The following is a 217,331-nucleotide window of genomic DNA, read 5'->3' as shown; positions in this document are numbered from 1 at the left end:
GTATTATTTTTGAATGAAGTTTAATCTGTACTTATCTATAGGTATTAGGTACTAATCTTTTTATATTCACTCAAATTGTCCTCGAATTTTCATTAAATAAAAAATAATAATACGGTAGGTATCGTAGTATGTGTATTATTCGTATTTCGGTCTCTGGCGCGGGGTTATGCGTTTACAACCTCTTTGGTGGCGTACCGTCATCGTGTCGTCGTCGGTCCCGCGAACGGGTCAGCCTGGCCATTTTGGATTCTCCGTCAACGCAACTACTTCGCCCGGTGCGCGCGCGCGCTATACTCACACAAATAAACACACGTACACGGCCGAACACATTCACGCACACGCACGCACAAATACGCGATTCACGGCGTCGAGTATCGGAGTTTATACATACGGGCGTGTGGATGTGTGCGTGTGTGTGTACGGTTTCTTTTTCTCGGCACACGCGCGCGGGCTTAATATAATAATATACATTATACATATAACATATATCGACATATCGTATCGTTCCGCCGGCCGTCGAGTCGCGTTTGAACAAAAATAATATTAAAAAAAAAAATTCGTAAAAATTTCCGTTCGTGTGACCGTTTGTCGACGGCAGCGCGTCGTCACGCACACCGCCCCAGGGGTTGCCGCTGCCGATCTTGTACGACGACCCGCTCTGGAGACGGGAAATCCGACGGAACAGAAAATCTCGCGACTACAACGATAACGATAATAATATTGTTATTACGAATATTGTTCGCCGTACGATTCTCACGTCTCGTACGACCGCGACACGCGCGTGCGCTCTCATTCGCGCTCCGTCCATCGCATCGCACATTCGTACCGCTACCGCCGCCGCCGCCGCCCCGGTTCGCCACTATCGTCCGGACAGCGATTACTTTTGGCCACCGTCGCCGTATGCGGAACATGCTAGCGGCGTTTAGCTGAGCACACGGCCCGTCGTCGGAAAATGTTATAGCAGGTACGTTTGGGGGGTATTTGTTTGTTTTGGGGTTTTGGTGGAAAACAATTTTTCCTTGCCACACGAAAACGTGTGTACCTACCATCCACGTCCTGCCGCCGTCAGCGTCTCGTGTAGGAGGCAACTGGCGTCGGCGGCGACATTGGCATTCGGTATCGACGTCGGCGGTCCGTCGGTAGGTACGTCATTGCACGTTTCCCTTGACGGCCAAACTGTAAACGAGGCGGCTTTCGATCCGCCGCCTTCTACCGTATTGAGGCCCCCGCACGTTTGATAATAAAAATAATGTTATACAATTATTAATGAACGTCGTCGTCGCCCTTATGCTGCTGATACTTATCATATCGTCGGCTTTTTGACCCGTCGCCGTCGAGCCACTCCGAGTACACGTATTCGCACACTTTATGGATTTACATGCTTTTCGTTCACCGTACTTTGTTGGTGCACCGTTTTTATTTTAGTCGGATTTCCCGCGGTCTCTCGTCGTGCGATTTGCTTTTCCTAGGTAAATTTTATACCATCTAAATTCTAACTATTATTATTAAATAAAAAAAATTCTACAATATATTATAAAAAAAATAACACATTTATTATCACCAATAACCTAGAAAATCATATTCATCTCTATGTGCACCGTAAATTTATATAATGTAAGTACCTACTAGAGAGTACTGAAGAACCGACCCATCATTGTTGTCGTACTAGGCACTCGTCATAAGAATGCTATATAATATTTAAAGGTATGCTCTAATATTTGCTGTGTATTGCTTTTTGTTTTCTCGATTGCCCTTCTTTGCCGATACCATCAGACACCGGCTGCGTGTTAAGTGCGACCGGAACAAGGTTTCGGACAGTTGCTAACAATCAAACTACTGTCAGGTTCATTAATCAAATGGCGCTGCCAAGTCGGGCGCGAGTTTATGCTGATGTAAATTCTCACAAACCCAGAGAATACTGGGACTACGAATCTTACACTGTTGAATGGGGGTAAGTCTTTTGATCATTTGTGTTTATCATGATATAATGTTAATTTTTGGAAAAGTTTTTACCTTCAACATTTCCCTAACAGTTAAATATTTAAATACTATTCAAATAAGTACTTAATAGAATTTTTTATTCCTAATAATTACAATAAATTTGTAATATGAATATAACTTGAGTTTCACCTACATTACTTAGGTTTATTATAATTATAAACTTCTGAGTGAAATTAATATTATTTACCAATTTTTTTATACTTAATTTGTTAGTACCTAAAAATATTTAAGTTGTATACTTCGATACTTTTCATTAGTTATATACTTATATGCTAATAGAAATTAATCATAGTAATTTAGAAACCTACCTATAATAAAATACTTATATTCATAAACAAAAACATCAATATTTTATTGATAAAATTATATTTGTTTGTGGCTGGTTTTTAATAAGAGCACAGAACAGTTCTTTATTGTATTATTTTTACTTAATTAATTTTATGAATACCTCATTGTAATAGGTCATAATAAAATATAACTATTATTTTCTTAAATGTTGCTATTTCGATCTATAATTTTAAACATACTAGAAAGTCTTATAAAGTTATTAATGCCTATGAATTTTTAAGATTGTGTTAATTTTTATTATTTTAGGCAACAAGATGACTATCAGTTGGTTCGTAAACTTGGTAGAGGTAAATATAGTGAAGTATTTGAAGCAATTGATGTAACAAATAGTGAAAAATGTGTTGTGAAAATATTAAAGGTAATTAATAATTCTAGCAACAAACAATGTTTTATTTAAATTTTCATTACTATAAAATGTATTATTTTTTTACAGCCTGTTAAAAAAAAGAAAATCAAAAGAGAAATAAAAATTCTTGAAAATTTGAGGGGTGGTACCAATATTATATCGCTGCAAGCAGTGGTTAAAGACCCTGTATCACGTACACCTGCTCTTATATTTGAGCATGTTAACAATATGGACTTTAAACAACTCTACCAGACGCTGAATGACTATGATATTAGATTTTATCTCTATGAGTTGCTCAAGGTATAAACATTTTTTTATAACATATAATATAATATTTTTAATATTTTATTTATTTTATTTTAATCCTGATAATTTTGAGTTGATAACATTGACATCAAAATACATTCTAACATGATTTAGTAACAAAAACTTCTTATCTTTAGAATAAATGTTATTAAATAAAATAATGAAATATCTTTATTGTAGGCATTGGACTATTGCCATAGTATGGGCATCATGCATCGTGATGTAAAGCCTCACAATGTTATGATCGACCATGAAAACAGAAAATTGCGGTTAATTGATTGGGGTTTAGCTGAGTTTTATCATCCTGGTCAAGAATACAATGTTCGAGTTGCCTCCAGATATTTCAAGGGTCCAGAATTACTCGCTGATTATCAGGTTTATATTTAAATATAATATTATTTTTAATTTCGATGGTTATATTCTTATATCAAAATTCGAAATTATTATTTTAGATGTATGATTACTCATTAGACATGTGGTCACTTGGCTGCATGTTGGCTAGCATGATATTCAGAAAAGAGCCATTCTTCCACGGACATGACAATTACGATCAACTTGTGCGTATTGCTAAGGTTCTAGGAACAGAAGAACTATTTGAATATTTAGACAAGTATCATGTTGAATTGGATCCAAGATTTTCTGATATTTTAGGAAGGTATATACATAAGGATTAATTGCTATTATTAAATTGAGTTATCTAATAGTTTAATTATTAAGTGGATTAAACTGGGTATTTTTACTTATTTTAGGCATTCAAGAAAACGGTGGGAGCGTTTTGTGCATAGTGAAAATCAACACCTTGTAACACCAGAAGCTTTAGATTTCTTAGATAAACTTTTGCGTTATGATCATTTTGAACGGTTGACTGCTAGAGAAGCAATGGATCATCCATATTTTTGTAAGTACTTATATAATATAAATTTTTTAAATGAGAATGATGATTACTATGAAATTTTGAATTTCTTAATTATCTGGAGATATGCAATTCTAAAGAAATTTATTGAGTTAAGTGTCTTCATTTAAATTGGAATAGTGATTTTGTATAAAGTTTTCAATCTGACTCATTTAAAGTATGATTTTAAGTATTATAGATTATTAATTTAAAAGTATATTTAAGGGTTTATTAACTACCAAGGAAATTGGTATGTTAAAAAGTTTTTCTTTGATTAAAGTCCTCAGTGTTCATATTTAGTGTAGCTAGATAGAAAAAAATACGAAAAATTTAATTTTTATACCGAATTGAAAATTTTTTTTTTTAACAAAAAGCTGAAAAATTTATTTTGTTCTAAAATGGATTTGCCCAGTTGTTCCACCGAGGGCTTCAATTGCTACTCTGCTGTTTGTCTAATAAGGTTCCTTCCAACATTCCATTCAAAATATTGATATTGACATAAACAATTAAAAAATCAAACTAAGTTTATCAAATTATCTAATTCTCATCTGTAAAGCTTTTTTATCGCTCTAGCATAATTGTACACATGTTATATGTCTTAATCTCATAGACTATGTAAGAAATTGGTCATTTTTTGAAAAGAGTAATTTTATGTCTATTTAGAACATTTTGTTTTATTTTATCCAGATCATCTTTTCCGAAGTTAAGAAATATATGAGGTTGACAATGGTTAGGTTTTTTTAAAACTATTATAAAACTAATTTTACTCTACTTGATATTGCTCTGTGATAAAAGTGCTTGACTTAATAAAAATAGACATTATATTCTATAATTTGTAGTTTGAATTACTTGTAAAAAGTATGAAGTTTGTTGGTCAAAAAAAAAAATGGTATAATTTCACAAAAACATTGTAAAATTTATAGAATACATTTTTGCAGTTCTGGTTTTCTCCTAATCGCCATCAACTATATGTAGTGGGTGGTGTATATGTTATCTTAAATATTTGTGTTGCAGTGTAGGCAAGGCTGCTTCCAAATATATTATTTTATTGACATAATAACCATTACAGTATTAAAGAACATCAGAAGTAGCACTTGAACTTATAGAATATTTTTGCAAATCATAGATCATGTTATCTTACAAAGTGATAATGACTAGGAATTTATGATTACTATTGCATGATAAATGGAAATTTATTAATGATGAGGATTTCACAGGCCTTTCCTAGTTGTAAAATTATACATTAAAGATATTATTACTCACAATCTCTATGACATACATAAAAATTAAGTCAATGGTTAGAGAAAGTGACACGGCCCTAGCGCCTGCGCTTCTCCTCAGCCGTACACACTGCCACTCTGGCCCAGATAGGAGAATATCGAGGTTAAGCTGATAAGACCGCGGTGGCTCATTGTTACGAGACTGTCACCCCAGTTTCGTGGGTCGCGGGTTCAAATCCCGTACCGTGCGTAATTTTTTCAACTTAATTCTCGATATCTCTCCTATGACCGGCCACATCACGTGTGGTCGCGTCAAAAGGGTAATGTACGTTAAATATATCATGTGAGAGTTCAAGTGAACATTAATACCAGACTAATGAGTGTTACAAAAATCCTAAAAATGTTTGTAAATATGTAAAAACTCAGTTTTCTTTTGAAAAAGGTGGATTTTGAATTTCAAAAAATGTACATGATATATTTTACTTAAAATGTATACTTAACTTAGACTTAGAGCATAAACTTAAATTTTTCTTTTCTTGAAAAATTAAGAAATACACTATAGAAGATTTGAGTTAAATGATTTATAGACCTATAATTTTATACTAATTTGATGTGGAATCCATTATATTATATATTGATTTCAGTGAGTAATAAATAATTATATTTTATATTTATGTTATTGTTTTAGATCCAGTTGTAAAAGAGCAGTCTCGAATTAATTTGGGCACATCGTCTGTATCTCCAACACCAATTACAGGTACTTAATAATTATGATTTAAATTTTAAAATAAATGTAGTACTCATTCTAATTGTTATTATTTAACTTTTAACCATTGATAACATGTAAAATACTTTTAACTGTCATGTTAGATATAAAGTTATTCAATATTTGTTTATATTGAAAGTTATAATTCAACCTGTACCAATCACTACTATTATTTATGATCATGTATTTATTAAATAAATTATCTATTTTGTAAATTATATAAAATAACAGTATAATTCAGTCGTAACAAGACTTTTTAAGTTAATTTAAATAATAATTAAGCATTTAAATTCATTAAATGTTATATTAAAAAAATATTAATAAATTTGGTTTTTACTTGAATTTTGGTTATTTTCCTCAATATGCAATATCATCTTATACCCTTAACATGAGTTAAAATTTAAACAATTCTTAAAATCTCATCAAAATGTATATTTTATATATTTATTATAAATGTATCAATTTTAGATCATTATATATATATATATATATATATATATCAAATTACTATTCACACTGTTAAAATAAGTTATTTACAATGTATATTTTAAATTGTAAGTTACTTTAGATTTGATTATAATTTTGAAAAATGTGATATTTTTATAAATTGTATTTAATTATTAAATTAAGGTGTTCTGTACTTCAAGTATGTTGTATTACTCTTAATACCTTTGTTATTATAGACAAATAAATATTACATTTTTATTTCATATAATATACAGTTTTTTAGATAATAGTTGAAGTAAAATTTATATGATCTAAGTGTTTGATATAAAATTTTAATTTGAAGTATTTGAACTCTAACCAAATTTATGTTCTGTTTTGAAAACTCAAAACATAAAGGTTATGTATACCTGTTTATAATTTCAAAACTGTTTTCTCTTATGTGTTATTAAGCAAATGTATAAACTTACAATTCTTAAATGCTTCTTTAACTAATGTTTTGTTTATTTAAATTACTAAATAAAAATATTTTCTTAAAGAAATTGTTGATGGATGTTATGATAAATTAAAATGAGTTTGAGGTATAAAACAATGTTTACCAGGTAGATAATAACTAGGGGTGTTTTAAATATGTAATTAGTATATTCAAATATTTTTATTTAAAATGTCCTTCTTTAGAAAATAAACTAAAAGTGTTTACTATTAGTTTTTTAAAAATATAATTAATTATCAATATTCTTCCAATTTTTGATAATTATCAGTGAACTTGAGACAAATTTATCACTGTTTTAAAAAAAATTATAAAAATATGATAACTATTAAAACCTTTTTTTTTTGAAAAATTTACTAGTTTTGTTATTATTTATGAGTGTTTTACTATTTTAGTTATAAAATCACTTTTTTTTTAGCAGGTGGGAACGGAATAACTTCTCCAAATGCTGTTGGCGTTCTACAGTGAGTTCCTCGATGTGACAATGCTGCTTTTTTTGCTTTGGACAAAGTTAATGAAAAAAAAAAACTTTAAAAAAATCAACACCTTTTTCTCAGGAATATCACACTCAAAAACAATTTTGTTTTTTATTTTTTACTTGTATTATTTCTATTAAAAAAAAAGGTTATTATTTAATGTTTAGGTCTTTTGTGTATAAAACAGTAATATTTTTCGTGCTGCAACTGTGCAAAAAATATATTTGTTGTACATATTCCTACCCACCACACTCAATAATGAAAAACTTAACTGACGGAAATTCTATTATTATTTTTAAATTCCGCGGTGATAACAATTTAAAAATACTAGCAAATCAGCTCCTGCTCTTCTATGTAATTTATTTATATAACACATTGTGTTTGTTGCCTTGTTACATTAAAAAAAATGATATAATATATATTATACAAATATATATATTTTACAAAATGAATAATGTAAATAGATAGCTATGATTATAACAATAAATTACGTTAAAAATAAAAAATAAAGAAATCCCTTTTTTCATTTGGTCAATAGTGTTTATTTAATTTTAATTTTAGATTTAAAATGTTTAAATTATTTCTCATGTATTTTATAAGTAGTTTTTGTATTTAAAAAGTATATATATTATATAATAATAATACCAAATGTTCACGGGTAATCGACAGGAATTTCTTTAACATTTAAATAACTTGATTAACATTTTTCATAATTCACTGAGAATATGTTTTTGTTACAACCGATACTTATTGTGGTTTAATATATTAAATGCCACTCTTAAGTTTTTGTTTTTTCATAATAAAATAAACAAAATATATGTTGTATAGATTAATATATGTTTATATCCGTGTTTTAATCCTTGAGATAATGTTTTAGTTGCTTACTCTGTACATTATTTACTCTGTGATTTCGAATTCAAACACGTCCAATCAGTATGTTGGATATCCCTGTGATCAAAATATTTATTTTCATATATGTATTTAATAATTATTTTTGCTTTTACTAAAAATACTATAAATGTGTTCATTTTAAGATGGGTAGTGTGATGTTTGATGATAATTAAAAAAATCTGATTAGTACTTATATGAGTATTGAGTAATATTTAAAAATTACATTATTTTGTTCTTGAATTATTATGATAGTAAGATACTAATAATTAAGTTGAAATTGTATGGACTAGTGACAAAAACATTTTATCTGTCAACTTTTTAATATTACATTTTATGCATTTTTGATTGGAGCATAATTTTCAAGTATTTTTTTAATATTTGCAATTAAATTAATTGTAATATTGAAGAGAAAAAGTTAAATCAATTTTATTTATTACAATAACAGTTATCAAAAAATTTAATTTCTTTATTAACTGGTGTATTAGTTTTAAATTTTTAATAATAAATAGTTATTAACAAAAATGTTAGTTTCAGTGTGAAGACCTCACAATTGGCAATTAGTTAATCTAATATATATGTATAGCCTTAAACATTTTCAGAATAGGGCCTTTATATTTAATTAAATCATTTTTATATTCTATGATTTGATTTATTCAACAAGTTTGAGCCTTTGCGCTTTTTAAATAATCATTTTTATGAGCAATTCACTCTTCAATAATGTGGAAGTAATTAATCTATGTCATGTTTACAAACTATTACTAATGTGGAAAATAATAAAATAAGCGCAACATTTATAGGAGAGCAGGAGGGTCCACATTGGTAAGATACAATTTTGATATAATGATGTCTACGAGTTTGTTAGCCGAATAAGTATAAGTAATGTTGCATACTTATTTGAATGTGAAATATGTAGGTACAAATGTATGGTGCTTCAAACTATAAAATTTAAAAGTTATCCATTTTACCAAATAGCAAGCAATTGGAGGACTTGACTACTTATTATCCATCTGCATTTAGCCCAAGTATTACAAGCTGGCTGTTATTAAAGGAAAATATTGCATAATAATGGATTGACTGTTATAGTAAGTATTTACTTTCATAATCTTAGATTGACAAATGACGTCTCATGGTTATTAAATTTTATATTTAACTGATACCAAATAGTATAATAAATATTTACTAGAGCAAAGACTTAAATGCCCTATAAAAACATCAAATATATGCATTAAAAAATTAAAGTATTTGCTAAAAACTATATAGAAAGTTTTGTTATTACTCATATAATTAAGAAGCAAATAGAAAGTATGCACGTTAAACTGTAAAAAGCAGTGATCTATAACAAATTAACAAAAATGTTCTAGATGAATTACATGATCAAGTATAGTAGGTACTATCATAGTTTTTCAAGAAATTTAAGGTTCTTTTTTAGTGAAAATTGTAAAATGTAAAACGTGATTCCTAATCAAGATATTATACTATATTAGGTATGTGTTATATGTAAACATTTAAGCTTCATGTATGAATTTTGTATTGTAAATTTATAATAAAATTAAAATGATTGAGCTATACGTTATAATATTTTATAATGACAACGATAAAAAGTTATAACGCCGTTAAGTAAATAATTTTGAAGTTTTTATGTAGGTATATCTTATATAATAAAAGTTACAATAAAATTGTAAAATTTATATATAGGAGTATGGGGCGAAACCTTCCGCGGGCCTGTTCTATGTTTATAATTTTAGTCCCCCCCCTTCTAACAAGGCAAATTTACGCCTATGAGTATACTATCCGTAAAATGTATTAAACAAAAAAATACGTACTTATAATTAATAATGATTTGATAAACTGTGATACACTTTATTGTAATCTAAACATTCTAAACACCCACTGACCTTAAGAGCCCGTACTAACTGTTAGTATATTCTTGAATCTTGAGTAAAACTGTTTCGTTTTAACTTTTTGCGCGGGATAACTTACACCCGATTCATATCTATTATCTACCCCTCCTACCCTGCATCAACAATTTGGTTTGAGTACCTAATATCTATATGGTATCGCTCGCGCCGCATTTAAAAATTTTAAGTAGGGGTATGGTCAAATTGTACTTATTTTTGTCGAATTGCACTTGGATTTTAAAAAGGTAATGGTTGAACTGCACTCAGGTAAAAAACAGGTAGTCCTTTTTTCAATCCAAGTGCAATTCGACCATTTCTTTGTAGGTAATAAGTGCAATTCAACTATCCTGTAAAATAGATATACCAAAATGTATAAAGAATTTAAAGATAGTGAATTATTTATTCTGTATTCTATGCCGTAATGTCTTTACAATAGTGTAAAATAATATTATTATTATTATTATTTTTTGGTTGATTGTTGTAAGACGTCGTTCCACACTCCACCACTGGTGGACGACAAGTCACAACGGATTGCTATCGCTGTTGCATAGGACGCCCAGTGTATTTTCGCATGAAATTAACAAGTGTAACGACGTTATTATTTTACATGTTATTTTGTTTATCTCGTGCTATTAAACTATGTGTAAAATATTATAACATAATGGCTTGGCACATTAAAGCATTTGTTTGTCTTGAGCCATATCTGAGAACGAAGGCAGTTTTTTTGAAGACTTGAGAGTTGAAATTAATGACAACAAATCAAGTATAGACCCATGAGCAGTCTTGACTATTTTATATATAATATATAATATATACATATAAAATCTTGAAAAAAATAAACCAAAAATATATCTTAACACACAAATCTAAATCTAAATAGGTAACTGAATACCTATAATAACAAAGTTTGTACATCATTCAGCTTAAATGTAAATTGATTATTTGTATAGATTCAGTGGCGTACACACGGGGGGGGGTGTTCAACCACCCCCCCTTAACTTTTTAAATATACGAATACCTATACGAAAATGGTTAAAATTGTAAATAATTTATTTTCGTAACATATTTGTAGAAAAATAAAAATCAAAAATAACCGTCACTGCCGAAATTATAATTAGAATAATCCAAGAATATTATTCCACGAAGTATAAATACGATTTTATATTATTTTCTTGAAATTGTGTTTATGATTATTGATTAATGATTACATAGACGGGTTACGGGAAGTTAATTTTAGATCACTAACAAATTACATTAATAACTGATAATATAATTATTATTTTGTCTTGCTTATACCTACGGGCTACGGGTACTTATTATACGACATTACGTTTTGCTGTTTCGCCGTTATAATGTGTTTTACTCTATAGTCTATACTCTATGCCATTGTGTTGTTATTTGTTAATAAAATTAAAAATGTCCAATAAACGGCAGTTGACGTTGGGCAATTTCATGTCATCAACATCAACTTCTAAAAAGACTACAAACGCCCAAAGCAGTGAGTATTACTTAAATATTTAGTATATAGATTTTTCAAACAAAAGTTTTATGTTGTTATGTGGTACACATTTAACTCCTGAAGAGGTCATTGATGAGTTGGCAAAAATACCAAGAAAACTAGATCTTGTACTGTAAAAATTAAATAATGGTTTGATAAATATATATGTGTGTGTAATTTTTAATATAACCCCCCCCCATTGAAATTATGTGTGTACGCCACTGTATAGATTAATACTTGATATTTTAAAATGTGTATAGGTAGTAGACGGGTTGGCATCGAAATTGGATTAAAAACGTATACAATCCAATATGTGTACATAAAAAATATTTTAATTTCATGTTAGTGTTGAGTCAACACTGTTGACCAGCCACCTGCAGCCTAATAAAAATAAGTTACAAGTTTCATTTTTATGATTTATGAAATTGTTTAATTGTATATTCAATAAAACCACAATCACAATAGAAAAGTACTTACCTACCTAATAAATTTAAATATTTAATTTTAATACCTACTGAACAAGAACGAACCTACGAACTGTTATAACTTATTATAACTACGTTACTGTATGTTTGATGAATTCATTAACACAATATTATAGAACAGAATACAGACAATGGTACAAGATGTAAATAAGCTGGTACTGATGTAATTTATATAATAAGTTTAAGTTTAAAGAAAAATTATCGATTGTATTCAGGACACTGGAGTACTGGACACCACACTTGAACTTATTATTACTCGTCAAAATGTTATCGTGAAAACAATGTTCATCTAAATATAAAGCCACTTATTCTTCAAATACTATCTCCTATACAGCTTAATATGCTTATTGATTATTAAAGTAGTCGATGGGTCATGGCATTAGGCTTGATTTGTCGTAGCTGTCGCATAAACCATAAACCTAAAGCAGCACATGTTTGGCCAATTCGATTTTTTTTGGGTCAACAACAATTCACTAAAAATGCTTACAATATTATTACAAGCCATATAATATATGTATACAAATTGAAAATCGATTACGAATTACGATAATGTATAACAAAGTAAGTGTATTATTTTCATATTTTTTTTTCTTTAAAAATAATTTTAGTATCTTTGTCACATACTTTGGATAGTTGAATTATGTTTTCACTCTCACAAAATGGATCAATAGCCATTTTCACACCTTTATAATATACTGGTTTGCCATAAATGTACTCAACACCATATTTAAACTTTATAAAAACTTAATATTTTCCCTCCAATATTTGAATATGTATTTAGGTAATTTCTAGATAAGTGTAATAAAATAAAATGTATAAAATTTTTATTTTTTAATTATTTTTTATTAGTAAAAAGCCAAATAGAATTTTGAGACGGGATTGAGTTTAATATAGGTAATAAAATAACATTGTACCGGTAAGTATCACGACAGTTAGCATGGCGCCAAGGCGGTTTTTAATAACATTATTAATTGTCGCGTATTGTCCAGTAATATGCGTAAAAATCGGATTAAAGGTAGACTGCTCTAATTCTATAGAATTTTCCTTTTTGTAAGACTGTATAGTGTATATACACTGATTTTTAGTACTGTTTCAATCCACTAACACATGCCATTGTGACGTACTGACGTTGTCATTAGGTACCTACTTAACAATGGCATGAGTACAATAAGAGTAAACGGAACAAGTTCTGATTCTAACCCCTGAGGACCTAGGTATATATCAATTTTTCTGATTTTTTTCTTTCCAGCTCGTTCAAGGCTAACTATATAATTCGCCGTCCTGGAGATCCTGTCCCAAGTGTCATCTTTGCGAGTCGACCGAAGCCTGCCTGTGGTATCGTCAGAGTTGAATATATAAGAGCGTGATCTGTGACATCTTCGTTGTATCGTGCTTACAATGCGATATTAACGTTCTTCTTGAGTCAGTCCACAGTGCAATTCTCGAAGATCTGTACCTATTTGACTTTCAGAACCGGTGAACAACTCAACGGCGCTTTGAACTTTGACATTTGGATTATGAACTACATCATGGTAAGTTTTATAAACTACATTAAAAAAAATTTAAATTTCAAAAGTTTTCAACATCAATATCAATATATTACATTCTCATCTCACTCATAAAAAAGTTATTTACCAATCTCTATAGGGAACGGATTTAAATTCTCTAAAAAACAAAAAAAAATGCTTTTAAAAAATATGATTTAATGCACTCATAAGCCATAACAGAATTTTTTTTTTAAATGAACTAAAAAAATGTTCTTAAAATTATTTTAAACATTGACAAAATTTGTTTTATTGTATACATTTTTATTCTTAGGTATTAATTTTTCGTATCATTTTCATCTTCATCCAGTTCTCCTATCTTCTATTTACTCCTCTGAAAATTATTTCCATAAAATAAATAAACAATTTAGTTAGATACATTCGTTAAATAATATACTTTTACCTTGCATTTCATAATACTATGATAGCACTGTATAATCAGGTGCTGCTTAATTTTTATTGATTTTTATCAATTCCTGAAAATGATTTAAAAACACAAAAAAATATGCTCTAAAAAGCAGTATTAAAAATGCAAGAAAACGCAAAACATTTTATAATTCCTTGATGTATGAAATGAACTTTGTGCTTGGAAAGCAATGTTTTCGAACATTCAGAAAAAAATGTAATTTGTATTTAAATCCGTTCCCTAATGATCTCATGTATTATGTATGGCCATACTATAATCACTTATTAATTTCTTAACAGGACTGGATGTAATAGAAATGCACCTAAAAGCAATGATTTTCATCTTGATATTATTTAAGTAAAAAAAAAAATAAAAAATTAAGTTACTAAAAAAATATTTATAACATGCATTTTGTCATCAATATTATTATCTCTGTATTCAAAATGATAAAATAATAATAATATGTTAATAATATCGTTAATAATATGTGCTTTATAGGTATACATTCATACATCAAATGTCATATTTATTATGTTAGGTACTACTCAATTTATAATTAATATTATTACTATCGTTGATCCCAAAAAAATATTTTAATTTATAATAGACAAACAATTTTAACGTCTTAAATTTGGCGCTATAATAGCAATTACACATAGCCACATAAGTATAGTACCACTACCAGATAATAGTAATGGCTAATAGTCCGATCCTGCCTTTGAAGACAATTATGTGGGGATCTATCATTATTAGTGCCATTTAACAAATATGAACCTAAACATTAAATTTCTGTTGTATTTTATTTAATATTTATATAAGTATAAATAGTATATTATTAGTAAGTTGATACTATTAGACTATTAGTCTATATCGTATACTGATGTATATTGTATAATTAGGTATTCAAAAATATCGTTAAAAAAATTACTCGTGGAAAAAGGTTGAATAGGGGCAATAATAGTGTAAAACTATGTTTGTGAGTATAATATTGATTTTTATATGATAACAATTAACAATTAACAATTATATATATTGTATTTAACTTAAAGGCCATATTATGTCAAAAAGATAGCTTATTAAATTTGGTTTTGTTATTTGTCACGCATAAACTTGGTTAAGTTGGTTAACTAAACGGAATAATGAATATCAAAATTACTATTATAAATTGTAATACGCTTAGTATATTTACATTTTTGACCATACGAAAAATTATCTTTTGAACTAATAATTGTTCAAACATGCACTGTTTGAACATGTGTTACAGACTTACAGTAACTGGCAACTGTCATTACAGGCACATCAAAACCTTGGTCATCCGTTTTACGTTTAATGACTACTTGACATGGATTTTTTTTATACCAATATATAAACAGTATTTTATAATTATTTAAATATCCGAATAATTTAAACTGCTATAATATCGTAATAGTACTTTACCTATAGTCTATACCATATGAGCCATTATAGTTTAGATGATTTTTAAGCTATTTTCGTCCGTCCGTAAATAAAAGTTTGATTTAAATCGTACATTATAATCGTTTGACATTTTTGTTTCATATAGAATGCATCTATTAAGCGGGAATTTTTGAGAACTTTATTTATTTTGAAATACCTAAACCATTTTACTAAAATGTCATAGTCAAAAAACGAGTATGTAGGTACTTATAAGTTTTATATTTATAAAATATTTAAAAATGTGTATGACAGAAACTGCAGACAACTCCGTTTATAAATTTAAGGTATTCATCAGGAGAACTAAGTTACATACTTACTACACCGTTATTATACATTTATACGGTGGATGTATAAGCGATAACACTTGAAAGTGTATCATTTATTCGGTTATTCCATACACCATACATACATTTCCAACCTACACACCCATAGGCGCAACTATATTATATAGGTGGTGAGGGGGACTGAGAGTACTTAGCACACTCAAATATTTTATTAGTGCCTCGAAATATCGCGATTAATTATATACTACACAGTTATACTTACATAGATATTTGCTTCATTATTAATTATTATACATTATAGCTATTATTGCCGATTACATCATACTATCGCAGGCTCACAGCTTATATTGTAACCCGTTGAATAGCATTGGTGTAAACTCCTATACTAATATACTACTCGTACTTTATACCCCGTTGTATGTACTCATAAAATACAATTTATTTTATTATAACCACGGTTTGCAGCTTATACTGTATGTGCATACACGCGTTTTCAAATTGAAAATAAAATAATTTGGGAAAATAATGTGTGTACAAACTCCGACACGACGATCTAATAATAATAATAATAATAATAATAGTAATAATATAATAGAGACCTGTGTGGCTGTGTGTAGTACACGCGTTATTGTATCGACTAACCCCTCGTTTTTATCTCCCGAAATAAACAATTATTATTGTTTGTTACGTGCACACATCGTCGGCGACTCGCCGCGGCGTGGTGGTGCCCGCCACGTGACCGTGGACTGTGCTTTTGACAGCCGTTCGTGCACACACATGCATGTATCCCGCAACGTTGTTACAACATTTTACATAAAGTTATATAATATAATATTATCATCCGGTCCGAATCTGGTATACACGGTGCACTTAATATACCTATCCATAATATATTATAACGCACAACGCAAGCCCGCTGCAGTGTGATATATATTATCGACGTCTGTTATTTACTGTCCATTCGTCTGTAACGCTATAATATGCTACTATGGTTTAACATTATAGGTATTATATAAGTCGTTTATTCAGAATGTTCAATGTTCGACGTGTCCTGTACCCCTGCCCTCAACACCTGAAATATAATATGGCCGTTGTCATTTTCGCCAAAATGCGTTTGTATAATTTTCTCTCAACTAAACATATACAATTTGCACCATCTCAGGTGTAGTAAAAAATATGAATTATAATTTGTACCAAAAATCGACTCTCTACTACTCATGACTCGTACACGTTTCGATAGCGTAGAGTATAAGATATTATGAGAACGAGAAGCTAATATAATATAGAATATTCCATTTTGGAATTTATAGATTCTGAGTGATTATATTTCACTAATCTGTATTCGCATCGTTCTACGATACGTCGATATTGGTTTTAAAACTATCTATTTTATTATTTTTATTTTTGTTAATACGACAATAGAATAATTATTATTAATAAATATTTTATAAAAAAAATGGATTGACCCGTGTTGAATTAATAACACGTTTATTGGGTCATGTAGTCGTGTGATGTACAATTCAAAACAAAAATGTCGAGCATTTAAAAAAATATTTATGCAAATGCATGAAACCCGAACACTAATTATAAAAACTGGGCGGAACTCGTTTAAGGCAGAAAATAACTTGAAAAAAATATATATATGTATAAATTATTTGGAAAAAAACTATCGCCGGCGGAGTAACATACGTAACGGTGGTGAGACACTCTGTACACGATATTATTAAAATCATTATAATATTACACAGCATTATGCAGTAGTGCAGTATACAGTTGTAGACGTTGCAGTATAGTCTGTGCTTGTCAAAAACTAATCGACAGTGACGCCCGCCCATACTCACCGCGGGTGTTTACACGACACACGCTCACGCCGCACATCCCACGACAGTAATTACTGACAAATGACAATGATGGTCACCGCTGTTGCTGTTGCTGTAGGTACCCATGTCCTTTCCCACCGTTATACCGGCCGGAGATTTTCTGTAGCTTTTGTAATACATTCAAATCGCCGTAATATAATACAAATTGTACATCATTTTCATTATCTACCGTCGGTGGTTGATCATAGTATTGTTATACCCGCGTATACATGTAGCGAGAAACGCAAAAAGCCATGAAATCTTACAAGCACAACGTGCTGTGGTACAAATAATTTATAGCGAAGGAAAATCGAATGTATAGCTATAGATAAAATTAACGAAAGCCCTACATTCAGGTTGTCGATCGCTGTTTAACTTCTATAAATAATACATGACTATTATATAGGATATATAGGAAATGAAGAACATAATAAGAAATAGAGTAATATTAAACTTTCTGGGAATAACGCATAAAAGAAATGTTATATAGGTATTAGTTTGAAATAAAATTTTAAATAAAGTGTTAAAATCATATTTTAATTTTATGTATGTATTTCTCGATTATTAATTGTTAAGATTTTAAACTATACAGTAGTAGAAGTTATTGTAAAATGGCAAATGCTTTTTACTAAATCTATATGGTACAAATGCACGTGAATCTACATTTTTACGAGCTATATAATTACATCCATTATTCAGCTATTCGTCAAGAGATTGTGTCCAATGATCCATCAGATTGTGATAGGTATTATATTATTTGTATACTATATATGTATATATGTATTTAGCATTTTAAGGTATCAATAACTAATTAAACTTCTGTTAAGGCGCCAATGTTAGTAATATTGAATTGTTTCGTTTTCATTATGACGAAAACCTGCAATAATAATATTTTAATATTATTTTAAACGAGTAACACATTTTACGTTCACAATAATAACCATTTCACTTACGGTTATTTGTGAATTGACTTTTAAGGTAATTTAAATGTAATATTATTATTTAGGGCATTTTTCAGGCTTTTATTGGTATTTAATTTTGAACCAAGTTATAATGAAGTAGTGCAATTTTAAAATTAACAAAAAACTTAGATTTAAAATTCTTATACCTAACTTCTTTTTTAATTAAAATATCAATAAAAGCCTTTGAGATACCTAGATAATAATTAATAATCATACTTTTGAATATTCTAATAAATTAATTCACTATAATTTAAATAATAGCATATTAAAATAAATTCTTATAAACATAACATTTGCTATGTTGTAGTGTTGTACGTTTGTAAAACAGAAGCAACACACGCGAGTGTAGTGTCTTCTTAATAAATATTATTAAATATAGTTTATTATTTAAATATTTTTATCAAAAAATAAAAATGTAATTAATATCATTGAAAAATAGGTTAGGTACTTGTGATTTTTAGTGATATTTGATCGATATAATGTATACTATATAAATAGAACGCTAGAAAATACACAAATATACAAATACATAAATATTTTTAATGATCCCAAGATTATCTTCTATTTTCATCTTTGAGTACACAATATTAATAGGCATTATTTTACTCTTTAGCATATTATAGGTGATTAATCGAATCTAGTAATAATAAAATATTAAGAGTTCAAAGTTCAAACACTAAACATACTTAGTATCGTTTTAACACAAGTTGCGTATATTGTGGTATATGTATAAAATTATATAGGTAACTACAATATTTTTCACAAATTGACTTTCCTATTATATGTTTCATTATGTTATAAAAATGTAAAATTTTGGAATTGAGTGATCAAAACTGGGTGATATTATAATATTATATATATATATAAACTAATAGACTATATAATATTTTAGTATACACACCGCCAAACAACGTTGAGACAAGAGGTGCTGCCGAAAACATCAAAATTCCGGGTGTACAGAGTAATAAGTAATTCTATTTGCAAGGGCCTGGGACAAATCGAATCAGACCTTTAAGTAATTTCGGGATTGAACCGGAATAACTCTTTCCGACCCGTTCGTGTGTGCGTATCTATATATACTGTATACTTCGCGCTTCCTTCTTGTTTACAACGCGCGCGCACACAGGCACACACACTAGCCAGTGACGCAGTATGGGTGTGCGAGTATTACACATATATATATATAGACGCACAATCCAATTTCGTGCACTATATCCTTCCCTTTTGCCGCCCCTGTCGCCGCCACCACAGGATTCGAACACTAAATCGGTGTTATACATATACATAATATTTTATGTACTGCAATAGTTCCCCGCGGTCTCGGTATATAATATAGTATAGTGGTTGATGGAGCGGGTGTTAACGAGCGCGACTGGCCGCCCGTTGCCGCACAGCGAGGTCGACGAGCGCGCGACGTGTCTCGAATCACAACGATGTTATAATATATAGATAGGTATTGTATACATATATATATAGATGAATGTGTGTATATATATATATGTAATATACAAAGGCACGTGTACAGACGGTTTGGGACTTCAAATGTTCTTAAAAAATATTGTTTTTTTATACAGTCATGTCAAATATATATGAAAGGTTTTTACATCTTAACCAACCATCCTCAAACCCCGGAAATATATTTTTATACAACAAAGCATACCCACATTTTTTACTTTAATAATGAATTTATTCGAATTCTGAGTCTTGGAATTTTTAAACATACCTACTCAAAGTTCATGTTTTTATATTCTTGAATTTGTTTGTACAGCTTATGCATGAGAATAGCGTTCTGTGGAGATACAAACTTCTGTTTTTAAAATGAGAATCCCCGTTTTTTACGGTTTGCAAACGATGTTTAAAGTATCGATGTAACCGCGGTTTTGTAACAATCACACCAAGCATATAATATAATATAATATTATTATGTGAACATGAATAATTATTATATAACAGTCATTTATAAAGTAATTTGGCTTGTTAAGTTTGGAGATTAATTTATAATTTTTTTACATTTTCGTTTTATTCGAATAGTTTTATTTTAAATTTGTTTTGCTAGTGCTAATTTTAAAAATCGACAAACATCAAAACGAAAACCATTCGAACGACTGTACGTATGTATTTTATATTGTGCGACTTGTTATTGAGTCTTTAATATATATTACTGCTATTAAATGTTTGTAGTCCCGTCACCTCAAACTGTTTGTTATTAATATTTGTCTGTAAATTCAACGCTAGAAGAAAAATATATAATATTGTACTAGGAAAAAATATATATAAGCAAAAACAAGACTATCGTCCCACTGTGTATACAGAATGTGTATCATATAAATATATGTATTATACGTGTATACTATATATATTATGTATACATTATACAGTATACACACACAACCGTTGAACGTGACTATTATCCCTTCGAAGGGACTTTAACACGTTATTATGTAATTGGTTTTGCGTTGAGTACTAAAAGAGGAGGGGAGGTGTTTGGGTTTTAACCAGGAAAACCGCTTAAGTTAAATTAAAAGTTCTCACCCCTCCTCTTCTTCCTCCACCGAACAGATTATACAGAAGTGATTAAATTTGAATAATCTCCACGTGACAATAAATTCAAAGTTAATGATATTGCAATCGAGTATTGCGCAACGCGCGTAAATACTGCACTGCAGGACAGATATTATATATCAAGCAAACGAAAAATAAACGGTAAAAAATTGGATGCCATTTTTCGCACGCCTGCCGTTTGTGTTATCGTTATAATATATAAGATTCTGATGTTTTATAAAATATCAACTTTCTAAAGCACATATAGGTAGACACATAGTATATATTATGGTTGCGCGGTGTCACGTCATGTGAACGCATACAATAACATTTTGAAACGCATAAATTTGACGCAACTATGTATACATTTCGACGCATAAAATTAAAATTGTATTTTGATACAAAATAAAAAAAATATTATTTATTCACATATATTATATATTATTATATCATTATTTGTGTTTATAAAAGTTTAAACTGTGAGTAACACCTTTCAATACTTGATCTTTTGAAAAGTTTTGTTTATATTACCAACTGTATAGTGTATCTATATAATATATATTATTTAGTTATCTTTTTGAAGAATATTTGTGTATCTTAAATATTTTTATTAACCTTATCATATATCCGGCCAGTAACTGTTCTTTTAAGATATTAAATAAATTGTGATCTACTGTTCTATTTTTAACGCATCTGCATCAGTACATTCCTTGCAAATGGGCCAAATGACTGGAAATTATGTATAATTTACCAGTGCCAAAAATGAATTATGCCACCCCTATACTTTGTTGTTAGTCCTGGATATAGATTATCTTGAAGACGACTAAAACAATTCCAGACTTTCATTGAAAATAATGGAATTTGACATCTATTTGACTACATACATACCTCTTACACCCAAAATTCCGATCCACGCCTCGTCAAAATATTTTATAATAGGTGATAAAGTATTCACGAGTCTCTTAATCGTCTCACTAAAGTTAAAATAGCATCTTGTGTGTGTAGTGTGTTTATATGTTTGAATACCTATTCAATTGAAATAGCGTTCATCGTTGCTTTTTCAAAATCATTTTGATCTTGTGATTAAGCCATTAAGCCACTAAGGATATAAATTATAAATTTAAGAGACTTAATTATATGTACCTATAACTTAATATATATGATATCACTGTATGTTATATGATTTTCAATAAAAGTAGCAATATTGTGAAATGCGTATAATGATGTTTTTGATAAACCTTTAATAACGATATGTAACGGAAATAAAGATAAAGGTGTTGTAATCAAAATGTTCACGTTGCTATACTTTTATTGTATTGATAACAATATCAAAAAATTACACGTATTAAAATTATGTATACTGGTATAATACTAGTACTACCTACTATACTTACATAGGAATTATAGCTGTATATTATTACATACTATTTATGTTATACAACAACACACGTTAAGTTTTATACAATACTTTTATCACTGTATATGCAATGTGTTTTATTAAAAAAATCTTAAAATTAACCGTTAAAATATTTCGGTTATTTTCTTTAAAATTAATGGAAATATGCACTATTAATTCTTAAAGCTTTTAATCTAAATGTTACTTTTGTCTTAAGTGTCGCAGTAAAAGACAAATCTTTTGGCATCAAAAGCTAAATGTACCTATATTGTGAAGAGAATAAATATATATACATAATAACTTCTGCATTAAGACTTTTCAACATTTATAAAATTATAACTATACAAATAAACAGATACGTTCAGTATAAATTGCAAGCATTAAATATCATCAGTAAAAATGAATCATTGGATCAAAGTTTTTTTTTACTTATATTGCCGTAAATACAAATAAAATGTTATTTAAAAAAAATTAAATATTTCAATGAAATACTTTATTGCACATACCTTTTAGAAAATTTTAAAACTATCAAATCATAGATTTAAGAAAATAAAAAATATATAGGTACTTATTACTTATGTTATTAGTTTATTACACTATATAGAGTGATCCTTTTATTACTGTATACATTCATTATTTTGTCAAGTACTGACTTTGTTTCATTTTTACATTCAAATCATCATTTTTGTTAATTTTTTAGCGAGATAAAGTTTTTCAATGCTTAGTGGTTTTTGGTGTCAATAATACTTACCAGTAGTCACATGGGTAATAAATAATAAGAGGTACATATTTTCATATTTAATAAACTCGTTATCGACTATTAACGCAGTGATGAACGTTGTAGTTATACCAACGTCTCGCAGCCGTAATAACCTGTAGGATGAACACCTAAAAACATCAAACCACCCAATTTTAGGCAGCTATAACTCACTAACGGTTAAATAAAAAATAATGATTTTAACATTAAAATTCATAAAAAAAAAATACTTCTAATACTATTGTATGACATTTAAAATATAGTTTACCATTTGAAAATTAAAATTTGATAGTGGTTTCACTATAAAATAAAAAAAGAGAAAAAAATAAAAATTTCATACAGTTTGAGAAAAGCATAGTGCAAAATATTTTGAAAAAATAAAAATAAAAAAAAGTCAACACTTGACGTAATAATGAGCGTATAATGAAAAAAGAATCACGCTGTATGGTAAATTAAATATAATGTATATAATTAGACTTTACATGTTTTAACATTATAAAATTAATAATAATTTGTCCATTTATTTATTTTATTTGAATTCTATACAATGAATACTAACTAGTTTGGTTTTATTAAATTGCAGAAATACAAATAGATTTTATTTTATTTTTATTTTTTTATGTTATATTGTTGTTGGTGATTGATATAATCAATTGCTTTAAATTGATTATATTTTATATCACTGTGTGTTTATTGAGCCCTCTTTTGTATTGTGTATTTGAATAATAAAATTTTATCACCGATATTACAATGGCGATATTATTTAAATTCAAATTGAAGTTATGAAGGGGTACGAGACTGTATAAAATGCACAACGTCAACGTGTGACAAACTGCAGTTTAAGCCTAAGGGTTTTTATAATTTATTCATCTAATGTAGATACACAAGCTCGATTTTAAAATGTTTCGACGTTAATATTCTATTAAATGTTTAATGTGTATATTATACACTATTTCACTATAAAGTTAACAATTTAGGTACTATACACGCTTTTAAGATTGCTCATACATTTTTATATTGTATACTACAGTACTACACGTTATAATATTAAAGTTATAGTTATCGATTTATTAAAATTGGTTTTATTCATTTCACACCGCACATATAGTAAAACTTTTAATATAATAAAAATACTTATACCTATCAAACATCGATGTGATTTATATTTTGTTATATTTTCATGTACCTATCAATGTAGATGTATTCTACTATACTTATTATTTCTAATAATTTTTTCAAAACATTTTATGTTTCTATCTATAGGTATATAATTAAGTGTCATTAGTACATATTATGTAATTATAGTAGGTATATGATATAGAGGTAACAATATTTTTTATAATTATTCGTTTTGAATAAAAAATGTCATTCCACTTCTTTACAGTAAACACAATAACAGAAAAAATAAACATAAAATATATTTTTTTAAATTATTCATATATTGAAATTCAATTTTACAAAAAATAAGAATCACGATTTGCTTATAGTATATATTAATATGGCCACTTTCCTTAGAGGATCGATCGTAAGTATTTGGTATATGGCTCTCGAGTTCTTGTATCTGCTATCGGAGTTTGGAATCCAACTCTATAGATAGTGTATCAATTTACCCAGACTATGCCGTATATAGTCTATACCGTTCAAAAAATTATCACTAGCCTCTTCCCCGTGACCCACGAGTGTTGGTATTCTGAGCATATTTTAAGACGAGTCGATGGTTATATATGGTTTGTGGTTTATTTTCCACAATAAGAGCAATAATCTCAATAAAACGATTCTGTACACGTTCAATTCGTGCGATCGATATCTATTATTTTGTTTATAGACTTTGTATGCGACACGATTATTTAATTTCAACAAATGTTATTACACGAAATAACCGAATAAGTATGATGTATTGTATCACTAATTTAAACTATCCGTTCAAAATATTTAAAAGTTATAATGATCGATTTGAAATGATTGATTTCAGCTGATAATGTTTAATGTCGTCATAATGTGCACATAATCCATAAACTTCAAATGCCAACGCGGGTAGAGTAGGATTTAAAAATACCGGCCTACCTATATATGCTTATAGAAGCATAGAATATAACGGTGTTAAAATCGTCCGGCGACGCGAGGTGCCGTGGTTGTTTTCCGTTCGAGCCGTCGTGCACCGGGCGGTGGTGGGGTAAGTTTGTTTATATAGACACAGTATATATATATATATATGAACTGTGTACAGGGTTTATCGGGTCGGCTTGACTTGATTGTATATAAAGTATAGGCGTATATATATACAAATAATAAAGTGATTATATATATATATATATATACATTATATATGTGATGTTCAATATATAAACCGACGCTATGGGAGTAGTAGGGGTGTGGGGCTCCTCAACCGACTAAACCACCCCTTCACCGTCACGAATTGCGTCGAATATAATACATATATACGTTCGACGGAATCGCCCTGCAGTATACGCCGGTCAAACGAACGTGAAGCTTTTATTGGCGACGGGGCGCGGGCCAGCGTATGGCGGGAAGAAGCATGAAGGCGAGGGAGTGTTTGATCGCGCCGCCGCCGCTACCGTGCAGGACCCGGTCGATCGTCGGAAAACGGAAGTTAAAGGGGATCCCGGATAATGCGGGCTGCTGGGGCCCCAGGAAAATCCGGGAAAGCGTTCGTCGTATGTACATAATAAACATATATATATATATATATATGTATATAGTTTATACACATAAATGTATATATATATATAAATATACGTACCAATGGTGGGGCGCCAATCGCTGTGGAGTACCGGTGGCTTGTATTTATGTATATGTGTGTGCGTGTGTGTGTGTGTACGTTATATATATATATATATATGTAATACGCTTGTTCGTCGTTTCGCCGCGGCTTTGGCGGCGACGGGCCGGGCGATTCGTAATGTTTAATTATCGATTTTACACCAGTTCGCTGTCGTTCTCACTTCGTCTCATTATATGCAATGTTATACCGCCGATATGCGCGAAAATGACAAAAATAACAAACACATCCGATTTAACGCAGCATGAATACACAAAATTATTATATAGAGATGATAAATAGTCTATAAACACCCAATAGTATAGGTATGTTGAGTTCGGTATTAAAATATATTAGATATACTGATATACATGATGATTCGGCAAGCATGATTCATCGGCCATCCCAGTTTTTCATTTAATAACGAATATTTATTCAATTTCTGATTTCTAGAATTTTCAAATCAAGACAATCATATTTTCAAAATTCCGAGATTTTTTGTACTGCTTAAGTATATATGCTTGAGCATTGGGAAGTTGATTGTATCCTGTAGCGACACAAACTTCTATTTTTAAAATGACATTACCTCTTTTTACTATAAGTTAATTAGTGGATAATTTTTCTGAAAATATTGAAATCTATCTGCAAAATCAAAATTCGAACGAGAAGTTTTTAATTTATTTAAGTTTGCGTACCTACTAAAGATATCCATATGATAATGGTTTTGGGAGGTGTGAGTTTATGGTAAATTGAAAACTTTAGTTATTATATTAATCTATGAACCTAATTTAAATATTTATAATATTATGTGAATACGGTTCAAGTTTAATAAAATACAATAGTACATCTATTTTATATTTTTGGAATATCATTTTTAAGAACTATTATCTATACAATTAGATTATTTCGAAATTATTTAAAATATATAACATGTTACATTACAAAAAAGTTTGTTTCCCAAAGTCTAAGTAGCTTATCTGCAGTTGTAGTTTAATATGTACTTTATTGAACTATATAATTCTTTATTCGTATAAGTTTAATAGTACATTAGTATAGGTACTCCGTACTCGTATAGTCGTATATCAATCAATACATACAAAATATTATCAATATCACTGTTGCAGATTGCATACAATTAGTAGATATAATTACATGGTGTTATTTTTATTTCTACATAATAATAATATGTTGAATTAATATCATAGTCTGTAGGTATACAAGTAAACAAATTGTCGATGTATTAAAATGATTTATAATTAAAAATTCATAAAGATACATTAAATTTATAATTATAAATTATAATTATTAGTCTCATACTCTCATACATAAACAATAAAGTTGTTACAAATAATTAAACAAAGAATAAAACTATATTATATTGTCATATTTTTGTTTGTAAAACATTATAGGAAAGGTTAGGTTAGATAGTTTAAATAACCAACAATAATTTATCTTAGGTATAAAAATTACTCAAAATGTACAATATAGTGATTGTCCATTTTATGAAATGGATGTCCGATGTCCGATGTTTTTTGATCACGATCTGGACAAATTTGCTATCTGCAGGTACATTCAGTATCAGTACATAATATATGAAAATATTGATTCCAATAAGTGGATGTGACATACATAAAACATGTACCACGCTACTTAATAATTTATCATTTTGTAGTCTATACAATTGTTGTAAAATTTCCAGGTTTAAATGAAATTATTATTTATTATATATTATTACATTTTACCTTTATCGTAGGCGCGTGTATGTTTACAGTTCGTCGATCCGTGAACTGAGCTTGACGAGTTTTATTAATATTTTATTATTTATTTTAATTAATGTATAATATATATCAACAGCAATTAAAAGTTCAACTTATAGAATTTTATTTTATTTGTTAAAATGCTTGAAAATTATTTTACATTTTAACTATACATTATTATATACATTATTTTATATTATTTGAGTATTTGAACTAATTTTATAAGAAAGTAAAGTAATGTACTTATTTTCGGAAAAACTCGGATACATTTGGATATTTTGTCTGTGGATATTTTGACCGATTACCGTCTGTAGGTACGCAAAAACCCAACACGACTGTTTCCCGAAACTTTTTATATACCTAAGTACGCGTATGGTTCATATTTGCATCGAGTTGTGGAACGCTAAATTGTTTTGACAGTCAGTTATTCACGGTCTGTATGGTTCCATTGTTGTTTCTTCCTCATACGAAACCTACCTACCCATGTTATTATATTATTGAGGATTAAGCTAAAAAATATAATAAAAGGGCGCCGTGTAGAACAATTATAATTACTACGAAACAACCAAGTTTGTTTTTGACATATTTATCCGTTAGCCTATATATGATATATGCACGTACAACTGCTATAGGTACACATACAAAAAAAATATATTACATTTGAAAATGAAAACATTAAGTTTTAAATCAATACCTATATTTACATACTTTAATGCCATTCCTTCGGTGGTGCTTATGTAAATATGAACTTTGTTTTTCAAAATTCGAATTCATCCCACTGGTATAAATTATAATGTTACAATTACATTTTGGTTATATAATTAATGACGAGAGGTATGGCAATTGAAGTTTTCTATTGATAAAATTATTCATATTTTAAGCTGCATAACAGCTATAAATTAACGATTCGGTTTATTATACACTTTTTATCTTACATTTTGAGATGCTTATATATTATACAGGTATTATATAATTATAACATTTTTTATTATTGACGTAATATTTTATAACAATAAAACATAAATATTAAAGAGTTAAGTCTTAATTAAATGTACAATATAAAAACTAATAAAAGTAAGTAAGTGAATACATTTAATTAGTTCTCAATTTCAGTATTTCACAAAATAATTCTTGAGATTGGTAACTGACTAATGACTATTTGCTGAGATCTAAATAAATGGATCAATGTTCAAATATAAATATAAACCAATTCTTAATTATTAAAGTAATGTATATGGTGCAAATGATTTGTGATGAGTAATATTGTTGACTATTAATTTATATCGTAGACCGGACAACTGTTATTCAGTCTTTTATTGAATGATATCACACACGGTATCAAATAAATTATCCCAAGAAAAATATATAAACCACCGTAGAATAAAACCTGAAAATATATTATTTATTATTTCTTAATTGTATTAATATCATAAACTCGACGTTAAAATTGTTTTAATGTTTTACTGTCTTACCAATTTTTCAATTTTTTTAGATCAAAATATCAGATAAACAAAATATCAATATTTTTCATACAATTAAATTGATTTTAAAAATTGTCAAAATGTATAATATATTGAATAGGGAATAAATTGTATTTAGTTATTTACTACGTACCTGTTCAGGTACATCAATTTTAAATAAATTGCCACGGATAAACATTTCTTTATAACACAATAACAGTATCAGTGAGATGAATGAATTGAAACCCAATACAAGTGCATAACAATTATTTTTCAGCTGTTTGGCTACTTCAGACCTATTAAAATAAAAATTTAAGTAGAAGAAATATATAATAATAATTTATTACTGGTTGAATTCGTGTTCGACTTTTAAATATTTAATTATATATATTACATATTAAGATTACACCATTTGAACTTAGCATTGTATAATATGATAGACGATAGTTGGTAGTATTGTAATACTTTTTTCAGATACTTATTTATGTTTTCAAAACATAAAATGCTTTTTACTTACAATGATGTTACAAACATTGCTTGGATTAGTGCTCCAAATAATATGTACGACAGTTGGATTGATAACATATTTTGATGAAAATAACAAGATAGTACGCATATGCCTAGAATCGAGGACCCAGATCCTATGAACGCATTACCATTTAATTCCCAATTCACACGTTTTACGCCGATCTTGTATGAACTGATGGCTCCTGTGCACAAATTTGTAAAACTAAATTTCGAAAACATATATATTATTCGTAAAATTATAAGATCAGCAACAGGGATCCCATATACATGTAATATGTATTATGTATATGTATAAGTATAATATTATTATTTTGATCATTTATATAATTATACATCATTATTATACAATTGGCAAATTATAAGTTAGCAAACTGCATGTGTCTAATTTTCTGCAGTATAGTGTAACGTCCAACACCCCGCTTAAGTCAATTTTTAAAAAAAACATTCATTATTTATCATATTGTTTAAGATTCTAAGTAGATGAGCAATAAATGTAGTTGATTTACAATGATGAGTGTCTTTTTAATTTTTTTTATACGATTAAGAAATTAAAAAAAAAAAATTCTATCTTCGACTTTGAGGTTTCTGATTCCAAATTAGGTGACCCTCCATAAGGTGAAGGAAAAATTCCCAGTACTTGAAAAAAATTAATAAGAAAAACTAAGAAAAATAGCGGAATATGTGATTATTTACGCTGCAACAACTATTATAGACAACGCATAAAATCGAGCTCGTGTATTGTATATATTGTGTATTCGTGTATAATAATAAAGGTATTAAATTATAATATTAATTGTATATATATTATATATATATATAGTTCTTCATAATGCCATGCACGCAGAAAAAAATATTTACAAAATAAATTTGGGTGACGAAAATGCGTAATTTGGTATAATTATATTTTAGTGAGGTTTAATACAACTATATACCTACTGACATTAACTATATAAAATTATGGTTAGAAATTTAGTAGTTGTACCAATAAAATATAGTCGGCATGATTAAATTACATTTAGGTACAACACAATTAAATGGTTAAATAACCTATAAGACTTATAATTGATATTATTTAGTACTATTTACTATAATAATACTAGTTGATGTAACTAAAACTGGTGTTTGCATATGTCAGAAGCTAAACGTCTAGCCCGTTTAGGCATTATCACAATATTATTCAGTTGGAATAATTATAAAATAAAGTTGTTATTGTTGTTAATATTATTGTGGTATTCATATTTCCATAGAATTTATGTATAAATAAATTATATATTTTGATATATATTGATCGAAGGAGTACCTAATAATAATATAATAATACTATATGAACTGACCTTCAATTTTTAAATATTAGATACTAAATAGTTTATATCCTTATTTTATTTTTAATAAAAATACTATAATATCGTATTTACGAACCAACAAATACGGTCAAGGACTCGACTATACCATTAGCTTGCTCATTTTCACCTAATTTGTGAGTTACACTTGAAATTTTTATCTGTAATTATACAAATTGTTAAATATTAATACAATATAAATGAATTACACATACAATTGCATTATACTTAATATATTTTTATAATGTATGACTTACCGTCATATAGCCGACTAAAGCCAAACAGTACCAAATGGACCATTTTAAAACGATTAAGTTTTTATAAGATTCGTTAAAGTCTCTCCACAATTTTGATATAGATTCGGCTGCAGAAGATTTAGATTGAAGAGATTTTTTCTAAAATATTATTTGTTTAAGTATAAATTATAGTTTATCTTATTACTTGAAATTATTTATTATAAGATAATTTAAAATTTAAAAACAACCAATTGATAAGAATATGGGATGCTTATTGTCTGATGTTATGAGCGTAGGTCTATAATTTATGTAAAGGGGAATAATTAATGAAATTTAGAACTTGAAATTACTTGTTGTTCATTAATAAATTATGTAAAAAATGTATTTTTTATCTAATCATAATTTATTAGGTACTATATGGTACCTATATAGTATATATATGTTAATCATAATATGAAAATTGATTATTAAGCAAAATATAATTATCATGGTAAAATTTGATGGAAATTGATTATTTAGATGAACGTGTTATTGTATATGGGTTATATATATTATATATTGGTATATTTTTACAATAAAAAAAATAAAACAATAAAAAAAAAAGAAACCTTACAATTTACTTTATCAATATTGAATGGTATAAATCATAATTAATCTTATTGTCAATTGTCATAATAATAACATTATATTGGCTCACATTTTTATTTCTATTTTTATATTCGCATTTCCCCTCCCTAATAATACAAAAACCGCAGTTTATCCCAAGTCTTTCTATTATAAATATTCGCGTTCAATATTCCGATAGCTGAAGTGGAGCAAAATAATTTTCAATTTTTCCTGCTCAAATAATGGAATAAAATTCGTAAAATATTTTTGTCCATAATAACAGCCGGTCGCTATCAGATGAAATATATCAAAGCAAAAGAATGTATTATAACACAAATACGTTTAATGGTTTACTTTTAAATTGTGTTGTTCGTTGTTATTATCCGAAATAAATTCTGCTATAGGCGTTGTAGCATCATCATTATTATAACTGTTCCGTTTTACCGATGACAAAAATGACGCCCAGACAAATGCGAAAACCACACCTAGAATACAGCAAATACATAGGATGTTGAACGATTTGTCACTATTTTAATTTATTTATTGTAATAAGTACTTATAGGTAATTAAAATAAAAATAAACATTAATGCATTTGTAGTAAATTTGACCAAAAATCTATAACTTTAAAACTATCTATGCCTTAATGCCTTAAGCTTACAAATTGGATAAAATGGATAAAATTGATAATTAAAATGTATTGCCAACACAAAAGATGAGTAAATATGGCTTGAACTACAATCATATTTTGTAAAATATTAGATTTCTAAAAAATGTGGTAGAAAAAATTATTTGATAATTCATAGTGCTGTATCCTTATGTATATAGTGTACAAAATATTTTAAAACCATTGGATGTAATGATAAATAAAAATCGAGGGTACATTTAATAAATTTAATAATTTTTTAATGATACATTAATATAGTTAATAGATATCGGAAACGATTTCATATTCACGGAATATATTTTTTGTAATTAATAACTCTATAAAATAGTTTTAGACTATGGAGCTTTAATGCTATTGATAGTAAAATTAATCTGAAAATGAATATAAATTTCTGTTTGTGCGTTTAACTATTCTTACAGTAGTAGATATTTATATTAAATCAACAGACATCTAAGAACTTATGCATTGCTGGTATTATAATAATTGTAATAATTAATATCTATTATTAAAAATTATTATTAAATAACATTATACATAATATAAAACCATTTAGAAGTATACATATAGTTGCACATATACTCACTTCCCAATGTGTAACACGGTAATTCTTTAACATAATCCTTTCCGTAAATAACCACTAATACCTGAGCAAATACTAACGAACCACATTTGCCCATCAACATTGCAGTCCTAGCTAATCCCGATGTTGCCTGATAATATCTTTTGTCCTGTACCCTAGCGAATAAATAACTGAAGTAGACTACTTCGTACGATTTGAAGAACGCCATACATAGTTCGACTAACTGTAAGAAAACAGAAAACTTAAAGCGTTCGAGAGACAAATAATAAAATTGTTTAATAACAATTGGCCACATTTTAAATTATAGGCATATTATTTTTACGTTTATATAAGTATATAAAATATAGGTACATTTATAACTTATAATGTTAAATATTTCGTATAATATATATTATAAATCATACAAGAATCATACTTAACTTACTTTTAACTGGATGAAATTAGGTAGTATAACAAGATTTGAATAGGCAATAATTCCACAGAAGACATTGAATAAGATAACTGGTTTGTAAAGTAAATTATCTGTTATCATCATAATTACCGAAACAGCCAATATGTTGAAATAGTCTTCAAAACGCATCAACTCATTTGTCGCCTAAAGTAAAGAATATGTAAGAATTATTATTGTTGTAAATAAGTCAAATTTTAAAAACTTGTCTATTATAATATTATTAATATTGTTTATAACTGTTTTTATTAGTCACTTATTATTATAAGATCAAAATAATATGACACAATAATGACAACAGTGTAATTAATAATTATATTTATATTTTATAATGGTTAATGATTAAAAAATTGAATATTTGTAAGAATTAAGATATTATAACTTTTATGCAATATTCCAATGTATTTGAAATTACGTATTAATTTTTATCAAATTCAGAAATGTTAAAATGCTTTTATTCAATTATAATATTTAATAGGTACTATAATACTTATTTTAATCTACGAGCTACCTACCTGTTCAGTGCACCTTATTTTTAAGTATTTTTGTATTTTTAATGGTTTATATATAAAGTATAAATCTAACCTATTATAATTTACATTACTATGCTTTATAATCATTAAATGAAGATGTTGATTAGCTGTTTGTTGGTATATCATGTTATGAATATAACTTAAAATATTCAAAAATCCCTTTGTGAAAATTAAAAAAATATAATTGCATATTATTTATGAATATATTAAATTATAGCTTTCACAACCTATCAGTGTAATCAGTAAATAATAATAAGTTAATATTTATTAAAAACCTTGTACAACATCTACGGTCTAAAGAATATTTTTAATGGGTTTACCTACCGTCTATTTATTGATATGTAAATACATGTTGCCCAATATTGCGTTCCTATATTAAATTTAATTATTTCAGTAACTATAGTAATTTGATTTGCTCTTGAAGAAACATATCACTACAAGAAATATGTACATTCAAAATTAGAAATAATAGATACATAAAATATAATAGGTTGGAAACTACTCGTTTGAATTTAGATTTGAATCTATTAAAATGTAAAAAAAAAATGCTGAAAGATCCAGCGTATAAAGGTGATTCTCATTTGAAAAATAAAAGTTTGTATCGCCACAGGAAACAAAATTAAATGGCATATCAATCTCGTTTTAAAAAAAAATATGGTCTTTAAATATATTAGAAATTGATAACTCCCCATATCCAACACAAGCTAAGCTTAAAGGAGATACGTCAATCATAAATTGTTAATTTATTAATATCTATTTTGTAATAATATGTTTAATTTTCTTAATAAAAAAAATTAAAAATTCTAAAAATCAAATTTTGAATAACTGCATCATTATAGTTAGCAAATTAGCTCACATATTAAACTCGTGTCTCGTATATTTAATAGAGTAAGTTTTTATATGAAAATTATTATTGAACAGTTTATAAACCTATATAATTTTTTTATACATTATTTTTATTTTTTATTTTTGTATTCTACTGTTCATTTTAATACTTTATAATTTATTATGATTTTTTTCTTAAAAATACAATTTACTAGGTTAATTGGTTATAATTTATAACTGTAGTTAGAATAAATATTACTCAATATCACAATATTGATTTATTTAAGTACCTTTATATCTGTAACGTTTACTCCTTGACCGCGGGCGAGATAGCTAGTCATAAAATAATCCAAGGGTCGAAATTCTATAGCAAATGCGAATATTACCACTAGGGCAATAATTGTTGTCCAACCACGCATTTCAAAGATATTTAGTATCACATTTATTCCTAAAAAAACGGAAAAATAATTATGATTGTACCGCTTTCAGTTATCATTAAGACATTAACTATATTAGTACTACATACTGCATAGTGGCTTAGGTGAATGACTAGTCTAGAAGATAGAATATTTACTTTCGCATTTGTTTATAAATATGGAGAGTGGAAATGTGCTACCAACCGGTTTATAAAACCAGTAAAATAAATTAATTTTACGTTTTATATTGTAAACATTACATAAATGCATACCATAATATAAATGGGTAATTTGAATTTCTTTATTTAAGAATATCGCGTTTTATTTGGTATGAGAAATCTGATGAAAATAAAGAAACAAATACTCGTACGTTGGACACAAAATTAGCTTATTTAAAAGCTTGGATGCCAGGAAAGCTAGACGATTGTAAGCGTTGTTATTTTTTTTAAATGTAGGTACCTATATACGGTCGCATCCACAATGGCCATGTAAATTTACTTTAAATTGTATTTTAAAAAAAATTTCAGAATTGCGTGCTTACTAGATTTTTAAATGTAATAATATTTTATTGTTAATTATTATAATAAATTATAAGTATAATTTGCTACACTAATAAACTGTTACCCTAGGCGGTAATATGTGTATCAGTACGCTTACGAAACAATGAAAATAAATTCTTATAATATGATGTGTTACTGTATTAGCGTTTTTATATTTATATTTTGATAAAATGCGTGATATTGGATATTTGGGATTATATTAAGTTTAGGAAGACTTAAGGTTTTTATTCCGTGTAAAATGATAATATAATGTAGTCACAAACTGTAGTATTATTATTTATCATACGCCTTTCTGAATACATATTTGTATGCGATGATTTCAGATATAAATAAAGTGAAAGAAGTTATAAAGTACTCCTATAGTAAAAAGTAGCTCTTAAATTAATATTTAATACTATAGTATTTATACAATATATATGCAAATAAAAGTTATATTAAAAAGCCATTACATCATTTAATTTGTTTAGCTTAATATTAGTTTATAAATCATCGTATATAAAAGATTATACTTACAAATATATAATATATATTAAATTGTATAGTATACGACTACAGCTTTAATAACTCATCATATAAGTGTATAGTATCTAGATATAGTTATAATAATATTGATGTAACGATACTATATTTATTTGTCTGTGCGAAATTTGTTGCAAATTAGATTTAAAATAATCACTTCAAAAAAAAAATCGACCAGACTAAATAGGGGTGCCTACTTCACCTACGCTTGGTATGATACTATGATCATGTTTTCGTAGGCTGATAGTGACTGACCGAAAACTAATAAAAATGTCACAGTTCAAGAATATGTGGTCTGTGGACCATGGTTGCCGAATATATACTGCGGTTGAGGTGACAGACTTTATACAGTAGTCCAAGCGCAATGTAAACATATTTGATCTATTATTATTATTTATTATAAATTTATCTACGTCGTGAATCGAAGCGTCCGTGAGGTTAACGCGAAAAACTATTACACTGCCATCGTTTCCGTGTAACGTGTAAATCGTGTGTGATGGTTAGGTGGTTAATTATGACTAGAATCACATGGTATAGGTACGTGGAACATAAAAATAGTGGATTATTGTACATTATAATGTGATATTGGTTATTTTTTAAATGATAACTATTATAAATGGTAGATATTAAGATGGTGGCTAGTATTGTCTTTGGCTCTTTGCTACAAGCCGTTTATTTCTACATCCCCAATACATTTCTCAATTATACCTACTCAATCAAACCGTTTTTTTTATTGCCATTCTTAAGCGTGTTGGCACTCCTGGAAATTCTCCAGGGCAATCACGGAGAAATTCTCGTTCGTCATGTTCCTAGGAATTGTTCATTCCTTAAAGTGCTATGCAGTGTAATCACAATAATCACATATTCACATTCATTGCTCAAGGATTACGAGGGTGGCGCAAACAAGTAACATGCACATCAGTCACCACATATTAGGCATCTGCAGGCGAGGTACCTTTACGACCGTTATTTAAAATTTACTGTAGTAGCATATAATAACAATGTGTTTAGAAGTTTATAAAATCAGGAAAAATTTTAAATTGGCGTAATTTCTTAAATTATTAAATTCAAGAAAAAAATATATTTAAATAAAATGGTATCTATACTTAAAGTATAACTAAGTACATTGTAAGAACTTATTAAAAATGAGTATTTCAATTAATATATAATTCAAGTATACAAACAGACAGATAAGCGAAAGGTTTCAGCATTGATTATAGAATAGTGTATTGGTTTTAGCCCACTTCCTCAGTAACGAACCAGTCCAATTACCCACATTCAGCGATCTAAAATAAATTGGCAAATAATAATTATTAAAATGTTCTCATAAAATATATCAGTATCTACTTTAAAAATATCATACCTTAGTATTTTATTGGAATCCCAGAATTGTTTCAATATTTTTAAGTAATAAGAAAATGTAAAACTATATAGCAAGTTAGTACAATACAGGACAGTCAAACGGTTTATTTTATTCTTTTGATTTTTCACAAACTAGTAATTACAATTTTTTCCAAGATAAATATAATATTATATCAGTTGACAATATTATTAGTCAGTAACGTTATTCTAGAAAGTAAAATGATTTTACTTTTAATCTTTTCCTCGCGGACTAAAAACTATTGCGACGTTGCCAAATATAATATATATTGTACTTTGTTTTTATTTTTGGAATATTAGGGCGGGGTTTTTGTTATAATAGTATAATATTTACTGCTGAATTCAAAAATTATGCCTATTAATTCACTTGATTGACATAATAATTATTATTTAATCATATATTAATATTATCATCTAAATAAGAGGCTCGCCCAAATAAAATATGAAGCTATATTATGTACATACAAATAAATACCTATCTTTTAATAAAAGTTATAACAAAAATGGCAACCAATTGGTAGTTACATTTTAAAGTTATTTGAAAATTATACGAGTATAACTACCATTACAAGTTATACAAGTTCCAAATCTGACTAGATTTTATAATTGTAATACATGTAACCGATTTTACTGCTCAATACTGCATATATTATTATTAGCAAGTTAAAAATGGAATTGATTTAAATAATTTTTTTTTGGCATCCCTGCGATTTGAGTTCCACGTTGCTGAGTGCTGTAGAATAGTAATTAGTAGCATAACAGTCCAGTCGTGCTCTGAATGAACGTGCTTAGAAAATCACCAAAAAAGCATGCACCTATAATCTATATACGACATTGTATTATAGGTTAGGATGCCCGTTAGGGGACCAAATACGTACAATTTATAATTATTTAATCAATTTCAATAAACTATACTGCTACAATAAATCCACACAAACATAGCGTATACCTATACCTATACCAGCCTTAAAAAAAGAGCTACTTAGGCGATTGCTCCTCCTCCTTCTCCCCTAAATACGTATTTGAGAGTTTCTTTTGTACGCTGTATGGACGATTTCCATGCATTAGAATTATTGTTTGTATACGCCACTAAAGTATAACGTCATAGAAAATTTGAGTTCCATATGAAAGTCGTTCATTCAACGCATAAATTAGACTGGTGGTGCAGTGAATATTAATATCCGTATAGATCTCCATAATCAAGGGCGGATGCTCATGACAAGGAATGAGTGTGTCATATCCCCTTCTTGGCTTATTTTTGTCTATTGATTTATAATAATTTATTGGTTTATTTTTATTTTTTTTTATTTTATTAACGAAAATATATAATCTATACAAAGTGGCACAATAAGCATATGTGAAGAAAATAGAAAACAAATAACATATACGATAAATTGTTTAAGAAGTCACATATTATAGTACTATAGTAGTAACAATTAACTCGAAGAAAAATTTATTTTTAAAATAAAATTCATGTTTTCAATATTTTTTCTTTGTTGTTTTTAATTTTTCATATAAATTATTTGATTGATAACGATCAAATATATATTATAAAGAAATTAAAACATACTTATCGCCATGAGATGATTTACGCCAAGATGATACCTAATAATAAGTAATGACATACGAATAATATTATTTACAAGACGTTCCCTTTATATATGATTTTTATGATATATTATTTATAATTAACCAACACCTCCAGGTAAATATGAGAGTATAATATATATAATTTTTTTTTTGTCATAACGTGGTCTGAGAATAGACAAAAATCCATATCCCCCCCTTCAAAAAATCTGAGTGCTGCAGCACAGATAGAGTAGGAACGAAATACGAGAGAGAGTAAAACGGTAAAGGATGAAGACGCGACGTGAAGAGAAAAAGTGGAGTGGGTTATGTGTGGGTCGTGGGTGGCGGTGCGCTCGCGGCGGCGGTGTCGGTTCAATACTCGGTAATCAAATTGTCGTGCACGGGGGCGCCGTGTCGGAGAGCTTAACTATTAACCCGCGCGGCGTCGGGCCGCTAAACAATAAACATGGCGACCGTGGCGCGCCGTAGCCGGGCGGGCGGTTGCGAACCGGTGCGCACGCGCCCGGCGCACTATTTCATTTCTAACTCTTTCCGGTTGGTCCCAGCCGCACACCGCCCCGGACACCCGGCCGCCAACCCGGGGGTTGTGACAGTCGGCCGACCAAGATTAAGCCTCTCCGGGTCGAACCTCAACCCCCGAGCCAAGCACCATCGGCCGACGCCACCGCCGCGCCACCACCCGCGCCGCCACCGCCCTATATACACCGCCGCCGCAGCCGCCCTCCGTTACGCCGCCGCGACTTTTACCGGCCCGACGAGTTAAGCTCCGAGTCCCGGGGCATAAGCCAAACGCGAACCGGATACGTCACTCGTACATAATACACGCAACAATCCGATTATTTTACGCGCGCGCCGCTCACGATATTTTTTACGTTTTTTGAGTTTTTGTTGTTTTACCTATCTTCGCGTCTTCTCATCGGTTTTCCTGGATTTAAAGAACCGTGATTTCCGATTTAATGTATAATATTATACACTTATCTACCGTACAACCCACGCGCTACTTCGGCAGTGTATGATACATACAATAAATTGGAAACCTTTACGTATTTTTTAAAGGTGCCAGTTTTCCATATTTTTTACGAACTCGTTTGTTGCACATAATATCTTATAATAAATTATCGTATTTACATTTCAATATTATATTATTATATCGTTCCGATCACGATATTTGTATATATTATTAAATAAGGTAAGTCATATTTTCTTAATCCATATTCATTATTGCCTATACTATTTATTATTTATTTTATTTCATATAACTTGTATACGCGAATACGCGATTAAAAATGTATTTACACGTAGTTTATTTATAATGATTTTATGTTCTACGCCCACTATAACTGCATTTTATTTATGAATATTGATTGAATATTCCCATTAAAATACTTACAAATTTAAAAAAAAATTCAAGTTTTTTGTACTTGAATGTATAGTATAGTCAGGCACTTATACGCGATATTTAAAACGTTTGTTAATATAATAAAAAAAAAAAAAAAATGTTTTGTACGGTTTAGTTGGTACAAAATTTTGTTTCAAAGGGATGGTTTCAACTGTATTGCTTCGAAATATTATATTATGAAATATTTATTTTATATTATCATTTATCAGTCTTCATACTTCATATATATTATAGTATAAGTATATTAGTATTATTAAATTTAACTATAATACTAATTACTATGAAATACAAAAATAGTTATACCTATTAATTAATTTTAAGCAAATATAAAAATAATAAAATATTTCACTTATTAACAGATATTTAAGTTTCATAATATCCTGTATACACATAATAAATAATAGGATCTTGTAATGAGCGTACTCATAAGTACGTAAGTAGTAATCATAAATTAGAAAATAGTTTGCAATGCAAATTTATTATTAATTTTAACTAATGAATTATAACATTTTTGTAATATCATTTGATATCTACTCGAATAACGTATGATTAGTAATAATTATCATGATGTACTCAATAATCGAAAAAATATTTCGAATTCTCTATTTACTAAAACAAAAATGTATAATTAAATTGTATTATATAAATTATTAATCAACAATCAACATATTGTATAATATAGGTATCTACATTTTTTAAAACCAATTTAATTACTAAAATATTTAATATTTGCCTAAATTCCATTTTTATAAAAATATTGATATTTGTTTGGAATTATTACTTTTAAAATAACAATAATAAAAAAAACCAAACATATGGTCTTTTCAAAAATAAAGTCTGATTCATCTTATTTTTCAAACTACAATGAAAAATCTTACAACTATAGGCACTTCTTTAAATTAGATATTATTAAAACTATTTAAAATAATCAAATGCATATGAAATAAATAGAAAGAGACTATCACACGAAATAATTAATTGTACTCCTTCTGGCTCCTACCCCGTAAACGTACATACAAAAATATAAACAACTATTTTTTTTTTATCTTTAGACACAATTAAATTTGACCCATAAATTATAATACAAAGTAATTTATTAATACTTATTGTTCTGTGTTCAGTATTGTACGCTGACTACACTACACTACTATAACTTGTAATACTAGAGTATAAAATATATTAGTGTATTTGTAATTGAATTTATAAAGATTTGAAAGTTGAGAAAATATTTTTAAAATTATTTACGTTACTATTAATTTGTTAAACTGCTAAGAGTCTAATATCAACATAATATACGTATTATGTAATACGCGTTTTATTTTATTATAAAACCTTAAAAAAATGTGATCAAAAGATCAGTTTTTCTTCATATAATGACGTCACTTATTTATATATTCATATAAAATTTAAATTGTCAACTTCATTGTGCCAATGTAGTATATAGGATTTAATGATAGTAACAAAAAAAAAAATACGCCATTACATTTTTTTGTACGTGACCAGCCCCCAGCCATAAAAGCAACCCTAATTTAAGACCAATGTATTTTAAAATAATAAGTTGTTTCTATAACCACTATAGTATTTTTTATTTTACTATAGAAATATGTAAAGGCAATATTAATATTTATTTATAATTTCAATGCCTTAAGAGTGCAGTGTAAAATTGTATGAATAAACAACAGATAAAGGTAATTGAAATCAAGAGAATAAATTGAGCTATGCAATAATTTATAGACAAACGATTTATATCGAATTCTCTTTATCTATCTAAAATCGATTTAATTAATACAGCACCTTCACACCAAAACGAAGAGATTCTTGAATATATATTAAAATATATAGTCATCATAATTGTTGTTAGGTAGGTACTAATAAGTAATAGCAATGTTGAATGTATTAACTATAATGAATTATATTACCATGTTATTAAATAATAATGATGTGCCTATTATTCATTTTTACTTTTTATATTTAATTTCAGATTTAAAATGAACCTAACCACAACTGATTCAGATCGGTCATTTATTTCAATACAACAATCTGCACAACCCATTTTCTCATTATCTGATCCAAGAATGGGTAGTATTCATTTAAATGCTGAAAGTGAAAATCGAGGTAAAGTCATTTTATTATTTTAGATTAATAATAAATAAAATATTTACAAAACAAATTATTAGATTTTTTAGATCAATATATTTTAAAATATCATGCATTATTTGAAACTGCAATTTAAATACGATGAATTATAAAACAGATTTAAATAAATATACAGTATAGTAATAATAACAATATTATTTATTACAGAAAAATAAATTCCACTGTCAAAATAAAATAAAAATTACAGTTAATACTTATGCCATACTTGAACGTTATTTTTTCGTCATTACATTTTTATATTATGAAAGAATATATTTATTCAATAACAAAAACAAACAGAGATGGGTTCTACGATTTTTTAATTTTTGTATCTGTCATCACGTTTTGGAGTAGTAATAATGCTTCGATTTTTGATTTCAGCCCCTCTTTGAATAGGAAAGTCCATCTAGTTGGTACTTGGCCGGGGGAGGGGGTGGTCAAAAGTAAAAAATTTCCAGTAGTTTTCAAAAGCATCGGGAAAAACCCTAAAAAAATAACGGGAAAACGGGAATTTTTATGCATTTTCAAATCGGTTTTTCGATTTTGCTGTAACTCAAAAACAAATCATTGTAAATTCTTGAAATTTTCACCAAATGTGTATATTATGGTTATCTATTTACGATTAAATTTTCATATTTTGACCGTTTTTAAGCTACTTATAGACAATTGAAATGTTCGACTTTTCTAAGTTTTTTTTCTTAAAATGCCGATAAAAAAAATTTGGCTATCCAAAAAATTTTTAAAACTAATACAAGATTTATTATAAGTTTTACTTATCGTAGTAAAAAAAAAAAATTCAAAAAATTTTGAAGTTGAAAATTCATAAAATTTTTGGAATTCATATTTAAGGTTCAAAAATCTTATACAAGGTTATCTATAAGTTTTCCTTCAAGTAACTGTAAAAAAAAATTCCAGCGTCAATATAGAAAACATTTTAAGAGCGTATGAAATTTAATTTTTTACGAAACCGCGTAAAATATAACGATATATTACAATTTGAATATAGGTAATAATATAATGTATCCAACTAATTATCATTGACTGACAAACCATCTCCGTTCAGAATCGTTTTTCGTATACAATGATACCCGTCATTGCATTCAAATTTAACACATCCATTATAGTGACCTACTCTCCATCTTTACTATACAGCAGAGCGATACCCACTTGCCCACTTTTTAAATATAATAATAAAAATATAGTTAGTAGTTATACTTATTAGTTATTTACCATTTTTTGCAACTATTATTTAGTTATTATTAATTATTATACGCGAATTTTTGTTACGATGTATACCGTGTATAATTTATAATCAACATAGTAATTATTTGTAGACTTGTAGTAGTGAAAAAAATCATGTCCAATAATATATGATGTAGTAAAACAATATAATAAAAGAAAAGTAGGTAGTTATATACACGATACCAATGGTATACTATAGTGTTTGTGAATGCAGTGAACTCAATCTGCATTACTCATTGTTAAACAAGACTGATGCAGACGGCAGAAGAAACTTTAAATAGCGACGGAAGATTGGAATAAATGAGTGTTGGGGCCCGCGGTGTATTCCCCTGGAGCTTAGAAACTCCCGGCGGCAGTGGCGGCGGTGGCGGCCGCCGTGCGTATTGCAGGAACGGGGCGAAGAAGAGGAATAAATCTGTTGCTAAATGGGAATACGCATCCTGGTGCGTGCTGTCGCCCCACTCCCCTCACCAACAATCCCTCGTTCGCCAAAGTCAAGACCTTCGTGCATGCCGGAGATAGAAAAAAAAACATTTCCCTCGGAATATAGTTTTGCAATTTGTCCGATTTCATTAGCATTTCTAACGGATTCGTGTGCGGAGGGTGACAAAAAAAAATATAAAAATAAATAATCCCTCCCCTCGCCACCGTTACGCGTATACTTACCCAATTTCCGCGTATATTTATGCAATCAGACACAGCCAACAATTCCAACCACTTTGGCGTTCGCCTTTTTATTTTGTTTTTTACATGTAAATATATCATTGGGTTATTTATTTTTCCAGATTGTTCCTTTTATATTATATAATATCGTTCAACTGTTGCGAAGATACTGTATTATATTAACTGGTAAAACGTAGTTTCTCTCATTAATTTAGCAAGGTATATCAGATTGATTCGTCAACACCGTCGTTACCCGCGTCGTCATTCACCCCCTTTTTTAAAGAAAAAACTCGCGTTATTCAATTTATTTAATTGTATAATTGGCAAATGCGCAATGTATGTACATAAAATTTTTTATAATTTGTGCCATTTGCTATTTATAGTATCCAATAATTTTATTTTATGGCCTTCTTATAATTTTTATCCTATATTTAACACATTTGTTATAGTCCACTATCATTACTTTGCATCTTGCGGTTAATCAAACTTTACACTAGATAGGTACCTACTACTAATGATATTTAATCTCATTTTACATTCTTACATGATTTTTACTGATTTTTCATTCTTAAATAATTAAACACCTGTATAATTTGAAAGCTAAAAAACAAATGTTGAAATGTATAAATAATAATAAAATGTAAAAAATAATAAATACAGTGGTTACTAAATCATTCACTTAATATGAAAAATACCTTAAAACATATTATACACTACCCTAAGAAATATCAAATATTTATCCAATATGGTGTGGTTGTTAGCTGATAAAATGTTATTAAAATTTAAAATATAACCTAAAATAAAAAAAAAACTTATATAAATAAATATTTACATTATATTCTACAGAAAATGTATTGTTCATATTAAACATATAGCATATAGTAGGTTCTTGCTATAGGTACTTTATTTTATTTTCACTCCAGTACATGCTAGAATCCCCGGTTACCAATTTTCAATAAAACCAACTAGTGACACATGAAAACCCTTCTCTACAAAACAACGTCTTAGGATCCACAATGTGTTTACTGCGTATGTGTTTAATAGTCAATCTTCTTACTATTGTTGTGACTTTTTTTTACTTTATTTAATTTTTCTGCTTATGAATATTAATTAATAATAACACTGTTGTGTATTAGAATATTATATAAATGAATATGTCTTATACGTCAACGCAAATCATTATTATTATTATAAATCTACTAACTTAAAATATAATCTCACAATCTTAACAACATTATATGGCATAATGGAGATGTTAAAATAAATACTATCAGGTCCACAGAGGTAATATCATGATACGTATTATACTAGTATATAACATAAATTAATTAATAATTAATGCATTTAAAAGTTTTCATCAAATAGTGTTCATGACTCATGATACACAATACATACTATATTTTGTTTCTAATTCACTCTTTTTTGTTGTTTTTATATGAATATATTATATTAACCGCAAACAAACCCTATACCTAGTTTGAACTGAAATATATGGGATTTTCGGAATCCCTAGGGGCACAAATTTCCTATCTGCTTGCAGTTCTTGTCAGTTTATTTAGATCCACCGGTCAATTTTCAGACCTAACTCCATTTTCAATTTATACGTCACGAACATTTATAAACAGATTCACAAATTCAATAAAATAATAAACATCGAACGAAATAAACAAAATTTATAACTTTATTTTATGTTTTTATCCTAGAGATAATAATTTACCTATAATATATATTATATAGTCATTATAACAATTTATATAGGTATATTATAATTTAAAAACTTTTGTTTTAAATATTATTACTTTCACTTGATTAATTTTAATTTTAAATAGTATAAATGCAATAATAACATGTAAGTAATACCAATAAGCAATAACCTATTATATTTTATCATTTACGACTTTATTATGTTAGTAATAACATTAAGAACACAATAAATGTTCTTACACTCTTGTTTTTCTGTTTTTCTTACTCCCCATTTTCAGCATCATTGATTAAATATAAATTATTTAATATTATAGAATCCGTTTAGAGATGAATATCGTGTTTATATAAATAATTAAAACCCGAGAGGCCGAGAAACCGGAAATGAGCTTTCATTGTTTTTCTTCTTAGTTCCTGGTGTTCCTACCAATCAAATAATAATAATAAATCATAATAATATAAACAAATGTGATAAGTATATACGTTATATTATTATAAATTGCTGTATGAATGCGGTTTTTGGCGCGCGGGATAGTAGACGTCATCGTTGTCGGTGGTATTGCAGGATGGCAGCTAAAAAATGACTTTTAAAGTTGCGTATTATATAATACGCTGTACACGCGCGGGCTGTAGCATAAGCGACGATTCATTCGGTGTCCGGAATGCCGCGCCAGATGTGCCCACGACCAGCTTGCCCTCCCTTTGCGAAACCGGCGTTAAGCCCCGGCCGGTTTTCCAGGCGCACACGCCCCCCATGGGGATAATCAATCGACGCGCTGTTTCCGTCCATCCACTGCAGCGGCAGCGGAATATAATATATATATACACTCACCAACTATCGTTGCCGTACCTCGTGCTCAAATAAGCCAGATTTAATGATTTCCACCGCCGCCTCCCCGCCCAGGCATGTCCGCGGACCGCGAGGGCGCCTATCCCGCGGACTTGGTGGTAATAATAATTATATAACACAGTTTTGTATACAACGTAGACGCGGTATAATAATATCATATAATATATCAAAAATGTACCTCGGCCAGATGTTTATTTTATGCTCAATTCTTTATTTATAATAATGTTGTACACTTCATTTACAAATACAATGAAACCTGTAGGAAGTATATATATTATGGACAGTCACGGGACCATCAAAAGTATCCGTTTAGACACTAGACAGGTGTCTGTTTTAGACAGGCTTTAGTTTTATTTTAATCAAACTCACATGTATCTATTAAATGAAAATATTGTTTTTTTTTATAAAAAAAAAAAGCCGTGATAGTAAATATTGATACAAAATCATTAAATATACTGAACGGATATACATACATAGATACATATAATTAATTATACATACACGGTACCTGTAGTGGTCTCATTTGAATCCTGCAAAATATATATTTATATTTTTAAAATCCAATAATATGCTAATTAATCCCACTTATTAAATTAGTAGGCCTGGGAGAGGGATAGATTCTAAATAGGATTTTAAGTCTGCATAAAAAATATGAGTTAAAAAAACATTTAATGACGGCCACTAGTAGAAAGGCAATAGTATTTAGTATTTAATTGTTCACTATTATAATAAGAAATTAATTATTGTACGATTTTACACGTTTTTAAATCAAAACGAAATTGGTTGTGATCTATACACTCGCCAACAATCATCGCTTTTAATCATTCATACTAATAATTTTAAGACAAAGACGAGTATTATATTTCAAACACTAGCTGAAAAATTCCATAACGACATTTTTATCGTTTTAATAAATACATTTTAATTTCAAATTAAAAAAAAAACATTGTTAAAGAATAAAAATTGAGTATTATTCCTAATTAGTTATAATATTTATATCGGTTGGTCTAAAAATGGATAAATTCCGGGCACGGTTTATGAAAGTATGCGTATTCAAGAATAATCGAAATGACAATGACACTACTGCATGCATAATATTATTAATAATGTCAATTAACGTTATTGTTATCGGCGATAATATAGGAGTAATATATCTGGTCGTAATTCATCATGCCTTAAGTTGCAAACGAGTTTTCATTACCGATGAAACTGTTGCATAGTAATAGTATTTACATACTTAAATTTGAATTTTGAGTTGAGTTTCAACTGAGATTTGTATTCGTTATACAGGCCATATATAGATCGTTATACATTGGAATACTTATATTTTTACCAGGAATTAATTATTGTGTCCATTGAGAGAGGTATACGTTATATAAAGATATTCGTTAATTCATACTTTATTTTATTTTTTATTAATTCGCAGTGACTACGCCCAAAGTGTATACGTCTTTAAAAGTACATAAATGATATTGGTATTATATTGATCTTATATAGGTTAACTTATATACTTTTAATTTTCAATTTTATTGTGCATAGTATAATATTCAGACGTAATTAACAATTTTAGACTTCCGTTTTAAATTTGTATAATTGGTTACGTTCTGACCGCCGTTATACACGCGTAATTTTCTTCATAATCGAATCATATTTTATTGTAATATGAAAAATTAATAATGTTTCATATTTTCTGCAATTAGTTTATAAATAATGAATTTATATTAAATATTAATGAAACAATATTTGTGTACATATGTGTATAATGTATTTGTGTATAAGAGAACTAATATTTTCTTGTTTAAATACGGTTGGCATTGGTTACATGAAATAAAATAATTATTATGATATAGTAAATAATTTTAGACCTGTACTTTATATTTGTTCTAAGTCTAAACCACCCTAATGAAAATGTTGAAAGTATGTGTAATTTATATTTAATGGAGTTCAAGACAGTGAAAATTCACTAGAATATTATTTAATTAGCACAGGCAACACCGTGTAAGATAAGATAATAACTTGTAGAAAATAGTAATAATATTTACTATTTAAAAAATTCAAAGGCCTAAAATGCATGAGTCTTATGGAATACCACAATTTTCGAGCGATTTTCATAAAATTGTCTTCAATAGATTCAACAAAATCCATAGTACCATATAGGGTACTTTTATTTTTAAACACATAAATGTTAAATACATCACAGCTGATTCACGAAAAACTATCATTGTTTTTATTATTAGTAGATAAATTATTGTTGTTTATTACTCATTAGTGGTAGAAAATAATGTTGTCGTTATGATTGGATATAATTGTATACCTAATTTGTACTGTTTTCAAGATAACCCAAATAATTGCCACACAATAACGCACTCTCCTATTTTTTGACTCCCTCTTTCCCACCCTTGCCGCCACACGAATTTATGTTATAAACTATACTAATGTCCTGCTATGCACTATGTTTCTTATACAGACGCAGACTCAAGTTATTCCATGAGGGATAGGCCGTTGTCGCTCTGCATGTCGGCTGCTTGTGCCGCCCAACAGGTACCGGTGTCCTCGTCGAGAACGCCTCCGACTTCGGTCCCCCCATCCTCGGGACATTACTCGGTGGCAACCGGTGGCCAAGCTATAGCTAAGACCAAGACACTGGGACTAACTTGCGTCGTGTGCGGCGACACGTCGAGCGGAAAGCATTATGGCATATTGGCATGCAACGGTTGCAGCGGGTTCTTTAAGAGGAGCGTACGCCGCAAACTCATCTACAGGTCAGTAGTACATGATGCGATTGTGTCGAATATGATATTCTTATTTTGAGTTCTAAGTCAAATTATCTCAAAACTAAATTATCCGTAGAACAATTTCCCATAATATTTCATGACAAATCATATAAATAATGCAAAAAATATTATTTAGTATATTTTATAAATGAAAAATATTTCTAAATTATTTTAATTATTTGCCGAGTAGTAAAACATTCTATGTAAATAATTCCCGTTAACATATATTATAATATGTAATACGTATTATATTGTTAAGTACCTACCTACAATTAATTATTTTCAAATTTTCAAAAAAATAATGCAAAATTCAAAAATCAATATTATTAAGTAAAATACGTAAAATAGAAACGGTTAGCTCGCAATATACCATACACGTTACCATTATAAAAATAACAATTAACAACATATCACTTTATATAAAGAGGACGTGCGATTGATGTACTTATAATCACAACTTTTATTATAGAGGTTAAAATTTTGATTAATATTTACGTGGGATATTTTGGTTTTTGGATATTTTGTTAGGGATATTTTTATCGGGGTATTTGACGTGTCACCATTATTTTGAAATATTGTATAATACGACGTGCATATTTGTGGATATATCAGCTGCAGTGGCGTGCTTAAGGGTGTGAGATTATTTAAATTTAAACGAATAATGAATTTGTTTTATGGATTTAACGTAAAATGTATTGCACACATTTAATATAAAACTTTCTATTTATACAGAATAGTATTTTGTTTAGACCATTGTTATTAAACTATATTAACTTGATAAATATGTTTTATGTGCTCCCTTCAATAGGCATATAAGCTATAGGTAGTCCATTAAATAACTGGTTTGTTGTATTATAATATTTTAAAAATGAAATGTTGAGTTAACATAAATTACAACAATTGTATACATTTTAAATAAAAATACAATAAGTCAGATAATTCTTTACTGGAACCGGGAATAATATTTTTAGTATTGACTGTGATTATATTGGTCTTTAATGCAAACTCGATGAATGGAAAAAACTGGTAGTTATAACCTAAACTTCACCCTCTTTCCAATTCAAAATATTATGTCACGAGGGGTTCGGGAACAATACAATACGTCACTGTACATGTGTTTTATCGTAATTTGACAATGCAAATTAATTTAAAGTGTTTACAGTTTTATGTAAATTATAGAAATAATACACATCAAAAAGTGTTCATTTTTTTTAAAAGTATTATTAGCTTTATCAAACCATGTGATATTTTACTAAAAGATTTAAAGATACCTAAACTACATTAATAATATATTATGCAGAAAAAAGACACAATATAATTTATATTATATAAAAAATTCAATATTCATTTAACAATTTTTTTTTATTATTTTGTTCAAACATTAAGGGTTATTAATGTTTTAATAAAATGTATCAAACTTATATTATGTACATATTTTTTCGTTGCTTCAGTTTGACGTCCTATAGTATTTCGTAAGATTGATCTGATAAATCATTTTATTTTATTTTGCTTTCATATCGAAATTAATAATTTTTGTTTACATTCTTTAAGGGAATATAGATTATTTAGATATGTAAATTATAATATAAATATTTCAATATATTTATTATTTATATATATTTAAACGTATAATATGAATAATTTTAATTATTATTATTAACTACAAACATAAAACAATGTACCTACTTATATTATATAATATACATACATTTATTCTGCAGAAGGTACATATATATTATTTATAAATAATAGTTTATACGAAATCCTCTTGAAATCGTGTAGTGCTGCAGATATTATTCTATTTTTTTTCCCAATGCGACCTGTAGTAAACAATTCCCCTTTGGTGATTTTGAAGCCCATAAAAATCCAATGTTTGTTCGCGTTACTATAGATAGCCCATATCTACTTGTACCACCACCAACTGAACGAATGCCATCGCTGCAGTAGTTAGATATTCCATAATCAAATGTGTATACACACATACACATCTGATATAATGTATTTTTTTTATTTATACACGATATCAAATACAATATATGTTAAGGTATTATGTTTTTTATATTTATGTATATGCGGGTATTAAACGACGCGTGTTGCCATGTTCCTTGCTTTGCTTTTCTCTTATATTCCATGTGTATGTATATAATATATATACATATTATACAATATACATGCTTTAACTGATACGTAATATGTTATGTGTGTATTTATATATATATATATATATATATATAGGCATTTTCCAAGCGTTCGTTTGAAGCCTATAGGCTGCTGCAGGAATCTTTTTCTTCTTTTTTTCTTTTTTCCTTTTCAATTTCATGTCTCTAATACTCTTGAACGGTTATAAATAAATGTGATTCAGTAGCGAAAGAGGGTTTGACGTTTTATAACAGCTCTTCGGGATTACTGTATCGGGACGTTGAGTTTACGGGGGTGGGGTGTATATAGTTTAGAAAGCCGAGCGCGGCAAAAAGATTCAATTATATATCTCTAACGTAGTAATACTACTACGGGCACGCCGCCGCCGCGGGCCGGCCAAAAGCCTTATTCCTCCTCCGTTGTCGCTCTTTCTCTCTGTCACCATCATTTCGCTCTCTCTCTCACCGTCTCTCACTCTTTCGCTCACTCACTATCTTCCGCCGTTACTGCCATTACAAACTATACACGCATTTTCTCGAAATCGATCGTCTTTCCTTTTCGCAATATACTTTTTGATTGGTTTTCGTCGAGAACACGGTCATAAGACGGCCGCGCTACTTCACTGAACATAGATGCAGTACCAGGTGCGGTCACACAGCCACTCCTCATCTCGTTCGTGAAAGAAAACTCACATAAGGACGAGCCTGTGTATATATATATATTGCACACAAGTGCAACACATCAATGTATTATATTATTTATTATTTGATATTTATCATATTTATATTTGCTTTGTGAGCTTATATAATATAACCTACCTATATGCGTATACATTCGCTCTTTATTACGTAAAATTTATAAATACGTAGGCATGGTAAAAATATAAAAAAGTGAATATATAATTTTTCATTTAATGCACTAAATAATATTAATTCTGGATTGTAAATCTGTGGCATGCCTTAAAGTTCTGTTTTTGTAAAATGTGAAATAAACACAAACTAATAAACCATTATATAATTTATTGAACTAATTGTTTTGAAATAAAAAAAAAATATATAAAACTATTCATCTTATTTGAATTTACCATAATATAATGAATATAATAAATATTTATTAATTCAATTAATTTGTCTATTGAAATATTTTATTTAGTAAAAATAATTATAGGTACGTATGATATTACGTAAATGATTAAATGATTTTCTTACAATGCTTCGACAGTTACTTATTCATTTTTATGTTATTTTATTTTATTTTACAAATGAGACATGGTGGTAATTAGTAATTTATCTCTATAGTTATTTACACACCTATTGGCTACTATCTATTATAAATTTGATTATTTTGTTTCCCAGCTTTATCAATAATGTCTATCGACCAACAAGTCGTAACAAATTGTCAATGCATAATGTTTTATAATATCGCCAATGTCTAATCCTAACTAGACATCTGTATGTATAAGTATGTTTTATACAGGGTGTAACTCGTCTATTTGACAAATGCAATAATAGTGCCAATGCAATAATGTCAAATAGACGAGTTACACCCTGTATAGTACATTGCACATACATCAAATACACATTGCAGTAGGATTTCATTATAGACGCTATAGCGATGACTACCGATGGATTTTCTGTGGCAAATGAAAATCAAATTATGAAAGGGTCTACGAGGGAATTAAAATGGTAAACTTATTCTGTTGAGGGTTTCTGCCGCTCTTTGACCGTGACCCGCTAACAGGTTTACACTTGTGACGGCCGAACGATTACCTTCCACACACCGGATACATTATGTGCATGTATAATGTATATATATATATATATATATAAATTGTATATAGTAGTAATAATTTCCACCCTTCGTGGAAACACATCGCCACCCCATACACGTTATTAGTGCAAATCCCATAGCCACAATAGCAGAAGCTGCAGAAAGACGCATTAACGATAAATTGATTTGTTTAAAGAGTACCCTTCCCACCCCATGCTGTTGCTCGTCCTGTGTCGACTGAGTGTGGTGCGTACTTATCCACACACACTCAATTCGATCGACGGAATTAAATCTCGGACCCGATCGCACCCCTGGGACCCGTGAATTCCACTTCACCATCACCCACGCTAACACCGGTAGACGGTATATACACACGTATCGTTATAAACGAAGGGTCAAACTTATTCGTCCTTCTAAAGCTGACTTTTTTTTTAACTTCAAGTCATTTATTTCAACATTTATTTGAAATTCCCTGATAGATTTCATCTTAAAATAAAAATTTTTTTTGATGTTATCGTGCAGGATATCATATATATTAAAAAAATGTAATAGTAATTTAAATTATACGCCTTATATAATATTATGTTAAATATATTATAATAATATGTGTTATAGCGATATTTTTTAGCATTACGATTGAACTTGGAGACTTTTTTTCTATATTCATTTATAATATTTTATATTATTGTATACTATTTAATATTTATTATAATATAATATTATCTTTATATAGTTTATCTAGTAATTTCTCGTGGTTTAGAAAATTTGTTAAACTGCATTATCATATTTAATTAGATATATATATAATAGACAATTACTTTGAATCGAAAAAAACAAACATCCTTTGATATTTTATTTTTAATGGTTGACTACTAGCTAGGTATTAGGTAATGCTATTAAATATACATAGGTGATAATTAAGAGTAAGAGGGTGAATCCTTGCGGGGTTCTTTATCCTGTAATACAATACTACTCCCCACCCTAAAAAATCCATATATCACCTATTAATTTAATGTAATAAACTATTTTCGTAAAGGATTTTTACAATTCAATAAAATGTACGTAACCTATTTTAAAATATAATATTTAATATAATATGAAAATTGCTCTCGTGATTGTTTGCTTTTGGTATTAAAGGTGCAGGTGTATTTTAAGATATCAAAAATCATTTTTGCGCTTGCGTACTAGAATAAGGGGCGTGCAATGGGAGTTTCTCCGTCATTGTCGACCGAATGAGAAACGTCTTGATAAAAAATATATTCGTTAATACAAAAGCGCCAAGCGGTACATAATAAGTGCACTGTAAGTCTACATGATTAAAACAAATGTATATACAATAATGTTTCTTATAATATCATGTATGAATGTATGACAATTTATAACTGCCTATAATTGATGTTTAGTATTTATTATTATATGAGCCTATTTAATACTTAGTAAAATATATTTACACATATTTTTTCGAACATATAATATATCTTATATAAACTTATATACTATGTTTATGTTGTTTTGTGAATTATAGATGTCAAGCGGGAACCGGAAGTTGCGTAGTAGACAAGGCGCACCGTAACCAATGTCAGGCGTGCAGACTGAAGAAATGCCTCAATATGGGCATGAATAAGGACGGTGAGGAATCCTAGAAAGAATTTTAATAAAGTTATAATTTGTAGTTATAAATGTTATAATAGTTATAATATATTTTAATGATAATAATATTTATCTCATCATCAAATAATATTTAGTAATAAATAAAAGCTTAAACTATGTGTATATGATACCTCTCCAATAAGCGTAGCTTGTGTTTAGAATGAGTGACTATATATACCTAGGTCCTAGGCCACTGTAATGGATATGTTGAATTTAAATTGAATGATAAATTATTGTATGGTGTATACAAACAACAGTTCTAAGCGGAGACTATCTGTCAGATTATATTTCTAAGGATATTTTATCATACATTTTTTTATTATATATTATTGATATAAGTAATCGATTACCTATTACACTAATAATAATATGGTAGATTGAATTAATTTATCCCAACAACAAATCGTATATATATATTATAAATTATAATATAATAATTATACGGCCCGGGAACGAACAATAATAGTCCGTATATTTTATGTGATTATAAAACAAAATAAACTTTACTTGTTCGGCACAACAATATTGCATAAAAATACTAATAATTAATAAGTAATAATAATAATAATAATAATAAATTACAGCCCTGTTGGCACAACAATTCATAAAAAAGCATAATAATTATTTAAAATATAAAAATGATAAAAAAAAAAACAATAATAATATATGAAAATAACTCACAATTTGTGGAGCGCATACTGACCAATTGGTCTCAGCCTAAATAATTGTTGATACACAGTCGACACAAATCACAAAGTATTTAACAAATAAAGTAATAATACAAAATAATAAAATATGTTCATTGGCTATTAGACCTGCCCTTAAATAAAAGGATGTACTGAATCACACCTATAGAGCCGCTGTGCCAAATAAAAAATTCGACTATAATAGTCGTAATTCCGGCGAACCGCATTCGCGTCACACATACGGCGGACGAGTTTATATATTTTATATTATATAGCATTCAATAAACCACGATGATTGGCATAAGTGATATATCGATATAATATTATATATAGTAATGGAAACGGTTAACATTTCCATTATGAATGCAACAATAAAAAGATACTTTTTTTAGTAATATTAAAACTTAAAATATTTGCGATTCGCACAAAATACAACACGAAAAATATATAATTATTTCACAGTTGATGACGTTGTTCGTATGGTTACGGAACAGTACTTTTAATACGAAAAACGACAGAAAAACTAGTACGGTAATAATATGCACAAACACGTAATGGGACGGAGGCTGTATCATTCCACGCGCCCCGCAATTCGAGGGCGGCCGATAACGCGTCGATACGCAATGCACCTATTAATATTATATAACTTACAAACGACACAATTAAATACAAAAGTAAAATAATACAAAATATAAATTATAAACATGTATGTTGTGTACGTGTGAGTATGTGTGTCGATCGGTGGTGGAGTGGTACGAGGGACGAGGCGATTACCGATACTTTATTATATTATTACGTATTATTAGGTAGACCGGCCGGGCACTAACAATAATGGTTATCAGTGGCGTAGCCAAGGGGGAGGCTAAAGGGGTTATAGCACCCCTCCCCCCACTGGCTTTATTTTTATATTGTTTTAAAATATTTAAATTTAAATATAGAAATCGTCTTACAAATTTTAATTATTTAAAATAGTAAATACGTTAACGTATATATAATCAACGTTAATATGTTATCAGTATTTTTGTTTTCTTGTTGTTTTTGATTTTTAATAACTCAAGTTAAAAGTATTTAGCCCCTCCCTCCATAAAAAATCCCGGATACACCTCTGATGGTTATTATAATATTATTTCATATAATATTATTAGTTATTATTAGCTTATACGTGAATACATTATGGTATAAATAGGGTTTAATAAATAATGTAATTTTTTTGAAAGTATCATTATGTATAAAAATAATAATGTAAGTAAAAGTGATATGTTTCAAGTTTCTAGGATTAATATTTTTTCTATAATATTATAAATCAAATGTCGTCAAAATTTCACTTAAATAGTTAAATCGCTCATAATTTGTTTGTGGTATAGCTTTATTTATAAATTCCAGTAAAAAAAACATATAAAGAATCTTTGGATTTTATTTTCAAGCTTAAGATAATAAAATTGGAAATTTTAAAAATTTTTCACTATACAATATAATTATTAATTTACTTATTGTAGTAAGAATTTATTTGACATTTGTTTTAGCCCTCCTAAAGTACCGACTATATAAAATTCGCTACTTAAAACAATTTACAAAATTGAAAATCTAAGTATTCTAGCTGCTTTAAAAGGTTACACTCTTCGCACATTAATAATGATAAAAAAAATCAAACTTACACATACTCAATAAATATCTAATGTAAAACCAAAACATTTCATTGCTTTGCTTAAAATTTGAAACTTGTATTTAAAAGACTAGGACACTAGGTCGTATAATTATATGATTTTTTGTTACAAATTCGAATTTTGTTGTTACCAATGTGGTCCCAACAAAATAAATGCTCATACAATTTCCTTCAAAGTAATTATGATTAGGTACCATTTACCATTATTATTGTTATAGTCTTTACAATATTATTACTGTTACTTGTTAGAAAATATTAAGTTTTTTAATATTTTTTTTTATGTTAAAAATAAGACATACAACTATACACGTTTCTTTATAAATACGTTTTTATTGAATATGATATATTTATTTTATGATTCTTGTCACATAATTAAGCCGTAAATATCGATCGTACTTATAAATTTTTGTTATTTTTATTTTTCGAGTGTTATTTTAGAAATTGGGTCATATTATATATAATTTAAAAAAAATTTCTGTCCCCAGCTCACACGGTATGTAATTATATACCTTGGCACCTTGCATACTCCGTGCTCACGCCTATGATTCCATAGTAGTATAGTAAGTACTAATTTACTATAATAATGTATTATTGTGAAATTAAAGGAAGCCAACATTTTGAATTACAGGATATATCATAATACGCAATGTCGCGTTTACTTAAAATCTGACATCTGAGTTTTTCTACACGGTATCTATTTTATGTATGATAAATATGTATTATGCATATTATAATAATAATACGTTATTAAAACATTGTTGTAACAATGTCCGTAGTGTGAAATATAAAGGATTCATGCTAAACAACGTATTTACGTATGTATAATAAAGCTGTGGCGGTCGGTTGCCACGTGCTCACACAGTGGTCGACCCTTGTTAAAAAAACATCAAAACGCAGATACAGAAAGAGAAAGAGAAAGAGAGTGAACCAAGTTAACCGAGGAAAATGTTTTTTACGCTCATTTAAATAAACATAAAACGACCACGTTATAATATAATACAATATGTAAAAACTAAAAAACCACGATGTGTCATTACAAAGTGTGAGCGTGCGGTGACGATGTATAATGTATGTATATATTATATATATACAGTCGTTTATTACTGTAATATAAATATGTATATTATTATTATTTACGATTTTATTTTTTAATGAGCGCGCGCACGCATCCAACGAAGAGTATAATGACAATATATTATTATGTAGATATACACTAAACGTGCAGGCAAAGTCGTGTAGGGTTTTTATTTTGTACTCGTCACCCGTCTCTCAGCCTCCGGCCGATGAGGCGCACACGTCGGGCTCGCTGCAAATGAAGAGAAGACTTGCGGGAGAAAAAAAAACAGTAGCAAAAAGTGGAAAACGATATTTTATTATATGCACAACACGTCGAATGTATCGTATATAGGGTATTATACTTCGTATTATTATTATTATTGTTTTGTCACACGCGGATCGTGACATGCGGTTATCGTGGACCCGCCGGCACCGTTATTATCATTAAAAAGCTTACGCTCAACAAACGCCGCCGCGAGATTTTAACTGCACCGAAGGCGACGAAATCAAAGGGATTTCGTGCCGCGACAATCCACCATATATTACCATCTAGGTACTATATAATAATATATATACACATATTATTATATATATTATAATATTTTAATAATGATATAATATTATATATACACGTGCGGGGTGTTATATGTAGGAGTATTAATGTCGTGCATAAAGCATAATACACACAGAATTATAGATACATAATAGATCACATGCATGGTCTACGACAAATTGTTCATGTACAATAAATTATACATAAACGTTCATGATATTATCCGTGTGCCTACTATCTATGTATTATAACAGAGTTGGTGATAATATGTGCGCGGTTGTATATATCGACTATCGATCGGTGCAGTAAACTCGTATAGTTCGTATACATCCAACACGCGTTGTAGTACCATCACGTACTATAATAACGTGCCACAAACTCACAAATATAATAAAGTAAATAAAGTAATATTTAAATTATTCATATTTTTTAATTTTACTATATAAATAATAATATTATTTTATATGTATCTATTACACCGTAGTTTGCGGTAAAAAGTGCATAGTACACGAGTTATACTGAAAATACTAAAAGTAATACTAAAGAAAAGTATAAAGGTATTCAAATATGTATCCCACATTCGTTCATAACTTATTATAATCCATTACCTACGCATAATAGGGTAAAAATTACTCAAATTATGATGGTCACTTTAACTTTACTAAATCTAGTTGTCTACATTCCTTTTTTAACTATGCAATCAAAGACATTCGCGATTGAAGCACATAGCCTTAATCGAGTTACCGCCTATATATACATCAATAATTATAATATTATTCACAAATATATTACTGATTCAATTTATCCAAAACAACGTATCTAGTATCTACAATTTAATAAAAATCTGTAGCTATACACATTATATACAAATAACGGTTTCGCTACAGCTTTTGTTTTTTCATCTTGCTTGTGATGGTAGTAAACCTAAAATCAACATTTCTAAATGATAATTTTTAATTTGTAACTTATATTCTTAATATATTATCTGAAACTTATTTAAAGTTTAATAAAAATTAAAAATATAAGTTACGGTTATAAATAAATGTAAGAATGAAATTGCATGTATCTAATATCTATTTCATAACCGAAAATTTCTAAAAGAAATTAACACTTTTCGAAAAAATAAATGCTCTGTAAATACTTTATTACGTATAAGTTACTCGTATTTTAGGTATAGAAGGAAATTAAACAGTCCAGTCTCAGATTTGGAGTTTTATTTTTGGTTAAATTTTATTTGATATTAATACGTATCAAATTGAGTCCAATAAAGCAGCTGGTTGATATTTTATTTTTTTTATTGTTTTTTATCTACGTATTTTGACAATAAATATTAATAAAAATAAAAATTTAAGAATAAGAAAAATTCAATAAAATAAAACACACATGTATTAGTGTATTTAATTAGGTATTAACGAATATATTTATTATTACAATTTTTCGACATAATGAGTTCTTCATCTATACAATGGGAAGAAAAAGTAATTATTTTTTTAATCAATTTAATTGATTATTTTTTGGACTGAATTAGGTGTAAATTTAGTCCATGGAACTCTATACGTTCGTATGCAAGTACATTGCATATTTGCATGTAGATCATTTCTATAGTAATTATATCTGCGCGAATGACACAATATTATACACATACATGTGATAAATAAGACTAATTTATGCTGTCGTTCTTTTCTATATAGCTGTCCAAAATGAACGTCAACCAAGAAACACAGCAACCATACGTCCAGAAAATCTAGCTGATATGGACCACGAACGAGTGATTCGGGAAGCAGCTGTGGCGGTTGGAGTGTTTGGGTGAGCGAATACATTATTGTTTATTATATTTTCGATTCACATATTTAATTGTGCGAATATATTTATAATAATTTCTCAATGCACAATAATAAAATCAATAATATTTTATAACCTGTTTAAACCAATTTATCATATATACAACACTACATTATTATATATATAATAATATATTATGATAGATGATCGATTGAAGTTAGTTCACAATATTTCTTCGCAGCATGCGATGATAGTGAAATAGATTTTATAAATAAATACAATATATTTTACTATAATTAACGTGATACAATACTATAAAGCACGTATGCATTATTTATACATGATGGACTTTTGTATTATTAAAAGTGAAATATTATACAATATTGTATTATATAATATAAAGTCCTTGTAAATAATTTTTCAAAATCATTTATTGACGTGGCAAGTGTGAGCACGTATATATTATTATATAGGGTTTGAAACATTATAAACACACCCTATTAAATGTTATGTATATACATATATAAATAAATAGGCTATCACGTTCTGCAGTCCACCCCAAATTTTGATTAATGGTTTATAAATCTCCTCCGTTTCGTTTTCGCGTCTATAAAAAAAGGGTTCAGGTGTTTAGTCGCATTTTAATTCTTCATTTCGGAGGGTCGGATCTATTTTATGCCCTTATGTTTTTTTCCTCTTTTATATACAAAAGTCAGGCTTATCCGCCTCTGCTTTTGTCACGTTTAATTTTTTTCCCCTTGCAAACAATTATCCATGAATATGCATTTTTAAATATAATTTAATGTTTGGACAGTAACTAGTAGGTTTACCCAAGTGCTACATTTTGCGCACAATATACATTTGTTTAGAGTATAGTACGTATTAGTACAAGCAGAACATCATATAATGATAATATTATATATAGGTAGGTAATATGGTTCCGAAAATATGACACACAACCATGTTGCAACCATACTAGTGACAAATACCACAAGAAAAAAACATTATTTAGTCTTGTTTGTTATGCAAATCGTATTCGAAAGCAGAATAGCACGAAAACATTTCGCTCCCTTGTGGTGAGAATGGACACGGTGTTTGCCAAAAACAAAAGTATAGGTACCTAACCAACCTATTACAGGAGACAGACGCTAGACGCGTCATTTCACAACTGTTTTTTCCTCTGTAATTTTTGGTTTTTATTTGTTTTAAGTTTAACCGACTGTCGTGAAAACATACACGATACACCTATTCAATTAACATAGACACAGTATAATATAGATTGATACTTCGATAACATAATAGATAATAATATGCATCCGCGAAGGTTAAAATTGTACGAATTAGGTACATTATGTGGAATAATTATCATGACTCATGAATATAACAATATTTGTCATTTAATTATTATACATTTCTTTAGTCTTTTAGTATTTATCTATACTATATACAACTATACTTATAGGTATATTATTATCTATCACAGTCTAATCGATTTATCAGACTCGACATTAACCGTTAAGTTGTATTACCTGATTTGGGTATATTACCAATATTATAAGTTATAACTTTATTATTTAAATGTATTACCTACTTGTATTGATATTTTTTGAAAAATCATAATTTTAAATTGTATTTAGAATTAACTATATTTTTAAATGATTTATAAAGTATACAATATACTATTTGTTCTAATTAAACATTTCTGTAATCAAAATAATAAACCAGCAGGTCACATGGTATTAAAAAAAAAAAACATAATAATATACCTCCATAGTACGAGTACTTACATAAAAAATAAAAATACAAACAAATAATTTCTAAAAATTTAAATGTACATAATAATGTAAATAACGTATACGTGTATAAAAATCATTAAATGTACAATAACTATAATATTATGCTAAATTATGTATTGAAAAAGTTTAATTCTACTGCTTCAATGTATACCATAAGGGTGTTTGAGTATCGTTTCATGACTAATACTATATGTACGAGTATAATAAATTAATAAATGTATTATACATTATAATGTTATGAATAATATAAAATAAATTTGTTTAATTATTTAAAATTTTTTTTTTAAATAACCGATTTAGTATTATTCACAACACAGCATAATTCCTTATTTTATTACCAATAAGATCTTATTTTGATGTATATAAAGAGACCAAAGGTATTTATATAATATAATATTTAGATTATATATTATAAAAAATGTCGACTAGTCTATAAGATGTATAAAATATAAACATAATAGGTACCTACCTAAATGTATTGAGTACCTAGGTTTAAACTTAAATACAATTTTAAATCACCATGGAAATATCAATTGTAAAAATATTTGTTAAGTTCTAGCAGAACTCTAAAACAATTATTTTTAATTATCAATAACACATATTTTATTAGAATCCTGGAAAAAAATATTAAGGTAAAAAAAAGTAAAAGAAAAAAGAAACATTTTTAAAAATATTAAATATATTAATTGAATATGAAAATTAAAAAAAAACACTTACTACGCACACATTTACATAACCCGTATGCACACACATAGAAGTAGTTTACATGAACTCCTTAAAAACGGCCGGTATCTAATCTCCTCAAGAAAAATGTATAATATTTAATATAATTTTAAAAATATTGAAATATAAAAAATATATTTCTTTTGAAAAATGTTGTTTTCTAATTGCATACAATTATGTGAAAAAATATAAAAAAATGTATCTTTCATTCTTCATCTTTATATAGGTACTTACTAGGTATATTTTGATATATTAAATACAATATATTATTTATTTAGTATAATATAGACTATAGAGTAAAATACATTTTTACTACAACAATGTACATTATTATAATATAATTATTTTAAAGGTTTTTATGACCAATTGAACAAATGTTACCAGCAACATGCTAAATGTTTTTGTATTATATAATATTTATTACGCTTGTAAAATTATAATATGATATCATTATTTGATAAATAATTAATAATATTAATTTGATATCTACAAATTTAGAGGGATAATTATTTTTATACAATTTCTATGTGTATACATACGGGTCGTGTAAATGTGTGTAAGTAATAATTTTTAAAATTGCATAATCAATTAATATATTTAAAAATTTTAAAAAGTGTTCTTTTTTTTCCTTGGTTTTTTTTTTTTACAGATTACCATTTTATTATTGTTTGTAGGGGTTGAAGTTTGGTAAAAGTGAAACAGTTTGGCCAACTCCGAACTCGCATCTGATGTATAACCAATAATAATACGACTATACGAGTTTAAGAAATAAGAATAGATATCAATTTATATGGGATTAGCTGTACAATAAAACGATTTAATCCCACCACCGAATTACAAATTAAATGATGTCGATCCCTAGTCGATTCCCTTCATATATATACCGGCCATATGGGTATTTTTGTAATGCTTTTTTCAACGTCATTCTCAACCAGAACTTAGGGATTAACCGTCAAAGGCACTTGTGGCCAACGACCCTAAAATAATATACGTGGGGGACAATGTCATTTGACTAATGTTAATTTGATGGGTAGATTTTGTATGTTATTATATTTATTTACTATTATACATATACCTACCTACCAAATCTAAAATACTGTGAAATTTGCAGGGGTCGTTAATATATACATATATTGATATATTATAACCACAAATGTGATTTATTTTGAATAATAATTCAACTCTATATTGTAAATATACATGCTATTATTTGATTAAAATATTAAATTTAATAAAATAAAATCAATTATGGTTACGTAATCGATTATTTTTTATTTTTTTGTGAAAACTAACAAATTTTACATTTATTATTTTAGTATAAATATTTAATTTATCATTATTGATCACTTAAGAATCCAGTATCGATAATTATTAACTCTCTCAAAGTCCCTAATGGCTTATAAGCTCATAAATTACATTTACATTAGTTTTCAATATGCTAAGTGTCGACGATACCGCCTATGGAGAGAGGACTTGGTGAACTTAGTCTTTTTCAACTTATTTTTATCTTTTAAGTTGCCCAAGAATCTACAAATATGATAAATAAATAAAAATTATGTACAATGGATATACAATTTTTTTGGAAAAATTTAAAAAAAATGTATGATATGGGGTCCAAACATCATGTATCTAAGTAGATATATAATATATATATATATATACTAATAATAAAAAGATTATTGATATTACAAATTGGAAATTTGACCTAAATTTTTTCATAAACACATTTATATTATAATTTATAACTAATAATAAAGTAATAAATAATAATAGATATTTTTTATTTATTGATAATATTTAAAAAACCAGTTTTGTTTTACGTAATTAAAACATAAATAAACTGAATTAGACTATCAAATTATTCCTATCGAATTCTATTAATTAAAATATATAAAATTATAACGTATTAATAAAAACGAAAGATTTAAAAATCATTTTGTGCTTATATACCTATTACCTACATTATTATTTGATTTCGATTTTGAACGGAATACCTAAGAAGTTCTCTAAAATTATTAATTATTTGTTGTTACCATCATTATTGTTATTATTATAAAATTATTTATAACATAAACAATTCTCAACAGGCCATGTCTTTACAGACCTCCGGTTTCAGTGGCGTTGGCATTATCTCCTCTAAGATATCATCCCAACGGACCAATGGCACCGCCAAGCATACAGCAACGGCCTGCAGAACCGTCGCCGACTGCATCTTCATCGCCGAAACAAGAATCCCACCACGATGACCAAGACGATGGTAAGAATATGGATACAAGTAGTAATATTATTGAGAGTAATGACGTCGCGACAAATGTAAACGAACGGTTTTATTCAGCGTCAAGAATGCCGGACTCTCTTACGCTGTACTCATCCTCACATTAACAATATAACCAACAGATATATATCTATAAATAAAATGTATCCAACAATTTGAACTCAATATTTCTTATTAGAGTAAAAGTTCGTTAACATATAGTAATGTTGTTGGCAATACAAACTTAAAATAGCTTTGTGCATTTGTAAAGGGGATACTACTATGATCTTTAAAACTATCCTGTCATTATGCTGCGCCCGCAAATAAAACCATTTAAAGAGACTATTCGTGTTTTATGTATTGTAGACGACAGTATAGACGTGACCAACGAAGAACCGGATACGTCCGACAACAAAAGGGCGTCGTCTTCGCCACCGGCGGTTCCGATACCACTTACCCAACACCATTCGATGTACGATCATCATCCGTCATTCTATCCTGGCCTACACGAGAACGTTTATGAGACGTCCGCCCGTTTGCTTTTCATGGCCGTCAAATGGGCGAAAAACTTGCCGTCTTTTGCGTCTCTTCCGTTTAGAGACCAGGTGAGAATTTTGTACAATATCTATCAATATATAAATCATGTCAATTCTTGTGGCTTGTGTCCCAAATACTGAATTGTGTCTCTAGGTTTTTTCCAGGTTACACGAATTGTGTCCCCCAGTTTTTTTTCGAGTTACACACAAGTTTGGTCTAACTCAGTGATTCCCAACGTGGGCGCTACCGCCCCTTGTGGGAATTTTTTAATTTGAAGGGGGCGTTTTCTGAGGGGGTGCTCATCTTTCATTTGCATTTTTATTGTTTATAACTGATTGCAATGAAATGTATAATTACGTAGAATAAAAACTAATTTAAAATATCAAATGTAATATACAGAATTATGTAGGTATAATAATTATGGACACTTAAATAACATCAACCTCATCGCGGCAGTTATTAATCACATAAATATTGTTTGTGTTATTATTTAAATTAATATTATATTATATTATTTTTTAATTTATATTTTTTATTCCTACTAATAAGTAACTAAAAAGTTTACTAAAAAATTTACACATCTCAAATCTGTATTTCTAAAAAATAATACTTCCCAACTTTGAAAAAGCAATTCACTCATCATTATTAATCATGTTGCCATCAGTTCAAATGAAAAGAGGCAGGTTTCATTTAGGTCAAAGTTAGTGATGGAAAATGGTTGGTTTGAGTCAAGAATACAAAAAAAGGTTAGGATTTCCATTCAAAACTTTACCAGTTTTTTAATTTTTAATTTTATGTTTATAACTTTTTTATTATTTTTTATTTTAATTTGATAATTAAAAAAAATTTGCAATATGGATTATTGCACACTCCTATAATTTTAATCTATACATTTTCATTTTACTTATTTCCAATCACATAATAACGACAAAAATCAATATTTTGAATCTACCATTTACCAATAGTCATAGTTTGCTATTAACAGTCCTAAATCTGTGTAAAATGGAAGGAAAATAATGTTTTTACGTTGAGATGCAATTCGTGTAGTTATTAAATATCACCGGGACACCATAATGCATATGGAAAAAGAATTTCGGGACGCAATTCGTGTGCAGCGGTGTAGGTACCCTACTTTTATCATGGGGACACAACTCACGTACGAACAATTTCGTCGAGACACAACTCGTTAACTCCGATTCCTACCTACTTATAAATTCTAAAAGTCAAAATTCAAACAAATGTACAATTAAAAGATAAAATGGGTTAATCTGTATAATATAAACTTGCAGAATGCAGGTAAATCACACTGTATAATGCGAACTGGCAAATAAATAGGTCTTGCTTTTTCAATTTTTCATTAATATACTTATATACCTATTATAATTATACGATTACAATTTACAATATTACATATATACTAGATACACATTATAATTTATAGTTATAGATACATAATATCATATTATTTAAATTATATTATACGACGGTGCGAAAACATTAATTCTTTTCTTTCTGCATATTATATTATAGGTGATACTCTTAGAGGAATGTTGGTCGGAATTGTTCCTGTTGAACGCGGTCCAGTGGTGTTTACCACTAGAAAACAACCCGCTTTTCAACCCTTCGGATCATGTGGCGGCCATACCAAACGGCAAAGCCAGCCAAGTGGCAGCCGACATACGCGTACTCAATGAAACCCTACGACGATTCAGAACCATCAGTGTCGACCCAGCCGAATTTGCTTGCATGAAGGCTATTGTTTTATTTAGAGCCGGTAACGATCACACTAGTTATTCAAAATTATTTCTATTATAAATTTATAATATTAAACGATGGAAGAGTTCGTGATGGTATCTAATTTTAAAACATTGGCAGGGGAGGGGTTGTGTTAACTTGTATGTGTGTTTTACTAATAAGTCACATTATTATAAGCATAAGCACCGTAGCCACCGCTATTATATTGTCTTTACAGATACCTATAATAAATATATTTTCCTAGAACATCGTTACGTCAAACAATAACTAATAACACATCTTAAACTATTTATAAGTACAAGGTACCTACCTCTACTTATTTCATTTATAAATAAAAACAATTAACAAAACTATCATATAGAATATTAAACAGTTTTTTACACTAAAATATAAAAAAACCTGTAAGCTCGAAAATCGGACTACATCCGTTTTAAAAATAGAATTACTTTATACTTATAAGTAAAATTCTACTTGAAAATAATATGAGTAAAAACGCATAAAGAAAACTCACATAACTTTGTAATTTAATTTATATAGTTAATACTTTCAACTTTAAATAAGCTTGGATTTGAATTTAATTAACTTTTAAATTAAACTTAAATAACGTGTCTATAAAATGTTGAGATTCTTTCCACTTATTTTGTGTTACTACGACCACTGTACAATATATGTATATCATTATATCAATATTAAATTTGTATACAATTATGTAGGTGTTAATAAACATAAATTGTTAAATTAAAAAATACCAAAATAAACTTAACAACGTGACATTGTGTTGTACACTTTAGAGTTCATAGGGTTTATACAGATATCATGGCGTTGTTTCCGTTTTATACTACTACACATTTTGTTTTTATTGGGTTTGGTTCCGATATAATCCACAAGAATATAGTTAATATTTAAACCATATTAAAGTATCGGTCAGATTTAGAAAAAAATTTTCCAAGACTTTTCTAGAATTAAATTTATACATAATTTTGGTAGAAAATATAAAGTTTATTTAATTTTGTGTATTCTATTGTTATTTATTATCTACTTATCTATTTACTACTTACTTGTAGCAATATAATTATTACTGTAATAATTAATAAAATAACGAATTTTAAAAATTTGGGTTGATATTGTTGTTTGTAAATTGTAAGTATACCTATACTTATAAAATGTTGCGTATTAATAAGATTTTTTAAATTATAATAACACTAGGTAAAACTATGAAACTCATTAAATCTTAATGGATTTTCACGCACAGCAAGTCATAATAACAATAAAAAAAATTGGGTAACACCGATTTAAAATTCTTAAAAATCGAGCAATATTTTAAATAAATATAGGTGGTAGTTTTTGAGATCGACAATACTCATGGTGTATTTGAATGAGATGTAGCTATTAGCTATATAATATATTGTTGGTATACCTAGTATACCCTTAAAAATCTCGCATCTGCAAAACTCGAAATTGTTGTTTTCTTAAAGCCACTCAAATCTGTATACAATTATTGTTGTTAACATTCGTACGGAACAAACTGATATCTGAAACGCCCTGTTAGGCTGTAACAGTGTATAATACACATATTATGCGTTTGTACTTACCACCTATCTACAACATAGTGATAACTATGATTACCAATTATCATTTATAACTATTACATGATGATCAATCGTATATAATGGTTTTAGACACACGGGGATTGAAAGATCCAATACAAGTGGAGAACCTGCAGGACCAGGCACACGTCATGCTCGGTCAACACACCAGGAACCAGCATCCCGGTCAGCCGGTCCGGTTCGGGCGGCTGCTATTGATGTTGCCATTGTTAAAAAATGTACCGGCCGCCCGAATCGAGGCCATATTTTTTCAGCGGACTATCGGCAACATACCGATGGAAAAAGTCTTGTGCGATATGTACAAGAACTAATGACTTAGCTGACAACGAATAATAATAATAATAATAATAATAATAGTCCAACACTCGTGATATAATAATGTATTCCTAATGACTAATGCAGTAACCTACCTACGTCATACACCGCGTTATCACGTATAACTTATAACTTATAAGGAATAACCTAACCGGTATAGGTACTTATTTATTAATACAGTGGCTTTCATAATATAGATGAAACTACGTATATATATCTACACCTATATTATACTATATTACTATTAAACTACTACCTATCACCTATGTATGAAATATGAACCTATTGTGATATATTTCGTGGGACTGCTAGACCTCTTGTATAAAATATAAATTTACCTTATGGGAACTTTGTAAGAGGAATATGCTTGGTTTGGTCATCTCTCGGCACACTCATATTGTTACGCTCTATCGTGTATTCGTGTCCAAACCAATTCAACATGAAATAGGTAACGTACCTAGTGGCTAATAATAATTATATCTACTCGTACTTAATATAAACATGTGTTTAGGTTTCAAAAATTAATTTTTATTTTATTTAATACAAACTCATTGTGAACGTTTAAATTTTAGTGATAATTTCCACTTAGCCATGGATATATATCGTCAGTAGCGTACTTAGACTTGAATTTTAGGGAGGGAGTTAATTTTTAAATAAACAATTTGAATGACCAAAATATATTATTAGATTTTTCATAAAAAACTAATTTTTTTTAAAAATCTCGAGTCTAATACTGTCTAGCGAGACAATTTACGATTTAAGTTCCTGTATAGCTTGATAATAATAATATTTATATTACGAGATAATAAGTCGTATAGTTATATACCAATCACGGTCTTAGAAAACTTTCCGTAATGCCAATAATAATAAAACTAGTTTTTTTTATCTCTGAACGTTAAAAATGTGAAATAGTTGAAGTTCGTAGTTACTTGGTATGAACTATTTCTAACGTCTGCTCATTATATTTAAAATTAAGTTGTAAATAAATTACATGAATAATAAAATTAATTGTATTTGTTGCATCCTTTAGATCATTATAATTATAGCAGATCACACGTTAGACCATAACTTACTAATTATGATATATCTATTGTTGTTGGAACGAATAATCACTTGCGTATTTAGTGGTGTAGCCGAGAGAGCAGCCTTCTAGAAAAATTTAAAAATGCTTTCATTTTTCTATGAACGTATTACTTAACTATTTATAAGACTTGGCCACACATAGAAATTTTAATTTCTATGATGATTGATGGATGATTGCTGTAAATAACTTTGAACCATTATACATATATCACTGCGGTTCTTTTTAAATTCAACCACCAAAAATTTTAAAAATGTTCATTTAGAGTACCTAGTAGACAATGTCGGACTGGACAACCTTTTTAATAAAAAAAAATTTACGTCATTATTTATTACTATTTCTAGTTTAGTTGCTTTAATTAGGTTATAATTTAACCTAAATAATCACGAAAATATAAGTATGCACAAAAGTAAAATCGAATATTTATAATTATTTACTATGTAAATTTGTTATTTTTATAATTATTTTAATGATTATGGTTTAAATACTTGTATGAAAATGTCGGTATTATTTTGAATTAACAATAGGGCGTTAATATCACATGTGACCTTTTAAGAACCACTGGTAAACCAAATTGTGAAAAATAATCAACCTCCCTATACATACAAACAACCACTAAAATCGCAAATCTTGGCAATGGCACAGCAAGGTATCATACCTACCTACTTACTTCCCATTTAACAATGAAGACATGACTTTTTACTATTTTTCTGTTTTTTTCACGTGATGTTAACAATGAACATGTCGTATGATAAATAAGTAGGGACGCATTTTACATGCACATGTAGCACGATTACGTAATTAACGAATAGCGATATAGTATGGTATAAAATAGAATAATAGATGACAAAATATGCTAAACATAAATAAAATCTGTAGCTCATCAAGTCTAAAACTACTGGTTTTAGATCATTTGGTAATTTAGTAAACACAAACTACTTAATCCAAATTATTATTACTCATTATTTGACTACAGTATTATATTATGGTACAATATTATTAGTTGGTTAATGGTTATTAAAAAAAAAAATTAGTAAAAGTATTCAATCGTATACAATGTTCACTATAGATAGGGTTGGGTAAGATACTCAAAAAATAGTAGATACAACATAGTAGATAGGTACATGAAGTATGAACCAAAGATACCTGCATGGTGCATGATACTTTTATATTTCCAATTAAATTGTATTAAATATTAAACTGTCTATACATAAATACATACAGTTATAATTAATAAAAATAATAGTTAAAAGTACCTAAAAAATAATATTAATAGTTCAATTCAATAAACATAAATTTATATTTTTATAAATAATACATTACTATAATACATAGTTCACCATTACATTTTAGTTTTTATGGGTATAAATTTTACACTTATTTCTAAGTAATGAATTCATATTTTATGAGAACAAAAATTCCATTTTAATGCTTATCTGTATGACTGTAGATAGGTATACGGACACCTTAATTTAATTTTATGTTTTTTAAATTACCTTACAAGTTATAATATTGTATGGTAATTTTTTTCATTATCATTAATTGTGGCTTGACACACACACAAAATTACCATAATTGTTATGTTTATTTTAAGTTTTGAGTATTTATCCTGCAAATATAATTCAAATTGTTTGGTACTATTTAGTAGAAATGTTTACAATAATAGTATTTTGTATCTTTTTGAAAAATAAAATACAAGATACAATTGCATCTTTGATACTGCCCAACCCTGACTATAGATCCTCTATCGATAGATAAAGACAAGTGTACAACTGTAATGTCACAATAATGATCAATATATCACGTTTTTTTTAATGCTATAAAATTATAAACTATACCCGATGTTAATTTTTTTTTAACCAGTAATTACAACTTTATGTTAACTGATTTGACTTTACTTAATTTAAGCTCACAGAGTCACATTCTTTAATATCTATATTAAGTATAATTACTAAGCACCAACAGCTTTTTTTGTCATGGTGTGTATTTAAATTCCGATTTGTTTCTAGAACTATAATATAGTAAATAGTTATCACATTATTAAAATGTCTAACTCATTGTATTTATGTTGTAAGTATTACAACATTTTTGTTTTCAGACACATTTCAATTAAGCTATAAAAAAAAATTTATAATTTGTTTAATATATCTTTGTATATATGTATATACAGGTATATACATGTATTAATTGTATATTATAAAATCAATAATATTAATATATTACCTATTATATTATTATTAAGCTCTGTTGTTATTGTTGTTGTTATTGTTGTTGCTGTTGCCATTGCTATGTTTGATGTATTTAATTATTTTATGCTTAAAATAATTAACATATTACCATATTTTTATTGTTTACTTTTATTTACTTATATAGTGGTTATATTTGTCTTTTCTTAAAAAATAAAATAATGTATTATTTATTATGTATAATTGTATTGATAATATTATGTATTATACATTACATTTCAATATTTGAAGTTTGCTTGTACTGATAAAAATGTATTTTAATAATGTGTAATAGGACATGCATATAAGTAGAAATGTACAGTATTAACTATTAGATATAAATTATCTGTTTGAACATATTATATTAATATATAAAATCACAAATACAGATTTGATTTTTTTTTTTATTGTATTATATTACAAAAGCTTAATTTAATCATAATGATGATAACTGGTTTGAATTTCATGTCTTTTATTCAAAAATTAAAACACTTTTCAGAAAATAGTTTATTTACAATTTTATATATTTATTTTAGGTAAGTACTAAAATTGATTAATGAATATCTAATTTTTGTTTTTTTGGTAAAGAACCAAAAGCTGAGATAATTGTTCCCTTTGTACCCGTTACTGATGTAGTAAGATCCCATTTACTTTTCTTGTCATCTTGTTTATGGGAACTTGAAACATTGATTGATGGAGTCTTTTTCGTACCAGACACAACTTCAACCTAGAATTTAAATCAACATTTTAAAAACTATCTAAATTTAACAAGATCACCAAACTTACTTTAGTTTTTTCTTTTCTTTCTTTTTGTCTCTTTTCCATATCTTCTTTCTGCAGGCGACCCAATTCTTCGTAAAACGATTCTTTGCCCCATCTTAAAGGATCATATAAATGAGGTGGATAATTTGTTCCCAATTCATTAATATTACAAAATTGTAAAAGTTTTTCGTATATGCTGGGATTTCGAAAATCTTTCCTTTTTTGGATCAAAAAATTCATGTCCATGCCATCTTTTTCCATTTTTTCATGCAATCGCGTAATTTTATCTTGTAATTCTTTAGAGCATCTACCATGTGGTTCTGGTGGTAAAATATCTTCTTCGTCATCTATATCTGAACGTCGGTCAATTTCTTCATCTGACATAACAATATCATGATCTTCAAAATATGACACAAGATTAGTTTTTTTGTCATCTTCTGGGTTAGTCACAGCTGGAGCTGAATTCGGTATTTGTAATTGAGGACTCGGTATATGTTCTGACTGAGGTTCATTCAAAATAGATACTTCTTCAACATGTCTACGTTGACTGGGTGTAGTGCCTTCATCTTCAGAGTCTGTATAATTAGCAGTTAATGATGCAAGAGCTGACATTTTTTTAATGTAATCCTGACTATAAATAACAAAATATTTTAAAATTAAAAATTGCCTTCTTTTAATAATAACTAAGGGGATAATGCTATTTGGTAAAACTAATCAAATAGCATTGATATAGAAAGGAAGATAAGCCATACAAAAAGAAATTTTGTTCAATATTGTTACTGTAATCGTTTGAGTCTAATCACAAAACCTCACATTTACATTATAAGCATTTTTTTTTAGATCTGCTAAAGGAATCTATTCCGATACGTATAACCACATACACAAAAATAATTATACAATTGGTAAAAATTTATGGACTTAAGTATACATAAATCTATGTACCTATCAATTTACATAATGTACATTTTCATGCTTCTAATACCAAATAAAAGGAAACATTTAAATTTATGATTAGGGCAGAGGACTTGTAGCTCTAAAAAAACACTAAATATGTAAGCACTTATGCGCTTAAAAACCCTATAATATGCACTTAAAATATGCACTAAAATTATTTTTTTACAGTTTAATTTAAAAATATTAATAAAATAAATAGGCTTTAAGATAAGTCAAAACAATTTTAATACACTTTATTTCAATTACAATATACTATTGTCAAATTTTAATTAAACTGTAACTTTTATTCTTATTGCTTTACTTTTTTAAATTTTATATATCTTCTTCTGACACTAAAAAAAAAAAAAAATTAATTTTCATATTTTAGTAAAAACCATTTTAGCCAATAAATATTTAATTAATACTAATACTACTTTTACCTTGAAAATTACATTAAGTTACAATTAAGTTAAATATGTCTCAAAAAGTATAAAATAGCGTATAAAATATACCCTAAAAATTAAAAAATATCAAAATATGCATTTATATGCAAAATTAAATTTCAAAACTAGCTCTATGGAAGCATGAAACGTATTTATTTCGTACTCTGCTATTTTTGCGACTGTGCAAAACAAATATGCAAATGCTAAAAGTCCTCTGCCCTATTTATGATCAATAGAAAAGTATTATAAAACCAGACACATACAAAAATGTATTGTTCATAAATTTCAACTATCAATTGTATAATTTACTATTATACATTAAAGCAAATATGATTATATACAGTCATAGAATCATATGTCATAACTTAAAAATTTTGGATATTATAAAATAATTTTATATGGAGATAATATAACGCATCAAAGTGAGAAACTACACAGTAGTTTTAAACAGACAAATTTCAGCTACGTGCAATAGTTATCAAAAGGATTTAGGTGTGGAAATTTGTATTTATTATAAGATAGTAAGATCATCGCACGCATGCATAAACCTAAGGATGCATGAACCGCAAGTACATGACGGTACACATTATCTGACCAAAAAGGATACGATCAAAATAGTGGGGAAAAGACCTATACATAAGAACATGAGATAAGATTTATTGAGACGTGATTTACCAGAGTTAAAGCAACCACCTTTATAACAGTCTTGATCAGAATTATATTTTTTGACTGAAATAATTTCAATAATAAAAAAAAGAAATTAAATTATTTATATCCCAAGCTACTGCACAACCATACACGGTTGTTTATACTGAGTGACTAACAGGAACCCGACGTTTTTGATATCAAAAATTCTCAGTTATTTTTTACTGAAAATTGGAATTTAATACTCAAAAGTTCTTTGTAATTACACGCCATTTGATCATTTTGAAAGATTACATTGGGTACTCGGGTATTTCTACTGAATGCAGTTAAAATCTGATAAACATCACCCTGTACATGAACCGCTGTAGCTGTTATAGGTAGTATAGGAGTAAAAAAATATAAAAATTAAAATTAACAAAATATGTGAATAATAATAATTACTATATAAGGGTCATGAAATCTATGATAAAAATGTAAAACTTAATCAACTGTCTTACCTGTTAAAAGCTGAAATATCTTGACTTGGGTGAAGTATTGTTATTTTAAAAGGTTGTATATAATGTATATCATAGACATATCATAGTCTGATCTCTATTCTATGGTGACTACCACTGTTTTCATATCTTTCAATTTCAATTTTTAAATACAAACATAATGCATAGATAATAAATAATAATGATAATATGATATAGAATTCAAAACGTCAAAGTATATCAACAACCAAGGTTTATAGATTATACAGGTTGCCTCATAGTCATGTAAACATTGAAAAATCCCCGCAGCGCCTATCGTGACTATGACGTCACCCGTCGTACACATTTTAAGGCGGCGCATTGTTTTACATGGCGATCTGTATTATTTTTTGTTCTTTTGTATTTTTTAGTAGTTTTTTCACTATATTAATACGATATATTACTATGTCGGCGTTGTATACTTGTATGGCAAAGGTTTAACACTTATTTGAATGAATAAAAGTTATGCATTTATTGTTATAACCCTGAAATCTTCGTCAATTTGTAAGTAGCCAGTAGCTACTTATAAGTTATAATACAGTATGTTAGTACATAATCAGCCCTGAAATCCAACTGCACCATTTTTGTACAAAACTAATCGTAATATTCCTTATTTATCATTAATGAAAGATATGCATATTTTCTGTGAGGTGAAATTAACCAATATAACCATAAGTTCTAGTTAATGTAAGAATTTTACTAAATTTATTCAAAAATAGAAATATTTTTCTAATATAATATAATAATTTATATAGTTTGGCAATCGTTAGCCGCAGGTAAATTACCTATATACTAATCGAAAGATAACTTAAAATAAACTTGGTTATCTAACTTTTCATTAGTATATGGGTCGTTTATTAGTGGTTAATGTTTGCCGAGCTATAGACTTTTAATACACTCTGTATATTATTGTACAAAAGTATAATATCAATAATTATAAATGGCTACAATTAGGTCATCAGTTTTTTAAGTTTTTGAAGTTGGGGTTTTGCTCTTCTTTTTTGAGTAATTTGATGGAAATTAGTTTTTAAGTGGGTTATAAGTATTTTTAATTTACGCTATATTTATGTATTTGCATAACTTGCTAAACAAATTATCTATCGTAAAAAAACCAACGTACGAATGCAGATAATGTTCTCACCATCAAGTTTAATAATAGGTCGATTCACTCTAATTTTTAAACTGACGGAGCTAAACGTGATCTGCTGAGCGTAAATTTGCTGTTACGCAGTACGCACTTATATAAGACGGAGCAATACGAGCAAGTGTTGAGTCCTCTTAACTCCAAATAAAAATTTCGTTTTGACTACTGGTTTTTACTTTTGGTTTTAATAAATTGCACTGAAGCGGAAAGTTGAACAAATATTTAAGCATTCATAAGTCACAAACGGATTACTTAAATTAAATACTGTAAAAGTTACAACTATTTTTTTTCAATACGATTATAAATTAGGTAGCGATTTTGAATTATTTATTTTTTGTACAAAAAAGTATCAGAACTTCATGATACACCTTGTATAGTTAAAAAATGTACATCACACCTGTGAAAAGACAAATCGGTTCTACCAGTATTTTTGGCTTTGCCTGAATATAGTAAATAGTTATTGGTGTTATTGCATACGGCAACTGCACAAGGCACAACATTAACCACCTTTATATTTCGGGGTTGCCATTAAAACAAACTTATTTATTATATAAAACAGCAAAATCTCAATAATACAATTTTTTATACCAGGAGCATAAAAAAATCACACCTCAATGTAAACAAGCCTGTAAAAAGCGTGTAAACATTATACGTGCTGTAGTAAGCAAACAATTTTTTACGACGGGTGACGTCATGGCACAATTTCCCCCACTTCCACTCTTATCGAAATATCGGTATGAGGCAACATGTATAATCTATAAACCTTGATCAACAACTACCACACACTTATTAGTTATTATAATTGTTATTATTATTACACAGCGCTCTCTAGGCGATGAACATAATTATTTGATATTTCATGTTTTATTAACACACAAAAATAATTGAGACAAACATCAGTATTCAGTAGTTAGTATATAGTAGTATACTTAGTATATATAGTAGTATATAGTATACAGTAGTTAGTTACTATCATTAGACATTAGTTATAGGTTTTATTGCATTGCTTAGTTATAATCAATGGTTATAGTTACACGAGTCCGTAGATGTTCAACCCCCCCCCCAAAAAAAAAAAAAAATTGATCCAGAATACGTGCTTGGTAAATTAGTAAATTAGTTTTTATTTATTTATTCATTATTATTTTTTACCATAATATATTAATATAATTTTATGATATCTACTAATTCAAATGTATGTTAGTATACATATTAGTTACAATGTTAGTAACAATACGTATTTGTTTTCGGCGTTTTCGCTCTCCAACCAACGCAAATCAAAGCAAATTTGAAATTACCAAAACCAACCTAGTTTGCTATTAGCACGATTAAAAATGCTTTGTAAATCGTAGTTTTTAGCTTTTATATTAGAACAAAATGTATTTGAATGAATTGATTTATCATTTAACTTAAAGTTAAGAACATAGCAATTAGCAATAGCAATATGTTTGGTTAGAGTGGTTAGACGTATTTCCGATAGGCAATAGCTAACTAATTAGTAATTTTGGACATACATAATCGCGAATCACCCAAAGTTTTCGAAATTATGTTGTTACTCGTTTTAGATGTATGTTACTATTGTTACCCATATTATTATACCTACTATATAATATTATGTTTTATGGGCAATATGTATTTTTATAATATACAGCCAAATAATAATAAAAGTACCTACCTATAATGATGAATAGACATTAGACATTTGTTATTAGTATAATTACTATTAGTAAACCAGTGGTGCCACTAATTTACTAAGTAGTAAGTATTATATTAATATTGTATTTATAATTGTATATTACTATATTAGTAAACTACACATTTATTCAAAAATTGAACAATCACTTATCACTATTCGCTGTTCACTGTTCAGTCTGAATAGTCTGATCACCTTCAATCAACAATATCAACGACCCCAAATCCAAATGCGAGCCGACAAGCGTTCACTGAGATCTTTTATGCATACGTAGTGCTAGTACTTGCGGTCACCAGTCACTTAGTCACTACATCGCCTACAACTGCTAATATACGTTTAATATTGATTTATTTAACAATTAATTAACATCAAATAAGGATAATAATTTGAATTTTTTTTGTCAACAAAACAGTTTCTTGCATTTCCTGTGCTTGCCAGTAATTTTAAGAAATATTTTGCCAAGAAATCTATTTAAAGCAACAACAAATGTCTATGATCTATTCATTAATTTAATTATTAGGTACTTTTAATATTACGCGAATATAATATATTGTAATTTATACTTTATAAATTATAAATATTTCCTACAATAGAATTAGCACTAAATAAATGAAAAGTATCTATTCGGTGGTACCACAGGACACAAAATATAACAATTGGTGTTAGGTACCAATGAACGTAAAACTACACAATACATAAGTACCTACAAGGTATACAAATATTGAAGTATGTATAATACTATAGCAATAGCCGTATAGATATTAGATATACTTATTAGTTATTTGTATACAGTTTTATTATCGGAAAATTGTTGACATATGTCATATACTTATATGTGTACGTTTCATTTAATTTTGAATAAACTGATGCTAATTGTATTTTAGAATAATTAAATATTTTTAATTATTGTACAAATAAATAAATAATAATTAAATATTTTACAAATAATTATATATATAATAATACTGGAGAAATTGGAGTTTTAACCAATTACAAATTACAAAACATATTGGGGAAAAAACCAAGGATTTAACGGCGTCATGTCGATAAAGGGATGTACTATTAATTAACAAAACTCCAAAAAACAATATAGAAATAGAATACAATCCAAAAGAATAATGTGTATGACAGCCATTTTGTAGAGTTTATTTTTTTGAAAATATTGACGTTTTAATTTCATTAATCTCTTAATTTTTAATATTTTTTTCTAGTTTTGAAAAAAACTGTGAATTATTTAATATGATAGTGGTATCAATTGTATCAAACATGTGGCCCGACTGTTTCACGCAGTAATTCACATTTTTCGTTTATCGAAACATTTGAAACACATTAAAATAAGTTAAAAATTAAAAACTTGAAATAATTGTAGTTCTTGTCCCTGTGAATCTTAAAAAACCATAATTAGGTATGATATCTCCATTATTTCAGGAGATATCGCAACGGGTAAATCCATGGTAATGGTAAATACTCACGGGACACCCTATTTTATAGATTTGATCTATACGACTATACCACGGCTTTAAATAACCTTTCTATCATCTATATCTTTAATCATATTACATTGAACAGTATATGTATATTAGTATTATCACTTTATTACTTTATTAGTATTCTTTATTTACTACCTATCTTAAATAGTGGTCTTTACACAGAATAACAACGTCTTTATAAATTATAATTTATTAATTAAACATTTTAAACATCATAGAAGCTTGTAGTTTGCTTAAGGTTTTTACTTAGGTACTTAGTATCCGTTGATAAGAGTCATTTAGCTTAAAGGTAATATTAAATTACAATTTGTTTAGATTATGTTATAAATAAGTTGATTTGTGTGTAATATATGTTATGATAGATACACCAACTCATTGTGATGGCTAATTATATATCAAATGCACTTGTACAAGGTAGTCTAGAAGCATTAATAATGTTTGTTGATGATTTGGAATTTGAGGTAACAGCAATACCAAGTGCTTTGATGTATGGATCTATTGTTGGTGTATGTTCTCTTCTTGGAGGACTAGTTGGTGGAAGGTTTGGAACTTTAGTTGGTAAGTATTAAAATATGTAAAGTTAGATACCATATAAAGTAATTCTATTTGTACATAAAATGTTGACTAATATTGAATATACTATTTGTCAAGCGTGTTTTTTTTTTTATATAAAAATTAAAAGTCTTAACACTCCTAAGGTGCTTTTAAAAAATGTCACCTATTTAGTGTATCTAATAAGCCATAATATTGTTATAATAGAATTAATCTTCTCTCAGTGACACAGTAACTTCGACTTACTAGTTTATCTTTATTAAGCATCAATAAAGGTACTAACTGTTGTATCTTCTCTCCACTCTCATGAATATTCTTGTAATTTGTATACTAAATTATCACTGATTATACAACTGCTGTCTATTGGAAACAACATTTCATAAAAGTTTGGCTTCCTCTTAAGTCTTAATGCTGGCCAGTATTAAATCCATGACTTATTCTTATTTTTCTACATACATTCCATTTTTATTATATAGTTCCTTTCCTATGCATCATGCAATAATATTAAAATATTATTATTATTATCATTATTTTAATAAAACAAAATAAATATTGAATTATAAATTTCAGGCTAAGTCTTGTAGAGTCTATAATGTAATGATTACATAATATGTCTATGCATGATTTATGTAGATATATATTACTTATTGTTGCATTATATTTGTCGGCTAAATTATTTGATCTATCATTTTTCTTTAATTATAAATACATTTTTTTCATTATTGATGAAGTGTTTATTGCTTCTTCATCTCCTAAATTAATTATTACCATTGATTATTAATACTTTATTATTTATAATTAAAGAAATTACTAAACTGTCTAAACTGTTTAGTTTATATAATATATCATGTTATTAAAATATCACCCCATAAGCCATAGTGTACATGGCAATTTTTTAATGTATTAATAACTCAATTTCAAGTATGCTCTGACTTTGGTGACTGCCTCTGGCTTGCAACCCAAAAAAATTGTCAAACGGCACTCTAGAAAACATGAAAATCGTAAGATATTACAAAGATTATGAAAATACTGTATGGCAAATTAATATAAAATACTACTAAATATTAACTTATAATATTGTCCAACCTAGATAAACATGTATTTTTATCATGAAATTTAAAGATATATCAAATAAGAACCAGTTGATTTTACCTATTCTTGTTATTTCAGGGGGAGGCATAGGACACCAGATTAACAATTTGTTGCTACCGAGTATTAGAAATGTAGCAGACATATTACGAGAATTAGGTACAGATCAACTTCAAAATTTGTTTAATTTACTGATTAGTGGAATTCAAAAAACAATTTCTACTGTAATGGGTCAAACAGTAAATCAAAACCTATACCTGACAGACCTTTTAGAAAGATTTGGAAGTAATGTTGAAGTTCGGATGAATATGATACAAACACTCATCAATTTCCTCAGTAGTATTCATGGTAGTAATTATCGCCAAGTAGCTCTATGGTAATTATAATTTTCATCATTTTTTGGCTACTTTTTTACTTATTTACATTTTTATATTAAAACATAAACAGTAATCAAAAACAAATTTGTAAGTAATTTTACAACACTAATGAATAATAGAAGATTAAAAGTATGTATTTTTTTAATAATAAATGTGAATTGTTTTATTATATGAACTAATTCCAGTTTATTGTTAACCATTATGAAAAATGTAATATAATGACCTGTTTTTCACAATTTGGTATATTTGATAAATTTATGTTTTCATTTAGGTGTTTGTGACTAGTTATGTAATCTAATCTATCAAATAAATAACAATACAATATGTTTGTTTACCACTTTATTTTTACTTACCTTATAAATTATAAAGCATGAGTTCTGTTTTTTTTTTTTTAAAAGTCGAGTCAATCACGCGTGTATCTAATACTAAAAAAAAAAAAAATATTTTTGATTATATTGTACTTTGTATAGAAATATAATATAGTTTTACTTATTACTTATTAGTATAGTATCACTATTTTTAAATTGTTTTCATGTTTAATCATCATCTTCAAAAAGTTATATGTTTAACTTACAATTTAGGCTGTATACGTCTAAACATTAAACTATAGTTGTTAAAATTATTGTATCATTAGGTATATGTATATTATTAGGTAACTATTAATAAATAGTTAAAACTTTTAAAATAAAAAATTGATTAGACATTTTTCCTTTCGGGATTTATATTGAAATTTAGTAACCAATAGGCAATAATACCAATTTGTTTTATAAGAATAAAAACTAACATAGACAAGCATAAATAATATACTTACTGTTAATTTACTAATAGGTCAACTTACTATACATTTATATTAATATGAAATAAATATAATATTAGATCTAATGTTTATTATACTTGGATAATTTTTGCAAATAATAAATGTTAATAGACTAATATTAATAACCAAAATGTTACAAGTTATTATAGCTCCCAATCCTTAAATCTCCTAAATCCATTATCATGAACCTATTATCCTTAGTTAAAGTTAAATAACTCAAAAACTATTCGTTTGAGTTTTGATTTTGATGTATCAAATATAAATGTTTAAATGATATTTGAGTAAAATCACCTATTACAAAAACTATAGATGATAATATTTTTGAGAGTATGACATATCAGTTTTATATTTAATTGTTATTTGATTTTGTATTAACTTTCAAAATAAAATACAAATGTTATAAATTTAAATGACGTTTAAATTGTTTTGAGACAATATTTAGACAAATTTATTGATATGTCATACTCTCAAAAATATTACCTATTTTCCATGGTTTTTCTAATGGGTGAATTTACTCTAAAATTACTCAAAATTACAAAAAAATGATTCTGCATAAATGCTTTTTGTCTAAGTTGCGCATGAGTCAGAGGAAGACAAACAGTGCGCTGACATCCTTTTAAATTAGCATAGGTATTTTACTATTTTATACGTCATGATAAAACCATGTCAACATTGTTTTACTCTTTTTGAACTGTATGATAAATAAACATTTAATAATTTACTTTTTTTCTCTCCATAAATTCAATATTTGTCAAAATCTTAAATTTGCAAATTATTTGGTAATTTAATAAAAATTCATAAAACTGTTAATTATTCACGAGCAGTTGAATTTTTTTTAATTCATTTAAATTCATTTAATTCTTTAATATGCTCTATTAATAAATTTGAAAATTTAATAAAGTAAAAATTTTAAATATATAGGCATAATTTATTTTTATAAGGATTTGAAGTTAAAGAATTGATAGAATCACGAAAACTTGCATCTAAAATTTATAAAATGTGTCATTTTTATAGCTTAAGTTTAAAAATTGAATACAAGATTCCTCGTAAACAATTGATACAGAAATAAAAAATATATGAACTTATTTTTTTTTTTAGTGTTCTACTATGAACATTTATTTTGAAGTTCATATTAGGTCAAAATTCAATATTTTAACAAAGAATAACTATTTTAGTCACCTCTAATGTAATTAAAAAATATTTTTTTTGAAGACTTGAAACTTACGTACTTTCTTATATACCTATTATATTATTATATTTTGTATACATAATGACATTTTCAAAACATTTATATTAATTAATAATCGTATGCTATTGTCTATTTATAATTTCTACCGTATTAATAAATCTACTAATATAATATTATATCTAGTATTGATATATGATATGATCTAAAACAATAGAATGAGGCGAATAAGCAAGTCTCTATTTGACTGTACTGAATGAATGAATTCCAAAATGGTGGAAACGAGAAAATCTTTCTGTTAGATGCACGGCTATAATAAATAATATACATTATTAATTATTATAATATATTATCTATATTCTATAGCCGTTGTTAGATGGCAGACTTCCTTCTGTACGTTTGCCGCTCTTCACTTTCTTATAAAGTTATAAGATGGTATTGGTAAAATGGTAACCGCCAACCGGTAATCGTAGTACAGCATAATATTATATTGCCTGTGTATTTTTTAATATGAGACATATTCACATATTAATATAAACATAAGTTTTTAAATTTAATTCAAGATAAATAACAAATATTTTTTCTACCTTAAAAAAATCATCAACAACTACGGTATTTTAAATATTAATATAAATATAATCAAAGAAATATGTACATTTTTAAATTTGGTTGTTACCGAAATTTTTAATGTGAATTATAGTTATAGCGCGAATGCAGTAGCAGTACATTATTTTGACAAGAAAACTGTGTAGGTATATAACGTATATAACTACTACAACAATTAAATACATATGTGGCACCGAAAATAGAGTACCTACCTAACTTACTAAGAAAAACTAGTATAGATCTCTTCAAATGTATAAGAAGACTATATAATATACGTCAAAAAGTATCTTTCAAAGCTTGCATCTTGCATGCAAATCGATTTTCAATGAAGGTGCCTAATTAGTGATTACTAGATAGTAGATACTCAGATATCGACTGACCGTTTCACACATTAATATATATTATAAAATAGCACCCGAGAAGCGACGAAATAAAATATCCTATCCTGCAATCCACTTATATGGTTAGGTGAGGTTGTCCAGTGGGGTATTAATTTACGGATCGTGGACAAAAAGTCCGTTTTAAAAAAAATTGGAAAAAAGTCCGAATTCAGTTTTTATAGTCAGACAGCACATTTTCGTTTCAGTCAAAAAGTCTGCAATTGTAAAATATTCTGTATTATTATATTTTCGTATAACTAACAAAAATATCACGGAAATCCACTATAATATAATAATATAGTTAGGTATCTATATATTCTATAGTAATGAGTAATGACAAATTTATGTTTTTATTATAATATATATAATTTTTTTTTTTTTAGTTTAGTTGACATGAAAATAAAATGCATTGTTTGGTGAAATGTATTAAGTTACAAATAAATTTTGATATTGTTGTTCCTAAGATATCGTGTGCTTGTATGTTAATATTTTTAAATACATTTATCTGCATACCCATTAAAATTAATTAAAATTAATAATAAATTATATAATAATAAATTAAAATACAAAGATAGAAAAAAATATAATAATATAATGTGTATAATATATAATGTCTGCAAACATTTTTAAATGTTTAAAATAAATATTAATTATATAAAATATTTTGTATTTTCGGACTTTTTGTCCCTGGACTTTTTGACCGATTACCTTGATTTACCCCAGAACCGGGCGGGTAATCACTAATAGCCGATAGGGTTATACGTAAACTGCTACAAAATTACATTTTTTCTAAAAGTCGATATGTAAACTGTGACTAATAAAAAATTAACATTAGACAGTCTGCAAAAAAACCGATAAAATACATTATACATACTGCGAAAATTTACTTTATATATATAGTATACCTATATGGACACTATGTATACATACCGATACTAGAACTGATGACGTGTTACATTTTAGTCTTGAATTCAATGATCAATCATTGAATTCGATGAAAAACGAGTCTGAACGAAGAGTATCGATCTATTTTTTTTTTTTTGTTACTGTTAATAAATGATTACAATAATGTTTGTATTTGTTTTCATAATTACTGTGAAAGATACATTTTAGTATTTTACTACCTACAAGACATTTTCGTTTATACTGATGATTAGCGCATTTTTGCTGTTATAAAACAACTAATGTATAAGTGTCTTCAAATACAAAAATAAAAAACACAAACCATTGAAAAATCAATACATTTATCATGGCTATACTAAAAAAAGTTATATTAGTTTTTTTAACAAGATTAATTAAAAAATCTATATGAAAATAATCTGATTCAAAAGATAGAGTAATAAAATTCCTTTGAAATTTCTTAAGAAATATAAGAATGAAGAATTTACAATGTTTTTTAAGAAATCGTCATAAAATTAAATCTATTACACGAAAAATTGATTAATTTAATGGTTCAATAAAATGTAATGGATAAATTACCGGCCGATAAATAATGTAGACCATTATAGCTTATTATTGGTTCATCAAATGTTTAGAGATTATTTGTAATTACATTGATATGCTATTCAAAATTAATATTTAATCAAAACAATTATAAATATAATTATGACGGATAATATATTTAGATTCTTATTCAGATAATTATAAATAGTCCAGTGTCATGTTTTTTTATAGATATTATACAACCACAAAAAGGCAAAAAAGGATGTTTATTTAATTAAAAATTAAATAAATATTGACAAATGAAATAAAATAATAATTTAATTCAATATCTATAAAGTGACATCTTATAGAAATATATTAAATTAACACGAAATTGTCAAAAAAACAGGGAAAGAAAAATGTTCCATATATATTACATATATTATGTACCTAATCCAATTCAATTTTTGTAAAATTTCGTAAAAATTATGGTATTTGTTGATAGAGCCATTCATAAAATGGTCAGTTATTTAACATACTATTTAATTATTAATTATTAATATTTTAATTATTATTTATTATATTGATGTGTCACAGCTTTATTATTTTATTTTAAATTTATCATCAATAAAAATTAACATAATACATTATATTTACACAAAATAATTAAAATACGCGTAGGGCCTAAATAATTAACAAATGATTGACCGAGAAATTTTATAGCATACTTAACAAGAATATTATACGCTATGTTCTCTGTCTTATTAACAAATGATTTACTGTGATTACCTTTAATAAAACGATTAAATACAAACAAGCAATTTTTTTATAAAAGGATTTAATTGGCAATACATTCAAATCACTATAATTTTTATTTGTAGAACTGTCTAGTGTATGTTTATTTAAACATATTCTAACAATATTATTTTGATTAGTTTAAAGTTTTTTTAGTATAAACTAACACCCAAACCACCCCATTACCCCATATTAATAATCCATATTGAAAAATTGACCGATATAGAGCAAAGTATAGTATTACGCATCGTCTGTTTAGGAATCAAAGTTTTTAGTAAAATAAATGTATAAATTAGAGATCGTAATTTACTAACTAAATTATGAGTATGTAAGTTCCATTATAGATTATTATCAAAAATAAAACCAGAAAACGAATTCCAGATATTTAATTCAAATTTAATACATTAAGCGACCCCTATTTAACGATGAAGTATACCCGAAATATACTAGATAACAGAGAAAATTGTATTTTTTATTTAGCACATAATCAACATATATCAACACATGACTGTTGTCGAGCGTGTAAATAAAGAATTGAATGCAATATGCTCAAAAATAGTATAAGTCGTACTGTGTATACAACCTTTTATTTGTTTTGTTAAAACCCCGTGTTGAGTAAACAAACTTTATTTAAGAGTTTTTTTAATCCTATAATGCGCCAATAAACTACAAATTGTTTTTCTGGGTTACTAAAAAACAACAAGAAATGAAAAAATCTATTATTAAATATAATTTAATTTTCTGAAAAATGGTGGTCTAGGTAAATTTGGTGTGGCTACTTTGGTGAAAAACCATTTTTGCTAGTGTTATTTTGCCTTTAATTTTATATGATGTATAAATAATTTAAAAAATAAGTTTAATTATGATATTAAAAACTGGTAAGCAAGTGGGTACCGTTCTATATTAGGTACTGAATGGAACTCGTTATTGAGTAAATCGCTACTATGAATTTTGTTAAATTTGAATTCAATGATTACCCATTGTATACCTACGAATATACGATAAAAAACAATTAAAACATAATAAAATGCAATACTTCATACATTTAATTAAATGACCTATATAATGACAAAGTATACTCGAAATAATTATACACCAGAAAGGATTTAATTTTTTATTTTGCATACAATCAGCATAATAAAACCATACATTGAACGAGCAAATACAGAATTTAATGCAATATGTTTAAAAACAATATTTTTACGCACTATGTACACCACATTTTATCTGTTTTTTAAAAACAGCGATGATATTATGAACTTTAGAATACTTTTAAAAGCTTTTGTTAAGCCTATAATTTGTAAACGAATGACATATTTTTTATTTGATTTAATACTGAACTAAAATACATAAAATGTTCAATTTTATAGGTTTGAAGTAGAATGACGAATATAATACTGTGTTTTTTATTGTATCTAAAAATGTTTTTTAAAGAATAACAAAAATATAAAAATGAATTAAATGTACCTCACAAGTTTATTACATCAATTAAAAAATATTAAAAATATATAATATATAGTGTATAGCCATAACTTTTTTTAAGCATTTAAGTTTTAAATGCTGATGAAATTCGTCAAAATCGGGAATTATTTTGTACATAATATAGGACGATCATTCGTCCAAATAGAATCGTTTTTCTATACGATATTATATATATATATATTTCATTATTGTTACATAATAATGTTTTAATATTATTGTATTCAAAATTAACACATAGTGACATTGGTACCTTGTGAAGAGGTATACTTTACACCCACTATTGTTGTTTTTTTTTAATAGATTATTAATTATGAAGTTCAAGATATCACGAAATTAGCTATTTACATCACGAAAAATATAATTTTTGTTTTTAATGATTTTCGTTTTTGTGTTGCAATTAAATACAAATTATAATTGGAACATTACATTGCATGTAACCCATAGGTTCTTAAACTTATTTCATCCACCGCTCACTTTGATAATCAAATGTTTTCCAATCCTCAAAATGTTTTAAGTTTTCTACTTGTAGAGTATCTTAAAAAAATAGTCTTTGGGTCTTATACCGTCCTTTAGAAGACTATAAACATCCACAGGGAGCTCTATCGCCTACTTTGAGAATGACTAGTGTATTAGTGTAACCCGTTGGGATTTGAATCTTTTCACATTTATTATTACTTTTATGCTATTTATACAACGTAACGGCGTATAATAAATAGTACAGGCTATTGTCATCCTTTATTAAGTTAGAAATCCTTGTCAAAAGAAGGAAAAGACTCGATCTATGTTTTATTTTTAAATTAACGAATGGGGAATGGGGATATTAACTGTTTGTAATTGCTTTCAAAACTGTCAATGCTATGCACAACTGCACGTTGTTACTTGTTTTTCAGATAGCCCTAATTTAAAAAAATTCCAGCAGTTTTCAAATGCACCAGGAAAAACTCTAAAAAAGTAATGAAAAAACGAGAATTTTTACGCATAATCGGTTTTTGACAAATCGATTTTTTTATTTTGCTGTAACTAAAAAACGAATCATTTTAAATACTTGAAATTTTCACCAAATGTTTATATTATCATTATCTATTTACGATTAAATTTTCAAAATATTTTGACCTTTCTAAAGCTATTTATAGACAATTGAAATTTTCGATTAAGTTTGTTTTTTTTTTTTTAAATGACTATAAAATAAAATTTATATTCATAATTCAAATAACCAATTATATTCACTCGGTGGCAATATATCTATTGGTCCTGATGATAATTTATTTAACATCAGACAGATGATTTCTCAACTACTGTTCTTATTTTTTTAGGAAATCACAGGAAGAAGTCTTTCTCTCCATACCTGCTATGCTCTATTATACCATATAATATTACCTATATTACCTATATGCGAGGTAAAAATCTGGTGGCAGATACGGATGATATTATTGCTAATCATTATTAATCACTATTATCGAACATTTAAATAATTAATTGTTGAATGTTTATATTATGAGTATTTTCATACCACTCAAACAGTATTTTTAGTTGAATAAACCTTCGCCCAAACACACCATATTTTTTGGGTCGATTCACCCAAACGGTCTACGCCCGAACTAAAAAGGCTATACATACACAACGTTTACCGCGGTGTATTTCACGGCGTTTTTTGTCGAATATAAGATTCATTGTTATTTGTTTTATATTGGAGTAGCTACACTACGGATATGATACGTGATGTTTTCATCACGCTGGAGAGTGCGTTTTTGCGGATGAACAATGAAATAATAAAAACGCAAACTCCTAATTAATAATTTTACATTATTTTAAATATAGAATAATTATCTTTTTTATAAGAGTTTTTCTACTAATAATCGTGAAGTAAAATATAGAATATAAAAACAGCTAAACAAATAAAAATTATTATTTTAGGTCATATTACATTAGTTGTTACTGAATAAACAAAATAATGGTAAAGTTGTTTATTCTATTATTCTAAGGAAGGATAGGTTTGAGACGGATCGATTATAAAAGAACTCAAGAAGTATGATTAGATTCAATTTATGTTTTAAGTTTTTAACGTTTACACCATTTTTAATATTTTCACATACGTCAAATTAAAATGATTTTTGTAAAAGGTAGTTTAATTACTATTACAACTGTAGTAATTGCAATTTGGGCTATACCAGATGAAACATTTTTACAAGGTGTGTTTTAATTTATTTATGTACAAAATTATTTTAATTTTTTAATTTGGTATTATGTTAAAAACTATCAGTAATGTTTTATATAATTATTATTGTATTATAGTCTAGACTTAGTTGGTAGACTCTAAAGAGATAAAGATTTTATAATTTCTTGCTTTTAATTTTTTACAATATAATGATATGGCCAATATAGGTAGTTGTGTAGTATAAATGTAATACCTAAGGAGTGAGGATTGCTTAAAAATCGCATAGCTTATGGTTTTATAGTTATACATTTTAATTTGGTATAAGTTGTTATAAAATTAATTATTTTGTTGGACATATTGAATTTTTTTTTACATAGATTAAGAATATAATCAATATAATTATTTTAACATTGAATAATTTATAAAAACTAATCAAGGAGATATTTATTTTATTTTAGATAAGTCAATTTATTGTCAAAATAGGCAACACAGATTAATACTTTTTTTTTTTTTTTAGATTCTTGTATAGGTAATATTTCTAAAAAATTATTATTATTTAAGCAATAGTAATATATAATAGATAATTATAAAACAAAAATTAAAAGGTTGATAATTGATTTATTATATTTTGAATTCTTAAATTATGGTTGAGATTAATGATTATTATCTGATTGAAGTATTTCACGAAAACAATGATACCAAATCTATATATGATTGATGTTGATTTATATTTTAAGGTAGACTTTTCATATTATTTATAAATTTGTTTCAACTATATTAGAAAAGCATATGGAAAAGTATGTGTGTGTGTAATATTTAAATTACCTTATAGATTCCTTATATTGATTTTTATATTTTGTTTATAAATAATAAAAAATATTTTTTAACGAAATAATGGGAAAGTACTTAAATTATTAAGGCATAAAATATTCAAATATATTCTATTTTTAAATACATTTTTTGTTAATCACGATTTGTGAAACGGTATTTCTAAAATAACTACAAACTTTGGTGGTCGAATAAATTTACAAAAGTGAAAAATATTTAGTAAATCTTATTATCATGTTTATAAGATTAGGTTAGGTATTTGATAATTATCTAACACAATACACAATGTTAATATGTTATACTAAACAATAAACATAGTATACAATTTGAAATCTTCAAGTTAACCATTAATGTATACTTGGTATAAGGTTATTTTATACTTAAAAAATCGCATGTGACAACTGAGTATACTAGTTTGTTAGATGTTAGATCAATACTAGATGGTATATGGTATATTATACAATCGATAAACATTTAATGAAAGTGTATATTTTTTTAGTAAGTACATATTTTATATTCCCTAAAACGTGATTTTGTTATACGTGCCATTCATAGTCGTTGACCATTAGTCATTATAACATTGGTTCATTTAATATAAGTGAACCATTAAATAAGTAATAACTAATCTGTTTAATTTTTATGCTGGTCAAGAATATTGTTATGTAATATAATTTAAATAATTTTAAAATTGTATAGTTTTATTAACATGTTTTGCGGATTTTCATGGTAAGTTATTGTAAATTATTGTTAATAAGTAATTTTGTTGTTATCACATCTTTTTCATAGTAATAATTATATTATATCTACATGACTACATAGTAATAAGCATTGATTTTTATAATTATTATAGTAAATTTAAGTAATTTTAATTTTACATCTTAAGATATTTGGTCATAATGGATACAAATATTCATAATAAATAATGTATTTAGTATTATTTTTTATATTATTTTCTAACAACAAAACATCACATGGATAGTAAAATGTATGCTGTTTTGCGGTTCTAAGATGTAATTTCTATACTATTTTTATAAGTCATTCGTAGATTGTGTGTATATATCAGAGGGCTTTACCCTTGCGGACTCTATCCTATAGGCCCACTTTAAATTTATGACTACTATATTTCTATCATTTGATGCCATAATACCATGTATTATATTAGTTACAAAACTATTTAATACTCGATAGTTTTAAGAATAACTACTTAATTACAATTTTTTTAAGATAATGGTTTGTCATTCTTTTAAACCATAAACACAAAATATGCTATTTTTATATGTACAACACTTATAAAATTGCATATTTTTTTGTCTAACTTTATAGCATAACCTTTTTTTAGATTCTAATTTAACCATAGTACTACTTAAGACGTAATACATTTGACAAATATTTATTTTTGTTATGAGCGCATTGTATTATTTGAATATTTATTTAAATAAAAAACTTTTATTTGGTAGTAAATGCTTTGTAATTTTGAATAATACCAAGTTATAATATCTTTATATAATAAATAGTTATTTTACGAATATTTTATGAATTATTAAATACAAATAAAACTTTATTTTATGAACGTTTGCACATAAACAGATTTTACTTACCATTACAAAACTCCCGAATCGCCATTGTAACTAACTGAAAAATCAATGAGTAATAAACTATAATAGATATAGTTTTATTTGTACATTATCCTTATATAGTAACTTTAATCTTTATGTGCGTTAAATGTAAGTGTGTAAGTGCAAATTATGTTTTTTTATAGTATATTGCTATAAAAACTAAATTTAAGTAGGTATAGGTAGTAGGTACTAACTACTAAGGTAATATCTGTCACTATATTGTATTTATATGCATGTGCAAAGTTCATAGGCTTAAGCCCACAAGGCCACAAGAGACTGCTAATAATATATTCCAATAATTACATTGAATAATAATATTTTCTAAATAATTTTACTAGTAAAATTCAATTTCAGATAGTAATAACCTGCAAGCTAATAACGATATCGTCAACTGTTATAGAGGTAGTTATTTGAACATAAATAACTAAATGAAATTTTAAATATTATTCATCGAGGCTTTGTACATTTCTTTATTTAATGTATGTAACCCAAAGAGTTGTCCTAATTCTGATTTGTAATTTATAATTAATTTATACATTACTTTTAAACTATAAATGCAATTAAACGATAAACATTGTTTTTACAATAAATGTTATTGATTTAAACATATTTAATTGCACGTTTAAATATTACAATATTTTCAATAAAATAATTTCATATACATTTGAAAACAAAATATATCTGTACGTATTTATAAACTATAAATAATTTATCATATTAATTTTTTTAGTAAATATAGGTAATTATTCTTTGTATTTTTATTACCAATAAAATTTTAAGTTTGTTATTATTATTATTATTATTTTTTTATTGTTATTTATTAAGATTACAGTTCTGTAATGGTTTACTGATTACTAGTTGTAGAATGATTTAGCTATAAAGTAGGTTATTTCTATTAACTTTGACTAAAAAAAATGTAGAGTTGACTGCTGTTCCAGGGCCGGATTGGTATGTATCGGCCCATCGAGATTTTCACTTCAAAGCGGCCCATTTATATGTTCACCGGCCCAAAATTTGTACAGTAAATTTTTGACAAGGTATTAACGAGGGGATAAGCCCCCCCCCCCGAAAAATTGTATTATTAAGATTATTATATTTTATTGTATTACATAGCCAATTAATTGTAAGTAGTGGCGTAGCCAGGAATTTTGTATAGGTGTAGTGCTAACCATACAAATACAATATTATGTCTTTTATTTACACTTTTTATTCTTTTTACTATTCTTGATACAAATTTAAGGTCAACACGGTCAAGGGAGAGAGGGTGTTAAGCCCCCTTAGCCACTGATTGTAAGACGTTAAATAAATATAATAATGAATATAGACAATATTAAACTTTCACATAAATACATTATACATAGGTAATGTATATAATAATACTTAATTATAAATTATATTATCATACATACAACAAAATAAAATAATAATATAATATAAAAATAATAATAACAATAGTCAATAAGTATGTCTTAACATTTTTAATATTATTAAATAAATATTATTAATAATATTTTTTAATGAAACAATAAAATTACATATTCAACAAATTTGCCATTTTTGTATTCTTTTTGGACAATTCGTTTATTATTTCATTATTGTTTAAATTAACTAAAATATCTTTTTCGACAGACATAATCAAAAATGTTTCCAGTTTAGATTGACTTAAACAATTCCTTAGTCTATTTAAAACATACTTTAATTTTGAAAATGTGGTCTCACATCTCACTTGACTACATGAAAGCATTAAGACATACTTATAAGCCATATACAAGTTTCTATATGCATTTGAATGTAAATTATATTTTTGTAGAACTTGGAAGCAACAAATAATGCAATTTTTACAAGCTAAATTTTCATTTAATTTCAAACACAAACTGGTTGAAGATGCTGTATTACTCTCTTCATTTTTATCTTCCTCATTGTTTTCCTGATCATCGTCATCATTTATAGTGATTGTAGCAGAAGCAATGTTTTTCATTTTTGGCCATTTTTCTATAAAATCTTTTAATTCAGACTGTATAGATCCTGGACTTATATTGGAATCAAATTTTCTAAGCTTTTTACTAATCCATTCAAAGGCTGTGCTTGGTAAATTATTAGTGAAATATTCTGGAATTATAGTTATAAAGTTGACTATGTGTTTCAAACCGTTTTTTTAAACTTGTTATTATTTGATCATAAATAACATTATATACATTAATATTGAATTTTAGCATTGGGTCTGTCTGAGCCTCATCATCAGCTATTTCTCCCGGCATCTTCCTTTTCTTTTTAATTCTTTTCATGGGAAACTTTTCTTCAATATTGTATTCTAATTTTATGTCATCCATTTTACAATTGGCCCATTCAATAAATGTCCTTGTCAAATCTTTAATATGATTAAAGTCTCTGGCTTTAGACTGCAAAGTACTAATTGTTGTTTTTACCATGCTAAATGCATGTACAACATTCATTCCTTTTGTCTGTAAATATAATGATAATGGTGTAGTGTATACAAATATTTCTTGAAAAATATGTGCGGTTAGGACAGTTTCATATTTTAAAAGACCATCAATAAAACATTTTGCTTTAAAGCGCACATCTTGAGCAAATCCATTTGATTCATAAATTTAATTTAATGTCTGTATAATTTCAACATACAAGCATTCATTAGGATTTAAATAGGTACCGAATACTTTAGTTAAGCATCTGTCTTTGGCCCACCAACGTGTATCTCCAATACAAGAAATAAATTTATACTTGCTATTTTCATGCCACTTGTTTATTCTAAGATATGATTCTCTGACAAACACCGCTATTGAATTTATCAAACCAAATAATGTAGTACTTTCATTGCATACTTGAGTTGTATCAATCATAACAAGATTAAGCACATGTGCATAACACCATACATGTACTTGCTCAGGTGATTCTTTATTTAACCATGATGAAAAACCATTGTATTGACCCCGCATATTACTTGCACCATCAGTAGAGCTGCCAATACAGTTTTTAACATCTAAATTAAGATTATTCAATGCTTTACACACAATATCACATAGATTTTTACCTTTCTCGCTTTTACAATCAACAATAGCTAATAGTTTTTCATTTATATCATCAGTCACAAACCTAATAATAATTGCAAGCTGGTCATGCACATTAATATCTTGGGTAGAATCAATTTGTATTGTAAAAAACGGCGCTTTTCTAATATTTTCAGCAATAGTTGTTTTCATTAAAGATCCAATTATTTCTATAATATAATCTACAGTGGTTTTTGATAGAAAAGTTACCAGACCACCAGGTCGGCCTGGTCTAGATACAGTTTGACGATTTTTAGATTTTTGACTTTTGTAAATAGCTCTATCTGTATGTTCTTTAAGAATTGGATCATATTTAGATAAAAGCATAACCATCTCTAAAAAATTCCCGTGGTCTAATGAAGGATCATTTAATGTGTATGCCGCTTCTGCATCCTTGGCACCACGGTAACTTAGACCTCGCTTACCAATTAATTTTATAATATCGATTAGTCTTTCCAAAACCGCCTTGTTTCTTTCAACTTAATATCTCTTTCCACTAGTAAATCTTGAGTTAATGTCAGACATGTTAGAATTAAGTAAAAATGCTTCAAAATTGTTTTCATGATTTTTTGATTTTTCGTGTTCGCTTATTCTAGTATACAAATTACTACTTGACGAAGCCAAACAACCTATTGTAAACCGATTATCTTCAGCACTAAATGCTAAACAAAATGTACAGAAAAATAAATTGTTAGACTTTGAATAAGTAAGCCACGTTCGTTTGATCGTTAAATTTGTTTCTTTTCGAAAATAAGCCTTCATAGGATGAAACGTGATGCCACTTAATGGTTGTTTAGGATGAAAATTAAAAAATGACTGCAAATTTTTTGTTAATGGTTTACTAAAATAATTTAGTGAATCTACAACGTTATCAGGTGTCTTACTTCTTGTATCCACATCACTCGGATAACTCTAAAGTAATAATATTAATAAACATTATGTGAGATTGAATTTTTATACACTTTTAATTATTAAAAATATTATATAGTTTTACCTGATCAACTATAACTGTTTGGCATATGTTTGTTATGTTAGTATCAAATGAATTATCATTAAGCTCATCAATGTTTGTAGAAAGGCTGGAAGTCTATAAAATATAAATTATAAAAAAATAAATAACTAAGTTTACTTGTTCATGTTATTAAAAACATTTAATATACTTACAGAGCTATACTCAACTACAACGTTATCAGGTTGCAATGCTTCACTAGATGTCTCAATTAATTCTAATAGTTAAAATAAAAATAATTTTGTATTAATTCAATTTTATTTATATGATTTAATATTTAATAATTAACTTAATAATGCAGTTTTTTTGAAAAATCACCCATGTTAAATTGAAAGTTTAAAGCTAATGGTTTTGCAGTTGAAAAACAAATTTTTTTTTGTTTTGGATCATTTCTAGCAGCTATTATACCAAGTGACCTTTTAAGTCTAGCCTTTTCTGCTCCTCCTTTCGGACGTTTTATTGTTTTCTCATCACAATTCATTTTTAATTTGTTCAATTTTACGAGTCAAAAGTAAAACAACACTTATGGATAAGAAATTGGAACTGATGACAAAATAATAAATATTATGGACTATGGTGGTCTACATGTTATCAACAGTCTATTTTTAAACATCGCTAAATGTGTCAGCACAGAATTATTCTGTGGTATCAGTGTAAACATACTATCGGATAATAAGACGTAATAACCGATAAAAATAATAATAATAATAGACAATAGCTTACATAACTAGCAACTGCCTACTAGATGTATATTGTGGTTTAATGGTTTACATTATGTTTATTGGTTTATTACAATATTATTACATCTTAAGTTGTTACGAACTTATCGTATATTAAACATGAATTTATTTTCACCTGTACTCTGACACGATAACGACGGCCCATCGCCCAAAATTTAAGCGGCCCACCGAGATTTTCTCGGTAGCTCGCCTAACCAATCCGGCCCTGTGCTGTTCTATACATTACTATTCGGCTTTCTAAATTAGTAACTACTGATTACTGTGTAGTGTGTATGTAAATCATATTATAACTACCGCGTGTTCAATTCATCTGAACAAATTCGCCTAGTCTGACATAAATTAATCAGTAATCATTAAACTGTTACAAATTTCAGCTCATATGTTTGAGTAAATTTACTGTAATTTTAATATAATATAGTGTGTAACTTTTTTTATATTTACTTAAGTTTTTATTTTCTATAAATGATAATCGATCTTTAATTAATTTCAATTCAAATATGATATATTCTACAATTGACAAACAATTTAATACTATTGACAATACACTCTAAAATTTTAAATTTGAATATTAATAGTTAATAGTTATACTATCAAATTTTATATTTATAAAACATGTATGCTAAATACTTTCCCAATTCTCAAGAATTTAGAACAGTGTAGTTATATACATTACTATATAATTTTACTTTTATTTATTTTATAGAGGACAAATCGAGTACGTATTTTATATATTTCTCATTATTTTTTTCTTTTATTGAATATTAAGATATCCAATATTCATCCAATATTATTTTTTATTTTTTTTTTTATTATTATTAGCTATTAGTATACATTTATGACAGCTCGACTATTACAGAAAAACCCAATATTATTATAAGTATAATAGGATTACCATGTTAATAAGTTATGTTAGTTTCACCCTATTCAATGTCGATATATAATAAATCATGCAATAATAAGAGTTAATTAAAGAGGATTAAGTTCCTCGATTTATATTAATTACATCTTTAATTGTCAAATATTTTATATTCCTCAGTTCCTCACTTTCTGTACTTATTGTAATTGTATAGAATTACTAGATTTCGGTATAACTCAGTGTAAATGAGTTGCCATTGCCAGAAAAATACCTGCAGGGTACAAGATTGAGAGAGTCTACTTGAAGTATTTTGGAGTCGTGTGTTACGTTTGTACCAATGATTGAAATTATTCCGGCAAGCTCTTTAATCCGAGTGAACTGTAATTTTGTTCTATTGCGTTCCTTAATTTTCAGTTGGGAATAGCTGTTAGTCTAAGTAGAACCTGTAGAGCTTGGTTTCGCCTACCTATCATGTCGCCATGTCGGTACGCGGTGGCGCCTGGTACGTCTTGGCAGTACTTGAAAAACACTCAACATTGTACGGAGACGTTCCGCGGGGCTGGTGAAACCCAGTTGAAACCCGGGGTCTGGCACCGACCCTAAGCGAATCCCATGCCGGTGGTCGTTAGTCAAGAATTATTCCTTTTGATTCTACCGGTGCTTCTTTAATTGGTTATGATTTGTAACCACCTATTTTGCACTAGTAATCCAATATAATATATACTATGTACGTTTTAACACATCCCAACACTCGATATTGTTGCGTGCCTATAACGACATTAAAATGTAACAACTAACACCGGTGTAAATCAGTTTGTACATACCAACCCCCTGGTGTTTATGTAGTTATTTTTACATGTAAAGAGTTTTAAGTCAAAAGTTTTGTTAGTGTCTAGGTATATCATCAGTTATATCCGATGAAATTCGATGACTGGCTGGACAATTATAGACCCAGTACCAGCGGAAATGTATTATTATACTTTAATAATTAATAGCGTATTAGCGTAATTAGAAAGATTATGAGCTATATGTAAATAAGTATATGTATATATGGTAAAAATTCGTCTTTTTACCTTGGGACTGCATTCTAATGCTTATGCATACATATTATAGGGAATATTCTAAAAACAATAACAGATAATTAAATGTTAAAAATGTGGAATTCACTAATAATTGTTCGACTAGTTGATAACTATAAATAAATCATAATTAAAATTAAATTGAATAAAAAAATAGAATATTGGAACATTAACTTAATTTCCAAAAAAAAAAAATTATTAAATAAATAAATAAAACTAGCTTATAAGTTATAAGTTTAAAGAAAACAGATCTATTTGAAATTATATTATTAATTAGAAACTATTTATTTACTTTTATAGGACAAACAGGTAAATATTTATGAGTTTAATAATTATTTGGTGTAATGATGTAAAAAATTGTTTGAAGGTAACGGGTGCTGTTTTTGTGATGTAACGCTGGCACCCGAATACTTGGTATCAACAATTTAAATTATTCTGATCTTTTTTATAAATTACTATCAAAGTTATCGTTGTTAATAAATTTCATTACAATATAAAGTTATAGAATCTGAGAAAGTTTTGTTTAACAATTATGAATTTAAAGTGCTGACGTGCTGTAGATAAGATTATGTAGTTTTATACTCAATCTCAAATCAAGATATTTTAATCGAATAATTTTTGTTTATTTATGTTTATGTAAGAATTGTCTATATTAAGTTATTAGATACATACGATCGTATAAGTACATGTTAATAATTTTTAATAACTATTCAATAAAAAATTATGATAAAATATAATTGTAGTTTTATATTGTACGATATTACAATATATAAATATACTAATTAAATATACAATTATAGATAATGGTTATTATGTTATCGAATAAATATTATTATTTTTTTTTTTATAGCTAAAATGAGTAAGTTAAATGTCTAATTATTCTCGTATATTTTATAAATTATATTCCAAGTCACTATTAAACAATAAAAATGAATTACTCATACCTAATTGTTTTTATTTTATTTAGATAGATTACGTGGTACGTAATTTTTGAGTTTATAAAAAATAATAGCTAAATAACCCGGCTTTGCTCGTGTGTTAAATAATCGATTCGTATATAAATTGGTTTTTTATTATAATTAAACTATTTAAGGCCTATAGCCATATAATATATAATATTTTTTATAATTTAACTTAATCTATGATATTTATAACTGAAATGACAAATAAAATGAAATTGAAAATAATAAGAGTGATTTAGGCTTGTTTAGGCTCATTTGGTACAGCCTTGTAAAAATAAAATCGTTAAATTATTTAAATGTCACGATTGACATGCTAAAAAACCGTAACCTTTAAATAAAAATTCTCCTATCCCTTCCCTCACATAAAAAATGAAAATTTGGTGACGTGGTGACTCTCAGGGGGGTATTTGGAACAATAACACTCTGTGAAAAAAAATTAGGAAAAAGTTAAATAGTGTCGTCACACAATTGCAACATAAAAAACACTTGTTCTCCTTTTATATACTCGTACATAAGGGTTGTCAGTGGCGTATTTAGAATTTTGCTGCCCCGGGTACACATTTTTTTAATGCCCTTTTTCTCTCACAGTTTTTTTTATAGTAGCAATTTTTCTTACCCTAAAAAAACTTACAATACATGTGATATGCTAATAGTATCAATAGTATCATGTAGTATAAAAATCTATCGAGTGTCCTAGAATGTTGAATATCGTAGGTTTTCTTAGTAGTACCCATGATAACAAAAAAATTAAAGCCAATTGTAAAATTTATTAATTTATTCTCATAATATGTTTACAAACATTCAATTAATTTTTTTCGTCGCGCATTTGATCTTGCAAAATCTTCAATTATTTTATCATAGTTTAATGAATTTGTCAACTGTGATTCAATATTTAGAATCGCCAAAGAGTTTAAACGATTATCACTCATAGAAGATCTAAGGTATGTTTTAACTCTTTTAAGAGTACTAAATGAACGCTCGGCTGAAGTATTTGACGCAGGAACACACAAAAACATTCGCAGTGCAATATTAACGTATGGGTAAATATCATGTAAATTATCATCTTTCAAGACTTTACATAAATAAAGCACCGATTTTGTTGTTACGCTTTCTGGTAAGTCTTTTAAGTAACTACGAAAATGAATACATTCATTCATAAACGATATATCCAGATCTTGAGGATATTGTTTTTGTAACACTTCAGCTTTTTGTCTTACTTCTAATACTGACAACTCAGTAATGTTAAACAAAAATCCAAATGAAGTATTAATTTTTAAAAAATAACAAACATTTTTATTATCATTTTATTTCAATCTATTAAAAAAAAAGTTCCCAGTTAAATTTGCTGCCCCCAAAAAAGTGCTGCCCGGGGCAATTGCCCCCCTTGGCCCCCCCTAAATACGCCACTGGGTTGTATTACGTTTTATAACACTTTTTAACATGATTCGTTTCTCATACTATATTTCAGAAAACGTTCTATTGAAATGTTGTCGATTTTTTTAAATGTTATGTCTAGTATCACAATAAAACTGTGAAAATTATTTTGTATTTATTTCAACTATTTGCAACTATCAAGAATGTTTTTTTTCAAACTACATAACACCAAAAGCCTTAGCGACTAACAACGTGGATGTACGCCAAACTATGTTATTGCTGTGCAATTTTTTTTTTATTACAATCATATTTGAAAAAAATTTATCAATTATTCAGTTTCAATATATAAATTCAAATATTAAAAATGCTGTATACAATGTTTATATAGTTATTGTTTTATTAATTAGTATTATTATTATTTTATAGGTACACTTCGTACGTAAATATTTATTTTGTTTATTTTTATTAAAATGTACACATTAAACTCCATATAGTAAATTACATATTATACATAATTCAATAATTGATATTTTAATAATGATGGTATACATATTATTTTTTATAATTTTTAGAAAACATTCGTAAGTATTATTTGTGTTTATTGTGATATTTTAATATTTTTACTTATTCCTTTTCTAAAATTACCAGATAAAAAATAAAATATATTTTATCGTTCTAATAATTATGCGATTTCGAAGTGAGTTGGGCTCAAAAATTGTTCTAAAAGACTTTTTTCCCCAAAATCTAGATTTCTTACTTTAATCATAAATTCATAATATAAACATAATTTATTTATAATCATGGGCGTGCGTAGATTCTAAAAGTAGGTTTAGTGGCCAGTGGGTAGTGAACCCTATCAGCCCTCTATATTAAAAATATGAGTCTTTTTTTTATCAATTCCGAGAGTGTAGTCGTGGTGGGTTATCATTAAAGTTAAAATACAATCAAAAAATAAATGTAAATGAATGTTATCAATAATAGATAATCACAAAAAAATATTTTGAACAGTTAGTTTTTCAGTACACACTTACAATTAACTCATAACAATTTCTAATATATAATACTAGCCAATAAACATCTATAGTTGTCTATACCAATGGTCTGCCCAGTGGCGTCATTTTGAGCAACTTGAACACTTGCCCTAATCTAACATTTACATCAACCTTAAGTCGGCACATAAAAAAATTATAAGAAGTCTTATAAATTGTTATAAATCATAATATTGAATATTGATATTTTATAAGTAAAGATCTTTTTGAGAGAATAATTTCATTAGCAGTCGTTCCTTCCGGGATAGCAGCAACATTATTACAAAATGGCAAGACAGCACATTCCGCTTTCAAATTACCTTTGGATCTTTAGACTAACGAACGCCCAGTTTGTAGTGTGAAGAAACAAAGATCTTTGGGTAAATTATTAAGGGAGACACGTTTTATTGTTTGGGATGAATCAACAACGGCGAATAAAGGTGGTCCTGAGGCACTTGATAGAACGCTGAGGGATTTGAAAAATAATGATCGCCCAATGGGCGGAGTTGTTATTCTTTTTGCTGGTGACTTTAGACAAATATTGCCAGTTGTGCCTAAAGGCACTAAAAGTGATGAAATCAAGGCCTGTCTAAAGTCATCTTATCTTTGGTCTTACATAACATCTTTGAGATTAACAACCAATATGCGTGTACACCTTGGTGGTGATAATAATGCCGAGCTCTTCTCACAACATTTTTTGAAAATTGGTGACTGAACTTTTCAGAATGATAAGGATAGCATAATACACATAAATTCTACATTTGCAATTTCGGTTCTTGATCAAAATAACTTAATCAACAAAGTTTATCCTGAAATTTCTCATCTTTCCAATAAATCCAATGAATGGCTCCGTGAACGTGCAATTTTGGCCCCTAAAAACGACATCGTCAACATCATAAACGAAAAAGTTCTTTCCATGTTCGAAGCTGATAAAAAAAACTATATTTCCATAGATACACTTACTAATCAAGATGAAGCTATAGATATCCCGACTGAATTTCTTAACTCATTAAATCCATCAGATCTCCCCTCACACAAACTTGATTTAAAAATCGGTGCGCCTATTATTCTCATGCGAAATTTAAATGCTCCCAAATTGTGCAATGGAACCAGATTAAAAATATTATCTTTGAAAAAAAACCTTATTGAAGCTGAAATTCTTACCGGCTCAGCGAGTGGTCAAATGGTATATATCCCAAGAATACCAATGATAACAAACGAGTACCCCTTCGAATTTAAACGTGTCCAATTTCCAGTTAAACTTTGTTTTGCTATGTCAATTAATAAGGCACAAGGACAGACAATGAAAGTTGCAGGAATTGACATCAGCGATCCATGCTTCACTCACGGACAATTTTATGTTGCCTGCTCCCGTGTAAGCTCAGAAAAAAACTTATACATTTATGCCCCTGGTGAAAAAACTAATAATATAGTTTATAAAGACATATTGGTTAATCGGTAGTTATGTAGTATTTTTCCAAAATAATAAAAATTACTTTTCAAAAAACGTAGTTTTTTTTAAGTTTAGTATCCTAACCTATTGTCTTATAATTATGTATTTAAGAAGGTAAATGGTAATACATGGCTTTATTTCATTTGTCACGAATGACAAATTTGCCTGAATTTGTTTCCGGGCAACGCCGGGTAATTGATCTACCTATATACACTTACAATAAGTTGGTTATTTTTTTCTACACTACAAATTCCCTAGAAATAATTTATATGGCAAAACAACGTTTGCCGGGTCAGCTAGTCTATCTATATAATCTATTTATAAAAACTATATTATGTATATATAATTAAAAATTAATTAAATTTTCTCGTTTACAGACAACATAAGTACGTATTGGTTTTTATTTTTTTTAACGAAATAAATGAGCGAGGAATGATTTAGTATTGAAGGATATATTCTATGGTTTTAATTTTAAAAATTTTATACTTTGTAACAGTTAAAATTAAATCCCAATTTATACCTAATGCAACTGTTTAAACAAAAATTGACGATTTTCCCTCTAAACATTTAAATCATGTTAATAGTAATAATGTAACTGTAATATAATAAAAACAAATTAAAATTGTTCACATAAATTAGAGTGATAAGTAGTCACATTTAAAAATTAATTTCTTGCTGATGAGTGTATTGAAATCATAACTATTTATAATGCATTATATATTATTTTGTAAGTAATAGTTATAACAACTTTTTTTTAGCTACATATAGTACGTACTTAACTATAATTATTTAACTAAATAAGTATAGCTTAATTTTATTTGTGTTAAATTTTATATTTTTGACACATTTTTTAACTACCTATAGTCTATAGTTTTATAATTATTATACCTTCTTAGAGGTTTTTATGAACAAATTTATCAACATTTTTGTTATAATCCGTGAATATTTAAATTGGTTTTGGAAATCTTCAATAATAAAGTTAGTTTAGTTTTTAGAATTAACAAATTCATTATTGTAGCATAACGGTTTGAAGCTAAAACTCTGTTAATCACCAATAAGAACAAATTGTTTGAGGGAAAATATAATAAAGTATAAGCTTTTCGTAAAGCTAAGTAATAAAGCTTAAAATAAAAAGCTCTTGAAGCAGAATTTTCGTCACATTTGAAGATAAAAATAACAAAAAAAAAACTATTAGAAGGAAAACAAATGTATTGATTGAGTTGATTTTTGAAAAAAATAAGCTTAAAACCTAAAAAAAGTCAGAGCTATAGCATTCATCAAAGTGTACTTTGTTAAGAATACCATTGCTATACTATCTAAACTTTTAGTAATTTTATAAACACATTTTCAAACTAAACTGTGATTATTTTTCTACATAATTTCGGTATAGTTAGACTCAAAAAACTCGACGAAATTTCTTTAAATCAAATTTATATTGAGCCTGATGGTTAGAGAACTTAAAATATTGTCGCTGATTAGTTATATGAATTAGATAAACGTGAATTTGAAAAGCGTATGTATGCTCGTTTTTTGGCAAAAACAATGATTTGAATATTTTTCGATAACTAGGAAAGAAGTTTAGGTTTAACAAATCTCAATTTTCAGAACAATATTTAAAATAAAAAAATATAAGGCAGAAATTACGTTTTGAAGTTTAAAATTTGTCTCCTGGTAAATTTTATACTTAGATATATTTTTTTGGTTCTAAGCCCATAAAATGATATCTACTCTGATTACATAAAAGACCAAATGCATAGGATATTACAATATATTTTAGAATAGATGTAAAAAATATATTATTTTTATTTTATTAGTTCATTATCATAAAATAATAAATTAATAACTATTGCAATTAAAAGAAGTCTATTATAATATAAAAACTGTATATAATATGGTAAATGCTTACTAGGTACGTAAAAATATAATTATTAATTATTATTTATTTATTATTTTTTAGCTGGTATGTATCTATCATTGTTTGTATTTTGTATTTCATTGATATATTGATAAATAATTTAATTTTGTTTGAAAGTTTTCCTAATAAATTTATTTAACCAATAATTTTTTTTTTAATCCATTGAAAATTTTAGAATAGAAACTTTTTAAACTCGTATCGTTCATTAGAAGTCAACATTTGGCTGAGTGTGTCCTTTTCCGAAAATATTGTAATTAGGTCACTGTGACTAGAATTATAATATTTTCTTTAGTTAGTTTTTTATGGCAATTCCAATAAAGTTTGAAGCGTGGTTTGATAGGTGATAACGATTTGGAGTATTTATTTACCTATTCAGTACTTTTTATTTAACTGTTTTTACTTTAAAACTTTCGTAATTTTTGACGTTTTAGCGTATAGTGGACAGAGCTTAAAAATAGTATTAACTTTTTGTTTTCATAAACTATTGAGTGCTCGTAATAATTAATATTATAAAGTAGTTTAACTGACTAGTAAATAATATAATAGAAATAACTGATAAATAAATAAGATATTAATATGCTATAAAATTTCTATGCAAATTAAATTTTGTTTTTATTTCTATCAAAATTTATTAAACTTAAAAGTTGGTCTTACACAGAATAATTTATAAATTTATTGAAAATTTTTCAAACAATTCACTAAGTTTTATAATTTAATAATAACAAATTAATATAATATATGATAATACTAATAAATTACTATCGTGTGTTTATTTTCTAGTTAACACATGTAAGTTGTAATTTTTACTTTTAGTAATACGTTTATTGTATATACAATAATATACATGATACATTTTATATATATATAATTTAAATAGTCGGTTTGCATTTTTTTTTAAAGTGGTTATAAACGTGTTTAGAATTACTTAAAATAAATGTAAGCTTTTTGGTTTATCGAATTTCAATCTCTCAATCTTTCTATATGAAGTATATTAGTGTCATTACGTAGATTCGTTTGCAACTATCCTCTATTCTATTATCTGTTATTATTTTCATTGTACAAGCGAGCCCCATCTTCAGTCCCTTAATAATTATTGAATGTATTCTAGTCTTGGCTTTCCTTTTGATTCTTTTCTTTTACTTTATCTTCGATTGTTGGTTTTAATAATATGAGTAGGTACTTCATGTCGTATTATATGATCTATCCATTCATTCTGCCTTCTTACTACATTGTTTAATAATTTGTCTCTAGTTGATTTTCTCTAATTTCCCCATTGTTGGTTTTATACTAAACATTTTTAAACCACATGTTGGTAATTGTTATTATAGAATCCATATTCTTATAGCAGAGCAACGATAAATAATAACTACTTCTTTTATACTATTATTTTAGCGAATAGTGGTGAGTAATGAGTTTTATTTTATCTTTATTCGTACAAATTTAATATTTTTTTATGTTAAGTAAAAATGTAATATATTTTCCAACGACATTTTTTTTTAGTTATTATAAAAAATTAAAAATTATATGTTAAAATCGATTTAGTATTCATATTTCATAAATATTTTTATAAATTAAATATCCTCTTATAGTCTTATCTGATGAATTAAACACAACGTAAAAATGTAAACAGGTTGTTACTAGTGGCGTAATTAAAGGGGGAAGGATTTAGGTGTCGTATCTCTCACGTGGCTTTTTTTTAAAGACTGATTAACTATATTTATGTATTTACTAATTTACCAATAATATTTATTGATAAATTAGTAAAACCTTGTGTCATCACAGACCTATGTTTGGCCAACCAACTTTTTACATAACTATCTGGATTCCAAATATTTAAAGGAGGTCCATTAATAGTGATAACATCAAATTTGATATATTATTTATTGTTTATTATTTTTGATTAATTTTGAAGGTATACGTGGGTATAGGACATAGGTACATTCGTATACAAGACCGTAGCCAGAAAAATATTTGAGAGGGGGGGTTAGGGTATAAATATGTTATATTATACAAGTTTTAAATATAATAAACATTTAAACCTATTCAATCTTATTTCAAGAAAAAACTTCGGGGGGTCTGAACCCTGACACCCCTCCCCCTGGTTATGCGAACCTGCGTATCTCTAGTAATTTTACAGGGTATACGCAAAATCAGCACTGGTGCTAGGGTATACGCCGTTTACTACCCGCACTCCAATACACTACCTACTACTTATATCATTCTAACAATAATGATGCGCAAACGACATTCAAAAGGTGTATTATGAAAAGTGTTGATGATTCGCTTATAAAATATAAAAAGAAGTTTATTATTATTAACTATAATAGTGCGCAAATCACATTATAATATTATTATTAGATTGTTGTAAAATACTACATATTACAATTATTTGTAAAAATACAATATTTAAGTATCATAATATTAGATAGTATAATTTAATTATTAATGTACATTATATTGTTTATTAATTAGTATGTTTATTAAATTTTTTTTAGAGAATATGTGTATGTGTATTTTGTACTATTACTTTATTTTAATAAATTGGAATTTGTTACTTAATTTTTGAAATTTATGTGTAATAACTTTTTTAATGATAATTATCTTCAAATTTATATACTAACTTATATACTGAGAACTATAGGTATGAGTTAGGCCTATAGTAGTATAGTCACACATTTTTATGACTATTATTATCATTTCTGTAGAATTATTCACTTTCTATAGTAGGTTGACTCTAAGTTATTAATTGTCTTATTGAGATTATCCCAATTTGAAAATTAAATATCTACGTATATTTAATCATATATTTCTATCGATTTCGAATATTGGTCAATAAATTTATATTTTTAAGCTTGTTTGTATTTTTTTATTCTGTGTCAAAACATTTATAGTAGGATCTTATAAAATAATATTACATTATATAACAAATTATACATAGATTATATATACATATATATTTATATGTTTTTTTTAGTAAAAGCAGTGTATAGTAAGTTATGTCATTAGTATAGATATGTATATAATTTATTTATTAGAAAAAATCTCATTTTCACCGTAGAAATTCTTGAAAATATGTTTTTTTTTTTAATTATTATAGTACAGTGAAAACTGTCTAATGCGGAATAGCATGATACCAAACGAAAATTCCGCTTTATGCAGTTTTTCGCATTATTAAATAAAACGGAAAAATTCCTAATTATAAATTCGTATAATTTTTCATATCGATTAGTTGATACTTTTCATTTAATGATAGACACGTATACTTGGTATTTTTACATGAATTTGAATGGATATCACTTTGTATGTACAAGGAAACTGTTCAGTGTAAGACTGCTGGTGCATAACTGTTTCACATACGGGATAAGTATTAAGTTTGTATCGCAGATACGATAACCAAAAATACAAAATACTTAAATGATATATGTAGTGCAGTTTTATCTTAATAATCGTCTTATGAATTACCTACATACTCACTATATCAAAACTGTATAAAAATTAATTATTTGAACATCAGTAGTTGTACAAAATATTCACTATACGATTACATTAATGAATTACTGGTCAGCAATGAAAAAATATTATTTCACCTGATGCGCAATTTATTCAATTTATTATAAATTGAATCTAAATAATTATAGTTATAATGTTATATAAATAAAGATTAAGTTACTGTAAATTATGTTTACAGAAATTACAGAGGATTTCGTCGAGTATTTTAAAAGCTTGGGTATGCATAAATGTGTATATAATTAACTAAAAATAATAAATACTATAATAGTAACTAAATAGAGTCTATATTCAAAGACAAACAAATCATCATTAATCATAAAATAAGATTTTGTTGTTTGAATGCTGTAAAAATATTAAAAATTAGCATTTATATAAAATAATAATAATAATTTGGGTCAGTTATGTTATACCCGGGGCCTAAGAAAGACTGGCTGCGGCTATGAACTAGAATAATCTTGGCAGGAATCAGCCAGTATTCCAGTTTACCAGTTGCCTTCTAAAGTACCTTTTTTATACCAATTCCTCCCAAACTACCAAGAGCAAAATGCACCAGTTGTCCTCACATTATTATATACATATAATCATAATAAATATCAATCCGTAAAATAGGGAAGGTAAATATGTAAATAATAATAATAATAATAATAATAATAATAATAATAATTAAAGAATAAAATAACAAATACAATAATCATAAGCAACATGCAACATAATTTGTCAAAAAATAAAATAGTACAAATTGATAAAAATTTTTTTGATATTTGCAATTGTATATATATAAATATAATATGTAGGTACTGTATTTTGTAATATAAAAAAATACTATAAGAATGATAGGTAGTAAACAATTTAGATATATATAATTAATATTTTGTATTGTATTAAATATATAAAATATTACTAACGAAATAACGAATAACAATGTAATAAATAAGTATTGCGATAAAACCTAATATAATAAATACATATACATATAAATTATTGACTGTCGTTACTCCTCTATATAATATATGGGATATTAGCTTAAACGCGTCTAAAATTGGGGTTTAGTAAGTTCCCACACGAAACATAGCAGGTAAGCGGGTACATATGTAAGTTAATACAAATAAAAAAATACACCCGTACGTAAGTTCCCACACGAAAAAAAATTATACCAAACACAAACTTTATTGAGACTTAGGAATGACAACTTAAACGAAATTGGTGTGGTTAAAATTTGTTTTGTTTTTGTATTGCATAAAAAAAATCCAATTCAATTTTTTTAGGTATAAAATAATATAATAATAGAAAAAATCAAATTTTATTTGGTTTATTGCGAAAGCTCTAACACTTCACATAGTCATAGAGTCATACTGTGTGTAATTATTTTTAAGTTATAATCTGATATTTTATTATTGATATAGTTTTGTTTTTCTTCATCCACACATTATTTGTATAGGTATAAAATAAATAATAAAAATAGAAAAAATCATATTTTGTTTGATCTAAGAACACTTTACGATATAGTTATACTGTGAGAACAAAAATATACCAATATGTATTTTCTCACGTGGCGATAAAATTTAATGCATTATATTCTATCTTCAATTATCTTTATTATCTGTTGGCTATGATAATATGAAATAGCATGGCCAGTCCATTTTATTGATTTCAGTATACTCGTTCATTATTAACAGAGTGAACATTTAAACAATTTTTTTGAATTTAATTCAAATTTTTATCATCATCATCCTAATATATTCAAAATAATAGAAGTTTTAAAAATGTTTCAAACAAATACATATATAAAGATAAGAACATCAGATTTAAATAGACCTCAAAAAATAAGTAAAAAAACAGAAGAAAAACAAAACTATATAAATAATAAAATATCAGATTATAACTTAAAAGAAATTACACAGTATGACTATGTGAAGTGTTTGAGTTTTCGCAATAAACCAAATAAAATTTGATTTTTTCAATTATTATTTTTATTTTATACAAATACAAATATTATACACATTAACACATTATATTATTAATTTTTATTATATATTATACGGACTAGATTCAATTAAAAATTGAATTGGACTTTTTTTTATGCAATATAATAACAAAACAAATTTTAACTACACCAACTACGTTTAAGTTGTCAGTCCTAAGTCTGAATAAAGTGGGAAGGAAGTTTGTGTTTGGCAAGGCTGAGCATTAACGAATTAAAAGTTAAAATTATAAACAATTTATATAAACATTATTATGTGTCTGAAATTTTTTATTTTGAAAATTAGAAAATTTTAACTTTAAATTAAGTTAAGTTACTTTTCTTTGCCCAGCCTTGGTGTTTGTTATAATTTGTTTTCGTGTGGAAACTTACATTCGCCCCTAAAATTACGTACATATATTTAGCACCCAACGCGATTGCCCTCCTTCGCCCCTCCCTAAATATGCATTTGCTTATTTTACGGGTTGATATTATAATCGGTACTGAACATTTTCCTCCTCAAGTTAATTATTCATTTCTATTTTTGAATCTTATTCCTAGTTTTTATAATAGTTTTAATAATTTTTAATTCATTTTTTAAAATTATGCTGCGTAAAGAAACGTAGTTTCGATAACCGATAAGTACCTTATATCGTATATTTAATACATAATAATAAAATAGGTATGTGACTATGAGAGGGGAACTGATACATTTTTAAAATACCGAAAATAGTCATTGAGAACAATATTAGTCAACACCCAATTAAACATCAGTTATCTATAATGTTACGTAAAAACAAAAATGCGTTTGGTGAGAATGAGTGATATTCAATTGCGAATGGTACCCTGGAAAACGAACCTTTTCTCATAACACAATTGTGAACGTTCTTACCTGTCTTTTTTCGTGTGGCGTTGCCAGATTTTGTATTAGTCAATTGTATTTATATAATTTTAATATTGTTTGTACAAATTTTTAAAACTTCCAATGGGCCAAAGAGCTTTCATAGAACGTACAATGAACAGTTTTTAAGCCCATTAAGCCCCATCCTACAACAAACGCAGTAATTTCAGTTAAAACAAACAAGCACACACTTTGACAATAATAAATTCTAAAAACAATGTACACTATCCTATGTCCAAAGAAGATAAATCTAAAATTGAATCAACATTAAAAAATTGCAATTATTATAAAATCCACGAGAATCTTATTTAATATTTACAAATAGTCACGGGCGGACAGCGAAACCGTTCACACACGTTTATAGCCTCCGTATTATGTGTAAGCTAGTGTCGTTAAATCCGTCGGAATTTTTCGTAATTTCTACCTATCGACGCAATTTTTATTTCAGTTATTGCCTTTATTATTTACTAGCCGCAAAAAACTAACCCTTTAGTGAAAAATAAGTTTTAGTTTTTTAAGCTCTTACGCTTTGTAGTGCATGGTTATATAAACACCTAACCACAATTCAAGGCATCGCCACGGTAGTAACCTTTGGCCGCGCGACGATTATCGACGATTATCTACTCAACCTCACACTAATTAGCTCGATTCCGTTCAGTCGTTAAGAACGACATATTTATTAATCAAAAATTTAAATACTTCAACATGAATATCGACTAAATAAAAAGGCTATAGTGTCATAAAAAAAAGTAGAACATTCACAATCGTGTTGTACCCGGTGAGAATAGGTACCCACCATAGACATACCTTTTATAGTTTTACACTGGAATTAAAGGGCGTAACAATAACACTATAACAGGTAATCCCAGGGAATGAATGTAAATTAGTAAGTCCAAGATATGTTATGTGTTAAGCATTTGATATTTTTAGTCTTTTAGTTTAGAATTTAAATTATTTTATGTAGGTAAGATAATTTTATGGTGCATAATGAAAACACCTATAATCTCCATTTATTTTACAGATGAATATTGTATGAAGCCGGTTTCATCCTTCTGTGAATCTAAAATTACCGTAGGAAATTACAATTATTTGAAAGATGTGTTACAAAAAACATTAGAGTAACTTTTTAATACAGTAGAATCAGCTTAATTGGGATATATTTGGCGGTGACCTATTTGTCCCTATTATCCGACTGTCCCGATTAACCGAATAACTAATAAACCGATACATTTGTTCGAAATTATCCAATCTGTCCCTATTAAGCGGTTGTCCCCTTTATGTGGTGTCCTAAATAAGCGGATTCTACTGTATTTTGTCAAATTATTTCATGATAATATTATAATTTAAATTATCTAATAAAATAATGTAATAACTTTATTCTAACTGTGAAAAAAAATACTACAAATATATATTTTATTTTTTATTTGTACTTACATATTTTAACGTATATTAATAGTATTTCCTGTTTATTACAATAAATAACTTGATATTCTACGATAAAAAATTCTTTGTCAATGAGTAATATAAAATATCCTTGTTCTTTCACTTATTTTATGTAGATAATAATACAATGAAACCTCTAAATACCAGACACTCTCGGTCACTGAAATTTTGTCCGCTTTTTGGAGGTGTCCGGTATTTAGAGGGAGAAATATAATATTAGAGAAATAAAAAATTGAAATTATAATTAAAAAATGTTTTATTTATTTAGTTATTTATATATAAATAATATCTTTACGTACCTATACCTATACAAAAATATATACAATATGCACAGGTACATAATACATTTAACTTATTTTTATGTACTCGTATTTTTAAAAATGAGAAGATAAAAAGATAAAAAAAATTGATAATATAAAAATTAAAACTAACATATATTAAAAAAATCAGTTACTTTAGATTGTTTTATATTTTGACACGAAGTCATTTTGTATGTTATAATGCACTTTCTAATTCCTCAAATTTACGATAGAAATGATTAAAATCAAAATTTAAAATGCCATAAGTGTCGGTTATTTAGAATGTCCGGTGTTCAGAGGTTTTCCTATAGAAAAGTAGTGAAAATGTCCTCGTTCCTCAAAAAATGTCCACTATTTAGAGGTGTCCGTTAAGGGAGGTTTCACTGGGTAATGGATTGGGACAAGTTAAATAATATTTATTGCCGAGTTAAGTTTTCCAATAATACCAAATTATATATTATAAATTTACAAATATTTATACATATAAATTGTTGTATAGTTGCGTTTCGTACGTTAAAAAATATGTCCAATACTTAAAGTGCATTAGTATATTAAAAAAAAAAAATATCTTGGTAAAACGCTTGCGTACACAAATGATTTTTTAATCACATATTCACATTTGAGTTAACCGAGTATGAGTAAAAATAAAAAATGAGATTTAAAAAAAAATTGTGACTAACAATATTGTTAGGTACTAAATATAAATTTTTAACTTCTAGATAGGCTATCCAAGGTAGCACATGTGTAGAACAACAAAAATATTAGCCTATATGTCTATAATAATATGCTATGTTAAAAAGACATCAGCGTAGATATAGTGATGCTGTCAAAGATGCCATTTGGGGTATCGCAGGGTATACATTGGTGGCCCTATTTTTGCCTATAACATATTGGCTTGCCTTAATTGTATACTGTATAGCTAAAATGTAATAAATAAACTATTATAATAATTTTTGAAAAATATTTTATAAATAATATATTGTTTTAATCTTTATTGTAGTTAACATTTCTTGACAGTTGTAAGATTATAATCAATGGATCAAAATTAAAAATTATATTTATATGTTTTATTAGCTTCTTAAGATTATGATATAAATATAAATTTGTAAAAATCAATCTTACGTTATTCATTTTGCTAATTATTTATAAACTCTTAATTTCAAACTTCAAATAATTTAATGATACAAATAACTGCATGCTAATAGCTTACATTGATTTTTTTTATAATATTTTGCTTACAGCTTTATTTGTATAGGTAATCAAAAATTTGATTTGAATAATAAATGATAATAGCCGTAATTATTCATTATAAATTGAGGTGCTTAAGTTAAATGTATGAATTATATTTATAGATAATGTCAGTATAATTAAGATTCAAAGTAAGAGTGTGTAGGCTGGTTGTGAGACTTCTATAAATAGGCTAAAATGTATAAAGAATGTCGCGCGCCCTATTTTTTAAGACAGTAATAAATTTCAATATTTTTACTTTGTTCTGTTATGGTAGACAAATTTGGCCTGCTTAATAATTTGGCAGTCCTATTTTAAAATTGAATTGGCGCCCCTGGATGCTGTCCGCAGCAATGGCAATTAAAAAGTATACAAATATTGCGCCTTACATCTTATTAGTACAGCCTAAACAACATAATTTTCATTCAACTCTCTTCATCTTACTCAATGACGAAAAGAAAAGTACGAGAAACTAAACCGGCTATTTATGCATATCGCATATGTACGGATCCACAGCAAAGGACATGAATTGTCCTGGTGGCCATTATACGAGTGGCAGGGTATAATTCATATTAGTATTTCGATTCAATAAAGCTGATATATATTATACTTATTTATCATTTTATATCTGTGTTTAATTCTGAAAAGCACGCGTATAGTACGTGACCATATATTATTATGTAAACAAGCCTAATATTGACGAAACACAGTCCGGGAATGTGCAAATGTTGAAATTAATTATAACCTAGTGCATGTATTTATATTTTATGCATAATGGTCTGAGACAAATATATATCGATATCGAAGTCTCTGCTAATTAGAGCGTGGCGGACAATGATAATGATACAGAAAATAAATAAAATGTAAAATAAATAAAATCGAAAATATTAGTATATACTACCTATACGGCTATACGAGTACACAAACAAATATATAGAGCACAGAGTCTCTTTCGGCCAAAGTTGTTGCCTAGAGCCTGGATAAATTATTTAATCAAAATATAACACAAATAGAATAATACAATTTATACTTGTGAATTTATACCTGTCTGATATTCAAAAGCAAAGTGTTATCCATCAACGTCTGTATTCGGTCATCGCCGATATCATACGCTTGGACTGTAACCGGAAACTGCTAAGTCGGCACTGCAGATATATTTATTCTAATCCACTTAAACATCCAGTCCTCGACGCCAAAAGGTCATCGTAATTCGTAATGATATCATACTAAACATAATAAGAATTTTATTGATAATTTTAGATAATCAACTGTAAATTATTTTTAGTTTGTAAAGAAGAAAAATTAATTTCGCCTCCTCGGCCCTCCCCATAGTCACAACTCAAAAACGCCCTTGAGTGGACGTCAATATTTTCAATGAATTGTTGACAACTGCAATTAAAAAAAAATTGTTTTAGTTAGTCGTTATATTATTCAATAATTCAACCAGTTCCAGGTACATATAATACACATATTATACCTCTACAATATTTTTAAAGGGGATTTTTAATTATATATGTTGGAGGGTTTTACATACTCTCCGTTGTATACCTAGTCATCAATCTTCATATTAATAATATAAATACAGTGAAACCTCTCTTAATGGACACCTCTAAATAGCGGACACTTTTTGGGGAACAGGGACATTTTCACTACTTTTCTATAAAAAAAACCTCTATCTAAATAACAGACATATTTTTGGCATTTTTGTTTCTATCGTTAACTTTGTGGAATTAGAAAATGCGCGTCGAAATACGAAACAATCTTAAGTAACTGATTTTTTAAATTTATGTTATCTTTAATTTTTATATTATCAATTTTTTTTTATCTTTTTACCTTTGCATTTTTGAAAATACATAAAAATAATAAAAATAAATAAATCAATTTTTTATAATTATAATTTCAATTTTTTATTTCTCTAATATTATATTTCTCCCTCTAAATAGCGGACAAAAATTCAGCGACCTAGTCTGGTATTTAGAGGTTTCACTGTAAATAAAATATAAATAAAAGCATATTAATATCATCAAGCACGTATTCAGATTTCAGGGTGCCACATAAAATGATAATATAACTCATTATTATTGTTAATTAGGTCGTATATGTATATTTATATTATGATTATGGTTACTAAGATACCGAATAGTATTCAATAGACTATAGTAATCTACATTTTTATAGATTGTACAGTAAGTTAAATACAATACATTTTTACAGTGGCGTAGAAATGTCTAAATGTCTAAATATTTCTATAAACTGGCATAAGTGTTAGGTCATCTGGCCATTTAGCCATTCCTATAACGGATGTAACAAATACATTTTCACACATTTTCAACAACCCCGTGAGTGTCTATTTTAGATTTCAGATAAATGAATGATATAGGTACGTACTATGTACTAGAGGTCTGCACGGGCCGATAATTTTTTTAAGTAAGCCCGGCCCGGATAGGTAATTTTTTTATGTTTTTTTTTAAATATTGTATTCATAAACAATTACTATAATTTACTTATAAGTTATAACAACATATTTATAATAAAAACATTTTATATAATATTGATATATAAAAAATTTTCAATATTAAATATAACTTTATTATTTATATATTAAGTCCTTTGAATAAAAAATTAAATAATATATATTATAATTAAATTTGAAAAACAATTCTCCATTTTTCATAGAACCCCGGTCTGGTCCGGCTCGTTAATTTTTGTCCAAAAAAATGTCCGGCCCAGCCCATGCAGGTCTTTACTTTGTACTATGTATACCTACGCCATACGCGGTGAACTAAACCCGTAGCGTCCGTAGCGATAATAATTTCATTAGTCATTTTTGAAATGATAACTTAATAACAACGATAATAATATCTGATAACATTTTAAACACAAACTCGCAGTGGAAGCATAGCCCTTTTGACTTTTAGTTGAGCCTACATGGCTACATATATATTATATATAAAGTATTGTCTCTATAAATGATAAGATAAGCTATAATACAGTATAATGATAGTCGTCATTGTCCATTGACTATTTCGACTAAATAAACATTACTTTGCTACAAATAAAAAAAAATAAAATTTTAATAGATTCAGTATTGATAAAATTCAATAGCTCGATAGATCACAATATCACAAAATATTACATTATAGTGAATACTGCATGTCTGCATAGATTTTTGAAAAATAATAATTAAATACTTATTAATAATAAATTCAAGTAATTCAACCAGTAGCATGCCGAAATAGGTTTGTTTGAGATAAACTAAAATGGATGGGTATCAGGTATTGTCTTTAGCAAGCGCGGATTCAAGGGGGGAGAAAGGGAAATACTTCCTAGACTCTACCATACAGGACACAGGTAAATTAAAGGATGTCTGTTTTTGGCAGCCGATAAATTACGATATGCACATAATAGGTACGACTAGAGCTCTATTTCTGGGTAGGCTAAATTGATATCAGCAACCCGTGAAGGCTTTGCCCCTACACCACTAGTATTAATTATTAACACTAACATATAAGACTAGGTGAGCTAAGCCCACCCAATAAGCCCCCCCTCTAGTTGCGCCTATGGATATGCAAATGGTATTGCCACCCCCCCCCCCCGTAAATATATTCTGAATCCACGCCTGGGATTTAGTGCGATAAAAAGTTTTTAATAATAATATTTATGCTAAAAAAAAAAAAGTAGGCAAGTGGATACCGCTTTGCTGTGCATTAGAATAGATGTCAAGTTGGTCACTATAATGGATATGTTAAATTTGAATGCAATTATCTCTTATCATTGCATACGAAAAACGATTCTGAATGGACATGATTTGTCAGTCTAAGATATATTACAATATTATATATTGTATATAATTAAATATATAAATATTATTAAATTGTAATATATTTTTTTTTTTTGATACCAGTACCCAATTTATTTTTCAAGTAGGATTTAGGACGGGTTGCATAATTCCTTACGGCAAGGTTAAAAATCGAATATTTCAAACGCTTATATAGGTATAACTAACATAACAATTAATGAAATATTTTGAAAAGAAAATTATGTGTAAAGAAAATGTCAAACTCGAGAACTGGTGAAAGTTTCAAGTTTCTACGACTTATACTTTTTGAATAACAACAAATATCTTATATCGTTTTAGCCGTTTTAGGAAATATCGTTATTTTACGGCGATTTCGTAAAAGCTTAAATTTCATATACACTCATAAAATTGTTTCTATATTGACACTGGAGTTTTTTTTTACAGTTATTTGAAGGAAAACTTAAAGAGAACCTTGTATTGAGTTTTTTAACAGTAGGTATAAATCCCAAAACTTTTATTATGAATTTTCAATTTCAAATTCCTTGCACATTTTCGCGATTTTAACATATTTTGTAAACATTTGAATTTTAAACGCTATTATAAACAAAAATTGTGACTACATAACAATTTTTAATTTTTTTTTTACTGTGATAAGTATACTTACAACTTATAATAAATCTTGTATTAAATTTTAATGATTTTTTGGAATGCCAAATTTTTTTTATCGACATTTCAAAAAAAAAACTTAGAAAAATCAAAAAATTTCAATTATCTATAAATAGCCTAAAAAAAGTCACAATATTCTTAAAATTCAATCGTAAATAGATAATATAAACATTTGGTAAAAATTTTTCCGCTATTTTTTTAGGGTTTTTCCCGGTGGTTTTTAAAACAACTGGAAATTTTTACTTTTGACCCCTCAAAGTACCAACTAAAATCAATTTCCTTTTTAAAGAGGGGCTGAAGTCAAAAATCAAAGCACTATTACTACTCCAAAACGTGATGACAGACACAAAAATAAAAATAAAACTACCTGAAGGAAAATATTTTTAAACATCGGCCTCACACCTTGGAAGAACTCAAAGAGCGAATTAGGGAGGAAATTGGCGCTATACCATTTCGACTATACTAGTCGAAATGTGTCAAAATGCAGCCGAAAGCTTCAAAAATCGCATTCATCACCTGATCTGCTGGCGCCCGTCATCTTTCTGATGCAATTTTAAAAACTTGATACATAAAACGGCATGATGTAGGTACTGAAGAAAATTAAATAAATATAATTTCTGAAAGCTACGTAGTTTTTTTTAATAGCGTTTCAAAAATGCACTGTCTATTTCGCCCCACCCTGTATATCCTTTGGACAGATGAAAGAAAATTTATCAATAATGGCGTTATAAATAAACAAAATAAACGTTTTTGGGCAATTAATAATCCACATTGGCCACTTAAAACTAATTTCCAAACAGTATGGGGAACAAATGTGTGTTGTGGAATATTAGGAGATTCCATAATAATAGGGGCCTTACTTTTATAACGGAACTCTAAATGGAAGAAGATATTTGAATTTTCTATCTAATCATTTACCACCAATGTTGGAAAATGTACCATTAAATATTTGGAAAAACTTGTTTTTTCAACAAGATGATGCTTCAGCACATAATAGTATTGTTGTTAGACAATTCAAGGCAATACCTTAACGATAAGTTTGGAGATAATTGGATGGGAACAAATAGGGCATAGGCCGATGCCGCCGATAGCTTGACTGCAGCGCATTCACCAGATTTGACACCACTTGATTTTTTTTCTTTTGGGTCATTTAAAAACTGTAGTTTATGTTAAAATAAACCCACCAATTAACCTTCGGCATTTAAAACAAAATATCACCGAAGCATGCACAAGACTGACCTAGGAACAAATAACGGCAGCTTCTCAAGACGAAATCAAGCGCCGCTTACAATCATGTTTACTTAACAACGGGGGAAACTTTGACCAATTTATAAGGTGATTTGTATTATTTGTAATAATATGTATAAAAATAAATTAAACTACTTAAATCTAAACCTAATTATAAAAATAAAATGTTTAACTTTATTTAAATAACCTCTAAACGCATGCCCTTCTATTTATCTTGCTTTCAAACAAAAATATAATAGTAAAATGATAAATTACAAAACATTGAAAAATTTTTATCTGTTTAAACTTAGGTTACAATAATGTATGTTTTTTTTTGATTTATGTGTCTGTCATCACGTTTTGGAGTAGAAATAATGCTTTGAGTTTTGACTTCAGCCCCTCTTTGAACGAGCATAACCACTTTTTGACAAAATCGGTTTTTTTATTTTGCTTTAACTCAAAAATGAATCATTATAAATAGATTCTTGAAATTTTCTCCAAATGTTTATATTAGCGTTATCTATTTACGATGAAATTTTCAAAATATTTTATTTTTAGAAAATTAAAATTTTAGATTTTTCTAAATATTTTTTCTTGAAATGCCGATAAAAAAAAAGTATGGCCTTTCAAAAATTCTTTAAAATTTAATACAAGGTTTATTATATATTGTACTTATCGTAGTAAAAAATAAAAAAAATAAAAAATCGTTACTCACAATTTTTTGTTTATAAGCATTTAAAGTTCAAATGTTTACGAAATATATCAAAATCGCGAAAATGTGCAAGGAATTTTTAAGTTTAAAATTCGTAAAATTTTTGTGATTTATACCTAAGGTTAAAAAACCCAATACAAGATTTATTTATAAGTTTTCTTTCAAGTACAGTCAAAAAAAATTCTAGCGTCAATATACAAAAATTTTTATGAGAGTATGAAATTTAATTTTTTACCTGGACTGACAACTCATTTCCGTTCAGAATCGTCTTTCGTATACAATAATACCTGTCATTGCATTCATAATTAACACATCCATTATAGTGTCCTACTCTCCATCTCATCTATACAGCAGAGCGATACCCACTTGCCCACCCTTTTATTATATTTTAAATTTTAATCTATGATCATAAACATTAGAAATATTTTTCTTTGAAGTTCACATCAGATATTATATTCTATGATTCAACTTATTTATTTATTTATAAATCAAAATATTCAAAATTATATACTGAATAAAAACACTTCAGTATTTTATTTTATGATGCATGCAATCTTATTTATTTATTATTTTTTTTTTTGACATTTTATAAAATAATATATGATGATTATAAATAAAAATGTAGACAAAAATAATAAAATATATAACTAATTGTATGTATATTACAGACATTTGAAATTATTTTGATCTGAAAAAATAGTGTAGTATTATTAGTATAAATATTTAATAATAGTAGTGGGTAGGTCAGCATTGATTTCTTCATACAATCATACTTTTGCCAATTCATTAATAGTTATTTAATATTATAATAATGCATTTTATGACTAAGTTTTTGATTTTAATATTGTTATTGTTAAACAGATATATATTTTATTATATAAATAAATAAATAAAAAATATATATACTATGATCAATTAACATTTTAATAATTATTTAAGATTTGTCTTTTTATCTTGTGGTATTAAAAAAGTTGTTTATTAATACATTTTTCAAATTAATTTTTAACCATTTTACTAGTATAATTAATTTTTAGTAAAAATCGAATTAAAATATAAGGGGTTATGGGTACATAAGCATATTATAATAATTAAATAAGAACAAAAATAAAAATATAAATAAATTATATAAAATATGAATATAATTAATATACGATGTTAAAAATAATAAAATGTATACTACTAATCAATTGATCATACTTTAATACTGAAATGATAACAATTGTTAAAAATTAATAGATATTTTATTAATAAAATAGTAAATTCTATAAATGTGATTTTATATTATGCACCAATTTAATACTTTAATTATCAGTTAAATATAAAGATTTATATAAAAAAAAATATATACCTATTTAATTTTTTAATAACCTAAAACCTCACAAGGAATGAATAAGTGTAAAGTAATTGTAAACTCATAATAGCATTATATTAATATAATAATATATCAGAAGCTACAATAAATATAATATTAATATAAAATCTAGAATAAGTCAAATATTTTTTTTCATTTTAATAAATAAATTACTCATGAATATAAACACTCATTATTAAAAGATATTTATTAAATTATACTTTTTGTAGTATTTTATAATTTATCTCACTTAATTATAAAGTTATAACATTTAATTATTATATATTAAAAATAATATACATTATTTTGTTTAGAAAAATTTTATACAATGAGTAGAGAATAAAAAAGTTCTTTATTATATGTTTCAATTTGAATTGATCAAAACAAAAAACAATAGGTATTTTTATAAAAGAAGTTAATAAATATTCTGTAATTATGAGTGTCTTATTTTAAATGAACTTTCCTGTTTAAATACTGCAGTACCTATGAGTAATTTTATTTTTTATAGTGTATTCTATTCTTTACCTTTAATAATTTTAAGTATAAACGGAAATGTATTACTTATATATATAATAAATGTGTACATTATCTGTCATATATATTTTGAAAGTGTAAGAATTTTGTTAATCATAACATTTTAATCTAAGTTGACTTTCTTAGAATAATCATAAATATGTTTTAATTAATTAGCCAAGTCAAGAATATTTATCTATAATGTTATAGCCACCTACTTTTGCTGTGTAATTATTTATTTTATTGCACATATAAATTATAAATACAAAATAGTTTAAAAATGGACCATTCCGTGTTTTTGTCATTTAGGAGATGAATAACTTGATTGCCGAAGCAGTGCAAGTATATGCTGTGGATAAGCGAGTAGATAATATTTAATGTGTTTAAACTCTACTTCTGTTGACCATCTGTTCCAGATTTCTGTAAAAATAAACACAATTTTTTTGAACATAGATACTTTTTTTATCCTATGGTTACAAATGTATTATAATTTTATCTATTTAAAATAATGTGTAATATAGGCTGAAGTAAAATTGCAAAAAAATAAAATTAAAATAATATGACACACACATACATACAATGTATATATATTATGTTATAAGGCAGAAGAAGATTTGTTTAACATTTATTCCCAGAAATAGTTGTTAAGTGCAAAATAAAGTGCAAATTTTGTAAGAATGTGTGTTTTTGAAAATAAATGTTGTTTTTAATTATTACTAAGTATATGCAATAATTTGTGTTTCTAATGTGTTCCTAATCAGATATCAATACAAATAATAAGGACAAAATAAATAATAATAATAAAATAATAAAACTAAGAAATACAATTTTTAATTATTCAATACTACAATAAGTAATTAAAATTAAATAGTTTACTAAAAAAATTAAACCAATTTTGATTTATTATCCATATTAACTCAACTTGTAATAATTAATTAAAATTTATAATAATTCAAAATTGTATCAAATCAAAGACAATTACAAAAAAAAAAAAAATAATAATAATAATAATAATAATAATAAATAATAATTATAATTATAATAAATATATGATGTTAAAAATAATAAATAAATAAAATAATAAACAATAAAATTAAATGTATTTTTATTAGTATAAAATAATGTCCCACAGCCACAGCCTCGATAATTTCTCTCCAGATACATTTAATCAGGTAGAAGAGGAGTTGTTCAGCCCTAGAGCACTGAATAGTTTTGTTTTCAAGCCGCTTTGTTTGCCCAACTCAGCCCCGCTCTGTCATAACAAATATAACCGACATTCTTAAACTTTTTCTCTTCTCACTCAGTATTTATTCTCTAGAACCCTTAAGTCTTTACAGGGTATCATTCGTTTATAGAAGATTAACAACTATTGAAAAGCATATATTCTAAAATGTGTTAATGAAATAAAATGCTAGCTAGAAATCTATTTTAAAACTTAATACATAGAAATAAAATATATATAAAAGAACAAAAAAAGATTAAAAATTAGCAATAATTCTCATAGTTAATATGTGACATGCATTAAATGTTATTCAAATTAAGAGCAAATTTAAATACAAACAATAAAAAAAAATTGTAATTACAAACCTCATCTAATTTTGTTCCGGTAGAACTGGTATCATACTCCAGTGATTCCCTAGAACCAATCAAACGACTTGATCGATTTCTCCTGTCATTACTATTTACACTACTAGTTGATCCACTAAGAATTTGTGCAACTTTGGCTTGTTTTACTATATCAAAAGCCTATGAAGATAAATCAAATTAACAGTACATAAATATATATATATATGTATAGTGTATACATAATAAACTAAAATTAACAATGTTTATTTATGATTAAATTTAAACAATAGATTATTCAGTTACTATAAAATTGATTGTAAAATAACTTTTTTTATTTTTTATGAATAAATTTATATTATTTTTACTTTTTTCTCTTTAAATATCTGTTTTGTAATGATGAAGAGTGGGTTTAACGAGTCCAACTGGCAATAACATATTATTGAATAACAAGAATAGATAAAATACAAATGATAAGTAAAGGAACTGCCAAATGCCAGCATAATAAGACAAATTTAAATTTTTTTAAGAAATGCTTGTAAGTTGTTAACCTTAAGCGACATAAAGATGATTAGGAAGTATGTAAAAGATAAATAACATAAATCAAGCATAACAACTTGGAAAAAAACCATAATTTTACATATACAAACAATTACACTTCACCATATTAGTATCGTGTGATACATCATGTAATTTAATTAAACTTAAAAACTTGAAAATTTTCTCTCTTGTATACCTCTTTTCTGGAACGTAATGCACAATCTTCAAGAGTTTCTGCAGCTTCATATTTTCCTTGTCTTCTATATAATGCTCCTAGATTTTTAAGTGTGGTAGTAACTGTTGGTGAATCTACTTTAGCAGCTTTATGCCAACCACCATATTCTGTATATGGTACTGCACCTGTACTTTTGTTTTTATTTTCTTCACGTTCTTCAGCCACTTGCCATATTGGTTTATTATCGCCTGTAACATTATATTACTTATCCATTTAAAAAAAAAAATATCTACTGAGGCATTTTAAAAATATTTTTATTGTGAAGAAAAACAACTAACATAATGAATTTATCTTAACTGAATGTTATTAGTTAAATTACTAATTTTAATCCATAGAAATTTATAATGATGTTATACATAGAATTATTTTTTTAATTATAATATTACACACAGAATTCAGATTCTATAGTTCAACTACTTATTATTGAATAAAAATTTAAAAACTGAAGCAAGTTATTTTTTGTTTAATGCATCAAGAATTCCAAAACTAAAATTTGGTGTTATATATTTTTATATTAAAAAAAAAAAAAAAATTATAGATTATTAGCGCAATTTTTGCCAGTTCATGACATTAACATATATTTCATTAGATTAGATTATAGTTCATTTTAGTGCAATAAAATCGAAACATTTTATTTAAAAATTAATCATGTCAAGTATTTTTTTTTAACAAATGCCGTTTATGCACCAAATAGAGACATAAATAATTTAATTATGTCTTATATAAATAGAATAAATTTAATTATTAAAAACAAATCATATTTTATACACCCAAGACTGAAAATATAACATAATAAATAATAATAATGTCAATGAAAACTTTTGATAAATCATATATATTTTATGTAGTAGTGTAATACATATTTTATGTTGTATAAATAAATTACACATTTTAAGATGGTGTTCCAACACAAATTTATAACTAATTTATATTTTTTAATTTTTATTATAAAGTAAATTGATCTCTTGTCAAACTTAAAAGTATGAATATCTAAGGCACCTTAAAAGCTTTTACTAACATTTTAATTTTAAAGCAAACAATGGACATTTTAAAAATCTAAGTATTCTTAATAATTTTATTACCTTAAGTCTGATAATAGGTTAATACACTCTAATAATAAAACTAACCAACATAAAAATTAGATCTGCTGAATGCTTATTTGTTAAGTTTAAATGTTGAAAATGGGTCAGGGAGAAAATAAATCGACATCCTCATTACTACTTATAGTAAATATTGTATGCAAGAAATGTTATCATCCGAAAAAGAGTTAACTTTAAATTAAAAAACCATGAATAATTTTAACAAATTTTTATTATGATAACCTGAATTACGAATTAGATTAATTCCATATTTTGTATCATATTTATAATGAATTTTAAATTAAATTTAGTCATAAAACATTTATAAATAAATAATATAAAAGCTAAATACCAAATAATAAAAATAAATTGCAAGAAACATGCAATATAATTGAATGACTATTATCTATTTATAAAAAATAAATTTTTAAAACAAACTAATCTAATAGGCAAACTTAAAAATGTATAATAAAACTTAAATAGATACCAAAATACTCAAAATATTCAATAATAATAATAATGATAATGGGTAATTAATTAACAATTTATTAAAAGTATAAATAGTATGAATAGAGTAATCTTATACATATTTACAAAACAATTATTACTTTTCTTTTATAAATATATGTTGCCATATTTTTATATTGATATTAATCAATAGTATTTTATTTTTATGTATGTACAATGCACATATATATTGTTGATTGATGGAAGATATCCAATATTATTTTTTAAATATTATAATGTGAATTCAATATTTTTAAAATAAAAAAATATTAATAAAACTATTAGGAATATTTTTAAAAAAGAAAACTTTATGGTTATCAATGGGAAAAATTAATTAATCAAAAGAACCTATCTGAAATTTAAATATTTACCACTTTTTTCATAGCCATAAACTATGAATTGTATAAATCAGTTAAAACTATTTCAGTAATTTATGTACCATATAGTTAAATAAAAATAAAATTTATGTTTGTGTTGAGCTCATGATGTTATATAAAACAAAGCATATGAAAGTTAACATTATAAAAAGTCTTAATATCATCAAAAAGTATTAGAAAAATCAATTAATAAGATTATATTAAAAATATTAACTGTAAATAATATAAAGTCAGTCATAATAATTCTATACTAATAATTTAGCCTTAAATTAATAAGATTCTAACTTTTTATAGTAATCACTGCATAAAATACATTTTTAGCATTAGTTTAATTTTATAAAATCTCTTACAAATATAGTGAAAAAATATATAAAACATAAAATTGGAATATTATTTATAAAAAATGAAATTTTATGACAATTAATAATAATGGAAATAAAGTACTATTGATTATATTTTAATGAAATAATTAACATATTAAATAATAAAAAATACTTATACCCTAAGAGATTGAATATCTTTGGTTATAATATTAGTAAAGAGATTCAATGTCATAACAAAAAATAAAATAAATTTATATAATAAAATAATACAATGTATTTGAACAATTAAAAATATGATTTAAGCACCATGCATTGCAAACTAAAATTTGAATATTTAATATATACTATAGCCAAACAATAATAAAACAGATCAATATAAATACGAAAAAAAAAAATTATAAAAACAAGATTGTAATATCAGCTAATATATCTTTTAGGAAACTACTTTTACTTAATTTTATACCATAAAGTATTTGTATTATAATATATATATGTATCAGTTCTTATAACCATATGTAGTTATAGGAATGTATGTAATCTACCCTGTAACCTTTCTTATTCTTATAATTTAACAATTAATAGTAAAGTTTTATGCTTTGGAATTATTATTATTAGCCATTGATGCCCATTCCTTTTCGTCACCTAATAAAAAAAAATGTAAACAGTACGTTTACCTCTCTTGTTTAAAAACTTTAAAGGGTTGATAATTTACATGCATTTAAAAATTGAATGATGTTTTTTTTTTAATTGTTAGCACAGATACATACATTTTTAGCATTAAAATAATATAAAATATCGGTTTAATGATAAATGTAATTATTTAAATTTTTAGAGATCTCTAGAAATAAGTAACTTACCATCAATTGTTCCAAACTCTCTTTCGTGAGCTCTAGTTAACACCTGTTTGTACAGTATTTCAGCTTCTTTATATTTTCCTTGTTTTAAATAACAGGAAGCTAAATTATTTTTAGTTTTAGCTACATTAGGATCATCTGGTCCTAGCTTCTTTTCGTATATTTCCAATGCTCGTTGATAATATCGTTCTACTTCTTCATATTTACCCTGTAAGTTAAATTAACTGTTAATTTTTCTTAACCTTTTGTAGTATTATAATTATTCAATTAAATTTTGTATCAATAAAAAAAGTGAATACATTAAGTATCATACTGAATAAGCCAAAATCCACTATAAGCGATTTAATAACAAGCTAACCTAACTTTATTAGAAAGAATTTTTTCTCCTTCAGTACTAAATAATGTATCTTTCAATAGACAATTGTGTACCTAGTTCATAAATGCAACTATACCAATATTTTTGAGAGTGCACAAAAAGCAAAAAGCTCATAGATAGTTAGCAATATAATAGATACTTATTTTTCTTTAAACAAAATATTTTAATTAATGAGAATATTTATTCAAAATAGACAAATGTTAATAGTAAAAGTGGTGCACAAGTCTTCTGTACACTCCTTCCACTTCTCTTAATAACGCTTATAACCTAGTTTCTGCAAATCTATTTTCAAAAAATTAATTTTTGATTCTCTCCCTGACATCAAGCACAGTTTAATCTAAAAACATCATTTAAATTTCCCTTGAAATACTGATTTTTTTAATTGACTATTTTCTTTACAGTCTTTATTCCCACTTCAATATCTAGTCAATTGGTCCTAATGGTACCTAGGTGATTTTTTATACAAACTTTGTGAAATTGTAGCTGAACTTCTGTGGCTTATATCTAGGTATTCAATTGATTAAATTATTTTAAAACTTTATTCTAAAACCAGATGATCCTGATAATGTCACAAATTATTGTCAGATTACTATTTTACCTCACTTATTCAAAGAATTTTAGACACTTATCCACAATTTAAATTGTGTATGTATGATAATATATCATATTATTATTGATGAACAACATTTAAATTCAATTATAAACTTAGGCTTTATTACTTTAACACAAACTGGTCCCTTTTAAGCAAATCTAAAGCATTTGTTATAATGTTCAAAATTCTTAAATTTATTAATTGTGTATCTACTGATTTCATTCCAACTACTTGAAGTTTTTTTTTGTTATATAAAAACCCTTTGTGTATAGCAGTTTTTTTGGGACCCACCATAAAACTAATAGCATAATCCAAAATTTGCAAAGAATTTCCTTTATCATACTTCCTATTGACATTGTCCTCATATAATTTAAGTCTGCATAAAAACACTGATAGTTAACAAACCCCCCCCCCCTCTTAACAAAATCTAGATGCACAAATCATTAAAATAGTGTCAATAGCTAACATAAATACTTAAAAATACATTAAACTAAATTGAACGCATAAGGCATAAAATATTTGGAGTTACAAACAATGAATTCTAAGAAAGTACAAGGAATTATGCAGAATTTTATGGAGAAGTCTAAAAAATAACATGGATGTTTAGATAATAAATCTCAACCAAAAGTCTGGTAAATACTAATTTAGTAAGTGGTTTATCTTTAAAATATTAATATTGAAATGTATAAAACTACTATAAAATTAATACAAGATAAATTACCTGGTTTTGACAAAGCAGTGCTAAGTTGTTCAATTGTTTAGCTACATCTGGATGTCCTTTACCTAGGACTGCTTCTCTGATTTCCAAAGCTCTTTTACACAATGGTTCAGCGTCTTTATATTTACCTCGTTTCCCATAAAGTACTGCTAAATTGTTTAATGTTGCTGCAACCTAAGATATTAATACATATAATATATTAAAGTATAATACTATAAAATTATATATATAATATTACTGCAGGATGATTTTCTCCAAGAGTCTTTTCACGTATTGCCAAGGCATCATTCAGTAAATTAGCAGCATCTTTATACTTGTTTTGATCTCTAAAAATTAAAAATTCATATGTAATATATAACATTGTGTTAAAGATAAAATATTAAATTGTATTTTCAAAATAAAAAATTGAGACATTAAAATTACCTATAAACAAGAGCTAAAATATTCAACATAGTAGCTACATCAGGGTGATCGTGGCCTGATGTTTTTTCTAAATCCTCCAAAGCTTGCTTACATAATGGGACAGCAACTTCATATCTTCCTTGTGACGCATACTGAATTACTAAATTATGTAATGTCCTTAAACGTGCTGGAATCTCATAACCAGCTCCAGCATTCACTTGTTGGGCAAACTGTGATGGTGGTGTTGGTGATAATGCTAATACAATTAAAAATAATTATTACAACATAAAAACTGCTAAGAATTTTTCTGAATCAGTTTTAAGTTGTACAGTAATAAATGTATTATAAATTATACTAAGAAACTTTACTATTTCATACAACTTACTATTTCTTTCTTCGTTTTCATCATCAGGGAATAAATCAACAACTGGATCATCATTTTTAGACTTTTCTAGTTTGTTTTCAGTCTGATCTTCGGTCTGAAAATAACTCATAAATACATTCAATAGTCTAAAATCTAAAATGTGATTTATACGAAATAATTAATACCTTATCAGCATCAAATTTACTGATAGATGCCATAAACTCTAAATGTTTATTTTGTTCATCTAATAATGCAACAGCCTGTTCAGAAGCTTGTAATTTTTGTTGTGTGTTAGCTAATTCATCTCTTAACCATGCATTTTCTTGACAAAGTCTACGAACCTGGGTTCGTAATTTTTGTTTTTCTGCTTCAACATTTTGAAGATGGGAAGCCAAAGCTAACATAACCTAATCAGATATTTATTTTGTTATACTTAATTAAATTTTTTAACAAAATTATTTTTGATAAACAAAAAACAGAATTGATGCAACACTATAAACAATATATATAATGATACTAAAAAAAAGTAATAATATTATGTACAATTTTAAATAAGGCTATAACTTATGAGCGTTGTTATACAAAAATAAAATATAGTCTATTTGTTTAAAAAGTGTTTAATTATAGTAAAATTAATAATTATTATTTAATACTGCTACAACAGTAGTCAGTAATAGTTATGTTATTTTATATCTTCATTACTTAATTTAGTTTCAATAATTATATTTATAAATAGAAGAATTGGGCATCGGTTTTTGATAATAATAATAATAAGAGATTATGGATAAAAAGTTATTTTATATTAAAATTAATTAAAAAAATTCAATTTTTAAATAAGGTTATGCGAAGAATCAGAGGCTTCAATTTCTTCTACGTTCTACTATTATTATTTTTAATTTTTACTTAAAAAATAAATATAATTTATACAGTTTATTATAAAAGGTATTTTAAGGTATTAAGATTGGGAAGCAATGTAGGTACTTTTAAGTTTATGATAAAAAAAAATAAAACTTCTAACCTGAGCTTCTCCAAGACCTAATTCTGTCATATCTAAAGTTTTTTGAAGCATTGACTGTTTTTCTTCTGGTTGCATTGTATTTTGACCAGAAGGGTTATTAGATGCCATTAACTCGTTTTTCAAGGCTTCCAATCCTTGAGCAACAGTCTTTATACCAACCATCATTTCTTCTTGTGACATCACAGTCATGGTAACTGAAAATAAATTCTTGTAATATATTGTAAAATATGATAATGCCTGATAATTTGACTATAGAAAAAATGCTCAACAGTTAGGTATATTTATTACAGAAAACAAATACTTTACACATTTGTAACGGCTAACCGTCATTTAACATTAATTATACATGCTGAATAATGGTAATTGACACCATGTACTTTGGAATTCAATGAACTATAGGTTAATAAATTGATCAGTGATAGAATTTAAATAATAGTTTTTGGTCAGCATCACTTAAAAGTAATACTTCATAGGTATGTATGTGCAAATTGTATATCAATATTTAAATTTTCAAAAATTTTTTTTTTTATAACCTATTTTTTCCATAACAGGGACAAGTGCCTATAAATAATTATAATCAGCAGTGAATGCATGAAAGCAAGTACAACAGCTTCTTTAGAGTGGTATAGCTTCAAATAAAACAGCTTACTACCAATACCAGTATACAAAATTAAAACCAATAAATAGTTCTATTCTAAATGGAAAATTGTCAAATAAATCTTTGGTAAAATATTCAGACATTTTAAAAATTGAGATTGGACTGTAGAAACCAATATTCTAAATAAGGTAAGGAGAGCTAAGGCTCCTTAGTTACGCCAATGCCAAAGAGGTATAAGCAATCACGAATATTAAAAAAAAAGAAGCCAGATACCATATGACAACTTATTTTTAAAACCCAAAAGACCTTTATATTTTTATCAATTTTCGCTAAATAATGTATAAAATGTTTAGCATTTTACATTTTTACAGAAGTAATGAACAATGCATCAAAAACATGGATAGTAGTATAGGACCAAGTTATCCAGCTTTTAAAATTAAAGATATCTTTATACTATAGATCGAAGAATAAATATTATTAACCAAACATAGCTTGTATAGTTAATACTTAAAATTACAAACTAAACATTTTTGTTTAATATATCTATTTATGATTATTACTTAATACTTATTTACAAATCAATTACCTTATTATTGTTAACTTTTAATTAGAAAATATAAATAATCTTTGTCAACAATATTTCGTATTTATAAACTGTTTCACGTTCTTTGCATTTATATATCCATTCTAAAAAAATACAATGTTTATTATTTTATAGTCAATAATAAATTAATACTTATATAGTTATATAGCAATACATTTAGTTACCTAACATTAAGTATTTGTTAATATCAGTTTTTAAATGTACATTCAATGAATTAAATCATAAATCATAAAAATTACAAACTAATTTATACGACATGATCACATTTATATAATTTATATAATTTTACTATGGGAGATAAAGCAATAATCATCATAAAAGTTTAATTTTTTTTAATGGTCATATTTACAACATTGTTAACTACCAGGTAAACTATAAATACCATTGAAGGAAATTATTTGTTGGGTAAAAGTAGTAAAAAAAGTAACCAATTGAAGGTATTTAAACATTTAATTAGAAAAATTAAAAATACATATCCTAATGGGCAATGGAATAACGAAAAGAATATTATTGATTAAAATAAAATGTTTCTAATATGAAATGTGAAGTAGGTTTACCTTACTCGAATATTTTACACCAAAGTCGCCACATCTAAAAGTACACCCAACTATTAGAGAGTAATTATTATGACATACGGGTAATTACACATTTGTAGCTTAAAGATTTTACAAACAATAAAATACAAATTAACATTTACAGGTGAATGAATTCAGAAAAAAACCTTTCACATATCATGTATATTATTGAAAAATGAATTGGAATAAAATAAAAATGTTGGATGGTTTTGGTTTATAGACTGTGGTATAGGTATATTATTATGTATAATATGACATCACAATACCCTACTTAGGGTTGTTCTTATCAGCAACTACGCAACTATCGATTATTGTTAACTAAACTCATTAAATAAGAAAGGATAAAAAAAAAAGGAACTCATGTATGTGAATTCAGAATTGTTATACTTTAACACTTATTACTTATTATTACCACTTATTCTATTCTGTGATAGTACTACTACTCTAGTAACTAATCTATCGATAAGTTTTGTGTATACTAAATGGTAATTATTATAGTATTTCATTTAAATTTGTATTATGAAGAATAATCGAAAGATCGCAGAATAATTACAGAACCAAGTATCGATACGTTCACGCATCTGTTATAAACCACATTATACCACGATTTGAGGTAGGTAGTCGATTTGTATATTATTTTAAATTTTGGTACCGTCAATAATAACCTTAAATTTACGTCTACCTTTAGGTTCTGAATGTTCTGATATCCTTAGTTTATACCATTTTATATTATTTCTAGTATTATAAAAATGACAAATTGTCAATACGCTACGCTTATTAATTATTATTTATTATTAATGTTATTATAGTTCATAGTGTTTACTGTTTATACGCGTATGTTGTATTGCACGTATACTTTTGCGTCTGCTGTGCCGTATTTACTGGCATTAGTACTTAGTTGTTTAGCTAACTACAATTTTGTCCATTATTTTCCGATTTTTATTTACAATTCGTATATTTTATAAAGTACTTACGTAGTATTTTATGTATTCTGTAACTAATTATTTCGTTGGTAGTAAAACTTGAATCTTAACATTTACACTGAATCTTATTGTAGTGCTGTAAATTTGTCTTCAGTTTATCTATATTGTTATCTTTATACTCGTTTATAATTATATTAAAATATATATTGTGAGTTATGGGTGCATAAGTTACAGGTAAGATTTTAATGTTACTAAATTATAACGAGTGAATATTAATAATAATTACTGAAATAAATTCCAATTACTATAAATTAATTTGACAGTAGGTAATAAGTTAACTATATATTATGTAAATATATAAGAATAATATATAAATACTTCATAATGGTAATTTTTTTATTGAACAGTATTACAACACAATAATATGACTTTTGTGTCTGACACAAGCATAGGGAAATTAATGCCTAAGGATACAGTTTCACTCTAGGTGCTGTAAATACTATGTTTAGATACTGACCACAGTCTAGACCTGTAGCTAAAGCTATTCTTAATATTATTGTCTATAGCTAGATACTGTATCCAATCATTGCATATAATTTGTACCTAAAAACTGATCGCATACTGGTTTTATTTATCTATGACTGGTATAATAAGGATTATTTTGTTTTTATACCTGAGAACTATGCACATTATACATTTTTTTATCATCTTGTGTTTAACCTATGTTTTATCTACTTTAAACAAACAATTTTTAACAAAACTTGTTTGTTATCGCCCTTCCTTAGGTGATTGTCTGTTGTATTATGATATTTTGTATACAGTGTTAAAAAACTTAAATAATGGTAAATAATTATAATTATAATACATTATTTGCAATTAATAATAACATAGTTATCAACTATTATTTTATAGTAACATGTAAAAATATAAGACAGATGTCTAAAGAATTTTAAATATTATATATTTTATTTGTTCAAACAATAATTTTTATTGTAAAAGTATAATATTATAAAATATTAAATACTGCAAAAAACAACTCATTAAAATTAATTTTTAACAATATTTTTTGTAAGATATGTATGAACTTCAAATTACAATTACATACAATATTGTGACAAGCCAAAAACATAACTTAGCAAAATACAATTTCAAATATATTAAGTATTTACCATTTTTCTTTAAATATATAATTTACTAGATTAACATATATGTAAAATATAGAAATGCAGAGGTATTGATGATTATGAATATTGACGTTTTTTTTATAAAAAACTGCTGGCGCAAAGTTACTTGAACTGGGTGGTACATTTTATATGGACTGGTGGCTAGGTTATAACCAACAAGTATCAATAAAATTCAAACTTAATTTTGTTTTTAGTATATAGTTTCACAGTGTATTAGTTTTAAATCCCCATTTATGTACATTGTTCAAACTACTCCAAACACTGTCTACAGATAAATAAAATCATTGTGTCAAAGAAGCTTTACACTGTGTTTTGATATATTAATATATTATTTACTCTACTAAAAAGTATTGTTACTTTAAAAAAAGAATATAATTATTATATTCTCCTTTGTACTACATTCTTGAGATTTTTTTAGTTTCAAAAAACAAAATTATAGTTATTTACATAGTTTATGAGTATACTACTATAGTACTATACACAATAGCAAAATTACCTATTTTTCATTGATATCTATCAATTAACATAAGAAATAGTGCAATCTTTTCAATTATTTAATATTAATTTAAATATTGAAGTAACCAGATTTAAATCATTAAAGTTTTAAAAAATTAATCACATCAGGTTAAGGAACAAAACTTATTTTTACATATTTACTAATCCTAAAACATATTTTAGGGCGATTTATATAATTTTCAAAAATGGAAAGGGGTGGAAGAGGTATGAGAAGAACTAGAGGTGGACGTCCATTTATAAGAGGTTTTTATCGAGGTAGAACTCCAAATAGAAAAGGAACTCGACGTCCAATGGGAAATAGATCAAGACCATCTAGTTCTAGAGACAAGTATGAATCTTCATACAATGATAATGATCGAAGTGATTCACGTGAAAGATCATGGGATTCTCAATCAGGCACTGACAAAGATACCTCAAAAGAAAAACATGATGGAGATGATGCTTCACCAATCAGCAGAAGTAAATGGGATAAAGATGAAGATCCTGGTGAAAAGAATGACGAACGGTATTCAGATAAAAAAGGTTATTATAATGATACAAAGTACTATAGACGTGCAACTGGACACCCTCATAGAGGTTATAGACGACCATACCAAAACAATTATTGGGATAGAAGTGATCGTGGTAGACACCACTCACCACAAAGTCATTACCGTGTAAGACCGTATAATTCTCCTTCTAGACATAGACGTTATTCACGTTCTCCTGATAGACGTCGTTCGCCAAGTAGATATCGTTCTAAATCACGATCTCGATCTCATTCAAATTCTCCTAGTAGATCTAGGCGCTATGCTTCTCCAAAACATAGATCGCCCAAGAGAAGATCTCCATCACGACGGCCTAGGTCACCTAACACACGAGATCAGTCCATAGAAAAAACTCAGATAATAAAGAGTAATTCTGATGATGAAAATAATTCTGATGATTTTGTTGAAAAGTTAAAAGCCTCAAAAGGTTCCAAGACACCAGGCAGAGTGGAATATACAGAAAAAAGTGATGATGACTATTGGATTGAAACTGATAAAAATGATATTAAAGATACAAAAGATACAAAAAAGTCTTGTAGGCCAGAATATTCATCTAAGGGATCTAAAACTCCTGGTCGATTAGATATTTCTAATAATGATAAAGATGAGCACTGGGTAAAATCTCAAACTTCCAAGACTTCAACAAAAAATCTATATTCTAATAGTTGGGAAGATTCTCCTATTCGAGAGAAATCAATTCCTAAGGTACCAAAAACACCTGGTAGAAAAGATTATTCATCTAAAGATGATGACTACTGGATAAATTCTCCACCTGAAACTAAAAAAGATCGTTCTTCAAATGATTTGTACTCGAACAAGTCAATAAATAAAGATTCTTCAACCATGTATGTACAAGAATTAAGTTCATCTGATTCTGAGCCAGAAAAAAAAGTTACAAAAAGAGCTAGGTCTATATCATTAACTAACTCTGACAAAAGTGATACCCCGTCGTTAAATATAGAACAATCTAATAAATTAGGAAATCGGTATTCTCAAGCTCCACCTTCATCCTCCAGAGGACCAAATACTGTTTTAAAGGAACCACCGCCTCCTTCAATACCTACTACACCCAACAATTTGCCAGTGTATAATTCACAATGGCCAGGAATACAAAATTCTGCTACTACATATTCAACAACGAATTATCCTCAATCGCAACCAGCACAATTCACAGCTTACCAACAACGACAACCAGTTCCTGTAAGTACCATAAATAATACAATTTTATTAAATATATGCAATTTTGATGAAAGTCAAAATATTATGTATTTATATCACACTTGATGAATAATTATCCTAATAATTTACTCCAGAATTTTGGATAATATATTTAGGTGGTACCTATTTTATACTATAAGAAACCAATCAGAAAATCTATGTTTGAAAATCGTAAGAGTCATAGCAATAGTTTGAAAAAAAAAAAATTCCCAAAAATTGTTGATTAAATATTTTTATTAACAATAATAATATTCAGATTTGGAGTTCAATTAATATGTTAAACAGTATTTATTATTAATCTCAAAGTTATCAGATAGTAGAAGAGACATTCTAAAATTGTTATTGACTACAAACTTAAGTATCCAGAACTTTTTTAAAGTTTATTATCTTTAAATTTTTCTGATTATTCTACTATCTAATATATTTAAATTTCTCAAAATCTAGGTTCAAAATGCTCAATGGTACCAACCAGGTTACCAGCAATATGGAACACCGTTCCAACAATTTCAACAATATGATCAAAAAACTGCTTCTTATAATCCAGTACATACTAATCTGGAATCAGTTGAAGTAAGTGATCGCCAAACATCTTTTTAATAAACTATGAATAATGTGATTATATTTATAGGGTTATCAATCTACCAATCAAGGATTATATAATATAGATCTGAAACATGTAGATATAACTAAACCCCCTCCAAGTATTACACCAATTACACCAGGTATATTTATGTTTTTAATAAAACTAATAGTCATCTATTATTTTATTATAACTCTTTATCCACTATATTATTAAGTCAAACATTTTTTTATTATGTCATTTATAAATAATTTCTTTCTGTATTTTTTTAGTTTTAATATTTTTATTAAGTTATTGTTTTATATTATGTATTTTTTTATTTTTATTTATAATACTATTAAAAGTTATAGGTATTTTTATTGATGAATAACAAGTACTATTATGTATTATACAAAATATAGTACAATTATTTATTTTATTAAACAGTAATAAATAATAGTACAAAAAAGAATAAAATTAATTTTTAGGATCTATATAATAATATTCTTTACTGATTATTTTGGCTATAGTACCAGATACGCAAACTAAAAATTCTCAGGATAGCATTTTTGAAATGCAGCGTGAAACATATACAACTAAACTTTTTAGTTTAAAAAAAGAACTTGAAACGCTACAAATACAGTATGACACATTTAAATTGGATAATACAGATGGTCGTCATAATAGTGAATTAAAAAAGAATAGAAAAGCACAGGTATTATTTAATTATTAACTTAAATAGTATATTTTAGAGTGTATAATATTATATTAAACATTATTTTTAAAGCACTGACTGCTAAACAACAAAATAATATATAATTTAATTTATTTTAGGATGATGTAAATGGAAAAATTAAAGGTGTAAATAATATTCTTGAAGTATTAAATACAATGATTCCAAGAGACTCATTTAAAGAAACTAAAAAAGTTGAACCAAAAAAATTAGTAATTACTATAAATACAGTATATTGCTTAATTTGATATTTAATTGACCTATTTTAATTTAGACAACAGAATCTGAATATGTGAAAATCCCTACAGAAACTTTGCAACAAGATGAAGTTTCAAAGATTCACAAAAATCACCGTCGCAGTTCTTCTTCGTCTTCCATGGAAATAAAAAAGAAACGTAATAAGTCCATTAAATCAAAAAAATCTTCTAAAGTACATGTTTCAGAAGAAGAAGATACTGATTCTAAAAAATCATATAAATCTAAAGAATTAATTGATACTAGTAAAAAAAAAAAACGTACTGAGAAATTACCTCAATTCAATCATGTTTATTGTGATTCGTGTATTCACTGGTGTCAGCCATGTAATATTTTTCCAAAAACTGCAAAAGAATATTTAACACATTTACACAGTGAATCCCATAATAAAACTTTAGAAGTTTGTACATCTTTTTAAATAAGATAAATAATATTTTTCAAGTAAAATATTAAAATGTATGAATATCTCTTGTTAATAGGAATTAAATGTTGTTGAATTACCTTGGCATGATACACAAACCGGACCTACTCAACCTGAGAAAAATCCTGAATTACCTACAAAACGAGTACCTATCAAAGGTAGGTATTTTATGACTGTTCTAAGTTAATAATTACATAGTAATATGAATAAAATAATGTACCCATAGTTTTTAAACTAAAAAACATATAAGGTCACTTTGAATATTATTACATTTAACATTTTAAAGTGAAAAACTTTTATTTTTATTTAATTTATTTATTAATACCAAAAATAATAATTTATTCATATGAATTTGATGATGTTAATTAAGTATTTGTCATACTTAATTCCAATGATATGGAACAAATTTAAGTATTAAGTTGTATTATAAAAATTTATTATGAATATTCATGTTTAAAAAAAATTAGAATTATTAATATGAAAAGTCTATTTTAAATACTTTGTAGGTTTGGAATTTTTTATTGGAACTAAAGCTTGGTATTGCAAACTTTGTGACACTTGGATTGGAGATCTTCATTGTGCTTCAGCACATTTTAAATCTAAACAACATAATGATTTATATGCGGTATCTATTTTGATAATAATTAATAATATATTAAGTATTTATGTTTATCTGTTTATAAATTATAATCTTAGGCAGAATTATAACCTTAGCCACTTGAATTAATCAATCTCGTATAAATATATTTATATTGTGTAAAACTAATTAACTCAATACTATAATTTTTTTAAATTTCTAAATAGATTATTCACTCATTTGGTTGGGGGGGGGGGAGCAAACTAATAAATATTCTGCTCTAAGAAATAAGTTAAAAGTTAACAATTCCTTTTTTGATAATTATAACAAAACCTTTATTAGCAGTCAGTTTTATTTTTGGATCAATTTTTATTCTCGTGGTGAACAGTATTAAATCCGCCTGTAGTATTTATTTGACCATTAGAAATTATCCAGTCTAATGAAATTGTCTAGTTTTGCCTATGCTTATATATTATAATATTAGAATTAAATTCATTATATCATTTCTTTTTATATAAAAACTTAAATCTTATAAATATTAAGTATTGAGCTTATTATTTTAATTTAATATATAATAGTAAAAATATGGGCTATTTTTTTATAGTTTAGGTTTTGATTAGAGCATTCATTAAAAATAATACAATTTATTAAATCTTTGAACTAAAAAAATTATTATATTATTTTATTGTTAGGAACTTATTGCAAAGGAACCAAATTGGGAAATTGATTGGCTTACAAAAAGAACTCGTGCATTTGAAAAGTCCTTATCACAAGCCAGCACAATTAAGCATGATGCAGTTAAAGAAGATAAATCTAAAGAAAACATTCCTGAACCCAAAGTTGAAAAGTCTTTTTTTGAGAAAGAGCCTAGAAAAGACAGGGATAAAGAAAAACTACGTGAAAGAGATAGAGATAGAGATAGGGAAAGAGATCGAGATAAATATAAAAAAGAACTAAGTCGAAAACCTACAGATTTAAAAAGTCAGTTAAGTCCTGACAAAGAAATTAATGATACAAATAATGTATCTTTATCAGATTGGATGAAACCAGTTGATTTACCTGTAGAAAAAAGTATGATTACTTTAAAAGAATCTGTTCAGAAATCTAAAGACAGATTACATAAAACTAAAACTGATGAAATTGATGATTCCCATAGATCTGGCTCATCTACTGCGCATCCAGTAAAAAAGCAAAGACTTGAAGAACCAAAGCCACCAATTGTGTATGAAAAAAAAGATGAAAGTTTTAATTTATCTCATCGTACTAGCAGAATAAAATTACCCTTTATTGGGAAAATGCCATTTGCAAAACCAACTACTAAAAAAACAAGTTCATCTACTAAAAATATACCCAATTTTACTGTTGAGAGTACTAATGATGAACCTAAAGAACATTTGATGGAATCTGTTGCAATACAAAAAATGTTAATAGAAAAAATGATTACTGCAGCAAATGAAAAAAAGGTAAAGTAACAAAATATTTGATTTAAAAAAAAATCATATTAAGAATGTTTTTAAGTAACTTTCTCCATTAGATATTATTTTATTTTAGATAAAAATTAAGTATTTTTTTCACTTATTGATTATTTAAATATTATTATAATTTATTTGAAAAAGACAATAGTAATAATATTTAAAGCTAGAATTTACAAATGGAAAACTATTAAATTGTTGTCCTTCCATTTTCTAAATTAGTATATTTCAAGAATTATTTGATTGTTTATTTAACACATATTTGTAAAAGTTAAAAAAAAATGTTTTTGATTTAACTGTCACTAAAAAAATTTTGTGTTGAATTAATTTTTGTACACTAACTATAATTATTTACATAATCTTGAATGATTTAATCAGAACTACATGACTTGAATTAAACCATATAACAAATATTCAAATAATAATATCAAAAATGTATACATTGTAACTGATGGTTAATTGTTTGTGAAGTAATTGTGTTTTTACTATTCTTAATGTGTCACTTATCAGTCATTTTTGGCAAATTTTTTAATTTATTACATCTGTTCAGAGTTTAGTTTAAATTTTAAATTAAAGATTATAACTAATTTATATATAGTGTTTAAAAATAATATATAATTAAAAATGTCATAGTTATTAGTGCTAATACAGTATGCGGTTAAACAGTTAAAAATTTTAACATGATAGTACAAATATAAGTATGAGTTAGCTAGAATTTTTTGAAGCGATAATCTTTTTTTTGAAACTTTTCAATAATATTAGATTAAAATCAGTTGCAATCTACGACTCATTACAATAATTATTTACAGAATACATGTTTTGACACCAAACCCCATTCTTGTGATTGCTGGAATAATGTATAGATATTGACAGTTTAAGGCTAAGTAATGATCACAAATATAAATTAGTATTCTGTAAGCAGTGTAAGTTACCCTTATCTGAATATTTTAAAAATCCTATTGCAAATTTGCAGTGAATAATAGGAATCAAATATTTTTATCCTATTGTTGAAACAATGCTTAGCCATTATTTTAATATTTCAACTTGAGTGATTTAGACTTTCATATTTTAGTATTGGCAAGTAAACAAGTAGACATTGAATAGATTGCCTAGATAAAGTACAATACTGCATACTATTATAGCACCTCTTAATTAAAACTTATATTTTATGTTATTTTTGGCAGTATACAGTCTTCTGTATCATAAGTAAAACAAGTGGAACATTTTTTATTAAAATATATAATGTTACAATTTTTAGATTGTATTTTAAAGTATAAAAAAAAATGATTTCAGATTGAAAAACATATATTACCTGTTGACATGGATATTGATGATGATAATGAAAATAATGATACAATTGTAAGCTCAGAAACTGATTCAATTGAAACACAATTTAACCGTTCACAACAACCAGGAAATCAAATACATCAGATGTATAGTCAACCACATACTACAAATACATTACCTCAAGATTTAAGTACTGCATTGAATATGATTTTTCCTTGCGATGAAACTTCTTCAGTAGTACCTTCTATTAATACACCGATTAATCCTCAAGTTCATAATCCCTTGATTCATCAACATTATAACATGTCATATGGTGTAACAAATAATTTAAATGTTTCGCCTGAAAGAAAGAAAAAGAAAAATGCTCCATCTCAACGAAAACGTAGGCACATGAAAAAAATTATGAGTAAAGAAGAAGAACCTACTAAAGATGAGTATGATGAAGATGATGATGATAAATTAGAAGCCCCAATTATTCAGGGACCTAAAGAAGAAAATATTAAGAAATCAAATGGCAATGAATCTGATGGAGATGAACTTGCTATGCTCGGTATTGATGCAGAAGACATGGCTGCACAATATTACTGAAAAGTATCAATTTTATTATGTGACAGTTTAATGTTCCTTTATGTATATACATGTATTATATATCAATTTTAATTTTAAAATTACCTTTCAAATAAGTTTTACTGATATTTTGCTTGAACAAATTTTAGAATGATTATAAAAGTTTATTATCAAATATTATATCAATAACAATGTACAAATAATTAATTATTTCTACTGTGGTCCTGTGGAAGTAGTAAAATTAAATTAGATTCTATTGTTCCAATTTTTAATACACATCATTAATTGGTATATTAATTTTCATTTTAGATTCAATGCAGCATGAAGAAGCTATATACTATAATTTTACCATGACATAGTTTATTGGTTGTGAAAAAAATTTGTAGTTATGAACAGGTTTTCGTTAGGTAGCAATTTTCCCTGATGTAGATTTTTAAAAAATTGCAAAAATCAGTAAAATCCTAAAAACTCTTTAAAATGCAAGTTTGAGACTTTTAGAATAAAAGAATTCTAATGAAAAAAAATGTTGTAAAAATATACTATTATTATCTACATAACATATTCAAACAATTAGAAAAAATTATGATGGTTCAGTCAAAAATACATTGAGGGTATATTGGATATTGGCGATAACAGTTCTAAGTCATATTTGTACATGTATTTATAATTTATCTTTTATTTTCAAAATTTTAAACTGAAGTTTGACTGATAAACTACATCTAATTTTTTTTTTTTCAAGTTTTTACTTATGCATATTAAAATATTGTTGAAAATATGGATGTCTCACTCGAAATGAAATATTTATTTTAAGAATATTTAATAAGATGTATCGATTTGCTTATTAATACTAGTTGTGTACTGTTCATAACATAACTATTACAGATATTTCAATATTGAATACTACAACACTTTGGTAAATAAATCAAAAATAGCACCAAACAATAAAAACTCATTGATTCCAGCAACTTTAATTGCTAGGAATTACCAACAGTTGTGATAATGGTACTCGACATTAAAGCTCCATAGAGTACTGTAATACTTTCCCTTCACACAAAAATGCTAAAAAATCACTATTTGAGTCAACCAATAAATGATAATGTTGATTGTTAATTCAACATAAACGAATGTGACATCTGTGATTAAGATGATCAAAGGAGTAAACTCAGGGTTTTGATCTTATTTATATCCCTAACTAAACCACTACAATTTGAATTATATTGTTTAATAGATACTAGTGGTCAGCAACTTGTGGCTCTTTATGAATACCTATGCTTTATTAACATTAAGATTTTTTTACTTTAGGATAAATATAGTTATATATATATAACTTAATACTTTTCTTTATAATATATATATTTTACCATAAACTTATAAATCAGTATTGTGGACGTTTATTTCTGGTTAAAATAAGGTAATGTTTAATCAATAATAACCCTGCAATGTTGTCAAATGTGGCTTATCCAATATCAAGTGTAATTCATTAATACAGTGCTGTGTAAACGTAATGTAAATATAATATGACTCATCACTTGGGACATCATGTATATGTAATTTTAAAAAAAATGACTTTCCTATGACCCCTTAATCTATACTATGAAATCCAAATTAATATGCACGCAAATATTGTCCTTAATATATTATTTCGCCTAATACACTACTACATTTAATTGGCGGCTTGGAATTTCGAGGACTTCCCTGAGTCAATATTTATGTTAGTCACATTAATTTTTGTGGAAAATCTAATTTTATATTTAAAACTACAAATTACAATATTATGTACCTACATGCTACATACTTACTAAAAATAATACAGTTACATATACGAATAGGGACTGTTTAAAAAAAATATAATGGTTGTAAGTAGAGTTCAGGAGTTATAGGAGATAAAAAAAAAACATCAATGCCGTTAAAATATAGTGGAAAATTAGTTGACATTTCATTAACATAAAAAATACTGTTGAATATCAATCACCATGAACTACAACTTACTGTATACCACGGTCTAAAATATATCTTAATCCGTGTTAAATGCTAATAAAGTAATGAATAAACAATAAATAGATTTACGATAAAATAGTATTTTAGCATATTGGTGCAGTTGTTAAATTAATATTTAACTACTACGATGACAAATACCAATGTTAAATAATATTAAGTTTTATATTCATTATTATTTGAAATACTTAGTTTAATTAATCAATTTTTTAGAAAAATATTTAATATGCAAATGTGATAATCAATGAAATATGCACTTTTTTCTTAAAATTTACAAATTAATTATTGACGATTTTTAACCTAAACCCTATTATAACAGTTATAATATTACTATGGGGTTTCTAACGTTATTTGCTATAAATCGAAAGTATATTATGAACCAATATACAACTACAACTTTCAAGACTTGATAGTTTTTAAAATTAATTTCAAGGGAATACTTCGTTAAGACATGAAATAATATTAATATGAGTAGTTTATAATCGGAATTTTTAAATTTTGCTACTTAAGAGGATGACAGCGTAGTATTTGTTATCTCTCTCTAACCCACGCTCGACATAGCAAATTTTACGTTCACAAAAATTATTTTACGATCACCATATTAATTTCTCAAATTACGAGTGAAATGACCTATTATAAAATTTAAAGTAAAGAACATTATCTAGGGAATCTCATAGACGTTTTATTATATTTTTATTTTAAAGCGAGTTAGTTTTTTAAGATGTATAAACAATTTACAACTTTTAAATACTCATATCTCGCTGGCATCCTCTAAACTAAATAAACAGTTATAATTTTGATGAAAATTAAAACTTCCGAAAAAATATTGTTTATATTGATGACACAAATATTTATGAAAATTCATGTGAAGACAATAATTTGTAATAACTGTGTTGCTTGTTACTTAATGTTTTGATGAAGTATATTAATCTTTATTAAAATGATGCATATTAACAATAAGCATTTGCTTTTAAGTACCTTAGTACGCTTCTTTAAACTTAAACTATTAATTCAACTGATTGACCTTTTTAAATTGTGCTCAATGTATATTTTAAAGAATTTTTGCTGGGTGACAAAAAAAAAATTCTAAAAATATATTTTAATTATAGTATTACAGAATTATTTCATGATTGCCCTTTATAATTATTAAAAATAGATCATAATTCTAGAAATAAATGGTAAAACTTAATAAAAAAAAGAACTATACTTTATCTTAAAGAAGATATAATAATAAATTATATATTCTAATTATTAGCGTTTTTAATATTTGTGTAAATAACCACTTGTTTTACTATTTTTCAAAAAACTTTTTAATGAATTGACCATCTTCATATATGTTTCTTGGACAATTTTACTTATTGTTATTAATGTATAAGAATTATTATAACTTGTTTTCTCATATTCTACAAAGATTACAATAATTAATGCATTTTATATTATTATTGATAGTATAATAACACTATGTCTATATACTATACATTAATTCATTACTTATTTTTTTTTTTTTCATTGTATATAAATTATTAGTTTAAAAATAGTTATGCCCAGTCATTAAAAATAAAATCAACTATACGACAAAATATTTTCACTGGGTGATATTTGTGTTGTATAATTTACTAGTTTAAAAAATTCATTGATTGTGCTACATTAAGTATTTTTATCTAACTGCCTTTAAATGTTTATTTTAAATTTTAAAAGTAATTAAAACTTGCTTAAGAAATTTGTTGAATGTAGCTTCGATCAAAAAATATTCAAAGATAAAGATTTTAAAGCAATTATTGAAAGATAAAGGATATTTTTTCACAAGAAACTTAGCTATCATCAAGTATTAAATGATTTAAAGTAAACTAAAATAATCATATTAGATAATTAATTTGTTAGAGTAACATTGGATTGCTGATTTAACCATGGCATTTTAAGTTTTAAATTAATTTATGAATAACTGTACTGCATTTGTTATTTTAAGCATAATATGCAATAAAACAATTATTGAATAACTACACAAATATTCTTGTATTGTTAATACTAAATTGTAATGTATTAAGTATAAACATTAAAAATTGTTAACTCGCTAAAGATCGATGGACAGTCCCCACCAATTGTGTTATACGATACTTATAACTATTATTATTATAAAACGTGAGATATACATGAATGCTGACAATTCAATAGTTGAGAAGAAAAAACATATATAATTGTTGGCACATTTAAACTTATATTTGCCGGACCAAAAAATATGAACAATCATTCTTTAATCTGAAACCCTCAATAAACTTAAATTAATTGATTTTATTAAATTATAATAGTAAACATACACAAAATAATCACTGTTTTTCTCGTATAATATTAACAAAATATAAAAGTATATTGTATTTAAAATATGTAAATAATGATTAGGTACAATGAGTTAAATAAGATAAATACATAATAAAAAAATTATTAAACAATTCAACCCGATGTTACAGAACGTACAAATTCCTCATAGTTTATGTTACCTAAAGAGTCCTCTTGCCCAGTTAATAATTGTTCAACTTCTTCATCAGTAAGTTTTTCTCCTACATTAGTACAAACACTTGATTATTAATATTATATAAAGCTAATAATACCATTAAGTTATTTACTAACCAAGTGTTGTAAGTAAGTGACGTAATTCTGCAGAAGATATAAATCCATTTCCTTCTTTGTCAAAATGTCGTAAACCTTCATTAAAATCATCAGCTGTATTTGAGGAACGATTTTTAGATATAGCTTGATAAATAGGTAAAAATACTTCAAATGGAATGCGTTCATCTTAAAAGAAAAATTGTATACAAAACAAATTGGTTAAGTCTTGATAATATGTTGATATTTATTATATGCATTTTCTAAATCATACCAGTTTTATGCTGTTGTGCAAACTTCTTTACATCTGATTCTGTAGGATTTTGACCTAAAGCTCGAAGAGCATTACCTATATGTGATATGTGTATTTTATTGTCACCTCTGTTATCAAACAATTGAAATGCTTCTTCCATTTCTAAAAAAAAAAATGAGAAGGTAATATAAATGTAATGTGGTATTGATTTAAAATAATAACCTCAGAAGTAATTCCCAAAATATACTTGTTAATTTAATAAAAAAATTTGAAAAGTCAGCCAATATAAAAGCATACAAAATATACATATAAGAAGTAAACAGTAGAGTTGGCAGGTAATAAATGTATAATTTCTTGGACAATTTTCAATATTTTTCAAAGTCAAGATAACTGCCTATGGTATATTTCTACCTATTTATCAGAAGCATGTCTAAGGAGTAGTAATCTTAATTTTGAATCCTTTTATAGTAATAACTAATACCTAACTCAATAAATTAAAGTAATATTATTATAATATTTTTATATTATAATCTATAAACCTTGAGTGAAATGAAAAAAAGTTTAACAATAATTCTAATTTGTTTATTGTAATATCAGTATTCAACTTATCAAACAATTTGGTATTTAAATGTAATATTTCTCAAGTAAAGTAGCGAGTCAAAGTTATTTAGCAAAAAATATGTTAAGTAATTGTCCAAAAAATATTATAGAGTTTTACAAAGATATAAGTGATATGGAAGTCATTTGAGAAAATTAAATTAAATTTGAATGTGTGTTGGTTCTACTAGTAAGTTCACATAAGCCAAAAGAATAATAAAGACATAATATGTACATCTACAACTACCTAATACATGTATTTATAATTTTGTGTTGATATAAACCTAAAAGGAGTTATTGCAATATCCTACAATAGTAATTGACGAGTATGCTAAAATGCAAAATACAAGAATTCAATACACTAGATAAATATAATAAATAGTTATTGGTTTTATTAGTAGTATATATTACGTTTGACTTCATGGTATATTTTAAAAAATATATTTAAAATTTCCTAAACAATTTTTTGTATATTATACAAATTATTCTTATAACCGGACTTGTGAGTTATGATCCACAACATGCCTCGACCAATTACCTTTGATTCATAGGAATATTTAAGAATAAGAGCAAAGTATAAATCAAGTATGTCGCACTGTAGCACTCCTGCATTCAGCCAGTTTGCAACTGTTTCCATACGTATATTTAATGATAAAAACATAAATAAACAAGTAATGAGGAACTGAAGTACAGGGAGCAGCGAAGGCCTTAAATAGGTTGTAAAATCTTAAAAAGATGAAAATGAATCCTAGTTTAAATAGTCTATATATATTTTCCTTTCATTTAATTAATTTTGATAACATTCGTGGCTACATTAAAATATGACAGTTACATATTCTCTCAGTTGCAAGTTTTTTTAAAGGCATTATACAATTTTATAGTATTACCTATAATACATTATATCTATATACAGTATGTTAAGTATCTTTTAAACAATAACACAAATTGTTTTTGTTCAGTGACCTTGGATTGATATGGAGTTTATAAGATAGGGATTATAGGAAATCTTGATGATTCAAGAAAGGTTTAGAATTAAGATAATCATTTGAATCAATTATTTTAGGGTGGCTCACCCACTATTAATAATCTTACAAAAATAATTACATTATCCTTTATTTCTACTTTCAATTGGTTACACCAGTGGTATAAAATAAAAATTTAGGCTCAGGAGTAAAATTGTCAACGCGTCTTTTTCATTTAGACATTATAATATAAGGAGGTCTAAGGAGGAAGGATGTATACATCTTAAATACTAATATTATTTTATACATTTTTTTAAAAATAATGCTTAAAATATGTTTATTAATTAAAAATTATATAATAATTTTGATTTTGATTAAAAAACAAATGAATGTTTTACTATATATTAAAATAAAAACATTGTATTACTTTGGGCCCCTTTATTGAACAGGCCCAAGTGCACTTGCATCCTGTAACACCTCTTAGTTACGCACTGGGTTGCATGAAAGAAAAAGAGTTATTTTACGCCACAGGTGGATTACCCCTATCAGTTTCATTTATCCTCAGGCAATGCTAAGTTATGAATGATATATCATTAAAAACAAGCCAACTTCTGTAAGACCCTAAATGTAGGATGTATGTTATACATTATAAATTATAATTCATAAATAATAAAATCAAAAATATAATCAGGGGAGTGTTTTGGGTGTTAAAACATTCTCTACTAGGCCTTATAATTCAAAAATAAACTATGTTTAATCATACATTATATGGCTCTGTGATAGATGTCTAAAGAACAGCCCCCCCAAATTATTTTTAAATATTAAATTAAAACACCTCATTAAAAATTCCTTGCTATGCACTGCAAAAATAGTTAACACTTTCTTAGATCTATTATCTATAACTATAACATTAATATTGAAATTACTCATTCTACCTACCTATTTAATAATAAAACAATAGATATACTTAATTCTAAAGCTGAAATATACAAACAGCTATGAACAGGTAAACCCACCTGTCATTATTCTACAATTTGTATACCTGCCATAATATATTATAAGCCTTATGCACTAATCATCTGTCAAGTATGTTTCTTAACTTAAATATGTATAAAATAAAATCATTTACCTGCTAATTGATCTTCCGAATAAGTAACCTGAAAATTAAAACAGTATAACTAATTTTTAAATTAAAATAAAATGTTTATTTAGTTTACATAAAAATACAGTAAAATCTTTGACTGCATACCTTTCATTTTCTTATCTAAAAGAGTAGATTAAGTCTAATACCTACTAAATAAAGGACACAACTATAATACATTTTAAGTCATACTCTATACATTAAATGATATTATTTCACCAAAAATGTTATTTTCTTTATATAATAAGTTACATAACAATTTGTTTTATACAGGGCAATTGCAATTTAGATAAATGTTTTATTTGATGAATTAATAATTATTATTAGTTTAAACTAATTAAATAGGCCCATTAAAACTTAGTTACAGGTAATAATTACGTTAATTTTTTTTAAATATATCTAATATATTTTTTTTAATTAAAAATTAATAATAAATAGACCATACGGTTCAAATATTGAATTTGTAAATAATATACAGGTTATTCGTCAGTCACTGATTAAATTAAAAGTTAGATCTTCCACATCATATTTATTGAATTTATCATATATTATGTTAGATATTTCAAATTAATTTATAATATGCTTGATAGACTAACCTAATTAGTGCTAGGCACTGCAACGAGTTTACTGTGATAGCTGTTTTGTTTTTTTAACAACAAATAACAGTGACAGTTAATCGAATTTCTACTGTAGATATATGTATATTTAAAACCAAAGCAATCAAAAAAAAATGTGTAAATATATAAATTAAATTGTTAACTACTGAACTAATCATCCTAGAATACACAATATATAAATATGTAATTTATGTATATATATATATATATATATAGAATTATGAATTGTAATATAATCTTTACAACTTAATATATTATAATATATCTTTTATAAATATAGTTTAAGAAATACATACCGGTTTGCTCATTGTGAAAATTGTTTTTCGTTTAAAAATACAATTTTAAAAGATAAGTTTTTTAACTAATAATTTAATACGCCGTGATCACTATAATGTTATACGTTAATAATAACCACAAATTATATTCAAAATGTCTAAATAGGTACTTTTATATAAATAAGTAAAATAAGAAGTGAGACCACTTAAAGATTTAAGAACATTACTTTTAAAGTAAGAACTTTATATATTAGGCGAAAGGCGAATAACCTATCGATTTTACAAACTTAAAAATTGGAATTAGTGTGAAATTCGAAATGCGAATTATCAATAAACATTAAACGGATAAGTGTCAATCGTAATAATGCGGAATTACGGAATGACCAGTGAGTCAGTGAGTGAGTTTCTGAGTAGGAAATAAGTATTGACTATTGAGACATTTTGTAATGAGTAACCCCTATAAATAGTAAATACTTAAGAGCAAATAATGAGTAGTAGGTACTAATCACGATTGTAGAATGTAGACGAATGTAGATAAACAACCGTGATCATAAGCTTATAAAATGTAATCAACATGTTAAGCAATGGTAAAATATTTAAATTTAAATTGGTAATACTCATATGTGATATTGGTTTGTAACACTGCGGCTTTTCGTATTTCTTTGGATCATCTGTTTTGTTATTGTTTTCGTATTCTTTTCATCTTCATTGCTCCAATACCCTATGCTTATGTGCATATGTGTAAAATGTACAATACTACAATATGTTTATTATATTTGTAATTTTGTATTGACATTTATTTAGTTCTGGCCTCCTGGGAGACGAGAATTCGTATAAAAATCTATATAGTTTACATTGTTTATTGTTTTTTCTTTTTAATTATTACTACATTATTATTCGTGATTCGTGTACTTTGCAAATTGTATGTTGTAACAATATGTTTCAATCTTTCTAGTTTTTTGTTTGTGTTTAATAGAAAATTCATTAACATTTATTAAAGAGGATTAATAAAAGAAAAATGGATTATAATGTGAGTATTGACACTTTATTTTCCATATTTATTACAAAAATATAATAGTTGAAATTATAGGTATTGCACCTAGTTATGATATTTAGTTTTCAAGTATTTAAATTCAAAATTACTAAAAATTGTAACACTCACTTGAGTGAAAATAGTTATTTTTATTTTTTGGAAGAGTATGAATATTGCTATGTAGGTAATTACACATTTTATATCAACATACAAAACAATTATGTGTGATGTGTTGTGTATGATAGGTATATGGTTCTTTTTAATACTATAACATGTATAATTTACGTTGGAATAACAAATCAGACATTATCTATTGATTGTATTATTATTTTTTTATACATATTATACTGTCTTATACTAATTTAGGTAACCAAAACCTCCCTTGATGTACCCATGGATTATATTAATATATTTTAAATAATTTTCCAAAGGTATACTTATAAATTATAATATTATAATAGTGACCATTCTTTTTAAGATAATACAAATCAAGAAAATTATAGTTTATCAGTGTATTTAGTTGTTGGCTAACAGATGTATGCCAGCAAGTAGGATTGGGAGGTGAAATGACTAGTGTTCTTTATTTTTGACATTTTGTATTTTTATTTTTTCATATTTTTATGTCACTCTTGAAGTTTTTATTATGTTTAAATATTTTTTCTGTTACTTTACAACTTTAATAAATATTGCAATGATTTCTCCTCATTAATTTAAAATTCATTTTTGCAAAATTCTCTTCATTGTCCATGTCAAACTGAGCAAAATAAATCAAGGTACTAAAAAGCATAAACCTACATTTTGATTTAGTTACAGCTATACAGTATTTTTTAATTTTTTATCTTAATTTAAAAATGAGTATTAGTTTTGAATAACTAAATAGCTAGTTTTATAGACTCATAGTTATACATAATAAAATTAATCATTTTAAATTATTTATCATTTTTATTAGAATATTGATGAAGATGATGTTGAAAAATTACGCCTAGCTGCACTTATGACATTCAAAAAGAAATCTAATTTGCCAATAAATGCAATAAGTAGTACATCTGGAGAATTTAATAAATTTGGAAATGGTAATTCCTTTAATAACTCTGCAAGAAATAATAGAGGACGCTTTCCAGCGCCAAATAGACTGTATAATAAACGTACATATGCTAATGTAAGTTATAACAAACTTTTATTTTAAATATATCCTTTTTTAAAATTATTTTTGTTATAGGTTGGTTTTCGAAGACCACCTCACGCAAACAATAATTTGATTGCTATTATACCAATGGATAGCGATGGTGATTCGCTAAATGATTCAATATCCAAAAATTTACCTAAAAATATTAATTTAAAACATGCATCTACTTCAGATTCCTCCAAATTAACCAATTTTCAGAATATAAATAATGAAGGTAAATTGTTAAAATATTACATAAATATCAAGTCCCCTTTTGTCTATATTATAAAATATTAAATTTTTTTTTTTTTTAATTATGTTTTTAGTTTCTACAAAATTTAGCAGATTAGATAATGAATCTGGTTCTGAAGAAAGTGATGATAGTGAAGCAGAAGAAGATGGGAAAGAAGATTCAGATGACGGAGATGTCTTATTATTGGGCGAAGAAGATGAAGATTTAGATGATCTTGATAAATTAATGGACATTATGGAGGCTGAAATTGCTGGTGGAGACGTAAAATCATCTAAAAAAGAAAAGAAAAGCTTAAAACAAAAAAGTAAAAAAGATAAGAGTACTGTAAAAAATAAATTAAATGCTAAAACTAAAATAGATGAACCTCCTATAATTACTAATCAACCTAAGATTATTGAAGATACAAAACCTCAACTGAATCTACCCGAAGAAGAATTAGAATCTATAAAAACTTTAGATGAAATAAGAAACTCCTCATCACAATCTAGTTTATTGAAATCACGTATACCTTTGAGATCTCCATCACCACCCATTAGAAAAAGATCAATATCTCCTTATAGTAAACTTCAAAGAAGGTCACCATTGTCAAGATCACCACGAAGAAGATCTCCTTCACTTGACAGATATAGATATTCACCACTACGATCAAGGCTCTATCGTAGATCTTTATCACCTAGAAGATCACCTAGACGTATGTCACCTTTAAGGGAAAAAAATCTTTCTCCAAGACGATATTCACCTCTTAAATCTCGTTATCCTTATCGTTCACCATCTCCAAGAAGAAGACGTAGATCTTTATCACGAGATATATCACCTAGTAGAAGACGGTTATCACCATTAAGGAGAAGAAGTAGATCTCCACACAAAATTAAATCTAAATCAAGATCACCTAAAGTACGACCAGCTGTTAGAAGAAGATCACCTAGTCCATTAAAAAAAGTTATAAGGTCAAGACCAATATCTCCTCTAAATATTCGCCGTAAAGATAGTAAAAGTATAGATGATGATCACTTAAAGAAAAGAGAAAAGATTAAAACTGTTGATAATCAAGTGGAATCGAGATTAATAGATCCAGTTTTAGAAGCAAGAAAAAGGAAATTTGAATCTAACAAGCCAATTGAACCATCAAGTAAAAAAATTATTTTGAAAAAAACAAATTCAGTTCAAGTAGCAATTCAAACTGAAAGCAAAGAAACTCAAAATGAAATAAATGAATTAGAAATAAAACCAAAAACTAACCACTTAGCTAAGAAAGTAAAAAAAGTTGCACATTCCTTCCCAGTTCCAAAAAATATTAGCATAAAAATGAATAACGATTTGGAAAATGGACAACTAAGAAGAGTTATAAAAGTAAATACTTCAGACAAAATTTGTAATAAAAAGCGACCAAGGATTGTATTTGGACATGAAGAAAAAAATAAGACACTTATTGAAGAAGGTTTGATATAATATTATGAATTTTACTTAAATTTTAAATGTCTTCGATGAATTGGTAATGATTTTTTTTTTTTTTTAGCTGAGAAGTTTGATCAACATACTAAGAATATTCCTAAATCAAATACCACTGTAACAAAAGTATTGCATTCTGAAGCAGTTGAAGTATCTAGTGCATCAGAAGAAGAAGAAGAATTATCAGAAGAAGAAGTATCTGAGGAAGAAGTATCTGAAGAAAATGTAGATGAAGAAAGTGAAAAAGAAGATGGACAAGATTCCAGTGATAGTTGTGAGGAATATATTGAAGAGGAAGAAGAGATTGCAGAACTTCAACCAGGAGTCGATGATAAAAAGGAATCCTTGCAACATAATGATACAGTTGATCTTAGAACAGAACTAAAACGAAGGAGAGCTCTTCGGTTAAATATGGTAAATAAAAATATATTCAAATACATAATTTAATTTAATTTCTAAAAAAAATTTTCATGAATGTATAGATTCAAGTGGAAGTTAAAAAGAAACCAGAATCATTTTATCCTGCGCGGTTATTACAGTCAGCTATAAGAGGCGTTGTTGGTTCAAGGTATTATTACATTTATATATTATGATTATATATTGTATACATATTGTGTAAATATTTTTCAGCAGTACTAATGAAGTTAAAAGAAAAAAACATTCTAAAATCCCAGAAATTAGCATAAAAACAGAAAGTATGTATTATGGTTTTATTATTGTATTTTATATAAGTTTATAAATTAATACTTATGAACTATACTTTATTCAAATTAGGAAACATAATTGGTAGGTTGACTAGCGTACAGGGGCATGACTAAATTACATGTAATTTTTTAAATAGACAATTGTTGATTCTATGGGGATAACAAATGGGTTAGAAAAACTGATTACTTTTTGATATATAGCGAACTAAGCTAGAAATACATTCTTCTATACCAGTGGTCGGCAATCGGCGGCCCACGCGTCTATTCTATACGGCCCGCTTTAAATTCTATGACAACGAAGTTTAATTGAATTAAAAATTTTTATTTTTGTCTGGCCTTAAATCTTATTAATTTATGAATGTGGCCCGGGAGTCCAAAAAGGTTGCTAACCACTGTTCTATACAATAAATGATTTAAAATTCACTTTTCATTAATTTTAGAAAAAAGTGTAAGTTGCATTTTTATATGAAGTTTTTATGCCTATTTAATATTTATATTATTTTAAATTATTGTTTTTATTTTATGTTTTACATATTTTATTATATAACTTAAATGTTGACAATATATTTTTAATAATTCAATTTATGTACCAAATTTTTTATTTTTTAAAAACATAATTTTTAGTATGCAAAAAATACAAACATTTTATTAAATCATAAATATTTTTATATTTTTTTTTTTATCTATTTTAGATTTTATAATTTCTGTGCCCTTATTATTTACAAAATATCTTTTTATCTTTTTTAGTTAAACTAGTTTTTTTAATTATGATGTAATGGAAATAATTGGTTTATTTTTAATATAAATAATTATAAATTTTATCTTTTAGGTAACTCAGATGGTCGAAGAGTAATTGTAATGAATCGAGACAACACAAGGACTGACAATGGTAAAAATTATGTTTCCATTTAAATACTATTATATTACAGCACTCCTATTTCTTATTAACTTATTCAAAATAATTAAAAAGTAAAAATCTTACAAATTTTTCAGTATAGCTAATTCAAATTCATCTTAGTTTTGTTAAACAAAGCATAACTAAAAGTTTAAAATATTATTCATCTTTCAATTTATTTATTTGTTCAAATATTATATGTTTTGCATATCAAATGTAATTCCCTGTTCTGGCCAACCCATATATGGTCATCTTTTAACAACACTATGGTATATTTCTAAAATATCTTAAAATTCATATCACTTCATTTAGAATAAATGGACTACTGTTAAAATTCTATCATTAATTAGTGATCTCTTCAAGATTAAGTTCTAGACAAAAAGCTTTTTTATAATTAATGGTTTTTACTGATAAATGTATAAATTTCAGAGTAAAAATGTAATTACATTTATTATATATTTATTCAAATTTAGTTCATGAAGATTATAATGATGCAGTAGAATCATATGCCAGTGTCAAACGTCTAAAGGGTAAATTAAAGAAAGCACCAGTACGTTTGAGGACAACAGGTGTTAATAATGATAACACAAATCAAAAAGGACTAAGGAAGATCATAAAGCGTAACATTAATGTTACAGATTTCGATCAGGTATTTGATGTCCTAATCACATGCATTTTTATCCTATTGGTCAATTTATTATATGACTACTATTTTGTTTTCAATTCACTATTATGGAGTTCTCTAAAATTCAAATTAATTGTAGTTTAGTTTATTCTTTCTGGATCGTAATAGCAATTAATTAATTTTTATTCATAGATGTATATTATTTACATTCCATTCTTCAAATATTATAATTTCTAATTCCTGATAAGTGCAAGCTTTTTTAAATTTTTTAGTTTAATCTTATTGGTATATAAATATGAATTTGGGACGTAATTAAGTGTGTTGTATACTTAATTCATTTAATATAATAAATTACTGAAAAATTATGAGTACTGAGTATGATATAGAACATTTTTACTCTTAAAAAATAGTTAATACAAAATAATCAATTTCATAAAATTAAATATATGTAAGCATTTTAATTTTAAACTCTTAATTAAATTGTCTATTATTATATACTAATCTTTTTTCTTTTAATTCCACAACATATGTGGCTCTTAAACCAAAAAAAGAAAAATATTGATCTAATCTGAGCAATATGACTTGAAGTAAATGTATTCTTAGGATATGTATAACACGATTATCATATACTAAAACGTCAATTATTATTTTCATCTGATTTTAAACTTCAAAAAAGTTTGAATATATAATATGAATACCCCACATTTACAGTATTAAAGATAAACAAATTCTAAATAACAAAAATTAAATTTCTTTAATAATTACCTACCTAACTAAAGACTGATTTTTTCTTGAATTTATAAGACTGATAATTTGTTTCATGAAACATTAATTTTTGACGTTAATGTCAACCAGCTTTTATTGATTTAAATTATTTTTATGTTTTATTGTACCTATTATGTTACATTTTTCATCGTGTACATAACTAAGAATTATGGACTTAAAATTAAATGATAAATAAAAACTATATTAATAATTTTGTCTAAAGCTATATCTATGTTCTATAGATCTCAAATATACTATATTTTTATGTTTATTCTTTTGGTAACTTTTATTTTTAATATATTTTAATTGCAATAAAATAGTTTCACAATAAATTGCAATATTTACTTATGCTAGTCTTTTATTTTACATGGTAGAAATTTTTCAATTATTTAACTATTTAGTACATATTTAAATATTAATTATGACTACTTATGATCTATTTATAATTCTGTTCTTATAGTTCATTAACATTATTTAATGTTATTATTTTTATGTTAATAGTTATTTATAAAAAAAAATCCTATAAATTATATTTACTAACTTAGTCTTTCCAAATGTCCTGTTTAAATAACAATTTATTTTTAAGTAAATAATGAACACAATATTATAGTTATTATAAAATAGTTATTTAATTTTTGATATTAAAATGTATAATGGAACGGAGTGAATGTTTTATTTAATATTTAAAAAATTGTTTACAGTGTTGAATAAAAGATCTTAATTTAGAAGTTATAAAAATAATAATTGCATAATAGTCCTATCTTATTACTCAAGCATTGCTTGCTAAGATTAGATATAACTTTTAAAAAAAATTAAATTTTGATGAGCAATTGTTTATATTTAATTATATTTATTCATAAACTAGAAACTTGATAATAAAATATTATTTTAAAGTACATTTAACAAACAAAATATTTGCTAATTAGACAAATAAATTAATAAAAAAAACTACTGTTGATAATAGGTTATAAAATAGTTTATTAGTTTGATTTATATTGCAATAGAAGTATATGTAGTACATATTATTTTTACATCATAATATGTTAAACTTAATTTTAATCAATTTTGAAATAGAAAAAAATTATAGTTTAAATCTTGAAATATGTTTAATAGCAAGTGTTTTTGTTCATGGAATTATGAATGTAACTAAAGATAAAAATATTATCCAAATAAGAAAAAAACATTTTACTGGCATTAATTTTTCGTATGCTCATTGTCTAAACACTAGCCATTTTATGATTGGTTTCCATCATTGAGAAAACTACTGATCGCTCTGTGTTTTCTACACTGTGTTGAAAGATTAGTTGAATATATTCTAATTATAAATAACATATTAGCAATATATTAAGTACACAAAACACAATACGACACAATGTAGATTAAACTCGGGTTAAGAGAACATTATATTTGCTTGTGTTGTCTCCGTTTTACTAACATATAACATAACAAATTTTACAGTTAAGAAGAATAGATTTTAATAATAGAGTTAGCTTAAATATAATCTTGAGCAATTTTATTTTTTTATATTTTAAACAGTATTGTAAAAAACAAAGTAAAACGGAATCTTCAAAATGTTAAATTTGCATGTGTTAGTAAAACAGAGGTAACATGTACATGTAATGAATTATACTATAGTTGTATATTACAGTGAAAATATTGAGTCACTAACACATATAGACAGAAAACAATATTTTTTTTAACTGTAAAAATTATCCTTTAACAAAACTAGATGTCCCCATACATTTTGTTATCCATTAATTTCAGAAAATATATACATACAGACCCAAGTTCATATAAAATTCCCATCTAAAAATCATTTGCAATTTTTCATCTGTTTTTAAGTTATATAAGTTATACACATACAACAAACATAATTTAATTTATATATATACTAGATAATACTTGAAAAATAAAATCACATATGATGTATTAATTTTATTAGTTAGATATTATGCAATACAATTATATTCATCAAATAAATATTTAAAAATATTAGACAATATTTTGAAGATGATTAAGTCTCAATCAACACTGTAATGTTTAAAATATTTTTTGATATGAAAGCAAATAATACTACTTTATTATTTATGGTATTTTGTAGTCTTGTATAATTGGGTTTATATCTAATGTACTAACATTAAACAAAAAGTATAAATTTGGTTTATATTATATTTGTGATATTATGTGATAATTATTAATAACAAATTATGTTAATTTTAAAGTTATATATTACATTTAATTTTGTAAATAATTAAACATATATGTCCATTTTACAAAACAAAGTCTATGTATGTTTAATAATAGTTATTTAAACTTATTTTTAATATATATATTTTAAAATTGTTTGTTCTAAGAATGTCGTATATCATTTATTACTATTATTTGATGATTTTCTGTCATAAAAAGACTATTATAATTCCAATTCTAATTTAATATCAGTTTTAATATAAAATGAAATGTAATATTTTGAAAAAACAATTTGATTTATATTTATTATTTATTAGTCATATTAATTTTTATACATGTCATTATATTTTATTTAAAATAAGTAATTACTATATTATATTTGTTGTGATTACTTAAGAGTTTTTACAATTTAGTATTGTTATTATTTTATAATTTTTGTTTGCCCTATTTTTATTTCTAATTGTAACATTTAATTTTTCTTATGCGATTTATTTTAAGTCTACAAAGTACATGTATTACATGCTGTAATTGGTAATTTTAATATTAATTTAGCAGTTATATTATAAATAATAGGGCTTACAAATATGAAATATGAATTATGTTTTATTTTGTAAAACGGACATTTTGTAAATAAAAATTGTATTTAGTTATTTTGTTCACTCCGTTTCGTGATTGTTAAACCGTTTTAAAATTTGTGATGTATTGAGTAAGTGATCCGAATGTTGTCAATTTTTAACCGAAATATGAATTTTTATATTTTGTCACAGATGTAGGTATCCAAAAGCATTTTCTACAACAAAACAACACCAGCGGCATTTTATTATTATAAAAAAATATTATCATTTTCAACTTGGATGACTATCAACTTGTGACCACTTTAAATGTTTTGTTGTTGCATATAAATGTTTCTATTATTATTATTATGTATACAATTTCATACATATTTTGTGTATTCGTTATTTTTGTTTGTAATTAGTTATTATATACCTTTGTAATTATGTTTACCAATTGTAAACATTTTAAACATTTGACAAATAACAAATGTTATTTAATATTATAGAAAATTATTGTTTTATATTTGAATTATATATATATACATGCATACATATATATATACAAACATATAAACATACACGTAGGTATCTTATTTTTTAATACCTATTTTTGTTTTTTTTTTATAGAATTGTATTATTATGGTAGCCTAAAGCTTTTAAAATTAATTTCAAAGCTGTTAAGTGTAATAGGATATAACTTTAAATGATTATTGTTCTTATTTTCTATTTTTTTTTTTTTTTAATTATTGAACAATGAATACTTGTAAATATATAAGTATAAATTATTATTATGTGACCTAAAAAAATATTTTAATTATTTTTTTCAATATAATGCGTGTAATGAGATTATAAGTAAACGTCTGTGATTATTTTTCATATATAGTTGTAAGAAATAAATACATAAAGTAAACAATTTATCATGATCATTATATTGACTATTCATTTACATTTTATATATCCGATCTATAGTGAATGGTGGAGGTATTTGATTATACTTAAATAATTGTGATAGTAATTCTCATTAGAAATTTAAAAAATATTAAAACGTTTAAGAAAATGTTCAAATGTTTTTTTTAACTTTACCATTTAAGATAAATTAAATTCAATCTTATTAAAAATAAAATGTATTACAAATACAATTGGTTATAATTACGTTCATTCTAAGAATTTTGTTCCAGTAAAACATTAATTCATGTTACATCTATTCTGTGCATTAATTATAGAGTTTATAATGCTTTTTTCTTATAAAACATAGTTTGCGCGTTCAAATAATATTCAATTGGCTACTGAAAACTGAATGGTTTTGTTATAAAAACATTAAAAACCTGTTTATTTATACTTTTTTTAACAGTTATTTTTAGGATTTAAAATTATAATTTCAAAAATCGCGACAAAATTATACCTATATAGGTATTTACTATTTTTACGATAAAACCACTCAGTAAGCCATGTTATTTGAACACGCAAACATGTTTTTCAAGTGATTTTTTTTCCGTGACACGTCCTCTTATTTCTTAACTAGTCTTGTTTCTCACTCCATGTATTACTCATTCTTACCATGACATTGGTCAAATAAAATATATAAACATTTAATTTGAATAAACGTTAATTTATACATAATATAACTACAAAATGTAAACAATATAACTAAGTCTTATATAGTCTTATATTAACATTAAAATGCTCTACGCCAGTGGTGGTTTTGGTTGTATTTTTTTAGTAAGACTAATTATGTATCCTCCCTGTCCCTCCTATAATAAAAAAATTAAATAGTAGAAATATAATTTAAATACATAAAAATAAATATCATATATATAAACACAAGGTGATTTTGTAAGCATGCTCACCCCATTATTATACTTAAATTATGCATACATTCAAATTCTGATTTTTACATTTTTATTAAAAAATTTTATTTTTTTATTTTTTTTTAATGACAACATAGTTTTAATGTCATATTCCAAAGCAGAATATTTTTCTGAGTATTTTGATACATAAAAATCGAATTTAGGGCGAGGAGTTTATGAATTATAAGTATTTAAAGTTTTGATGCGTGGACTGGAGTAGTACGGGTTTAACCCGCAAAATGTTTGTCCACTACTCTACTACAACATTTTAAGTGAGGCGCTGTGTCACTGTCTCACTAGCCTCACTCTTAAAAACTACTATTGTTCTACTTCTGTCTTCTAGTCGTATATAAATTATACAATAGTTATGTGATCTATTATCTATTTTAATGATGCATTTGTCGATTATGATGGCGTTCATCATTTATCATTGTTTACTTTAATAGTCATGATAACACAACAATTATTAACTAATATTTTTAAGTATTTTCGGGCTCTCAAAAATGTTTTTTCTAATTATCTTGGCCGACATATAATTTAATAGCTGACCCATGTTTTAAGTTATCCATATGCCACAAGTATAATATGTTTTTAATATAACAAGTATAGAGATACAGAATATCAGAATAATTAAATCAAAAATAAAATACATACAGAATATATTTAACAAATAATAACCTATAAATTATATACACATATTTTTTTACTGAAATAAAAACTAGTTGTTTTAAATATTTTTTTAAAAATATAAAAACCATATTTATTTATGATCTAACATTATACCCATATAAGTTATCTTCATCATACTAATACATAATAGAAATTGTACGTTCTGACTAATTAATTAAACTCTTTTATGCTTAATATTACAATAAATTTACCTATTAACCAATTTAGAAATAAGAATATAATTTAGTAAATGTCATGGGGTTTTTTTTTTAATATTTTAATTTCAAAGAAAATTATGAATATTATGAAATTTAAAATTATTTATATATTTTAAAATATTTATAGCTTGCTTTAAAATGAAAATATAAAAATACATATGAAGTTTACAAGATGATATTCTTATTATAAATTTTATAATCTTAATATAAATTATAAAGGAGTTAAATAAATTTGTCAGAACATACAATTTCTATGTTATGTATTTATAACATAGATAATGTATGCAAATTAAGTATTATTATTAGTATAATTTATCCTCTTTAGAGGACGCCATACCCGCATGTGTTTTCTCCATCTTACAAACATGGACAATTTTGGTTCAGTAGTAGTAGTTCATTTTGTGTTAGGCTTAAATATAAGAAAAAAATGTCCTATCATCAAACTTATAGGTGAGAACATTATTTGTTATATTATTTTTAATTTTTAAATGAATTATAAGCATTTTGTAATACAAATATTTTACACTCACAACTCGCTTAAAAATTAAAATACCATATAAAAAACAATGAAAGAACACAGATAATTTTTTCACCTTTAAGTTTGATAATAGAACATTTCACTCTAATATTTATGCTTAATAAACAAAATTGATCCTACAGAATAAAAGTTTGCCATGTTATACATTGTAAAACAGAAACAACACATGAGGATGTGGTGTCTTCTTAAGAGCAAAACTGTAAAAAATATATTGAGAAAAATAAAAAATCCTAAATAAATTAACTTTTATCACTTCCAAAAAAAATTCTTTGCCCTATTAATTATATTTTTAGATAACCAATTAGTTTGAATTAATGGTCACACTCTAGTACTTACTTTAAATTGTGAAATTAAATAATGCCAGAATAAACATAATATTATATAGTATTATTATAATACTTAATAATAAGTCATTATGTTTTTGTATTAAGAATTATTAAAACATTTCATATTTTATGTATGTCACTAATAAAATAATATATTGAATAATAAAAAAATAAAACATTATAAGCAAAAAAAAATTAAGATATTATATTAGGGATAATAGTAAATAAAAGTATCTTAATCATCTGTTGACTTATATTCAAATTTGTGTATATCATTTGATTGATCGTCATCAGGTAAATGGTTGTGATTCCCAGAACCGTGAAGAACAAATAGCCACTCATCATTTTCACCTTTAAACATTTCTCCTTTGGCATCACATCCATTATACTTCATAATACACTCTAAATATCTGTAATTAATTAGAATAATGGTAAATAATTATAACTTATCATGATGAAAAATACAAATTTACCTAGTTTCATCTTTTACACTGACTAAAGAAAATTTAAATCCGTTTTCATCCGAGTAAATATCATCAGAATCCTTGGACTTTTCACTAAAATTATCATTATCATCAGAATAAATATCTTCAGTAAAGTCATCATCGTCGATAGAGTTATGGTCATCATCCCAAAATTCAACATATTGCAATGGTTCACAAATAGTTTCTAACATTTCATGTGTTGTATTTTTTTTCAAAGCACTTTTTCTCCTAGCTTTTATTTTTTCACGTGCATATGACAATGATACACGTTTTTCAACACCAGGAAAGCTAATTTAATAAATGTAAACACTATCAATATTAATATATTATTATAAATAATTAATTTATCAAAATTGATCATACTTCACTAATTCTTCATCATACAATTTCTTTGGTTTACTATCATCTTCTAAACACTTCAGCATTATTTTTTCAAGAAATATAGCTGCTTGAAACTCATCATCGCCCAATGGCGGATGATTATGTTCTCCAGAAAACTCTAACATTGTAGTATCATTTTCAACTGATATTGAACCTTTAACTAAACATTTTAATTTTGTATTCATTTGACACCATGCAAATCTATAAAGAATAATATTAATAATAAAATATAAATAATAAATTATTAAATTATTCATATATTTTTATCTTACTTTCTTCCTTTCCTCATTGAATATAAAAATCCTATTTCATCTCTATATAGTGTGTATCCATCCCAAATTCCTGAAATAACTTTCACACTAACTAGTTTAACTTCCCCAAATGCTTTAGGAGGTTGTCTCGTTCTAGCCATACTACGCCATGCCATTCGATAAGGAATTTTATCAGCTACGTCAAGAAACCTATAGTACATAGAACATTTTCTTTATATCGTAATTAAGAACTTTAATACAAAATTTAAAGAAAAATTATATATGTTTAAAATTATCATGATAGGGTAGATTGAGGTTAGATTTTTTATACAAGGTATACTAAATTATGAAAGATTTTAAAAATTTGTTATAATATGTAATTTAATGAAAAATCAACATAAATTGCAATATTAAAAAATACATCAGTCATCAGGTATTTACAATTAACATAATATTTATAGTTAATAGCTTAGTTGCTGAACTAAGTAAAGCAAGACTATAATATATCAATAAGATTACTATCAATATAATATAAACTATGATATATTTTTGTTTTACTACTAATTAAGGTACCACTATACTATATATAACTGCTCCAATAAATTTTAATCCTTATTAATAAATCAAAATTTATATTTTTAAAGAAATAAAACTTTTCCCAACCAAAAACTAAATATATTTAATATTTTTTTAATTATCCTTAATTTTAATAAATCCAATTATTCTAATAACAGATGTCATCATGATTAAAATAAAACTAAAATAAATAAGCTAAATCAAAAATGACTATACTTCAATTAAAAATAAAAATCTTCTATTCAATTATGAGCATTTATCATTTGCTTTCAAATTGAATAATAATTACTTATGTAAAGCCAGATACTTAGCATGCATTTACAATGTTAATTAAAGAAAAACTTTTATTGAGCAAAGGAAAGTAAGGATTGTATTTTTAATAATGAGATAATAGATATTTAAACATATTTTAAATTAAACCTTTCAACTTCTTCATTGTAAATATCTTTGAGACCCAAGTGAAGCTCATTTCGCGCCCGTTCACATAAGGTATTAATGAATGATCGTTCTAATGGATTTCTCTTTAGATCTACTGGCGGATGGTTATGCTCTTTAGTTCTATAAATAACAAATCCATCTCCAGAAGCACGCATATATCCTCTCGAATGACATGCTTCATCAGTTGCTGTTTTTCTATTTTTGGTACATCTCACTATTCTGTAGAATTTTTCAATTAGTACATCTAATATACATTAATATTTTTATTAACAACTCAGAAGTAAAAATAATGTTTTTAGTTCTACTTACTTTCCACTGTTGGTTAATGTATCATTATGGTAATAATAACCTAGCTCATCCAAATATAAAGATGTACCACGTCGAGTACCCGGTATCACTTGGAGAGATAATAGTAATGGTGGTTCTTTTTTTAATACTGTGCTAGGTTGATTTTTTAATCTCCTTGTTCGTTGCATTCGTCTGGTAGCATTTGCATAATTAACCACAGTATTAGCAAGAGGAAAGCTAAACATTTATTATTATTATTATTTACTTTAGTTGTATTAATGTTATTTTAAATTACTTTTTTATTTCTTCTGCATAAATAGTTTTTAAGGGAGTATTTTCTTCTTGAGCCCTTTGTTTAATAGCATGCAAAAATGCTCTAGCTTGTTTTTCAGCATCACAATTAGATGATGGTAAATGATTGTGACCTCTAGATCTAATAATATTCAATGTTTTTATGTTTAAATGGGCTCGTCCTGGACATTTCTTCTTACCCCAAACAACACATCTTAAGTACCTATTAATAAACATGTATACTTAATTTAAAAATTATTAATAACATTATTTAAATTTATTCAAACTATAACTTACTTTTTATCATTTTTTTCATTTTGTATTTGATAACTATAACCCATATTATCAAAATATATTGTTGAATCAATTCGCATTTGTAAAAATCCTAATTTGCGTTCAACTTTTTTTTTCTTTTCTTGAGATGATTCACATAATTCTGGTGTCTCTAGATTAGCAGTTTCTGGAACATCAGTACTTGCATCTACATTTTCATTTTCTTCTTTGGATGTGTCTTTAATATCATCATTATTTTGAGATATGTCATCATGAACTTCATGAACTTCAGAATATTCAAGAGTAGAAGTTTGATTATTATTTAGTATATTTTCAGAAGAATTATCAATAGTTACTGGACTAGAACGATCAATAGGTAATGTTACATTTTTTTTCTCTATATTTTCTTTTAATTCAATTGTTTTAGATTTTTCATTAGGTACAAATTCAAAAAGTTGAGGTTCTTGCCATTTATTACAATAAATACAACCTAAAATAAATAAATATTATAATGAAGTAAAAAATACTTTGTTTAAAATAATAATACTTACAAAACATATTCACAGTTTTATCTTTTTCTTTTTTAATATTTTTAATGTTCTCCTTGTCATCTTTTTCATTGAAAGCTTCACTTTCAATCTCATCAGTATATTCATTACTCTCCATATCAATGTCATCAATTTCTATCACTTCCATATGATTCTCTGCATCAAACGTTATATCAGGTTTGCACTCTTGATTATGATTCTCTGCATCAACTGTTATATCAGGTTTGCACTCTTGATTATGATTCTCTGCATCAACCGTTATATCAAGTTTGCACTCTTCATTATGATTCTCTGCATCAAACGTTATATCAGGTTTGCACTCTTCATTATCGTTAGTAGTACTTTCTTCATGTGGAATATTTTTAAAATCATTTATTGCATCAATAAGTTCATTGTCTTCTATAGGAAATAGTGGGCCTTGCATTTTTTGTGGTTGGCGAAATCTCTGCATCCTTCTTGCAGTACTCGAAAAGGTAACTTTACCTCTTAGTTTTGGAGTTCTATAAAAAGTTTAGTAATTTATTATTATTATATTATCAGTTTATAATAAAATAAACTAACTTTTTTATTTCTTCATCAAAAATTGCTCTATTAGGTGTGTCCTCATTGATTGCTCTTTCTCTAATTTTCATTAAAAAGTTTCTCTTTAATAAATCTTCATCATAGTTTCTTGGCTTATGCGTGTGTGGTTCTCCTGAATGGCGAATCATGTTGTCATGATTTCTTATAACTGCTCTAGCTGGACATGGTTTCTTTTTAATACTTTTTTGTGTACATTTTAAATACCTGAATCAAAATATTAAAAATAAAACAATATTCAATTTATTTAAACATTAATTACATTGTCATTACTTTTTGTTATTTGCAATTTTATGGTTATGGTAAGCAAATCCATTTCCATCATAAAATATTGTGCAATTTGGTCGTAAACCTGGAGCAGTGCGAACTGGTGACCAAGTGGTTTGAGATTGTTCCAACTTTATTTTCGATTTAAGCCTTGTTTGTGGGCCAGATTTAGGGACTTCTCCACATTCAGGATCATCTGACATGGATATTACACATTTTGATTCATAATTGTCACTAATAGATGGTTCAGTGAATTTTAATACATTCTCATTATCACAATAATTATGGTCTAGACAATGAAATAAAAATCATATTTAAAACCTATTTATGAACTTCAATAGTTATGATTGATCTAAATAGATATATTTTTGAAAAAAATAAATTAAATTTAAGGGATGTAAACCAATGTGAATATTTGCTTACTAAACAAAAAAAAAATGTTTGTAGCATTTTCAATACAGGTAGAATACCTATATATACAATTGTGGATTTATTTATACTACATACATTTTTTTATGTCCCTAATTGTTATTTATACATTTTTCTACATGAGTATAATGTTAAGATAATAAAGACCAATAACAAAGTTGGGTCAAAAAAATTGAAATTCTATTCCATTCAACTACTATAATAAGAATATCTGAATGTCTATAAATAGTTTAACAATAAACATATTTGTGTACTATTAACTATTAGTTTATAGATTATTGATTAAGAATATTATATCAATGAATAAAAATTATTTTAATTATCTCTTAACTCTTCAATAACTATTTATTTATTATACTTAAAGTTTTAAATGGAAACAATTCTTTTTTTTTATTTTAACTCAAAAAAAAAAGTTCTTTCAATAATGTTAAATATTAATGAGTAGATACTATGGGCAAGACAGCACATTAAACTATGAATGAAACACTTTCAGTACATGTTCATGAATGATGTCTAGTGTGTTCAAACGTTAATATATTAACAAGTATATTATGGATGTTACATATAAAGTGACTTACATAACTAATGTATAAAATTCAAACACAAGGAACTCAAATGAATAGTCAATGGATTTTAAATTTAAATTATCTAATACACATAGGACACAGGATGTCTTGTAAAAAAAAAAAGTTGATTTCTTTAAGTTTCATATAGAAACTAACTCTTATTTTTAATGACAATATGCTATTGTCCAATAATACATTTATTTTTATTTTTTATCGTATATAGTATATGCTATATATTCATGAATATTTTTAAAATGTTAATACTAAAAATAAAAAATAAAAATATACACAACTGGCATATAACAGTTTACATAGTATATTATATTAGAGAAATTTCAAAATTATCACTTATAAACACCCATAAAACAATTTTAATACATGACGTCTGTCTGGTCACCCTAAATCTCGGTTTACCAATGTACATTGATATAGAATAAAGATTTTTGACAAGCATCAAAATTGGACACTTGCGTACAAAATACAAATAATTATTAAAAGTAGTAAGATCATAGTGTGGTACTGTATAAAGTATGAAATATAAAATAATATATAGGTACAAATTTAATAACATATTATACAATCTTGGAACTTGAAAATACCTTCATTGTGTATATTGTATATAATATAATATAATGATAATGGACAATAATAATATGATGATGATGATGATGATGTATATAATCATCAAATTGAATGCAAGGGAAAAGCTCACTTTTACCACCGTGTACCGATTTCACGAACAAAACGTACAGTACCCAATAGTAAAAGAACGGTACAACGCTTACCTGCCATCTTTGGTCTCTGCCCACTGAGCTACGAGGCACGAGCAACTAACGCGAGCAACATCAACCAAAAAACGGTTCAAACGACGAACGGTTTACTAATTTACAATATTGCAGATCGTACCGCGGCCAATAATTCAATCGAATTCGAATATCAACCCATATTCTATAACAATGATGGTCGAATAAGGCGAAAACTACCCGTTGTTTTTTAATAATAATATTTTCGGTTTACTTCACGGCGATAACGTCAAAACGTCATGTGTCCAGTCGGTTCACGACACGAACGCGAAATACGATTTTTAACACAAATACACAATAGATTTTAATAAACGTTTTTATATATTGTAATCATCAAAATCGGTCGTAAACACTCGTAATGCGTAATAAAAATCCCAAGGTACAGACATAGTCGCTGTGACGTCACACCATTACCGTGATATGGTAGATATGAAAAATATTCTTTTATCAACCTTAGATAATAATAATAATAATAACTAGAATAATAGCAAATTGCAAATACATACTATAGATATGAATGATACGCACGGTCTTAAAAAATAGATCTTCTAAGACCGTGGGTCCATAGAATAAGAATATGATGTAGTTATCTTAACAGAGGCGGATTGGCCAGGTGGGGCAGGCCGCCGGGGCGAACCATATAAATTTTATAAATTTTAAGCTTTAAACTAAAATAAAATAATAATGATTATCAAAATAAATCTATGTATATTATAATATTAAATGGTTATAAATAATACAAGTAGTCATTAATAAATAATAAAGAAAATATTTAATTCAACCTGTTACAATAGTATTTCTATTTATAACTTTTAATAAACGAGGTGATAACGAATAATTTTATTTAAATGCTGGTCTTTGGCTCATGGAACCGGATGGTCGCTAACGGATTATACGTAATGTTTGTGTCAGTGTTACGGTTTGTGTAGTTGTGTAAATTCATTTAGCGTGAGTCGTGAGTGAGCTATATCGCCTATATCAGAGGTATTCAAACTGTGCGTCGCGGGAGTTGTCGAAGGGAGCCGCGTCATATAATTGAAAACCAATAAATATTTTAAAATATTTTTACGAAAAACGTTTATTATTATCATTGAGGCACACCGTTTGGGAAACGTTGAATTGTCTACAGTCTACACTCTACAACAATCATTCACTAAATATAGCTTTAATTGGTCGCGTAAGTCTTAAAACTTGAGCCACGATTTGAACATATTATGAAGCATAAGCAAGCGCATCCATCTCACTAAACATCTAGTAAAAAGTAATATTGATTATTTAATATTATTGTTATTTTATTGAGTTATATTTCCTAAGACTAAACATAAAATATTTTGTTATATATTTTTTTACAATAACTACTTATTTATAATTTTTTTATATATGTAATATGGTAAATAAATAATTAGTATAAAATATAAATTACATTCATATAAACATTGATTTTTTTGTCATTTTTAATTTGGGAGCCGTCAACATTTTGTGAAGACTCAAAGGAGCCTTGGGATGAAAAAGTTTGAATACCTCTGGCCTATATCATTCACAAATAACCATAATTTTGTTTTTACACGTGTACAGAACTACCGATTGCTAAGTGACGAACTGACGACTGATGACTGTGCCACACTGCTACTCAAGTACAAACCACTACAAACGACCTGCAACTGATCAAGAGCGGTTTAAACAACTTTCTGCTCCTATGCCTAATTAAATTTACCACCCCTATCCTAAAAAAAACTTATATTACTAAATATCCACTTTCTAATATGGTTAAGGAATTTAATCTTTCTTGCAACATGTTGATCGTAAATAATTTTTCATTCTGTTTAAAACGGAAAACGAACGTTCAGTGGTACAGTTAGTAGCTGGTGTTGTTCAATGGGTAATAATTTCAATAATATATTATAATATATGACGTATAGTGTATACTGTATTGTATTTATAAATACAATTTAAAAAAATTATACCTAAAAATATTTTGAAAATTAAATTATGTGAAGAAAATACTAAAATACGTCTATTTAATTTTTAATAAAAAAATATTACATATTTTAAATCTCCCTAATATTATTAGTAGACTATACTAAATAAACTATATCGCCTGATAATTTTTTACTAATAAATGGACTAATTTTATACATAAAAAAAACCTACGAAAATATTCAAGACAAATTATATAAAAGGTTTAGTGGTGGCTTAACACAATAACGGACACTATATATGAATATTTGACAGCTATTGCTCATACAATCACACAATAAAACTATTTTAATTTTTTTTTGTAACATTGAAAACGTTATTCAATATACAAAAATAAATCCATGTCTTTTTAATGTTTTTGATTATTACGCTTTTGATCAAGGTTTTCAAAAACGTTATTTTTCTATATTGATTCCAAATATTCAATTTTAATTTTTTTTTCTAACAAAACTTTTATTACATACTAGTCCAAACATTATTTAAAAATATTCATAATCTGATTTTTTAAGAATGAATTTATTTTTTAGTGTTAAGACAAGAGTAACTTGAAACATACAAAAACATGTATAATTTTTTTATGATTATAATGTTTATATGTTGTTAAAGAAGATGCTCTATAAGTTTTTTTATGTTCATATATTATTAAAGCAATTGCTACAATTTTTTTTTCTATGTTAAACTACTTAACTTTATTAGAGAAAGTAAAAAAATTATGTTACAAATTTACAATAACGAGAATGTTTTTTATTTAATATTAATATTTAGGTTACCTGGTTACCTATTAACTTCTTTAGGTTATCATAATATGTACTAAGATGTTTTTAAAAACCTTATTTGAGGCCAAGTAAAACGTATGGTAGATTGGTAGATTAAATGGTCAAAAACATTAAAAAAACTTTACTGTTCCATGTCACCCGACTCACCCGAAACTCAATGTGATGACTTGGATCATCCACTTTTTATATTTTTTTAACCAAGTTATGGTTAAATTTTATTTTATTTTTTTATGCAAATATATTCATTTATACTGTGAGCCTATACTAGATTTTTTTCAAATTAAAATCAATTTAAAATCAATTTAAAAAATTAAAAGGTTTTTTAAGGGTTTAAGGTTTAAAATAAAAATAACGCACTGATCTACACAGTACACTTTCTCACACTACTACAACTGTAGTATAGACTATAGATATCTGTGATGGCGCCATATTGTTTTATGCACAAACCACGATTAAAGATAACAAACCTATAAATATGAATGGCTGCTATAGGTAGCGCCACATTATAGTTTATGGCGTTTATGTCACGACTCACGATGGATATTGGATAAGGAGTAGGGATAACCGAGTAACCGACACTCGAATCATAAGCATTTCTAATTCTAACCGTGATCATAAAAATACATTGTGATTTGTGAATAGTGAATACTGAATTGAATTGTGATAATATAATATTATTCTTCAAAATGGCGATAAAATACTGAGGACTGATGATCGTTAAATGTTTATTGTATAATACAGTGATTTGTTTACTGTGCCAGCGTGAACTGAGTGACGAAGTTACTCTATAGTCTATTGCAGTTACTCGTTTTCTGGACGTTTTATATTTATTGAATAGTGCCTACCTCGTTTCTTCAGTTTTTTAGTTTTTATTTAATAAATTAAACATAAAATCAAATTTTATGATACCGTATCAATACAATTGGGGTTATAGAACTAAAACCAAAGTAGTATTTTTTATTCACATTGAAATCTAACTTATAATTATAATGATCTAGCTAGCTTTTTATTTTTTTTATTAATATTTACTAATGTTTACTATGTAATATATATAATTTGTCCCATTTATAAAGTATAAAACTTGGGCCGCGTGTGTCTTGTAGCAATTAGATTTGTCAAATGTAAAATATGCATTATGTATATAAAATTCTAGAATTCGCATATTTCAATAATTGTATAGGTAACTATCCAAATATTTATCAATTGCACCAATTATGACACTAGGATAAATTCATACTATTAAATATTTAGGTCGTGTAACGTAACTTAAATAATATAACATTGATATATTTTGTTTATACACAATAATATGAAGTTAGTAAATAATATATAGGTTTTTTTAAGTATGTTATAAAATGTGAATGATTGGTATATAATATAATATAATAATTTTGATATTTAAAATATATTATAAATGCCTTATTTCCTTATTTTTATTTTACAGAATATGAAGTTTTAAACTTAACAACATTGTGATTTTTTGAACAGTCACAAGTCTAGTATGTGAACATTTTTGGAACTTATTTATAATTTGTATAATCATTTTATACAGAATGTCCACTGTTAAATCATGTTTGTGTACACTACACACTGATATTGCACAAAATGGTAGTAATTTGGATGTTCAAGCTGCCCAACAGCGCATTTTTCAGATAAATCAGTATTTCAAAAGTGACATCACATTTATCGAATCTGGTGATTTATTAAAATATCTACAATATAAATTATATTGGAAAAACACGATTATAATTTTTCAACAATACAATTTTAAAGGAGGGTTGACTATCATTTTTGAGTTAACAATTAATTATTAAAAAATTATTAAGCATTTAGGTTGATTCAAATTTTTTTTTTAAATTATTATTTATATAAAATTAGAATTTTTTTGTCAAGTACCCATTTTAAAAATGTTGCTGACAGAGTATTATACTTATACTTGATATATTTATATTTACTTATATTATTATTTGGTTCTTAAGATCTATTAAAAAATAAAAATATAATTTAAATTATGTATAAACTATTTACAGTAAAAAGTTATAAAATTACCATCAAATTATTTGATAAGTAACAGTAATTTATAACTTTAAATTGAATAATTCCTTAACAATGTATTTAATCTAAAGTTTGAATAAATTCACCTTTTAGGTATATTAAACTATGTTAACTCTTATTTAAATTCAGTACTTAATAAACCTACCCAACTAATAGTTATTAATAATATATAAATGCAATTAAAAATAATCTTGTTTATTATATGTATTTATCTGTGTTTAGAGTTAGCTCTCAAAATTTTATTTGCGGATGATAAAGGAATTATATGTTTTGCAAAATCGATCATCAGCTTAGATCCAATAAATACTAAAATAATTACAGTTGATATTCTGTTCTTATTTCAACAGTTAATTGAGTCATTTCCTATGTATATTGTAAATTACATAAAATCAATAATGGTAAATACAAATATACCTAATACTATTGTAACCAATTTGATACACATATTATGTACTTATATAAGTGTTCTATATTTTTTTGTTTTTTAAAATAATATAGTGAATGGTATTGAATTTAAAAAATAATATTAAATAAGTACTTGTTTATTTTAGAATTTATGTAATCTATCCACCATAACTTATAAAAAAAATGCAGACTTAAGTATAAGAACTTACCAATTATATGAAAAACTATTAGAGACAAAGCATTTCAGTGATCAAATTGAAATTAATAAAATAGTTGAACACTTAAATAATCAAGTTTCGTTAGGTGACAAAATACCCTCTACAGGTAATTTTTTTATCATTAATTAAAATAATAAATGCCTAATAAAATGTATAATAACACATTTATACTAATCATTTTTAGCCCGCCAGCATATATATAATCTATTTGGTGTAATTGCTCAACATCATCCTATGTACTTAAAAGATTATGAAGATAAACTCATGAATCTGTTTTGTTATGAACTCCAAAGTCAAGTTAATATTATTTTTATCATTATTATTCTAATAAAAAATTGTATAATGTATAATTTTACAGATAGATATAAGGGAGACAAATTTAAAAAAATTTTTACCTCCCGTGGCTGTAGGATGTTTAAATGGATTGACAGGATTTTTAAATAATTTTGCTGACCATATCAAAACTCGTGATTATTGTCTACGATTATATGAAATATTAAAAAAATTAATTGGAATTGTTGAAGAGAATAAAAGACATGTTATTAATCGAAGTATTATACTAATAATAATTTTTTTTATTAGTATTAATAATAAATAAAGTCTATTATTTGTTATAACTATTAAATAAAAACAATATATATTATTTTCAGCTGGTCTAAATTTATTTCAAAAACATATTCAATTATTTTTAAAGTTAGTATTTCAAAATTCAACTGAAGTTATGTGGTTTCAAAAAAAACTTTGGGATTGGAGTTTATTGCCAAATATAGAAGATAAAAAAATTGGATTATCTTCTTTTGAAATTTTTCATAAAGGCGCTTCAATAGAATTTTCAAGACAAAATAAAATAATTGAATCAAATATCAGTAATATTCAACAAGAAATAATAAAAGTATAAATAAATAAATAATGTAATTTGTGTAAATGCTATTTTAAACAAATTTATGTTATTTTATTCCACTACACTGTACTCTGTATACTCTTTAAATTTATACTCAACTTTTATATTTTAGAATATGATTATGTTTTTACAATTAAAGTTATGTGATATCAAATTAAATTATCAAGAACATGCTGTAGTAGTAAGAAGTATTGGCTGGTTAGCCGAACCATGCAATAATCTTTTGGGAGAAAAATATTTAGTTGAAATATTTAATATTTTTTCATTACAAGCTGAAGAAAAATATTTAAAGTATATTTTTTATTCGAACTATTTATGAAAACTTAATTACCCTAATTTATTTTTATTTAGTTGTCCAATGGGAAAAAAAACTTATGATCCAAATGCAGCTAATTATTTAAATTCATTGTCATTGATTATAAGAAATATTAAATCTTTAAACACTGATCAATTTTTATTTATTCAAAAATTAAGCATTTATTGTTTTAATGATTTTATATCTGCTCAATCAAAATCTGAATGGCAAGACAATATTAGTAATGCTATAATTATTTCAATATACTGTCTAGCATTATCACATGGAAACATTTTGGATAAGTACTTAAAACAATTATGTAAGTTTTGTTTTTTTTTATATATATTATACTTCTATTCCATTTATTCATTATTGAAAAGAAATAATTTGTTTTTATAGTTTATATGGGATTAATAAAATCTTGTTCACATCGTGCAGCTATTGATGCTGAAATAGTAGAAAAATATACTGGGCATGTATTAATTAAAAGCACTAATTATGTTTCACTTTGGATATCACTATTAAAAGCACATCAATGTCATTTATTCGATTTATATTTAAGTAAGAAATTTTTAATTTTATACTTTATAAATAGAGTCTAACAAAAAAAAAAAAAAAATAGCACATTTACCTTTTTTAAGTTTAACATTGAATTAAAGTTAACAAACAACTACTTTCTAAGATTCAAGTATTGATTAAAATTATAATTATTAGTAAACATTAATTTTTTTTTAAATAATATATTTGTACCAAGGGCACATCTAAGTTATTCTTGTGAATTTCTATTTTTTTTCAAACCATGTACTTCATACATTTTTTAAACAACATTTATTTTATTTTACATTAGTAGTTATTTTCTTGACTTAATTAAAAATTAAAATTAAATAAATTCATTTTAATCAGTAACAAAAAAAATTAAATACTATATCAATATACATTTTAATTAAATACAATAAGATAAAATATCTTAAATTGTGCATTGTTTTTAAAATAATTTGACTTAATATTTAATTTTCTATTTGGTACTTTCCTGTTATACGAGACTACGGCTATTTTCGCGACTACCTCCCAAGACTACCTCCATTATATAAGACTACCATGCTTGTTTTGTGAAACCCATGTGAAACACCACAATCCTGTTATCTAAGACTACCAAAATTTGCACACTTTCCTATTATCACAGACTACCTTAGTTTTATTTAATATTTATATTTGTATAATGCACCTGCATATTCAATTCTTTGATATTTTTTTAATCAGTAGGTATTGTTGGGATGGCTATATTCGAATTATATATACAAAATAAAGAATTTAAATACCCAGTAATAATTTGTAATGTATAATGTGTACCTATGTATTACACAACACGCGCTACATATATGGCATACGGTCACTAAAAACAATATAATAATAATTATAATAAATACAAAAATAATAGTGGTAAAAAATGGTAAATCCACAAATAAAATAATAAATAATGATTGCCACATTTACGAATTATATATAAAAAAAAATGTAATAATATTAGTGTCATATAATCATTTTAGATGTTTTTACATCAAAAAACTTTTGTATCAAATTGTTCTCTATTTTGAATATTGATGTGTTAAAATGGCTGTAACATAAATTTTGAATCACCCTGTGTATATATATATAATAATACTATAATAGATAATATAATAATTGTGAATTGCTACGCTAGAACGCAGCGCGTGGATATCATACAGCTAATTGTGGTAGTCGCGATAAAGGAGGTAATCTTGGGTGGTAGTCACGAAAATAGCTGTAGTCTCGTATAACAGGAAAGTACCTTCTATTTTATTGGCAATCTACACTATATTTTTATTAAATACTTAGATTAGAAAAGCCTTATAATTTTTTAGGACTATCTTTTTTCATTATTCAATTTAATATATAAAAGATTAGAACTGCCAAAATCAGTCTATGTCTCGGAAATAAAATACATTTTTTAACAAATATTTCGTTTATTATTTTCTTTTCTCATTTATCCATAGGGAATAGGTTGTAGATATCAACCATGTTTGGTGTTCAAATGATTAAATTATCTTTTGAATAAAATATTTTTTAAATGGTTGTTTTTATCAAACATAGCAACTTCTGAAAATTTAAATGTAAATTGTATCTGAAAAAATTGATTGACCTTAATTTCTTAGCAAGATATTTTTATGGTAGATTTTTGAAAAAAAAATTATTCATATTTTTTTTACAGATATACCAATAATAGTAAAATCTACACTTGAAAAATCACTGATGTGTAGTTTTATGTCCAGTGTCTTGAAAATAATAAAAAAATTAGATTTATCTACAAATAAATCTTCAGATGAAGTAAACATAGTGTAACATTTCAATTTTAACTCTAGATATTTATTTATGGTTTATTTATTATTATTTTTTAGTTGGAAGTTGAGTATATTGCTAGAAAACCCGCAGACATTACAGCATTGGTTAATTTAGTTGAAATCTACAGTGATATATTGCATAACCTTGAACTTGATATTGAATCTGCATCTTCATGGTTGCCTTATACCCTTAATGTTATTATCAATCATTCTATTGAATATCCAACTATTAGTTCATTGTATAGAATATTAGCTGTTATTTTTCAAGAGTTAGATTGGCGCACATTTTTGGAAAAAATTAATAATAATAGTATTAAAGAAAAAATTATAGAATATGTGAATTGTGTTATGGTATATGCACATACATTTAAAGGAGATTTACAGTATTGCTGTCTTAATATGTTTATGTGTTTACCTTCTACTATTGTTAAAGAAATATTTAATACTCAGATAGTGGAAGTTGTAAAAGTAATTATATATATTAAATAATAAGTTAAAAAAATCATAATTCATTATTTTTTTATAACTTTTTTTTTAAGTCTACATTAATAGTGGGTTCAATATTTTTACCTATGGCAAAAAGTGCAGTAAATGCTCTTAAAAGATGGCAACAAGATTTATCAAAGAGTGAAATGGATCAACTTTTAAAATGTATCATGCCGTATCTTGATTTGTTACTTAGAACTAAAGGTTTGATTCTAATCCTCAATATATTATTTCATAATTTTAAAATACTACTGCATTATCTTATTACTATTCTATAAAATGACAAATTAATTTACATGACTTGTAGTAAACATATATATTTATCCTAATAAATTTGTTTAGGATATGATAACGAAGTTGAATTAAATAATTTAGTACTAGATCAAATGCAAGTACAAGATAATAGAAAAAGGACATTACTTAAACAAGATAAATTAATTATGAAACCAGAGACTGAATTAGAGATTGTCCAAATTCAAATTCTTGAATATTTATCTCGATTGGATATGTCTACTTGTTTAGAACTTCTGGGAGACCCAGATAGACTTATAAACTATCCACGCAATATAATAAATTACAAATTATCATTTAATGATTGTAAAATAAACATTTCTTTTGGTGAGTTATTTTTTCAAAACATTATACAACTATTATACTCTGGCCTCACAAAAAAATCAACACTTCGAGCATATAAATAGACTACAGAGAGTCAGCGACGTTATATGTATGTGAAATTTGTGGGGAAACGCTTGAGTTTTTACACATTTTTGTCACTACTCCGGTGCATTCTTTCGTGGGCTGGAGTATAGATATTAAATACCTACTGGCTACTATAATTATATCTAATAAAAAATGTTTGTATAATTTAATTTATTTAGATCATCTTCTTCCTAGAATATTAGAGCTATGCCAATATTGTAGCAATCGTCAAATTCGATTTACTGCATGTGAGATTTTTCATGCCTACATTATACTTTATCTTGGAAATAGTAAGCTTTTAATGTTAATACTCTTAAACGACAGTGGCACCGAATTACTTTTTGTTAGGTTGTGCTAACACAAATTTTAACCATCCACCCACTTCTACCTAGACACCTTCAAAAATATTTCCATTAGGTCCAAGTTACACATCTATATATATAAAAATACAGCCCTCTTTCCCTTGGTCTCGACATAACTTGAAAACGCCATTACTAATTATCTTGATTTTATTTTAAAATGAAAGAGCACATCTCGGTGCAGGTTCTTACGAAAAGAAAAATAAGACAATCTGAAAATTAAGATAAGTTGGCACAATGGCAAGGACCATAGCTCGTTTATATAAATAAATAGTTCTAATTTGTATAGGTACATTACATTGTTTTTAAAGTTAAGAGGCGTCATACCCGCATGTGTTGTCTTCGTCTTACATTCGTATGACATAGAAAAAACACGTTTATGCAGTCTGAGTAGAACTCGCTTAATTTTGGTTCTAAAGTAAATATACCTATTATAAAATTAAAAAAATTGACAATATTTTATAGGGCAAGATGTTGAGTTTTTTTTTTTAAAAATTAAAATTTTGAAAAGTTAAGAAATATTTAAAAATTTTGAAATTTTTGCTCATTTTTGGAATAATGGAAAAACTCAACTTCTTGCCCTCCGAAATATTGTCATATTTTAATTTGTGTAATAGGTATATTTACTCTAGAACCAAAATTTATTGAGTTCTATTCTGACGGCATAAATACATTTTGTCTATGTCGTACGTGTATAAGACATGCGGGTATGACATCCTCTTAATGTTATTACTAGAGCTCGGGACTTCTAGGAGTTTGCATGTTTTTAAATAATCATTAAAAGTAATATAGAAATTTGTTTTATAGCAATACGAGTTATATTTAAAATTTATAGTTGCATATTTTGCATATTTGACCATTTTTCAATTATAAGTGCATATTTGACAGTTATTTATGTAAATAAGTAAGTTTTTAATTCCCAATTTAAGAATATATCTAATAGTTCAATTTTCAGTGTAATTCTCAAGGTATTATATTAAAAATATTCAAATGTATTCAATTTAAGTTGTTTTTTAAAAAAAAAAAAAAAAGTATTTTGTCTTAGACTAAGACTAGATGTCAAATGAAAAAAGGAAAATAATCATCTATGATAATTAATTAAATTTATTATAGATCATATCTACAAATATCATAGGCGAAACTAGACACTTTTGTTAGGGCAGGCCAAATGAAAAATATAAAAAAAAATTCTATTGACAACTTTTTATAGCAATTTTGTTTAATGTATATATTACCTATACACTTTTGTTTTACACTACCATTGTTTGCTTTTTTTACACATAACTTGTTTATTTATATTTGCTGTTCAAACTTATATTATTGTATTTATGTTATTGATTTTTTATTGTGTATTTGAGTAGGTATTTAAGGAGAAAAAGATAAATTTAAATGTGTTGAACATAAGATAACTCCTAGGCCTCCACACGAGTTTAAACTCAGTGAGGCCTAGTAATCTTTTTATTTTTTACTATTTAAATTAGTATTATTAAAATGTCTATGGTTATATAATGTTAAAAAAAATACATATTATATATGAATTTTTTTTAATGAAAGATTATATTTCTATGTATAGGTAGTTTTAAAATTATTCCGAATTGTTTTTATTTAAATTTGGTAATTTACACACTTGTCCTGTATCACGTGTCGATTATAAAATAAAAATGACGAAAATATTGAATTTTTCAATGAAATTATATGAACAGAAAAGCGATAAAATTGATTAACTATAACTATCGATAAGAAGAAACTCAAGAAACAATTATGATAGTTTTTTTTATATCTAAAAAACTAATTGCTGATGAAAATAATATTGAACAAAATTAATTATTATCCGAGTTGTCACACACGGTCTCACAGGTTTGTGAGTTTAAAAATACATGTAAATTCAACAAACAATAGATAATTGTTTTAAATAGCATTAAATGATAGCTTGACTTCTTGGACAATGAAAGTATTAAAGTACACGAAATAATGTAAATTACTTACAATGATGGTCGCGCCCCACACTTTGATAACCTCTGGTATATACTATATGATATTATAGTATTATACAAAACGTACAAATATATACATATATTATTTATTATAATGCCTAAATAATTATTAAAATATATAATATATACAAATTTTTAGTCAGTATTAGGTCAGGCCATGGCCTGACTGGCCTGACCCGTAGTTTCGCCTATGACAAATATAATTATTATTTATTACAAATATACTTTTTTTAAATGCATATTTTAATAGCATATTAAGTGATTCTTTTGGGAATAAATACATGCATATTTTATGGGTTTTTAGGACATGAAATCCCTAGCCCTAGTAATTACTAATTTTATCTATTATAATCATAGTCTAGTCTCTATTTATTTGCAAAGGTAGTATCATATATGGCATAGATTCTATGCTATTTGTTTCTACAATTACCTATAAGTATTTTCTACAAGTACCTATTGGCTACTAAGTGCCAGTTTTATCAAATTATATAGACCCAGCCATCCAGGTACCCACTCCAATTTTAGGTGGTGAAAATGCGTAAAATAAATATGTACTTGACGCGACTGGTTTTTATGTTTGATGTGAAACAATTATAATATACAGATTAATATAGGTTCAAATATACCATTTTAATTCAATTATCTAAATATTTTAAATAATTCAATCTTAGCTTCTTTTATTGTCAGATGTGTAAAATAGATTTCATTTATAAAATTTAATATTATAATTGTGTTTTTTAAATGGATTACTCCATAAGCAAATGTCATAGTTTTATTATTTAATTTTAATGTAGATAATTATATATTTCAAAATAGTTAATCTAAGTTATAACTGATCAAAATTAATATTATATCTTAGCGTATTTAAAAATACATCTCACTGTTTATCACTCACATTAACATTGAGTGATATGTATTTTAATTTCTATTTTCCAAATGTATTATGCTGAGGAAAAAATTCATTAGCCTAAGAACAATTTTTCGTTAATCCTTTAAAATAATACCTATTGTGGTTTATTTTAAACTAGTTGTATAACCAAACTTTGTCTGTTTCTCGATATTAATATACATTAGTTCGTCTATTTTAATTTTGAACTAATTTGACTAAGATGTGGGATGTAGCACTTGGTATAATTTCAAACGTTGATCAGACTACTCTCTTAACTTTCTTAATATATCTAAGAACAATCTAAAATTTTTGTCAAAATTGGTCTTATAATTTTTGAGTCTAAAAGCTACAAACATATAGATATTGTTTTATGTTATATATTTGAATAACAAACATTAAATTAAATGTTATTTTCTTTTATTTAAAAAATACTTCATAATCTCAATGTATGGCAGGTTGACTAGTCCATACCAATTATTTCTTTTAATTCTATTTCTGTAACTTATGGTAACCTTGTTTATAAAAATTAAAACTATGTAATTGTTGAGCCAAAATGAAACTTATGTGTGGGCCACTTAGGGGTTAAAAAAACAAAGCAAAGAACACTCCCCGAGTTTTAAGAAATTAATATGCAAAATTTGGTGCCAATTGGATCAGTTATACTAAGCCCCAATTAATTATATATAAATATAAAATATTATAATCTAATAAAATTCAAGATAGTTATTTGTTATTACTATATAAATTGAAGTTATATTTATTTTTATAGATCTTACATTAGAACGTTCTAAACCAACAGAAATGGAAATAGTTACAACAAAAATTATTCCAATAGTTATAAAATTAGCTTGTGATATGGATAATTTAATTCAACAACTTTTTGAACCTTTAGCAATTGGGGTTGTGCATTATTTTGCAAGCGGAATCCAGTATAATAGTATTTATACCCCTATAATTATTGATATATTAATGGTAAATAAAAATTTTTTTTTTCTAGTATTGTATGATATACTAATTGAATTATTTTTTACAATTATATTGAACATTTAAAAATAAAAAAAAAATCAATGAACAATATTTAAGCTATAATTATTTTTACGTAATTATAAGTTATGACTTATTATATTTTTATAATTAAAGTTACTCATTTTTTTTGTTTAAATGTGTCCATCTTTTGTTACTTACTGCATGTGTTGATCATTAAATAATTTGTTTTTCAATTTTTCATTATTAAAAACAGTTTTATTTTCTTAATTAGATATGTTATTAACTTATTACATTATCTCTTAATTAATAGATATTCTTTATAATATAATTTTTATATTATACATTTTTTATATTTATACTTTTTATTTGCAGGATAGTATATCAGAAAATAGCAATGAAGCCGTCAGAGATTTTTCTGCAAAATGTATTATGGAATTTTTACGTTGGACATTAAAAGATGATAGTTTATCACAACAACTTTCAATTAGCTTGCGTATTATTATAAAAAAAATTAAATCTTTTTGTTTGCATCCTAATCCAAATAAGCAGCTAGGTAAATTTTATTATTAACGAATTTAAAAGTACTTATGCACATTATTTGTAATATATTATATATCTTTAATGCTAATAATTTTTAGTTTTGGTTTCTTAAAATTGAAAGATACAAATTTTTTATAAACAAATCTTGCATTTAAAGTTTAAATTTTATTTTGATCCAAAAATGTATAAATTATCTTAAAAGTTAAAACAAATTAAATAGATTATTAAAACACAATAGTTATAAGTGGTCAATGATCATTAAAATATTTAATATTAACTTTAAACAATTGCATTATGGTAAAAGCAAGATTTTCTTTGATCTGTATAAAATCTAAGCAATCAGCTCTTGATAAGCATGGTATCGACTTACTAAGCTTTAGAATTTCTTATGTTTGATTACAGCTACTGCTACTGATAATTGGATTCAATTATATTTTCTACTAATGTTTGTATTAACTTATCATTATTATGAAAAAAAAAAAAAAACCCAAACCTAAAACTTATAACCAACCATATTTTAAACTGTCCATTTAGATTTTTATTTGCCCTATAAGAAACAATAAATAATTTATTCTATACAATTCTAATATATATATATATATATATATTATCTAGGAGCTGCTGTTGCCTTTAATTCTTGCTACACTATACTACGAGAAGATGAAACTATTATTAATGAATTGTGGATTCAATTATTATATTATTTTATTGTTAAACTTGATTCAACCAAATCAACAAATTCAGAACAACACATATTAAAATCCTTGGATCATCTACAAAGAGTGTTTTTAGAAAAATCTAACTTATTTAATGAAGTAATGTTGAGTTAGAATATTATAATATAATTAATAAACTAATTCAAATTATTGGAATTTAATATAGATTTGTACTTCACGAATAATACCAAAACCATTTCTTGGAACTCAATTATTTAATGTAGTTGAATGGCTTTTAAGATATATTGGTTCACCAATGACCATTTGTAGATCAAAGTGTTTTGATATGGCAAATTCTCTTTCTAAGAATGTAAAAGGTAATAAAAATAAGTATTTTAATCTTGCGCAACAAAGTAAGTTGTATTTTGAAATTTTTTGAAAACATAATTACTTTTTTTATGGTTTCAATGTTTTTAAAAATTATATGGAATATTATATGTAATCACCTTATATCTATAAGTTTAAAATGATTCATTATCCTAAATTTCTTAGTTTAGATTTATTTCACTAAACTATAATTAATGTATGATAATTATACAATAACTTCTATTGATTTTTCTGTTTCAAATCCAAAAACTAAAATAATAATTGAAGTCATCGAGGAATAATGTATCTCAAGTTGAGTGTAGGTAAATTGTATCTAACTGTAAATTTTTTCTTTATTTTGTCACAATGTGCACAAAACATTAATTCAATTATTTATAAAATGTATATAGATTATAAACTATTATCATATTATAATATATTTAAAAAAATATAAAATCACTAAACAACTGTTAAATTAACAATAAATTATTGCATTATATTTTTATTAATAATCTGAAACTTGTTACAGATCATAATTCATTAAAAAGTATATTAAATTCATTTAAAGTATCACACGGAGAAAAAGAATTAATAAACTGTATTGAACGAGATTTAACTTCGTTTAAAGTTTTGACAAACATTGACATATTAATACATTGGTTAAATCAACTTATCGCTACTTTAGATTGTTATACATCACTTTTTAAAGAAAGTATGATGGATATTACACTATTGAAAAATCCTTGTTCATGGTAAGTACCATAAAGTACCTAAAATGTGTTATTATAATTAAACTAATTTTTAATAATTTTTCTTACATCCTATATTAAATTTCTAAAGTACATTGCTTTTAATTTTAAATGTTAGTATTTATAAGATATTCTTTTACTATAATATTAAATAAAAGTTCTTAATGTAAAAAAATAATTAGTTTGTTTCAGTCTATTCATCAGTTTCTATTTCATATAGAAGAATTAAGTTTAATGCAATGGTTAACATATTTAAATACACCATTAAAAAAAAATGACAAAAATATTATTATTCAATCCAGATATTTTAATACTTTAAAAAACCATGTTATAGTTGGTATTTTTCAATTTATAAATGTATTTGAAAATAATTTAATTTATGGATTATTAGATGAAGCAAGTCAGGAGAAAATTTATGATCTTGCTATCAAGTAAATCAATTGTTATTTTATTATAACTATGGCTTGTTTGCTATATTTCATGTATTGAATTTAATAACCTAAAAGACTAGCTCTACTTATATTAATATTACATGTCAAAAGCTAATTTACCATTTACAGTTATAATATATAAGTCAGTATCATCTATAACAACATAGTTGTTCTATTTTTATTTTGTAGTTATGTGTTAGTCTATGCCAGTAGTATTTAATTAGTGAGTTGCAATCAAATTTGGAGTTTATTGGGTTCAGATACATGTTAATAATTTTAATATATATTTAATAACAAAAATAAAATATTTTAATTATATAATAACCTGGGTAATTAATAAATAAGTTTATTTTTTAAACAAATGGTTGTATATATATATATACAAATAATAACTAAAGAGATTGTAACTCCTAATTATTTTGGGTTATTTATTTCATATTTGTGTATATGTTAATAAGTTCTTGCCATGATGCTGTTATGTTTAATTTTGTTTTATTATATTTTTTACAGTATTAATCAATCTAATATGTTTTTTTTAGATATCTTTTTGATTGTGAAATGGTTTACTCTGATGAAAAATTAAATCTCCATAAACTAGTAATACTTCAATATATTAAGATGCCATATATTTCAAATAAATTTAATAACAAATTGAAACAGCATCTTTCAAAATATTGGTCTGAAGTTGATTTCAATTTCAATACATTAACTGAATATACATTTAAAAGAAATTTTATTGCTGTAAATCAGCTGATCCTTGAATGCCATATATTTCTAACCCTGGTAAATAAACTGATTTATATTTAAACTGTAAATATATATATGCATTTAAATAGAATATAAAGAATTTAATGGAATATATAAAGATATATTTGTTTAAATTACAATGTTTTATATTTATAGGAATTTGAAGAAATTGTGAATCGAAAATATATTCTTGAAAATGTATTTAATTATGTTTACAATGATGGAGTTATTGTAAATGTTGAATCAATTAGATTGTCATACTTGGAAAATTTGATAGAATTTTTAATAAATCTTGATTGTGGGGTATATACATTAAAAACAAAATCTATTTAACTAAACATTTTAATAATTCTTTCATATTTTTCATTATTTTAGAATGATATAATAACATTATTAATCATGGATAAAAGCTATATTATTGACACCAATAAATACAAATATGAATTATTCAGTCAGTATTTCTTTAGTTTGTTTAGTAAACCAATAACTAAATATTATTTGAAAAATCCTGAAATTTTTGCTACTAAATTGCTTACTGAATATCCATTAAATGATCAAATATTTTATGTGATCTTAGAAGTTCTTAAAACATCTAATAATAAAAAGAAGTAAGATGTACATTATATTTAGTTTTATTAATTATTAATAATCATTATATAAATATTTAGAGATTTCCAAGGAAAGTTACTAATTGAAAAAATTGTGAATAATAGACAATTCTGTGAACAATTTAAAAATAAATTTTCTTGGAATGAAATATTTGAGTTTGTGGAATTATCATCAAATGTAATTGATACCTTTAGATATGAAAGTATGACATTTTTTCAACAATGGATTTGTGAGCATTTGACTAATAACAATTTAAATATTTATCATAAATGCCGACTTTTGGGATTTTTACCAAAATTAGTCTCTAATCAACATTTTAAAGAAAGTCTTGATTGTACTATTAGGTAGTATTTTCACTTTATATTATTTCTATGTAAATTAAATTAATGAAATATTTTTTTTTTTTTTAGAAAATGTCTTATTGACTTAAGAGATAAACATTTTCCTGGAACCTCATCAAAATTAAAACCTCACAGTATAGATCTTACTAATATAGTTACTACTTTTCAAAAAATCTTAACTGCTATGGAGTTGAGTTCTTCTTATTTATTATTTGAAATAATAGTTGAATGGTGTGTTAAAGATCCCAACCATGTAATTATCGAACGAGTGAATAATTGCTTACGTTATTTTTTTCAAAGGTAATTTTAAAAATTCTCTACTTTACGCTGAAAACAGACATTTAATTAGTTTGGAGAAAATAACTATTTAACCTCATAAAATAATTCTCTTACTTTGGACTAATTTTTAATTTTATAAAAAATAAATATATATGTTATATTTTTTTTTATACATATAAAACCTCTAAAATTAATAGGTTTAAACATTTTTAATGGTATTTAATATTGTAATCTATACGACTGTATAAAATTTATTTTCATACATAAAAATTCTACTAGGCTATAGCATTTTGACAAAACTTAATGTATTTAATGTATTTTTTACTATAATTTAAGAAAATTATTTAGAAGACTTAGTAATAATTGTATAATTATCTACTTATAATTTTTAATCAGTTGTATTTTTTTAATTTCAGACTATCTGATGAAACTCAACTTATATGTTGTAATTTTGTATATAAAATGTTTCGAAATGATTTTATTTCTGAGAGTAGAAGAGAAATGATTGTAAATATTTTTCTAGTTCCTATAATGTCTTTTTGTAGAAAAAATGTCATTACAAAATTTTATACAGATATAATTGATTTTATTTTGAAGACAGTAAATGAGAATCTTTTGGCAAATGACAGTGGAAAAGTAATTTATATATTATACTTAGTTTATTATAAAATTGTTAAATTAGTCAAATATAATTTAGAAATTATAGCTTAGATTAACATTTAATAATGTATTAATATCATCACTACTTACACAGAGTATTCATTATTTCAAAATCTATTAATATTTTTAAATAATTTCAAATTATAATAAAGTAACTTAAAAAAAAATTTATTGTTTATCATTATAACTTTTTACTTTTTTGAATGACAATATACATTTTTAATTTTATATTCTGAAGCAGAATGTTTTTCGGACTATTTCTATGTATAACAATTGAAACTTGGATGAATAATTCATAAGTTTTATGTATTTAAAGTATAGGTAAGTGGGATAGTAAACCAATATTTTGCAAGTTATCCTAGTTTTTCATTACTCACTCACTTAAACTTATAATTCATTAAATGCTATTCCAAATGTTTATTTTTATATATATCGAAATACTCTGAAAAATATTCTCTCTGAATGTATTTGTGTTAAAATATTAATTTAATATACTTAACTATTATTATTTTTATTTTAGGCACGACATTTATTAATATCAAAAATTGCTTGTTTTAAGCTTATAGAAGAGATGTTCAAGTTCTTTACCAACATAGAACTTAATAATGGTTGTACAATACCATACACATATAATGGAAATGATTCTAAAAGTTTAATAACTCAATTTAGAACTTCGTAAGATTATTTATACATTGTTTACATAATATTATCAAAAAATTAAACTATATTAATTATATTTGTCGTTTTATTTGTTTTCACAGTGCAGTAAAAGTTCGTTATAGTAATGTTGATTACACAAAAGGATCAAATGAAATAAAACAATTATTTAGACAGTTACATTGTTATTCATTTAACACACTTATAACTATTATTAGCAACACTGAGGATGATGTTGATAAATACACAATATTTTTGTTTAATGAGCGTCCACCAAAACAATTTATTTGGAGAAATTTAGTAGATTGTTCTATAAGTTATGAATTTCCTATAGATTTTGAAATGGTATTATAATAATTGAAATTATTTATAAACATATTTATGTATTTTTTATATTAGAAATATTTAAAAAGTAAAATGTATTGTATTTGATTTTTATTTAGATACCACAGCGGAAAAAAAAACTAATTAACATAAGGACCAAATCCAATCAGAATATACCTGAAGTATATATTGATTTGAGTAGTCATTTAAAAAATACACTTATTGAAGATTTGGGAAGCTATGATTATAATAATTCTTATTTAAGATCTGACTTTGTAGAAGATTGTTCAATACCAAATGTACTAAAATGAAGTTTAAAAAAAACTAATTTTTAAAACATTACTTTTTAAAATAGAAACATTTTTATATTTGTTATTAGTCTCAATCCCTTCATCAAATGTTAAGTGTCGAACTAGAAATGGATAATTTCAATAATCACGAATGTATGGCACATTTATGTGCTGTTGTAAAATACTTAACTTCAGAAAACATAATTGGCAGTACAAAAAAAGTAAATGGTTATTTTGTATATTATTCTTACTTCTTCTGTAATATCTAAAATATTAATAATATTACTTACTTAAAATAAACAATTATTACTTATTAGTTATTATTTACTAAAATATTTTTCAAAATTATTGCATAATTTATTAGAAAATATGTATATTGAAACTTATATATATAAATTTAATTATTAAAATTATATTTTATTTATTTTAGCTTAATGTGGATATGCCAAAATGGATGAATAATTTAAAACTAGTATTCTACGATAATTCAACTGACACAATAAATTCAAAAATATTGCTCATAAAATTAATAATTAATTGTGAAACTGATTTTGAACCATATGCGAAACACTGGCTTAGTCCTATAATGCAATTTGTATTAGATAAACATCTTGGGAATAATTTAAATTATTTTATAATTGATGTGGTAATTCATGATTCAATAAATAATTGCATTTATACTATCAATACTTTCAATCAATCTGTAAACAATTTAATATTTTATAGGTATCAATGCTTGTTTCATGGCATAATAGTGCAGTTCCTTCCACAAAAAATGAGAAACTCCTAGCTAAAAAGTTATTTTCTTTTCTTTTGTCAGTTTCCCATAGTGAAATAAAAAATATATTTAAGCACAACATGGAATTTATTAAGTAAATATGTTTAGTGTTTACTCTGTAAAAATTAATTTAAATTGTCTTGATTTGTATTATAATATTAATACATAAAAATATCTATTATTTTTAACCAATAATTTTATAGATAGTAGATACAAATCTGTAAAGTTGGGCCCTCAATTTCATAATTATTAATTCAAGTTTTTTCATTAAATAGTATATCATTTATAAGTATTTGTAATCAAAAATTAGTTTTTTATATGTTTTATTTATTTACCAAAGTTAAATCACAGCTACCTCTGCAAAAACTGGCTGTTTTATCATTTCCTAATTGTTGACTTTGGTAAAGTATGAGCAATTATTAAGTATTTGTTAGCACAAATTAAAATTTTATGAGTCATCCTTCCATTAATTACTCCTTATTAAAAGTAAGTTAGCTGTTCTTCATAAAAATTTTTAAACTAACAGTTTTATTTTAAAATATAACACGGTGGTTGGAAATACTTACTTACAAATTATGCAAATATTTTAAGATCAAAAACATGAAAATGATAAAACGGTCAGGTTTATCAAAGTTGGCTAAGTGTTTTCAACTTTTATGGATAATCTAAAACAACTAAACTTGCAAATTTGGTGCATACAAATACTTACAAATGACTTACTAATTATGCCAAAAATATGAATCATATTTTTACTTATGTCATGCCTCATTTTTAAAATATGCAAGCATATAGGTCATCTTTTAAAGACCAAAATTGTTTGGTATATACATATTTAAATTTTAAATATTATATAATAAGCACTGATGAAAGATACAAATTTATCTGTCATAGACAAGTGTTTAATATAAACATTCATTCATGTAGGTTTTACAGTATTTATTAAAACAATGTTTATCAATTAATTAATATTCAAAGATCATTAGATTTTTTGATCATCTTTTTGTATGTTTTATTTAATAGTTATATTATTAGTATTATAATAAAAATAATAATACTAATTATAATAAAATAGTACATGCTACAAAGACCATTATTTTATTTCTTTAATTAGACATTATTAGTATTTGAAAATTTAAATCAATAATAATTAAAGATAATTATTCTGATTATTCTAATTATTCTGAATGTAACTAATTTTGTTGAAGATGTTTAAAATTCATGTTGACATATCATTACAATTTTTTTGTATCATCAAACCATAGGAAAACCCAATGATTCTAGTAAAAAATTATACTTTGTATAACTAAATTAAAAATTTAGTTCACTCTATACGTTCATAAATTTAAAAAAAATATATATTTAATGTATCTTTTTGTAGATTTATTGTTGAAAGTTGGAAATGCTCACTAGAAATGGATTATGATGAACTTTTGTCTTTAATAAAACCAAATCAAATAAATAATAAATTACTAGAATGTGGTTTACATTTAATTGGAATCTTATCTGCCAATGGTATTACACCATTCAATGAATTAAATAAAAAAAAGTATATTTATTATGTAAATTATTTTTTTAAATATATATTATTGTTTTTAATTAATTTTTGATTTCTAGTTTTTTAAGTTTGCTTATGGAAAGCTTAAAACATAATAATCAAGTGATTTATGTGCTTAGTTCAGAAATATTTGGAATGCTGTTAAAGTAATTATAAAAATTGTTATATAGGATTCAGCAATAAATTTACCTGTATTTTTAAAAGGCAGTTACAGAAGAACAAAAATCCTTTTATTTGCAATTATACTAAATCATTTTATATAGCATGTTTTTAAACATCTTGTCTAGTAAATGGCTTCCTCCATTGTTGACACATATATAGCTTTATATATGGGAGGCTTTTTGCTAAATTCTGTACTTACTATAGATAATGAATCTATTTTATAAATGTATTCTTTTTTCATAGGATCTATTATGAAAATTCAATAAATGAAATGGAATTGTTACAGTGTCTGTCCTCAGTTTTAACTTTTACTGAAAGCATGGATGCAACAAAAATTTTAAGTTGTCTGTATTATATCCATAAGCATTACTCAAAGATTATTGACAGGTAATAAATATTATTTGTATTATATATTATTGTTATTACAGGGGCGCATTTAAAAATGTCTTATCGGGAGGGGGAGGGACACAAGCAAAAAGTTGAAATTTGTGTACATGAGAGTTATAAAATATCTCATATAATAAAAATAAGTATAAAATACGGTGAACGGTGGGGGCGCACGGACCCCATAGTATGCCCCTGAGTTATTACAACAAAAGATATTTTTATTATAATTATTTATTAGTTTATTATGTATATACAAAATGTGTTCATCTTTTGATTTATTTGTACTTAAATTTTGTTTAAGTTATTTGGATGATTTGTTTCATATTTTTGAAAAATTACAAGGTGTTCACAGAACTCAATGTTTAGAAATGATTCTAAATAGATTGGCTATAATTAATAATTCATATGAAAAAATTACAGAACTAAATGATTTTTTTAACATATTAAAAGACAAGTATGTATTTACATTTTACAAATAATATATAACTGATTAAATGTTTTAAAAAAATATATTTTTTATAACTTATATTGTTGTAAAATATTTTAAATTCATAAATTGAAAATACCTAATATTTAGCGGAACTAATGATCAACTAATATGTCTAAAAATTATATTACAACTTATACCAACTGTTCATCCCGAAAATATGATTATGTTAATAAAAATAATTGCTGATATTTCACAACAACACAATAATGAACATAGAAAGTTGATTTATGAAATTATGTATATCACGTATGACATTTATTTGTAAGTTAAAGAATTATTATTTTCATAGTTAAAATTTAACAAAGTAAATATATAATTATTAATAATATTTATTTATGGTATTTTAATTAATTGTATAGAGGAAATAATGATGATACTTCAAAACAAATTACAGAAGAATGTAAAATAGTCTTATTAAATGGTCTAATAGATAATGATGAAGAACTTCGACATAAAGTATTTAGGTATAAAAGACAAAACATTAATAAAACTATATAACTATTACTGAATTAATCATTTTTTATATTTACTAATTAGATTTTGGGCAGATGATAAGAGATTACCATTGAAATGTGCTGATCGTTTACTAATTCTTTTGGATCAACTTTACTCACCAAATATTGAATCACATTTTTTAGGAAACTTTGTTAGCATATTACTAGAATCATGCTGTACAGCTTTAGATTTTGATCAAAAAATATTTCAATATCCTTTGCATGCTTGTGAATTTGAAGATTATAATTTAACAGCATCATGGCGTGCAAAGCATACATCTACTTTTCCTAAATTTGCTGACACAATAGTTAGCCAACTTAACCATTCAAATATGCTTGGAAATTTTGAATCAAATACTAAGGAAAAATTCCTAATAAAAAATACAATGACTTTACAGTTTCAACCAACTATAATTCAATCTCAACTAACTGATAATATTTCAACTCTAGAATCTTATTCTCAAATGTCATCAGATGAAGTAAACATTTCTACTTTAGGTGTAAATCAACAGAGCTGGACTCAACATTTTGGTAAAAAATTTTATTCTTTCTATATTTTAATTTTAAATTTTTGTTTATCAATAATAATTCAATATATAGTAAAGTATAATATAAATTGTTTAATTTTTATTGTATAATATATACTACACAAATATTATTATTTAGATAATATACTTAATTCGGAATCACATTTTATACAAAAAAAAAAAGTTCGTATATTGCGTAACAAATCGATGATAAGTAAACATTTTGCAATAAAAAGTATACAAACAAATGTTAAACGTGAAATATTTAAGAAAGAAAGAGCACAAAAACGTGAATCATCTGTTAATACGTATAGAAAATATAGGATTGGGGATTTTCCTGATATTGAAATTACAAATGCATCTGTGATTAAGCCATTAATTGAATTATCTAAAGTAAGTATCATTAAGAGGACGTAGAACCCGCATATGTTGTCTCCGTCTTACACACGTGCGACATAGCAAATTTTCGTTCACAAGTCTCAATATTGTGCTGTTAATTATGGTATTAGAGTGAACTGACCTATTATAAAATTTAAAGGTAACATTATCCAGGACCCCACATAACCTTTTATTGATATTGTTGTTTTTAAATAAGTTATGATCTTTTTAAAACTGTTCATTTTAAAATGATTATAACTTACTTAAAAATAACAAAATCAATAAAAGGCTACGTGGGGCCCTGGATAATAATCTTACCTTTAAATTGTATAATAGGTCAGCTCACTCTAATACCAAAATTAACAGCACAATATTGAAACTGGTAAACAAAAATTTGCTATGTCTCACATGTATAAGACGGAGACAATACATGCGGGTACTACGACCTCTTAAGTACAATCCTGATTTACGTGTAACATAATTTCCATTAAAAAAGTAATATTAAGTCTTGGTAATTTGTATTAAATTTTCATTTAAAAACACAGAAGTTACAAAAAGTACACTTATATTTTTAAATCCTCAATAAAAGAAAAATTTATTTATTTACCATTATGTTAATTTTACTTATTATATTATATTAAATAAATATTGAATCTTAACTATAAAAATAAAGTTATAACATACTATTTATATTTTAAAATTTGTAAATGTTACCAGTTTGTTCATAGACCATAGTTAATGTATTTTATAACTAGCATATTCTTGTAATTTAATTGTCCTTAAACTCATTATAAACATAAATTTTTCAGAGGGACAATAATATTGCAAGGATAATTTCTTCATCAATCATGTACGGATTGAAAAATAATCCAAAAGTTAATGAGCAATATTTTGAAAGTTTGAATAAATCTTTAATTACTATGTTAAATCATAGTCATGGTAATCATAGTCTTACAGGGTTTATCTTAGATACAGCATACTGTTATCCTACTCAAATTAATTTAGATCCAAACAAAGTAACTGAAGGCAAGAATATATTCTATCATAAAGAATGAATTGATTTTAATATTTGTATCTTATTTCTTAGTTGCAACATCATGTGGCTTAATGTCATTAGGCGCATTAGTTATAGAAACATCAATAAATAATTTACAATCAAAAGAAGTTGATGTACACATTGAAAAGAGATCTAAAATTACATATAAATGTCTAGACGATAATTGGATAAAATTGGCCGAGTATATTTTAAAATTTTTTTTTTTACTTAATCAAATAATTAAGATTTTATTTTTCTATAGGATATACAAAAATATGGGTGAATTGGATGTTGTTGAAGGTATATTTCAGGAAAAAATAAAAAATTTATCATGTGATTCATTAAAAGAGGCATTGAAAGCTGAACAATCTCAAGATTGGCGAATGGCTCAAATAAAGTTTAAATCAGTATTGGAATGTAATGATGAAAATATAATTTTAGAAAGTGACAAAGATTTTTTGTTTGAAGAATATTATAAAGTACTAATTTTTTTCCTTTAACAACTAATCATAGTATAATAATTGTTAAATTTCTTCTTTTTTTTTTAGTGCTCAGAGAATTTATCTGATTGGAAAGAAATCAACAAAATGTTAAAATATCAAACTGGAGAAAGTTATGAGAAAATTTGGGACAATAATTGGTAAATATTTAATCATCTCATTTTTGTCCATTATGTTCAATATGTACCTATGTAAATATGAGTTATTTTAAATTTTAAAATTAATAAATTAAATTTCTAATTATTTTTTTTGTTGTATGAAATTATAGGTACAAAAATCATCTTTTACGTAGAATTTTACATTCAGAATTAAATGAAATACTTACTGGCATACCTAATGATAAATTTATAAAAATATTTAGCAATTGGTTAAATGATAGACATAAAGAAAAATATATATTGGTAATATATTATTAATATATTCTCACAGTTAACATTTAAAAATTACCTTTTATTATTTCAATGTTATAGACACGTATACCAGCCCAAGCTTGTATGATATTTTTATGTTGTGATGATTTAAATAAAGCACAGCTATGGTGCAAACTTGGAATGCGTAATTTTCTCAAAGAATGGGAAAACATATCACCCCAATATTATAAGCTACGAGCTGATAAATTATTAAATTTACAAACACTCTCAGAAATCTATGTGAGATTATTTATTAAGAGAACGTTGTACCTTAGAATAAAATAATAGTAGTACTCGCATGTGTTGTTTCCGCCTTACACATATGACATAGCAAATTTTTCGTTCACCAGTTTCTATAATGTTCTGTTAGTTTTGATATTAAAGTGATTTGACATATTATACAATTTAAAGGTAAGATTATTATCTAAGTAATTATATACCCCGTGTAGGCTTTTATTGATATTATTATTTTTAAGTAAGTTATGACCTTTTTGAAACTGTACATTTTTAAAACTTACTTCAAAATAATAATATCAATAAAAATCTACATGGGACCCCTAGATAATAATCTTATGTTTAAATTTTATAATATGCCAATTCACTTTAATACTAAAACTAACAGAACACTAATGAAACTGGTGAATAAAAATTTGCCATTATATGTTTTCAGACTTTGACAACACATGCAAATACTACGTCTTCTTAATATAATGTTGATTTAAATTAAGCTTTTTTTTTAGTATTTCATTAAATCGTCTTCAAATAAATCTAATGATTATACTAAAATAATTAGAAGACAAATTCAAATCTGGCAATCACAACTGCCTATAGATTCTGACTCATTATTATTGTGGGATACCAAAATACTTACCAGGTTATCATTTAATATTTTGTATGTATTTAATAATTAAATAATAGTAACTAAACTACATTTATTTTAACAGATCAATTTTCTTAAATAAGATCAACACAGATATAGATGATTTACCATCAGATGAAAAATGTTGTTTAAAAAAATTTTTAGAAAATTATGAAATGAAATCATTATTAGCTCTAATTGAAAGTGCTATAAATAAAAATAATTTCTATGTTGCTAAAAAATACATGAATGAATTTAGATTTGAAGTAAACTTTTTGAAATAATTTTCGAAAATATATTTTAATATTATTATAAATTTATTTTAGAATATTGAAAATTCGACATCAGACTATATACTTTGTCGTAGTAAAATATTAGCAATGTCTAGTTGTTATACAATTGATGTAGAAAAAAAACTTAAATACTATTTAAATTCTTGGTCAGAATTAGGTAATATTTACTATAACTAAATAGATTTTATTAGGTTTGTAAATTAATTGTTTTTAATTTTAGATAATATAATCAAAGAACAGTGTTCTCAAATTTGTTTATTAAAAACTAATTTTCATATTGCAAATATTTCTAAAAATATAGCTCATATTTTACAAGAAGTACCAGATATTAATTTATTATCAAAAAATGTATTATCGGAAATAATGAGTAAAATAAAAAGCAACATACAATTTGAGTAGGTTATTTTTAATAACGTATATTTTTTGTTTTTTTTTTTATTATTTACATTGATTTTGTTTACAGTAGCCTTACTGAAGTCTTACAACAAATTGATTGTACTATTATACAGAACTTAAAAAATTGCATACATATTGCTTTGAATAGTAATTTATGTACTAAAACAATTGTTGATTCTCATTTGATGTTAGCTCAATATTGTTTAGAGGAGTTAAATTTTAAAGGTATATATAACAACTATATATAATTAGTAGGTGACATTATGATTAAAATAATTTATTTTATTTATACCATAAGTCTATTTACTTGTATTAAATCAATCAAATATTTTAATTTAATATTGGTAACTTAATTAAGATAAACAAGAATATAAGGTATTCAATGTTTATATAATTTTAACATATTGATATCTCAAAGAAAGCATATTTTGTATAATATAAACCCTGTACATTTATATTATATACTTACAGAAAGCAATAAAGACAATCAGAAATGTATGGTATTTATAGAATCTGTTTTAAAAGCAATGAAGTATGGCTCTAAAAAAGCATCAGAATTATTTCCTATTATATTACAGTTTGAAAATCTCTCTTACAATTCATTAAAAGAAACATTTATTTTAGAAGTATTTTATTTTATCTTATTTAGGCACTGAACAGTATTTAATTGTATAACTATTGATTTTATATATAGGCTCAAAATGTTCCTGAGTATATGTTCCTACAATGGATAAATCAGATTTTAGGTTGTTTGGATTCTCCTTTAATTAATGTAATTGGTCCGCTTTTAATTCGTTTATGTCAAGTATATCCTAAGGCTACACTGTTACCTTTGAAAATTTTTATGGAAAGAAACGTGTACAATAATAAAGAGTGTGAAACATTCTTAAAAGCTAAGTATGTTGTTTATACATTTATAATTATTTAACCATAGTTTAAAGTAATTTTTATCATTGTACATTTTTTAAGTTATTTCCAATTTATATTCAAAATATATTATCATAGATTTCTTTAATGAAAAATAATACTAACTTATATGCATTTTATTTTACAGACTTATTCCATTAATATCTGATATTTATTTTGACATGTTTATAAAAGCTATAAGTAATGTTTGTTGTCCATTTACTCAGCTCCTAGAATACATAAATGATGTCCAAGAGAGTATAAAAACAAATAATTTGAGTTTGATTATATTGGTGTTTGAAAATATGTTTAAGAACTGTTTTATAACTAAAGAAAATCAACAATTTAAAGGAAAGGAATTTAAAACATTAGATATCTTTAAAGATAATCTTAAATTAATTTTTGGTAAATTACTATTGAATATTTGTATACTGTATAATATTACTTTGCTTATTTGTTATTTTATTCAAATTTACAGACAAATTCCAATCATCTAATACTAATCTAAATGATGTTTGTATGGAATTAATAACAATTAAAAAACAAGTAGATACTCATAAAAATGAATACTATAGGAGAAAATTGTCTACTAATTTAATAAATTATTGTCCTTGGCTAGCTCTGTATGCTAATCATAATATAGACACTATTGAAATTCCAGGACAGTATTGTGGAACGAAAAAACCTAATACTGAAAATCATATTACTATCACATCATTTAAACAAAATGTAAAATTCTTAAATATGTTTTATACTAAAAATGATCTAAATATTGTTTTTTAAATTAAGGTACGAGTAATATTTTCAATGAGAAATCCAATTAAAATTACAATGAATGGAAATAATGGAAAAAAATATAGTTTCTTAATCAAATTTGGTGAAGATTTAAGGCAAGATCAACGAATTCAACAATTACATAATGTAATAAATGATACATTGTTAAACAATTTGTATTGTTGTGACAGACAACTATCACTTTTAACTTATATAGTAAGATATTTTATTCTTTTTACATGAGTATTTTGAAGTGTTTAGTATTTAAAAATTACTATTTTAGGTGTTTCCAATATCAAAAAAATTGGGTATGATTGAATGGATTAACAACACAGTCACATTAAAAGATTTTATTTGTGAATCATTTCCTGGTGGTAAAGATTCTGGAGTTAAACAGTTGTTAGTATTTCATATTATAATAGTTGTACAAATTGTTATTATAGTTAAAATTATATTGTTTTTAGACATTCTAAAGTTGTTGAACATTACCGTTGGTTGTCTGAAAAGTCTGATTCTTCAAACAAATTGATTGTCTATGCACAAGCAACTATGAATTATAATAGAATGGTTACCGTAGCAAAATTTAAACAACTTGTTCAATCAATTCCTGCTGATATATTAAGGTACTATAAAATATTTTTAATATGTTCCACAAAAAAACTTTGCTTATAGTTTCTTACTCATTGAAAACTGATCTTAAAGTGTATTTTATGTACTCTTATACACTTTTTCTGAACACATTAATATAATATACAATTCTAAAATACTATACGTCACATTTACATATTGTGATTGATACTCATAGATTTTTTAACAACTAATTTTGTTTTTTATTGAACAACGATTGAAAATCATTGCTGTCGAAATTATCAATAATCTGTATAGGTACCTTTAGTTTTTAGTTATTCTGACTGTACTTGGAAATTTATCAATAAATATAATTTATTTACGACAAATTATAAGTTATATGTTTGATACACACTATAGTTTGTACTTTTGTATACTATAGACTTTGTGTATGTGCACAGTATAGTGGACATTATTCATAATGTTGGTGGTATACAAATAAATAACAGTCATCTTTTTTTTAGTTATGAAATTAATTTATATATAATTAATTTAATATAATATGTACAACACGTATGTTTACCTCATCTCAGTCATTTAAGTAAAAAACTGTCATCTAATTTTGTATCCTGTCAGTGATATAATTTATATTATTATATTAAAATGAGTAATATATGAGTAAAATATGATTTTTTATTCATTATAATATTTAGGTCAAATGTCTTATTTGTGTTTAAACAATTCAAAATTAAAATATAAATATTTTATCATTTGTATACAAATAATATACCAACATAAACCATTAAATTTAAACATAATTATAATCTTAATTATTTAACGATATTAAAACAATAACAGAAATAACAGACTTTTGTTTCCAAATAATATTTTATTAAAATTTATAACATGGTGACTTTCTATATAGCGTTTTCTAACAGTATTCCTTTATTCTGAACATTGCCAGAAAAGCATCTACTACCTATAATAGTTATAAATCTTGAGTAAAGAGATATACTGCTGCTCATATTTTAATCCCAAATCATAGTTTATATAATGATATTAATAATATTAATATATTATATTGCAGACAATTTGAAATACACTAGTTTTCATTAAAAAAAAAATAAACACTATTATCTAACGTCTCAGGATGTTATTGATATGGTAACTAGTAAATATACTATTGTACATAATTATATTTTCTCACAATGATTTACACGATTAATTTTTAATGTAATGCAATGTTCAATAATAATTATTAATAAATACAATATTTTATACTATATATAGTATTACCATAATGTTTTTAGACCAAATCCAGTCAGCAATTCCATTTCAAAGGGAGGGGGGGGGGGGGTAAATTGAAGATAATGATAAACAATATTGTTATTTCCTTAATACAATTTTATTTAGATATATTAATAAAATATCTACATTATGTTATACATAACTGCATAAGAGTTATTAGATTAAATATAAGTTATAAAATGTGTCATTTATCAATTATTTTTTTTTTTTTTTTTAATAATGGGTACCTACTGGGTACCTAGTCGCTTATTGTGATGTCCCGGGAAAAAATATGAACAAAAATAGAAATTACATTTAATACATTTATATTGAGTGTACACAAAAATCTGTCACCTGACATAACTTTTTTGTATCATGTTAAACGGTTAACTTTGTAAAATCCGGACATGTAACCCTAACTATATAAGTTACATTGTTTACTGTGCAATCATGTACAATAAAAATTTAGATTTTTATCCACCATACACACTTCTATAGAACGCATATTAAATGTAAAAGAGCCTATAGTAAATAAGTATCGAGTGTTTTTTATTAATTTAAAATGTATAAAAATATACCAACACTTAATTTTTGCATGAGGAACACAATATAATGTTGCATATTTTTAATGTTTCATATCAATTGCTAGAAACAGATAAACTAGGAAATAAATTATTGTAATAAGTCTTCAGATTTAGAGGATACTTAATATGTTGACACATTGACTATATATGTATTTTTAGTGTTGATTGATTGATGACAGTGCTAAAATTAAGAGAACCATATTAACATTTGCTTACATTTAGTTTTTTTAATTTTAAAATTAAAATGAATTATCAAATTTAATTTTAAAATTACTAAAACTAAATGTGAATTACTTAAAGAAATGTATTAGTATGTTACTTAAACAAAGATAACAAATGCAAATTGGTGTTTTCTTAATTTTTCTATAAAGTTAGATCTAAAATACTAATTATATTCCTATTATTTTCTGTGAAATAATTCACTAACCTAAAAATGCCTTTACATAATAGATGTGAATGTTTGAAATATTTTTACATTATGTTAAAAAAGTAATTTAATTATAGGAAATCTTTGTTGAATTTATGCCATTGTGCTGAAATGTATATTTGCTTGAGATCAAAATTTATAACCAGTTTCTCAGTACTTTCAATTTGTCATTGGATATTGGGAATTGGTGACAGACATCTAGATAACACAATTGTATCAACAAAAACAGGATTTTGCATAGGTAATATAAATAAATATAATACTGGGTATAATTTTAACTTGATTATAAACATTAACCATTCTAATATTTTGCTTATAATATAAAATAGTTAACTTACTATTAATAATTTGGTTATTTTATTGATTTATCTAACTTACTATTTAGGGATTGATTTCAATTTCGCTTTTCATACAGCGACTAGTATACAAGTTATACCTGAATTGATACCGTTTAGAATGTCTCCTCATATTGTTTCTTTAATGGCACCACTAAATTTAACAGGTTTGCGTGGATTATTACATATTAATCTAATTATTTCTTTAAATAATAAATTCAATTAATATTTTTAGGTTTTATTCGTGAAACAATGGTACATACACTTAAAACTTTAACTGATAATCGAGAAATGATACTGTCTGTGATGCAAGTATTTATTAATGATCCTTCTGCAGACTGGGTAAAAATGGCCAAAACTGAAATTTTGAGAATTAATGGTGACTTTGACTTAAAAGAAATACAATGGTTTCCTAAAAAAAAAATACTCTCAGGCAAAGACAAAATGAATGGAATTAATCCTATTGAAATATTATGCCGTGAACTTGAAATTTCTTGTATACCTAATGATTACAAAAAGGCATTGCTTAATATACTTAAAAGTGATTCTCAAAATAATACATACAAAAGGTCAAAACTACAAAAATGTAATATTACACATAATCAACAGGTATATAATTATTATGATAAAATATAAAAGAAACCTAATTCATTTAAATATTTGTAATTAATATTATGTAGTATCTATGTATTTTATATTAAATTAATTTGTGTGTTTTAAAAATACAAATAATTACTACTTCCATTAATTCATTCCTATATTTTTATTTGTTATGTTTAGATTGATTGTCTATTAGATATTGCAACCGACCATCAAATTTTATGTCTAGCTTATAGTGGTCTTCAACTTTGGGTTTAATTTAAACTTTCTTTTTTATATATATTTTTTAAATTTTACATATTTATAATTTATCTGTAAAAAAACAAAACTATCTAATAGTTAAATTTTGTAATTTATATAATTTTAAGTTTAAAAATAAATATGAGTATCTATATTATATAATTATAATAATTTATTTATTATCTAAGTTCATTACTATTGTCACAATTTATTAAAATATTTTAGAATATACTTAATGCATCATAAACCATGACAGTATGCCATTTTGTGCTATAAATTATAACAAGTTTAGAGTACTGTATTTTTGGGGAACATTTTACAAGAAATGTTACATTGTTTTTATATTTAGCTAAATGCTAATAAGTTTATTTATTTAAAAATATCATGAATCCAATTATTTGCTTTTAGTTGTATTGTTACAAAATATTAATATAATATACTTCTAGGGCTCTAGCATAGTAGCATCGCTAGCATCTAGCATTTGGTTTAGGGGCTTAGTGTTCGAAATTTGAATGATTTTTTCGTTACGTAGAATAATTGAATAATATAATATAATTGTATACTTTTATAGTATGTACTATACACAGTAAATCACATGTTTTTTATACCTAGTAATTTATAACAGAAATGTACAGATTTTAGTGATATGTGCGTATCAATACATAGTAGTATATTAGTATGTTATATATAATATATAGCCTATATAAACACTTTACATTTGAGAAATTTATCAAAAATACATTAGACGGCTCACACTGAAGTAATTAAAACAGTAGTCTTCATTAAAATTAATATCCAAATTTTTATTTTTTACATAAAATTCTCTTATCAAATAATGTGTTTGATAAAAATACCAGAAATAAAGTTCTTTCGTTTGATTTTTTGGTCATTGTCTTTCTTGAAAAACATGTTAGACTCTAAAACTTACTATCGAAGTATCGAACAAGAGAAGCTCCAAATTGATAAGATGATAATACATACAAATAAATGAAGCTATTTTATAGGAAAGAATTTGAAAATGTCCTGCACACGGAGGAGGCAGCTGACTCCCCTGCGAGATTTCCCGTTTCCTCAAAATTGTATATTATACATACCAATTTTTGATAATATTTAAAAAAAATGTTCAAATGTTCAATATTGGTATATTGGTACCAGTGGTACATATGCTATTTGAAAATAGTAAATATTTTTAAAAATATTATTAAAATAATAATATTAAAATCCACAATTTGTGTGACGTCACATACGTTAGCAATCCTTATCAAAATTTAATTTTGAATCCAAACAAAACAAAATACTCATTTAAAATGTATGAAAAAGTAATAGAAATTTTTAAAACATTAGACCCTACCACTAAACGACGTATATGGAACTTTAATAAAACTATTAACTATTTTAAAAGTTGTTCATATTATGTTTTATTATTTATTAATTTTTTTTATTATGTATTCTTAATTATTTTTTATCATGTCTTCTTGATCATTAAAGATATTATTATTAAAAAGGAGGCTTATTTAAAACTCCTTTGGTAATTTTATGTTTAACCTAACTCTTAACCATATAGAACAATACCATGGTCTAATATAACCCTATACTTGATTTTGTGTGAGGATTTATTTTGAATATTGTTGTTTCACATCAAGGTCTTAGCTGGGAAAAATCTGGGGGAAGGGGTTTGGAATCTGGAACTCTTTAGCTAAGGTATTGCCTCCCCTGCCAAGAAGACCTGCGCACGCTTATGCCTGGATACACTTATTAATTTAACTAAAGACAATGCATACATATAATTCAACCACTTATTGAAAATTTTGAACAACCATTAAATGTTACAAAACTTACAAAGTTAATTTTTAATATTTTCTCCAGAAAGTAATGGATCAAAAATATCTAACTAACTAACTTTTTTGCAGTTTAATCAGAATATGAAGAACTTTTTAAAATATGCAATAAAGAAAATTGTAGTTCAATTAAATCTCTAAATGAAGTTATACATAAATGATAATTTAATTTTTAACTTGGTTCTCACAAATTTATATACCTATAAAAACGCTATTATTTATAAAATGTAAATTCAATATAGGTACAACGCAACAATATTTCACGTTAAATATTATTAACTATTATTATGAAAATCGTTTATTCGTCGTAATTATTAATTTAAACGCTCATGGCTTTCAAAGCGATTTCAAGTGTCTTATCAGTAGGTAATTTACAAAGTTTTAAAAAAAAAAAATCATTACGACTCAAATTTGACGCCCCTGAAATATTACTGCAGTAAGCACATGCCGCTTACTTTGTTTATTGGGAAATTTGCCACTGGTCACTTTATGTTTATCCAATAAATTATATTATATCCACCCCCCCCCTAAAAGAAAATCATAACTTCGTCACTGATCATATCCCTATTTATCAAAATCATTAATCAGTTATCAGTTCAAGTAGTTCAACACTAATTAGTATTTAGTTGACAAATATTAATAATAATATTATTATTATTATTATTATTGTATTTTTTAAATATCCTTTCTGGAAAGATTAAATCGCCCACTATTCTATCCTTTATTAGTTTTAAAATTCCACAACGATTTGCTCGACATTCTGTCCCCTTTTCCATTCCACCATACTCCACAAACTATATGTTAAATGAACCTATTTGACGTATAATATGTCCTTTGCCAATATGGACCCCCTTCACTTTTTTAAATTATTAATAATTATATTGTTAAATATTGTTATATAATATCTTTGTAAAATTAGTACATATTTATTCTTGTTATTAGTTATATGTAAATGTGTTATGCATTATTATTTAAAGGGTTGTTTCAGTCCATCAAATCTTAAATCTTAATACGAGTACCTAAATAAATAAATATTATTTGTATAGGTATTTGTATTTCGTATTCATATATAGCACCACCTATATAACGGACTACGGAGTAGCAGACAAATAGACAATACTACAATAGTAAAGTGACCAGCGTTATTGCCGAATGACTGTCTTATATCATCGTGGCGTCGCCAGTGTAACAGACGATATTTATCCCTGGACCCTGGTCATTTTTAACCTCCGGAAAATATATTCTAGGTTTACCAGGAGTAAATATATATTAGGATATTTTAATATCCTCTGAAAGTAAAAGTCTCGTTTTAGGAAGGTATGAATATACTGGGACATATTTACCCTCAAGGAATGTCAATATTTCCTAATATATATTATTTACTCCTGTCTCCTGAGTCCTGGTAACTATAACCTAGAATATATTTATCAGGGGAAGTAATAACGATTAACAGATTAAGTGTAATAGAATCCTGGAACACCGGTTAAAAATCCAATAACGACCATTACCAATGTTACTATGTTAGTATGTTACCATGCATATAGTGTAGAAGGGCATCAGAAAACCACTAAACCACTGCTCTTAATTTTTATATTGTGAAATCAACATGGTGATTATATATAAATATATATATATATATATTTATCACACCCCGAGACATTTTAATTCTTGCGTTAGCCCCTTTATTTTTATATAAATATATAAGGTACCTACAAGTATAATAACTATTATATACAACAAATTATAACAATGAAAATAATGAAACATTTACCACGTACCCTGTATATATATATATATATTTTTTTTTAAATGTGTATGCACATATTATACCTTTGACAATAATATTATGCACACGAATCAGTTCAACGATGCGTAAAAATGACACAAAAGGTACCTACGACCCACCGATGCTTTTGATGTTTTATTATTATTTATTATTCTATAAGTATACCGCGAGTAGGTATATATTATAATATATAGTATATTGTATATATGTACCTAAATGCGGCTTTAATTTGAGCTGAGTATAGGTAGATATCATTTTATAATAAATACATTGAGTAAATATTATATTTAACAGTTTTTTTTTATCACTCAACCGTTTTATTTCTGGTTTAGCCGGTTTAGGTATAAATTATCTATTTGGTATCTTAAATTCTTAACTGATATCTATCTTTTGGTTAGTACCCATTGTCGTTTATAGATTTTGAATATTTACAAATAATAAATGTCTGTACATATAATGTTATATAAAATATATTATTAATTATTATCAGTACCGGCGGAGGATCAGCATTATTTTATGACAGTAATAGATAAATGATCTAGAACTCGTTACCCGAGACCCCAAGTCGTCTTGAAAGTGTATAGTGGCAATTTATCATTATCAAATACTTGACATTTTAAATGCATTACAAGAAGTATCAAACACAATATTACTATATTATATATTTATATAGGTAGGTAGTCAAGAGGACTTTCACACGTGCATCATAGTAAAATCTAGTATCTACCCATTTTGCTTCCATCAGTACGGAAGTGAAGCGATAAGGTTATAAAAAGAGATTTTAATTCAATGTAAAGTGTACGTGAATCGACCAGCTGGCCACTTTTTTCAATTTAATTATAGTTGTTTTTTAAATCATAGATCACGTATTCACGTTTACAAAAATGTACAAACTTTTAAATTAAATTTAGGAAGTATAAAAAAAAATGGCTTAGCCGGTAGATACCATCATGTTAACAGAATCTGAATTTGTTTTTAAAATCTCTGTCTTTTCAGTCACTGCATTCATTATATTATTGAGTATAAAGTGAAAATAAAAAATATGGACAATTTCTCTATGTTACTGTTACACGTGTCATCGTGACATCGTGTCAAAAATAGAAACAAAAATATCGGTACCCGATCCTCTTAATAATTATTGATTAATAAAGTCAATAAAGGTATCCAAATTAACAAGCAGAATATAAGCAGGTCATACAAGGTCGTTGAAATTTTTTTTCGATATCATGTAAATTTGAATACAACAAATTTACAAATTACTAAAACTTTTAATTTTAGATTGCTTTTTAACACATACCTATTTTAGTATTTTTTACAATATGTATTAATTAAATGTTCTAATTAATTATAGTAGATTAGATTTATAAATATATAATATATGTGCGAATGTGCGATGTGCCATGCACATTAAATATACCTATAGGTACCTATATGTTTTAAAAACAAATAACTGTTAATGCATCTTTTAAATTAATAGTACCTATTAAGTACAAATTTTAATTGCAATGTATATCTACTAATATTACATGCCATTAAAAAATGTAGGTATGTTATTATATATATAGGTAGTATCTTATTACAATTAATATTTGTTTCTATATTAGGTATATGATTTCTTATTATGAATGAAATAATTTATTTAAACTGTATAAAGTCATAATTAATTTAACGGAAAATGTACTATTTTTTAAAAATTGTCAGCTTCATTAATTTAATGAAATCAATAACCTGAATACAACGAATTGACTTCATTGGATCAAAATCATACCCGTTTTTCATTGATTTAACATGCGTTTTTCATTAATTAAATTACATTTTTTCTGAGTGTATAGATAGTTGCGCCAATCGAATCAAGTTTATAATTTAGAGAAGTTAAAATGAAAATTGTCCACTATTTTTCAGCATAACCGTAAAAAGGGAAAAAATAAAGAAAAATGAGAATTTTCACATAAATTAATCTTTTACTATAGATCTTTCTTATAGATGATATGTAAAAATATTCAAAAATTTAAAATACATCTGACAAAATTTGTTAAAATCGCGAAAATTTATAAATTATTTTGCCGTTGAAAATGTGAAGATACTAAGATGTGCAATTTTTATAGTAAAGGATTGACAATTTAATAGATACAATATGAAAGAAAAAAATTCCTTATGAGTACTTCATACTGAAATAAAAAAATGAAATTGATTTTTTTTATATAAATCTATTAAATTCAAATTCAAAAGAAAATATATACTTATTTAAAATTAAAATATAAAGAAATAACGATATTCATTATTTTTTATAGATTATTATAGCTCAAAAACATTCATTATTCACGAGTATGTACCTAATACCTATGTCTAACTTTTACGTATTTTACTATATTATTTTATACACACACTGTGTGCTGTGAAGCAGAGAAGTTATATGACGCAAGTTCGATTAGAGTTAATAATGTTAGTTGAACAGGAATTGGTATCTGAATTAGATCTAAAAGACATAATTGAAGAGTTCAAACAAATACACAACGGCGACTAAAACTTTAATTATTTTAAATTTTGTAACTGACACATATATATTATATAATATTGTATTTATTATTTATATATGATTTTATTTTAATTGTTTACCTACTGAAATCCATTATATACAATCTGAAATAGGGACAACATTATTTTTTCGTATTAGTTATTATAATAATGACGAATTAAAAAATAACAAAAATTGTTCAAAAAGGGGGAAGGCTAAGGGGCTTTAGCTAGGTTGCACCCTCTGCGTCAAAGGTCTGGACACGTCTATGACACACAGTGATATTTTCAAAATAATTAAAAATATATTCGACAAAAATAAATTCAAGGTAGGTACATAGTATATACCTACTGTATATTATATTATTTATATTATACAAATAATAAAATAAATTACTTTATCTAATTTATAGAAATAAATGATAATAACAAAAAACCATAATGTAAAATATGATTAGTTATTTATTCTGATTCCTAAATGTCTCATAGACTGTCTGTGATAAGAATCGTGTTTGTAATTTAAATTTAATACATTCATCACAGTAATCCACTCAACACCTATTTATACCGTACAGCGGAGTACCTAGTACCCATTTTCCCACTTTTTATGTTACTCACTGATAATATTATTTTATTAAGTTTGTACATATATTATAATATAATTTTTTAAATGTATATAATTTGTTTTTTTAAATTTCTTATAAGTTATAACCAAAATTGTATAAATAACTTAATTTTTAATAATTTCAATTTTTTCGCTTGCCATTGTTTCATCGTTCACCACCCTTACTTTATACTTTATAGATATAATATTTGTATAATACCTACACTTATTTTGGTTTGTAATCATTTTTAAATGATTACTTTTTAGTAAGATTTAGTTTAAATTTCACAAATGAATAAAAATATAAACCGTGGATTAAGATATATAATTAAGAATATCTTAATTCGTGATATTAATCAAAAATTAATTAAAATAGTAGATACTGAAAAGAAACATCTACTCTCTTTCACGAACTTACATTAAACATCTAGGCTCTATATTCTAGAGGAGTAGGTAGATAGAACAGGAATGGAATAATAAAATTTAAAACTATTGAAGTATTGCTCTTTTGTTTTTTCTGGATACGTTCTATAATGTGTTGGTGATGCACACAGGAGATTAGTGTATAGTGTATACCTAGCCGTATTATAGGTACGCGTACGTTTTCGAAATGAAAAATATTTTTCGGTCGTGGGAAAATGCTTAGCGCACGCGCAGACGCACAGTTGTCTCCAGATTCTGGAGAACTGATAGACAAGACATTATAGACGCGTATGGGTCATGGGACAATATGGGTATGGCATGTCACCACTATGTCTATATTATAGTCACATTACACTGAAATCCATTGGCGCATGCGCGAGGCACGACCTTTTCGAATTACTGTAGAATTAATTTATGTACCTAATAGCCAATAGGTTTTCAACGACTCAGTTTTTCCGAGGAGATC

The 217,331-nt window shown here is 26.0% G+C and overlaps 14 protein-coding genes across 32 annotated transcripts; 7 read left to right on the top strand and 7 right to left on the bottom strand.

Moving 5' to 3' along the window:
- Positions 1–302: 302 nt before the first annotated feature.
- LOC132928996 (casein kinase II subunit alpha) lies at positions 303–7,449 on the top strand. 4 transcript variants are annotated; one of them, XM_060994002.1, is made up of 9 exons: positions 303–964; positions 1,774–1,951; positions 2,596–2,707; positions 2,783–2,995; positions 3,182–3,376; positions 3,454–3,656; positions 3,751–3,899; positions 5,802–5,870; positions 7,232–7,449. In XM_060994002.1, the coding sequence occupies exons 2-9, from the start codon at positions 1,857–1,859 to the stop codon at positions 7,279–7,281; spliced, it is 1,086 nt and encodes a 361-aa protein (XP_060849985.1). In that variant the 5' UTR covers positions 303–964; positions 1,774–1,856; the 3' UTR covers positions 7,282–7,449. The 4 variants fall into 4 exon arrangements, with proteins under 4 accessions (XP_060849985.1, XP_060849984.1, XP_060849983.1 ...); XM_060994001.1 differs by lacking the exon at positions 303–964 and adding an exon at positions 1,124–1,469 and having other exon boundaries at positions 7,235–7,449; XM_060994000.1 differs by lacking the exon at positions 303–964 and adding an exon at positions 1,130–1,469.
- A 3,974-nt stretch (positions 7,450–11,423) lies between these two features.
- On the top strand, positions 11,424–73,960 carry LOC132929794 (photoreceptor-specific nuclear receptor-like). Of its 3 annotated transcripts, XM_060995361.1 has the most exons (10): positions 11,424–11,576; positions 13,311–13,593; positions 42,868–43,001; positions 49,946–50,240; positions 55,687–55,790; positions 61,461–61,575; positions 66,158–66,327; positions 66,691–66,929; positions 68,392–68,635; positions 70,296–73,960. In XM_060995361.1, the coding sequence occupies exons 3-10, from the start codon at positions 42,875–42,877 to the stop codon at positions 70,532–70,534; spliced, it is 1,533 nt and encodes a 510-aa protein (XP_060851344.1). In that variant the 5' UTR covers positions 11,424–11,576; positions 13,311–13,593; positions 42,868–42,874; the 3' UTR covers positions 70,535–73,960. The 3 variants fall into 3 exon arrangements, with proteins under 3 accessions (XP_060851344.1, XP_060851345.1, XP_060851343.1); XM_060995362.1 differs by lacking the exons at positions 11,424–11,576; positions 13,311–13,593 and adding an exon at positions 40,123–40,676 and having other exon boundaries at positions 66,173–66,327; XM_060995360.1 differs by lacking the exons at positions 11,424–11,576; positions 13,311–13,593 and adding an exon at positions 40,125–40,676.
- Positions 28,767–35,599, bottom strand: LOC132930597 (thiamine transporter 2-like). 2 transcript variants are annotated; one of them, XM_060996545.1, is made up of 10 exons: positions 35,549–35,599; positions 35,313–35,470; positions 33,641–33,811; positions 33,220–33,439; positions 32,326–32,456; positions 31,387–31,524; positions 31,209–31,290; positions 29,779–29,971; positions 29,416–29,557; positions 28,767–29,188 (listed from the first exon to the last, which is right to left on the bottom strand). In XM_060996545.1, exons 2-10 carry the CDS (start codon positions 35,439–35,441, stop codon positions 29,075–29,077), a joined length of 1,320 nt encoding a protein of 439 aa, XP_060852528.1. In that variant the 5' UTR covers positions 35,442–35,470; positions 35,549–35,599; the 3' UTR covers positions 28,767–29,074. The 2 variants fall into 2 exon arrangements, with proteins under 2 accessions (XP_060852528.1, XP_060852527.1); XM_060996544.1 differs by lacking the exon at positions 35,549–35,599 and having other exon boundaries at positions 35,313–35,542.
- A 268-nt stretch (positions 73,961–74,228) lies between the features above and the next one.
- LOC132929795 (SAP30-binding protein) lies at positions 74,229–77,326 on the bottom strand. Its single transcript, XM_060995363.1, has 3 exons — positions 77,125–77,326; positions 74,631–75,237; positions 74,229–74,571 (listed from the first exon to the last, which is right to left on the bottom strand). The coding sequence occupies exons 2-3, from the start codon at positions 75,216–75,218 to the stop codon at positions 74,398–74,400; spliced, it is 762 nt and encodes a 253-aa protein (XP_060851346.1). The 5' UTR covers positions 75,219–75,237; positions 77,125–77,326; the 3' UTR covers positions 74,229–74,397.
- A 4,262-nt stretch (positions 77,327–81,588) lies between these two features.
- On the top strand, positions 81,589–83,805 carry LOC132930664 (uncharacterized). Its single transcript, XM_060996653.1, has 3 exons — positions 81,589–81,752; positions 81,826–82,021; positions 83,186–83,805. The coding sequence occupies exons 2-3, from the start codon at positions 81,844–81,846 to the stop codon at positions 83,482–83,484; spliced, it is 477 nt and encodes a 158-aa protein (XP_060852636.1). The 5' UTR covers positions 81,589–81,752; positions 81,826–81,843; the 3' UTR covers positions 83,485–83,805.
- Positions 83,806–95,952: 12,147 nt separating this feature from the next.
- On the bottom strand, positions 95,953–99,355 carry LOC132930852 (zinc finger MYM-type protein 6-like). 3 transcript variants are annotated; one of them, XR_009662287.1, is made up of 4 exons: positions 99,132–99,355; positions 98,998–99,059; positions 98,828–98,920; positions 95,953–98,745 (listed from the first exon to the last, which is right to left on the bottom strand). XR_009662287.1 is itself a non-coding variant. In XM_060996932.1 (4 exons), the coding sequence occupies exons 1-4, from the start codon at positions 99,321–99,323 to the stop codon at positions 98,314–98,316; spliced, it is 750 nt and encodes a 249-aa protein (XP_060852915.1). In that variant the 5' UTR covers positions 99,324–99,355; the 3' UTR covers positions 95,953–98,313. The 3 variants fall into 3 exon arrangements, 2 of the variants coding, with proteins under 2 accessions (XP_060852915.1, XP_060852914.1); XM_060996932.1 differs by having other exon boundaries at positions 99,161–99,355; XM_060996931.1 differs by having other exon boundaries at positions 98,998–99,355.
- Positions 99,356–101,619: 2,264 nt separating this feature from the next.
- Positions 101,620–103,747, bottom strand: LOC132928766 (uncharacterized; the record flags this gene model as incomplete). The annotated part of the gene is made up of 2 exons (XM_060993630.1): positions 101,620–101,630; positions 103,279–103,747. Coding segments are annotated over 2 exons (480 nt in total), but the record flags the coding sequence as incomplete, so codon positions are not given.
- Positions 103,748–105,168: 1,421 nt separating this feature from the next.
- LOC132928763 (ATP-dependent DNA helicase PIF1-like) lies at positions 105,169–106,343 on the top strand. Its single transcript, XM_060993629.1, has 3 exons — positions 105,169–105,230; positions 105,275–105,530; positions 105,606–106,343. The coding sequence occupies exons 1-3, from the start codon at positions 105,169–105,171 to the stop codon at positions 106,341–106,343; spliced, it is 1,056 nt and encodes a 351-aa protein (XP_060849612.1).
- A 19,703-nt stretch (positions 106,344–126,046) lies between these two features.
- Positions 126,047–136,800, bottom strand: LOC132929049 (kinesin light chain). Of its 3 annotated transcripts, none has more exons than XM_060994094.1 (12): positions 136,565–136,800; positions 135,990–136,090; positions 134,806–134,999; positions 133,973–134,194; positions 133,809–133,902; positions 133,445–133,679; positions 133,260–133,347; positions 133,025–133,195; positions 131,339–131,543; positions 128,157–128,383; positions 127,445–127,603; positions 126,047–126,277 (listed from the first exon to the last, which is right to left on the bottom strand). In XM_060994094.1, the coding sequence occupies exons 3-12, from the start codon at positions 134,992–134,994 to the stop codon at positions 126,248–126,250; spliced, it is 1,620 nt and encodes a 539-aa protein (XP_060850077.1). In that variant the 5' UTR covers positions 134,995–134,999; positions 135,990–136,090; positions 136,565–136,800; the 3' UTR covers positions 126,047–126,247. The 3 variants fall into 3 exon arrangements, with proteins under 3 accessions (XP_060850077.1, XP_060850074.1, XP_060850075.1); XM_060994091.1 differs by lacking the exon at positions 126,047–126,277 and adding an exon at positions 126,673–127,109; XM_060994092.1 differs by lacking the exon at positions 126,047–126,277 and adding an exon at positions 126,673–127,109 and having other exon boundaries at positions 136,570–136,800.
- Positions 136,801–137,076: 276 nt separating this feature from the next.
- LOC132929046 (E3 ubiquitin-protein ligase RBBP6-like) lies at positions 137,077–147,086 on the top strand. 2 transcript variants are annotated; one of them, XM_060994087.1, is made up of 11 exons: positions 137,077–137,195; positions 139,368–140,932; positions 141,395–141,520; positions 141,579–141,672; positions 142,040–142,224; positions 142,344–142,454; positions 142,517–142,897; positions 142,977–143,076; positions 143,425–143,543; positions 144,188–144,958; positions 146,261–147,086. In XM_060994087.1, exons 2-11 carry the CDS (start codon positions 139,391–139,393, stop codon positions 146,840–146,842), a joined length of 4,011 nt encoding a protein of 1,336 aa, XP_060850070.1. In that variant the 5' UTR covers positions 137,077–137,195; positions 139,368–139,390; the 3' UTR covers positions 146,843–147,086. The 2 variants fall into 2 exon arrangements, with proteins under 2 accessions (XP_060850070.1, XP_060850069.1); XM_060994086.1 differs by lacking the exon at positions 137,077–137,195 and adding an exon at positions 137,267–137,739.
- Positions 147,087–151,008: 3,922 nt separating this feature from the next.
- LOC132929050 (myosin-2 essential light chain-like) lies at positions 151,009–155,790 on the bottom strand. The gene is made up of 5 exons (XM_060994095.1): positions 155,284–155,790; positions 154,359–154,386; positions 151,692–151,832; positions 151,442–151,606; positions 151,009–151,371 (listed from the first exon to the last, which is right to left on the bottom strand). Exons 1-5 carry the CDS (start codon positions 155,293–155,295, stop codon positions 151,265–151,267), a joined length of 453 nt encoding a protein of 150 aa, XP_060850078.1. The 5' UTR covers positions 155,296–155,790; the 3' UTR covers positions 151,009–151,264.
- A 188-nt stretch (positions 155,791–155,978) lies between these two features.
- Positions 155,979–165,821, top strand: LOC132929047 (BUD13 homolog). Of its 3 annotated transcripts, none has more exons than XM_060994090.1 (10): positions 155,980–156,292; positions 157,245–157,454; positions 157,515–157,695; positions 157,787–159,151; positions 159,230–159,576; positions 159,645–159,730; positions 159,796–159,857; positions 160,696–160,755; positions 161,235–161,410; positions 165,106–165,821. In XM_060994090.1, exons 1-10 carry the CDS (start codon positions 156,281–156,283, stop codon positions 165,109–165,111), a joined length of 2,505 nt encoding a protein of 834 aa, XP_060850073.1. In that variant the 5' UTR covers positions 155,980–156,280; the 3' UTR covers positions 165,112–165,821. The 3 variants fall into 3 exon arrangements, with proteins under 3 accessions (XP_060850071.1, XP_060850073.1, XP_060850072.1); XM_060994089.1 differs by having other exon boundaries at positions 159,793–159,857; XM_060994088.1 differs by having other exon boundaries at positions 155,979–156,292; positions 159,793–159,857; positions 161,235–165,821.
- A 2,709-nt stretch (positions 165,822–168,530) lies between these two features.
- On the bottom strand, positions 168,531–175,010 carry LOC132929131 (uncharacterized). Of its 3 annotated transcripts, none has more exons than XM_060994243.1 (12): positions 174,648–175,010; positions 172,874–173,156; positions 172,583–172,807; positions 172,025–172,521; positions 171,498–171,963; positions 171,205–171,423; positions 170,931–171,146; positions 170,604–170,840; positions 169,629–169,817; positions 169,339–169,557; positions 168,964–169,263; positions 168,531–168,900 (listed from the first exon to the last, which is right to left on the bottom strand). In XM_060994243.1, the coding sequence occupies exons 1-12, from the start codon at positions 174,652–174,654 to the stop codon at positions 168,726–168,728; spliced, it is 3,033 nt and encodes a 1,010-aa protein (XP_060850226.1). In that variant the 5' UTR covers positions 174,655–175,010; the 3' UTR covers positions 168,531–168,725. The 3 variants fall into 3 exon arrangements, with proteins under 3 accessions (XP_060850226.1, XP_060850229.1, XP_060850227.1); XM_060994246.1 differs by having other exon boundaries at positions 172,874–173,101; XM_060994244.1 differs by having other exon boundaries at positions 172,874–173,063.
- Positions 175,011–177,980: 2,970 nt separating this feature from the next.
- LOC132928997 (DNA-dependent protein kinase catalytic subunit-like) lies at positions 177,981–209,950 on the top strand. Of its 4 annotated transcripts, none has more exons than XM_060994006.1 (63): positions 177,989–178,365; positions 178,863–179,113; positions 179,696–179,871; positions 180,025–180,202; positions 180,281–180,393; positions 180,455–180,647; positions 180,747–180,988; positions 181,110–181,288; positions 181,349–181,611; positions 181,692–181,853; positions 183,523–183,638; positions 183,710–184,120; positions 184,192–184,342; positions 184,481–184,756; positions 185,017–185,127; positions 188,849–189,051; positions 189,439–189,619; positions 190,222–190,421; positions 190,489–190,639; positions 191,158–191,380; positions 191,560–191,808; positions 192,348–192,591; positions 192,712–192,858; positions 192,931–193,163; positions 193,224–193,508; positions 193,575–193,805; positions 194,201–194,420; positions 194,965–195,119; positions 195,206–195,446; positions 195,545–195,724; positions 195,805–195,936; positions 196,146–196,361; positions 196,442–196,587; positions 197,872–198,039; positions 198,108–198,194; positions 198,454–198,597; positions 198,899–199,051; positions 199,175–199,348; positions 199,447–199,551; positions 199,625–200,112; positions 200,248–200,501; positions 201,296–201,512; positions 201,574–201,724; positions 201,785–202,001; positions 202,071–202,162; positions 202,291–202,423; positions 202,493–202,672; positions 203,173–203,306; positions 203,377–203,557; positions 203,618–203,741; positions 203,805–203,979; positions 204,048–204,205; positions 204,452–204,606; positions 204,675–204,877; positions 205,035–205,291; positions 205,365–205,615; positions 205,676–205,876; positions 205,944–206,059; positions 206,125–206,283; positions 208,603–208,766; positions 208,911–209,027; positions 209,096–209,469; positions 209,641–209,950. In XM_060994006.1, the coding sequence occupies exons 2-63, from the start codon at positions 178,972–178,974 to the stop codon at positions 209,716–209,718; spliced, it is 11,760 nt and encodes a 3,919-aa protein (XP_060849989.1). In that variant the 5' UTR covers positions 177,989–178,365; positions 178,863–178,971; the 3' UTR covers positions 209,719–209,950. The 4 variants fall into 4 exon arrangements, with proteins under 4 accessions (XP_060849991.1, XP_060849989.1, XP_060849990.1 ...); XM_060994007.1 differs by having other exon boundaries at positions 177,989–178,598; positions 204,051–204,205; XM_060994005.1 differs by having other exon boundaries at positions 177,989–178,598.
- Positions 209,951–217,331: the final 7,381 nt, after the last annotated feature.

The sequence above is a fragment of the Rhopalosiphum padi genome, chromosome 4, assembly GCF_020882245.1.
Source record: "Rhopalosiphum padi isolate XX-2018 chromosome 4, ASM2088224v1, whole genome shotgun sequence".
Classification (NCBI taxonomy): Eukaryota; Metazoa; Arthropoda; class Insecta; order Hemiptera; family Aphididae; genus Rhopalosiphum; species Rhopalosiphum padi.
Note: the sequence above shows the minus strand (reverse complement) of the source record. Positions and strands in the feature narration are given on the sequence as shown.

Excerpts from the sequence above, each read along its gene's own strand:
- LOC132928996 (XM_060994000.1), top strand. The coding sequence starts at position 1,379 with ATGCTTTTCGTTCACCGTACTTTGTTGGTGCACCGTTTTTATTTTAGT. Across the intron at positions 1,952-2,595 it reads TCTTACACTGTTGAATGGGG|GCAACAAGATGACTATCAGT; the intron begins GTAAGTCTTTTG and ends TTATTATTTTAG. Across the intron at positions 3,657-3,750 it reads TTTTCTGATATTTTAGGAAG|GCATTCAAGAAAACGGTGGG; the intron begins GTATATACATAA and ends TACTTATTTTAG.
- LOC132929131 (XM_060994243.1), bottom strand. Across the intron at positions 170,841-170,930 it reads ACATTAACCAACAGTGGAAA|AATAGTGAGATGTACCAAAA; the intron begins GTAAGTAGAACT and ends AAAATTCTACAG. Across the intron at positions 169,264-169,338 it reads TATGATGAAGAATTAGTGAA|CTTTCCTGGTGTTGAAAAAC; the intron begins GTATGATCAATT and ends TTATTAAATTAG.
- LOC132930852 (XM_060996931.1), bottom strand. The coding sequence starts at position 98,166 with ATGGTTATGCTTTTATCTAAATATGATCCAATTCTTAAAGAACATACA.
- LOC132930664 (XM_060996653.1), top strand. The coding sequence starts at position 81,844 with ATGGCTAATTATATATCAAATGCACTTGTACAAGGTAGTCTAGAAGCA. Across the intron at positions 82,022-83,185 it reads AAGGTTTGGAACTTTAGTTG|GGGGAGGCATAGGACACCAG; the intron begins GTAAGTATTAAA and ends TTGTTATTTCAG.
- LOC132930597 (XM_060996545.1), bottom strand. The coding sequence starts at position 35,441 with ATGCGTGGTTGGACAACAATTATTGCCCTAGTGGTAATATTCGCATTT. Across the intron at positions 31,525-32,325 it reads ACGAACAACACAATTTAAAA|AAAAAATCTCTTCAATCTAA; the intron begins GTAAACCATTAA and ends ATAATATTTTAG. Across the intron at positions 29,972-31,208 it reads GTCCTTGACCGTATTTGTTG|GAGCCATCAGTTCATACAAG; the intron begins GTTCGTAAATAC and ends ATTTGTGCACAG.
- LOC132929050 (XM_060994095.1), bottom strand. Across the intron at positions 151,833-154,358 it reads TTCGGAAGATCAATTAGCAG|AAATGGAAGAAGCATTTCAA; the intron begins GTAAATGATTTT and ends TTTTTTTTTTAG. Across the intron at positions 151,607-151,691 it reads TGCACAACAGCATAAAACTG|ATGAACGCATTCCATTTGAA; the intron begins GTATGATTTAGA and ends TTTTCTTTTAAG.
- LOC132929047 (XM_060994088.1), top strand. Across the intron at positions 157,696-157,786 it reads TCAGAATATAAATAATGAAG|TTTCTACAAAATTTAGCAGA; the intron begins GTAAATTGTTAA and ends TTATGTTTTTAG. Across the intron at positions 159,731-159,792 it reads AGAGGCGTTGTTGGTTCAAG|CAGTACTAATGAAGTTAAAA; the intron begins GTATTATTACAT and ends AATATTTTTCAG.
- LOC132929795 (XM_060995363.1), bottom strand. The coding sequence starts at position 75,218 with ATGTCAGCTCTTGCATCATTAACTGCTAATTATACAGACTCTGAAGAT. Across the intron at positions 74,572-74,630 it reads AAAGAAAAGAAAAAACTAAA|GTTGAAGTTGTGTCTGGTAC; the intron begins GTAAGTTTGGTG and ends TTTAAATTCTAG.
- LOC132928997 (XM_060994006.1), top strand. The coding sequence starts at position 178,972 with ATGTCCACTGTTAAATCATGTTTGTGTACACTACACACTGATATTGCA. Across the intron at positions 198,040-198,107 it reads AATGAATTAAATAAAAAAAA|TTTTTTAAGTTTGCTTATGG; the intron begins GTATATTTATTA and ends TTTGATTTCTAG. Across the intron at positions 205,616-205,675 it reads TCACATCATTTAAACAAAAT|GTACGAGTAATATTTTCAAT; the intron begins GTAAAATTCTTA and ends TTTTAAATTAAG.
- LOC132929049 (XM_060994091.1), bottom strand. The coding sequence starts at position 134,994 with ATGACTGTGATGTCACAAGAAGAAATGATGGTTGGTATAAAGACTGTT. Across the intron at positions 133,903-133,972 it reads GTAAATTTGATGCTGATAAG|ACCGAAGATCAGACTGAAAA; the intron begins GTATTAATTATT and ends AGTTATTTTCAG. Across the intron at positions 133,680-133,808 it reads TGAAAACGAAGAAAGAAATA|CATTATCACCAACACCACCA; the intron begins GTAAGTTGTATG and ends TAATTGTATTAG.
- LOC132928763 (XM_060993629.1), top strand. The coding sequence starts at position 105,169 with ATGGCAAGACAGCACATTCCGCTTTCAAATTACCTTTGGATCTTTAGA. Across the intron at positions 105,231-105,274 it reads TTTAGACTAACGAACGCCCA|GGAGACACGTTTTATTGTTT; the intron begins GTTTGTAGTGTG and ends TAAATTATTAAG. Across the intron at positions 105,531-105,605 it reads GATTAACAACCAATATGCGT|AATGATAAGGATAGCATAAT; the intron begins GTACACCTTGGT and ends TGAACTTTTCAG.
- LOC132929046 (XM_060994087.1), top strand. The coding sequence starts at position 139,391 with ATGGAAAGGGGTGGAAGAGGTATGAGAAGAACTAGAGGTGGACGTCCA. Across the intron at positions 141,673-142,039 it reads TATTACACCAATTACACCAG|TACCAGATACGCAAACTAAA; the intron begins GTATATTTATGT and ends TTTTGGCTATAG. Across the intron at positions 142,455-142,516 it reads AAGTTGAACCAAAAAAATTA|ACAACAGAATCTGAATATGT; the intron begins GTAATTACTATA and ends ATTTTAATTTAG.
- LOC132929794 (XM_060995361.1), top strand. The coding sequence starts at position 42,875 with ATGAACCTAACCACAACTGATTCAGATCGGTCATTTATTTCAATACAA. Across the intron at positions 66,328-66,690 it reads CCACGATGACCAAGACGATG|ACGACAGTATAGACGTGACC; the intron begins GTAAGAATATGG and ends TATGTATTGTAG. Across the intron at positions 66,930-68,391 it reads CTCTTCCGTTTAGAGACCAG|GTGATACTCTTAGAGGAATG; the intron begins GTGAGAATTTTG and ends ATTATATTATAG.